This window comes from Motacilla alba, chromosome 18 (genome assembly GCF_015832195.1).
Source record: "Motacilla alba alba isolate MOTALB_02 chromosome 18, Motacilla_alba_V1.0_pri, whole genome shotgun sequence".
In the NCBI taxonomy this organism is placed as follows: domain Eukaryota; kingdom Metazoa; phylum Chordata; class Aves; order Passeriformes; family Motacillidae; genus Motacilla; species Motacilla alba.
This window is the reverse complement of record NC_052033.1, coordinates 349,761-602,073: the sequence shown is the minus strand read 5'-3', so window position 1 is coordinate 602,073 and position 252,313 is coordinate 349,761. Positions and strand designations below refer to the sequence as shown.

The 252,313-nt window shown below is 48.8% G+C and overlaps 7 protein-coding genes and 1 long non-coding RNA gene across 38 annotated transcripts; 6 read left to right on the top strand and 2 right to left on the bottom strand.

Annotated features, from left to right (window-relative positions):
• Window positions 1-3,328: 3,328 nt before the first annotated feature.
• ACSF2 (acyl-CoA synthetase family member 2) lies at window positions 3,329-38,376 on the top strand. Its single transcript, XM_038156823.1, has 16 exons — window positions 3,329-3,522; window positions 7,951-8,146; window positions 9,859-9,987; window positions 10,949-11,002; window positions 13,512-13,630; window positions 13,856-14,018; window positions 14,441-14,536; window positions 15,439-15,587; window positions 16,201-16,292; window positions 17,365-17,441; window positions 35,770-35,877; window positions 35,985-36,136; window positions 36,578-36,719; window positions 37,790-37,900; window positions 38,035-38,103; window positions 38,182-38,376. The coding sequence occupies exons 1-16, from the start codon at window positions 3,434-3,436 to the stop codon at window positions 38,230-38,232; spliced, it is 1,797 nt and encodes a 598-aa protein (XP_038012751.1). The 5' UTR covers window positions 3,329-3,433; the 3' UTR covers window positions 38,233-38,376.
• On the bottom strand, window positions 18,696-29,331 carry CHAD (chondroadherin). Of its 2 annotated transcripts, none has more exons than XM_038156828.1 (4): window positions 26,009-29,331; window positions 22,181-22,344; window positions 21,871-22,016; window positions 18,696-19,644 (listed from the first exon to the last, which is right to left on the bottom strand). In XM_038156828.1, exons 1-3 carry the CDS (start codon window positions 26,786-26,788, stop codon window positions 21,875-21,877), a joined length of 1,086 nt encoding a protein of 361 aa, XP_038012756.1. In that variant the 5' UTR covers window positions 26,789-29,331; the 3' UTR covers window positions 18,696-19,644; window positions 21,871-21,874. The 2 variants fall into 2 exon arrangements, with proteins under 2 accessions (XP_038012756.1, XP_038012755.1); XM_038156827.1 differs by having other exon boundaries at window positions 18,696-19,647; window positions 26,009-29,330.
• A 2,250-nt stretch (window positions 38,377-40,626) lies between the features above and the next one.
• RSAD1 (radical S-adenosyl methionine domain containing 1) lies at window positions 40,627-43,360 on the top strand. 3 transcript variants are annotated; one of them, XM_038156826.1, is made up of 9 exons: window positions 40,627-40,801; window positions 41,221-41,354; window positions 41,434-41,638; window positions 41,710-42,075; window positions 42,164-42,227; window positions 42,314-42,461; window positions 42,534-42,588; window positions 42,904-43,085; window positions 43,161-43,360. In XM_038156826.1, the coding sequence occupies exons 1-9, from the start codon at window positions 40,679-40,681 to the stop codon at window positions 43,330-43,332; spliced, it is 1,449 nt and encodes a 482-aa protein (XP_038012754.1). In that variant the 5' UTR covers window positions 40,627-40,678; the 3' UTR covers window positions 43,333-43,360. The 3 variants fall into 3 exon arrangements, with proteins under 3 accessions (XP_038012754.1, XP_038012753.1, XP_038012752.1); XM_038156825.1 differs by having other exon boundaries at window positions 40,630-40,801; window positions 43,006-43,085; XM_038156824.1 differs by having other exon boundaries at window positions 40,631-40,801; window positions 42,982-43,085.
• A 13-nt stretch (window positions 43,361-43,373) lies between these two features.
• On the top strand, window positions 43,374-55,470 carry LOC119709280 (MYCBP associated protein). 3 transcript variants are annotated; one of them, XM_038156813.1, is made up of 20 exons: window positions 43,374-43,880; window positions 44,544-44,674; window positions 45,593-45,740; window positions 45,842-45,945; window positions 46,433-46,607; window positions 46,921-47,036; window positions 47,717-47,867; window positions 48,047-48,162; window positions 48,856-48,956; window positions 49,603-49,711; window positions 50,037-50,226; window positions 50,756-50,943; window positions 51,498-51,644; window positions 51,827-52,108; window positions 52,912-53,033; window positions 53,765-53,877; window positions 54,101-54,190; window positions 54,339-54,460; window positions 54,652-54,867; window positions 55,340-55,470. In XM_038156813.1, the coding sequence occupies exons 1-20, from the start codon at window positions 43,517-43,519 to the stop codon at window positions 55,403-55,405; spliced, it is 3,051 nt and encodes a 1,016-aa protein (XP_038012741.1). In that variant the 5' UTR covers window positions 43,374-43,516; the 3' UTR covers window positions 55,406-55,470. The 3 variants fall into 3 exon arrangements, with proteins under 3 accessions (XP_038012741.1, XP_038012740.1, XP_038012742.1); XM_038156812.1 differs by having other exon boundaries at window positions 49,600-49,711; XM_038156814.1 differs by lacking the exons at window positions 54,101-54,190; window positions 55,340-55,470 and having other exon boundaries at window positions 49,600-49,711; window positions 54,652-55,287.
• LOC119709287 lies at window positions 53,040-61,912 on the bottom strand. Its single transcript, XR_005259325.1, has 3 exons — window positions 59,853-61,912; window positions 57,198-57,273; window positions 53,040-53,851 (listed from the first exon to the last, which is right to left on the bottom strand). It is a non-coding gene; the product is annotated as an uncharacterized LOC119709287 (long non-coding RNA).
• Window positions 59,009-68,514, top strand: EPN3 (epsin 3). Of its 4 annotated transcripts, none has more exons than XM_038156820.1 (10): window positions 59,009-59,358; window positions 61,986-62,579; window positions 62,937-63,055; window positions 64,641-64,724; window positions 65,004-65,111; window positions 65,204-65,288; window positions 65,530-65,841; window positions 66,717-66,818; window positions 67,199-67,420; window positions 67,549-68,514. In XM_038156820.1, the coding sequence occupies exons 2-10, from the start codon at window positions 62,009-62,011 to the stop codon at window positions 67,866-67,868; spliced, it is 1,923 nt and encodes a 640-aa protein (XP_038012748.1). In that variant the 5' UTR covers window positions 59,009-59,358; window positions 61,986-62,008; the 3' UTR covers window positions 67,869-68,514. The 4 variants fall into 4 exon arrangements, with proteins under 4 accessions (XP_038012748.1, XP_038012750.1, XP_038012747.1 ...); XM_038156819.1 differs by having other exon boundaries at window positions 59,010-59,358; window positions 61,924-62,579; XM_038156822.1 differs by lacking the exon at window positions 66,717-66,818 and having other exon boundaries at window positions 61,924-62,579.
• Window positions 68,515-68,632: 118 nt separating this feature from the next.
• Window positions 68,633-79,489, top strand: SPATA20 (spermatogenesis associated 20). 4 transcript variants are annotated; one of them, XM_038156816.1, is made up of 16 exons: window positions 68,633-68,772; window positions 69,667-69,859; window positions 69,949-70,013; window positions 70,378-70,532; window positions 70,762-70,905; window positions 71,153-71,354; window positions 71,453-71,583; window positions 71,664-71,768; window positions 72,257-72,331; window positions 72,530-72,742; window positions 72,899-73,091; window positions 73,817-73,985; window positions 74,416-74,624; window positions 74,735-74,934; window positions 75,055-75,135; window positions 78,801-79,489. In XM_038156816.1, the coding sequence occupies exons 2-16, from the start codon at window positions 69,750-69,752 to the stop codon at window positions 78,969-78,971; spliced, it is 2,223 nt and encodes a 740-aa protein (XP_038012744.1). In that variant the 5' UTR covers window positions 68,633-68,772; window positions 69,667-69,749; the 3' UTR covers window positions 78,972-79,489. The 4 variants fall into 4 exon arrangements, with proteins under 4 accessions (XP_038012744.1, XP_038012743.1, XP_038012745.1 ...); XM_038156815.1 differs by having other exon boundaries at window positions 68,639-68,772; window positions 69,722-69,859; XM_038156817.1 differs by having other exon boundaries at window positions 68,670-68,772; window positions 69,693-69,859.
• A 17,906-nt stretch (window positions 79,490-97,395) lies between these two features.
• On the top strand, window positions 97,396-244,735 carry CACNA1G (calcium voltage-gated channel subunit alpha1 G). 20 transcript variants are annotated; one of them, XR_005259364.1, is made up of 41 exons: window positions 97,396-97,662; window positions 142,272-142,383; window positions 142,886-143,019; window positions 152,624-152,721; window positions 154,712-154,871; window positions 156,646-156,937; window positions 157,444-157,536; window positions 159,135-159,945; window positions 160,033-160,077; window positions 161,427-161,791; window positions 175,855-176,006; window positions 176,538-176,723; window positions 177,834-177,948; window positions 178,629-178,784; window positions 183,028-183,096; window positions 183,978-184,004; window positions 185,848-185,941; window positions 186,519-186,706; window positions 186,836-187,282; window positions 192,771-192,871; window positions 194,020-194,143; window positions 197,410-197,478; window positions 198,355-198,539; window positions 205,849-205,975; window positions 208,662-208,787; window positions 209,378-209,467; window positions 210,039-210,252; window positions 212,674-212,724; window positions 218,495-218,646; window positions 220,988-221,097; window positions 222,149-222,282; window positions 223,463-223,533; window positions 223,836-223,914; window positions 223,993-224,114; window positions 224,391-224,735; window positions 227,015-227,155; window positions 230,309-230,443; window positions 233,497-233,686; window positions 236,162-236,331; window positions 238,203-238,708; window positions 240,111-240,245. XR_005259364.1 is itself a non-coding variant. In XM_038157251.1 (41 exons), exons 1-41 carry the CDS (start codon window positions 97,421-97,423, stop codon window positions 240,963-240,965), a joined length of 7,221 nt encoding a protein of 2,406 aa, XP_038013179.1. In that variant the 5' UTR covers window positions 97,396-97,420; the 3' UTR covers window positions 240,966-244,735. The 20 variants fall into 20 exon arrangements, 19 of the variants coding, with proteins under 19 accessions (XP_038013179.1, XP_038013178.1, XP_038013164.1 ...); XM_038157251.1 differs by lacking the exon at window positions 238,203-238,708 and adding an exon at window positions 240,318-244,735 and having other exon boundaries at window positions 240,111-240,161; XM_038157250.1 differs by lacking the exon at window positions 238,203-238,708 and adding an exon at window positions 240,315-244,735 and having other exon boundaries at window positions 240,111-240,161.
• Window positions 244,736-252,313: the final 7,578 nt, after the last annotated feature.

The following is a 252,313-nucleotide window of genomic DNA, read 5'->3' as shown; positions in this document are numbered from 1 at the left end:
GTAAAATGTCGTTTTGTCAGGGGCAGATTGTGACCACCTGCTCATGGCCACAAATCCAGGAAACCTACCAACCCAAAAGAAGAGAAAGACTAAGACTGGACTAATTAGCATGGGAAGCAAAAGAATCATTAAACAATGGAAGATAGAATACTAATTGATATGAGAACTAGGTAACTTGCAGCCAATTAATATTAATGTCTTTTTGTTTGCTAAAATATATAAACAGTCAAAGGTTTTGACAGCTGTCATGCTGGCTTTGTGGATTTGCCATCCAGTGCAGAACTGTAAATAAATCAAATAACTCGACTCTGAGTGTGGGTTGGTCTCTTGCACACTGGGTGGCAGAGCCTATTTTGGGACACAGGGGCACAGCTCAGGGCATTCTTTCAGCTGTCCCATCAGCCCTGGAACCCTGGCCAGGTTGGCAGGAGTTTAGGTCTGGGCTACATGAAACAGCCCTGCAGAAGGCAGAACTCTCAGCCAAGACCCATGAGTAGGGAAGATTTTGCATCCAGTCACATCACCTGACACACACCACCACACAGAGAACCAACCGGTTTATGGCCAATAATCCCAACAGAAACCCAGGGATGTATACCTTGTTTTGCAATATTTGATACAGCTTATATCTGTCCACACTCTCCCTAATCCAGGGGGAGAATTCCCTTTCAGTTGGGCTGTTACATTACTCCACAATGTTTCTTCACAGGAGGAACACTTAATGGATATTCCTGCTTTGCTCCCAAGGCTCCAGTCCCACAGGAGCAGAACACTCTCCTCTGCAGAAAAAGTCAGTGAAAGAGAAAGGAGCCTGGGGCAGAGCCGGATTAGTGTTACCTGGTACTGGAATTACAGCAAGGACTAACCATGAATTTCCTGACCTCTGTGCTATTTTGTGATGTTTGGGACATTGCAAAGATATTTTCACTACTGCAGCACATCTACCCTCTGGATGCGTTAGTTCATTTTTAAGCTGCCAGTGAATTTCTTCCAGCACCCAGAAACCAGCATTAGCTCAGTACTGAGGTAACTGAAGCCACAGGATTCTCTGAACAAAGGCACTCCAAATCAGCACACAAGGATTTGCCGCATAGAAACTACAATAAAGTCTGCCTGAGGTTGAGGTGCTCCTGTCCAGGAGATTATGGGAGTTTTTCAGAGCATGTTATTGTTCTTCCAAATGTGAGCAGAAATTACAGAGCCCTCATCTGAGAGGAGCGAGGTCTACTTATCCAAGAATCTCCCCCCATACCTCCGCTTTTCCCAACAATGTTTGTTGTTGGAGGGAAGGGCCAGAGAAGACCTGCTCCAGAGTGGTGGGGAAGCCAGATCTCCAAGCCAGGCAGCTGATTACTGATCCACTTGTTACCCTGAGCCAGCCAAGGATTCATGTGATGTGCTGTGCTGTTCCCTTCCATAGCTGAGAGGCACCAAATACAGTCCTGCTCTGGAGAACAAAACCCAGAGGGGCTCTGAGGGGGCCTGAGCAAGACCCTCTCATATCTGGGAAAGGTCTTTGTCAATGCAATGCTACAGAGACTGAAATCTGTTTCCACAAAAATCCAAAAGCCATTGGCTCCTAGCAAAACCAAACAAGGGTGTAGATGGATTACGAAACCTACCTACTTATTTGTGATTAACAGATTTTAAAATCTTGATTAGAAATGAATGGTACCTTATGCAATGGTGTATGAAATGTCACTGCTTCAGGGGTCTTTTGCTTTGATCTTTAGCCAAAACCACTACAATCTCAAACAAACATACCTAAATGTCAAGGTCACATTAATTTCTTCATAATTCTTGGTTTAATTCTTTCTTTAACCAGGATTCACCCTGTGGGCTAATGATCATAATGTGGGAAGATCAAGCCGACAGTCATCTTTATTTTTTTTTTATTACAGGTTTGCATCAATTTTTTTTTCCTCTGTGGTTATATAATACTGAGAGATCTGATGTTCCATCAGCACAAAGACAGTTGCTCTACTCTGGCCGAATGGTAGAAGGACAGCTTCTGGCCACAGATGTCACACAGCTTTACATCCTCTGTGGGAATCCAGAAATTTACCTCGCTGCTGAGTTCAGTGGGACTGACTGGAAGAGGTATCCGTGCACATAGACTAGAAAGACTTTGAAGCTCCACAAGACAAAGACAAAGCATAGCACAAGGCACATCTGTGCACTCTGCTAGGGGTTGCAAGAACATTAGCAAGGAGAAGGGAGCAGGAAATGCTGAGGGAAGTGGGATGAACACAGTTGATCTAACTGTGATCTAATGATCCTTACTGGGCCTGAGCTGACCATGCCAGCCTGGGGTTAGAGACCATTCCCAGATTCTTTGAAGATCTCCATGACCCCTCTGCAGCTAAGGCAAATTTTTCACATTTCAAGGGGAAAAAGTCTCCCTTTCCCTAACAAAACAAACATTCCCTTCCCAATGACAGACATTGTCACTGCTACCACTGAACAAATTCCTTGTGAACTAAATGTACATTGGGGAAAATCTTTCATTTCTAAAAGCAAGAGTCAGACACTAGAGATCTGGTGGCAGTTGGTATTTCACTCTGTTACGAGCACAATTTTGGCTTTGATGTCTGAGATTCACCATCCTGAAGTTGATATTTATGCTCTTGTTCGTCAGCACCATTGTCCTTGATGTGATACAGATACACTGTGTCACCTCTTCAGCATCAGCGCTGCTGCAGAGAGCTCAGCAGCACCACACTCCTTACCTGGTGCCTGCCCACACCTCTGCACTTAGGTGAGGGGGTCTCAGCCTGCCCAGCCCTGGAGCAGCTCTGCAGTTCCTAGCTGGTCTCTTCTCCTCCACAGGGTGTACCTAAAGGTGGTAGTGGGGTGCTAACTGATAACTCATTGAGGGGATAGAGCTGGAGGCCAGTTGGTGACTCACAGGGCTAGGGGACCAAATGATACAAGTGGAGACGGGTGGAGGCAAATGATGGTGGTTGTCTTGCACCAAAGTCCATCTCTACTCATTTGAGTGGAGGGGCTTATTCGGAATGTAACAGTGGTTGGGTCAGGCTGATGGAACTTCCTTCAGGCTGGGAAGAAGAGATAACGGAGTGGAAATGTACAGGAAAGAAATTGTGGTGGACAGCTGGGGGTCCGGCTGGGGACCGGCAGAGGATGGGGCAGGTGCCCGGCGGGACTCCGGGGGTTCCGTCTGAGCCTCCAGTCCCTCTCGCAGACCGGGCAGGGCGGATGCCTTCTGTGCTTCCCTTCCTACCGGTGTCTCCCCCCGGCCGGAAGGGTCCCGGGGCCGTGGGGAGCCGCGGGCGGGGCGGAGCGGAGCCGGGGCGGGCCATGGAGCGCAACGCCCCCGAGCACCGAGCGGCGGAACGGAACGGGACGGGACGGGATAGAACGGGCCGGGTCGGGTCCCGCCGGGTGCTCGGGTGCTGCTGCCGCTGAAGGAATGGCCACGGCCCGTCTGGCAGCACTGTCCCGGCACGGGCTGCAGCTCCTGCGCCGGGCGGGCGAGCGGCGGGGAGCCCCGCCGGGCAGGTAGGGATGGGCTGGGGAGCGGGAGGTGCGGGCTATAGGGGGTAGAGGGCTGTGGGACTATAGGGGGTGGGTAGTTGTAGGGGACTGGGGCTAAAAGGGATAGGAATTAAAGGGGAATGGGGGCTATGGATGAGAAGGAATAGGGGCTGTACGGGATAGGGGGGCTGTGGATAAGAAGGTATGGGGGCTATAGGGGGCAGAGGGCTTGCTTATCCTTTTGGCAGGGAGAGTGCAGAGGGCAGAGAGGTACAGTGGAAAACAAAACCAGTAAGTTGCTGCAAGAGGAGTCTGAAAGCCCTCTCCTTGATCTCTCCTTAAACGAAAGGGAACTTGATCTCTCCTTAAATGAAAACAATAATAATAATATTTTTAAAAAGTAGTATGTATCTGGTTAACTCTTTAGTCAATAGATTAAAGCAGAAGTGAGGACAGAGCAGAGTTAAATTTCACCACCCTTTAATTGCAGTCATATTACAGAAAAGACCCAAAAGCTCTTGCTTTGGGGAGAGATGCTCTTGGTAGATGTCCATGAGCAAAGGAACTGGCAGAATCTGTGAACCTCTCCAAGTATTAACTCTGTGTTTGGGACAATTTCCAAGCTCTGGGAAGGCAGGGCCTTTCCCACAAGTGCAGATGTGATGGCACCACAGGGCAGGTCAGTGTCCTTCACATTACAAAGGGGACAGGAGCTTACACTCCCTTGTTTTCTCTCTCATCCCTTTTGATAATTTCTGTAGAGACTGGTAAAGAGTTAAAGGTGAAAACAGAGCTGGTTATCTTATGTCAACAACTCCAAACTATTGACTGGGGCTGTTCAGAGAAAAATACAAACAGCTCCTAGGATTAGCCCAGAGTGCTTGCTTCAGTTTTATCATTTCTGCTTCCTGCCATCAGACAGAAGAGCTCTGGGATTGCTGGGATTTGGCTGCTTTCCCGCCTTTGCAGGGAAGAGGAGGAGGATGCATTTTTCCCAGATCTCTGATGCCTCTCTGTTGAGCTGTATTGCTGAACTTGAGGGTTCCAGAGTTTTGTACGAACAGCCTGTGGATGAGGCTGGCTCATTTGCAGGCTGTCTTGCTGCTCAAACATGCTGCTAACAAAAGGCACGTGCTCTCCAAAAGTCATGGTTCACGGTGCTGACACCCAAGTGCAAGCAGAGTTTTATCTGCTCTCCTTTGGCTGAGTCAGGGAAATGAGAGCTGGTGTAATATCAGACCATGGGTTTTGTTTTATCTCCAGCAGCACCAGATGCTTTGTAGGAAGAGGTGAAGGGTGAGTGGCTTGTTTTCTGTAAGAAAGATGAACACAGAGATTATTTCCAAATCCTTTGGACTCTTTCTTTCTAGAGGTCTCTTGATACAGTCTCTCAGATCACACTTGCTGCTGGCTGTAGGCAGGAGGGAGACCAGCCCTATGTGATTTCCAGCATGATGCTACTGATAATGAACATATCTTGTGTCTGCCTCCTTCATTCCACTCGTGACCCCCAGTGCTTCCGAAAGGCTGCTGTGTTTTATCCCACACCTTTCACTTCTGCCACTCTCAAAGTGATACAGAAATGCTGAAGTACATGTGAATGTCAGACCAGAATTCAGGGAGCTCAGACTCGATGGCAGCTGAGAATTTTGCTTTAATGCATTTGAAGAAGTTATGTGAGTTAGTGCTTTGAGAGGAGTCAGTGACTCTGGCTTATGAGCATGAGATATCTTAGCCTTCTTAGCCTCTAATTTCAGTGCTGCTGATGCTTTCATTTGAAAATGCGAATACCTGGGACCTCTGAGAGCAAGCTGTGTTCACAGTGTGAAACACTGCAATATTTTCTCAGTATTTTTCAGCATGTGGCTTTGTAATGATATCTTTTACTGCTCTTTGATGCACTTTCACCCTCATGTTTGGGAGTAGGGAAGAAGCCAAACCATGAAACCTGGAGCTTTGTGCCTTCTTGCATTTAGTGTAAAAGTCTGGTTCTGAAAAGTCAGTGAAACCTTTTGGCTCTTCAGGCCTGGAAAATATTGAGACAGTAAGCCCAGAGAGCCTGATCTGTGTAATGCTTTGCCAAGACATGACAGTGTAAGATATTCCCCTTTTCACTGGCAATGCAGGGCTGTGCAAGTACCTCTTTGAAGGCTGACTGCAGGGAGCAGGAGACTGTTTCAGCTGGTCACTTTGGATTCTGATTGAATTTTCTCAATCTGAATTTTGTAGTATTTCTTCCTCACTCCAATCTCTTTTTGTGATGGTCTTTTGTTGTTTATTTTTCCTAGTGCTGAGCCTGCTTGGCTCCTAGTGTCCCCTGAGATGATGCTGGGGAGAAGAGCTATTGCGCAACCAGGTCAGCAGCTGCTCCCTGCCCCCTCCAGCCCTTCCTGGGTGGGGAATTTAGGGACAGGCTCTGCTAACACTGGAGATTACTTGCCTTGAGGGAGATGAGTGCGGCTGGCTCCATTAAGTGTTTTATCAAACAGCCTGGGGGTTCCTCATCCGCCCTCGTGAGCTATGACAGGGGACAGGAAGTTCTTTAGTCTCAGTTTCAACCAGCAAGTGGCTGTGGTTGGCTGTACTGGCTTTTGCCGCTCTCCCGGGAGCATTCATCCTGCCATTGCTTTAGGGAGAATTTTTTCTACCTTTTGATTTATAGAACTGATGTTTATAAAGGCCTTTTTTCAGAGCTTTCTTTCATCTCCTTGCTTATACACATGCTTTGCCCAGGAGTTTTCAAGCAATAAAAGGAAGTTCAGTTTAGCACTTGTCCTCCCTCCTCCTCAGGCAGCCTTACAGCCTTGATGTGAGTTGCCCAAGAGCTTGGTGAGAAGAGATGTCAGAAGTGATGTCTGAACAGAGCCTGTGGGAGTTTGTGCAATCCTCCCTCTGCCGAAAAGCAAAGCCGGGTGGGGGGGAAGAAGGGAAAGGGTCAGGTCATTCACTCCTCTCTTGGAGTAAAAATCTAGCTTTTGTTCTCTGAACTCCAGGCTCAGGCTTGTTTCTTGTGGGCAGGAAAACAAATCATTTGTCGCAATAACACCAAGTCTTTGCAGAATATTGATCCCGTAGTAGATGGGCATTTAGGCTGAGCTATTTTTCCTCTTTAAGGCAGGGATTTCCCCATTATACACAGCCTCTGTGCTATGCACCCTACAAATGTACCTTAGCCCTGTCCCTCCTGGTTGTCTCCCAGTGTTGGAACAGAGGAGCTGAAGTCATGGAGGAAGGAGAGAGAAATGAGGAGGGACAGAGAATATGGGTGGCTGCCTGGGGTGGAAGACAGCGTGGTGGGAGGTGGCTGCTGGAGTGGAGGGAGGAGATGGAGAGAGGAACCAAAGTAGGAACTGCAGTGCTCAGATGGTCAGGAGCTGTGGTTTGAGGGGAGATTGCTGCATTTGCACTGATGATCAGACTTCGGGGAAAGCCCTAATGATTTTAAAATTATTTTCCCTATTGTTGCTTCTCTTGACTCATTGACCTCCCCTTGGCCTCCAGCACAATGTCTCAGTGCTTCTACCCTGCCTGGTTTGTATTTCTCAAACCCATCCCTGCTCTCCTCCTTCCCACCTGTCTCAAATTTGCAGTGGGGGGCTATCTCCTCCCTTCTGTGGTATTGCCTCTGCACTTCTCCCCCCTCATCTCGCTGGTAACTCCTCTTTTTATTGATGCTGTTTCAGTCCCATAAACTCTTTGCATTCCAGCTGTCAGAGATGGAGCGTGTACAGCTGCTTGCTGTTGTAAACACAGACCATTCCTTTGCAGACACCTCAGTTACAGCTTAGCTTCTCTGAACTCTTATAAACAGTTTTCATTCTGCAGGATTAGACTCTTCTCTGCTGATTGTTTTGGAGAATGACCTCTTTAATTTTAATTCTCTCTTTCTCATTTGTTTGCTCTTTTCAGCCAGTTGGGAGAATTTATCTACAAACTGGTTTGGTTGTGTTACTTCACAGCTATTTAATGTTGCAGAAAGACCAAGCCCAGTTGCCATCTCTCTGTGAACTGCAGAGCCCATATTCTGTCCAGGCACACGGATATATCTGTGTAGTTTTCAGTGCAGGTGAATGATGGTAGAACCAGGCTGTGCCAGTTCTGCAGAGCTGAACTCCTTCAGGAGCAGGCTCCTTCAAGAGCAGGCTCCTTCCCCACCAGGTCTCCCATGGAGGGATGAAGGCTCTGCCTGTTCTGCCTGCTGGTGTAGACACACATGTGCATGCCCTGGGGTTACCAAGGTTGTCCATGTGCCTCAAGCCACTGCATAAGCTTTCCAAGTCCTTTTGGAAGTCTTCCTGATCTTGACCCACTGAAATAGCTGCCTGTGGTTCCTGCTGGTGCAGGAATGTGCATCAGGTATTCCCAATGCCATTGGCAGGCTGATAATCCCTCCAGATGGGTAGAACTATATTGACAGGTTATATTAAATAGCCTCTTCTTTTTTTTTCCTAGTGCCCTGCATACAAAGATGCCCTCTGTGTCTCCCAAGGTGACCAACAGCTACATCCAGGGACCCACAGACATTCCCCTTCTTGACAAAACCGTGGGCCAGTGCCTGGAGGAGACTGTGGAGCGCTTTCCTGACCGCGAGGCCTTGGTCTTCTGCCGGGATGGGGTTCGGAAGACGTTTGCTCAGTTCAAAGAGGAGGTGAGTGCCTTGTTCATCACTCAGGTGATTGGATGACAGCAGCAGGCGTGATGGAGGAATGGGAAACATTGCTCAGTTTCATTGCTCAGCTCAGGACTGAGATGAGTTGTGTGTGGACCTTCATGCTGGTGCAGAGGGAACAGCACATTTCCAGCACGCACTGATGGGCATGTGCTGCCTTCATCCTTCTCCAAGCCTTGGGATGAAAGGGGGGAAGCAGCATATGCAAAATGCTAACATCCCATAATGAACATTCATACTTTAAAATTATCACACTTATCTGATGGGTTATGGGCTGAGTCATGGCGTTTTTCTCTGTTGGAGTAGACTCCACCTTCTGGATTAGTCACTCTGGATATCAGAGGTCCTGAGTGTGGGGAAGATTTTTATCCAAGCATGAAGGCAATGGAGCAAAGTATAGGACTAGTGCTCAATATCATATGCACAGATGTGTGTGGGTGTGTGCATATACGAATACATGGTTCTCTGCTTTTGGAATGGAGGGACTAACTACCTGGAAAGTTTCTAATAGATGTGTGATACGATCTTTGATAGGAAAGAATCGTTTGGTAGGTTTTTAGGCTTACTATGGTTTTGGTCACATCCATTCACATAAACAAGATTAGCTGTATTCACCCTAATTTTAAGAAGTAGGCTGTAATTCAGAACTAAATCAAATTGTTCCTTAGATTCATATCTCCTGCAAGGCAGATTTTGTAAATTAATTTGAGAACTTCACAAAACTATAAAACCTTTCCTGAATGCCTCATTGTATTTATACATACATTTGTGAACCTGAAACACGCTTACCACCCTGCAAAATAAAGTAGTTGTTAATATAGTGGCTGAACTTGAGTTAACGAATCACAGAATCATTAATGCTGGAAAAGGTTTCAAAGACTGAGACTTTGGCCGATCATAGCACTATCAGGTAGGTCAAAGTACTGAGTGCAACATCCAGTTGTTTCTTTAATGCCTCCAAAGACAGGGACTCCAACACCTCCCTGGGAAGTCCTTTCCAATATTTAATAACCTTTTCAGTGAAGAAATTCCTCCTGTTTCTAGCCTGGTGCAGTTTGTGGCCACTTCCTCTCATCCTGAACCTTGGTCCCCGGGAGCAGACCCTGACTGCCACCTGGCTGCACTCTCTTGTCAGGGAGTTGTAGAGAGGAAGAAGGTCCCCTCTGATCCTCCTTTTCTCCAGACTGAGCCCCTCCAACTTCCCCAGTCACTCCTTATGGGACTTATGAGGACAGGAACCCAGAACTGGTCAAAATCACTTGATAGAATTTTCTTCACCCAAATCCTTTTGGAAGTAAGTGATACCCAGAACAGAGGCAGATTCAACAGTATGGATGGGTCCAGCATATGGGTAAGACTTGGTCCTAAGTGGAATTGATGAGAAAGTTTGCAATAAATAGTCTTTGGGCAAGAAGTAACTTGCAACAACATAATTGCCTATTTTGGTTTCCTTCCTGCTTTGTTGTATTGTTCCAGGTTTGTAATTTTAATGCTTTCAGTCAAGCTGCTGAGCAGTCTGTGCTGCAGGCTCAGAAGCTGCTGCAGGCATGGGCTGATGGACTGTTCTGGGGAGACACAGTCTGTTGCATTTCAGTTACAAAGATGATGCTTTTTCTCCAGAAAGCAGTGCCTGTAGACCAATATCCCCCTCTGCATCCTGTGTGTGATTCTCAGGCTCTTGTATCTTTTAGGTGGACCAAGCAGCAGCTGGACTTCTGGCCCTTGGCCTGAGGAAGGGAGACCGGCTGGGAATGTGGGGACCCAATAAATACGAGTGGGTTCTTATGCAGTTTGCAACTGCCCAGGCAGGAATCATCCTGGTAAGGAGTGTGCTTTTAGCAGTCTATTGGGAAAGGAGATAGAGACAAAGAAGCAATAGGAAATACTGGAGAATAAAGTTTGTTTGTTTTTCCATGCTCTTACGAGGCATGTCATCTATAGCTGAATCAAGTATTTAAGGAAGATCTGTGCAGCTCTCTGCATTTTTGTCCTCCACTCTGTAGGGAAGCAGGCTGCAGAGGGAGGAGAAGCAAAAAAAGTGCTTACAACAGCTGTTAATAGGAGACGTGCTTTTCTCTACAGGACCATTTTTATGTGGGATGTTGCTGCTCTAACCTTTTACCAGCTGGTTAGATCCCTTTGAAATGTATTGCTCCGTGGAACAAAGGCTCACTTAAAAATCTTGTCCAGGCTGCATATCCCTAAAGCAAATTTTCATTTAATAGCATGACCAAAATACACCTTATTTAGGCAGTGCACTGTGTTGAGGTCTGTACCCTGCCTTCTGCTGCATTTCTTCCATCCTGGTTCATTCCAGTGTCTGCAGGAATAGGGTGGAAGAGCATGGCTCAGTAGGAACCTGTGGGTGAACTTAACTCCAGTGGCCACTCTGTGGAGAGCTGGGCAGAAGGTGTTATCATGGTTTTCCATCAAGAAACCGGACTTACACAAGAATTTTGATCTAGTTTAGTGGATTGGATCAGCTAGATCAACTGGATCAACTCCTGTGAGACGGGAGGTCTGGTTTCTGTTCCTGAAGCTCTGTTTTGACTGTGACCTCACATAAATCTCTTTTCCAATTGTTTTCTTTCACACAAACACAGAATTCAGATATATTTTCTGTGAATGCGGAATCCCTGTGGTGGTGAGCTGTTAATTCTGTGTTGGAGGAGAGGCTCTGAGTGTGGCTTAACCTTGGAGGAACTTTTCTGTTGGAATATGTGCTGGGGGGAGCGTGTTCAAGGCAAGAAGGTGATCAAATTCTTGTTTTTGGCTCTTCAGGTATCTGTGAATCCTGCCTACCAGGCCTCTGAGCTGGAGTTTGTGCTCAGGAAGGTTCGTATGGCATGAACTGTCTGTTGAAGGGGATTGGCGGGGACATGGTGCAGATGAGCTGCTTAAGGTTTGGGTGTATGGGAAGAGCTGGCTGGAGAGCAGGGCTGGTGTTGGATGTGCAGAGGGGATGAAGCTGCAATTCTGTGGCCACATTTCTTGCTGTGGCTGCCACCCTGTCTGATGAAAACTGCTGTATCCTTCTCATCCCTCTCTCCCTGCAAACAGCCAGGTACTGCCAGTACTACCCCAAACCAACCCCCACTGTCAGCAGTCATCTACCAGGGAACGAGGGAAAAATGTAGGACTTGATACCTCCTCTTTGCCCCTCGTGCTCAGGGCAAAAATCACCATCTGGGATCTCAGCCTTGAAAGTAGAACCTCAGAAAGGACCTCATTTTAACCTCAGACCAGTCTACTTGGTAGCTTGATTTCTCCTTCCCAGGTTTGTCTGAGGCTGGCTTAAGTCCTAGGTTTAAGCTGGTTTAAGTCCTAGGTATTGCCACTGTTTAACATCTTTCTGCTGTCTGATCCTGCTGCCTCATCTACCCTTGAATACCTGCCTGGGTTTGAATTTGTGATGTGCAGAGCACCGATCAATTTAAACTGTTCAGGCTCCCTTGCTCAAATAATGAGGAATTCAGGTTATTAAATATTTGATGGCTAAAAATTAAGATTAAGCAGATAATTTTTTCACAGTGGTTTGTTCAGCTATAAATGAAAGGCTGATATTAGAAGAGAGGGAGCCACTTCTGAATGTTCCCAGCACTACCCAAGTTAGTTTTACCTAGAAAGTGGATAATTTTTAGCAAATTTCTTTTGTATCAGTAACTCTGTAATGAGTTGTTTGGCTGCAATTTCAGTTCTTGTTTCATCCGTTCTCTAATCCTTTTAGCAGTCCTGGTCACTCCTGTTCTCATGCATAGGGTTGAACCCAGTGCTGCAGTGGAGCACCGTCTCTTCCAGGCTGGGTGTCCTTGGGCTTCACTGTCCTACTGGAATGTGCAGCTCAGCTCTTCCCTTTTTCCCCAGCAAGGCTTTTGTTTTCATCTCCTGTGATGTAATCTGGAATGTTGATGGAGTAAAAGCAGAAATGTGCTTCAGCTCCATTGGGAATCACTCCTGTCTTGCCCTTCCAGATTTGCCAGCATTACCAGCTTTATTATGCACCTTTGACACTGGGATCTCTGGAGTTCTTCACCACCCTAAGGATTTGTTTGTGTTTGTTTATTTCCGTAATAAAATTTCTGAAGACTTTAGGGCTTTTCCTGTTGGATCCTGTCCATCTGTGCAGTCCCATTGGTATCTATGGAAATATGTGGGGAATAACCATTCCTTGGATTCCTACTGTATTTCCAGGGCTTGGTAAAAGCAAACTGATGTCGAGTTTTCATATTTTACATTCTTTGAAGACAGGTCTGCTGCCATTCAGGTTGAGACCAAGTGGGAGCAGCCCAACAAGAGACTCTCTATCTTGTACAACATCAGCCCTTCAATCAGCCCTGCTCTCCCCACACAATATCTGTTTTTCAGAGCTGGTTCAACCAGAATTGTAGCTTAAAGGAATTAGTAGTAAAAAGTTGCAGAGGCCTGAAACAGCCTCAGACCCCTGGGTTCTGGGCAGCCTGTTCCAGAAAATAGAGCAAATGTTTATCTTCCTTTCTGACAAAGCCGAGAGGGTACTTACAAATAATTTATTGGAGTAGCCTTTTTCTCCTTATTTCCCAGACTCTGGGAAAAAAAATGAGAACAGCTGAGTAAATATGTAAATAGTTTATTGGACACAAATGCATTTTTGGAAGACGAAAACAGTTTGCAAATCTGGGTCAAATTCGGCAAAATCTCTGCTGCTGAAAAAGAACTAAAAATTCTTGGAGTAATTAAGGTGTTTTGTTTTGGGATTATGTAAATGTAAAGGTTGAGTGAAAAATGTTTTCAGTTTCAAAATAGCTAGTGCTTTAAAAAAAGGTGTAAAAATCTTAGGAAAAGGAACACCTCAAAAATTCCACAAAAAACCCGTGGCTTGATCTTAGAGGCAGATTTTAGAAATCCTTGTTTTTCCAGATTTCCGCAAAAATCCTCATTCCGGATCAACACAAATTAATTTGTTTTAACTTTATTTATTTATTCATATTTTGGGACTGGCTTTTTGTTGGAGTTGGGACTCATAATCTGAAAAATAAGTTGTTTGCCTTGTGCTCACAATGAAGGGTGTCAGTCCTGGGCAAGGAGGGAACTTTAGGCTGCAGCTCTAATTTCTTGACCAGCAAAAATCATCCTGAATCCAGCACTGAGGAAGAGCAAAGCACTGGCTGCACAGCTGGATCCAGGCTTGGGATGCTGGGTATGCAGTGACAGCACAGCACTGCTTTGGGAATGCACAGCTGTAAGTGCTCATTTGCTTTAGTCACTGGGGAACCTCCCTGTTCCTGTATTGGGGGTGGCTGCTCTTTATCATGTCCTGACCATCAACCCAATATGACTTTTCATGAGTTTCTGTCTCCCTTCACAGGTTGGCTGTAAGGCACTGGTGTTCCCCAATCAATTTAAAACACAGAAATACTATAATATTCTGAAGCAGTCATGTCCTGAGCTAGAAAAATCCAGTCCAGGGGGAATAAAGAGCCAAAGGTGAGTTAGGAACATCTGGTGTCTTTGCACTGATCTCACAGCCATGTCCTGCCTCGTGTCCTCTCAGCTGCACAACACAGGTTTTGCTGAAGAAGGACTCACAGGTGGTCTCATTTGAAGAGAGCAAGTTAGGCTGGCCCAGAGGTTTGCCCTGACCAGTGTACACCTGTCTGGGCACTTTTCTCCTTGTTCTGTTATTGTTGATGGTATTTTTCTCTCTGCCAGGCTACCTGACTTATCCATTGTCATCATGTGTGACTCAAAGCTGCCTGGCACCTTCCACATGGATGAAGTGATGCAGGCTGGGGATGGCAGCTACCTGAAGCAGCTCAGGGCCATGCAGCAGACGCTGTCCTGCGATGAGCCCATCAACATCCAGTTCACTTCAGTAGGTGCCCTTCAGTAGGTGCCCTGCCAGCTCCATGCCCTGGGGTTGCGTTCCTCACTGGGAACACGGGGAAAGATGTGTGCAATGCCACACATCTCATTTTCTTCTTGTTTCCCTCTGAGACCAAGCTTCCAGCTTCTGCAGTAGGATGGAAAAAGTGTTCTACCATTTCCCCTTTCTCCATTCTTTTTGTTCAGCCCTTTGTCAAGGGCTGATGGAGATGAGACAGTGCCCGGAAAACTCTGTTCTGCTGAAATTGAGCTATTTTTGAGATTCAGGTGCTGTTAAAAAAGTAAAACCAGTCTTCCAGGTCTGAAAGGAGAAAAAAGTCCAAGATCACCCCAGAGTCTGCCACGGGGAATCTCCCCTGAGCTCATCCTCAGAAAAGGTGGTTTTATTGCGTAATTCCCTGTGTCTTCCAGGGAACAACGGGAAGCCCTAAAGGAGCCACCCTCTCCCACAGGAACATTGTGAATAATGCCAATCTGGTTGGTCTGAGGCTGGGGATCACAGACCAGGTGGGTTTGGTGGGAACAGGGTTTGGGGAGGCCTCTGCTGCAATGGAGAGACCACGTGTGGAGAATGCTGGTGTTTACTCAGTAGAAGGGCAGGATGTTTTGCTGCAAATGACATTGAGGGATATTATGCATAACATTTTGCACTTCAATGGAGTTCATTGATCTTTAATTTTAGTTTCATGTGAAGCTTTTTTTTTTAGGCAAAAAAGCTATCTTTTTGTGGGGGAAAACATGAAATTAATCACTTTTCATTTTGGTGAATACTTATTTCAAATAATTACAAGACTCTGGATGTTAGCTTTGAATTCTGTTGACTGAGGTTTTAATTTGATTTGCATGACTTGGTTTCATGTCATGTTTACAGTCTTATAACTCTTATCAGGGTATGACCTCTCTTTTTGTGGTTTCTTAAACAAATTAAAGACAAATATTTTCTTTTGACATTCTGAAGTACTTAGAAATTTCTAACACATCAGCTTTGATCCAGAGAATAGATGAGTTGTTTCAATCAGGCTTCAGAGCCTTTGGCGATTTAAAAAAAAAAAGAAAGTAAAATGAATAGCATGTGCCAAGTCCTGCATATTTCATGCCTCTCACAGCACTCCCATTCGTTTCTTTTGGTATACAGTGTATAAGCAATAGCAGACCAAGGAGTCCAGCAAAGAGACATTGCAAAATTACAGGGTGAAATATTGACATAAAAAACTTCCCAAACGGATTTTTATTAAAGGCAGGATGCGTCAGTTGTCTTTTCACCTAACACGAGCACAGCAGAATGTCAGATTTCCAGCCAAGGGGATCAGGAAAAATGTCACTGCTCAGATCTTTGCTCTTCAGCAGGGAGATGGGCTGGACGCACACTGGGAGGTCTCCTCTCCTCACTGTTTTCTGGTTGATCCCAGGAGAGTCGCTGTGGGCTCCCTGCGCCTCTCTATCACTGCCTGGCGTCGGTGGGAGGCTGCATGGTGATGGCTCTGCATGGCACCTCCTGCATCTTCTCATCACCCAGCTTCGAGGGCAAGGCTGCGCTGGAGGCCGTGTCTCGAGAGAAGTGAGAGCCTGTTTTTCTAAGGAGCAGTTCTTGGCCTCGTGGCTCTGCTCCTTCCATTGCCCCACCTGCCAGGACCTTGCTTGTGCTCTTCCTTCCCGCAATGGGAGAGGCAGATTTGCTGCTGCACTCAATTGCACAGGAACTTCAGGAAACAAAGTCTGCCTTTTCAGCTGTGCTTGGGAGTGTGTCACCCTTCTTCTGAAATTAAGGAATCCTTCCTGTCACCATAGGGCTTTGGCTGGGAAGCATAGTGGTGTCTTGGTTTGCTGTCGCTGCTGTGTTTTCAGTACTGAACACCTGCCCTCCTTTTCCAAGTCCAACTCTCCTGCTGGGATAGTGTTTCCATATTGTTCCTCAAGTATAGCTTGGGAAACAAAGGATACTGTCTGCATCATACATGTACATATGTCTCTGTATTTTATGCAGATGTATGACTGTGTGTGCTGATGAACAGCACATCTGCTGTGCCTGCCTCCGTGCTGCTGCTCTGCAGCCCCAGATGGGACAGGCCAGGATGGGACAAGATGGGATGGGAGGGGATGGGATGGGTGCTGAGCTGGGGCTGCCCCCAGTTTCCACCTCTGCAGCTTTGCCTTTTTATCCCTTCCTCAAGATGCTCCTTCCTCCTTGGCACACCCACCATGTTCATAGACATGCTCTCCCAGCCAGACTTCGACTCCTATGACCTGTCAACCCTCCGGGGAGGTAAGTCCCAGAATTCAAATGGAAAAATCCTGAGAACCAGGATATTCCTGGTTCCCTGCTGGGAGGCCATCTTTTTAGTTTTGTGAGCATGCGTCTCTTCTGGTGGAAAGAATTTAGTTGCATGAGCCTTGTGTTTCCCCTGTTAATTTGATGCTGCATTTCTTTTCCTTGGGGAATCCTTCCATCATTATGTATTTTAGGACTCCTTCATCTGAAGGCAGTCTAGGGAAGGACCTTTTTATTTTAGCTGCAAGGGGAGGTGTCAGGAACAGCTTGATTTTCCTTGTCTCTCCAACCACCACCATGTGGCAGCAGATGCTTTCTGTGTCTCAGACTAGTGCAGTCCATAAAGCAGACCCAAGCTCAGATTTCCTTCTCAGATCTGAATGTTCCTGCTTGTTTCTGAAGTCATTCATCCCCGTGCTGGAGGGTGTGATACCATGTGCTGGAGCTTCCTCTCCTGTCACAGCCCACCTTGGAAATAGCTGGGCAGACCACCAGTCCTTTTGAGGCAGTAATAGTACAGAGAGAAGGTGGTGCTGGAGCATAAGGAAATATTTTAGCAAGTTACCTAATCATCTCTGCTATGTGCAAAATGATCCTGTCTTCATCCTGTTCCCCACCAAAGCCCATATATTACCCCACTCTTTTGCTCTGTCATCCTAGGTTGGAACAGGTGGCAGTGGGATCTACCCTCTCCCAAAAGGGCTGCTCTGTGCAAGGCAAGAGGAAAGGTTTTTGGTTTTATAGTGATGATCGATGAGAGTGTTTGTCCCACTATAAAACTGTGCCTCTTTCTGCTATGAATCTTTCCATTTTTGGAGAAATGTAGGTTGGACCAGGTTTGAGTTATAGAGTTTATTTTCCTGTTGAGAAAGGCAAATTGGCCTTGCTGCAACCTTTGCTTCTAGAACAACTAGGACCTGTATAAAAAGATTTAGGAAGTATTTTGACAGGAACCACTGTATCCTGCAGGTCTTGTCAGCATTAAATCTGGGAGTGGAGAGCTGTTTGAGGGACTACTTCTGGGAATTAATAGCTACTTTCCAAGATATTTTCCTCTTTCTTCCAGGAATTATTGCAGGTTCTCCTGTTCCCCCTGAGATCATGAGGACAATTATCACCAAGATGCACATGCCAGAGCTTGTGGTGAGTTGTGGTGGCTGTGACCAGACTGCAAGGGGTGTTTGCCACGGTGAGACACCAAGTTTGAGTTCTCTGGACCACAGTTGTACCTGGTGGTCCTGGAGCTGCTGGGATCAGGCTGAAGAGGGAAGGCTCAGAGGACCTGGAAGACAGAAGTGGGGGTTCTGCCTGGTTGCTGCTGAGGTGTCTGGGGAGGAAGCTTCGGAAGAAGACAAGACATCACAGTCAATGTCATTAAGTGAAATTCTGCTGCTCATTTCAAAACTTTTACTGACATTCAATTGTACACACTGCCAGGATTATGGTGGCAGAGGCAATGCTGGTTCATGTTGGTGCAGGTGGGTGCTTGTATTCTTCTTGGTGTAGAGCTGTCAAGTTTCTTTCCCCATCCTGGATTTCCTGTGGATGTAAAACCTCATTGCATGGTTTTTGTCATGTCTGAGTCAGGTCATGGGAATGGTGCCATCCACGTGTGCAGCACCAAATGTTGCACTGCTAGAAGGGCAGTATGTGCTGGGCCACTTGTCCTGCTGCTCCACGACAGGTCCCACCACCCTAGGCCTGTGCAAGAGCCAACAGCATGTGCTGCATGTGGGGGACAGGCCACCAGCAAGGGGGTCAGTGACCCTCTAGGTGACACATTTCCTAGGCATGTCCTGCCATCTGCATGCAGGATGCATGCAGAATGGCTGAGCCAGAAAAGGACTGTTTTGTTTTGCCCTAAACGAATTTCATTCGGTACCATGCTGCTTCCCAAGGCTGAGGAAGCAGCCAATAGTGATGGATAAACATGTGGGTCTGGGAGTCAGATTAGGCTGTTGTTGTTGGCAGACCCTGACTGCACCAGCAGTAGGGTTTTACAGGGACAACTCTGTGCTCTGCCACAGACCAGGGGAATCCAGGGCATCCGTCTGGAAGCTGTCTTGGATGCAGCCAGGTTTTTTTCCCGGATATGATGCTCTTAATGCTGAGCTGGAAACACCAGGGTTGGTGCTGCTGCTTGAGCTCTGTCAGGTGACAGCTACCTATTTTCATAGTAAACTTGAGTTTGGTCTCACAAAATATTTTCAAGCATTACTGTGAGAGCCCAGGACTCATTAGGTGTCACATGTTCCTGTTTTGTAGCAAGAGAAATAATAAAACCCTCCCAAACAGTTGCTCTGCCCATGGGATAAAGAGGATTAAGTCTATATTTGTGCCACTGGTCTCATGTTACTCCTGATCCCTCCAGCCCTCAGACAGACACAGAGAGACTTGTTGATTTCATCTTTGCAGCAAGAGCTTTATACAGAAGATGTACATAAGAAAATATACAATTAGATTTCTATATAGGAGGCAGAGGAGTTTTCACCCTCTTAAAGGTCATTTACACTGTTACAGAGGAATAAATAGACATATATTTATATAACTCTTCAGGATTAAAAAATATAGTTGAATTGCAACTGTGGCTTTGAAATAGCTGTGACAATGAACCATAGCCATCCTGGTGTTCTGCTAGATCCTCTGGAGTATAGGTGGGAAGGAGAGGAGGCGTGCCTGTGCCAACTGCACACCTTCTCCTCTTGGACATCCTGGTGACCCCACAGAGTGGAGAGGAAATCCAGTCTTCAGATGGCTCCAGTTTTGGAAGTTCCCAATACTGTTTCCCTTAAAGGATTTCTGGCCAGTTTTGGGAGATTGCTGCCTCAGGGCCACTGGCTCTTAGTCACTGCTTCATCTGTCCCCTCAGCCCTGGCCTGCAGGGATCCCCTCTGTGGGAAGGCAGGGGAGTCTCTTTGCATGGGTTGAGACCAATTTTCCTTATGAAGCAGCTGGGGGAGGGATGCTTCTACCTTCCCATTTGCTCCCTCTCCTCTGGAATGGGAAAGACAGCAACCAGCTGGTTGATCAGGGATGTGGGTTATGTCTCTTCTGGGAAAGATGAATGTGTTTTACCAGCAGGATCTAGCCTAGCTTGTCTTAGTATGGTCATGCATAGTTTAGTTTTTAAAAAGGCCTCTTTTAAAATACATAGATGTTGGAAAAGATTGGGAAGTGGATTCCATCCTTTGATCAGCAGAGAAGCAGGGATTCAGAGGAGGCTGCAGGTGTTCATATATATCAGAAGTGTTTCCTGACAGGTAGGAGAAGCTCAAGGAAGGACTCAGAAGTCAGTAGTTTTCTGATGGTTGAAGTGACCAGTCACCAGGACGGGCCATACCGGAGCCTGCTAGCATTAAAAAAGAAAGAAGGTCACACCTTTAAGGAGATATTTCCAGCAGAGTGGTAAACTTGTTAATGTTTGTCTATTTTTAAATCAGTGGATGAAGCCCATACTTGAAAGTGAAGAGTTTGGAGTCAAGGAGCTATTACAACTTCCCATAGCAGAGGAAATGGGTTATCTGAGCTACTCTGCCAACTCTCTGTGTGCCTCCTGAGGATCTTACCCAAAGTGCTGATGGTCAAGGAACACTTCTTGGCGAAGGAAGGAAACCCAGAGTGAAGTTTTCAAGAGTACCACTACAGTATTTTGATGTCCCAATTCTGAAAATCCAGGGCAGGTGTAGTCTTAGAAACTACCAAGCAGCTTTTCATCTTAAATGTAGCCAATGACCTGAGTCAGTCCTCATCCCTGAAATACAGACCCCTACACATGACAGCTGCCTGGCTCTCAAGGGGTGCATGATGAAATCAGAGGTACTTTCATAAAATTCATGCTCACTACACTGGAGTGGGTTTGTGTACCTGCTTTTTGGCACAGACACCTGAAGGCATTGAGCTTTGCCTTCTGCAAGACTGGAATAAATAATTTCCTATTTCATTAGCACTTGTAAACCTGTTTGAGGGAGCTGGATGGAAAATACTACAGAAAAAACCCCAGGTATTATTGTTATGGTTTTCTTATTCTCACCATGGAGGAGTGAACTGGTATCGAGTTCAGGCAGGGAAAGAAGATTAAGAAGGGTCAGACCTGTAAATAAACTATGTTCAAGTACTGTGGTTTAGAAAAAGTTTTTCCATGCTTAGAGCAGAACTTTTCTTGCCCTGTATGGAATGACTGGTATTTCCATCTCTAATCCATAAAACCCTCTGGCACTGCAAGAGAAATGACCACTTTAGAAAGGCACAGAGCAGCTGGCATAATCCCTGACATTTTGGTCATAAATTTCCTTTCTCCACCCTGATGTGCATATCCTTAGTGAAGTGGGGATCAAAAGGCCATAACATGGCACAATGCCCACCTCTTTTCATACAATGCAGTGCAGGATCACTGCACTTTCCTTAACAAATGAGCAAAGGTCCCTTCCCCTAGAGCTTACAAACTTGCAGGCTCATTCAAAGTCCTCTGGAATCTGTGCAAACTCCAGACCTATTTCTGGGATGGGAAAAAGTAAAATGCTTGGGGTGGAGTGATGACAGTTGTGGCTTTTTTGCTCTTCTGCAGGCTGAACTTAATACCCCTGCTAGTTTCCAGCTGTGGAAGGTGTCTGTGTGATCAATTTTCTCAGCTGGTGTTTGCCTTGGTAGCTGTCAGGAAAAGCTCATTGCTAGAGGGGAAGGCAGCCTGGTCTCTGAATCACCTCCTGGCTCAGGACACCTTACCCAAAGAATATTTGCTATCTTGAACATCCATCCTCTGGTATACTCATTTGAAGGCAACAGCCATTGTTTTTAAATACCTGATTGTCTTGGAGGGAATTGTGGAAAGGGAAGTGATGGATCAAGAGCTGCTCCTTATGAAAAGATATCTACTTTCCTGTGGGCTGGGCAGTCTGGGGCAAGACTTCCCAGCAATGCCCTGTCCTGGATTTCACACCAGACCTGGAGGACCTTTATAGGGCAAAGGGCTGAGCGTCTCCAGTTGGTTGGAAAAGTAAAGCTTGTGTGGTCCCAGCTCAGGGTAGGAGTCGGCTAAATCTGATATATAGTGTTTATCCCTTTTGCATAACAATTACATCTTGACTTGATATGGGGCTTTGGTGTTAGGACAGGGTGTATGTCACCATAGTGCCTGAAGCATGATTGAGGCTTAAACCCTGTCACAGTGTAGGGCTTTTGGTTTTTTTTCCTTATGTACAGTGATTGCTGCAAAAAGCAATAAATTTTTTCCCATGTTGCAATAGAAGCTCTGAAGATTTGAAAATTATTCTGTGTGTGTTTTCAGGATCCTTACTTCTCTATTTCATACTTATTTAAATGTTTTTGCCCTTAATTTCTGCCCCAGGCCTGTCTTTAGCCCTATGTTTTTTTCACAGAGCTGACTCCATCCCTGATGCTACAGGCAGGTTCTCTGCGCTGGGAGCTCATGGAGCCGGGAGATGGTGTGGCTCTGAGCAGAGACCTGTGTGGGTGGATGGATGAGCTGCTGTAAGCCAGACCCTGGTGGCATTTTAAGACTGATGCCACCAAAGGTGCTGGGACTTCTGTTGCGACTAAAAGGGAACCATCTTACGTGTTTAATGGCGGCTCCCCTTCCTGGACCTCTTGGTGGGCAGCTTGCAGGAGCGGAGGGCCGGGGTGTCCCTGATGGGCTGTCCCCGGTGCTGGGCTGGTGTGGAGCAGGTGTCCTCAGCACGGGTGCGGTTGCCTTTCAGCCACCTGTGACACAGGGAGGAAGGAAGAGAGGAACTTGAAAAAGGGGCAAACCATGAACATCAGAGGGCAGGGTAGGGAGAGGGCTGCTGAGCGTGACAGCAGTGTCCTGGCACAGCTCAGGGGGCCCGAGGAGACCCCAGGGAACGCAGGATGTGGCGGTGCCGTACTTGCGCAGAGGTGCCAGCTGGCAGTTGCAGTGCCAGGGGTTTTGGGAGATTGTCAGCGTCTCCATTTTGTCAAAAGGGAAGTTTCGGGGCAATTGGGTGAGCCGGTTGTTCTCCACGTGGGCGGTTTTCAGCCCGGTCACGCCAGCAAACGCGTTGTCTGCAAACTGAAGCACAAAGGTTTCTGGTGAGGAACATGGACTTGGGGAATGGGGACTCCAAACCTGGGGGCCTCTGTTCCAGACTTTGAGTGTCATAAGAACAAGGCACTGGGACACGTTGCCTAGAGAAGTTGTGCATGTGCTATCCCTGGAAGTATTCAAAGCCAGGTTGGACAGGGCTTGGAGCAACCTGGCGTCCTTGCCCATGTCAGGGAGTTTTGGAAAGGGATGATCTTTAATGCCCTTTCCAACCCAGGCTATCCTATCATTCTATGAAGCATGGAGAGAGCAAGAGAAAAAGCTGTGAACAGGGAGCTGGCTTGCCGGACGCTCTATACACTTGAGAGGCAGCATGGATGGTGGGCTTATGGTTGATGGAGTCTCCTACAGGGACAGCTACATCCAAATCCATGTGGGATTATCTTTGCAGCCACATCCCTAAATAAATTGAAGTCTGGCAACCCTTTTTATTTTTGAGCCATAATTCTCCATTCTAAATTAAGATATATTCTAGTATATTTCTTTCTAAGGCTGGGAATCCTCCCAAGGCCTGTTGTCTTGCCTGGAGCAACTGAAGGAGGAGTGTTTGTGGCCTCTGAAGGGGCTGTAGACTTTGGCAGTGCCTGGGGGCTCTGAGTGGAAATTTACACTTGGCATTTGAGCAATGTAGAAATACAGGCAGGTTTCCAGCACTTCAGCCTCCTCCATTTTTTTTCTCATTTCCAGTGGGTTTTTTTGCAAAGGATGCTGTAAAATTTGTGCTTTCTTGGTTGACAGGGAGGCTTTAAGGTAGAGCCTCCCTTAAGAAAGCTGTCAAAAAACAAGAGAGGCTGTAGATCTGACCTCTCCTCTCTTCCCTGAGGCCTCATCCCTGACATTTTTCAGTCTGTGGTCACTCAAGTTGGAAAGTTGTTGAAAACAAACCCCTCAACAGGAACTTCATGGCAGTGATGGATTGGGGAGGGGCTCCCGACAAAGCACAAAGCCCTTCTTGGCTATGACAAACCATTTCTTCCCCCTCTCAAAGTCGGGGGAGAGCTTTCTCTAAAAGTCGTATAGGACACTCACTAAGTCTTCCCAAAGCTCCAGGACCTGTGCTCCCATTTCTGAAAAGAACCTTGCACTTCTCTTGGACCATCAAGGTGTGTTCATGCTCTTTAAGCTGAAAAGCTTGACAGAGGAAATGCACTATTTTAAGCAGTGAACTTTTGTCATCTTCCAAATTAAGCATTGCTGGATGGGATTAGAGCTTAGCTAGGAGACTCCCAGATCCTTGTAGCTGTTGGGCAGTCAGCATTGCTGGTCTTCTTCCAAAACTGAGCTGATCTCAGGAGGCTGGACTGTGCTGATAGTGGAGCTGCTCTGAGGGATGCTGGCACGCCATGCAGAGGGGCGGGAGGGCTGGACAGTGGTGTTACTGTCTCAGCTGCTCATTCCTCTCCCAGCCCCATGAGATGAGTTCACATCTGCTGCTAACAGCTACAGAGCTGCCTGCCAGACTGTGTCTTTGGGAAGAAAAGGGTGATTTTTATCCTTTATTTAAATGGAGGATTACTGCTGTTATTTTACACTAAATACACAGACAGGGTGCCTGTCTCATCTTGAGGTACAAGGAGGGTCCTGGCCTGTGCAACACAGCCTTGTGGCGTCCGGTGTGGGTCTGTGATGCTGGGGGGAAATGGGAGCTCTGTGTGGAGCCTGAGCTCCAGCTTTTGCTCAGGCTCTTCCTTTTGCTCAGATGTAATTTAGGCTAGAGTACAATCGCATGGGTTTACACTTGATCAGCTCAAAAATCTTGCAGCCATGCAGAGAAGAGCTAAGGACAGCATGTTTGTGAAGGAGAAAGGGCTGCAGCAAAGATGCTGGCAGCACTTAGAGCATTTGGTGGTGATTTCCTGGATCATGCGGTCTCTATGATTAGATGTCTCTTAGCAGTGCAAAGTTCACACGTGGGCTGTTTGGGTACGAGACCTTTGAGGATTTGAAGGGAAAATGAGCTGGAAGCTTTGTATTTGCAACCCCTAAAAGCCCTAAAGCTGCAGAAGCCACCCCTATTAGTACTGATCCCATAAACTGATGTCCTGTTGGGTTGCTGGGGAGTAAAGGAGGCACTGGCTGCACAAGAGCCTTTTAAGGTCCTATCCATAGGTGGTCACTATAAAAAAAGAAAAAAAAAAAAGTCATTTTTGCTGACTAGAATTGTTAACCATTGCTTCTTGGTCAAACCAAGGATCCTTGTTTCCCTGGAACACCCCAAAGTCTAATTTCTTCAACAAGTAACTTGGAACTCTGATATCTCTAGCTGGTACAACATTATGCTGCAATATTTGACTGAAAGTGCCTTAGAACTGAGTCTACAGAAGTGCTGTCACAGAACATCTAAGGTCTTGCCTAGTAAGGTCAATAGATCCTTTTCAAGTGTTAAGTTTGCTCAGTCCCATACTAGAGAGAAGACAAGGACAGAGTGGACAAGGGCTTAAATACTGAAATTATTACTGAACTGGTTTAGTTAGTGTTGTTCTGCACCTGGACAGGCTATAATTCCAGTTTTTGAGCTTTTTGGAATTCTAACTCCCTTTGAAAACTCTGGTTTTATGCATTTCTGGTAGCTTTCATGTGATCTGCTCATTATTGTGAGACTGTCTGAGTTGTGAAGAAATTCTCTTTTTCATCACATCTTCCTGCATGTGGTGGGTGTTGCTTTGCCGTGCAGTTCCTACCTGGCTCACCTGGATTCTCTTGGGCTTCCTGGCAAAGCATCATCCCAGGGAGAACTGTTCTGTTCTGCCTCCAGCTCCCTCTCTTTCCAGCCATGGAGGATTCACCCAGGACATCAGGCTGCATCAGGATGCTGTGCTGGATTCTGCAGCACTTCCTGGCTTTTCAAAGATCCTAATACAAGTGATTCCCTGAGTGTGATACTCCTGCCTGTGGATCCTGCTTTCTCACAGAAAAAGGAGGAGTTGTTTTGCCCTTCAGGATACCTGCATGTCCCTCCTCCCCTCCAGTGGGAACAGGGCTCCTTTGTAAGATGCTGCGAGAGTTCCTTTTGGGAGAGCATCAATAAACAAACCTTTCTTTGTAACGTGTCAGGTTGGGAGGCAGTGGGGAGGTGAAGGTCTGTACCCCCACCTATCTGCAAGGCAGGGGTAAGAAGCCAGGACTGTTCACAGCCCCTCCAAGGAGTCTCCCTCTCCCAGTCCACAGCAGGTACCTGGGCTGAGCAAAGGAGGTAGAGCAATTCAGCTCTGCAAGGTGGAAGTGCCCTCCACTATGAGGGACACGCTCACCTCTCATCCCTCACCTTGTTTCTGTGAGTATGGAAGGTTCCTAATTGTCATGGAGCATCCCAGATACCTTTTCTCAGTGTCCAGTGTCACCACCAGCTTGGGAGAGAATGCACTGCCTTGCATCCATCCAGAGGGCTTAATCAGCTCCAGATAATATGGTTTTGCATAAATAACTCAACAGAGGGGTGGGGTGTGCTCTCTCATCCCACGCTTGAGCCACGTCAGGGTATAATCAGTGCCTTGCTGCCTGCAGAGCCTACAGACCTGCATCTCCCCTCTCCTCTGTAAGGGAGGGTCAGCAAACCAAAGGTTTTGTAAAGGGGAAGAAAAGCAAGCCTCATGATTCTGATCTGGAGCAAGTGGAATGAGAAGGGACTCACCTTCTTCAGTTTCATGTTGTCCAGGTGGAGTGTCTGCAGGTATCGCCCGAAGGACTGGAAGGCATTGTCAGGGATGACCTCAATTGGGTTATGAGAAAGTTTCAGTTCCTCCAGCACTCTCAGCTTACTCATTGCATTCACAGGGTAGCTGCTCAGCTGGTTCTTGTCCAGGTGGAGGACAGCAAGGTTTTCTACATCCTCCATGGCCCCGGGTAGGAGGTTGGTGAGGGAGTTGTCGGAGAGGAAGAGCCAGCGCAGATCTTTAGCCCCATTGAAGACCCCTGGTTTCAGCTCCTGGATTTTATTGCTGCCCAAGTGCAGGATGAAGAGGTTGACAAGAGGGGAGAGGAGCCCTTTGGATAGATCTGGGATCTTGTTCTTGTCCAGGTACAGGTAGGTGAGATCAGAGAGATCATCGAAGGCTCCTGGCTTTATAACACTGATCTGGTTGTCGGTGAGATAGAGGTAGACCAGGCTCTTGAGCCCCCGGAAGGCTCCAGTGGAGATCTCCTTGATCCGAGAGCTCTGGAGGTGCAGGGACACCAGCTTTTTCATGTCTCGGAAGCCGTTGGTCGGCAGGATGGGGAAGTTGTTCTTCTGCAGGTTGAGAAGCCGTGTCTGCTCAGGCACTTTGGGGATCTTCTTCAGCCCCGCATTGTCACAGATGACGTGCTGCAGGTCTCCACCGTGGCAGTGGCATCTGGGGGGACATGCCTGCATGGTGGAGATGAGACATGCCAGCAGGCTGAGGACACCGAGGAGGAAGCCTGACCCATTCATGGTCAGATCTGGAATTAAGTGTGGTAGAAAGAGAAGCGGGAGGAGGAGAGTGACGGGTAGGAGAGAGAGAGAGAGAGTAATCGAGCTTGCAGCATACTGAACACAGCCCTATTTATAATGTTATTAAAAAGCAAAATCCCTTCCCACAAACCACAGGCAGCAGCCAGTTGGAAACAACTGGCTTTGGGAACTTACTGTGAGCTTAACCCCTTGGCACCAGGCAGAGGAGTGTCCACGGCCCTGCCTGGCCCTGCTGCTGAGCGATGTGCAGAAGTAGTTTTCATCTCTGGAGGAAAATGGGAGGCAAATACTTGGGAAGAACCAATGTAGACCTGCTTTGTGGAGAACCTCCCTGGTGCCTGCTGAGCAGGGCCCAGATTCATCTGCAGGGAGGAAAACAGCCTGCTTTGGTTGAACAGCATAGCAGGGAGCACTGCTGAGCTCCACAGCCACCTCCTGCTGGAGCTTCCAGCAGATTCTGAGGTTCTACTTAGCCTTAGCTGGCTTGGGGAGGAGCACTGGGTCCTGTTACCATAGAGGAAAGTTCCTGGTGGGGGATGGGGTGCCTTTGTTCACTGATTCTAGAGGAGTTTTCCTAAACAGGGATTGGAGAAGGTGGGAGTGCTACGGGGTCATGCCAAAGGCCAACAGCACAGCAATTGCTCTTGCAATGCAAAATTTTGGTTGAACACTTCCAGATCTAGGCTGCATTGAAGAGCTGGCCAAGAAAGGGAGTGTAAAGACAGTCTTAATTTCTTTTCTTTCTGTGTCTTTTTTTTTTTTATGAACAGTAGAGGATAATATGGTCGTGGTCAGGACACCTGGTGCCTTCCAACAAGGGAAGCAGCATCAGAGCCTGCAGGGAAGTGGTGGGACATAGGCTGGTGGATTTGAAATGCCAGGCAGTGGTGTGGAGGTAGGTGGCAGTGCCTGTGGCTCTCGAGGCTGAGCTGTGGAAAGGGAAAAGCATTGGCATTGGTAAAGAGATGGAGAAGTAGCAAAACAAAAGAATCACTGCTGGAGCTGGGAGTGGCATCTGCCTTGCCTTCTGTCTTAGGGTAGTGGTGGCAAAGATGAATTAATGCCACAAGGGATGTCCCCTACTCTCCCAATAAAGAAGGCTAAAGCAAAGCAGTTAAAAGCCTCAGTGCATGCTTCTGTGAAGAGAGAGATCCAGGGGTTGCAGGGTGGGGTTTGGAATTGGAACATTTTGAACTGATTTCCAGCCAGTTCCTGGCTGCAGCAAACAGCTGAGAGCTGAGCATATAACTGTGAGCTTGTTGAGATTTCTGCTCCTGAGGCTGGCTGCAGAGCCCCAGTGGAGCCTGTGCAGAGGCGAGACAGGCTCAAGAAAGGGAGGAAATCCAAGGACTGACTTAGGACACAGACTGGCTTATTCACTGAGATTTCTGGGTTTTTCCATTGTTGCAGTGAGGAATCAGCTAGCGCTGCTGAGCGTGCTCCGCACTGTGCTATGCAAACAGCCTGGCAACCCTGCTCTGGTCAGCAGCTGTCAGTCTGAGCACTGTTTGCACTGCAGGACCAATTTGGGGGAGAAAATAGGCTTCTGGGGTGGGAATGTGGTTCTGGTGAGCCCGTGGCTGAACGATGATGTAATGTGGGACCGTGGTGCAAACCAGGCCATGTCAGGCTTTCAGTGTTTGTCAGCCCTGAGATGTGATGCCATGGAGCAGCTCACCTCAGCACAAAGAGCTTCTCATCTCTGGAGAGATGCTCTGACCTTGAGAGCTCCATGCTCCTGCTGGAGGGACCTTCTGGTTACTGTGGGATTTAAAACTCTTTGATCGAAACAATGGTATTTTGGCTTATGCCTGGTTTGGTAGGCACCACAATGGTCATGCACGTGCTTTTATCTTTGGAAAAGCTCTTTGAATGCCTTGGTCAGGATCTTTGTGACAGAGAAGCAAGAGATAGACAGAACCTTCTGTGTTTTCCTTCTTTGCCTCTTCAGTTTGCTGTTCCATGATTCTGAGGGTGCTCCTGAGTGTGTACTGCTCATGAAGCTCAGGCAGGGAACTGGGAGAATGATTGAAAAAGAAAAAAAAATCACCTTTAAAGCATCATCTTCTATCTACTAATTGATTTTATTTTGTCTCTCTGAGCAGGTTCAACCACTTAAATTTTCAATGTAGTAATTTGATTAACAATTCCTGCAGTTATGTTATTCTGTGCAAGAGCAACTGGTGGGTGATATTTAAAGCCCTGCCTGTTTCTGCTGGACACTGAATCTGGGGACTGAATCTGTGCTCCTTTGCTGAGAGTCTGGTAATTGGATTTCCCATCCCCTTGAAAAAAAAAAAAAAAGTCATCTAACAGCTTACTGCTTCTGCAGAGATTTTGGCCAGTGTGGATCAGGTTGGAGCAAAAAGCTGATGAGAGCCTTGCAAACTCCATCCATAAATACATCCTGCCCATGTGTATTTCTGGAACAAGACCCTTTTCAAAGGTTAAACTGCTCAAACCTCTTTCTCTTTCTTTCTTTCACTTTCTTCCACCCTTTTTCTGTTTGCTGGCTGAAACTGCAGATCTGGAGGGACAGAGACACTCTCTCCCTGCAGGGATGTGTGTGCTGTGGCCTGTGGACACCAGTGAAGTGTGAAGCTTCCTTGTGAAAATGCTGGGACATAGCTGCTACAGTGCTGGTGTGAGGTGGGAGGCTGTCCCTGCTTCAGCACTCCTGCCAGTCCTGATCTTGAAGTGTAGTCTAGGTGGATGCCAGGGTATTATTGGGGGGAAAGGTGTCTGCTCCTCAGATCCATTTCTCCAGACTCAAATAGTGAATAAAAGGAAGTTCTTTCCCTTAGTATTTTTTTATTTCCATGCCTCAGCAAGCACATTCCTGTGGTGGGAGCTGTTTGGCATCTGCCACAGCTGGCACCTCTCCCCTGGCTCCAGGTTGTTTGTGTTTTGAGCTGCTCACTGGACGGCTCTGCTCTTCCCACACCAAGTTTTGCAGCCCTCAACTTGCCAGCAAATGTCCAGCCATCCTCAAAAACCTGCCTGGGTTCCACTCATGGGTGGCTTGTAGTCTGCATGTGACAATGGAGCAGTGTTGGTGTCCCTGTGCCGCAGTCAAGGGGAGCTGAGTCCTGGCCAGCTCCTACCTCAGATGTCCCCTGGGACCAGCACTGCAAGGACATTGCAGAAGAGGCAGGATTATCCTGCTACCTCTCTTTCTTAATTGATTAACAGTTCTGCAAACATTCCTGGTGATTTGTAGATGCTGGACTCCCCTCCTCTCCTTCTTAGAGGTGTTGTGGGCTAAGCAAATAAATACGGTTTTTGAAGCAGTATAAATATAGATTGGGGTGTTTCTTTGATGTTTCAAGTCTGACCTGGTTTGATACAATACTGGAGATAGTATTTTCCATGTTTAATCTTTATTTTTATAAGTATGAACAGTTCTGGCAAACCAAGACAGCTCCATAGTTAAAATAGTCCATTGCTCTTTTAAGCCTGATTCTGTGGCTTTTAGGGGCTCCAGATCTGGTTTCCTGTGACAGTGCAGACTTGCAGTCACTTTCTTGGAGTGGCACCAGTGTAGCTGCAGCCCTCCTCATTTTGGCTGAAGGTGGGGGCTCAGGCAGCTTCTGGGGGTGTCCTGGAGTGTCCCAGCTCTTGTGGAGCTGAGCCCCTGGCACAGGGTGCTGAGTTGGGAGCAGGGTGGGAGAAGGTGCAAGTTCAGCAGCATCCCATGAATTTGTCCCAAGGGCAGAGTACACGCCAGACAGTGTTTGAGGAGCTGTGGTAGGTGGGAAAGGGGAGTCCCAGAGGCTTTCCTAGGTTCCCCTCTGGTTCCAGGCAGCTCCTGTCCCAGCAGTAGCATTCAGGGCTCTGAGTTCAGACCTGAATTGCCATTTTTATTTTAAATTCTTGGAGAGTCCCCATCACTGCAGTGTGACGGCTGCTTGTTGAGCTGGAGGAGGTGGTGGTGGGTCTACCTCCTTCCTTCTGATGGTTTTCTTCCACTGTAGCATGGCCTCCACCCATTGATGTGTTGCCAGTTTGGCTCCCCATTGACGTCCACCCACCCTTCCCTTCTGCCGATTCCAGCAGCTGCTGGATGAGGCTCTTGGCCTCTCCTGTGAAGCTCTCCCAGCCCTTACAGCCTCTCCCAGCCCTGCTGTGTCCACCCTGCGAGGCACCAGATGTTTCCTACCATCCCACTGCTCTGGCCAGGGCTCATGTCCTGGTTTGCAAAGCCTTCTTCCCTTGTGGAGCATCACTGATCCATGCAAGACTTCTGACTTTCCCGAATGTTCCCCAGCCATTAATCCCCTCTGTTCTCAAAACGGAAAATGGGCTTCATGTGGTGACAACATTTCTGCTTGTCCTTGGCCTCCCCATCCCACCCCACCTTGTTTTGGGGAGACCTGATGAGTAGGTGGTTTCTGTAGCTGTGGAAATAGGCTGTGAGAACATTTAAAATGCCTCATGGAAGCAACAAGATCCCAGACTTCCAGCCATGTGTTTGGTCAGAGCTGAGCTCTCCAAATCCATAGGGATGTTATCTTTGCCCCTAGATTTTTGCTGAGTTTCCTTGTCCAATAGCGTCCTGATACCCCCAAACCAGTGGTTTTCTACCTTCACATGACACTTTGTATCTTTCTTCTCACTTTTTCATTTTATTTTCACTTTTCCCAAATGCATTGGCATCAGCACTAGGGAGGATGGAGTTAATTGCACAGCAAAGACCTTTTATCACACTGTGGATGAAACAGTAACTGCCCATGTCTTTGCTGGTTGCCCCTGGACAGCATTTCTGCACCGCTGGCAGGAAGGAGGAAACACTTCCAAGCCTCAAGTCTTCTGCTTGCCATGGAGAGAAGAGAGGCAGCCTTAACTCAAGACCACGAGGAGCAGCTTGTCCTCACTGGGCAATAACAGGAGATTCATTCCCAGTGCAGTCTCAGCCTGGGCACACTGAGTTGTCCTTTTGGTCTCCTCCTGAGGCAAAGCCATTGTATGTCACAGCACAAAGAAGGTGCTTTGGGCACCTAATACTTCTGGGACCTCTTTAAAGCCCCATCCAAACTGGGACTGTCTGGCAGCTCTCTTGGGGGAGAGAGATGTCAACAGGGTGGCCACCTGTGGAGATTTGTCCTGCAAGACTTGTTTGTTTGTGTCCTGATGCTTTTGACATGAAGATGATACTGTTGCTGGGGAAGGAAATGAGATCGCAGTGTGACACAGGCTGGATGTGATCAGAAGTTGTTTTTTTTACAGCAGCAAAGTTGACCTGAAGGTGCAGGATTATTCCAGTACAATTTGGGATAGTGGGATATCTACAAAGCAAGGAGACACATGTCCCCAGTGGACAGAAAAGTTTAGGGTGATCTTGGCAGTGAGCAGCTGAGTGAGGAAAGGTTCTTGCTCAGTTGAGAATGATTTGGAGCTAGCTGTGATGGGAAGGGATGGGGTTGACTCAGGGGGAAATATCCAAGACAGATGCACTCGGCACAGGTTTAAGGATAATTAGATCCATCCAGCATGTTACGCTGAGAGAAGTTCAAAGGGCCTCTTAGAGGTCCCTGAACACATCTCTTGGGTTGCCAGTCTGCTTTCTGTTGTTCATGATGCCCTCTTTGAAGTCTGAAAATCCCTATTATTTCACGGTCAATTTGCTGCTTTTTTTCTGAGGCCAATATTGTCTCCAGCAAATCTCAATTTCTGTAGGCTTTAGTTTGGCAGTTCAAGTCCTGCCATCATCATCCTCCAGCATGGCACAACAGGAGGGTGGTGATGAGGAGTATGATGATCCTTCCTGAGCAGTGCTCAGGTCTAGGGTAGGGTGTCCTCCAAGGAACTCATGCCTTTCTGCAGCCCTGACCTTCTGCTCCAGTCCCACCCAGTATAACCCACTTGGGGTACTGGTGGTTAAAACCCCAGTCTTTCATTATAGCCTTTCAGCAGCAGTTGAATGTGGAGGACACTGGGTGTTTTTATTGCAGTTGAATGCCAGGGAAAACCAAGGAGCAGAGAGCTGATGTGGCTTCCTCCAAGTTATGCAGTAAATAAGCAGCACAGTTGGGAAAAACCCAGGGTCTTCAGAGTCCCCACAGTCCTCACCAGATCAACCTGCCTCCCAAATGTTTACTAAAGAGACTGGAGTCTGATTGTTCTTACTTTATTTTTAATTTTTAGATGCTTCCCTCTTCAGGCTGTTTTGCATGTTCCACAGTGACCAGTATTTGAACAGCACTAGCAGGAAATGTTTGGGAAATGTGCTTTAAAAAACACAGCTCTGCTAAGATGTTCTTTATATTCCTGGTTTATACAGAGGCTTGGGATTCACAAAGAATGAATCTCTTGTTGGTAGGAGCAAGTTAGGCAGCAGTTTGTTTTGGAGCTGTCTTTGTCATCACTGAGGGCAGGACTGATCTGGGTGTTGGGGGGTCACTTGTGGTTCTACAGTAAAAAAGGCTTTGTGGTCAATTACATTTTGTATTTTTGTAGCTCCTCTTGAAGCCAAGGGTCCAAGCTGGAATCTTTGCCTCTGGAAAGCTGTGCTTTGACACCACATACAGTTCCAGTGGAAATTATGGAGCTGATGCTGAAATTATTGGGTGAGGTTTTCTGGACTGAATTACACCAGATGACAAGGTTGAATGATGTTAAGTGCCCCTTTGGGTCATGAAGGCTAGGAATCTTCATGGATATCTCCAAGTTTAAATTAGTGTGTGGAGTTTTGTGGAAATGTTGTTTCATCTGCTGCTGATAATGGACATGTTGGATGGTCCATGTGTCAGATAAGGGTTGGGAAGACAGCTGTGCTGGCACAAGCATTTGCTCCATCCCCTGCCTCCATCCCAGGAATACAGCTGTGGATAACCATCGTAAGAGGGAGATAACATCTTGGAAAGCTCTGGAGCAACAACCTGGTATCTGGCTACAGAGTGGTGTGCTGGTGCAGGCAGGGGAAGGCAGATGAGGGGCTGGAGGTTCAGACCTGTGTTGTCCTCTGAACCAGAAATGGGAAGCCCATTTCTGAGGGTGTGAGGGTGTTTATGGGGACAAGCCACAGGCCAAGGCATCAATAGCTGGTGTTTGGGGTATAGGGCACAGTGCTAGGCATCTGGAGGAGCCTGGTGAGCCAGAGCACTCACAGCATCATCCTGCCAGGGAGCTGCCTGCTCCTGCATCCAATTAAACTGCTGGAGCAACCCGGAGAGGCAGCAAGGATTGACTCAGGTCTTGGCTGGGATCCTGGGACCAACATTGCAATTCATCCAGCAGAGTAAAACAAAAAAACAAAGGCACTGGGATTTTTAATAAGTGTTTAAAGTCTCGGATTTGGGTCTGGTCAGTCATTTGATCCAGCCACAGGACTCGTATTAGTGTGTGGGAGAGAAATCCAGTCTGAGTATGAGACACTGTGGGTTTGCACCCGGCTGGGAAGTTATCCTTGTGTCTGGGAGCAGAAGCCTATTCACAGTTGCTCCTTGGGGACTGCCAGGCTCCAAGCAGAGCAGCTTGTACCAGATGGTCCCTGCAGCATCCTGAAGAAGTTCTCCTCCAGATTCCTGGATAAAAGCAGGCTCCAGCTTGGATTCATGCTGACCTTGGTGCAGTCAACAAGAGTATCAGCCGTTGTGACAGACTGTGCCCAACATGAGATCCTGCAGCAGCTCCAAGCAGTGGAAATTGCCAAGTGCTCCAGTGTTATTACACACTGTTGTACCCTGTACCAGTGTTGTGTTCAGCTCATTCACACTATTTTCATCCTTGTTCACATGCTTCATCATAGTCCTTTGCAAATCTCCACATTAATTTGGGGCACAGTGCCTGGAGTTGGGTGAGCACCATGACCATATAGGCACACCTGGGCATTTACTCTGGAGGAACTGAACAGATCTGGGTGGCAGGGCAATCTGGGGGTCAGAGATGCTCATGTGTCAGTCTGGAGAACTGCAGGAGAAATGGGGAAATACTTCCCACATCAGCCCTTTTACAGCCATGTTCTCCCAGCAAAGCAGCCACAGGTGACATTACTGGGATGACATTACTCTGAGTGGGTCAGAGACACCAGAGCAGTGCTCCAGCAGCTCCCACTGCTGAAACACCGCTCCCAAGAGCTTGAGGTCTAGCAGCAATCCCAGCAAAGGTGCTGTTGGTGCAGCTCAGAGCTGCTCAGGGCACCTCCTGTACAGCTCCTGCCACCACAGCCTGGCCACTGAACTGAACATAAAGCACTGGAATTTTCCTCTGAGGAGAAGTGACCTTCAGCTGAGGTGGCTCAGAGCCTGCCATCGGGATTAGCTGTGAGGGAGGTTTAGCAGCAAGAAGCTTTTGTCCCGCTGTGAGGCTTTGGGTCTGTAAGGGCAGCTGTGCCAAGTGTTGAGCAGCCTCGTGATGCCTTACAAGGATTACAGGGGCTGATGTCTGCAAAAGGATCTGCAGCAAGCAGCCATGCTGCAGGACACACTGTCTCCCACAGAAGTCTGCTGCTGGCTCCAGGGTTTTTCCAAAGTGATGTCCTATGTTCCCTGAGTTGTTAGAGGTGCAAGGTAAACTCAGTACCTTGGCTTCAAGGGCACCAAGGCAAAGTCAATGTCTGGCAGAGATGGGTACAGGACAGGGCTTGAAGAAGCAAGCGTTGAAAAAGAGGATGGCAAACCCTGGAGTCCTCTAAGGATAGCAGTTAGGATGTCAAAAGTACATGACACCCCAAGTGTTGTGGGTGATGGGGTCAGGAGTACTGTGAGCGAGGTGAAGAAGACCATGGCAAGCAGGTGCAGTGATGCTTTAGCTCCTGTTTCTCCAAGACTCTCTGGCAGAAGTATCTGGAGGGCCCCATCCATAGCCAGCAGAGCAGACCTTCCTGTCACCTGAGTGGCTTGGGAGAACATCCTCCTCACATCCCACTCTTCCCTGCAGTCATGACCACTTTGTCTTTCCTGTGCCTGAAGCTGTGTGGTCCCCTTTCCCCTTGAGACACATTTCCTCTCCTGTGTTTGCAGGTTGCCTATGGGACCACAGAAAACAGCCCTGTCACCTTCATGGGGTTTCCCAATGACAGCATCAACCAGAAAACTGAGACAGTGGGATACATCTTTCCTCACACAGAGGTGACCATGACCTTTCCCACGTGCTCCAGGTGCTCTGCCAGCAGCAGACCTCACTCCATCCTCCCTGTCTGGTGCTGATGTCCAACTAAGCCCTTCTTCTCTTCCAGGCAAAAATTGAGGATCCAGAAACAGGGCAATCTGTGCCTCTGAACACTCCTGGAGAGCTTCAGATCCGTGGCTACTGCGTCATGCTGGGCTACTGGAATGACCCTGCCAAGACAAGTGAAGTGATCACTGCTGAGAGGTGGTACAAGACAGGGTGAGTCTGAGAACTTCTCCCAGATGGTCCCACAGGGTGGCACTGGATGAGGATGCATAGGTGCATATAGGAGTGCTTGTCTGGGATTTCCAAAGTAGAGAAAACTGTCCCAGTTTATCCCTCTGATCTGTCTGTGACACTTCAGAACTGCTTTTAGCACAGAGCCCTCGGTGCTGAGTGTCCCTGAAGAGGGGAATTGTCACTGGCCACTTGCGCATGGAGAGTTTGTGGGGGTACAGGGCAGGGCCAGGCATTGCCTTCCCCCTAAATCCTGGAGCTTGTGTGGATGCTGCCAGTTTTTGTAACAGGAGCTCTTTGATCTCTTCCATGTGCTCAGGTGGCATCTCAGCCATTATCCTCTGATACTACCCAGGCTGGGTGGGAGCATCAGCCATACTTCCACCCAGCTGGGACATGACTAGAAGGTTGTTGTCATTGCAGGGACATTGGGATCCTGAATGAGCATGGCTACTGCAAAATTATAGGGCGTTGCAAGGACATGATTATTCGGGGAGGAGAAAACATCTATCCAGCAGAACTTGAGCAGTTCCTCCACACTCATCCCAAGGTTGAGGAGGTCCAGGTGAGTGGGAGGAGGTGGAGTGGGTGAGAGTCTGGTTTTGGGAATCTTGTACATAAACCTTCTGGGATTGCTGCTTGGAATGTGGTTGTCTTTCCCTGTTTTCAGCATCAAATTCCATGTAATATTGGTAAGCAAGGAGGAGGGAGAGGCTCATGGGATGGAAGGGGCATGGGGCATATGGATTGTGGCAATCCCCTTGTGTTCCAGCTGTATGTCTGAAAAGCGCTTGTCATTCTTCAGTTTTAAACTGCCTGTCCACTTTCATGACTCCCTCTGAAATTCTTACTCCGAATGTAGTCTGGAAGGACAGTTTTTACTGATAATTGCTCAACTCTGACATCCAGGAAGACTCTTCCAACAAGCCCCTGGAGATGAGGAGTGAGACTTAGTTTAACTCCTTTGCAAGACAGCAAAGATTTCCAGGACTGAGCAGCTGCTCCCTGTCTGCTGGGATTGTTCTCCAGGTTTTGTGCCAGACAAGTTTCCCCATAAATAAACTGCTTATTTAGTCAGAGTTCTGCCTGTGCCAGGCGAGCATCTCTCTTTGGAACAGTCCCAGTGCAGATGGGTTGCAAACTAGCCCTGTTTATGTCGTTTCTAGAGCTTTATGTCACTGCTCTGGACTCAAAAGGATCAACGTGTCTCTAGCCATTAAAGATAGTGGTTCAAGGCAGGGAATGACAGTAGGATTCTTGTGGAACAGTGGGAGCAAACTTTGGAGAGAGCTCAGGCTTGGGAAGCCCATTTCCTGGTGTCACAGGCAGAGGCCCACTAAGATCTGTGATTATAAGGGTTTTAAATAATGCTTTAATTCTACCTCATCCCTCCTCTGCCATTCCATCTGGAGATCCCAAGGCATTCGTGGCAGCCTACCAAGTCTCCTTGTTGTTTGTGAAACCTCTTGCCCCATTTTTTTGGAAGCAGAGGGATGATGACAGGTCCATGTTGCATCCATAGTGCTCCAGCACCCTGTAGTATGGGGTCAGGGAACACACCATGGGCCAGCACACAGACCCTGTGGGAGGCCAGGGACATCCCCAAGGGTCACACTGTGCATCTGTCCCAACCAGGTGGTTGGTGTGAAGGATTCAAGGATGGGAGAAGAGATCTGTGCCTGCATCCGACTGCGGGCTGGGCAGGACTGCACCAAGGAAGAGATTAAAGCTTTCTGCAAAGGCAAGGTGGGTTCCCAGTCCTCAGTTTCCTTCCAGACTAGTACACCCAGTGGCTGCTCGGGACTGGTGGATGAAAGCCCATGGATTTAGTGCCAGGCTGTTCCTTTCAGGTTGTGTAGCCCTAGTTTTTCTCTTCCCAGATCTCGCATTTCAAGATCCCACGTTATGTTGTGTTTGTGAGCCAGTACCCACTCACTGTCTCAGGCAAGGTAAGAGGGGGCTGGGGCAGGGCAGGAGCTTTGGCATTCTGTCCCAGCTCTTCTCTGAGTCTCTCTCCTCTATTCCAGATTCAGAAATACAAGTTGAAGGAGCAGATGGAGAAGCACTTGCAGCTCTGAGATTGGGAAGGCAGAGCAAAAAGCAGGATAAATCAGCCCCATTTCAGTCAGCTCCAAGTCTGGTTTTCACCTGTGCCTTGGGCTATGCCGAGGAGACTTTCCCTCCCTGACATCAGGCTGATGGCACTTTTAGTCAATAAAACAGAGCGCCTTTTTTTTCCAGTTGGGCTTGTTTCTTTGCCAACCGAAATACTGTGGTGTGAGGAAGAGATGCTTATTTCTGGAATTCTGTCCAGTTACTGAAAGACCTTATGAAGGTTTAAAAATTTTGTGCGTCTCTGAGCAGCTTGGCTGCAGCCATTTCACAGGAGTTGAACATATGCTGGTGGGTATTTTACTGACACTCTCAAGTCCAAATGCCCTGGCCTGGCTTCCCAGGATATGTGGTGCCTTTTCTCCTTGGATGTTGTGAGACTCCTGGGTCATTTAAGAGCGGCTGAACTTGAAATGAGGGCCAGGGGTTTCAGAGAATGAGACTTTGCATTGGGGCTCTCTAAAACTGGCTGGAAAAGCTCACTCTGTTCCCACACCTCCCCCGGGTGCTTCCCCCCAAAAAAACAAACCTTCTCCAAGGTAGAAATGGCTTTCTTTATTTTGTTGTTTTGGACAAGACAGACAGCAAGGTTGTTGCAGGAATACCAAAATACCTGTCCCATCGGCAGCATGAAGCAGAGCGTACCTGGGACAGCATTTTACGGGAGTTATTTGGTACCTCCCAACCATGAAACACTCCTGTGAGAAGAGGGATGGCAGAGCTCCTCTTTGCCAGCAGAAGTGTCCCACGCCAGCTGGAAAGCAGATAATGTTGTTGACCTCCTGCTGTCTCCCTCCTGCTTCCTTTCCGAGCAGAGCTAAAGCTGGGCCCCCTCCATGCTGCAGCTTCCTCCAGTGGCTGGAGGGCAATGGTGCAACAGGGAGAAAGAAGTAGCGTCAGTGAGGTCTCAATCTTTCATCTCACAGCTGGACTGTGGGCTCTACCCATGGAAGCAGACGGCGGGGCCATGTCCCCTGTCTACGTCTGCACTCTGAAAGAAAAAAACATGGATGGTTTGTGTCAGACTCCTTCTGTACACTGTTTTTCTAACAAGTTCCTCTTCTGTTCCCACACTGCTCGTGGGGCTGGTTTCAGCACTGATCCTTCCACATTTCATTCAGGTCTCCTCCCTTTTCTGGTTACCTCTGTCACCTTCCTTCCCGACGGAAGAAGAACCATTACCTGCGTGACAGCAGCTGTAGCCGGGGACCTTGGGGACACAGAGGGCCTCTGTGACTGATGTCTAGGGAAGGACTGTTTACCTGTTTACCTTTTGCTTCCCACAGCATTAACCCAGGTGCAGGACAGGCCTGCAGTGAGTGGAGCTTCTCCTCCCCTCCGTGATCAGTACCTCCACCCTTGTCACAACCCCTGCCCCGCCCACACGTGCCCCGTGTTCTCACTGTAGATGGGGGGCAGTGGATAAGAAATGACAGTGCCACCCGCCCTGTCTGATGAGGACAGACACACTGCTAAGAAAACCAGCAGCTCCTGGTCACAACCAGCACAGGGGGAACAGTCCCTGCCACCCCACTCCTGCTCCTGTTCTGGGAGTGGGGTAGCACCACCCATGGGTATGAGCCCTGGTTGAGCCTGGTCCCAGGGAAGCCTTCCCTATCATCCCATGCCTTCCCCAGAGCATATCCAGCCTTTGCCAGCCAGGACACCCCCCGCAGTACGCCCTGTCCCTTCCCAACCCCTGGGATTATGCATCCCCGGCTGTAAATGCTCACGGAAGAGGAAGAGCTGGCCCTTTGGGCTGCCAGTGCCGTCTCGGTGTGTGCAGTGCTCCAGGCTCGCTCTATGGCTTCTGCCCTGCCCGTGCCTGAGTCCCACTCTTATAGTCCTCGCTGCCTGCCCGGAATCTCCCCGGGGAGGGAAGGTTACATCACGGGCGGTTTACACCGAACTATGAGTTTCTGGCCTGGGAACGGGAATCTGCAGCCCCAGCCTTTGTCACGGACATTTCAGAGTTTCTCGTGACTATTAACACAGACACCTACTAACGTCGGGGTTCGTCAGCTGCGGGTTTGCACAACCCTGAGTGCGGACAGGCCACCTTCCTCCGCCGAAAGTCCGGAATACCCTTCCCGGCCCCGAGGAGCAGCCGGGGAAGGATGCGGGGGCAGGTCCCAAACCTCGTTCGGACCGTGCGTCTGGGGAGGACACTGGGGGAGGACCTGGCCCTGGCATCCCCAGCACCGGGAGAGGACACTGACTCCTGCATGCCCGGCTCCGGGCAGGACACTGACCGCTGCACCCCCGTCATTCACAACGACATCCCCCACAGAGCCCCGCCGGAAGCGAAGGGCTTTACCCCCGATCCCTCCCCCGGCCCCTGCGCCCCGCCCCGCCGGGGAGGCCCCGCTCGGTGCCCGCCCGGGGCGGGCGGTGCCGCGGCCCGCGGGTCCCATGGCGGCGGCGCGGGGCTGGCCGCGGAAGCTGGCGGCTGTCGCTGGGGTGCTGCCCGGCGGGGGCGGCCCGGGACCGGTCCCAGAAACGGCCGCCCCCGCCACAGCCGCGCTCTACGTGCACGTGAGCGGGGACACGGGGGGGACCCCGGGGCTTGTGTATGTGGGGGGGTGCACGGGGAATCACCGGTTTGCACACGTGGGGGCACACGTGGGTCCTGGGGCTTGTACTCCTTGAGGGGCACGGGGCTGGCACAGCGGAAGGTGGATGTGGCTCCTTGGGGCTCACACACACGTGGGTGCATGTGGGACCTCGGGGCTTACACGCATCGGGGGGAGCCCAGCCTTGAACATGTCGTGGGGCTGGCCTGAACTGAGGGGTCCTCGAGACGTGCACATAAAGGGTCACACCTGTGGGTCGTATGCCCTATGGGGCAGGTGGGGGGCACTGAGGTCCGTGCACAGGGCTGGGGGTATCCCCCCTCGAAATGGAGTGGCTAGGGATGAGGGCGTGGCCGTCCCCCTCACGCCCCGTGCCCGCAGTGGCCCTACTGCCGCAAGCGCTGCTCCTACTGCAGCTTCAACACGTACGTGGTGCCGGCGGTGGACGAGGCGGCCGTGCGCGCCTGCCTGGTGCGGGAGGCACAGACCCTGCTCCGCTTCAGCCAGGTGCACAGGTGGGTGTACAGGGTGGGCTCACGGGGAGTGCTGGACCCTTCCGTGCCCACCTGCAGCTTCCCACCCTCTGCCCTACAGCGTCACCTCCGTCTTCTTCGGCGGGGGCACCCCCAGCCTGGCCAGCCCCGGCACCGTTGCGGCAGTGTTGGAGGCTGTGGCAGGGGCTGCCCACCTTCCGGCTGGTGCTGAGGTCACGCTGGAGGCCAACCCCAGCTCCACCAGTGCATCTCCCCTTGCTGGCTTCAGGGCAGCTGGGGTCAATCGCCTCTCCATCGGCGTCCAGGTGAGAAGGGCTCTCCCTGCCGCAGCTGCCACAGACCCCATGACCCCATTGTCACCGTTCTCCCTCTGCAGTCGCTGGATGATGCCGAGTTGAGGATGTTGGGCCGGGAGCACACAGCAGCAGAGGCACGAAAGGCTGTGGAAGCAGCTCGGGGGCTCTTCCCTGGCCGAACGTCCATCGACCTTCTGTTCGGGCTGCCGGGACAGAGCCGGGATGCCTGGGCCCAGCGGCTGGAGGCGACCCTGGGGCTCTGTGACGACCACATCTCCCTGTACCAGCTGACGCTGGAGCGGGGCACGGCACTGGCAGCACAGGTCAGGGCCGGAGCCCTGCCTGCACCCTGCCAGGATCTGCTGGCTGACATGTACCAGACTGCCCGGAATGTGCTGGTGGCCACTGGCTTCCGCCACTATGAGGTCTCCAATTTTGCACGGAAGGTGGGATGCCCCCCATGCTGTGTCCCCCAATGTCATGCTGGTCCCCCAGCAGCTCAGCCACTCCCCTCACCCCAGGGTTCTCCCCCAGGGCGCCCTCAGCACCCACAACCTCTCATACTGGCGAGCTGATCAGTACATCGGTGTGGGGCCAGGTAAGGGGGTGATGGGGGGCCAGCGTGGGGGGGAGTGTGTGGCTATGTGCCCCGTGAACTCCGTTCCCCCTACCGGGTTGCTGCAGGGGCACATGGGCGCTTCGTGCTGCGGGGTGAGGGCAGCTGCAGCCGGGAAGCTCGTGTCCAGATCCTGGAGCCTGTTGCCTGGATGCGGGAGGTGCAGAGCCAGGGACATGGCACCAGGAGTCGGGTGGTGCTGAGCCCACTGGAGCAGTGAGTACTAGGGTCCCCCTGCCGTGCCCCCTCCCTGTCTGTGCTGCCCCATAGCTCTCTGTGTCCCCACAGGCTGGAGGAGCTGCTCACCCTGGGACTGCGCACGGATGAAGGCATCACACACGAGGTGAGAAGCCACCTGTGGGGACACCCCCACATCAACCCAATGCTAATCATAGAATGGTTTGGATTGGGTGGCACTTCAAAGCCCATCTCATTCCACGTCCTGCCGTGGGCAGGGACACCTTCCACTAGACCAAGTTGCTCTGAGCCCTGTCAAACGTGGCCTTGAACATTTCCAGGGATGTGGCGTCCACAGCTTCTCTGGGCAGCCTGTGTCAGGGCCTCATCACCCTCACAGGAGAATTTCTTCCAAATATCTAATCCACATCTGCCCTTTCCATCTATCCCTTTTCCTGTCACTCCATTCCCTTCTCCAAAGCCCCTCTTCAGCTCTCCTGCAGCCCCTTTGGGTACTGGGATGCTGATGCCCTCTCCTTCTCTTGCCCTGGGCACACAGCGATGGGAGCACTTCTCTCCCCAGCTCAGCCTGCAGGCCGTGTTTGGGGAGCCAGGGGAGGCTCGGGCACTGCAGCAGGAGGGCTGGCTTGTCCTGGACAGCGGGTGAGCCCCGGGGAGCTGTGGGCAGGGCCGGGGGTGTCCCTGGGGCACCGGGTCTCACCACCACCTCTTTCCCAGTGGCCTGCGTTGCACCTGGGCTGGCCTGGCCGTGCTGGACTCGCTGCTGCCCGACCTGCTCTGGCAGCTGCAGCGGGTGCTGGGTGCTGCCCGGCGCCCATCGAGGGGGACCCTGGCGGAGGAACGAGCCGGTGGCAGGGGCGTGAGGGCTGTAAGCGGCCACAATGGATAATAATGCATAATAAACCACAAGAGCACTGTGCTGGCTGAGGGGTGTTGGGGCAGGGGTGCTGGCTGGGGAGAGGTGTTACTGCACGGTGGGCTCCTGTATCCCGGAGTTCCGGGTGCCCTGAGGCCCGGTGTCCCGGCGCCCTGCTGTTTCTAGTGGCGCAGTGTCCTAGCGCCCAGTGTCCCGTATGCCTGGTGTCCGGGTTATTCCGGAGTCCCGGCACCCCAGTATCCCCCTGCCCCGCCACCCTGGTGTTCCTAGTCGCCCAGAGTTCCGTGTCGCCGGTGTCCCGAAGCCCCAGAGTCCCAACATCCTCAATGTCCCGTTGTCCCCGGCCACGTCGCAGCGGCACGGCGCATGCGTGCCGGCAGGGGGAAGCAGTACCGCGGAGCCCCAGCAGGGGGCGGTGCCCGGAGGCCGCTGCCTGCCCGTCGCGGCCCGGCGCTGCCCGTCGCGGCCTGGCACTGCCTGCGGCGGGGCCGGGCGCGGTGCCGGTGGCCCGGACATGGCGTCGCGGTGGGGGAGTCGGTCTCGGAACCGAACTCCTCCTGGTACGGCCGGGAGCAGGGCGCGGCTCGGCAGCGGGCGGCCGGGCCTGCGGCCTCGGCGGGGCCGCGGTTGAAGCGGCGGGAACCAGCCCCTTCCCCAGCCAATGGCCTGCTGTCATTATTGTGATTTTTTTGTTTGTTTTAAAGTAGCAGGGAGGGGCCCGCAGGTTAAGGGGGAACAGTCCCTGGTGGGATCTCCTGAGTTCGGCTTGGCCCGCTGGTGCCAGCGGAGTTGCCCCGCACCCGGGTTTGGTATTTCAGAGCTGTTCTGCCACTGAACAGCCTTTGAAACCCAGTGCTTTGTTATCCGAGTAGTACTGGGTGAGCGCAGAGAATCTGTGTGCTTGTACTTGAAGCTAGAGTTGGAAACTTCCCAGGAATGTGTTGTTCCACCTGCAGGGATCTGTATTTATTTGCATTTATCTTACCGTTGTCTTTCATCTGAATAAAGTGTGAGACAGTTGACTTCTACTTGACCCACTTTGGTCTTTGCAGCTTCTCAGAGGTTCATTCTTTCAATTACAAGAAATGCTCAATCTAATTATTCATTGCAACCTTAAAGAGAAATAATCCCAAAATACAGTTCAGCTGGAAATCATTAACGAACCTGAGAGGAATATGGTCCTTCTTGGGAGACTGAAGAAGTCTCTTCATTTGTTTTTTTAGGCAGGAAGGAAAAGACTTTTGAACAACCATGTTCAACAATTGTAGAAGAGCCTGAGCCTGAGCCTGTTCCATGTGTTCTGCAAGGAGAGGACCTCCAGGCACTTGAAATTAAGGTGGAGGACCTGGACAAAGTATGTATGAGTATTTTTACTGCTTGAAACAGCTGCCTTAATGGATACTCTCCTGTTGGGTGTTTAACAGAGGCTGCTGCCCATTTACTTAAGCCAAAACTCACTCCTGAAGCTGAGTTCTCCTGCCATTTTGTCTGTCAGGTTTTTTAACATCATAAAATGTCAGCTCATCAGGTTCAGTTGCTAAAAGTAAAGGATTATAAGTGCCTATATAGTCCTTTCAAATGGAAGGATAAGTCATCTGCATCTTCAAAATTACATTTTCAAATTTCTGATCTAATAAGACCTGTAAGTTGTTTAGTAGCTCTCATGGCTTTACTTCCAAAACTCAGATCACAGTGTGTGAGTGGGAGCATTTGAGTGACACAGCAGCAGAAATCTCTTTTGGAAAGTGATTTAAAACTCTCCTTTTGTGCCCCTGTTATAAACCAAGATCCAGAGGAGTAAGACAGTAACTGAGTTGGTATCTGCACAGCTGTGTAAGGTGTCTTTTAGGGGAAGAATCATAGAAGATTTGGCTTGGAGAGAACTTTAAAACTCATCTGTTTCCAGCCCCCCTGCCTTGGGCAGGGACACCTTCCACTATTCCAGGTTGTTCCAATCCCCATCCACCCTGGCCTTGGACACTTCCAGGGATGGGGCAGCCACAGCTTCTCTGAGTACCCTGTGCCAGGGCCTCACTACCTTCACAGAGAAGAATTTTTCCTAATATGTAATCTAAATCTACTCTTCTACTTTGAATCCATTCCTTCCTTGTCCTGTTGTTACATGTCCATGTGAAAAGTCCCTATCCAGGACTCGCAGCACCCTTACAGGAAGTGTACTGGTATGACTACTGTGCATATCCTAAAAGGATCAGATGGAATAAAGGTGAGTCAGTGTGTACCTAAGTGCACTGTGACTGTTTATTTCCTGAAGCTTCATGCTCCACGCCTTGCCCATGATGCCGGGAGAATTCCAGTTCGGAAGAATTACCTTGTCCGAAAATACAGACCCAAGGAGGTGGCACATCTCGTAGCACATCCTGTTCCCCCCAAGGCACCCAGGGGACCACTGACTTTTTCTGGTAGGGTTCAACTTTACATCTTACCTCTGGGTTTTGGTTTTGCTAGGCCAAACTTTAGTGACCTGCCTCTGGGTTTGGGTATTCTTATATGTGTGTTGTAGGATCAAGACAGTTTGATGATGGCTGTGAAGAGATCCTCCCTCATCACATTTTGGGAAGTCTCCAGGAGTTAAGGATGGAAGCCTTGGCCAAAAGAAACACTCAGGTTGGATTGTAGAGTTATGAAAATAGTGCTGCATAGCACTTTTCCAGAGGTAGAGTGTGGTGCCTACAGTACCTTTTGATGCTTTCCAGCACCTATCAGGAGCAGGGCAGGCCTGAGGTGTGGTTTTCCCAGCCTCCTCACACTCTGGGGGAGGGTTTGCGTTTGGACAAACTGCACCAGCAGGTTTTGGAGTCCTGTGTGCAGCACCAGGTACACAGGGAACAATTACACAGGCTTCCTCTTCCCTGTGTGCCCTGCTTATGGTGTCAGGGAAGAGCTGGTGTTGCAGCAATGCCATTGCTGGGGTCTCATTACTCAGATAAATACTTCCATTGTATCTTAGTATGTTCCCACTGCCCTAGTTTCCTTCATCTCAGATTGTTAATGTAACAGTGCTGTCAATCTGAAGAATTCTTCTCTCCTCCCCTCTCCCATTTCTGTTTTGGTGTACATGGAGAGGTTCATTTAATGTTTCATTTCTCATCAGCTAGCAGATGCTATTAAGGTTCCTCATCCAGATGTTACTGCAGCAGCTTTAGAAGAGGAACATGGAAGAGAGAAGAAAGAAAAGGCACATCAGGCCCAACTACCAGAGCACAAAGCTTTCCAGAACTGGAGCCATCATATGGCAATGAGGAAAAAGCAGGAGAAACACCTAGGAGGTGAGAAAAGCTAAAGAAGTTTCATTCTGTGAAATTCTGTTTGCAAGTGGAGAAGTTTGATGTCCCGAAATCACAGCAGTCATTGCCCACCAGGGTAAATCCTATTGCCATTGTAGTCTAATTCCATGTTCTCAGAGCTCTCATACTGCTCATGCTGTTGGATGTGATGGAATGGTGAGCTGGTGGCTCTGGTTGGGCAGAGGGCAGTGTATTTGGCAGGGAACAGTATAAGTGGGTTACAGGTGAACAATAACAGTGGCAAAGGGTGTGCCCAGAAGTGCAGCACCAATGATGTGATGTTTTTTATTTCTAGAAATTCTTCACAAGCCAGAGAATGAATTGCTGATGAACATGTCAGACAATTACAGGCAAATCCAGGAAGAACGTGACCTCATTGACCGGAGTCTCCCTGCCCTATTTCCTGGAAAGGTGAGAGCCCCACTTCCTGAGTGTTCTGATTGTGCTGCTCTTGAGACACAGCACAGACACTCCTCTAAGTAAGTCTCTGAAGTGCTGTCAGATGTTTATCAAAGCCACTCTGAATCCCTCAGCTTGGTTTCTGAGCAGAGCTTTTAGGGATATGAAAAATAAAAACCTGAAGTGTGCTATTCATACCAGCCAGGGGAAAGTGGTGATAAGCAAGTGGTACTTATTGATTTTCACCAAAGACTGTTGCGCCCTGGGAAGTGGCATGGGAACATGTCACAATTGCTGTTCCAGGGGCAGAAAGATCTGATAGCTTCAGGCTTGGATTTTAGTGATTGCCATGGAGAAAAGGGCATGGGTAAGGCAGGAGGGTTATGGGAGTATCGTGTTAAAATTCTTTTTTCACATTTATAGCACTATCAAAGAATTTGCATTTGTGTGAGGCTTTACTTGAATATCATTCAACCTTCATGCACACTAGATAGAAGAAAGTTATTTTGTCTTAGACAGCAGCTTGATAGAAATTTTGGCTTCCTCTGCAGAAATGGATAATTCATAGACTTTTAAAATGCTGATATAGTCAGGGTTAGACCTCTTCTTTTTAGTTTCAAGTGCCTCTGAAAATAGCAGGTAGCTGCACCACTCTCCACAACAATCAGTGGGAGCCTTGTTTCCCACCCTAGGGATACCGAGTGGGAAGTGAGTTCTGGAGCCTTCCTGAGCAAATTGGGGATGAACTCACCGGGCTGACTCTGACCCTGACCCGGACGGAATGTGGGCACCCAGAGCCACTCACTCATGTGGGGAAACCCCGAACTGTCCAGAGGGAAACAGGTAAGGGAACACTGCAGAGAAGTGATTCCAAAGAAATGGGGCACAAGTGTGGAGAAGCAGCTCCTTCCCTGTTGAGCCTCCTCTTTAAAACACTACAAGGCCAAAGTTTGGCAGAGAATGAAATTTGATTAGACATGTGGGTGTGTAGAGAGTGAGCTCTTGTATTGGTATTTCCACAGGTGTGAAGCCTCCGAAGAAGATTCCTTGCCACCTAAACTGGGATAAAAGTCTTTTCCTGAAACATCAACAGCAGGAGCTAAAATCTCTCCTAGAGGAGCTGGGCTTTTATAAGCCGGTAAGACCAGAGGAACAAGGTCATTCTTTGTGTCTCTTGTCAGGTGCTGTAGAGTAACAAAATTGTCAGGAGTTGGATCTGAAAAAAGCATTAGGAAACTAAAACTTGGTCCCACAGTGTTTTTTGTGGAAGTTCCCACATTTCCAAAGGTCACACCTATGAAAGAGTTGTCTGACCTCCTGAAGTGCTGCATGGAGTGGTCTAGGGGCCTCAGAATAGGACCCCAAACCAGCAGCACGCAGCTTCCAAGACTTAGGCAAAGAAAAACCTGCCAAGTACTGGTGCAGGACTTTGATTTAGGGCTGTGGGGCAGAGGGAAGAGATCTTTACCCATGTGGAAGACACACTCTGAAATAATCTCCTGAAGGCAGGTGGCCCCTCCTCCTACAAACAGAACAAACCTCACTTTTTTTTGTCCTTGAAACCTATCTCTGAGGATGAGACACGTGTGAAGGACACTTTCTCTGTGCATCATTGCTAGTGGGGAATGCAGTCATCTAGGATTCTTGGGAATCTCAGAATTGGTTCTTTCCCGTGTCCCTTGAGCATTCTTCGGATGCCTCTAAAAATCATTGTGGAGCAAGATATCACAACTTCACTTTACTTGGCTGAGTTGGTGCATTTGTCTGGTGTTTTAATGTCCTTTCTATGCAAATGAGCAACTGTGAGTTGGTAATTTCTGTGTATGTCCAGGATCTGGAAGGACTGGAGGTGATTGGGAAAGGGCAGCCTTTCACATCTGTCTCAGCTGAGGCTTTTCTACATACCGCCATTTCTGAAGAGATTGAGATCCTGTAAGTTCTACTTCGTGGCATACTTTGTGGCAAAATAAAGAATTTTGGGTGTGCACCACCAGTCTGTGAGGTTATCCTTAGCTGTTCTTATCCTGAATGGAGATAAGTGTCCACTGGGACCCAATAAAAGGCATATTCTTATATTATAATCACCAGATCTTGGAGCCTTTGTGCCTTGGGGCCTTCTGTCCCAAGGAGTAAGAATCATTGAAAAGTTTGGGTGAGGCTCTTCCTCCAGTTTTCACTCTGTGTGGCTTCAGAGCTTAGATCAGGCAGGGTGGGATTCTACTCTCAATTACCTCCATTTGATTGTCTTTTTCTAGCCTTCCGTCATTACTTTCCTAGTTTTCCCTGTCCTGTCCATCTATAACAGGCACAGCCTGACTCAGGCCTCTTGTCCTTTTTCACTCATGTACTTAGACAGGTCTCATTCTTTAATATTTTGGCTGTCCTGTCCTCCTTGCCAGTGACACGTAGCTAGATGGGTTCACCACATCTGCAGGGCTCTGTCCCTAAAGAGATTACTGTGTGAGAAAATAATAAATGGGATTATTTCTTACAGGATCTTGTAAATCACCCCTGTTTCTCCACTCTTTGGAAGTGAATTTCACTCAATGAAAATGCTGGCTTTTGTTTTCTTTAGCAGTGACCCCTTAGGTGACTCCTTCACTGAGGTTCCAGAAGCTGAAAAGGTTCCATCTTTAGTTTTCTGTGGCGAGCCTGCTCGTTGGATCAAGGGCATCACTGCTTGCAGGGTAATTGTGAGATTTTAATTGTTTAGTCAAGCTAAGCCTATTTGAGCTCCCAAGTCACGCTTGTACAATAAGTGTCACTCCAAGGCCACAGAATGGGGGACTTATTCTGAACATAGTAGAGTATCCCTATGTTTGCTCCAGAGAGATCTAGGAACAGAAGGGCTCTGGTTGTGGTATGTGATTCAGATTCCCAGACTTTCTCTGTATAATGACCACTTCTTTGGACTTGCCTTACAAGTTCTCCTACTAAGGCTCAACCCCTTATTTGAGCTATGACTTCATGCAGATAGGGTAGAAATTGTTATCTTTTTCCTCTTCCTTATAGAAGGAAATTGGTATTGCTGCCCGGCTCACCTTTGAGACTCTGGCTAGTGAGAAGGCTGAAAGCTTCCTGACAGTGACCAATGATGGCAGAGCTTCCATTTGGTACAATTGGATGAGGCTTCCCCAGCAGATCCCCTCCAGAGAAACCAAGGGGAGAAGAGTGCCCTGCTTTTACTTTGATACCCGACCAGGTATGAGACCTGCCAGTCTCCAAGACCTTTGTACCTCAAGCATAGAGCTGGAATTTGGGAGTTACCTGAGATGTGGAGTCTGACTAATGGCAGAGCACTGCTGAGTGATTTCTCCTGAGGAAGCCACCCTGGGTGTCAGAGCTGACTCACCCCAAAAGAGCTGTGCAAGGCAGATCTCTCTCCTGGAGAGAGATCTCCTCCTTTAAAGGAAAGGAGGTTGCTTCTGCTCTGTGTGTAAATGGGTGGAATATTGAAAAGTGAATAATTTTCTGGTGGCAAACGGGTCATAATCTTCTGGAGAGAAAACTGATCTTGCTGTAGAAGGAGAGTGCAATGGAAATAATGCCAGTTCAGGAACATAGGGACTGTGAGTAAATCTGGAAGGAGAACGATAGCTGGATGAAGTGTGATAACCAGCTATGGGGAAAGAGTCTTGTAGAGAGATAAGGACACTTGGGGTGGTGTTGGAAAAGGGTCAGGCTAACCCGGTGGCTTCTTGCACCCCAATGCATTTTCTCTCTTATTTCAGGTGTAATTTTGCCTGGAGAAACTCGGAGGTTTTCTTTTATTTTCAAGTCAGAGAGAGCAGGCATTTTCAGTGAGCCCTGGGAATTTAGGACACATCCTCTGTTATTAGGAGGAGCTCTGCTTCAGGTGACCCTTTGGGGAATTGCTGTGTATGAGGATAAATTGGCTGACTTCAGAGAGAAATTGGAGGTAACCAAGCGTGTAGCTGGGTAACTGAGCTTTGAACTTTATATGCAAATAGAGGATAAGGGTGGGAGTGGATAACATGTATTTTTATTGTTGTGCAATTACTGCTGAGAGTGAGATTTACAGAATGTCTGCACATACTTGAGCAAGTTTGCTAAATGACATGAGGAACTCTGCAGTCTATTGTAATGTTGTTACTAAAGACATGACTGTGTCTCCTAAAGTGTTCACACTGGTCCTTTAAAGAATGAAATTTCTGTTGGTAATTAATTTCATTATTTGGTTAGTGGGAAGGGGATTGACTGCTGTACACTATGATAGCAGTTAAGGTATAAATTGAAAATTACACTATGCTTTGAAAAGTATAGTTTGGGGGCAGGATTTGTAGAGTTTATTTGAAAAGCTGTTGGAAGTATTGCTCTGCTCAGCGGGGTTTGCAGTTGTTCGTGTCCTTGTAACTCTGTATAATGAATAGTGTGGTTACAGGTGGGACTGAGTTTGTGTGTTTGCATATGGAATGGGGACCCACACAGGTTGTTCTTGTTGTGGTGCCTCAGAGTGAGCTGGCTGCTCGAGAAGGTACTTCTATAGTGAAAGAAAGCCTGAATGAACTTCTTGACCAAATTCGGACACCCGAGCGCACCCCATCTCCTGTGGATGCCTGTGTCACAGAGGAAGAGCTGTTCCACAGGAAAAATCCCCAGGTGATGTTTTGATGTTTGCTATTGGATGGGCTGCACAACTGAAATAAGTGGGGAGGGCAGACCCATGGGGCTGCTGCATCCCTGGGATTCTGGAGCTAATAGAGTCTGCCATGGAGGCTTTAACAGTTGGGTTTGAAGAGGGAAGGTGCAGCTCATGTTTACTTTTTCCCCCATTGTCACAGTTGCATTATCAGCATCAAGTGGTAAAGCAGCTGCATAAACTATGGAGACAGCACCTGACTGTGCCTTCAGTCTTGGAGGAGGAAGTGCCCTTGGACCAGAGGAGCACTGCAGAGGACATGGAGTACCAGGAGAGCACCTTGGAGCCTCCCTCTGTCCGGAGCAGCACCACTGAGCTCCCATGTGGGAAATACACATTAGAGGACACTCCAAGGGAAAAGAGCACTGAGGAGGAAGAAACAGGTCCTTCAGGATGGAACCTTTCCCTCGAGGACTTTAAACAGGTGGGAACCTCTGTTCCCACAAGCTGATGGTGTGTTAATTCCCCTACAAACAGCCCAGCCTGCCCCAATGTGAGCCTACCTAAAGGGCTGCTGCCAATATGCTGGGAGTTTGCGAGATTTACGATGTGTGTTGGCTCTGCTGACCACACCCTCAGTGCTCTTGTAAAGAGATTCCCAAGAGAGACTTTGTGGGCTGTTGTGTGAAGAAGAAAAGAGAAGCACACAATATAATAGATATTTTAAGCTCTTCCCCCATTAGCTTTCTGTCATCCCAGGACTGAATGTGGGGGCAGGCTAGGCTTACATCCTCCAGTGGGTCCCCCAAGGGCTCTTCTCCTTGGAGAGCCCTTCCTATTCATCAGAGAACTAGAGGGGCACTCATGACAGGCTGTGGATAAAGTACAGACCCCCTTATATTAAAGCAAGAGTGCTTTGGATTCTGTCAGTGGTTTTTCTGTAGTGCTCTCTTGGAAATCTCTCTGTTGTTTTTGTAACTAAGCTTCACTAGGGAGCCTTTTAGCTTGATAGATCATCAAGCTAAATCCCTGTTTCCCAGAACACCTGAAGTTGCAAAGGGGCTTAATATTGGTCTGATGAGGGAATCTGGGTTTGTTCTGCAGATTTTAGGTACCTTGGCCATATCCTAGCTGTATAGGAAGCCACATCTGGGTGTATAAGTGCCTAGTGCAGCCTGGTTTTAGACTGGTGTCCAGGAAGAGAGCTGTGGGCTGCTCCACTGAGCTCAGGGACTAGGAATAAAGACTGAGAATTGTTCCATAGCCCCTGTGAATTTTCTCTCATAGGCTGCAATGTCTATCTCCGGGGAGGAGCAGCGGGAAGAAGCACTGACCCAGCTCAATAAGGCAGCTCTGGAGCTGTGTGTTGAACAGAGGCCAACCCAGTTAGACCTTCTGTATCCCCTCTGGTGGGTTACCTTTGCAAGGAAAAGCTTGTGAAAACATTGTGTGATCAACAGCCTTAGCAAGCACTCTTCCAAGTGTTGTGATTCAGAGTGCACATAATTATAGAAGGTCTAGAAGTCATCTTTACACTCTGTTTTTTTATAGCTTAATTGTAGCAGCTGTCTAGGACCCAAATGCCTTTTTTTTTTTTCCTGGAGATAAGTTTAGAATATTAAATGCATGCAATTTTGGAGAGTGTACAAGATTATTTCTGGCAAGACTATTCCAGTCTGTATTTATGAAACCTTTGGGTATTTTCTGTACCCTTTTACTCAGATAAGTGTCTCCTCCCTCATACAGTCTCTCTGTTCTTTGCCCAGGCTTTCAGACTGTAAACATATCAACAGCTTTGAGTTGCTTCTAGATTAGAAGGATGCAGGTTCCTCTTGGTAAACACAGAGCAGGTAGATTTACAAACATGTGTCATGTTGAAGAGCAGACCTAGTTTAACAGTAATATTTATGGGTTCCTGAGAGCCTGTTGATTTGCAAACCATTGAGATCTTGGAGGCCTCTAACATGAGGAAAGCAATTTAGCATCCCCTTGCACAGATATTTAGACAATGGGAGCTGTTTTGTTGGTTTAGTTGCACAGGGCAGCTGTCAGCTATAAGGTGCCTTCACTTCTGAGCACAGGGTCAAACAAGGTGGCAGTTGCTGCGCTGTCTCCCTTCTGATCTTGACCATTTTCTCAGCCTCCAGCTGTGGCGTGGAGCAATTGATGACTTGGTGAGTCACTCTCTGAGGCTGAGATCCATGCTTGGTTTGATTAAGAAGGACACCTATATATGGACACCAGAGGAAACAGGTAAATGGTAGTTTTAGCACAGCAACTACGTTCTGCAGGCTGTTGGAAATACAAAAAGCATGATGAATTTGAACTGAAATGTCAATTTCAACATGTCTCTCTGAGGAAGAAGCATCAGGAAAAAAACTGGCAGGTTGTGTGACAGTAACAATACTAACTGGGATCTGTGGTTTGGCATCAGTTAAAAAACATCCCCACAAAAAAAGCCTTTTAATTCATCTAGGTCTAGCCATGGTTTTCACACAGACTGACCCAGCAAATACTGTCTCAATGAGACCTCTTCATTGCTTTTTTAAACAAAGAAGTCTTCAAGGTATTGTTTTTCAGTGCAGTACATCTCAGATTAATAAAAAGATGACAATATACTGCAAAAGTAACACATTCCCACTGTGCTAGTGCAGTGGGATGGACTTTCTGAATGTGTGGATGCTTTTGGTTAATTGAAATCCGTTCTTTTGTAGAGGAAGTAAAGCAAGGAGGAGCAAAAAAGGGAGGAAAGGAAGACAAAATACCTACTAAGAAAGAAGAGAAAAAGGATAAAGAAGGCAAAAAAAGTAGAGGGACATCAGGAAAGGAGAAAGTGGTAGGTGTTGGGATGCCTGGTGAACCCTGAGTGCTGGGGACAGTGTGATCATCCTGAGGTTGTGTATCCTGAGTTTTAAAAACTCATTTCCAACCCAGTGAAAGAGGTGCTGCTGCTGGGAGATATATCTGGAGCAGTCTGAGCAGTGTCTTGACCTATGTCTCTTTTTTCCTTGGTCTGTCCCTGATTAGGATCATTCAGGCAGCAGAAAGCTGAAAGCAAAAGATGAGAAGCAAGTATCTTCCATTTCTGTGCAGGATGTGAAAGGGGGAGCAGAGTCCATCAAAGGAAGATATGAGAAGGAGAAGGTGAAAGAGGAAACTGCAACTACAGCTGGGGCAGAATCTGTTCAGGAGCAGGTGGACTCTGTTTCACTTGAAACATACCGGGAAAAGCTCTACATTGAAGTGAGTCTGACCAAAGCTTGTATCGTTGTCAGGGTTTTGTTCTTTTCTTGTAAGGCACACTGAGGCTCAGGGGGAGAGGCAAGCATTTTGTTAAACTCAGAAAACTGGCAGACATATGTCCCTTGTGCTGCAGGAAGGTAAGTGTGAAATCCAAATTAATTTGTTTCAGCCTGGAATCTGTTAGCAGAAATCCAGCCATCACATAGCCACATGCGGGACTTCTATCTGGGATGTCTTTAGCATTACTTGCAGACTCTGGAGGAATCAGCTGAATTAATTGTACCTCAGATAATGTTAAACACACTTCATAGCCAGAGAAGTTATTACTAGAGCTCTGACAGCAGCAGGCTCCCACTTCTATGTGGTTGTGTGTGTGCCCATATGAAAATGTACCTCAGAAACCATCTATGTCAATCTCAGCCTCAAGATCTCCTCATGTGTTCTCACTGCAGCTGTCTTTGAATTTCTGCAGATTTACAAGCTGCTGGATTCAATGGTGAGCAAAATGGTGTCTTTATTTGAGGATCTGAAGCAGTAACATGCTCTGAAGTGGGAGTAAAGCCCTTTGTATGTAGAAATAGACTTGCTTTTAAAAAAAATAAATAACCATATTTACACAGATGGAGTGATGATTCTTCTTTCTGAAGTGATTCAGTGGTTACAAATACTGGGCTGCCTCTTTTCTGACACACTGTGATGTGAGACTATTGCTGGATCATCTGTTACTGCTAGAGATGATGTTTGCCAAGAAGAGACAAGGCAAGAAGTATCATCACCTCAGAAGACATTAAGACTGGAAAATACTGGTATTTCTGCTAAAGGAGAATTTAAAAGTGCCAGTTAACATGAGGTATATTCTTTGTGTCTTGATTGCGCTTTGCTAGCAGGTGAGTGAACAGGATGTCCTTGTACTCTTGAATACTGGTACCAGGAGAATAGAGCAATCCATCCTGGGTTTTATATTTTTGGCGTCTTGTCCAGTCTCCCCTTGGGACTTGCTGACAGGAGGCCTCTCTGAGGCATTCTGGATTCCCAGTAAAAACACTGTCCAAAGGGGTGTGCCACCCTGCCTGGTTTTTGCACACTGATTTCTTTCTTGTGCTCATCTTGCCATCTCTTTCCATTGAGCTCCAGGTACACACACCCCATTCTGAGCCAGGTTTCACATGGTTCCTTCCAAGACAAATCACTCTTAAATGAGTGAAATTTGTGCTATAAAAGTTGTGAGCCATGCTAAGTCCTTATGTTAGAGCCACCCCTCCTGTCTGTCCATGTGCCTGTGTGCCTGGGCTCATCACCATTTTCCATCTGTGTGCATCATTGCTGGAATGGGGCTTTTTGTGGAGGCATCCCAGGCCTGAGTGTGGCACATTGAGCAGGTTCTCGAGGCAGAGTGAGCTCAGTGTGGGGTCTGTCTTGGGCTGGTGTCAGTAAGTGGCACCTTCCTGCTAAAGTAGCTGGACAGCATTCCCCAGAAAGGCTTTGGCCCTGTAGAGCAGTGACATCAGTGTAGATCATTAATTGGGGATGCTGATCCCACTGGAGCTCTTAAGCAGCAGATGCCTATCCATCCTCAGCATTGCTCAGCCATGAGTTCAGTGGCTCCAGGTGTGCCCCTTGGGCACATGCCCCTGTCCCTGGGCTGGCAGCTGCACATGTAGTGTGAAATGACTGCTCCTTCTGCTGAATTGGTGTCATCTGCTTTCTCATTTTAACTCCTGTGCTGTCCCTGGGGAGAAGATCTATTTCTCCCCTTTGCTCCCAGCAATACCATGGCAAAGCACAGCTTGTTTTTTTCACTGGCCAGGTGAGGCTCCTCATCTTTTCAGATGTTTTTTCATAGTGGGGTGAGAGGAAGCATTTTGGCTTCTGTAGCTGTAGCAGCAGGAGCCTCCTCTGGCTCAGTGGGCACAGACCCACAAACGGAATGTCTCTGCTCAGCATTCCTGGGGTGAGAATTTCAGCAACATTTTGAAAATTAGGAGGAAAAAGGCCTGAAGTTGGGGTGTGTCTCACAGGCTCTGACAATAGCTCCTGCCTCCCTGGAGATGATTATCAGCTTTGTGAATTTGCCCAACTCAAACTGCTCAAGCCATCTGTTTCTAGGAGGGAGGGAGTCTGCATGTTCTAGAGGCAACGTGCTTGTTGGAGAGGCAGGAATCCTTTCATTTGGTAGTTTTACCTTAAAGGATAGCAAAGCCTATCCATGTCTCCATGGATCCATATCTTCAGTCCAGCCTATTGAAACCAGGCTCCATGTGTTCATGTACATACAGGAAAATCTGTTAATACAACACGGGCTAGATGAAAGTTTTATATCAGACACGTACAATGGAAGAATATCCTATGCTGGCATCTTCCAGGGAGGAGACTGGTAGCAGAGGGCAGGTGGGCGGCATAGAAGTTCTGCAAAGGAGAAAAAATCTGTGACTAGTCTAATTTCTTGTCATAATTTTTTTGTCATAAATATTGCCAGTGCCACTTCCAGCCTTGGACAAGAGTGTCCTCAGGGAATAAGGTACAAGGAGTGTGCAGGAAGGGATGTGCTGGGCCAACAACTGTGGTACTGGGCCAACAACTGTGGTACTCCACTGTCTGTCTGTTGCAGCTTTTTGCTTTTTGTGAGCCAGCTAGCTGCTTTTTTTTTTTTCCCTTTTTTTTTTTCTTTTTTATTGATTTGTGGAAGTAAAAGAACAGGAACTGCAGTGGAATGGAGGTGTAGCTACTTCCACAGAGTAGCTTTAGAAACATATACCTCTTATTTACAGGCCTAGTGTGAGATGTGGGCTCTGTCCTTAGCAGCAAGACCCTCAGGGCTGTCAGCCCTGCACTCTGCAAGATACTGTAAGGCTGAGTCCTTGCAGCCAGGCAAGGAAATGATTCCTTCTCCTCTCCCAAGTGTGGGCATTATTTGTATTAGTGTTAATAATTTGTGTTGTGTTTGCTAAATAAACAAGGTGAGCAACCTTCCTGGCCTTGGGAGTTGCATTCCAAACCCATCACGTGAGTTTTGCCTGAAGACACCATCATCACCAGTGAGGAGGGAAAGAGGGAGAATTGCAGGAAAATGCAGCCAGCAGAAGATGACAGTACATTTCCAGTGGCAGATGGGCTCTGGGTGAGCAGCCAGGCTCTGCTGAGGGCAAGCAGTGCTTTGCTGGGTCCTATACCCACAGTGGGGTTTTGGGCCTCCCAGCAAAGAAACCCCACATTTATACAGCTCCAAAAACGCCTCCTGGGATGTTCTCCCCATGTAGAGGTTAACATTTTTTTTTTAATAAAAAAATCACTGCCTGAAGAAAGGCAAGCTGTCTACCTCACTATCTGACACAGTGAAGCAGAAGCATTGGAAATAGAGGAAGAGGAAAGCTTGGAGCTTGGGCTGCCATGAAGAATGCCTGCCACTTCGCGAGCTGGGATGTTCTCTGGGCTGACCTGCAGAGGGTTTAGATGCTGGATATGCTCTTTTCCCACAATGCAGCTGGGAGTGGGACTAGATGCTTATTCAGCCTGCATGGCCAGAGCCTGTTGGGAATGTCAGGCTGCTGGGATCTGCAAAGCCCCCAGAGGCACATGGCCTCCCCCAAGACCTAAGGCAGAACCCTGGGGCAAGATGGATCTCAGCTCAGCACTTTGTGTGGCTGGTGGAAGCGGCAGCAGGAAGGCACGACCCCCCTCCCACCCCAGAATGTCTCAACACCCTTGAGATGTTTTCCATCGTGAAAAATGTCAGTGATATTAAAAAGATTATATACATCCATAATACTTGAAGGGCTGTCAGTGATTAAAATGGAAGGCAGAGGCCAAGAGAGAGGGGGTGGCATTGAAATGATCGAGAGACATGACTTATTTTGTCATGTCATCTGATGCCTCCCTCTCTCGCCCCAGCCAGGCTCCGGGAGCTGTTCAGAGCAGGGGAAGAACCCGCTCCAAATTTAGATCCTAGCAAAACAAAAATTAAAAAAAATAAAAAATCCAAATTGCGAGCGTGGCTTTTGGTAGCAGAGAGGGAACTGCGTGGTGGGGAGGGTGGACATCGCTAGGAGCTTCTCCCGCGCCCGGGGACGTGGATTTCTGTCTAAAAATAATGGGGGGGGGGGGGGGGGGGGGGGGGGAGGAGGAGGGAAAAAAAAAAAAGAAAAAGGAATACAGGCGCGCAGGCAGCAGCGAGCAGCGCCTGGCTGGCTGCCAGAGAAGGGGCAGTGACTGAGCATTTACAGCATCCCCGCCTCCCGCATGCGGCGGGGCAGGGGCTCGGCGCCGCATCCCCCGCGGCCGGTACCGCACCGCGCTGCGCCGCGCCGCACCGCACCGGGGGGGCCTGAGCGCCTCTGCCGGTGCCCGGGCGGCCCCGAAGGGGTTAAGCCGGGACCTGCCGTCGGGACCTGCCCAGCCAGCCCGGCAACTCGGCGGCGCGCAGCAGGAGCGGGCGGCTACGGCCGCCTCCAGCCCGCGCTCACCAGCAGCGGCACCGGCGGCAGCACCGCGCAGGTAACCGGGGCTGCGCGCCCCTGGCACCGGGCTGCGGTGGAGGGGAGGAGGAGGAAGGTTCTGGACGCTGGAGCATCGCGGGCTGCGGGGGGTGCCGGTCCCCGGCGGGCAGCTCGGTGCCAGGACGCCTCCCGGGCCAGGCTCGGGCCCCCGCTGCGGCTGCGGGAGCGGGAGCCGGGCGGGGGCGGGAGGCGGCGGAGCGGAGGAGGGCGCTGCAGGAACCGTTCCCTGCTGCTTCCCCCATGGCGGTCGCTGCTTCTCTCAGCCCTGCACCTGATTAAGGATGGAGCTGTAAATCCCCCTCCCGGCCCCCCCCTCCCCTCGCCGGCCCCTTTTGCCCCCCCCCCCCCCCCCCCCGCATCCCCCCCATCTCTACTGCTCCCCCTCCAGGCCGTTCCTCCTCGCCCCCTCGCCGCTCCCGCGTCGCCCCCGCAGCCCCCGCGCCGGCCCGCGGGCGATGGGGACTTAGCCCCGCAGCCGTGTCCTTCTCCCACCTGGCCACTCTTGGTCAAGGTCACTGCAGTAATTCCATATGAGCTGCTGGGTGCTGCCGCCTTATCTCCCACACGGCTTCTGTTTCACTCCCTTTATATTCCAGGGAGGGGGGGGGATGACACTGTGTTTGATAAACCCGCAGCTCTAAACCCCGCTGGCAGCTCCAGCCCTGAGTTCCTCTCATCCCTGCCCCAGCCCTTGCTTCCCATCTCTTTCCATTCAGACTTCCCAGGCCATCTCATGGCAGGCAAAGTCCAGCTGGGGTCAGGTTTCTGGCCAGGATGAGCAATGACAGGAGCCTGTCACTGGACCTTGGGGTTTGTCCAGCTAGGAAACCTGTTGGAGGCAGAAGGAACCATCCTGCCTCCTCCTCGGACTGCCAGTGTGCTTGCTGGTGCTTTCTAGGCTGGTGGCATCTTTGGAGGATGTGACTTTATCTCCACCTGGGTGTTGGTGGAAAGCAGAGCATGGAGCCAAGTCCTGGAGGACTTTGCTGTGTTGCTGCCCTTGTCCCAGAGGCGTTTCTGTGCCAGGCGGGCAGTGGCCTGGCCAACTGCAGCATGGGCTCTCCCAGTGGATCCAAAGGCCGTGCTGACGGGAAAAGGAATCGGTGCAGGGAACCGACTCGAGAAAGACTTTGTCCACCCGCAAGCGTGGCGGTGCCAGGCTCCTCTCTGACTCACTGGAGATGTTGCTGGTGGAGCTGTGGGGCGCCTGGCTGCTGGCCCATAGGAGCAGGAGGTGCTGGACTGGTCGTGCGGGTTGTGTGGGACCATGGTGGGTGCCGCACATGGCTTGTGAGCGCATCAGCACGGCCCTGGCCCAGTTCCAGTGGGATGGAGTGGTATCCTGAGCTGGGAGAGGGCTGGATGTGGTGCAGCAGCTGCAGTCCAGGGAGGTACTGGAACCCGAGGTGGGTGATGAAATGGACACTGATAACCACTGTCTGCAGACTGCTGTGTGGGGGAGATATTCCTCTGCTCACATATGTTATCTTGGATGGGGGAAAAATTGCCAGTGAGTTTTGTCACAGCTGCAGTGAAGGCTCTGGGAGCAGCTCAGCTCCCCAGTCCTGTGGTGCAACCCTGCCAAGGGCAAGGCAGCCTCTGCCTCTCCCTCAGCTTGGCTCTCTGATAAAATGAGGGTGAACAGTGTCTTCTCACCATGCAAGGAGAAGGTGAGGATTTAGGACCAGCAAGGAGCAGGGCACAGGGTTGTGATGGGCTCATGTGAGGACAGGTCCAGCTACCCCACGTCACTGCATCTGTGTCAGTGCAGCACATCCCAAGGGCAGGCATTGCCCGTGGAGAGGTACCAGGGCAGCTCCCAGCCATGCCAACCCCTACAGCCCCTGTGTCTAGGTCCAGAGAAGGCTCAGACAGCTTGGGGTTTTGGTGAGAGGGGCACTGCATTGTCCATCCTGCTGGCTAACCTGGCACTGGCTGTTAGCACCCTGAATTCGCCAGCCTCTTGCTGGAGCAAAATTACCGAATTTGCTGGGAAAACCTGCCTGAACAGCTGCCAGCACTAGTGAGTCGTTCTAGGCTCTGACTCATGACGAGGTTTTGGGTTTGCACGCTGCAGCCTTGACAGCACTAAGAGCCTTGGGCTGACAACTGGGACAAGCAGGGCTGCGTGCAGCTGCAGGTAGTGCATCTGGGTGTACAGGGGAACTTGTGACTGCACCAGGGCTGGGAGGGTCGGAAATCAGCTCTGCCAGGACACTGGAGTTGAGGCAGACAGGATCTGGAGGAGTGAGCTGCCATTTTCAGATGATTACTTTTAGAAGCAGAAGTGCAGGGTAGAATCTCCAAATGTTGCTGAATCCAGAGTCAAAACTTGTGGTGGCTTGGCAGTTCTGGGTATCACTTGCCATGAGATTTCTTTTCCCCTTGAGCATCCTGTGTGTCTGAGTTGGTGAGTCATGGCAGCGGCAGGGTGCACCTGATGCCCCTATGATGGTCACATCCACCTTGAGAAATGTCCCTGGTGCCAGCTGAGGACTCTAGGAATGGGTCTTGGTGGTTGGGGTGATGCTGGAGATCTCTGTGTCACTGTTCCCTGCTGCAGGCACCGGTGAGGCTGTGGCCGTGCTCACTCATCCCTTCTCCACTGTTCCTGCCTGCCACCAGCAGGTCTCCAGCACCACACAGCCATGACAACCTCAGCGCTGCGTCGGCAGGTGAAGAACATCGTGCACAACTACTCAGAGGCAGAGATCAAGGTGCGGGAGGCCACCTCCAATGATCCTTGGGGTCCTCCCAGCTCCCTGATGTCAGAGATCGCCGACCTCACCTTCAACACAGTGGCTTTTGCTGAGGTCATGGGCATGATCTGGCGGCGGCTGAACGACAGCGGCAAGAACTGGCGTCACGTCTACAAAGCCCTCACCCTCCTGGACTACCTCATCAAAACTGGCTCTGAGAAGGTGACCCACCAGTGCCGGGAGAACCTCTACACCATCCAGACGCTGAAGGACTTCCAGTACGTGGACCGTGATGGCAAGGACCAGGGCATCAACATCCGGGAGAAGGTGAAGCAGGTGATGGCGCTGCTGAAGGACGAGGAGCGGCTGAAGCAGGAACGGGCACATGCGCTGCAGACCAAGGAGCGTATGGCCCTGGAGGGTATGGGCAGTGGCAGCCACCAGGTCACCTACGGCCGCCGGGCATCACCCTATGGTGAAGATTACAGCCGGGCACGGGGGTCACCCTCCTCATTCAATTGTGAGTGTTATTGGCAACTCGCTCGGGCTCTCTCAGGGGAGGCAGGTGTTGTATTTGGTTTGCACCGGCTTGGTGCCCGTCATTCTTCTGCATCTTTTGGGATGGTGGTGGTGAAGCCCATCCTGCACCACAGGGCAGAGATTTGGCTGGGCCAGTGGTGGACCCCAGCAGCAGTGGCAGCTGGTGGTGCCTCCAGCCTTAAACTCATGGCTTGTTCGAGGTAGGGAGCTCTAATGTGTGGCTACATCTCCTGGGGAGGCTGGGCATTGGGATGGAGGCCTGGAAACTGCTGATGTGCTTCCCAAAATACCTCAGTCCTGATGTCACTCCTTCCCCTTTTCCTCTTTTATCTCCCAGCATCATCGTCATCCCCACGGTTTGCCTCTGACCTGGAGCAAGCACGGCCCCAGACGACAGGAGAGGAGGAGTTGCAGCTGCAGCTGGCACTGGCCATGAGTCGGGAGGAGGCAGAGAAGGTAGAGTGGCCCTGCCTGTCCTGGGGCGTGAGGCATCTCCCTTACCTTGCCTTATCTGTGAACACAGTGGGTCAGTTCCTTGGGAAGAGGCAGGATTTTGGGGGCTGCCTGAGGCTGGTGCATGTACCTGCAACTCTACCAGGCTGCTTACATTGTGTCTGACATCCAAAATCACCAGCAGGCAGATGGAGGCATGGGCTGCCCCTGTTCCCTGTTCTCGTGTTAGAGAGGACAGCACCAGGCTGGGATCTGTCCAGCCTCCCAGACCACAGGGTGAACTTGGGGGGTCTTCTAGATTTACCCGAAGCCCACTCCCCCAACCTGGCTGCCCTCCTCTGCTGAGGACTTTTGGTCTAAGCTCCCCTATTCCTCTTGCCTACCCATAGAGGTTTTAGGAGGCAAAGCCTTGCCCAGCAGTTTGTGTGGGTGCAGGGCCAGCAGCATCCCCAGGGCTGGGGATTCACTGCACACAGGTGCTCCCTCCCACTGTCTGGTCCTTTCACACTGGGCTAGAAGGAGCACCGGCAAACAGCCCCAGGAGGAATCAAGCAAGTGAGATGTTATGCCCAGTGTGAAGCCACCTCAGGCTGTCCCTTCTCCCGTCTGCTGGCCCCTTTTCCACCAAAAAATGGATCATTTGCTCACCAGCAACCAGCTAGCACGGAGTGCATGAGCCTGTGGGTACAGCCAGTACACAAAATCAGAGGGCCATGGGGACCAAGGAGCTGCATGGCTGGATCGGTGGGCATCCCCTGGAGCTGGAACCCAGCACCATGAGCTCAGTCCTTCCAGGGCAGGTGATGTGCTCTGGAGATGGTGCTTGTTGCTGCCAGTCTTTCCTGCCCAATGGAGGCTCTTTTGGAGGCAGAGCAGGGTGTATATCCCTATTTTTGTCCTGGAATTTATAGCCTCCTCACGCTGTTCCAATGAGCACTGAAGAAACACTCTCTGGAAAGTGTTTCCTTTTTGTTGGAGTCCATCTCAGCTGCACAGTCATGTGCACACATTTATGGGTGTCAACACACACACCCACCCCTATCAGGGTACCCATTCCCAGCCCCCATGAGTCCCCACACTGCTGGAAAAATGTCATGGGGCAGTGATCAGGGCCACCATGGTGGTACAGGGACAGCCTCTCCCCAAGGTCTACTCAGGTCTAGGTGTGGGGCTGGCAGGAATCCCAAACTGAGGCCAGTTAGTGTCACAAACCATCTTTCTCAGCAGGCTGCCAGGGCAAGGGGATGTCTTACTCATCTCCTCTCCTTCACTGTTTGCATCAGGGTCCCCAAAAACCTCCCAGGGGAGATGCTGACTGCCTAATTTAGGGTCATCCCGGCCTTAATCCAGTGGCAGGTGATGGGGAAGGAGCTGGGCAGGGGCTGCACAGAACCTGAGCAAGAGCTGGTTAGAGAGCGCAGGGACACTGGGCTGGGGGTCTGCAGGCAAGGCCAGCTGGATGGGCACAGATGCTGTGCAGGCAGGCAAGGGGCCGCTGGAATGGTGATGGCAAGGAGAGGGACAACCTCCAAGCAGTCTTGCCAGTTGAGGGCAAGCTGAAATGTCACCCAATTTCCTCTGTTGCCAGAAGCCACTTCCTCCACTTTCCAGTACAGACGAAGAAAGGCAATTGCAGCTCGCGCTCGCGCTGAGCAAAGAGGAGCACAAGAAGGTACCTGTGTCCTGCAGTCCTGGCGCTCTGCTCTCCTTGCACTTGGTCTTCTCTCTGTGGCACTGGAGCCCAAAACATCACCTCGCTCCAGTGCCCGCTTTGCTTTCACTGCTCTGGGCTGTCTGCTGAGTGCTCTTCTGGGGGGCTCAGCCCTGGAGGAGCTGTCTGCTCAGATGCTGGGACTTCTTTGGGTGGCAGCTCCTGTGCTGGTGTGTCTCCTGGAAGAGGTGCTGTCTGCAGGGCTGCTGAGCTCACAGGCTCCATCCCTTGTCCCCACAGGAAGTGAGGACCTGGCAAGGGGAGAACTCCCTGCAGCAGAGACCTGTGGAGGAGACTGCCCCAGGCAGGGACGAAGAGCAAGAAGAAGATAAGATGAAGAAAAGCCAGGTACAGCACTGGAGGCTCGGTGGCCACAAAGGGGTGATCCTGCAGGTCTGCCCCAGGCTCCTCTCACCTCTTTATTCCTTTCCTGTCTGCAGTCCTCTATTCTGGAGCTGGCAGATATATTCGGGCCAGTGCCAGGCCCCTCCAGCCACACGTCTGCTGACCCATGGGATATGACAGGTAAGGACAACTTGCAGGCTGCCAAAATTTGGGACAGTGGCAGAAAGTTGTCCCTTGCTTCTGTTCCTCCCCAGCAGCTCAATAATGAGGACCTCTGCCTTCTTCTCCCTCTGGTGCCTACACCATTACACTCCCAGGTGGCACTGCTGGAAGCCATGGTCTCCTGGCCACATACCCACGACTCGGCATTCCTCTGTGCTCTGCATTGTTCCCCTCTCCCAGAGTTTCCCTTTTTTTCCAGATATGAAACCCAAAGTGGAGCTGGTGGCCTCTGCCTGGACCGGTGCAGCGGATCCCTGGGTGCCAGTCCCAGATCCTGGTGGGGAGCCCCTCTCCCAGGCGAGCGCCTCATCCCAGCAAACCTCTGCTGGGCCCTGGGACTTTCCCCCCAGCACCACTGCAGCCTCTGACCCCTGGGGGAAGGCACCGATGTCTTCTGCCTTCCCTCCTGCAGACCCCTGGGGAACACCATCTCCCCCAGCCCCCCAGGGCTCCAATTCTACACCAGCTCCTGACCCTTGGGCTGCTGTGCCTGAGCAGCCTCCAACCCCTGGTAAGAGGCTCAATAGACCTTTTGGCTTTACTGAGGATTGAGGACAGCTTTGACCATCACTACCCTCGAGCAAGTGGGCATCTATGGGTCCTCCCCGCTTCCTCCTTCAACCAGCTCCTCAGGCACCCCCTCCCCACCCTTCTGACCCTCAGCAGGACCTCTGCTCACCCCTCAGCGTCCTGAAGACTTTGAGGAACTTTAGGCTTTATCTTTGTACAGAACAGGCTGCTTTAATTAATATGGCAGTTAATAGAGTCATACCGTGGGAGCAGATGGCAGCCCCACACCCCTCCAGCAGCGGGGTGATGCTGTGTCCCATTAGTGATACCTATTTGCTCAACCCAAATGACCCCTGTACACCCTGCCAGCACTAGACAGGACCGTTGCTGGTCGCAGGTGCTATGCTGCACATGGGGAAACAGTTGTAGGAGCAGCCTGTGTTTCAAAGCTCAGTGTCACTCTCAGTTCCTCCTGGGTGTTTCCTCCAGCCCCGTGCAGGTCCTGCATGTGCTGCCCCCAGCTTTGGTCCCTAGTAAGGGTTGCAGAACCTGGTCTGGGGGCCAGTGCTGATTGCTAAAGCATTCCTGAAGACCTGTCCCCTCCACCTGTCCCTTCTGGGGCTGGGAAAGGGACTGATTGTTATGGGGTAATGGCTGCAAGCAATAGGGGTGTCTTGGTCTGCAATGATCCCATGATCTAGCTCATCTAAGCCTTCCCCAGTGCATATTCCTGACCCTCAAACCCATGCCCTGCACTGCATCCCCTCTTCTCTGTCTCCTTGCAGGCAGCCACCCCTGCCTCTCTCCTGCCCTTCCATCTCCTGCCTCCCACCTCCCTGCTTGCTCCCCTCCTTGAGTGTCCCCTCTTCCCCCCAGCTCCAGGGGGGAATGCTTTTGACCCGTTTGCAAAGCCACCCGAGCCGCCGGAGCAGGAGCCCTCGCAGCCGCCCTCCTCGGCCAAGTCCAGCAGCCCTGTGGGTAAGAGCTGGGAGTGGGTAGGTGGTGACCTGTGTCTGCCTGTGGCAGGGAGGCAGTCCTAGGGCTGGCCAGGTTGTGTGTAGTTGCTTGCTGGTGTGGCCAAATCTTGTTGCCACGGGCACATGCTGTGGCCTCACTCTGCCCCACAGCTGAGGGAGCAGTCCAAGTCTCTGTGTGTACCCATGTCTCTAACTCTGCTGTCTCCCATGGTGGCTTGGGGGGTACTTGGGCAGGCCATACTGCAGGCTCAGCCTCACTGTGTCACGCTATGACCGGGAGTGAGATGTGTTGTCAGCCACCCTGTGCAGTGACAAGGGAGAATGCTGTCACCCTTGGTGTCTCCCAGCTGGCTCATGTGTCTCATCTCCCCTCCATCTCAGAGCCCGACCCCTTTGGCGACCTGTTCCCCAGCACCAGGCAGGATGGGGCAAAGAGCTTTGACCTTGCCAACCTGGCTGACTCCCTGCCTGAATCTGGCAAGGATCGGAAGGACTGTAAAACCCCCGAGGCCTTCCTTGGCCCTGCCGCCTCCTCCCTGGTCAACCTGGACTCCCTGGTCGCACCTACTCCGGCCTCCAAGACCCGCAACCCCTTTCTCTCGGGTAGGTGCTGCAGGGCTGCTGGCCAGGGGCTTCCCTGCGCTGGGCAGGTGGTGGGCGGGGGAGAAAGAGGAGGAGAAGTGCTGGAGGTGGCCTGGCTGTCCTGACATGTCCCATCTTCTCCTTGCCAGGTCTGAGCACGCCATCCCCCACCAACCCCTTCAGCCTCTCCGAGCAGCCCAAGCCGACGCTGAACCAGATGCGGACCAGCTCGCCAGTGCCCGGCCTGCCCACCGGCCACCCCGCCAACTCCATGACCTACAGCGCATCCCTGCCGCTTCCCCTCAGCAGCGTCCCCGCTGCCACCGCTGCCCTCCCCGCCTCTGCCAGTGCCTTTCCGCAGGCTGGCACCTTCCCCGAACTCCCCAGCACCTTGCCGCAGCCTTTACTGCCGCTGAGCGGCCCCCCGGCCCCGCCGTCCGCGCCCGGGGGGCTCAACCCCTTCCTCTGAACCCTCTGGACATCTGGACATGTGGACCCCCTTCCCAGCTGTTACAATGCCCCCGATCTTTCCTTCCACCAAGACCTGGGGGTTTGCTAAGCTGCACGGGAGGGTGCCCCCACGCAGCCCCTTCCCCGTGCCCACTGTGGGGGGCAGCCAGCATGAGCCCCCGTGCTTGAAGGGCAACAGGGGATCCCTTCCCCTGCTAGGGCAAGTGTGGGGGACCACGGTGGGGCTGGCTGGGGGGCAGCCAGCATGAGCCCCGGTGCTTGACGGGCAGGAGAAAACACCCTTCCCCTGTGAGAGGCCATGGCGGAGCTCTTACGAAGGGCTGTGGTGCGAGGGCTCCGCTCAGTGGGCCGGGCGGGTGCACGGGGTCCGGTTGCCGGAGAGACCCCCGGCGTGGTGGGGCTTTACCCCAGAGCAGCGGGGATTTGGGGCAGCGCAGGGCCGGGGGTGGAAGCCGCGGGTCCTCGCACCCCGCGAGGTTCGCCCTCCCTTGGCTGTTCCTCCTCACTCCCGTCCCGCCGCCCCCGGCCCCCGCCCGCTGCTGGGCGCCGCTCCAGGGGCGGAGGCAGCGGTGCTTGGCCGCTGCGATGGCGGCGGCTGCGGGTGCCCGTGCGACAATAAACTGCGCTGAGCAACCCAGTGTACACCTGTGAGTGTCCCGTGCGACTATAAACTGCGCTGAGCGACCGCGGCGTGCGGGCCGGGGCGGTAACGGCTGTGGGCCGGTAACGGGGCGGGACCGGAACCAGGAGGGGCGGGGTCCCAATGGGGGCGAGGCTGTGCTTCAGGGGCCGGCTCGGTGACGGAGGAGGGCGGTGGCACCGGGGGCGCGGCCGGGCCGGTAACGGGGCGGGGCCCGGAGAGCCGCCGCCATGTTGACGGCGCCGCTGCGCTGCGCCCGCAGGTACCGGAGGGGCCGGGGGGGCGGGTCCGGCCCTGGCTGCCGTGGCTGCGCGCTCCGCAGCGCCGCTGCGCCATCACCGCGTCCCTGTCGCTCCGTGAATCCTCCCCGCACCTCTCCCGTGCCCCTCGCGTTCTCGCTGCAGCGCCCGCGTCCCCTGAATTCTCCTGCAACGCCCTGTACCCCTTCTGCATTTCCTCTAGATTCTCCCTGCATCTTCCTGAGTCCCTCATATAGCTTTTTCGCTCCCGTACACTTCTCCTGCCTTCCCCGACATTCTCTTCATCCCCCAGTATCCTCCCTAAATCCTCCTCTCACTACCGCAGCCCCTGCACGACTTTACATACTCTGTACCCCCATTCTGCACCCCTTTCCCACCTCCTGCATCCCTCCTGCATCCCCATACCCAAACCCCGCATCTACCCAGCAGCAGAGGGGTCTCCCTGGTCCTCTCCTGCCCCTCACTCCCCTCGCCATAAAGGGCCTGTGTCCCCCCTGCCCACATCCACCCCACAAAAGGGGAGTTTCCTCTCTGAGGGGGTGTTCTCCCTGAGGACACCCGGGTCAACTCCCACGGATGCTGCTCTTGCTTCTACATCTGTTGAGTGTGCCCCCAAAGTGTGCTGGTGGGAGGCAGCTCTGGAAATGGCCTTCACCCCGCCATGGGTGGGGTGTGCCAAACTGGAGAACAACCTCCTCTGAGCCTCCAGTGAGTGGGAAGGACTTGTAATGTCCTAGGGGAGATTGGGCTGGACTGAGCCCCAGCAGAACTGCCTGGGGCTGAGACTGCTTCCTTTGGCATGGGGAGCAAGTAGTGGGGAGCAGCATCCTGTCCTGGGGCACAGCAGGACCTGGGGTGGTGGTGCTGATGCTCTGGTCTGTCATGGCTCTGTCCAGAGGCTGAGCTTTGTTGTGGTGAGCAGGGAACCCCTGAGCCTGTTTGGTGTCACAGGCGCACATTTCTAACGGGGATTGCAGCCATGGCCACAGTGGGGACACCCGGCCCCCCCAGTGTCCCTCGTCACACCAACCGCCTGATTAATGAAAAGTCCCCGTACCTCCTGCAGCACGCCCACAACCCTGTGGATTGGTAAGAGCAATGGGGAGCCTTTCCCCTTCGTCCTCCTCCTCCTCTCCTTGTGCTCCTGGGGCTGAGGGACTCTTATCTTCCCCCCACAGGTACCCTTGGGGTCAGGAAGCCTTTGATAAAGCAAAGACAGAAGGCAAGCTGATATTCCTGTCAGGTAACCAGAAATAAGGCATATTTCATGTCCCCATGTGTTGGTCCGTAGATGATCAGATAATCTGAGCTGCATCCTGAGCTGGTGTGTGATTAGCCACGTAGGTATGGATGACCACCAAGCAAGAGACGACAATGTGCTGGAGTAGCTCTCTCTGAAAATGGGCTGCATGCAGGACCAGAGTCCTTGCCCAGCTTTTAGGATCAAGAGCTGGAGAGTTCAGGAGGCTTTTCTCCTCCATCTCTTGTCTAGGGAGGCAGCAGCTCTTGCCCATAGCAAGGGTTCCCATCTCTGAGTGTTCTCCCTATCACGTATTTCCTGCTCCCTGCAAAAGGACCATTCCTCACCCATGTGATCTTGTTTGCAGTTGGTTACTCCACCTGCCACTGGTGCCATGTCATGGAGGAGGAGTCCTTCAAGAGCAAGGAGATTGGGGAAATCATGAATGAGCACTTTGTATGCATCAAAGTGGATCGTGAGGAGCGGCCAGATGTGGACAAAGTGTACATGACCTTCGTGCAGGTGAGGGAGGCATGAGCAGGGCCCAGGAGGCTTTGACTGGTTCTCTCAGGGTGTTGTTCATTGTCATATTCCTCAGGCAAGCAGAAACAGTATATGGGGTGGTCCAGATGGGTCTCAATGGTGGACAGAAGCACACATCTCTCTTTGAGTGAGGCTCTTGGGTGTGCTGGAAAGGCACAGAGCTGGTGTCTTTTGTGTGACCTTGCTGCACATGCATTTTGTCTTTCAGGCCACCAGTGGTGGAGGTGGTTGGCCCATGAGTGTCTGGCTGACCCCAGACCTCAAGCCCTTTGCTGGGGGGACGTATTTCCCTCCTGAGGATGGAGTTCATCGTGTTGGTTTTCGGACTGTGCTGCTCCGGATCGCAGAGCAGGTGTGGGGCAGGAATGGTGTAGCAGACAGGGCTGAACCAAAGGGAGCACAGGGAAATTGGTCTGGGCTTGAAGGGTAACTGAGTTAGGAGATTCAGTTGTGAGGAAGAGTAGCCCAGAGGACCAGCCAGAGCTTTGGCTTGGTTAGAAGTGGGTTTGAGCTGATTTGGGGAGGGTGATTGAGAACTGGAGGTGTGGTTTGGACTGGTGCAAGGCAAGAAGAACTGTCTTTTTCCCCTTGCATCTTAGTGGAGGGAGAACAAAGATGCCCTGTTGGAGAGCAGCCAGAGGATTCTGGAAGCATTGCGACACACATCAGAGATCCGTGTGCAGGGCCAGGAGTCACCCCCACCAGCCAAAGAGGTGATGGACACCTGTTTCCAGCAGCTCTCCAGATCCTATGATGAGGACTATGGTGGATTTTCCAAATCCCCCAAGTTCCCCACCCCAGGTCAGTCTCGTTTCTTCTGCTGAGACCTGCTGTGGGGTAGACAGCAGTGCGGGGGCAGAGCCCACCCCACAGCCTCCTGTTATCTCCCTGTGTTTCAGTGAATTTGAATTTCCTATTCACGTACTGGGCCCTGCACCGAACAACTCCAGAAGGTGCCCAGGCACTGCAGATGGCTCTGCACACCCTCAAGATGATGGCCCACGGGGGCATCCATGACCACATTGGTCAGGTAGGAGTAAATCTTTGGGGGTAAGCCCCTGTCATGGCCAGGAGGTGTGAGGTAGAGACGTCTTCACGTGATCTCTGCAGGGGTTTCACCGCTACTCCACTGACCAGCACTGGCATGTCCCTCACTTTGAGAAGATGCTCTATGACCAGGGGCAGCTGGCAGCCATGTACAGTAGAGCCTTCCAGGTACAGCTTTGGCATCCCTCTGTGTGGCTCCCACTCCTGCAGGCTGCAAGGGCTGGCCTGGTTTGGGGAGCCTGTTCCCCAAGATACTCCCCATTCCACGGGCATGGAGCAGTCCAATGCTCCCCTTCATCTCCTGTTGTTTATCCAGAAGTGCTGCACAAACCTGTGGCAGTGTAGCCTCAGGACTTTGAGCATAATGGGGGAGGAAACAGCCTTTGGGCTGGTCTTTGCAAGTCAGCAGACAATGCTGCTGCCTCTGATCTTGGTGTAACTCCAACATTACTCTCCACTGCCCTTTGTAGATATGCAGTACTCACTAATAGTAGATTTCTGTTGAAGGTCTTACTCTGAATCGATCCCTCACTTAAAATCCTTGGACTTTCAAATGCTCCTTTGCCAACTCTTCAAATTGAATTCTCTCACCATATCTGTGTCTCTTGCTCCCTCCCACCCATGTAACACTGATGTCCACCCTGTGTCTCACACAGATCTCTGGTGATGAATTCTTTGCTGATGTTGTCCGAGACATTCTACTCTACGTCTCGCGTGACCTGAGTGACCAGGTAGCTCTTCCCTGAGCTGAGCCAAAGGGAGCCACTTGCCCTGCCCTGGGATGTGGCTTCCCTCCCTGCCGTCCCAGCTGAGCTCAGTCTGGAGCACTACTGAGGCTCATTAGCCAGACTGCCAGCCCTGCAGTGATGGGGAGCTGGCTGAAAGTGCTGTCCTGGAGCTGGAGGATATCTGTGTTGCACTTTTCCCAGGCAGGAGGTTTCTATAGTGCAGAAGATGCAGATTCCTACCCGACCACCACATCTAGAGAGAAGCGAGAAGGAGCTTTCTGTGTGTGGGCAGCCAAGGAGCTCCGGGCTCTCCTCCCTGACCTTGTTGAGGGAGCCACACAGGGGACAACGTTGGGAGATGTCTTCATGTACCACTATGGAGTGGAAGAGGCTGGCAACGTGGACCCCATGAAGGTGAGGGAGAGCAAAGACTTGCCTAGTGTCAGGAGCACTGATGAGGGACCTGCATCCATGGGCATGGAGGGATGGCAGAGCAGCCCCAAAACACTCAGAGTCCAACACCTCCCAGGTCTGATGGCATTCCTAGAACATGTCTCCCTCTCCCTTCAGGACCCCCATCAGGAGCTGAAGGGAAAGAATGTCCTCATTGCCCGCTGCCCCCCGGAGCTGACGGCAGCCCGATTTGGGCTAGAGCCAGGCCGGCTGAGTGCCCTGCTGCAGGAATGCCAACAGAGACTGTCCTCAGCCCGGGCACAGCGGCCACGGCCGCACCTGGACACCAAGATGCTGGCAGCATGGAATGGTGAGAGGCGGCTCTGCTCTGAGGGCGCATGCCTTGGTTGGACCCTTGTCAGGGCATGGTAGCAACAGGTCCTGCTGGGACTGAGAAGCTCCCACAGAGGCACTGGGTAGGCTGTGGTTGGGACCTGTGATCAGGGGCTGTGTGGAAACATCCCCACACCTGCAAGCCTTGGGAGCGTTAGGATACTGCTCTGGCTTTATTTTCTTCCCCAGCTGCCAGCAGAGAGCAGCAAAACTCTTCCCCTGGCTCAGTCCAGCTCCTCTGGCTGGGCTGTGGGGAAGGGGTCTGAGTTGGGGACCCAGGACCCTGGTGGGCACAGAGCCCATCCCTACTGCTGCATGGGTGAGGGATCACAGCACTGTGTCTGTCTGGAGGTCCTGCCTCAGGGAATCACTGCAGGACCCCCGGCTCTGTTTCCAGCAGTAAATTCCTGACTATTTGGGTCTGAAGCTGGCATGGGCTGGAGTTATCCTGCAAACTTGAGCCCTGTATCTGCCCACAAGTGAGGGCTCAGCTCTTGCTGGCCTTACAGTACTCTGCCTATCTCTTTGGTGACAGTGAGTGACTTCATTAGTGATTGGAACTGAGCAGAAGAGCTAAGAGCTGACCTGCTGGCATCAGGGAGGATGAGCTTCACGCTGAGCCTCCTTCAGAGGACTGACAGTGACCCTTTCCCCGGTTCTGTGTGCCCCCCCTGACCTGTCCTGCTGTCTCTGTCTCTGCAGGGCTGATGATCTCAGGCTTTTCCCAGGCTGGGGCTATCCTGGCCGAGCAGGAATATGTGAGCAGGGCTGCACAGGCAGCTGCCTTCCTGAGGACACACCTTTTCGACCCCGATAGCGGGAGGCTGCTGCGGAGCTGCTACAGGGGCAAGCACAACTCAGTAGAGCAAAGGTGAGTATCAGAGACTCCACAGACTTGACTGGCCACCTGCAGGTGCTGCCCACACCCCCAGCAGTCCCTGTCCTCTCTTCCAGGCAGGACTGAACTGGGAGGGAGGGAGGCTGTTTGTTTTGTGTAGAGCTCTAGTGCAGTTTAGGAAGGATTAGTGTCCCCCACCCAGTGAGGAAGAACTGAAGTCAAAACCTTTCCTGTTCCTCATCTTTCATGCTGGCAAGTGTCTTCCCCTACCTCCTCCTCCCGTACAGAGGGAGGGGGAGTTGTGTGATGGGGCTGAGTTGTGTGATGGCCAAAGCCATTGCTTTGCTTGGTGGCATCTCCTTGGGTATCAGAGACCAGTAAGCAGGGCTTTTTTGGGTTGGAGAACATTTCTAACCTGTTCAGTTTAGAGATTCTGATTTTCCTTCCCTGTCTGCCGCTGCAGTGCTGTGCCCATACAGGGCTTCCTGGAGGACTATGTCTTTGTCATCCAGGCGCTCTTTGACCTGTATGAAGCCTCGCTGGAGCAGGGCTGGCTGGAGTGGGCACTTCATCTCCAGCACATGCAGGACAAGCTCTTCTGGGACCCTAAAGGCTTTGCTTATTTCTCCACTGAGGCCAGCGATCCCTCCCTGCTCCTGCGTCTCAAGGATGGTGAGCTCAGGGACCTGGCAATGTGTTCCATGGATTGTGGTGTGGGAGGATGAGGCTGATAGCAGATGGTGGTGAGGCACTGGGCTGATGGCAGATGTTGTCCTTTGCAGACCAAGATGGAGCAGAGCCCACCCCTAACTCTATTGCTGTCACAAACCTGCTCCGAGCAGCTTGTTACTCCGGTCACATGGACTGGGTGGAAAAAGCCGGCAAGATCTTGGCTGCCTTCTCAGAGAGGCTGCAGAAGATCCCAGTAACCCTCCCAGAGATGGTCCGGGCCACTGCTGTCTTTCATCACACCCTCAAACAGGTATGGGCTGGGGCTCATTGTCCCCTGCAGGACCTGCTGTAGGAAGTGGGGCTGGCAATGGCATGGATGCAGTCACAGCTCTGTTTTCTCCCTCCTGCCACCAACCCTCCCTCTGGACAGGTTGTCATCTGTGGGGACCCCCAAGGAGAAGACACCAAAGAGATGCTGCATTGCGTCCACTCTGTCTTCAGCCCAAACAAGGTAGAGGTGCTCCCTGCCTGCCAGCCCTTCCCTGGTCTCTGCTGCCTGCACTGCTGGTGTTTCATCCTTTCTCTCAGTGCAGCTGTTGTACTCATCCTCGTCTGTTCTGCCTCTCTTCTGGGAAGCATCCTGTCCTTTTCATTTCTAAGCACAGCTACAGGGCCATGGCTGAGTCCTGCACCCCTCTCCCTGCACAGAGCATGGGCAACCCAGCCCAGAAGTGGCTGCAACAGTGGTTGTTATTGCTGCTGGCTGTTGACACTGCTCTCATTGTAAAGCCCAGTGCATTCCCAAGGGGAAACCTTTCATTCAGGTGTGAATGTGTCATGCCTAGTGTGGATGTGTCATGTCCTGTGCAGACCCAGTTAGTATCTGGGTCACCTGCTACCTGGAGACACCCTTGCATCCTTGGAAGGGATGAGGCAGTGCCTCACTCAAATTCTGGGTACCTCCAGCTGGGAGAGGCTGGCTTTTTCAAAGCTCTTCTCCCATTCAGCATCTGTTGCTGTGTATTGGAGTTCCTGCCTGGCTCTGCTTGTCCTCATCCCTGCTTTGAGATGTATCGGTGCATCCCACAGAGGGGCTGGAGTTGTTGGCTACATATGGAGCTGGCAGAGAAGGGCAGCACAGCAGCTAGTGCCCATCAGCTTTGGTGGGCAGTGTCCCTGCCTTGGGAATGATGGCTTTGACCTCAGCAAAGCTGTGGAGCTGAGGGAAATAGGACTGGGCTGTGAGTGAAGGGGCTTGGTGTTTGGATTGGATTCATTGCTGGCCATTGGGTCCTGGTGCCAGGGACTGGCATGTTCAGTCTCAGTGTCTGGGGAGCTGAGGCCAAAGCACCACTTTGCCTCTGTAACCCCAGCTAGGATGAACTGGGGGGGGCTGAGCCATCAGAACAGAATCCTCTGCTCTGTACTTTCATTAGCTCAGCCCACAGGGGTGTCACCCCTAACCGTCTGCCCAGTGATGTTTAATGTCAGCATTGGAGGAGGAGGGACACATTCCAGGGACAGGAGTGTGGCACACAGCTCTGTCCTTCCTCTGCTATCATCCATCCAGCAATGCTCTTGTTCCATACAGGTCCCTATTTTGTGTATGAGGCCCCTATTCTGACACTTAGCCTCTGTCCCTTTGAAGGATTACATTGGGTGACCCAGTTTGCAGAAACAGGAGCCCAGCACCACTGTTAAAAACCCTCTGCCCACAGCTGTTCAGCCCTTGGTCCTCTGAGCCCACACTGGCAGTTTTGGGGTCTTGAGCAGAACAAGAGCACTGCCATTTTCTCCTCTTCCCTGCAGTCTTGCTTCCTCCTGCAAAGCTGGAAACAAGCCTGGCTGGTGGGGATTCCCCTTCCCCAGGGGAGGATCTTTCTCCTTCAAGCTTTTGCATCCCTTGGGGAAGGGAGAAGATGGGGGCTGGGTATTCTGGATCGATATTTTCATGAGGGGAGTGAAGCCATGGTCATGCTTTATGGCCCCTGCCAGGGCTGCTTGCAAGGGACCTGTGCTTCGAGGGGCATGTGAGAGGCTGTAGCTGGAAGCTGGCAGCAGGCAGGGTGGGAGTCTAGCTCTGTTTGCCCCTTGTGTGTTCCTCATGTTGCGATGATGAGATGGAGCCAAAGCTATTCCAGCTTGAGTTTGTTTCCTGGAAGAAGAATTGTGGCAGGAGGGAAAAGCTCTCCCCCAGAGGAGCATAGCCCTGTTGACACGCATCTCCCCTTCCCCAAGCATGAATGTGCAGGAGTGGTAGGAGCATGATCTCTGGCAGTAGCAATGGCTCCTCCCCTTGCAGAGGTGATGGGAGGAAGGGAGGAGAATCCCACTTCTCAGAGAGTTGCACTACCTTTGAGAGCAGCCCACTGCCTTCCAACAGCCGTCCCTCTTTCCATGCTGCATCACACAGACATGAGCATGCTCCTGTTCCCACCTGCCTCTATCCCCCTCCAGCTGCTCCTCAGATTTCCTTCCCTGCCTTGGGAAGCTTCCCTAAGCAGAGCAGCCATGGGTCACCTGCTCCAGCGACATGGCTGATTTGGGAATTGCCTTTGCCAGGGAGTTAGGGGAACATCCCTGTTCCCCTGCGTGCCCATTCCCTTTGTGTCAGCAGGGTGCTGGGGGCCAGGCTTGTGTGCAGGAACACAATTAATTAGGTTGTTCCAGTAATTAATTCCTTACAAACCTCACCCTGAAATCCTTGCTGTAACAAGATGCTAATGATAAAATTGCATTGAGATTGTGATTTTAAATGGGCCCTGGGTCTGGAGTAGCCCTTTGCTGCAGGCAGCTCTTTGGAGATGCAAGTAGAGGTGATGGTGATAGCTGTTCCTGTGGGTGTCCTGGTGCTGGGAGCAGAAAGGGTTCGTTCCCTGCTGTGGGGCTGGATCCCAGCTGCTAGTATAGATCCCTGCCCTGTTAATGGTCTTTAGGATAATTATGAAGGATCCCATTATCTCCTCGGCTGCAGAGCACTCGCCTGCCACTCGCCTTCATCCTGGCCCTGTGAGAGGACCTTGGGGAGCTTGTGAGAAAAATGAATAATGAATTTCAGATTGGACATGAATTGGTAATTAATCACTCCTGGAATTAATTCCAGACAAAGGCAAAGGGGGAGGATATTGGGGGGAGCAGGAGGCAGGCAGGGAGACAGGCTGAGCCAGAGCTGGGTCAAGCAGATATGGGGTGATGGCAGATAGGACATGACTGTAGCAGCCACTATCCAGGGCAGGGACTTGGGGATGTGGTGCCCCCCTGGGGACACAAGGGTGTGGGCAGCCCCTGCTAGGCATGAGTGAGTCTGTGTGGGTGTCTCTGGATGTCAGTGCTGGGTCTTCTGCTGGTTCTGGTGTAGAGGATGCTGTGTGCCAGGTGAGCAGTGCCATAGTGGAAGATGTGTGTGCTGTGAGAGGCAGCAGTTGGTGTCAGCATCCCTTGGTGGCATTGGCGTGAGTAGTAGGGACATGTTGCGAGTGTGTCCATGCTCAGCAGACACATGGAGGCCTTGGATTGGGGCGGGCAAGGGAGAACTGTGTGCTCCAGCAGCAGGATGTTCCCTCTGTGCCTTGGGAAGGGACAGCATTTTGCTCACCCTTTGCATCTGTGTCAGTGTGAGGCTCGCTGCCAGCTCCTGGCCTTTCTCCTGATTAGCCTGTAAGCCCTGAGGCTTTAACAAACATTTTCCCTTTCAGAAAAGCTAATTATCCTGGCAGCCCAGTCATCACCTCTGGTTGATGCTGCTGTGTCAGCCGGGAGAGCCCCTGACCCTTTGCTCATTGCTGCCTGAGTTTTTCTGGGAAGCGTGGGTAGGGCAGGAGGAACTGGGCTGCAGGTCGGATGGGGTAATGCTGCAGCTGTTTCTGGGGCTGTTCTTTGGCTGGGTAGGTGTCCCCAAGGAGCTGGCTAGGCTGGGATGTGCTGATCCCTGTACTTCATCCTGGCTGCCAAGTGTCCGGTGTGGTTAAGCTGCCACATCTCCATCATGCTTTTTCCTGCACTGGCCTTATAGGGATGTGACCACTGTGGGACCCTAGCAGAGGGCTGGAGTGGATCCCTTCAGCTCCCCATCCCCTCCCCATTTTGTGCCAACCCTTAGCATGTCAGTGGGCAGGAAGGACCAGCTGGCTGGCACTGCCTGTGCTCTCTGGCTCTCACAGCTCCTTCTCTGGGCAGGTGCTGATGGTCGCAGATGGAAACAGCGCTGGGTTCCTCTACCGCCAGCTGCCTTTTCTTGCATCCCTGGAGAGGAAGGATGGGAAAGCCACTGCCTATATCTGCAGCAACTTCACCTGCTCCCTGCCTGTCACCTCTGTCCAGGAGCTGCGTGGGATGCTCAGCCCGTGAGCCCCTCAGTCCTGCTGCCTGTGGGAAGGCAAGAGTGGGACAGACTGGCACGGGAACATGGAAGAGCCCCATAATAGAGGCAACCTGAGCACCGTCCCAGATGGTTCCTAGCAGTGCAGTGGGGCTGTGCCCTTCCCCACCTGCAGCAGGTTGGGGTCTGCTTGCACTGTTGCTTCAACAGTGTCTCAGCACAACTGACTGTTGTCTTGGGTCCTGTTTTTGGTATGTCCCGGAGACACTCATGGAGGAGCATCTCCTGCTGCTGTATTCATGCTTGCTTCTCGTCTCTTCTTGCTGAGGAAAACAAGTTAAATATAAATCCCAGTGTTAATGGAGAAGTCAGATGGGAAAACTGTTAGTGTTTCTATAGCAACCCAGGGTAACACTGTCAAAAGCACCTGGATGACTTGGGAGTCAAGTGTTCTTAAAAGTGTTACTGACTACAACAGCTGTGGTATTTTTCCGTTACAGAGGAGATTGTTACATACATTAACTGAATATATAGTGCATGGAAAAAACCTGCTGATTACAACTGATGTAAAGTTTATTCTCACTTTCCTCCCCTCCTTCCCTCCTTGTCCTCTCTGCTTCCAAATGGGTGAGTACCAGGTTTTCAGCGTTCCCCTGACACCCTGGGCTCCCCCAGCACGGTATCTCATACCCCAGCTGGCTGGGTGCTGTCATCTGGCAGCAAAATGGCACTGCCCACTGGCTTTCTAGTGGGTTGTGCCAGGATTTGGGAGTAACTAGCCAGGAGAAATGCCTTTGAAGTCAAATCGGAATTTTGCACTTCATCTGAGTGGAGGGGTTTTGTTTTCTCTCCTCTTTTAGGTTTTAAAAGCCTGAAGTGTTTCTGGAAATCCAGCTGAAAATTGCTGGTTTGGCAGATGTCCGCCTACTTTCTTCTGGGTTTTTTTGCCATTTTTTTTAACTTGGTATCTCTGCTGTGGGGATTGATTTGACACCCGTCCTCAGAAGTGCTCAGAGTGAGTTGGTTTGTGTCTGCCAGGAGAGCATCCTTGGAGAGCAGGGCTGGTGCCGAGTGCCTGTGGGTAAGTCCGCATAGATGCCACAATGGCAGTTGTCCCCGAGGTGGCATGGGGTTAGGGTGACATTTTGGTGCCCACCAGCCCCTTGTGGCACAGACACAGGATGCTTTCCTTCCATACTGTGTTGCTTGTTGGTGTCTCTGTGAGCAGCCCCCAGGCAGAGCTGTGCTGTGAACCTCTGTCAGGATGAATTGGCTTCACCCCTCAGTAAAACAAAACAAAACAAAAAAGAATGAGAATTCTTTGTGATGATTAACTGTTGTTGTGGCACCTCTGTCCTCCCAGTGCCTTTGTCTTGCTGCTGTCCCTGGGTGCTAGTGGCCATGTCCTATGCTTCCCACACTCTTCCTGTCCCTGAAGCCACCCCTGGGCTTTATGGCCTTAGCAGCAGGTGGCTTTGCTTGAGTTCTACTGCAGCTCTCCTACTGGACCCCTTGGTACCCCTTGGCCAGGCTCGGTGCTGGGGCACCCAGGGATGCTGCTCCTCATTGGTGGCTACAGTGGTTAAACCCTCCCTGTGGTGCTTCCTGTCCTTTCCTGTCACCAGCCTTCTGAGTTCATGGCAAATGCTGTTTTGCTGCAAGGGTTGTTTTCTGGGGCAGTTACCAGGAGACAGGGCTGGTGGGTGCTGCCCAGCCTATCTAGGCCCTCAGGAGGATGATGGAGCTCTGGATCTCTGGGCTCAGGAGTCCTGTGCCACTTCCCAGTGTCTATTTTCCTGATCCCTTCCCGCATTCCCTTTGGTGGCAGATGCAGAGGCTTACTTCACCAGTGCAGAGGCTCAGGGTGGCTGGAGGCAGCATCCTGCGCTCCCCTGCTCCTCTCCAGCTGCAGAGCTGTCAAAAAAGCTCTCCAAAAACACATCAGATAACTGATGTGCTGCTTTTTCCCTACCAACACTTGGGTTTGCCACCAGGCTGCCGCAGATGGCACAGGGGGACTTCCTTCTGCTCAGGGCTCTGGGCTCACCTGGGAGCCCCAGTAGCCGTGGATGGAGAGAAACAGGTTTTCCCTTGGCATCTTTTTTAAAACACCTGCTCTAACATTTAAAACTTACATTAGGGAGTATGCAGGGCACCCCATTGCTCAGACCACCAAGGCAGATGGGAGGTCTGACACCCACAATGTCCCTTTGGGGGATCTGGGACACATGGGGGTGAGGGGGAGGTAGCATAAGCAGCCACCCTTGCTGCACTAATGAGGCTTTCCCTCTAATTAATATTCCCTGGAAAATCCAGCACTGGTTTTGGATCTCTCAGCTTTTATCTCCTGTGGCATTGAAGTGACATCAATGGGAGATGGGCTTTGAAAGCTGTTTATTGTGGGGATGTTGCATCTGTGGGAGAAGGGGAATGGAGAAGGGTATCCTAATCCTGGATCCTGCTCCAGTGTCAATACCCTCCTCTGAAACATATGTGGGGGTGCAATTTGCAAATCCTTTGAGAAGGTACATTGGGCAAAATAATGAGGTTTCTTAAGCAGAGCACATGGTTAATTCATTCATGAGCACCCACGTCTGGCACAGCTGAGCACCCCATTGCCGCACACTTGGGTGGCCAAGTAGTGCCTGAGCACTGATCTGCTTGTGCCTGAGTGGACAATTAGCTTCTGCCTGAGGGTTATTTTGGGCATGAACGGGCAGGTTTTGGTAGCTGGGGGCTGCTGCAGGAGGAGGTTTGGAAGTGCTGCTCAGTGTTTGCTCTGAAAGTGATTGAAAGGCTTCATAATGCCCCAAAATATCAGGGGAACCTATGACAGGCAGGTGCAAGGGGGCAGGAGATGTGGGCTGGTATGAGGAGTCCCTCCAAAGCTAATCCTGTACTCCTGAGCCTAGTTACTCCAGTACTCACTCAGAGAGAATTTGCAGCCAGCAAGCTGCCATGGTGAATCCCCTGAGTTCCAGCTTCTCCTGGGTAATTTGGGATGCTTGCTGTGGTCCCCTTGCAGCAGGATGTGGGTGGGGGTTGCAACATGTTGGGTTGCACCAACCCTCCTCTGGCATCCCATGGAGCATCTGCAGGCAGTGGAGGGGGCTGGGGGGCTCAGCAGCTCCTACTACCCTTCCCTGCCTCAGCATTTGCCTTGCAGAGATGTTCACACCATCCAGCTCCAGGTAATTCCAGTGTTCCTGACAAGTGAATTTGCAGCTGAGGCTGGCTGACACTTGCTCAAAACATACTTCTTTCTTTTTAAACTGACCCTCTATGCAGATTGGTGCCACAGACCAAGTGGACACAGCCAGGCTGTGCTGTGGGGACTCTGTGGGGGTGTCCACTGTGGCTCAGCTGCTGCTTTAGTTTCCCCTCCCACAAAAGCGTGTCCTGGCCATTTCTATTCAAACCCTACACCACCTCTGCATGACCCTGGCGTATGTACTCTGCCTGGTCACTCCCAGAGCCCCTGTGTGCTCCAGAGCTGTGCACAGGAACTCAGCTCTCCCCAGGCTGGCTGCCTTTGCAGGTGCACTGCCCAAGGTATTTTGGGGACTGTCATCCCCATGTAATGCTCAGCTGCTCTGAACAGGCTCTGCACCCACAGGCCAATGTTTAGAAGCAGTTTACCACTTGGAAATCTCCCATTCCTGCCTGGCAGCTGCAGCAATCCCACCCATTTCTCAAGGGACTGCCAACCTTGGCCACATCTGGGAAGGCAGGGCAGGGTGGGGAGAGATGGCTGAAGGCCCTGTGACATAGCAGGAGGCCATCAGCACCAATTAAGGGTTATGCAATGGACACTTGGCCATTGCAGGCCAGGGCAGGGGTGCACATGGCCATTAATCCTCCTTTATTACAGTTTTGGTATTTACTGACTGTGGTAACTGTTGCATTAAATCAGAATTTAATGTTTATTTTGGAGGCTTTACAAAAGGTCAGAGGAGGATGTCCAGGGCGGAAGGTGCAGGCTTGTGGGTGCCTGGGTAGGAGGGGTTTTTGGGGGTGTTCAAAGGAATCAGAACTGCAGTGGAGGGATGGCCTTGCCATCAGTGTGGGGTTATCCTCAGGTGCTGTGCCAGGCTGTCAGTCCAGGTGAGGTGACAGTGACATCTCCACTGCCTTCAGTGCTTTGTGAGCTGCTAAATTAGAGGCAAGAGATGCTGAGGGCTCCCAGGGAGCCTGGGCTGCTAATCAAAGGGGAACAGGCTCTGCTTTCCATCTGAGGTTTTATGCAAGACTCCAGGAGGGCTGAGGCTGCTCCTCTCCCTGTGGCTGGGTGGAATTTGGAGTTAACTCCTTGTGTGCTGCAGCCTGGCTGGAGAAAGTAGCAATATTTCATGGTATCACCTGAGACTAAAACCCACAGGAATTCTGAGGCTTGGGGAAATCCAGAGCTGGAAGGCAATGCCTGGGTTTTAGGGGCAAATCTCCTGCTGGAATAGCAGCTCCCAGCCATAGTTTCTGGCTGCAGCATGGATGTCCTGAGACAACTTCCCTGGTGCCTCTGGGCTGATGCCTGCTGGCTTGTTTGGGGTTTTTACCCACAGAGAAGAAACCTGAATGTCTCTGTGTGACCCACCACTCTCCTCCCTGTCCCTGACACCCACGAATCTGGGACAGGCAGAGCTGGGCTCGCTGCAATTGTCCATGGATTAACGGCAGCTAATTTAGTTTGAGTCACAGAAGCTAAACTGGATCGATACAGGGTGAAGAGTATAAAGGAAGAATCAATGGGTATGCAGAAATTGGGCTGCACATCCCTGCGGGATGACGCTTTTGGGGCTGGGGCAGCAGTGCTGCCTGAGTGATGCGGGGCTGGGAGGGAGCGGTGGGGACATGGGAACGGGTGGCACGCGGTCCCCGGGGCGCTGCAGACCAGCACGGCAGAACTGCGACTCAGCACAAGGCTTTCATCGGGTCTAGGCAGCTCAGAAGAACGGAGGCCGCCGTGGCAGGTGCGAGCTGCGGCTCTGCGGGATCCGAGGCGCGGCTGTGACAGCCGGGCCCCGCCGGTGCCAGTGCCGGTGCGCTCGACCCCACACTCCTGGGGACCTCACGGCCACCGGGCCACTGGTTTGATGCTCAACCACAATTTGGATACGAGCTGGCTCGGGCCACCTGCAAGGTGTGCACCAACCAGGCATCCTCACAGCGGGATGGAAACTGGGGATGTCCCAGTGACCTCTGGGGTTTCTGTGCTCCTGTGGCCACCAGTGAGGGCTTGGTCTGTCTCCCTCGTGTTGCCTCCTGGCCTGGCAGCAGGGCACGAGGCAGGGTCCTTTTTCATAGCAGACAGTCCATGAATATTTATATCAGCCCATAAAAATGGCCACTGCAGCCCAAATAACTCACAGGGCCCTGGATGGTGCTGGGCGCAGTGGCACTGATGTCAGCCCTGATTCTATGGTCAGATGACAGTGGCATGGCCTCTCAGCAGGGATGGGGTGGAGCAAGGGATCCCTGTCCCTCTGCGGCTGCATGAGCAGTTCTCAGGTCTTGCCTTTGGACTGGATCCTGCTCTCTTGTGCGATCCTCTTGTCACTCCTGGGAGCCTGCTCAGGGTGCTAACAGCACCCAGATTTCTACCCCTCTTGGCTCCTCTTCCTCACCATCTTGTGCTTTAAAACTCATGATTTAGTGGCTGTAAATGAGGTCTCCATTAACTGCTGAGGGCTGTGGGAGCTGCTACCCCCACCATGTGCTGGGGATGTGCTGTCTCTGGGATGCAGCCAGAACAGGTGTGTTTATCTCCCAGAAAAGAAAGGAAATCTATGTTTTGGTGAACAAATAGAAATTAAAAGGGAAAAAGATGGAGATAAGGTTATTTCCCATCTCCTAGGGGGTTGTCAAGGGTAGAAGAATCTAATTTAGAAGGAGTCTACAAAGACAGAAGTGCTGGAGGGGTCCTGGCTGTAGTGTGAAGCTGCAGCCTGAGCATAAGTGGAGCAAACCCATGGGGATGGGATGTGCCCTGGCAAGAGTAGGTGTCCCCATAGCGTTTGGAAACCCTTCAGCCCATGGGCAGGCTTGACCAGGGGCTAAACTCTGGCCAGGGAAGGGTTCTTGCTTTGCTTTCTGTGGCCAGTACTGGCGAGGAGCTCAGGGCGGGCCCAGTCTGGGAGGCGGGATGAGGAGGAGGAGGAGAACCCTGTGCTGGGAGTAGGCAGGCAGAGGCAGTGAGGCAGAGCAAAAGGAGACAAGAGGCAAAATTAGGAGACAATTAGGCTGGAAACACACCCCAGGGAGGGAAAGCACTGAGCATGGCTGAGTTAACCCAGGTCAGTGCAGGGCAGAGGTTCAGTGTCTCCATCTCTGTGACCACAGTGCTTTGGCAGAGCCCTCAGAGGGAGTGGGGTGGAGGGGACTGCAAGGGCCTGGTGTCCTTTGAGGCTTGCAGATCTGAGAATCACAGGCAAAAAAAACCCTCGAGGAAGGTGCTGTTCTCTCTCCACACCACCTCCCAGTCCTCCTGTCTGCCATACTGCTCTTGGCTCCCCCATCACATGCTGATGAAGGTCCTGCATACTGCCACTAATGAAGGGCCTTGGCTTTGATCACCACCACAGATCCTTCCCCTGTTTCTGGATGAGATCCTTGTGGCACTAATGAAGTCCCTAAATTGCTTCTATCTCTCAGGACAGCCAAGGGGAAGGGCTGCACTGCAGTGGGGGTCCTGCCGCCCCCCCACCAGAGGAGTGTAGCACCCAGGCTCCTCCTGAGCCCTATCTCCACGGCAACATGATGGGATCCTTCTGCTGGATACTCTTACAAGGCCACCAAAGGGGAATCCCAGCAGCCTGGGAACTTTGGCAGGGTCAGGGAGAAAATGCCTGTCTGGGTTCAGAGAATGCCTGTCTGCCTGTGTGTTCTGTCCACCCACAGCAATATCTCTGTGGATATTGCTCAGAGGCTCTGCTTGATCCCAGCAGCAGCCACTTAAAACTCAGTCCATGCAACCTCTCCAGTGATGATGAGCATCTCCCAGAACAAACAATTACAGAATTAACCCCAAAGGCCTTTCAGCCCCTAATTTTCCATCCCTGACCATGTCCTTAGCTTGGTTTTGATGAGCCAAGGGATAGAAAATCCCAGCATTTCTGTAACATGGCACCAGTGCAGCCTTTGGCCCTTGATACATATTTTTCATTAACATCTGTCCTTTTTTTTACTGTGGTTTTTATTACCAGACACAGTCAGATTTAAGGAAACATAGCTGAGGCACGGGGGCCTCAGGAGTTCTTATGGTGCATTGGGAGGGGGAAGTCTGGGGCTGTTTCAGGTGAATGCATGAGCTGGTTAGCAGAGGACTGGGATCCATCCTGCTTCCCTGAGGGTCTCCCTCAGGATGTCATAGGGCAAAAATCAGCCCTGCAGAGGAAACACATTGCTGTGTTGTTGCTTGCTGGCTGGGATGAAGGTGTCTTGAGGGGGCTGTCCTCCTCTCAAAGCTGTCCCCCTTCTTCCCCCAGGCTGTGCACTGGGGCGCTCAGGCTGTTCCCCTTCATTTGTTGTCATTTATCTATAATTTAGAGTGGGATTTAGTTATATTCTAATTGAGTTTCATGTGTCACAGCATGTCTCAAACAGAAAATAAAATATTTAACAACCTCCACTGGTAATAAAGATTCACATTTGCCTCATTCTGGTTCACAGTACATGAATATTCTGCACTGCACTCTGCAGGTATTAACTTCATTCAGATTTCTCCCTGGTTATGCAATATAACAGTAATGACAGATAGAAGCCAGAGCTTAAAAAATTATAATCAAAACCAACAACAACAGACCAGTTTGATGTCATTAACTCCTCTCTCTTGGTTAGGGGAGCATTAATATGTTCCCTTTCATTGCTGGCTCCTCTGTGCGTGCGTGCAAATGCTCTGTGTCTGCTCACACTATTATGGGCAGGAACTGGGGCAGGAGAAGGGCAGGGGCAGCTCCAGGGCTGGGAGAGATCTGGTCCTGGAGGGCCAGGACCCAACTGGGCTGAAATAAAGCCAGGATCGTGTCTCCACTGTGCTGCTACTTGAGTGGGGATGTGGACTAAAGCATCACTGATCCATGCTGGGGCCGGGTCAGGGCTGTCACAACTGGACACTCAGGTGGTGAAATGCATCAGGCCCATGGTAGGGGGAAACCCTGGGTGATTTTTTCGGTAGTAGCTGGTCCCCATGAGGGTGAGCTGTGTCTGTCCTAAGAAAAGAGGACCTGGGTACTGTGGGAAGGTAGATCTTGGGGAAGGTCTTGGGACTTGCTGAGGGTGATTGAATGCTGTAGGCAGGTCAGGTGTGCGGGGGCTTGCCAGGGCTGTGCTGGGGGAGATGAAGCCACTTGAGACATAGTTGTGTCCAGGCTTTCCACTGCAACAACTCTCAGGAGGCAGAGAGAGGCTTTGATCCTGTTGATGTCCTGTGTTTTGCTGTGGGGCTGCTGGGAGGTTGGTGTGGGGCACCTGCTAGTGCTTTGCCCCATCCCTGGGTGGTGTGAAGACTCAGGCTGTTCCTTGGAGAGCTCCCATGGGAAAGGCTGGGGCTGTGATGCCTTGGAATCTCCAAACCCACTCGTTACCCCAGGGAAAGGGAGGATGCGGGGACATACTGGTCTGGTACCAGTGTGCAGAGCATGAGAAGTGGCATGGGGCTGGTGCTGGACCGCCCTGGTGGTGTGGAGCTTCTCAGCACCACATTCCCTTGTGTTCCCTGCACCCTACAGGGCAGTTGGATCCCACCAGCTCTGTCCTTCTTCCACGCTGACAGCCCTGCCCCACCAGACCACACAGCTCCTGCACCTGAGAATCTCATTTTGTCCCTGTTGGCTCTTTCTGTGTGTGCTCAGCAAGGGCTGGGCAGCCCCAAACCAAGTGCTCCCCCTCACAGGGTTAACCCCAGCGGCAAAGCTGCTGTGCTCCTGTGGATTCACTAAGGCAATGATGATTCATGCCAGGGAGAGGCCATAGACAGGCAGTGTGATCCAGCTAAAGCACGTGGAAGTGGCTAAAAGCACCCCAGGTGCCACCAGCACCTCCCCACCATCACGGCAAGGAGCTGGCTCAGAGGAGGGACCACATGGAGCTGCAGGCACGTGGCTCACTCCCGGGGCTTGCCGGGGTTACCGTGCTGCTCTGCCACTTCTCACACCACATCCCATGCTTCTTGCATGTCCCCATGCCCGACATGGCTTTGGGGGCATTGCCTCTGTTGCCTGGGTTCCCGTGCATCCTGAGGATGCTGTGAAGCTGCTGAAAATTTGAAGTGCTCTTTTAATTATGTGCCATGAAGAAAGCAGCCTTGATCTTGAAAGGAGGCTAATGATGGGACCAACAGGATATTTTCAGTAGCAGAAGCCCAGACTCCATCTCAATGTATCTTTAAAAGGGAAAAATTTCACATTCGCCTATGAAATAGTAACTATTAACTTATAAACAATGACCTCACCATACACATCACTGCTGGGGAAGTGATTTAGAGATGCCTTGCCCATGTGAAGCGAGAGCATCTGCTCTCTGCTGGAAGGTGGAGGAAGATCTCACCAACATTAAATTTAAATGAGTCAGTCCTCACTTCCATGCTTCTGCAGTGCTCAGCTCCTGCAAGAGGGTGGCTGGGGAGCACAGGCTTCAGTGGGGGTTCAACATGCCAGTTCTCCATGCCTGGCTTTCTAACAGTGTCAAAATCAGACTTCTCTGTCCAGGAAGGCTCCCTGGGTCTGTATGGACCCATTGCAGGGTGGGATTTGGCCTCTGCTTGCCCCAGCACTTTGTTTAGCATCTTGTCCCAGCAGAGCCACCCATGCTTCATCTCCCACAGGAGGGTGATGAGAAGGACCCCAATGTCCCCACAGGTGGGACAGAGAAGTCCAAGTACTCTTGGTGATGTAGAAGTTGCTTTAGGGTGAAGTGAGACCAGGATGACCCCACTCCAGCGTATTGCAGTACCCCAACCTGGGCACCTGTGTCTGCAGCCACTCAGGTGCACTGCCCCCCATCAGCCACCCCCACTGCGAGCTGTTGGCAGGCTTTGTCATGTTCCACATTATTTTTAATTATATTTTATTTTAAAGGGATATTAATTACAAAGATTTCCCAGCAGAGGCCTTATATGAAAAAAAAATCAGAAGGAGTAAAAAAACCCTGATTTTCACATCAAGAGTTCTCACAGGTGAACTGGAATATGAATAAAATTGACAGGGGTTAAGCAGTGAAGGAGCAAAGTTTGGGGTGTGTAAGGGCCAGTGGCACTCAGGGTGCCTCCAGTTAATGACCAAGATCATTTGTAGGTACAGAACCCCCTCCCTGGAGGAAAGACCTGCCATCCCAGCCATCCCAGAGGTTCCAGCCTGCAACTGCCAGCTTGGGGCAGCACTCGCTGGGATGAGATGTTCAGTGGGGTGGAGGGCACTAGCTCTTGCTCACGACCCAGCACCCTGCTGGCTTGGCCCCGACCTGGCTCTCGACCTCCAGAGATGCCAGGTTAAAGCCCCACTAACCCTCTTACCCTCACCCCTCTCCTCCTGGCTCCCCTAGGGATAGATTTTTCCATAGCCCTGTCCTAGCTATTCTCTGCTCCTCAGAGAAAGGGAGATATTTGTCCCGTGTCAGTCGGTCACTGTTATAAGTGCCACATGCTCATTTAATATTCATTTATTTTAAAGCCATTTGGGTAATTTTCTCCCCAGCTGGAGAGGGAAGCTACTGTTTTAGAACTGGGGAAGAGGTGGTGGGGGGGGGGGGGGGCGGTGCTCACCTGACCTGCCATCCAGAGCTGGGAGTTAGGGGACAGCGTTGGCCTCTTTGGGGAGGGATGTGACCCCCTTCCCCCAGCAGCACAGCCCTAGCACAGGGGTTTAATGATTTAGACCTGCATGAGGTGGGGCTGATGCCTTGGAGTGGCTACCTAAAAAAGAGGCTAGCCAAGACTGAGAGAATGACAGTAGATATTTAATAAACGCCTTCAATAGGTACACTTTGGGCAGTCAGAAACCTCTGAGGCTACACCCAAGATGGACAATGGTCATGAGTTTTTCAGGCAATTGTAAGTTTGGTCCATTTGCATATCAAGGGTTAATCCTCCAATTCAGCTTTGGGTAATGAAGTCGTATTCCCCCAGTTTGCTCTTCCCCCTGAACTCACTTCTGTTTATACTTTTCTGGGCCTGGGGCAGTAGGGTGTGCTTGAGTTTCAGGCCTAGAGGAATTGTTTTGTCTGACCAAAATGTGAAGACAGTGACTAACACTCTATATGGTGTTTAGAGCTATACACTAAAGCAGTACAAGATTTGAAAAATATAAAAGCTAAAATCCGAAAGCATCAGGGCTCAGCTGTTCTGTGGTGGGAGAAGCAACAGGAAACAACCTTCACTAGGGAAAATTTTCAGGGTTTTTTTTTAATATGGGCCAAGACCTGTTTTTCTCGTACCTGTCCACCAACTCTAAGAACTACTAACCTCTCCCTACTCTCTCCCCCTCCCATGCCCGCCTTTTCTCAATTAGCAATTTGCTCAATTGCTCAGCAAGTGCCATCACAGCTCCACCTCCTGCCTCTTCCTCGCCAGACCCAGGGGCAGGAGGGTGTTTCGTGTAGCTTTGGGGTGAAGGTGTTCTCTGGCTGGAGCTCCTGAGCACTCAGGTAGGAGCTCAAGCAGAATTATTGTGCTGAGACCTCTTGCTCTTGTGCCTCTTGGGCCAGTAGAGAGGGGTTGATGATGCCTTTGGCTTCCTCTGGCTACTGTGGAATCTTTGATGGAGACAAGGGGCTTTTCTTGAGCTTGGAGCTGCTGTGAGGGCAGGGCAGTGACTTCTGGGTGTGCTGCTGTTGTTCAGAAGGTTTCTTTTCTTGCCAACCTTTCAGAAGGTTTCTTTTCTTGCCAACCTGCACATGCTGAGTGAGATCTTAGTGTCCCGATCCCTGCTGAGCCCAAGGCTGAGCTCCACAACCGGTTCCCTTGCCTGACTCTCAGATGTTCCCCTGCCTCTGCCCTTCCCCTTGCCTGACCCTCAGTTCTTTTACCTTTTTGGCACCTTATAACCTTCCTTTCTAAGGCCATTCTTATCTCTGGGGATGCCTTCCTGAGCTCTCTGGGGTGCTGGAAGTGCTTTTATCAGTGCTGGGGCCAAGGCGGGTGCTCTCTGGAGGTGCTCTGGCAGGTGCTCGCTGGCATCCTGGTGCTCAGCAGAGCTGGCAGCAGCAGAGCTTGGGGATCTGGGACCTGGCAATAAGCATCTAGTTTCCCTCCTGTCTCTTCCTGATAGAAAGATTTGAAGATTCACTTGGAGAGGGAGTTGCTGATAGCAGCAGGGTTGGTGCACTGCTCATGCCCTGTGCTCCTGCTTAGTGGGAACTCAATGAAAGCCAAAGAACTTGGGAGAAAAAAAGCAAGAAATGCAGATTTGAGGAGGTTGAGGGATGATTTAGAGCACAAGTCTTATGAGGAGCAGCTGAGGGAGCTGGGGGTGTTTATGCTGGAGGAAAGGAGGCTCAAGCAGGACCTTATCGCTCACTACAACTGGAAGGAGGTCGTAGCCAGGTGGGGATTGGTCACTTCTCCTGGGTAACAGCAAGAGGATATGAGGAAATGGCCACAAGTTGTGTCAAGGGAGGTTTAGATTGGATATTAGGAAAAGTCTCTTCACTGAAAGAAAGGGTGGTCAGGCATTGGAACAGGCTGCCCAGGAAACTGGTGGAATCATCATCCCTGGAGGGATTTAAAAGGTGTGTGCATGTGATGCTTACAAATATTGTTTAATGTTGGGCTTGGCCATGCTGAATTAATGGTTGGATTTGCTGATCCTAGAGGGCTTTTCCAGTCTAAAATGCTCTATAACTCTATGGTTGGAGGCTTGGGGGTGTGCTCTGCCCCCTGGCACTGCATAATGGAGAGGGACCTGAGGTAGCATGAGGCTGGAATGGGGAAGACTGGCTCATGGCATGTGCTCAGTGGGGTGAGCCTGGGTGTCAGGTCAGGGCTTGCTCCTCCAAAACCTCATCCCTCAGAGCTGGGTTACCAGAGCATCACTGAGAGAAAGCCAGAAGCTGGGCTGAGGCTCCATGTCCAGACGGAGAGCAAGGCAGAGCCTCTCTAGGGCTTCAGACAGGGACCTGCCTTGATCTGTGCTGGGTTCAGCAGAGTTTATTTTCCTTCTGGAGGGAGGAAGCCATGGTAAATGTGAGAGGATAGTTAACAGGGACAATATCCAGTGTAGTGCTGGGTCCTTCTGTGCTGTCTTGGGGGGTGTGGAGTGTTTCTGTTTTTGTGCCGTATGATGGTCAGAGCCAGGATGCAGCCACTAAGACACCCAATGAGCCCAGACAGAATAGCCTTGAAAGGGTACTTCCCTCTCCTCTTCATGTTTTCTGGAGGTAATAGAGGTTCTGAAGGGAAATGTACATTTTTTTAAGGATAGCAGGGGCAAAGATATTTTTATTATAAATTATGTTCTCAGCCCTAGAGCTGAAACATGGGCTCGGGTCAACTCCTTGCTTTCTCAGGAGAATGAGCCACATCAGTGCTACAGCCTCAAGTGGCTCAACCCTAGCACACAAAGCAGTTCCCAAAACTTGGGCTGTGCTCAGGCATGGATTGATTGTGTACCAAGAAGTCAAGGTGCAAACATTGATCATGTAGGAAAGTGCTGGTCATCCGCCAACAATAAGCATTCCCCAGCCTAAATTATTAATTCCTTCATGCACACCAAGTGGATTGCGCCGGTCACGGACATCCCCTTGCACAGTGGTGGTACTTTATGCCATGGTATATATTCCTTCCTACTTGTCTGGGTCTTCACTTAATAAAGACTGAGAGAGACAATAAACCCATCTATTAAAGAGGAAAAAAATGAAAGATGAAGCCCTGCTTATGGCCTCTAGCAGTTGGTTTCATTAAGTTTCTCCCAAACCCTCCATGGTGGTTCCTGGTGCCAGTACCCAGCCCCTGGTGTTTGGGGATACAGCACCAGACTGCGAAGACCATGGCATTGATGGGATAACTGGGAAGAGCACAAAAGTGTCTGGATGATGACAGATGGAATTGGCAAAAGGACCTCTTGGGGAAAATCAGATGTTTGGATGGGATTATGAGGAGTTAAGGTGCTAGTTTGTGCTGTTTGGAACGTGAGGCTGGTCTGTTGCTCCTCCCAGATCCTCCACTGCTGTCCATAGTATTCTTTGAGCTGTAGGTACTGAGGATAGGAGCATCCCAGCAGGGCTATGTCAGGGCTGGGGCTGGGAGGAGCAGCCAGGTCACTGGAACAGGGAGGGCAGGGAAGAAGGGTATGTGTGAGGCTGGGTTTGAAGAGGGCAGGGAAGAAGGGTGTGTGTGAGGCTGGGTTTGGGGAATGTCTCTGCTGTAGCTGTGTCAGCTCAAATAGTGTGAATGGTGTTTCTCTGGGAGTCAGTTCACTAACAGGGCAGCCAGGAGCCCCTTTGCACAGCAAGGACTCTGATCCTACAGAACTGGCTGTCACTGGTGGGGTGGGAGAGCAGGAACAGAGCAGATTTGCCGCTCTCAAAGTGCTCTTCCACAGCACTTGAATCTGTGAATTGGTTGTGGGAGGCCTGCTCTGCCCCCAGACTGTGACATCCAAAACAAAATGTGTGTTTTCCATCTGGTTCCAAGGCATGAGAAGAGCTTTGGACCTTGCTGTGATTAATCATTCAGCCCTGAGCTGGATATTGTATGGGTTCCATCTATAGCTCCTAGAACTGATAGAAATATTGTCCTGCCTTATTAAAATCACCCACAGCTACTGCAGCTGTGTGTCAACAGCAAAACAAATAGCGACTGGTTCCCCTCGGGTTGGAGCCTCTCTGCTGAGGCTGTCTTCAATCCTCCTCCTGCCAAAGTGGTTACAGATGTAGGCTTTCCCTATTGCAGCTCAGAGTAGCTCCTGTATGGCTGATTCCAAATCCCATTACCATGCTGGGGCTGGAGCCATTTTTGGTGAGCATCAGCTTGGCTAAATCTCCCCCTTGACGTGAAATGTTGCTCACAATGCTTTTCCTAGAAGGACTGCTAAGGAAGAGAGTGCAGGGCTGTGCGCCCCCCAAAAACCTCCTAAATTATGTGGAATAGCAGAGTTAGAGTGCTGTGCTGGAATGAAAGCGGGGCTGCTTCCTCTTCCTCCTCCTCCTCAGGTGTCCCTGTCAGGGGTCTGCTGAGTAATTTGGGGCTCATCACAACTGCTGTTGAGGGCATAACTGATGTTGCAGTGCATGAGTCCCCTTCCTCTTGCCCCTCCAAAACCACCACAGCCCTAAAATTCCTGCCACTATTTAAGCTGTCCCTGGCTCACCCTCATCCCTTCTCTCCTGTGCTATCTTTGGTCTAATTAGAAGGCCAGGACTGTGCATGTGAGGTGACTGTGACCTCATTAGTTCCTTATGCTGTATTGAAATTTCTACTCATTTACATCCCAAATCCCTAAATGTGCAGCTCTGGTCTCTGGGGTCACTTCTTGCTGCTTTCCAACCTTCTCATCAAGGCTCTGGGCTGGAGCTCTGTTCCCTGTCCTTGACAGATCACTCCCCTTCTGTCTGGAAGCTGCGCCCCTCTCAAACAAACCCCGTTGTTTGAGGAAGACAAATTCCTGGTCTAGCCTGGGCACAAGGGAAGGGCTGCCTGGGGAGATGCCGTGGGCTGGAGCAGTGCTGGGAAGGACTTCCACCCTGAGACAGGGGTGGGCAAATGAACATCCTGGCTGGGCTGTGCCAGGCTCTGGGTTCTCATCCCTCCAAGATCTACAACCAAGATTACTCTTCCCCTACCAAGAGCATCTTTTTAGTTTAGTATTAGCTCATGCCAAACTCCTGTTAGGCTGGTGGTGCAGGCTTGATTCTCCTTGAGTGCTTCACTTTAAATATAGGCTTGTTAGACCGTATATCCTCTTCCTTTTTTCCTGTCCTAGTTGAAGGGAGAATGCTATTGGAGATGGGAAGGTTTGCATCGTCTCTCCTGTGTGATGTTGGGTCCCTTTATAGGGCAGGTATCTTCTAAAGTAAAATGCTTTCAATTCTCACGGTAAGCATAATTCTTGAAAATGTATGCAATAAACAAAACGAGCCAAATGTAATTAAAATGAAGACAGCATATAATCTGGTAACCCAGTTAGAGGCTCAAAGCTTCAGCTTTAAAAAAATGTTTGCTCCAAATCCATTTAAATAAACAGACCGACACACAAAGGCTCTCTGTACATTATTGGGATACAAAGAGAATCGGATCAAAAGCAGCTGTGACCAGGCTGTACATATGTAGCGAGGAAATTGCTTGATCTAAGACTGCACCTTGTACATGCAAATATGTTTGTGGACCTTCCCAGGAATTGCACTTGTACCACAGCTGAGCTGTTGGGCTGTGCTCTGCCAGGGAGCAAGGGCTGGTGCATGCCCCACTGTGGGAGGGTTGGCTGGGGGCTCAGGGAGCGCTCTTGGCTCATGTGCTTTGGCTGTGGCAGGGAGAAGCCAAAGACAGCCAAGCTCTGCCCTTTCCGTGCACACACTGCATCCAGAGGGGGGAATCACTCAGAAACCTGTAGAAAATATGGGGGCCCCTGCCCTTAGCACGCTTGTCATGGGTTCTCCACTCATCTGGTGTCACACATGCCATATGCTGTCACACACAGCATAGTGTCCCTCTGGGCTTGCAGGAGGGTCTCCTGGCCTTGCACAGAGGGCTGTGGGATTTGAATCTCCTCTGCCCGGACACTGTCGCTCACAGCTCTGCAGCAGAGCCTGGCTGGCCTTCAAGTTTTGCCAATAGCAATGTGATTTGTCTCGGGTTGGACAGCACAGGCTGTGAATCCAAGATCAAGTGTGCTCCCAGGCCAGCTGGGTTTGGCCAAGAGAAGGCATTTTGGGTCAGACAGGAGCATCTGCCTGTTGTTCTTGCAGGTGTTTTTGGACTAGCTGGAGCTTTTGGGAAGGACATGCTCATATTTATTAAAATATGATGGAGCAGCTACTGGGGAAGAGTGAGAAAGCTGTTTCTAAAGTATAAAAAAAAAAAAAAACCAAAAAAACAAAACAAAACAAAAAATCCAAAAAAACCCCTAAGCATTTAGAAGCAGGGTCCTGGCTCAGCCTGGGGATGTCAAAATGCCAAGTGGTGGCAGAAAATCCTTTACTCGGGTCCCGATGGAGGAAGGTCTGACTCGGCAGTGGCCGGGAGTGCCCAGCGGGCCGTGCCCCTCGTTCGGGGCCGCGGCCGGGACTCGCACCGGCAGAGGGAGCTCCGGCCGCGTCCTCCGAACAGGGGGGACCGGGGGGGGATCGGCTGCTCCCATGGTTGGGGGGTGACAGGTCCCCCTCCCCTCCTCGGGGCCGAGCCTCTCTGCGAGCTGCTGGCCGGGCTCGTGTACCCAGTCAGCCCGGGGGCGACCGGCTCGGGACGGGGTGACCACTCTCGAGCAGCCGGAGACTGGGAAGGGGGGAAGATCGGGCCGTGACCCACATGCACGGAGCCCAGTAGCACGGTCTCCGCTCTTAGGCTGCGGGGACGGGACAGGAGGCAACCCCTGGGGACCCGCAGCAGGGCGAGGATCTCGTGCAAGGCTCAGGCAGCACTCCGGAGGGCTCCATACCGGCTCCTGCAGTCCTCTCGGCACTTTGGCCCTGCCGGCCTTGCTCTCCTGGCGCTCTTCTCTCCCGCAGGAGAGACCAGGCGGGGCGGTCTATTCCCGCCGCATCTCTCCCTCTTGCCTCTCCCGGTGCTGCAGTGTCCCACCGGGGGTTGCCTCCGCCTAACGCGGCGTGCGGCTTTCTCCCTCTTCCCTGCCCCCATCGCTCGGCGCTTCGTCTCCCCGTTGTCCCCCCGCAACCCCGCAGGGCAGGGGCTGCCCGGCCCCGGTGCCCGGGCGGGTGCGCCCCGTCCAGCCCCGCCGGGGACCGCGCTGCCCGTCCAGCTGTGCCCCCGGACGGACACGCGCGGCAGCCAATGGGGAGGCGCTGGGGGGCCGCGGGCGAGCCCCCATTGGCGGCGGGGGGAGGAGGAGCCGGGACTTGAAGTTGGAGTGAGGGATCCAGCTGTGTGGAGCGCTCGGCTCGGTGCGGCCGCCGTGGGAGCATCTTCCGCCGCCTCCCTGCACCGGGGCGTCGGGCAGCATCCCATCGCCCCGGGCAGATGTTGTGGAGCAGAGGGGACAGGCAGAACCGCTAAGGGCGGACCGCCCCCCGGGTGGGGGCCAGCACCGGCAGCGGGGCCGCCCCGCCGCCGCCTCCCTGCCCGCGGCTCAGGCGGCTCGGGCCCCCGAAGGCACGGCGAGGAGGAGCTACGGAGCCCGCAGACAGCAGGGCAGGACGTGGGGGGCGGCCTGGCCGCGGCAGGGGGAGAGGCAGTGGCTCGCCCGGCCATGCCACCCCGGCGCTGAAGCCGCCCTGCCGCAACCCCCAGCCCCCCTACCCCGCCATGGCCGCGCCACTCTAGGCATCCCACCGGCTCGCCCCGCGTCGCCCCGGCTCCCCCGGGGCCGCCGGCCGGAGGATGGACGAAGGTGGACCGCGAGCGGCCGAGGAGGATCCAGAGCCGGGCAGAGCCAAGACTTTCATCCGCCTTAATGACCTGTCCGGGGCCGGGGGCCACCCAGGGCCGGGGGACAGGGAGGCGGGCAGCGGCGACTCGGAGGCGGAGGCGCTGCCCTACCCGGCGCTGGCTCCCGTCGTCTTTTTCTACCTGAGCCAGGAGAGCCGGCCGCGGAGCTGGTGCCTCCGGTTGGTCTGTAACCCGTATCCTTTGCAGGTGTTCGGCGGCGAGGTAAGCCCCACGGGGCCCCCACGCCCCCGGGAGCGGCCGGCAGGGCGGGGAACACCTCCTGTGTGGAGCCCGCCGGATGATGGGGAAGGAGCCGGGGTTTGGGAGGACCCGCCACCCGCTGTCCCCGGGGTAGACGACGCTCCCCCATTCCCCGTTGCTCGCCCGGGAAGTTTTCCGGGCAGTTGCAGGGGCTCGGCGGTCCATGTCGTGGCGCAGGGCTCCCCTCCTGTAGGGCATTCCTCCTGCGGGGTTCTCCTCCTGAGGGGCTCCCCTCCCTCGGCCGCCCCGCCGCGATGCCGGGGTTACCGCGGGCTTCAGGGACTCGGAGTGGGAGCTGCTGGGGACCATCTCCCCCGGGGATCGACCGTCCCTGGTCCTGCTCCCCCGACACACTGAGGGACCCTAACCCCGGTCTCCTGCTTTGTGGATCGGTTTTTCCTTCTTGACCCCGTTTCTTGCCCATTTTAGGCTCCCTGGTCCTTTCCCTGAGGTTTTGCGAGACGGGTGCAGTCTAGAGGGAGGAGGAGGTTTTGGGAGGTTGGTTTGCTGCTGCCTAGCTCCAGGGTCCCTAAATAATTCAGGGTGCTTGAGGCCCGTCGAAGGGCTCATTCTCGGCAATCCTCCGGGGGATGCTCCTTGCTTGGACGGGTCGGGGCAGGGTGGGGGTCATGGTCCCGGGCGGGCATTGGCCAAGGGCAGCTGTTTGTCAGATCCTAGGCTGAGCCACAACCCCTCAAAAGCTTCTGATCTCCTTCCAAGCTCCCTTTCTGCTCTGGCCGAACCGCTTTAGTCAAGTTTAAGCTTTCAAAAGGAGGAGGGGGAAAGAAATAGAGGAAACAATAGAAAAATTTCTTCTTTCACAGTCTTGGTGTCTTTAAAGCTTCCCTTTGGAGTTGAATTGCAACCAGCACATGGCTTCCGCATGGCTTCTAGCATTCCCAGGAATTTTACCATCCCCAAATTCCAGTTTAATTTATTATTTGTAGAAACAAAACTCCAAAATGAAATAAAGTGAAGCAATGAGGCTTCCAGCAAGGGCTGGTGCAGGAGAGGCAGCTGCTTCCTGGGAAGTTCTCGCGTCTGTGCTGGGCTGCCGGCAAGAGGCAGGCGAGTAGTCAAGGCAGCAGTCCCACATCTGGAGGGGGAGACGCTGTGCAGCAGCACGGAGGACATGTTACGTGGTACAGAGGACCAGAATACCCTGTGCTAGTCCTTCTCCACTCCTGGTATGCAGGAACTGTTAAGGATTACATCTCAGTGTGCTTGGTGAGGGTATACTGGAGTTGTGAATATTGTTTTACTTGAGCTTCAGCAAAGATTTCTCTGATAAACAGGCTGCCTTCTCTCCTAATATGTCCTCCAGGAGGGAAAAATCCAATATTTCTCTTCCCAGTCATGAATACTCTCAGCAGCTTCTCTCCAGATCTCTTTCAGACCAGCTAAGCAGTTCAAACTACCTTTATGTAAACGTCTTAGGAAATCTCACAACTTTGTGAAGCCTTCTGTTTTGGAAAGAAATATTAACGACAGGCTGCAAATCAGTGTGTTCTTGTTGCCTACTATGACTAATAATATTTATGATTGCTGGTTTAAATATGTTTCCAAGTATTTACGTTTTTTAAAATTTTTAAAACATTTTAAATCTTTGACATGATATTTTGAATCTGATGTTAACACCTGCATGTTTTAGTGTTTTCAGTAAAATCCCCCACCCCAGTAATGGCTTGAAATATGTTTTCTCCTCTGTGGCTGCAAAAAGAAGATGATAAACTTTTGTCCTTGGAAAGTCAGTGGTATTGTGGGCACCTGCAAACACCACTGCGAGTCAGGGATGAGTATTAAGCGCAGTCCCACTAGCTGGGATTTTTGCCACCAATTTTTCACTTGTTACTGACAGAGAAAGAATCTTGCTGGGAGTCCTGGGGTTATGAGGGTGATGCTATGGATCTTTGAGTCATGTGGCTGCATGCAGCTGTTTGTTTTCAGGGTCACTGACCCAGAATTGGGGGAGTTTGTTTTAAAACAACACATTAAAAAAAAAAAAAGGAGTTCAGCCTTCAGATGAGAGGAACACAGCAGCTTCTTTGGTACCTGCACTGTGTCCCATCACTTGCTGGGTTGTTCAGCAGAGCATTGTCTTGCTCATCCCTTTGCCTTTCTGCCACTCCAATGCTGGAGCTGAGCCTGCTCTTGTTTATATTTATTACTTTGGGGTTTTTTTCTTTAGTGCGGTGGCCCTTCTCAGGCTGTAACCTTCTAGGAATTGTGCCTCAGTGTTAAAACCATGTAATCATGTTGCTGGGAAGTCTTTGTTGCCACCAGCTGCCCTGCAGAGGAGTGACAGTGCTTTGGCTGAGTGGGTGGTGAATCCTGCCCCAGGTCTGGGGAGTTTGGAGTTTTCACTGCCTTCTGCCACTCTCTCAGGTAGATTTTACCTTTCTGCATTGGCTCCTGCAGAAACTGGATGGGAGGACTCTGGTTTGAGCTGTGCTTGTGGAGATGCAGAGCTTGGGGCTTTTCCAGGCAGATTTGTGGTGTTCTAATCTGACTGATAAAATTTACTGTTGATGGGGCATCAGAAGGAGGTGCAGGACCCACTCTTGCCCAGGAAGGACAGTTTGTAGCCCCGAAGTGTAGCTGGAACTCCTGGGATTCTGCTCTATATCCCTGTCCAGGCAGTTAGTGTGACTGTGGTACCTCAGGCCAGGTTAGGGGAGGGTGATTGTTAGGTGCTGAGTATCCAGCAGGGATGCAAAGTCCTGTTGATGTGGTTTTTGGGGGTTTTCTCCCATGTTTCTGTCTAGAGCATTCTGTGCCTGGACCAGGAAGCTTTTTCTCTTGCTTTCTGGAGCAGAGATGTGGGGTACTGTGTTGCTCTCCTGCTCCTCCTATCCCTTAGGGCTAGAAAGAGGTCATGAAGTTTGTCCTGATCCAGGAATTTTCCAGAGCCTGAAACCTTGGGATTTTTAACTCTAAACATGCACCAGATGGCCAACCTGTCTTCTCCCTTTACTCTGTTGTGGTCTTTGAGTGAAAACCTCTCTGGGAGCCATGAGGACCTGAGGGGATGAGCGTGGATGACAGCCTGCATAGTCCTGGTGGCTCTGGGGTGGAAGGTTCTTCCCTGGGTGAGAACTGCCTGGGTCAAGAGGGAAGAAGGAGCAGGGACAAGTTCAGTGGTCACAGTGCTGGACCCACAGGCTCAGAGATGGGAAGGGCTGTGGCATATGCAGGGTGTCCTGTTGTGTGTGCTGGCAAGGCTGTGAGAGGAGAAGCAGGAGTCTCTGAGGGGGAGAAAAAAGGAGGGAAGCTGGTTACTTGATTTTCCCTTATAAAATGAAAGCACTGTGAATGATGGGAAGATGAAAGGCTGTATCAAGGTCTGTGCCAGGCTGCTCCTCTGATCAGAGACAAGAAACGAGGCTATTTCTTGAGAGTTGTAGGGTGATTGAAGAGCGAGGATGGAGAAAGTGGGGAGGATGCTACCACTTGGCATTAAGAGCTCTGAATAGAGAAATAACAGTATAACTGAAAGGGCCTGTGATATCTATTGTAGTACTGAAAACTGCCTCATCCCCCACGCCTGCCTGCCTGCAGAGTGCTGCTGCCTGGAAAGCAGCACGCGGCAATGGAGCGCTACAAAAACCTGCTGGAAGGTGCCATTCCTGGGGAGACATGCCCACATTGGCTGAAATCCTAGTTTTTTGCTCCTGGTTTGGAGGGTGAAGGGCAGCTCTGCAAATTCCCTCTCTGGGAAGGGGAGGTTTGGGTGGTACGGGGAGGAGTGCTCCTATCCTGCCTGGCTGCTCTGCGGCACAATCCCTGGGACTTGGGGTTTGGGAATGGCTTTGGCAAAGAAACATCTTGATCTGGTCACAGAAACCAGCCCTGCCTTCTGTCAGCAATAAAACAAAGAGGACTCTTCCAGCAGCTGCCTCACATGGCTCTGCTCACTCCCCAACAGGAAGAGGTGGGTGACCAAAGCTGGATCCTGGGGAGGACTGAGTGTCCCCAACTCCTGTTGGAAGTTGCAGATGCCCAGAGACCTCCAGGAATGGGTCTGGAATCCCCATGGCTTCATGCTGAGGTGTAGCGGAGATCTGCACCAGGCTGGCTCACAGGATGGCTGGAGCTGCTGTGCTAGAGCTTAGTTCTTCATGGAAGGCAGTGCTAGCCCCATTGAGAGCACAGTCAGCCCCTGCTGAGCTCACTTTGTGTCCTGGTCTGTGTTGGAACCACTCTGTGCTGATCTGGCTGGATCCAGCTCTTCAGGGAGGGACATTCCCGTGTGCCCGACTGCACCAGAGCCAGGACTCTCCTGCCTGGTGGGGGTGAGACCTGAGGCTGCTCAGCTGTGTTGTGGTTTGGGCTCCCCAGCCCCAGCAGTGCTCCCCAGTACCCCTTCTCATGGGAATGCCTGTGGTGAGGGCAGTGGGCAAGTGGAACGCCTGTCACCTTGTGGGAGATTGGGGTGTTCTCACCCCCTCATCAGCCATGTCAGCTCATGGGGAGAGCCTGACACTTCTTATGCTGCTCTTTGAAGAGTTCAGTGTGATGCAGGGTTAATTTTTTTTTGTTTTTTGGGAGGGGTTTTTTGGGATTTTTTTGTTATCAAAAGTGTGTGTTTTTTGGGGCAAGTGCATGTGGTGTCCTTACACTTCTATACATTTTTTCCAGCCTCACTTCTGAGTTTAACAAAGCAAAACACTTTGATTTAACAGGTCAGACCTGAAATGGATCTCGTTTTCATATAAAAACCCCACAAAGGAACCAGAATACATTTGCTTCACCTGTGTCTGATCCATCCCAGGGCACCTGAGCTTGTTTCTCTTGCCTGACCCAGTTCACCGGCTGATGCCTCCCACCCCTCCCTAGACAGAAGGAATTTCTCCCACTGTTGCCAAACCTCTACTCTCTCTGTGCCCCTTCCTTGGCTCCCGGGGAGAAGAGAAACCTGGCTTGTCTGGCTGATGCCTGACTGAGGCATCTCCCACAGCCCTTTGGCCCTCCTGGCGGGGATGGAGCATCCTGGTGCTACCAGGGCAGGTGCTGGCACCTCCCTGGGCTCACTCCAGCTCCTGCGTGATGATCTCAACCCATCACCTTTCAGCAAGGGCAGCATAGAGGTGCTGTGGTGATTTCCCTCCTCCCAAGAGACAAATAACTGCAAATCCTCTTCCCTGCTGTTCACAAACCTTTTTGGAGCTCAACAGGAGCAGCAGGCAGTGTTCACTTCCCAGAGCTGGGTGCAGCAGCCAGCGTTCCTCTAATCCCTGCCTCCCTGCAAGAGCCAGGAGCAGTTTAATCCTAATCTAGGTGACATCTCATCTCACCAGCGATCTCTGGACCTGTCCGTTGCCCAGCTGTGCCGGCAGCCAGGCGCTTCCTTTGCTCCCTGCGTGTGTATATGTTTTTTAAGGAGATTCTTCTGCGAATTCCCCCTTCCAGGCTGTTGTGTCACATCTGGAAGTTTGTGTAGGAGTTTATCCAAGTGCTGGAGTACAGCACAGCTTTTTCTCATTTAAAAATCATAGGCTGGCATTTTGAAGCGGGCTGGGGTGGGGTGAGGGGGAGGGAAGGGGAGAGGGAAGTTGTCTGCCAAAAAGGAGACTGGAGCAAAGGAATCGTAATGACTTCCAGAAGTTTTCTTTCTTTCTTTCTTCCTTTCTTGCTTTCCCTCCCTCTCTCCCGGCTCACAGACAAAAGGCTCGGCCTCATGCAGTTCGTGGTTATGTCATCCCGGCGCGGGGAGCCCCGGCCGGGAGGGGTGGCCCCATCCTGCCTGAGGACCCCACGCTGCTCGGAGACAGCTCTGCTTCGGCTCCTTGTAGGACATTCGGAACGCTTGCTCCCATGTGGGGTGGAGAAGCGTCTCTGGAGACTTGCTTGGTATCAGTTCACATAATATTTTGAGCTGGAAGGGACACACAGAGATCATCGAGTCCAGCTCTTAAATGAATGGCCTGTATGGGGTTGCTTTTCATCTGGGGCCAGGAGCCAGGGCAGGGTGGCTGGGGAGGAGATCCCAGCTCCCCCCCAGCCCCCCACGCCCAGGATAGGAGGGGCAGACATGGGGTTGGACCACCCCAGCCGCCACTCATCCTTGGGGCTGACATGTCTCCTATGACTCCCTGCTCTCTATTTGATCGGCTTTTATGTTCTCTGCCCTGTTCAGTAATGTGGGCTGTTGGAGCCAGTCTGGAAATGCCCAGGATTTTATGATGCACAGAAAATTTTCTGCTTTCTTCTCCCCCTGCATCCCCTGCAGAAGCTTTGGCATTGTGCTGAAAAACTCTGCTTTCTCATTTTTTATTTTAAATCTCTTTCATTTACCCCACCCCCCCCCCCCCCCCCCACCCCCATTCTGAAAAGACCAAGTTTTGGATTACCCCAGGTTCCCTGCCCAGGTTTTACTCAACTCTCCTTTTTTTTTCCCTACTGTTTTGCTGGAAGGGAACAAAACTTTAGGCCAAAATTAACCTCCCTGATGGCTTTTTCACTTGGATCATGAAATAATTTTCCCTTGGCAGAGGACCCGTGGGGAGCCTTTGCCCCCGGCAGCTTTGCTGGCTGGGAGTAGAGTCTGAGGGAATGGGGCCGTCCATGGGGAACTGTGGAAGGAGCATCCAGAGTCAGGTTGGGAGGGCTTTGAAGCTTCACTGTGGTTTGGAGAGAGTTGAATTCCCTAGTTAACTAGGGGGCCTAAGTGTTTCTGGGTTTGTTATGAGGCCAGATCGTGGCTTTCCCTTCCTCTGTGCCTTGGCTCTCTGCTGAGCAAGCTAGACGTGAAATGTTCCTTTTGGATGGTGATGCATGCAGAGGTTTCCCCTAACCTGTGTTCATTTGGCTTTGGCTTTCTTCAGCCTTGGTCTCTCACCCAGGAATCTGGCCTGGTGCTAAGAAATAAAACAAAAAACCAAACCAAAACAACAACAAAAAAGCTCCCAAAAACCAACCAACCCCAAAACAACAACAACAACAAACCCCAACAAAAACAAACAAACAACAACAACAAAAAAAAAACCCACCCAGAAAAAGAGGAAATTCACATGGTTTTATATAATGGAGTAAGTAACGACTGGTCATGCTTTGGGATGCTCTTATATCTGCTTCCTACCAAAGCCCCAGCAAAGAAGCTTCAAGCAGATGGAAAAAACACATTTTTCAGCCTGAATATTTGCTGAGGGAAGCCTTGAGGCTTGCTCTCTGTGCTGGCTGCGGTGGTGCTGGTTAGTGCCTTACGGGAAAGGGGCTCTTGGGGTGCCAGGAACAGCATCCCGTGCCTGAGGTGCGGCATGGCCAGGCAGGTCCTGGTGGGTGCTGCAGCCGTGCACATGTACGTGGGACTGGGATGTGCCCGTGACTCAGCCCCAAACTGTGACTTGGTTTAGTCACAAGTGGATGGAAATTGTCCATTGGTTTGGCTTCCATGCCTGAAATGTTGTTTTGGTTGGAATTTTTAGCATGTTTCCTAGGCATAAGGCAATGGCAGCTGTTTGGTGTTGGGGTTTTCTTGTCACCTGTGTCATTCCAGTTTTCTCTCTCTCTCTCGGGATGCAAAATCCAAGGGTGAGAGCAGAAGAGGACTGAAAATGGGAACAAAATGTTAAACAGGTGATGACTGAGAGCTGGAGCTTGGCACAGACTAGCTTATAAAGAAAAGGGGATTTATTTACTGTAATCCAGGTGCTAGCCCCACACTTACTGGGTTTCTGGTGCAAAGCATCCTTACATTTATCTCTAATTTGGTTCTCTTCCAAGAGGTTTCTCCCAGTGCATCCACTGAACCAGCTTTGAGATGCTCCCTAACCCTGGGGGCTGAAGGCAAACCCACAGCCAGCAGCAGTGGAGCTGGGCAATCTCACAGAGATTCACCCACCTTGCTGTCCAGCCACCCCCGGGGAGGTTTTATGCCTCCAGGATTTCCTTTGATTCATACCTTAATCAGGTCAGGTTTTGCAGTCCCTCCTCCTGCATTATTAATGGCCTCTGAGCTCCCTCCCGAGATGCTGGTGGCCAGAGCAGCCCAGCCCTCCCCTGCCCAGATGGCAAAGAGGGTTTGTTAATGATTTGTTAATTCAAATAGAAAGTGCTTGTTAACCCGTGTCGAGGCTGAAGCTGCCTTCTGGAGGGCAGTGCTCACCCCCATGCCTGTGACTCCTGCTGCCAAAACACTTATTTGGTGTTAAGCTGCCAGCCACACTATGCAAGTAAAGATGTTAATCATGAGTAAAGTTCATTTTAACTCTGAGTTGAGACTAGTCTTGGGAAGAGCCCTACTCTGGGAAGGGGAGAAGGTGGTGGGAGCTCTGCTGTGGGTGGGTGTGCAACTCCCAGGGCCAGATTGTATGGATCCTGTGGAAGGAGCAAATGTCTCTGCTCCTTCTTGGCTCCAGGGTCTGTAGGAATAAAATGTTCCTTCTGCTGTGGGCGAACGAGGCTTCTAAGTGTTTGATGGGCTGCTCTTTAACCAGTTGCCTCCACATCAGTGCTAGCTGCTAATAACATGAATCCCAGGTCTGGGCTGGTGGTCCCCATGCCTGTGTTGGATGCAAAATGTCTTTAATTTGGCAACCATCATGTCTAGATAGCCTGGCTGTAGCAAGTCTACCTTAATGGGAGAAAAAAACCTCCAGTAGGAAAGATAAATAAAGGAGTCCTCTGATGCTCCATTGAATTAATGTTTATCTGGGCAGAGAGGGAGGAAAGGAATTAAATTAATATCTGACTTGTAACTGCTACTGTATGTGATTATTGACTTATCTTGCTTTGGAGGGCCATAAATATGTCTCAGGATATACCCCTGAGACCATAATCTGCTCAGGATCACTGTGCAGGTCTGTCTCTGATGTTCCTTCAGAGATTCATCCTGACTTCTAAGGTCAAAAATCCAAATTCCTCTGACAAAGGACCTAGCCACGTGTGGAGGGGAATGTGTTTGCACTATATGGCAAGCATATAGCATAATTCTTGAAGGTTTCTGCCTTGTATAAATTGCTTTATTGTTTATGATCCATGGCTGGCTCAGCGTTGGAGGGTGTGGAGCCTGATTCAACTCAGAGGAGAGGTACAGGTGAAGCTTCTTGGCTCTGGAATTGGGATGGATCACAGCTGGAGTCTCATACTCTTATCCACTGCCTTTCTCCCTGTCCTTGGGATTTTGTGCCCCTTAGGCAGTTATTTGGGGGTTAAGGATGGCTTGGGGAGATAAGATGGGCCTCTCAGCCTGCCCCTCAGTAGCCCTGGCCCAGGACTTTGGGTATCCATGAGCCCGGGGAGAGGGGTGAGCTCTTCTCTTTCAGCCCTCGATGCTGCGTGGATACTTCTGTTGATGACCCAGTGGATGTGAGCTGACCCCAGGCACCCAAAACCATGCTGGCCATGGGGGTGGTGCAGGGCATTTCACAGCTCAGTGTGCTCAGTGTCCTGGGGCTTTGTACCCACACATGTGTGGTGCACACAGGGCCAGCAGCTTGGGAAACAGATGGACAGTGGCAGCAAGGGCCAAGCTGACCTGTCATGTTCCTCTCATGAAGCTGAGCTGGAGCATCCCTATGTGGCTGAGCTGTGGCAGGATGTCCTTCCTCTAGCTGAGGTGGGTGTTTCCACCTCTTGGGCTCTGTTTTATGTAGGGGATAACTCGCTGCCCATGTGACTGCCCTTTCAGTAGTGTGTGTTCACCCCATTCTCTGGCACAGCCAATGTTAGTGCAGCAGTCTCTGTGAATGGTGCTCTGAGCCCCCAAATCTCTTCACCCATTGCCTCAGGCCCTGCTGCCTGGATGGGGCATTGCTGTGGTGAGGGTATTTTTTCAGGATGCTTCTGTTTTTTCCTTCCATCCTGTCCCTTAGGATGGTGCACATCCTGCCCCACAACAATCCCCTCCATGCACCAACATGCTGTTCCCATGGGAGCAATTTCTCCTGCTGTGGGCAAATCACAGCCTCTTCTTCAGAAACTGTTCATGGCAGCAGTACAGGGGAATCCTGTGTTTTTCCAGGAAAAGAAGAGCAGAGGACCCCAAGGCCAGTACGGGGCATCTGCAGTGAGGGTGGAGACACTTCTGCCTTCATCTCAGTAAATGGGCTCTGGCTCCTCCAGCAGCGGATGTTCACATCTCAGCTGGGTTCTGGGCTTGGCTTTGTGCTGGGCTTTGTTTTCTCTTGTCTTGTAGCCCCATGAAGCTGGGCTGTCTCAGCTCTGGGAGCTCAGAGGGTTGAGCAAGTGGGGGTCAAGCTGCAGATCTTGTGGTGAACCAGGGGGCGAAAGGAAAGTGCTTTGCAGTGCCTTCCCCCGCCCCGCCACCTCTTCCCCAACCTCCCCCTTTCATCTGCTGAACACCTTGATTTTTTTCACCTCTGGTTTGGATTTTTTTTTTACTATTGCCTGGAATTTGCATGGGGGGTGGGCTGGAGGTTGGGGGGGTGTGCACTAAATCTATTCAAGGAGTTGTGATCTCTGTATTTCATTTTGCAGTTCAGCTGGAAAGATCTTATTTCCAAATACACACAGGCACAGCAAGACAGGAGAGGGCAGGGGAGGGAGGGAGATACTCAATGGGGATGGATCAGCATGGGCAGGGCTGGGGGCCATGGCATGGGCACTGGGAACCTTGGCAAATCTGACTGGGAATGGTCCATAGCCTTTATCTGAGTGCAGAAAATGCCTCTGCCCTGTATCTCAAGGCCATGCAGAAGCTTGGTGGCCCTGTGAATGCCTGGCTGCTTTAGTCCAGAGCAAAAAGGGGCTGAGACGAGCAAAGGTCCCTGAGCATAGCCCTTGCTCCAAGCCTGGCAGTGGCCATGAGAGCATCTGGGGGGACTCCAGGGTAGTTTTGGAATTGTCCACAGTGTGTGTGTGGGTACATACACATCCCCACCATGGGCTGAGCAGAGCCCAGGACATGACTGCACTGTGGTGAGATCTGCTTTTGCAATGGAGGAAGAGCAAGGGCACAGAAAGAAGTCACAAAGCTCCTTTCCCAGTGACCTTCAAGTCAAAATGATCTTGTTTCCAAGGATGAGCCAGTGCTGGAGTGATTCCTTTAGTTTGTAACTCCCCATCCACACTGTTTGCCTCCAGGGCCTTCCTTGCCAGCCAGGTCCTGACTCTGGCTCTTGGGTTCTGGAGGAGCTGGTGGGAGATGCATCCTGCATCTCCCAGTGCTGTTAGGGATGGGGTTAGTGGAAAGCAAATGAACCTTCATCCTGGTGGGCATCTAAATGTGCAGCAGAGGGTAAAAGTGAGGAGCTGAACAGATGGGGACTTGGTGTTGGTAGAAGGTTTTGGAGAGACACCTCAGTCTGCCTAAGCTGGAAGCTCACAGTAACCTTGCCTCTACATCAGCGTGCCAGGGCAATGTGGGGACACTTACCTGAGCCCCCTTCCCTGACTTCAGGTCTTTGGAGCAGCTTGGGGTGCTGGGGTGTTGCCGCAGGTATTTGCACTCCCACCCAGCTTCCCCTCAGGCCCCTTGGGTGGATGCTGGTGGCATGTCTCAAGCTCAGCCCCTGCACACCGAGTCCTTCCATCACCCCTTCAGGTCAGTGCATGATTTTTTCCATCTCTCTGAAGCAGCTTAGCTCATACAACAATATTCCCTGGCCAACACTGCTCCTTTTTGAAGTTCCTTGTTTTGGTGTTCCTCAAGCTCTGTTTCCTCAGGCATGAAATACAACACCCCTTGGCACTGAAGGCTTTCCCCAGTGCTGTGGCTTTGGTTATCCCCCGCATGCTGTTGCCAGGTGAAACCACTGCCATGTCCCTGCGCTGCTGCTGGTGGATGCCATCACCTCCCTAACTCATCACAAGGCTTAAAAGGTGGTAAAATAGCATCCTTCGGCCACCTTGGCGTGCCGCAGCATGCTGCCAGTGGAAAGGCAGCCACTGAAGCATGCTTGGGGCTATGTTTGTCTTAGCCAGAGGCCGCAACTGGAGCCAGGGCTCTGCCAAGCAGTGAAAATGCCAGAGCAGTGAGTTTATCCCACAAGGTTTGATTTGTGGTCACAGTGGAAGCTGGGTCAGGAGTGACAGTGGAGGATGCAGCAGAAAAGAGCAATTTCAAGACAGTCGCAAAAACATTTCATACTGCTAAAAGTCGGGATTTTCTCCTTTGTTTTTCCTCCCCCGCTTGCTGGCCGTGCTGGCGGTGAGGTGAAGTTTATGGGAGAAATAGCGCAGTTCTGGGAAATATTTTGCCTCGCTTGTATTGTTGAATTTTTCTTTTTCTGGCAGCAGATGAAGGAAATGGGAACACAAACATCTTGGCCAGTGGGGTATTGGTCCAGAATCAGCCTGGGCAGCAAGAGGCTGCTTTGCCGGGGACAGAAAATACTCGAAAGCGACAGGGTTTTCATTGTTTTCATTCCTCTCCCTTTCTGTCCCTGTGCTCAGCTGGCTCTTAGGATGCTGCTAAACGAGGGGTGAATGCATCTTGCTGTCAAGGCAAGGATGTGCGTTGATGCTCTTGGCCTCCCATGTGTTGTCACTGATTAAAATCTTAAATTCTTCCATTTTTTACAAGATTTTGGGTTTTTGTGCCAAGCTGGAGAGTCTCTAAGGCAACTGCTACAGGCAACTTTTTTCTGTAACCATTTTTGGGTTTTTCTTTGGAAGACGGGGGGAAGAGGATGAGTGTCTGGTGCTGAAGCACCAATAACTACTTGAATACCCCAAATATTTGGGGGGGGTGAGTACTGGGAGAGCAATGGAATTGAAATACAGAATTGCTTAATTCCCAAGAAGCCAAGCACCTGGGCTCCCATTGGATCCCTCCCCCTGCTGCTAATTACAGTGGTTTTTGATTGTGGAGAGTGCCAAGTCCCATCCACCCCCACCTCCATCCCACCCCAAGGCCAGGGGCTTCCCACTTGTGTCTGTCATTTCTGGAGGCGTTTAGAGCTGTTCTTGGAGTGTGATTGCAACAACATTTCAAGACACAATTAAAACCTGAGCCTTTTAGGAAAAGTTGCAGCATATAATAGAAAGTAAACCAGCTGGGCTAGATTGAAGCATAATAGGTTTTGGGAGTAATTTTTAGAATCCTATACTGTAGGTCTTTCTAGAAAGATACTATACAATTTAATAACATGTTATATTCCTATATGTTATATTTAAATCCTCCTATAGTATCATGTAGGAGGAATCTAATTTTCCACTACAGGGTAATATATCTTTCTATGGGTTTTTGACTGTGGTTTTTTTTTTTTTTCCTTCATTTTGGTCCATTGGAGTTAAATGAAAAAATTACATCCTTCCTAGAAAAATCAAACAGAATGATGAGAAAATAATACCCTTAATTTATTTAATAGAACATGTGAGTATTTTCCATAAGGGTTTATAGAGCTGCATAAAAATCCATTTAGGGTCTGTTGGGGAGGTGATTTGAGACAGGATGGAGATGTGTTCAGATGCTGTCCTGGTTAAGCAGTGTGGGCGCTCTGAAATGGGTCCTGGGACTGTCTAAAGGGGGAAAAATTAAAAATAAATAAAACCCAGGACTTTCTTGCATGTCTATTTCCACTCCTATGATGCAGTTAGAGAGATGATGGAATGGTAGGTGCTGGGCTGTGGCACGAACTGCTGGAGCAGGGTGAGACTGGGGGCTGGTTCTTGTGCCAGGGGCTGGAGAAAGGAGCAAGGAGCTCTCCAAGCTTGGAAAAATGGGCTTTGGAAGTAGCATGCAGGGGCTATGCCACCCTGCAAGGCTGTTTGCAGCAGGCTGAGGGAGGCAGGAGGGTGGTCCACAGCAGGGCAGATGATGCTCTTGTCTGCATTTTGCAGCACTGCCTTGTCTGTAAGGGCTGAGTTCTGTGGTGGTTTTGCCTAGTGACATTTGGCCATACCAAATCCACCATACAAAGTGAGGCAAAGATTCTGCTAGTGGGCAGATGGCAACTGGACCTTTCTGTGTGCTCACCCTGCTTTGTGGGGTCTTTGTCAGCTGTAACCACACCAGTAAAAGCATGTGGCTGGGATGCTCTGCTCACTTATGCAGAAGACATGCCATGAGCTGGGGCACGTGTGGTTGTTCATGGAAAAGTGCAGGACTGGGCTCCCTCGTCAGCTTAGCTTGGAGCTGCCCATCCCTGTGGTGTCAGACCTGCATGGCCAGGTCCCCACCGGGATTCTAGGGAGCTGGTGCCATCCCAGAGAGAGAGAGAGAAGGGAAAGGTGGTAGCCTTGGTCCTTCCAGATCCCCAGAGGACAAGTGCCTTTTAATAGCCATGGCAACTAATAAGCCCTGCGTGGTGACAGCCCTGCTGTCTCCATGGAAACGGACTGAGTATCACATAGCAACATGTGCCTCACGTACCCATAGAAACAGCCCGGTAGCTTTTTAGCATCCTCTGTTAGATCTCTGCTCTGAGAGAGCAGAGTGGTGGTGGGGCTTATCCCGAGGTGAACCCACTGCTGCAGGGAGGTGGGGCTAGGATGAAAATGGGGGAGGAGGGTCCCAAGGGCTGCAGGAAACCAGGGGCTTTATGGGAATCAGGCATGTAAGGTGCCCCGTGGGCAGGCCAGTAGGGTATTCCCAGGCTGATGAAGATTTGGAAGGTGTTTGCTATCCAGTTTTTATCTTCCTCATGACAGCAGCAGGACTTGCGGGGAGGGGACGGGTGTGCAAAATAATTTGAATTTGAATCTGATGGGTTTTGCTTTACTGAAGGAGAAGAAATATAAAAGATGCTCAGGGCTGGAGGGCTGGAAACCACCTCACCACAGGCAGAATGGTGTCACAGTAGGATACTCACAGCTGGGTTTTCTTTGTGGTTTCTGGAGTCACCTCATCCTCAAGCTGGGGTTTTCCAAGCCACCAAAATGAGGTGTAGAGGCTGGGAGTGCCCCTCCTCTGTGGGCAGCACTCAGCAAGGGGGAGGCAGCAGGACACACGCTGTCTCTACACACAGCCTCTGCCACTTCTTGCTCAGCAGCTCATTAACCAGCCTGAGCTGTTACAGGTTAATTAGGATTTGTAGCTGGCATGTGTGAAGGATTTGCTGGGGTCATACTGTGCTAAGGTTCATGTAATACATTGTGGATGTCAAGTTGCCTACGCATGCTGGGTGCAGCAATTGCTCTGAACCACTGTAGCAAATGCAGCCTTCCCCAAATTTATCCACTAAGAGGCTGAAAATTTTAGGAATTCATTTATTTGGAGCTGTTGGAGCATTTCTTGCAAATGTGTTTCTTCCCCCATTGTCGCAATGTGTTTTTAATGGGAAGCCTGCATGGACACTTAGGAGTATCCCTAAACATTCATGTGAATAAATGTGATGGGTATGTGGGTTTGGGAAGGTTTACAGGTTTGGTGTTTTAAAGGCTGTGAACTGAACTGGTCCTTTTTTTTTTGTTTTTGTTTGTTTGTTTTTTGGTTTTGTTTTGGTGTGTTTGGTTTTTTTTTTTTTGTTTTGTTTTTTTTTGTTTTTTTTTTTGGTGAGCTTTCAGACCTACCTATTGTATCTTATTTATTTTTTTTTCTCACAGCTTTTTTTTGGTCTGTGGGGGGCTGGGAGAGACCTTTAGGTACCACCTTCAGCAGTCTCCCCAAAAGTTGTTTTGGGGAATGGAGTTCTGACTTTGCTCAAGTGCGTTTTGAGTGGAACTGGGGAACTTGGAAACTTTTGGAATTTACCCTGTGGTTTATTTGTTATGGGAAGATAAATGTGAGTCAAGAGCAGGTGCTGTGGGGGGGGTGGGGTGTTTTCTGTGGGAAAGTTTGGGGTTGTAGGTCCATCCTGGTCAAACATGAAACGGATGTCATGATGGATGAACATTAAAACTGGAAAATCTGTGCTGAAGCTCTTCTGGCTGTTGGGGCTGGCAGCAAAGAGACACCTCTGTGGTTGTGCTGTGCCCTGATTGATCGCAGACCTCCATTCAAGCAGCAGAAAGCTGGTCAAATAAACAAATAAATAGGGAATTGTGATAAAATTTCCAGCTACTGGGCTTCTTACCCCGACAAGTATTTACTTCTGGGATGGGAGTTACCCCTGGGTTCAGCAGGTACCCCCATGCCAGCACTGGGCAAGAGTTACCCTCTCTGGCTCCCTGGTGGTCATCCTGCTGTGTGCAGGAGGCTTAGTGACAACGGCATCAGTGCTGGCCTCAGAGGAAGGTTGGAGCCTGCTCAGCAAGGTTTAATTAAATCTGAAATCCCGGCTGTTTTCTCCTGGGCTTTGGCTTGGGATGCCACGGGTAGGGAATCAGTGAAAGGAAATAAAGATAATTAGAGCAACTTCAAGGGCTGTTGCACTCCCGGCAAGTGGGGGGCTGGAGGCTGGGTGGGCTGCAGAGACACTGAGCTGTGGTTATCCTTTGAGACATGCATGACATGGATGGGATCATTCCCAGGGAAAGACTGAGGTACCAATCCATCTGAGAGCTGTCCAAATCAGGGATTTGTTCAAACCCAGAGCTCAGAATTGGCAGTGCCATCTCCGAAACCCCCTAAATGACTGCAGCTCTGAGCTGGCAGCAAATATCCCCTGCAGTGGGTATCTATCTTTTCCTCCCATTTTTTGGGGACCTGCTTATTAAAGCTGTGAAGAACCTGGCTATAAATGGGATACAAATGTACACTTAGCACCACATCTCCCTAAGGCCAGTGTAGATATTCTGGTATTTAAACTAGCAGAGCCAAGGGGAAGGAGACAGCAAAGGGGAAAAAAAAGAGGAAAAAGGAAAATTAGCTCTAATTGAGGTCAGTATTTGAACAGTGAAGATCAATTAATTCCCCTGAATCAATAGGTCTGTACCTACCAAGGCCTGGTACAGGCTGAGAGTGAGCTGCTGCTGTGGTGGAGGTTTCAGTGTTGGTAGAGACTTCGCTGTTGACAGAGGTTTTGGTGTTGGCAGAGTTGTTGTTGGCAGCCCTGAAGGATGCTGAAGCTGGTGGTTGGCTGTCGAGGGTACTGGTGGGCAGCTTCCTCTGCCTTCAGCCTTGCAGGAACTTGTGAAAATCTACTTATACCCCCAAGCCATGGTGCCTTACCCACTACACTTCCATAACCAATTCTTCAGGCTAGAGTAGATTAAACTGAGGGAGTGGGGAAGATTCCCAGCCAGGAAAGATGGGGTACAGCCAGGGTGCTAAGTAGTGCTTTCCCCCTAGGCCCCCATCAGGATGGATGGGAACTGTGGACATCCCTCCCCTCACTTTTTGGCCAGGTGAGCCTTTCCAGGGTGGTGGCTTAGCAAATGTCCAGCATTCCTGACTCACATTTTTATTCTCTTTTATTGCTCTTCCAAGAAAACTCGTGTGTGTGTGTGTGTGTGTGTGTGTGTGTGGAGACGAGATTATCACGTTAGCGTTAAATACCCTGAGGGAAGGTGGGGAGGGCGGGTTGTTTTTCCTAGTCTATCTCCCAAGGACAGACGGGCTGAGCAGCAAGCACGTGCTTGTGGAATGTGGCACCCATGGGTGCAGCCGTGCTGGGCAACACAGTGTGGAGGCAGCCAATGCCTTCCCGGGGAGTCTGCACCCCTAGCAGGCAGGAGAGCACAGCAGGGAGGAGGAAAAAAAATCCTTGTTATTATTCCACGAATTTTATACACTGAACTGATGCATATGGCAGATGAGATTATTTGCCTCCAGGCACACAGGAAAAGCCACGTGAGGCAGGATCTTTTTGGCAATCCTGCGTCTTAAACGTGAGATGAAATCTTCTGGGATGGGAAGGCAGTGGAGGAGCTGTGGTTCGAGTCCTCTTGGGGTCACACTGTCCCTGTACCACAAAGCTTGGTGAGGCTGCAGCTCGCCCTAACAGTGCTGCGTTCTTCCCCCATCCTTTCAGAGGAGGGGAGAAAGTCGCTGCTATTTCCACCGTCTCACTCCGTTTCCAGGTTAGGAATCCAGGACGCTCTCAGGTTTGCCGGAGGAAGGTGAGGGAAAGGCTGTAAAACCCGGCTGTGCTCAGGAGATTATTTATGGCCGGGTTCGGTGCCACGTTTGATGCTTTTTGATGCCTCGTTCCCACCTCCCACGGCCCTTTGCTGCAGCTGGGCTGGAGGAGGGGGAAGGGGAAAATGCCTTTGGCAGCCCCCACGGGGCTTGATCCTACCCTGCTTGGCCAGTGGAGGAGATGAGAACGTCAGGTCTCTGCAGGGCGCTGAAACAGCGGGTCTCACCAGGCATCTCACCTGGCCTGGCTGGATGAGCACAAGGGACCACGGGCTGGTATTAGTGTCCCCGTGCCAGTTCCCAGCAAGGTGACACAGATCCTGGGGACCCCCCCAGCCCCTCCCGCTGTCGCTGCCGAGGCCCCGTGGGCAGACGGGATGAATGATCGGTGCCTTCGGAGATGCTCACAGCAGGTGCTAACGAGCGTGGCTTGAAATACCTCATCACCTTTAAATAGGTGGGGTTTACTGTGTGTATGAAAAGGTAGAAAAACCACCTGTTTGCTAGCCGAGTGTGTCAGTGGGAGCTTCCTCGCCCTCTTCCTTCTCCCACCTCGCTACCTGCAGTGCCCTGTGACCAGCACGAGGCTGAGGATGCTGCAGGTTGTGAGGCCATCGAGTACCAGGGCGGGTGCAGGATGCATCCCCTGTACCGCTCCGGGTGCAGCAGCACAGGCAAGCTGCGGTGCTGGAGGGGGGCCAGGGCTCCAGTGTTGGTGTAACTGTGCTCCAGCTATGTCACTGGGAGTCAAACAGAGCTCCTGGCAGTGCCCGTGGTCTCAGTGCTTCAGCCCCTGTCCTTGGCTGTTCTTTCCCTTCGTGCTGGTAGGGAGTCAGTGAAACCAGCAGCGAAACAACGAGTTTAGAACGGGCACAAGCAGCGCCTTTTTTTTTTTTTTTTTTTTTTTTCCTCCAGCAGCATCCTGAGCTGCAGATGAGAAGTGTGATTTGTTTTCATGCTTTTCTAGCAATTTCTGGTGTGTTCCCACGACTCCAGCTGCCGGGACAGCCGGGGAAGCAGCTGGCTGGGTGAGCTGGCATCGCCGAGCACTCCTCGCTCCTTGTGGCTGGCCCACGCCTGCCCAGATAAAAGCTGGGGAGAACACGGAGCTTGCAGGCTGCTGCTGGAGGTGCGAAGAGTGCTTTAGCAAACTGCCATGATCTAAAATTACTGAGGCAGGCTTCCTGCTGGGGAAGCTGCTCGCAGGGTGCTGTGTGCCCCATTTCCTCAGCAGCTTCTTGCTGCTGGAGAGGCTGATGGCACAGCATCTTCCTTGGATAGAGGGGCACCAGCCTTGGGTTGGGGCAGCTGACACTGTGGAGACCCCCCGCACGCATGTTTTTGGAGAGTGGAGAGTAAATACTGTCATTTTACATTATGTCCCCACTCGCTGCCACACAGGCGCTGCCGACGCTGGCTTGCACCCACCCTTGCTGGCCACCTGAGCCCGGAGCAGGCGCCGGCCAAACCCGAGCGGCTTCACCAGCCGCACTTTGTGGAGCAGCTCCTTTGAATAAGAAATTGTTGCGTAACCTCTAACGAGCCTCCTCTCCTGTTTGCAGCCACTTGCCTCTCTTTATTAAGCTGGCACGCAATTCCCGCTGGGTTTGCTTTCCAAGGAGGGCTGCTGAATGGATAACGGGGCTGGGGCTGCTGCTCACCATGTCGTTTGCCCCGGTTTTGAGTGTTTTTTAACACTGGGTCAGTGGTGGGGCTGGGGACAGGGACACCTGAGAATGCGCCCAAGGCATCATGAGTGTCACTGGATGCGGGATGGGGCGGCTGCTGCTCCAGCACTGCCGGCCTGAGCTGCTGCTCACCCACTGAAAATATGCAGAGGCACTGCTGCCTGGAGGGAGGAAAAAGCTGAAATATTTTTCTTGGAGAGAAGAGGGAACCAGGACGGGATGGCAGGGAGGCACTGCAGCATGCCGGCAGCAGCCGGAGGGGATGGTTTCACTCTGCCGTGACCCCCAGGGCCGGGCACGGTTCTGTTGGCTCGAGCTCACTCTTGCTGACACGCACCATTAGCAGCAGCTGCCTGAACTGGTTATGCTGTGGGGAAACCCGACAGGCATTGGCTTTGCTGGAAATGAAATGAGGGGAGGGCAGGGGGCCCCGTTGGCAGGGGGGCTCTGGCTTTCCTGCTTGGGGCTGAGGGAACAAAAGAGGAACCCACAGTGACATTTCAAGTGTTGCACAACTTGGCACAATTGACAGTGGGTTGGTTTTCTCATGCTATTCTCTCTGTGCATGGCCTTCTTCTTCCCTAGCCCTAGCTCTCCCCTTCCTCCAGGGAAGCAGCTGGTGCTGGAAGCTCCTCCTGGGTGTTGGCTCCAGAGAGGATGTGCCTTATGAGTCTCTTTGCCACCCAGGGAGGGGGAGATGTGTGATGGAAACTCCTGACAAGGAGGATGATGTTCCTGCTTTGCCTCCTGGGGGTTAGAGAGGGACAGTGCTGAGCCCCATGGGGTGCTTTCTCCTGCCTGGAGGTGGTAGCAGGGAGAAGGGGGACATCCCTGGGGTGGTCCCTTTGGGATTGAGCCAGCCCTGTGATCCTGCTCCTGTGGGGTGAATATTGGGTGGCTCCGTGTCCCCCATCCTGCTGTCATGGTCCTCCCAAAGGTCCCTGCAGCTCAGCTGGGGGAGCCGCATGAAAGCAGCGGATGGCTGGCTCTGCTGGCTTGTCCCTCTGTTGCAGTCCTGCTGGAATGACTCCCTGCATACAAGCAGCATAAGGGGTTGGGATCTCATGGGATCCCAATCTGCACTGGCAGATCCTGGGGACTTGGGATTACAGGGGGCTCAGGAAGTCCCGAAGTCTGTCCTATCCCCATCAGCAATGCAGGAATTGCAGGGAGAGTGTCATTCCAAATCAGTGAAGTGGAATGAGTGTTTGGGAACTGGCAGCTCTCTGGCTTTTCTCCCACCACTCACAACCTTTCTCTTGCTCACACAGACAATTTTTGTATTTTACTTCTTAAAATACATATACATGTGTATAAATACATCTTATATCTGCTGCTGCTTTTCAGCACCTGCTATTTCCCCAGGAAAATGGGGATTTGGTAATGGTACAGCCTCCCTGGTCCCTGGGGCCTTATAAACCTGGCAGTTGTTTATGGCACCATGCGGCAGCATTCTCGCTGCTGCTCTGCTCTCCACCTCTGAGCATCTCCCTGGCTGGACCCTGCCATGGAGGGATGGAGTCCTCAGGGGTCACCTTCCCCTGCTCCCAACTTGGAGTTTGCTGGGGCTCTTTGTGGCAGTTGGGTTGTTTGAAGATGCAGGGCAGAGCTGGTCCTGGCTCAGTCCTGGAGCATCTCCTTCTTGAGTTTACCCCAGTGTGTCCCTGAGAATGAAGCTGCTGCTTTGGATTTAGATTTTAATGACTTCATGGTTTCTAATAAAAATAACCTGGGTGGACTCACGGTCTGTCCATTGACTGACCAAGGGCACCACTCTGGGTTTCAGTAATGGTGGGGCAAAGGTGTTCCATGGCCCCTCACAGGGCTTTTGCAGTTTGTCCCCACACCATCCACGTTCTGCCTTTTGCTGTGGCTTTGGGACCCTCATCCTCCTGCCAGCACCCAAGGAGCTGGGGCAGCCTCTGCCATGGCCACGTGTCCCTTTGCTGCTGTGGAGGCACAGAACATCATCATCTTCCTCGTCTTCCTCTTTATCACTGCTGGAGTGAAAGGCTCATGGGGATGCTGGGCCCTTATGGGGAAGTTCCTGCCCTTTACTCCCTGCTGCTGGATTCCCATTATGGCTCCACAGAGGGAAAATCTAGCCTGGGGGTGGCTATGGGGTTTTATAACCCTGAGAATGAATCCCAGTGCCGGTCCCTGCCTCTCTAGGAGCAGGGTCACATCACTGCTCAGGAAACCACTCCCTGGAGCAACAGCTTGTTAAAGAGGGAAAGAAACCCAAGTGGGCTGGCTTGGTGTGGGGCTGGGAGTTGGGGCGTGGGAAGTCTGGTGATGGATGTGCTTCCTGCACACTCCCCACTCTCTCAACACATGTTCAAGGTTTTTCCCCAGTTCAGGTTTTGGGACCACAGTGTTTTGGGGGGATTTCATTGCACATGAGAGAGACTGAACCTGCTCTGTACCTGCAGAGTCTTGGGCTCACATTGCTATCTCACATGTGGGGCGGCTCTGGTTTGAGGGACCCTGAAAAGTGATGAGCTGTGGGGTGAGGGGCTGATCCAGGAGAGGACAAACTGTGGGGTGATGGGAGATATGAGACCCAGATTCCACTTACTCCCCATGAACAAGGCTGGAGGTTAAGATCTGCGGGGTACTTTGGGGGATATACAGTAAATCTGATTCTGGGTGCCTCCAGTGGGCGTGACCCCACTTTTGAGGGAGCAGAGACAGGCAGTGGGACAGCAGGTATGGCCCTGGGGGCTGACTGCAGAGGCAGTGTTCTGCCCACCCTGGCAATCCCTTCACTGACACTATACTGCCAGTGATCCAAACTAGCTGTGCCCTTAGCTGTCACCCATCATGAGAACATGTGTGTGGTCCCTAGCACTTGCCACATCTCCTGGCATGACATCCCAGCCTCTGTTGTTCCCCGCTCACTCCATTACCAGGGTGAAAACTGCCCAAATTCCAGGCCCTGCCTGGAAGCATTTAGCAGCAAATGCCTCACCTGGGTCCCTGTCTCCTGCTAGGATCCCTGGCTCTTGCCCGGTCCCTGCTGCAAGCTCAGCACCTCCTCAGGGGAAGGAAAACCAGGCGAATAATTCACCCTGAATTATTCATCTCGCTAATTTATTAGCTGGACAGACGTCACTGCATTCCTTCCCTGGGCTGCCCACCAGCAGATCCCAACCTTCTGAAAGCGGAGAGCATTCCTTCCCCTGCCGTTTCCGCTGGCTCGCTCTGTTTATTTGCAAATCGCCCATTTGCGTGTGTTACTTGGATCCCTCTGATTGCGCCTGCCTTTGATTTGGGCACGTAGCTCGCTCCGGGGGTGGCTGACCCCCGGCAGGGTGGGATGCTGCTCTGAGAAGTGGGGCTTTGCCATGAGCAGCTGCAGTCTTTTTTAATTCATCATTTGTTTTCTGCAGCCGATCCCTGATTTTTCTCATCGCTGCTGCTCCCGCAGATGGGAGGATCCCGTGGGAAGCAAAGGAAGAGCAGGCAGAAGTGGAAGAAGAAGGGAAGAATGGAGTGCAGGCTTCTGTCTGGCTCTCCCTGCCTGGTTTTGGTAGTGATTGCTGCTCTCCTGTTCTCAGTGCTGTGGGATGGGGCAGGCAGTGCTGCAGCTGCACTTTTCCAGACTAAGTGCTCTACAAACCTCCCTCTTGGTCCGGCTGTGCCATGCTGGGGTACAAACCACCCCAGGCATCCCATTGTTGATTCCTTTTCCAGGACTTGAGTTCAGGTCCGTCCTCTCCAGTGCCTGTGGGATTAGCTCAACTGACTTCTCAGAGAATGACCAAGGCCAGCTGGGTCTTGTTCCGCTTTGCCCTACTTGGGTACAATATCTGGGAAGTGCACAGGTTCTGGACCTGTCCTCTGAGTTATTTTGGGCTGCATAGCAGGGCAGAGTCCCTGATGCAAATCTGGTGTGCAAGGGAGGGGCTGAAGGCTGAGCAGGGGGTCCAGCAGAAGCAATAACCCAGGAGGATGCTGCGTCCCAGGCCTCAGGTTTGAGGCCATCTTTAAAAATCCCTGTTCAGAGCACAGGTGTCTGTAGAGAGGAACAGCCTCTTCTACCCCGTGGGAAGTGTAAGCTGTCCTGACACCTCCAAAGGCACCCCTGGGAACAGAGTGTGGAAGGAAAAGGTGCCAGAGGCAGGGAAAACTCCCATGAAAGCTGGGAGTGAAGCAGCCAAGCTGCTTCCTGAGCCCTGCATGGGGCACTCACTTTGTGGCAGGGAAGGAAGGCTGGAAGAGGATGGGATCACTGAGGGGGTTGTTATCCAACAGCACCTCATCTGACTCTCATCTTCCTGGTGCAAGAAAACATCTGTAAGGAATGGCAGGTTGTTCCCCCTGCCAGGATGGCTCTGGGATAGGCATCTGGGATTGGCAGTGGGAGTCTGTCCTCCACAAGCATTTCCCTGGAAGCTCTTAGCATTAGCCATCACCCTGGTGCAAAGAGGAGGTGCAGGGTAGAGCCCTTGGTCCCTCTGGGGTTTTAGGGCAGGTGTCGCTGGGCAGAGGGTCCTGGTGTGGCTGTGTTGTTCTTTGGCAAGTGAATAGCAATGGCTCTAATTGTGCCTGAATTCCTCTGAACCACAAGTGAAATCTGCAAAAATACAGAAAACAGACAGCTTGGGGCCAAAATTCCCGGTGCTTTAAGGAACCTTTCATTAGAAAAAGTTTCTGAGCTGCTAAAAAAGGTCAAAAAGGTCTGCCTCTTCTCCAGCCTGCCTGTGTGAGGACCCCCTGGACTGGGAGGGATGCAGCCATAGTGCCATGGGGACTGTGCTGAGAGCTGGACTGATTTAATGCCTTGGAGCAGCTTGAATATTTTCTTCTTGTTGTTGGATTTTTGTTGTTGTTGTTGTTGCTTTGGTTTGCTGTGGTTTGTTTTTTTTTTTTTTTCTTTTTTATTATTCCTTTGCTGTTTGTGTCTGCCAAACAGGGAGGTTTTAATCTCCTTCTTGCAGGCTGTGAGAACAATTGCCAGGATGCTGGAGTGACCTTTGCTGCGCAAATAGGAAAGATGGCAATGGGAACCAGCCCCTCATTGCAGCCTCCCTGGCCTGCTCTGCCCTCGGGAGCTCTGCTCATCCCCAGCTGCAAGTGCTGGAGGGGGAAGAGGCTTTGGCAAAGAGATGAGCAGCCCTTGCCTATCCCTCCCTGCATGCTGGCAGGGTCTGGGAAAGACTCTGTCCCCTAAATGTGTCCCCTGGAGTGAATTGGGCTGCCCCCAAGGCTCAGAATCTCTCACACTCCCCCCATCCTCCTTTCTCACTGGTCTGGTGCCCAGTCCCTGGGTCACACTGACCCTGAGGAGCTCTGGTTGGGGCTGTGACAGTGACATAGAGACCCTCGAATCTCTGGGGCTTTACTGCACCCAAACTGTTCCATGTCAACTCCATCCCCAGAGAGCTGGGTGGCTGACTGGGTGCTGGCCCTGAAAAGGTGGTAAATTTGGAGGAGAACAACCAAGTTGTGCACATGAGTGCATCAAGTGGTTTTTGGGATGCTCTCCATGGGAGAAGCCTGACTTCCTGGGAAACATCCCCTCACTGGACCCACTCTCCCACCCACCCACAGATAATTCCCAGTGACACTTTCCACTCCTGCTAGGGATGGTCTCAGCTCCTCCTGACCCTGCAGCTCCATGGGGCAGCTCTGGTTCCCTTGGCCTCTCCCTGGAGGTCAGGCCTTTCTCTGGCTCTCTTCCAAGTCTTTGGATCAGCTCTTGGAAAACTAAAGCCATAAAGTTTGCCCCAGCTGGAGTAGGAACCCACAGTGGCTGGCCTGGGAGGCAAGCACTGGACACAGTGGTTATTTATAATGCAGCAGTGAGGTTAAAAATAACAGAAATTTGAGCTCAGAAAGTTTTTTTGGAGGATAAGAAACTTTTACTTTGGTATTCAGATGCCAGGTCTAGTGCTGGCCATCCTCTGTCCCTGATGTTCCCATGCTGTGTCCCTTGGGGATCTGCAATCCCTTCCTTCCTCCCAATGCGTTGAGTCCTGCTTTGTGTCTTCAGGAATCATCTCTGTTCCCAAAGAGAGTGGGGGCACCATGGGAAGCCCCAAAACTGTGCTGTGCCAAGTGGTGGTGCAGGGGTGAGCCGACTGGGGTATTCTGCTCAGGGGTCTTGGTGGCTGTGAGAAGGGGACAGTGTGTGGTCACAGCTCCTGTACATCCCCCCTGGTCATGGTTATTGTCACTAGAGCTATTTATTCCCCTGGGGTCAGAGGGGTTCCCACCCCCTGCTCCCAACCTCTCCACTACCAGCCAGGCACATCTTGAGCCACTGGCTGCCCCATTCCTGGCAGTTACAGCCTTTTCAAAACCTTCCTGGGGGTCCTCTCTGGCATTCCCAGCTCTTCTCACTACCAGTCATGGGTAGGATGCAGGCTGGGAGTCAGATACTCCCCTTCATGTTCCTGGCATCCTTGCACAGGGAGTGCCAAAGGGTTTTGCCACCTAAAGCCTGAAGCTGGTTGGTGACACAGTGTCCCCTGTGACCCCCCTTCCAGCCCACTGCCGAGACACCGAACCTTCTCAAACCCCTGTGCAGGCACATTTCTTGGCATTGATGTTTTATTTTGCTTCAGCTCAAACATTTTCCCTGTTGACACAGTGCCAGCTTTGCTCCAGATTGCTGGGCTGAACAGGGGTGACCTTTCCTGTGTTTGCTGTCTGGGCTTAGGATCCATCTGTGCTCTGCAGCCCCAGTGCAGCCAGTGAGTGATGGGGAGCACCCAGCAGGAGTAGCTCCCTGGCAGGTGCAGTGCCACTTCCCCCTTTTCATATCTGTCCTCCTAGCTTTGGGCCTATCTCCTTGGACCCAACTGTGTCTTGTTTTCCTAATGCAGAGCCATGTGGGGAGCCAGGTTCCCCTGTACCTGTGCCTCAGAGCCAGGGAGTGTGTCCCCAGCCAGGCTCCCTATAGGGGGTGGATTTCCCAGTGAAGGACTAGATGTAAAGGGCTGATCTATCCCATCTCTGCATCACTACCAGCAATACAATCCTCTATTAGCAGGGGAAAAAAATCCCCTCTTCTGCAAGAGGGAACTTCAAAGGTTAATCCCAGGATCACATCCTCTGCACGAGGGTGCCTGTCCCCAGCCTTGGATCCAGGGTATGTGGGTATACCCAGTCCTGCCCACCTGTGTGGGGAGAATATCCTCTCTCTGGCTTGGGACCCACCACAGGTTATTCCATCAGGGTGCACATTTTGGGGAGTGGAGCCAGCAGCCACACAGCCACTTTGGCAGCATTTCCAGCTGAGCAGAACCAGGCAGGGATAGAAACTGGAGATGAGCTGGAGGCTCCATTTGTGACAGCATTTCCTGTGGGATTCTTGCAGACTCGCCTGTCTGGTTCTGGATAGCAGAAGCAGTGCGTTAAACCCTGTGGGGGCTGTCCCAGAGCATCACCAACCCCTTTCTTCCCACTAAGTCCAAACAGCACATGAGGCCAAACTTTGCCATTTGTGATTTGTGAGGAAGAGAACTCACTAATGTTACTTTTTGGCAAAGTTTTGCTGAGAACTCCTCGAGGGTGAAATGAAACGGGGTCACAGAAGGGTTTAATTCGGTACGTTGTCCTTCAAGGGAAGAAAAAGTCAGACAAGAAGTTTTAAACATTTTATAAAAATATCCACATGTGCTCAGCACAAAACTCACCGTCTTTACCTAATTTAGAAAATGACTTTATATGGAGAAAGATTTAACACTGCACCATGGAGGGGAAGAATAATGAATATGTCTGCACCAAATCGCGCTGTCATCTGAAGATCTCCAAGTGCTTTTGAAAGGGTTGGAGAGAAATAATTTTTCTTCTCTTCCCTGATTTTAGAAACTGAGGCATGGGATGAGAAAGCCTGAAAAGTGCAACTTTCCTGACTAATTTTAGCTATTTGAAGTCCAGATCTAAGTACCTAAATAAATGACCTGATTTTAATAGACAGCTGGTCAAGCCTCCAGGGTGAAACCTGGAAGAAGTCAGGCTCCATAGGTCTGCAAAGGGGGCCTGGGTCTGAAAAGGAAGCCTCCTTCCCTTAATTTGGCACTGTCACCACAAGCCTTGCTCAGATTTAGGATAAGATGAAGCTAATGAGAAGGAATCTATCTGAATTTCCTTGAACTTAAGAGAAAAATAGAGAATTTCTGTATGGAAGAGCCTTGTTGTAGCCATGTGAGTTCAGATCCCTTAATGTCTCTTGGGGACAGAGGCTGGATCCCTCTGGGTCTGGAAAACAAAAGCAAGCCAGGCTTTTCAGCCCTGTTATCATGCCCCAACCTCTGAAATTTATTTAGTAATAAATAGTGCAGATAGTGAAGGAAAAGAAGGAAATGAGTGAAGGACCTGCACTATGCTGAGCAGCTGAACTGCTCCTGGCATGGGGTATTGCATAGGGATGCAATGTGTAGACCATTTCCCACCTCTGCAGTGGTGGTGGGGCCGAGGCTGCTGGTCTCAGCTCCAATCCTGTTCCCACTGCCCAAACATAACCCAAAATCCCTTGCAAGGAAAATGTGATCTCTCTTTCCCAGCTGAGCAGTCTGCTGGGTCTCCAGGATCAATCTCACCAGGAATGAGCAGCGAAATTCTTGCAGAAGTGGAGCTTTGAATTTGGTGGGCTTAGCTGGGATCCTAAAGCTGAGCAAGTTGAACCTGAGGACAAATGGGGGCTGGTGAGTTGTGCTGGGAAGTGCAACCTGTTCCCAAAATGCCTGTCCAAGCTGGGAAGGTACTTCCCACAGCTTGTCCTGCAGGGGCAGTGGAGATCCTTGGGAAGATGCTGGCTGGGTGGTGATGTGAGAAGAGGGCAAAATGCCCGTCTTTGTGTTTTGCATCCTTGGACAGCCCTGAGCTCACTTGTACACCTCTCTGTGCACAAAACCAAATTATAATTTAATTATGTGTGTACAACACCAACTCCTTCTTCGTGATCAAGGTCAGTCTGATGAGTGAGAATTGTAATAAATATTTCCTGTGACCAAGGGCTGGTCCCAGCCCCAGCACCTGCATCTTCTCCTCTGCATGCCACAGCTTGCTTTATTTTCATTATGTCCTCCTGCAAAATCACCTCCCTCTGAAGAGGGATAGCTGGGCTGGTCATGTCCAGAACTGTCCCCTGAGACTCCTCCATCCCAAATCTGCATTGCCTCAGGATGGAGCTCACAGTGTGACAGGCAGGGCTTAAGCACGAATCTGGCTCCTCTGGTCATTGCTGGTGCTGGCAGATTCCTGCCTGATTGCCTCTGCCAGAGCCTTGGGGACCCATGATTCAGGAATATTTTCCCTCAGCAGGAGCAAGGCATTGGGCAACAGCAGCACTGGCAGGGGAAAGGCCCCAGGCTTTGGCATTTGGCTTTCTACTTGCTGTCTGATGGTCCCATGCCTGATTTTTTGCTCCCTCCCCATTTTGTTCAGTCTGGACATGATCCTTTGTGCTGCGGGATTGTGGGCATTGCCAGCAGGGCTGCCTGGCTCGCTTGGTGCTCAGTGGGAAGCAACTCCACTTGCAGGTGGCTACTCTTGTGGGAAACCCACCTGCTTTTGCTTTCTTGTAATTTAGAGATATCTCCCACTGAGAGTGCCTGAAATGCACCTCCTGGCCTGCTGGCACTGAGGGCAGGAGGAACTGTGGCTGTGGCACAGATGAGATGGGAAAGACCAGATCAGGGGAAAATGAATTAGGACATACAGAAGTCCCTTGATCAGGACAGTAACCTCTAATCCGGCTCAGTTCTCCTTATTTACAGTTGCCGAGAGGGAAGGCAGGAGAAAAGCAGCCTGGCAAGATATACAGAGCTGATCTCCTTTCCCCCAGCTGCTTTGCTCTCACTAATGTATTTGCTGGCAGTGCTCGCTGTCCCCGGAGCATTTTGAGCTTGGTCAGAACAACTGTTCACAGCCAAAACAGAAGTGTTGGAGCAGGCACAGGACTGGGAATGGCTGGGAGTTGATTGGAGCCCCCAGCCCCTCAATACAGGATGCCTGTGAGGAAATGAAGTGCTGAGCCCTTCTGTGTCCCCTCCTCAGCTAGCAAAGATGGAGATACAGCAGGAAAAACTTGCAGCCCCTGACTGCAGCAGGGTCCCTCAGCACCTACAGGGTGTTTCTGCTGAGGGAAGGGACTGGGCAGTTCTCCCAGGGCATACTGCTTGAAAATATTCCCTGAGAAACCCCAGGACTGCTTTGCTCTAGCTCAGGACTCAGTAAGATGAGAGGGCTGCCCCGTACCAGGACACGATGAAGGACAGAGTCCTGAGGGAATCGATTTGGTTGCACTTTGCAGTGTTGTAGAGGAGATCAAAATCTCCTCCAAAATCTTCTACACTGTAAAATGAGGCATTTGATACCCCAGGCTGCAAGCACGTGCTTCTCTCCTGAGCATCTCGAGACCTGAGCTGTGCTGGTACAGTGGCATTCCAGTGCCTGCTGCGGAATATTCCAGTATTTTTAGTATGGCCTGGTGCGGTCACTGCACTTGTTATAGGCAAAAGCAATGAGAATTTCATGAGGTGTAAATGTATTGTGCCTGAAAGCGTCCATGTCCTGCTCAGCTCCATACATGCACACACTTCTGCACCTCCTCTCCTCAGCCAAAATATCTTGTCTACTTGCAGGCTCAGAGGAAAGATAAATATTAGCACTTTGAGATGCTCTGATCTGAGTTTCTGTCTGTGTTGCTGTTGTTGTGGTTAAAAAACACTTTTTCTGGCTGCAAAATTCATCAGGGTCCAGTCTCCAGGGTTCAGAGGGAAACTAGAGCAGCTGTTAATGAGGGAGCAGTAATATCTAGAGCCCATTTCAAAGCAATAATGGGATTAGAAAGGAGACAAACATACATTGGTCCCATGCTTGATGGCTTTATTTTCAGCTTTTTTTTGTTGCTTTCCACTTTATTGGTTGGAATATTCATTTTGCATTAGACAGCAGATGATGAAACCACATGGGATCACAGAGAGGTACTAGCAATGGGCTGAGATGGGGAAGTTTGAGCTTTCTTGGCCATTTCAGAGAGTTTTCACCACACAGAGTAGGAGTTAGAACTGCACAGGGAGCAGGAGCGGACAATGAGGCTGTGATGGAGAGGGAGACAGGACAGCAAGGGGCAGGAGCTGGAGACTGCAGCCCCTTTTGTGAGGCTTGTAATATTTATTAATGGAAGAGAAACTGTAATTTTTATTTTGTGGAAATTCTTTTGTCCCACTTTAAATTTTAAAGCACTTTGCTCCCATTACAGTGTCATGCCAGAACATGCTGCTGGCTGGGAGGAGCTGCCCTTTGAAAGATTTTGGGAGAGCCCATGCTTGTGTCCAGGCTGGGGGAGCAGGGCAGGGGTGCAGGGTCCTTCCCTGGGGCTGTCACCCCAAACCCAACCCTCCTGTCACACCTGCTGAGCATCACCCAGCATCTGGGGTGGGGGTGTGGAAGGTGCCAGGGGTGGGCTCTGGTGGGCTGTGTGCCCTTGGTAGGTACAGGAGCTTGAGGAGGGCTTGCCTATTCCCGGAGCTCTTTTTAATTAACTCATGTGCAGGGACACACAAATCCTGGAATGGGAACAAGGCACCCTTATTCCCCAATAAGCTTGTCCTCACATGGTGTAAATCAATAGCAGCTCATCAGGAGCTGTGTTCTGGCTGGAGATGCTGCCTAAGGATGAGTCACATGCAGAGAAGGGGGCAATATAAAAAGAAAAGGGAAAAGAAATCTGAAGTTTGAGTCCAGACCTGGACTTAGGAATGCCCATTGTGTTTCTGGTGTGCCAAACTAAAGGGCTAGCTTAGTACTGTGTTCCTCTCCCCTGCCTGCTATTCCTTGTGGGTGGTTGGAACAGAATTTTTCACCTTGATTCCATGATTATATGCTGGGCTGTGTGTGCCTGAATATCAGGACTCTTTGTGGCTTTTAGCTTGTTGTGGGATGAGCTCCAAAGCAAGTGGTGCTGGCCTTGGGTTCCCAGTGAGAAGGCAATTGAATGAGCTGGGACTAAACAGCTCCAAGGATATTTTGAAATGCCATAGGTCGTCCTTGTTGCTTTTCCTAAGCCAAAATGAGTGAGGCTCAGATGATGTGCAGGAGATTGGGAACCTGGGGAGTTGTGTACATTTTTCATGAAGCTTTTTGGGAGATCAAAAGCATTAGAAATCATTTGGTTTAAGGTTCCTGAAGTGACCAAATGCCTTGAGTGAGGCTTATCCAGAGCAGCTTGAGGCTGTTCCAGGACACAGCAGTGTGCAGGGCCAGATCCAGCTGCAGAAGTAGGGTCTAGTAAAGGTCTTGGAAAGGAAACGATGAATTGCTTCTTACTGGGGGCTGATTTCCAAGAATGTTTCTCATCTCTGTCCCAGCCCAGCAGTTGCTGATGGTGAGGGTCAGGACATCTGCACCAAAGGTGCCCAGTCCCCCTTGGCAGGATAAAGACCCCAAAATGACAATTTCCACCCAAACATTCTCAAACCAACCTTGTTCCCAGTTATCTCAGTAAAGATGATCTGTGGAAGGGATGTGGAAATGGAGCCTTTGTGGCTGCCAGGGTCTCTCCACCTGATTTCTCTCCAACACCAAAAGCTCCCAGGGCAGTGGGCACCCAGCAGGAACCAGGGCTTATTCCACAGGAATTAATGAATGGAATAAATCCATTTTAAATGCCAGGTTTTGACACAGGTGACAGGCGCTAGGAGGTGGCAGTGGCTCAGTCCCTGCTCTCCCTTTGTAGAGGTTTGACTGTCACACCACACTGTCAGGGCTGCCAGCACAGGAGGAGTCATTGGGGTCGGAGCCAGTCCCTGGCTGCTGCCAGAGGCCTTTCAAGGCATTACAGATCATGTGCCATCCTCTCGCTGAGCTCCCTGGCTATTGTTAGCTGCTGTTGAAGTCTGACACTAATTAAGTGGGTATTTTGTGTTTAATAAATTCCTACTTGAGTCAGGCCAGCAGGAGGGCACTGGCCAGATACCTGCCAGTGCCACTGCTGGGTGGTAGCACTGGAATGGTTCTCCCTTAGATTCTCCTGCACCTCTCAGCCCTGTGGGTGCTACCCCACAAAGGTGCATATCTCTGCACCCTGGCAAGCTTGCTACCCGATCCTTGGGAAGAAAAGTCCCCTCCCTGTGGCAGCAGCACCTTGGAATACCCAGAGGGATCTTCAAATACTGGGAGCAGGATGAGCATCCCTGGTGCCATGTCCCATCTTGCACCCTTTCCTGCCACCCCAGGCAGCCAGCCCTGTGCTCACCCTGCTCCCTGTCTGTTCCCACTTCCCATCTTTGCAAGGAGACACCAATGCGCTGTCATGAAGCTGAAACTTCTGCAATGCTGCAATGCCCCAAACCCCCCGGAAGCTCTGGAGCACTGCCTGCGTCTTGACTGCTGGGAAGGTGGGAAGCTGCCCCTGCTGCCAGCCAGGCTTCATCCTTCTCCTTCACTTTCCGTGCCTGGAGGGGAGGCTGGACTGGTCTGTTTCACCTGGAAATATTGGAATCACACTTGGACTACCACTAGCAGCAAGTAGGTTGCTGGGAGGGAATTGCAGGAGTAGAGGACATGGTTCACTCTGTGCCCCTCTCTACCAGCTGTCCTTGCCTCGGCAGAGGAAACCAGGGGCAGTGCCATCCCTGCAAGCAGATTCCATAGGATGTACCTTAACTTTTGCAAAATAGCCACTTTTGTAATATTTTCTAAGATTTCAGATATTTCATCTAACATCCATCATGCAAAACCTGCAGTAGAACCCCTGCTGCTTCTCGTACACCCTCCCTCCACATCTACCTTTGTTCTTTGGGCAGTGGGGTGTGGCATGTATAGGACATCACATCTGAGTGCAGGCCAAGGTTTGGACTGGAGCATGTGGGGTGAATCCTGCTTTTAAGCTGGTCTTGCCCTGTTTGCCTTGGCTGCAGCTGTGTGGGTGTGTGAGACTGGGAGGTGTTTTGCGGTGGCATCCCCTGTGTCCACTCAAGTGCCACAGCAGAGCTTGGCTCCTGTACTGAGCACCATCCCAACCCTATTCTCCCGCTTCTTCCTCCCTCTACCACCTGCCTCCTTCTCTGCAAGCAAGATGCTAATCCATGAGTTCCTGCCATGGATTTGCCTGCAGGGCTCAGTTAGACCAAACACCCAACTCTGCTAAGTCCCTGCTCTCTCTCCTGCTGCCCATGGTGGTTCAGCCCTGGGGAGAGCAGCTTCCTGCTCCTGGTCGTTCTACATAAGCCTGGGATGGATTTTAGTCACTGTGGGATTTTGACATGCTGTTGGGATTTTTCTGTTCCTGCAGACAAGTGTTCCTTGTAGACACCTCAAAAACTGAGTCAGGTGCACTAGCATCTCCCAGTGAAGTCACATACTGGCTGCAGCCTCTTCCATGTAGGGAAAAAGGCAGGGATTGTGGGCTGGGGTAGCCTTGACCTCCACTTCCCCACCTGCAGAACTCCCTCCTTGCTACTCATCTCCGTTGTAAAAGCTCTGTGTTGCTTTCACTGGAAACAGCTATTTTTCTTATTTTTATTGATCATTGACTTCAAAACCCAAAGTGTGTAAGATGGTTCCAGTCTAATTAGTACTTAACCTGCAACAAAATATTGTATTTTACATTGATTTTTTTTTTTTTTTGAGGAAACATTGGCTCAGTTTCTAAATGAAACACTTTAGCAGGCCATTTGGAAAATCATCATCATGTTCAGACTTTGTAAACATAATTTCTTCAATAGTATTTTTCCCTCAACTTGCAGCCGGGTAAGAAAACATACACAAAGATTGGTGGGTGGTTTGAGTCACCCCAAAGCTGTCTTTCCCCACCAACACTGAATGGAAAGTTGTACCTGGCATTGGCTAATGCCAACGAGTAAGCGGGAAGGGCTTGGTTCTCCCCTGGTCATGCACAGCTCCCAGAGCAAGGTTTCCTCAAAGGAGGCTCTCCCTCAGCTACCCTTCCAATCACAGCAAGTCAGGCCTTGCCCTCAGAAACTCCTGGGGACCCCCCCAGGCCAGTGTCCCCAGATTAGGGCAGCAGTGAAGTGGAAAGGAGAAGGTGTGGGGACATGGGGTCTGTGTCCCCCAGCTCTGCTTTAAGCTATTTGTACCCTTCAGAAGTGATAAGGGGCCTTCCATCCCTTCTGCCCTTGCTTGTTCTACAGGCTAAAAATTATTCTGGGTTTGTCCTTGGATTTGTCCTCTGAGCTTTTTGTAAGGCTTGGCCAGGCTTCCTTAGAGACTTTGAGCTTGTACCCTTTTGCAATCAAAATACTGTGCTGGGGACATGGAGGGCGCAGCTGCAGCAGATGTGGCCAAGAGCTGGATGCTTTTGGCTCCTCTTGGAGCCACTGCAGCCAGGTCTCTGCCTCTCCTCCTGTCTCCTTTTTTCCTCCCTCAAGCCCCACACTGCCCAGCTGGGGAGTGCAAATGGACAAACCCCAAAGCCTGAGCTTCTCTAGGGGCCTTGGAAGATGTTGGCCTCAGTGCAGTGGACACCTTTCTCTGCTTGGTGAAAGAGGGTGGGTGGAAGGTGCTGTGGAATGTCCTCATTCCTATTTGCCTTTTGGGACTTCTTGGGGATGACTCTGTGGGTCTGGCAGTATGGGGTTTTCTGGTGAGGGCTGTGCTGTACTTCAGATGCTCTGCCTCTCCAGGAGGGTTCCCTCCCGGGATCCTGCCCTGTGCCATGATTTCCCTGTCTGTCACAGTCAGCGCATGAGCATCCTTTGCCCAGTGTCTCTGGATGAATGGGAATGGGCTGAGTGGAAGGCTGGGGCAAGGTAGAAACAGGTCATGTGTCTGGGATGGAAATGGGGTTGTTTGTTTAGCTTGCCCACCAAGAGCTCTTCCTCCGAGGTTTCCCCTGGCTCTCAGACAGCAGAGGGAATTCCCTTTCTCTCTGCCCAAGATCCAGCTGGGATTGCTGCAGGGAACACACAGACCAGCTGTAATTGCTGTCTCTCCCCATGTTCACCAGGTTTTGTGGTCCTCACTCAGTGCCATCCTGCCTTCCACTTGTCTGGGTGATTAGGGACGTGCTGGATTAATCAGCAGAGGTGGTGGTGATCCTGCAGACCTGTCCCATCTCCTGCACTGCCCCAATGACATTCTCTGCTCTGGATGAATCTTTCATGCACTTACTTTGTGTATATTTAATAGGCTGGGATTTGGTTTCAGCTCATGTGGGAGTTTGGGTGCTCAGAGGGCTGCATCCTCCAGTGGGATGTGGCAGGTGGGGGGAGAGTAGTCCCCAGGGGAGAGGTCTGGGGAGGGAGGCAGACAGCCTGTTTTACCTGTGACAGGCACGGTGCTAATCTTCACAGGGAATATTTTGGCTTCACGACGAATATTTTGGCTCTGCAGGTGTGGGCACAGAGTTTTCCTGGCCAAAGAGAGCTAACCCAGTGTTGGTGGGAGCAGACAGTAAGCTTGTCAAGGATGGTAAGGGAGGCAGAGGAGCTGCCAGGACAATTAGCGCAGGCTTGTTCTCCCCAGCACGTCCCTGGGATGTTAGCAGCCTGTTGCTTCCCTACCTTTTATTAATACATTGATATTTGGAGGTCTTGGCTCTGTGCAGTGTGGTGCCTGCCAGCCAAGCCTCTGCGGGAAATGGGGGTTCAAGGTGGCATGTCTCAGGGCATGGCAATGCCTCATTTTGGAAGCCATTCAGGTTTCTTCCTTGGGGACTGATGGCAGAGGAGGAGGAGAAGGAGGAGGAGGAGAGACATTCCCTCCATCTGTGCACTGCCCTAGGAAGGGATTTAAATCACAGGTTTGCAAAAAAGAGGAAATGTGCCTGATTTGCTCAGGCTTTGAAGCTTGCAGGAGTCTCCTGACAATGATCCCCTTCCAGCTTCATGCTTCAAGCAGGTCTGGCTCAGAGGGGATCTCCTTCCCTGGCCATGGAGCCAGGCACTGTCAGCTAGGGCCTCCATCCTGGAGTTGGGGCAGCAGCAAGGATCAGGCTGTGCTCCTGCAGCTCCCAGGGAGTACAAGCAGAAGAGTTTCTGTTCCCAGGGTTGGTACCCAGGATCTCATCTACCCTCTGCACCAGCATCAGAGAGTGAGAGATGCTCTTGAAGGAAATACATCAATAATAAAATATAAATAATAAACACAGATAAAATTTTATATATATATATATATGCTTAGGATTAGTTTTATCCTCATCCATCTTTCCATGAGTCTGGGAACTCCTCTTCCCTGTCCTGTCATTCTTTCCCCTCCAGTGTGAACTTGTCTGACCACCACCACCTCCCTGGCATGGCAGCCCTCATGTGTGACCACGCAGAGCCATCCCTTCAATTCCTTCCTTTCACCGTTACATAAATCTGCTTTTATACTGAACTTGTGGACGTCACTGGAGCTCTGTCCATACCCATAACATCACTGTTTCCATGGGAACCAGCGTACTTCCAAGGGGGAAAAAGTAGAAGGAGACTAAAAAAGGACAAAGAAGGAACAAAATAAGACAAATATGTGACATATCCCAACTATGTGTCGGTGTAGGATGTTACAAAGATTTCACTGCAACTTGTTTAGGCAGCCTTGCATAACAGTTTTTGTGTTGAGTGCAGCAGCAAGCAGAATCATGGATGGCAGAAACTTATTAGTATCCCAAATATCTCCCTTAGTGAGGAAGAGATGCCTCTGGCAGCTCTGCATGAGGTGCTGCTCTGTGTAAGCAGCAGGGGAAGATGCATCTGCACATGCTGCAGCATTTCCCAGGGTTTCCATTGGTTTTCCTCTGTCCTGGAGTGTGGCTGGGGCTGTGCATTGTGAGGAGGTGGCACTGCTGGGTGTTGTGAATGTGTCCTGGAGAGCAACTGTCACTGTTGAGCTTTAGGGGCAGATGCTATTAAGGGACATTTACAGTGAGTGAGTTTAAGTATATGTATCTGGGGGTTTAGTGTCCATCAACTGTGAACTTTATAAGACATGGTGGGGGAAAAGGTCTTAAATAAGTTATTGAGCCTCAGCAGTGGCTTTGGCATATTGAGAGTATTTTAACTGGTAGCCTCTGACTCCCTGTGGAAGACCTGGCCATTAGGAAGGATTTTACTGTTCATGACAACATCTTTGTTAATGCCATGTGTAAGCTGCTGGCAGGGAGCCCATCCCCTGGCTCTGTCACAGGAGGTGTTGGCTGGTGCAGAGGCTGAGCTGGAAGCTGGGAGGGACAGGTCTGGGTAGAGGATGGGGACGTGCTCCCACCTCTGCAGCTGCATTCTGGCGGGGTGAATGGGAGGAGTGCCTGTCCCTGAGCCACCCAAATGTTAGCTGAAGGTGCCAAACTGTTGGGAGAGGGAGTTTGGGGGGAAGTTGAAGCTTCTGTGGAGTTTGGTTTGAGCAAGCGAGGCTTCACCTTCTTCTCTTCTGCCCTTCTCTCCAGGAGATGCAGCGCAGTGGGAGTTGGGGTATCAGCACATGGCTTCAGCTGGTGAAAGAGCTGGTGAACTCCATGGAGCTTCCACCTGACCCATCTTGCTGGACCAGGGCAGGGGCCATGCACTGACCTTTTGTACTAGCTCATTTTGGGCTGTTTTGGCCACTGCTCTTGGTGCTGAGGTAGGCATGAGGAGGAGAAGGAGGAGGGAAGGACTAGGATGACAAGCCAAAATAAATTTAGCCTAAAGTGCTCCTGCTTGACATTATAATATAATATAATGTTTATTATTAATATGTAATATATAATAAATAGAATCGAATTTATATTATATTATATTATATTATATTATATTATATTATATTATATTATATTATATTATATTATATTATATTAATTGATTTTACTAAAGCACCCATCGTTGCAGATGCTGGTCTCAGAGCCAGGCTGCCAGCAGCCGAGCCCTCCCAGCTCAGGAGTCAATTGCAACCAGTATGTAGGGCTTTTCTTAAAAGCTCCAGCTCCTGAAGTTTGGTGATTATGCAAGTCACTCAGCTGGCAGGATTTTTTTTTTATCTTCATTTTTTTTTTCTCTCTTTAAGCAATAAGATTTTAAACCCTTCTGGTTGCTGGAAAAAAAAAGCCCTTAGAGTAGAAATCTAAAGGGTTACCAGGAAACAATACTGAAACTATAAGACAAATAAGAACCTCATCAGGGTTTCAAATTTTTTTTTTTAACCAAACAACCTTTTTTGTCACTCCCCATCCCCTCTAAATATGGCATCATTCTTTGCCTCATCACTCGGGTGTCTGAACAGGGCTCCTCCACATTGCTGAGCAAATCCTGCCTCTTCCTTCAGAGGTGGCTGCATCTCACAGGCAGAGGAGAACATCTCTGCCTGCAGCTGACAGTGCTGATTCTAAGTCCTTGGGAGAAAAATGATAAGATGATTTCTCCCTGAAATCCCCCTTTTCCTCCACTTTTAGGCTTTACAGTCCCTTTTATGTGTTACGGGGTCACTAGGGACTCCGTAGTCTCACCAGGATGGGAGCAGAGTGCTGTCTTTCAATGGCAGAGGGAAGCAGCCAGCAGTGCATCCCTTTGAATGTCTGCAAGCCGAAATGAATTAGAGATGACATTTCCAAAAGCACTGCCATGAATAATCACCCTGTTTTGGTTTCCCAGGTTTAATTGTGAAGCTGCATGAATTAAAAGAACCTCCTGTGTCTGTCTACACTGGGAGGGAAAAGGTTTCGAAGAGCTGAAGAGCAGTGATGAGGCAGGGATGCTCCTGCCTGGCTTTCTCCTAGCTCAGAGCCTGTGGATGGGGATATGCCAGGCTCAGTGGGGTCATGCCAGCTCCTGGCAGTGTGTCCTCAGCCTGCCAGCTGCAGTGACCTGGGATGGGGCAGACTGCCACACGGTGGAAATGGAAACACTCTCTGAGCAGTGCTTGAATTTTTAAACCCCTTTGTGCAGCCCCACTGGAGGAGTCTCATAGCTTTGCTTTCCAGGAATGCCCTGGTGATGGGACTTTCCTGGCACAAATCCCTGCAGACCGCAGGGCAGGAGGCAGGTGCTGCATCACACATGTGCCATGAATATGCCGGGGCTGCTGTGCCTGCAGTGGCTTTTTCATCCTTCCAGGGAAAAGCAGGCCTACTGCTGCTGTGGTGCTGTGATGCTGCGGGAAAGGCTGTAAACCCTGCAGCATCTTCCCTGCTTCAGCCTGAGCTTGTGTCCCTCAGAGTGCCAAGTGGGAGCAGGCCTGAAAAACATCCAGGAGGGCAAAGCTGTAGGGTAGAGACCGCGTTACAATGACACTGGGGGCAGATCCCTGGCAATGCTTGGCTGCAGGTCAGGGAAGTGGATTCACTGGGTAGAGATACTTTGAGAGCACCTCTGGCATTGCTGCATCCACAGAGGTGGAAATGCTTCCTGCAAATGCTAAAAGCAAAATACAGAGGCCAGTCTTGCTTTGGAAGGAATGTGGTAGGAAAAAAAAAATCTAATTAAATGTCCAGGACTGTGATGGGAATCCTATAACCTTTAACTTGTCATGACATGAAGAGCCTTTTCCTGTTGGCTTGCTGCAGTGAGAGGCAAAGCTAGGAAGGGGTTGTTATTTCCATCTGTGAGGCAGATTAATTCTGAGAACTTTTAACTTCCCTTGCAAACGGCCTAAATTAATGTTTTAGGATTTTAGTCCCTGCCTTCTCCCACCCCCCAAAGGCCAGGCCCTGGAAGTGCCATTATGCTTCTGTCAAAGGGGCTATTTCTGGAATTGATGATATGAATGAAGCTTAAAACTCCACTCTCATTAACGTCTGCAGCTTATCCCGATGTCACTCCTAAGCTGGTGGGACTTGGTGACACTGCAGGGGAAGGCTGTCATTTCAACCCAATTTTCATATCACATTTGCACAAAAATTTCCAGGCCTTGCCAGCGCTTTCCACACATTTGTCAAATCCCAGCCGCTGTCCCAGTGAGTGAGGGCTTCTCCTGGCACAGAAGTGATGGCTGTGGGTGCTGATGGGGGACTTGGTCCTGGATGGGATCTCTGTGTTGAAACAACGACTCTTGCCCTAAAAAACAGCAAAGAGAGCCCAGTGTCACCTGTCTGGATCCAGGGGGTTCTATGCATTGCTATGGTAGAATTTCATTGCGTGGTACAAACCTGCAGCCCCTGGTGCTGCAGGGCTGCCTCCCCTTGCTCACAGAGCCCTGCTCCCACCACACTGCTTGTGCTTGGGGTGGGGGGTGGGGGGCTGTCCCACCCCCCTTCCCAGCCTTGACAGCATGTGTCCTTGGACCTGCTACTCTGCTGGAGACACGGAGGAGGGGTCAGGAAGGGAGGGAGGGAATGCAGGGAAGGAGGAGAGAGGGAATGGTGGGAGCTACCTGGGAATAGCAAAACATCAAGGGAAGAAATAAATATTAATCCCACAGAAGAGTGTGTGTCCCTGTAGAGCATCACTTAACACTCCCCTCCATACTTGGCTCAGTCAGCAGCACTTCCCCGGGGAAAGGGAACCTAATCTCTGGGGCACAGAGGTGCCTGCTCTCCTCACCCCCAAGCCAAAGAGCCCACCAGAACCAGTGCAAGTGCTCCAGCTCCTTGGAAGGAGTCCAGGATGCAGCTGGACAGACCATCTCACCTGGTTACTGCTGCCCTTGGGAAACAGATGCTGATTTAATTCACTCACTGGTGAATTTGATCCAAACTTCTGCAACCAAATCACAGCAAGCATGATGCAATATCTTTCTCTTTTAATTATATTAGGCTGGATAGTGTTGGCTAATTGAATCTGGGATTCTTGCCTCTTAATTACGAAAGGTCAGGCGCTGTGAATCGTAGGCAGGTGGCACTGGGAGCACTGGTGGTGGGAAGGGGTTGAGGGCTCTTGCTCTGTGAAAGGGCTCCTTTGGTAACAAGTGAGTGACTTCTGGACATTTTCCTTCTTTTTTTCTATTCTCTTAATCTTATGAATTTTAAGAGTCAGGTTACAACAGAAGTGTTACTGTGAATTTCTGTGTGGCAGAAACAGATTTTTTTTTAGTTGAAAAGAATTTGTGAGGATTTTGGCTGCCTGCCTTCAGTGCATTAACGGTAAAAATGTGGATTTTTAAGAATACGCTGGGATGAGCAAGTGACCCTTAAAAGTGGTGACTTTCTGACACCCATCGAGTGAAGTGGATGGGGTAATCACCTGCTGCGTGGTCATGAACCCCATTATTAATCCTTTTTCTCTCAAATATCAGCCTTGCTTGGTGTGAGGAGGGGACAGGACCCTGAAGGCCAGCTCTGTTCCCAGTAAATATTTACCTCATGCAGTGAGGGCTGTGGGCTCAGCGTGACACTGGGTGGTGGCAATGCCACCTCTGCCCCTGCTTTCAAGTATTCTCCTCCTCACCAGAACTGCTGGCCAGGGACCAACACTGTCTCTGATGCTTCCCCAAAGCTGCTTTGCCCCTTCCCTGCCTGCCCTGCAGCAGTGAGAGGCATTCAAAAAAGCACCTTCTGCTTTTGCTAATTGAAGAGTTTCTCTTTGTCAGCCTCTCTGCTCAAAGGAGGGTCGGTACAAAGCCATAGCCAGCAGCACTTTGTGTGCCTCTGAAAATCCCATTAGCAGAAGAAAGAGCTTGAATTTTCATTCAGCTGGAAAAAAAAGTGGGGGGGAAAAAAACAACACCCTCCCCTCCCAAGCTTCTGATCTATCCGCTGCACATTAACATACTGCCCTCGGCACTGCTGGGGTGCCTGTCCCGGGAATATTTAATCAGGGTGAAGTGTTATATTGGACTGAAATGTATGTGCTACGGGGAGAAATGTGCTGATAAGTGGTCTGCAGTTAAATTTGAGGTAAAAAACCTCTGCCCTCAGCAAATAAACACCCCTCTGGCTCCCTGGGTCCCCCTCCCTCTCCAGGCTGTTTTCCTGCCTGCAGATGTTTGTTCCTGCAAGACAAGTTGGGATGTGGGGAGGGCAACCCTGAGAGGGGAGGACAGGATAGGATGCCATAGCCATGGTGGGCAGCATGGGGGGAGGCCGTGGCTGTGCCAAGACAGGAGGTTCTGGCCTGAGGCAGCATGTCTTTGGGCAGGTAGGGGCTGCTGGCTATACCATGGGGACCCTTTTGGAGGCACAGATGTGGTGCTGGTCCCCCAATATCCCTGCTGGCCACAGCTGGTGCCCTATGTGGGGCAGGTTGTGGCAATTTGGGGGGCTGCACTCTCCTGGCTTCCCTCCACTTGCAATCAGTCACTGGTACCAGTGCCAGCACTCTAATGAGTATTGAGGGGCATCTGAGGCATGATGCAGACTGTGGCATGCCAGGGAAGAACAGGGTCTTTGGTGCCATCCTGTGCTCTTCCATTTCAGCCTTTGCTCATCCCTCTGTGCCAGACATGAGGCTGTGGTGGGCTTGGCTCTGCTCAGCTGCCCTGAGTGAGCATTAGGGCTGTGCTGGGTCTTGGACAGGGAGGAGGTGAGATCAGAGTGGCTCCACACTGATGCCCACCATAGTTGTGTGCCCATCTCTGCTTGCCCAGGAGTTTGCGGTCCCCAGCCAGCATCAGCAGCTGCCTACTGGGACAAAAGCACCCCCAGCTCAGATGGAGTGTGTGGAAGAGATCCACATCCAGTGAAGGCTCTTGTCCACTGCCACAGAAGAATTTGAATGGATCTTTGACTGTCTGGGGACTTGTCCATTTGTCTCTGCAGGTTCTGACCCAACCAACTCAGCTGTCCTGGGACATCCTCACTTCCCTGCTGCATATCTTCATAGCCTATGCAGGTGACATTCCTTCTGTCACCCCTTTGGGATCATACAGGGTGTTTTTTAATTCTTTATGTTCCCAAGGGCTTTGCAGCTCCTTGCTGGCAGAGCCCTGGATGTGGCTGGTTCTGCTGGGGGATCCCCGCCCCCCAAGCTGGGGATTACTTTCAGTAGCTGCCCCTTCTTCTGGCTGCCCCCCTGCCTGCCCCCACAGGACTACATTTAGGCTAAATATCCCAGCCCATAGCCCCACCCTGACAGTTGGAATGTCTAGCCCAATGTCCTGTAAACGTTTCTCCCGATTAAAAGATCCAGATTGTCAACAACCAAACTGTGACTCAGCCCCATGTGGTTTTCCAGGAATTCGCCCAGGATGGGTGGCAGGAGCTGCCAACCCCAGGCCTGTGTGCCCAGTGGAGAGACACCTGCTGATTCATCCTCACCTTCGGCTTCCCCAGGCAGATAACGCTACAGCACGGGCTCCTCAACACCACCCGCTGCTGTGCTGCAGTGAAAACTCTTGTCTGACAAGGGGCATGCTTATTTTCCTGGAGTGGAGAAGCTGCTGCTGGCACTCAGGCAGGAGCATGGCCCTGCTGTCTGTGGGTTCTGGCAGTTGAGAGGGTGTTTTTCATGCTAGGCTGGAAGATAACCCCAGTACCACACTGAACCAGTGCCTGGATTTCCTATCTCTGTGCTCCTGGAAATGTCCCCAGAAGTATGCAGGAATTGCGTACCAGGTTTGAACCATCCCTATGGGGATGTGCTGCAGCAGCACACTCTATTCTGCCCCAAAAGTGCATCCAATATCTGTCCCAGCAGCTCAGCTCTTTAAAAATTGCTCTGAGACGCAGGAGGCAGGGTAGAGAACTGGCTCTGTTGGCCTTCATTTTAAGGCTTTTAGGCTGTTTATTAATGATTTTGGCAGTCTTGATTTGGATTGGGAATGAAAGTTTAAGCAGTGGCTTCGAGGAAACGCCCCTGGGATAAGCTGAGACATGGTTAATAAAAATTGTAATGTTAAAGTGCTTTTCTGTAAAACTCTAGGAGAGGAAATTAATGGTGTGGGGTTTTTTAGTTTTTTTTCTAAAAGTTGATATCGCTCATTTAATTAAATGTTTTGATCCATCACGTCAGCACTCAGCACACTTGCCATGCAATTTTCATTTTAGAGTGGTTTTCACATCAGCTGTAGCCACTGATGGCAGCATGGGGAGAACAGATGCAGGTACCTCAATATGTAAACTCAGAGAGCACCTAACGTAGGGAAGCTGGTCTGCTCCTGGCCTTAAAGACCAGGAAAAGCTCTCCAATTCAGATGTTGCTTCTTGTAGATGCACCTCTGGGTCTGTTGCCTCCTTGATGGGTGTGTGCAGATGGTTTGAGAGGGTCAGCATGCTGGTGATTCTGCTCAACTGCGTGACACTGGGCATGTTCCACCCCTGCGAGGATATTGCCTGCGACTCGCCGCGCTGCAGGATCCTCCAGGTACCAGCCCCAGCACTGCTGGAAGCTCAACAGCAGCCTCAGGTTGATGTGGAGAGGGAAGGACTGAGCTGGCTCCAGTCATGGTGGCGTGGTGTCCCAGGATGTCAGGTCCTGCCTGCACTGTCTGTCCTGTGAGCACTTGGAAAATGCTGGTTTTGGTGCTCAGATGAGAACATACAGTGCCGTCAGGCAAAGCCCCTGCCAGGCTGTGCCAGCCCCAGCCTAGCTAAGCCTTACTTGGAGTCCTTGGGGAAGGCCAACCATCTGATGGTCAGTAAAAGCAGAGCCCAAAATATACATGTCCCATTATCCTGTCACTGTGGGTGCTGTTGGACCATGTGGGCTGGGCCCTGGACTACAGGGCTGCTCTCAGCACAGCTTCTTCCCAGGGATTTAGCCTTTAGAGATGCAAGAGGACTCCTTGCTGGACTCAGGTTTCTAATTCCCTCCCTTGGTGCAAGTGTGTGCAGGAGCATCCCTCCTCCCTTCCTTTCTTTTGCAGAGCTTTGATGACTTCATCTTTGCCTTCTTTGCTGTGGAAATGATCGTCAAAATGATCGCGCTGGGGATTTTTGGGAAGAAATGCTACCTGGGAGACACATGGAACCGCCTGGACTTCTTCATTGTCATTGCAGGGTAGGTCTGGGGAGGCAGGTGCCCTTCTTCCTGAGTCTCTCTGTTGTTATTTATGGCTGTGCTTGGCAAGCATTGGATTTGGGGGAGCAGCTGGTTTGCAGCAGTGAAGGCTAGGGGCTGGCTGGTGTTGATTGTTGGTGTTGTCCATTCCAGCTTCCCAGCAGGGATCACTCCTGAGCTGCAGCCGCCCCTCTGGTGCTCTCAGTAGCTTAAGGGAGAGCTGATGCTCAGTTCATGAGCAGAGCAGGGCAGGGTGACAAAAGTTGTTTGTGGTGGATTTTGACCAGCCTGGGGCTGCTTTGCTGGTTACTGTGCTTGGCTCTCCTCCCTCCAGCCCAAAGGTTCCAGTTTCCATGATTGGAGTGGGCAGTTGGGAGCATGGAGGGCTGTGCCAGGAAGAATTGTTCACTGAAACGTGCACGATTGCCCTTGTTTTATACCTTTTTTTTTCTTGAGGGAAAGTGATCAAGTTCGCCTTTCTGAGTGTTTTCCTTTCAGAGGCACCTGGTTTGAATTAAAAGCTCTTCCAGCATCTGAGTCTCCTGGTAGAGGCTGGAAATACACATGAAAATCCTTGGCCACTGGCCACTGAGCTGAGTTTCTTTGATACACAAATTTCTTGCTGGTCCTCCCCTCCCCTCCCTGCCCCAAGATCCCCAAGACTTTTGGGAAAACAGTTGGGTTTTGCCTCTTTTGATAGAGCTAGGGATCAAATTTACTAGATTTTGTTGGAAAGAAGCAGAGGCCACTCCCAGCTTGTTTGCCTGGCATGGGTTTGGAGTCCCTAAGAAGGGGCAACAGCCCCTTCTTGTTTGGTCCAAGAAGGGACAACACCTTAATGAGTTTTGCTTATGGTCCATTGCTGGCCTCACAGGGACATGGCCAATGCCTCTGCTAGTCAGCTGGGAGAAGAAAAACGGAAGTGCCAGGTCTCTCAGTGCACCCTTGGCTTGAAAAATTCATTGTTGAAGAGGTGAAAAGGTTCAGTGAGCTTCAGACTCAAGAACTGTGTTTGTCCCCAGAAAGCTGTCTTCTGCAGGAAGCCACAACCTCCTACTTTCCAGCCCCACCAGCCTCTGGCTCCTCAGTTTAGGAGAAGGCTCAGGGTTTCCTCCTGAAATGTCTGAGTAACGTTAGGGACAGCAGTGATGGGATGCTGGACAAGAGGGAACCACAGGTCCAGTCAGATCTGGTAGGGTTGTAGACACCAGCAGCATATCCAAGGGCTGGAGCTTGCTAAGCCACCTTTATTTCTTCTCATCTATTATGTCTTATAGTGGAATTAATTGTGATGAAGAGCCCAACCCAAACAAGGCCTGACATCCCATCTGGGGAAGCATGGTCACAGATGCTGGGCTGTTCCCAACTCCACTGTGCCGGGGTACTGCAACCTTGCCCTCCCAGCCTGGTCCTGCCTTTGCCTGTTGATCTTGCAAAACCTTTGGAGCCAGACTTATCCCTGATGTTATTCTGCGGGGACCCACCATGATGGGACCTCTCTCTAGAGGGACACCAGCTGGGATCGTTCTTATTCTTATGCCAAAATATCACACTTCTCTTTGCTTAAGCAAAGAAATCTCTGCATATTTGTTGCACCTCGCCAGGTGCTTGGGTATGTGAGAATTATCTCCTTCCTGGGCAGAGCTGCATCATGGCACAGTTCCCCCCCCTGCAGCAGCTGCTCCTCTATCCCCATCATGCAGAGACATTTTTTTGCTGCCGAGGTTTTTTTGCAGCATGGTAGCCTGACCCTCTCGTGCCTTCTGTCAGGTCAGCTTTGCCTCTCACTAAGTGATGGCTCTTTCCTCCATGTGCATGAACTGTTCCCATCTGGGCCCCATCAAAACCAATTCAGCTGGCAAAGGATCTAACTGGATTTAAATACAAAGCAGAGCCTCTCCTCCTCCAGCACTGGCTTTGTCTGATCCCTTTTGTGCCCTTTTGCTCTCTTCCAATCCTAGCCCATCCATCTTGGAGTGCTGCATCCTACTCAGAGCATTGCTGCAATCCGGGGGAGCCTGCTGAGGGCCAGGGAAAGACAAAGGGGCTGCAGGAATGGGACACTGCTGAAGCAGAGAAAAAAAAAAAAAAAGGACTCAAGCCCTTAGTAGACCTAAGATATAGGTAAAAAACACTGTAAGTGCTGCAGGGTCAAATCCCATCCAGACAGAGGGAAATTCCTCAGGTAGCCCTTAGTACAAGTCTTTGGTTCCCAGATGGGGCAAACTACCCCAATGAGCACCCAGCCCATGGCACTCACAGCAGAGCACAGGAGCAAGGGATGAGCTGAGTTCTGCATGGAGGAGTCCTGCATCTGAGCAGGCATCAGGAAAGAGGCCAGAACCAAACTGGGGCCCTGGAGAGTGTGTGCCAGGGCAGTCCTCAAAACCCAGCTGGGTTTGCTTAGACAGCAGATAAAGCGAGTCATGTTTTTTATGGAGGTCTCACATAAGGGCTTCAACCAGGTTCCCCAGTGAAATGCCAGGGGAGGGGACTGAGGTTTTCCTGTGGTCCCGATGACCACAATGAAGCAATTCTGTTTCTGCCTTCACATTTTTTCTCTGCCCTTTATGTGCAAGACATGGGAGGAGGGAAGCAGCAGCACAGTGTGAGCTCTCCAGCACCTAGCAGGACCCTGAGCTCCAGCTCTTCTGCTTTCCTTGCCTCTTCCTTTCTCATGGGCTGCAGAAAGTGATGTCAGGGAAGAAGAGAAGCAGCAAATTATATCTGTGGGGCATCAGGTGGGGAAAGCATGTAATACTGGGGCTGTACACTCCCACGGGCAAAGCATCCATAGAAATCCTTCCCAGCCACCACCAGTTTAGAACAGGCTTCTACCCACCCTGCCCTTCCCCCCATTTTCCCCCCTTCCCCCCCCCAAAAGTCCCAATTTATCTTCCCCATTCTCTGAGAACTTTCTAGATCTGACAGAGGTTATCATTGTGAAGAAGCCTTTTTGTGCATTTTTGCTCCAAATCTCCCTCCCTCTTGGAGTTCTGGGAGAGCCTCTTGGATGCTGTCCTTGCTCCTGCTGGCCACTTCTGTGGGATGCCATTAAGTGCTTCTCATCTCTGTTAAACTGTCCAGACCAATCTCATGAACTCATGGAGTGTAAATGACTTCTTTGTGACAATGTAATACAATTAGTGCTAATTATAGAGTGTGTAATGTCTGCAACACATCTCTGTAATTACAGTAAAACTTGCTGGAGATGAGAATAGTGCTGTATTATCAAAACTCTGTTTAGGGAAACATGGCTTTGGCTGGAGGTTACAGAGTTGCATGGGGAAAAGGGGGAGGGACAAAAAGTGATGAATGGCATAATTATGTTTCATTATTTTTAGAGGAGGGCATTTGGGGAGTTTGCTTGCAAGAGAACACTTTGAAGGTTAACAGGCATTGCAAGCAACTCTTGCCCTCTAAAGATGATTCAATATAATTCTGACCTCTTCCAGCATAAGATACAGATGTACTGAGGATGGATGCTTGTTTGCATCCCAAAATATGCAGAAGTGGTTTTGCTTTAATGCTGACTGGAGCTTGGGCTGGTAAGCCAGAGCTGTGGGATGGAGATGTGCCCTGACTTGGTGTCTCCCTGGTCACCGTAGGACCCAACAATTAACTATCTTCTCAGAAGGGCCCAGGAGCACCTTCTCTGCTCAGTCTGTGGGAAGAGGGTAGCCACAGACTGAGGTCCCCCTTCTGCTTAGCTGCAGTAAGCCCTAGCCCCACACTTTGCTGCAGTTCCAGCAGCTTGCAGGAACACAGCTTGTTCTGACTTTGTTCAGATAAGGACTTCCATGACCTCTGCATTCGTGTAGATCAAAATGGGCCTTAAGCCATCCTCATCAAAAAACCCCATGGTGTGATTTTGGAGTTATCCTGTGCAGGGCCAGGAGCTAGGCTTTGATCTCTGTGGTTCCCTTCCAGCTCAGGAGATTTTATGAGTCTATTCTATGATTCTAACCCCAAAACAACAAAAATCCCTAATGGTTTATTGTTTTCCTGTGAGAGAGCTGTACACCAGGGGATAATTTGGAGCTGTCAGAGCTCATGGGATTCCTCTTTGCCTTCCTGTGCCCACATTCTGCTCCCTACTGAGCAGGGCTGTGCATCATCCCCTGTTTGAGCTGTGTGGGTCTGTGGTTACTCCAGGCTCAGTCAGTTGTTTGGCCAAGACTGAGGAGCCCTGTTTGTGCTTTGCTCATTGTAATGGTAACAAGCCTCTTCAAAGATTTTGTAGGAAAGTTAAACACTTCTGGAATATTTTGCTTACGATTAAAGAGGAGCTGAGGCTGGAGGTGGTTGGCAGGCTGCTTAATTCAGGAACAGACACCACTTCTTTCTCTCTTTGCTTCCTGAACATTTCTAATGTTTGTTATGATATTTTTTCTCTCTCTGTGGAAGGCTGTATTAAACAGTGAGCTCCACTGAAGCCTTCATAAACAACCTTAAGGATTTCTTAAGAAAGACCTTAAGGTCTTTCTCCCTCCTGGTTTTGAGCATTGAATTTCAGGGATGAAATAGGCTGCAGGAAGCCCTGTTGAGCTCATAGGTGACAGGAGAGAAAGGTATGACACAGCCCCCACTCCATCCCTGCTCCATTTAAATCTGGATGGGGTCTGAAAAGCTCTTTAGCTCAGAATAGAAGGAGGGCTATGGTGTCAGACAGGCCTCTGCAGGGAGCTGTGATCCCATGGCTGCAGCAGCCAGAGCAAGATTCCTGCTGGGTGCTCTTGGTGAAGCTTCCAGCATGTTGCCTTTACCCCCAGCACCAGATTGCTCCACAGGCAAGCAGGGCTCCTCTGAAGGGCATTTTAGCTGTACAAGGCTGATCAAGGAGCTGTTTCAGCTCCCTGGTTCAGACACAGGGAAGAAAGAGCTGGTGTGGGGCTGCCCACAGGAGCCCCTGCTGCAGCCTCCCACTGCAAAGGCTGATTTTCCCCATATATTAGTCTCTTCATCCCTTAAAAACAAAACTCACAGGGAGGCAGGATGAATGCTGCTTTTTCATTCCCTCTGCCTCTGTTGAGCCGCCTGACCTGAGGAGCAGCACAAGAGGACGTGGCAGCAGTGCCCTCTGTGCTGCCTGGGCACCCCGAGCAAGCACCGGGGTGTAATTGCCCATGTAAGAGGCTGATTTGCACACACAATTACCCAATGTGCAGCCACTGCCCCAGCCCCTCTGGGCCACAGGGAAAGCTGCACCAAACCGTCTCCCAGGAGCCTGGCCCTCTCCTGGGCTTTCCAGGATGGCTATGAGTGTCCTGGAAACTGGGAGCCTCCTCCACAGCCTCACTGTGTCCTGACTAATCCCAAATTCGTTGCTTTGTGCTCTGAGCAGAAGTGCCAGAACATCAAGCCAATACTCGTCATCATGAACTTCCAGGACTTCAATATCTGGGGCTGAGCTGTGCAATTTAATGTTTTAAGTTACTTTTTGGTGGATAAAGGGTAGCCAAGACCTGGGCACAGATGAAATCCATTGGCTGTGGATGCTCCATGCTGCCTTCCCACAACCTTTGGAGCAAAGCATCCTGAACAAGCTGCATCCCTGACTCACAGAAACCTGCTGGGTAAAAGAAAGCCCTCAGCAGTCTCCCTTGCAGCTGAGCTGACTCAAATTCACCTGTGAAAAGCCTGGAGGTTTTTTTTTTTTAAGTTTTAGGACTTTTAAAAAGGTAATTTTTAGTTTCTTTCAGTTCTTCAGCTGAACTTGCTGCTGCTTCAAAAGCCTCATTAGTCAAGTGTCCTGGCTGGGACACATGGTGCAGGCAGATCCAGCAGGCTGCAGGGTTCATGCTCTCTGTGTGCTATTCTTTTTATTCTGTTCAGTTTGATTGAAATGAGTATTTTTAAAATTAAGCAACACCCACGAATGCAGTGCGCCTCGCAAGGCTCCAAACGCAGCCACTGAGTGAAAGCAGAGCACAGCCAAGCTGGTGAGAGCCGGGGGAAATTTCATTCCAGCTTTTTCAAGATATACCACCTAAATAATTTCCACTTGTCTTTTCCAGCACCAATGGCTTAATATCACCCACTGATGGCTGTGCTTTGTAGATAAAGGGTGTCTATATGCCCAGTTTTGGAAGCTTTTTAATGCTGAATAAATCTCAGTCTATCTCTCCCCAGCAGGGCAGGGCTCTGAGTGTGTAGGGGGTGGGCAGCTCTTGGGGGTGGCCATGCCTGCAGCCACTGATGCTTTGCCACTGGTTCCTTGTGTGACCTTGGTCACATCCCCTGGTTGTGCAGCACCCCCAGCACCCAGCTGTGAAAGGGGAGAGTTCAAGCTTTCCTTGGAAAGCCCTCAGCAGAAAATCTCTGTGTGACTCTGCTGTGTTTTCACAACATCTTCTACTTCCTGAGAAAAAATTGATCCTGGAGATGGGAGCAGAGTCAGAGCTGAGAGCAGGGTGCTTCAGAGATGCAATGCTGGCTCGGTGTGGGAAAGACTTCGCTGGAATTTCTGTGCTCTGGAAGGGACTCTCTGGGTAAGCAGAGCCCTTTGAACCCTTCCTGTGATGCCCTGAGCATCACTTTTGAAAGCCCTTTGCCTCACGGCTGTCTGGCATTGCATCCAGGCAATCCTTCCCAGTATGTGTGGTTTTACATGGGAGAAACCCCAGCATGATACAACTCACTGTCTCCAGGTGGAATAGGAATTAATTTCTCCTGCCTGGTCCATCTTGAGCCATCCTTGTTGCCTGTCAGCTGAGCTCTGGGAGTTTTCCTGCTTGGAGAAGCATTTGCCAAAGGTTTGCATCAGCTCCCTCTCTGCCTCCCACTAGCAGCCCGTTGTATGTCTGGCTTTGCAGATGCTCCACTTTTATTCTTAGAAAGTCCTAAATATTTCCGCTTTCCTTCTGAATAACTCCAGTGATCGGGGGTTGCTAATCACCCTGATGAGCTGTGAATCCATCCTATTTAATGCTGAGTTTCTCTCTGAGCCTTTAACTTGGCTGGGCACCAGGTTGGTGGCAGTGGTGCTGACAGGCATCGTGCCTTCCCCTCTGAGCAGAGATGACATTTGAATTGAAGCTTCATCAGGAGCCTTTTACACTGCAGATTTCCAATGCATAAATGCTATATATGCTGGTAAATGTACCTGTCACTTCACCAGATGGTGACAGCCTGACATTTGCTCTCCCTATCTTCCTTTGCCAGGGATGTGGATTGATTCTTCCCATGCTTCCCCTTGCCTTGGGAAGTGACCTTAGAGCTGGGGACTGGTGGTCGTCTCACTGGACTTGCTCTTTAGTGACTGAGCTTTACGGACATTCTTTTCTCTAATACTGAGTTCTCTCAAGGCACTTGAGCTGTTGGTTACCAGCAAGGTGTGGACCCTGTAGTCTGTGTCTGGAGCTGAGCTTGACAGTGCTACAACACCAGTTCTGGTAGCAGTGCCCAGCAGCATAGGCAGGAGACCACCTTCTTGCTCTTGGTCTTGGTGTTCAAGTGTTTGCTTAAGCCTCTGGGTTGTTGTTCAGTTTGTTCCTTTAAATTTGGCATTATAATTGTTCTTTAATAACTTAAACCAAAATGCATTTTACAGCACATCCTTTGCAGCTTACAAGCACTCACATCTCTGGAAGTGTGTCTGGAGCTGTCATTAATCAGAAAATGATTTGTCTTGGTGCATTTAACCACGTGCTGCTCTGAATTTTGCAGGCAGCCTCTGTTTAATAATGGATGAAAGAAAAGCTGTATGTTTGATATGGGCTTTTTACCTGAATATTGCCAACCACACAGAAATCTTTTTGAACAGCAAGTGAAACTTGACTGCAATGAAAGCCAGGGAAACCACTGCCCCTCTCCTTACCTTAGCCAAAGCTTGCCCAATGCAGGAAGTCCTGTGCACTGAGGAAGGGACTAGTTTTCTACTCCCAGGTCAGGTGGGATTTTGTAAATACACTGCATTCCTTTCTGGTTAGGGGCTGAGAACAAATTCGTAGTATCCATATGTGCATGTCCAACCTCCATCTCCTGGGACTGTCCCATTGCTGTGGGGATCAGTTAAGCAGAGAGGAACACGTTGAGGTTATTTTAAACTTAGATATGGTTTGATCATCATCAACATCATTCTCATTAGAGCCTATCTGATAAAGCCTCACTGCATTGAACATGGAGTTGTTTATAAGGGAGCTGGAAGGGGAGCCTTCTCAACACTGGGGCACCCCTCACCTGCTGGGGCCAGGAGGGAGGAGAGTGGGTTTGGCTGATCACAGCAAGAACAGAAGCTTCCAGTGTGCTGCAGCCAGGGTGAACCTAATACAGCACAGATGGATCCTGCGGGACTTCCAGCAGGGAGGAAAGGGACGACAGCACTGATGCCTTGGTGCAAGGACCAAAACCTCCTTCAGAAATGTGATGCCTAATCAGGTGAGATTAATTCAGACCAGGGCAAGCATGCAGGAAGATTGTGACTGAGAAGCAGAGAACCTGTCTGAGATGGGGCTGGAAGAACTTGATTTGTTTGACTTTGCAAAATCAAGGCTGAGAGAAGATGTACTTTGTCCTCCGTAAATACATGGGTGAGTAAACCCCAGGGACAAATAACAGCTAGAGAAGCTACTTTAAAGACAGTGCTGCTGTAAGAACAAATGGATATGAGCTTGTCCTGAATAAATTCAGGCTGGAAGTTAGGCTTCTAGCCATTAGAGTCAGAGGGAGGGAACCACCCAGCTTGTCTGGGGATGGAATTTTTGGAAGAGATTAATATGCTGTATATAGATTAATATGCCTATGGTAGTGGGAGCCTGACTGTCCAGGGACACTCAGGGCTGTATTTCTTACCATTGCCTAGCTCTGCCTCTTCAAGAATATTCTGGGCAGAGCTCTTGGATCTTTCCATGTCCAGAGAGCAAAGTCCTGGGGGTGTTGTGACTGATGACTCTGTTGTGCTTGAGCAAAGGTGCCATGAGAAGAATGAGAGGTGCTGGGGCACCCCAGGGACTTGCAGCCATCCAGGTGCATCCTTAGACTAACTCCTGTGAATGTTGCTCCTCTATGTCCTGAGCTGGGTAATAGCCCTGTCAGACAGTGGGAGCACTGGGAGGTTCCTAGGTCCATGTTGGCCCCATTTTTTATCTGCAAGTGTCACCAGTTTTGGTCCCACCTGTCAAGGGCATCTGCTGAGCAGAGACAGCAGAGCTCAGTGTCCTGTGCTGATCATCTCCTGTGTCCCACAGAGGGGTCTGCACCAGAAGATGTTCTTCCTTTCAGGAGTGTGGTGGTGCTAAGCACAACAAACTCAGATTCATTACAGTATCTGTAAAATTGATAAAAGCAGGGCTATGCCTGGAAATTTCCTCTCTGGAGTGTGCAGGGACTTTCAGAAGCTTCTGCCTGGACCTGTGCAAAAACAGTAACCAAAGTGTGGGGGGGAGAGAGAGAGAGAGAGAAAAGAAAGATCTGTGGCTGTGTGAGCTGGTGTATCACATGCCCCTTCATTGACTTTATCCTGACACGCAAACAAACTTTCCTGATGGGAGACATGCAGTAACAAGTCCCTCTGTGAGTGGTTGGCATTTAATGTTTGCTTTATAATGTTTGATAATCTAACATTTCTCCATGACACCCCTCCATGGTTTTGTGTCTTTCTCAGGATGCTGGAGTATTCCTTGGACCTGCAGAATGTCAGCTTCTCAGCCGTCCGTACCGTTCGAGTCCTGCGGCCACTCAGGGCCATTAACAGGGTCCCCAGTAAGTCAGATTTTATTCCTCACTGTTGGGGCCAGCTGTCTGGATCCATGCCCCAAAGATGGGAGGGCAAACCCAGATGCTTTGATCTTACATCACAGATCAAACATTTGCCCAAGCCTTACAGTGCTGGGTCCTACCACCACTGTCTGGATTCCTTTTGACACCTGTGGTATCAGAGATGAGTCAATAAGTTATCCAGGACTGTCTTCAGACACCTTCCTTTCTCATCTGGAGAGAGTCTGAGGAGGCTGCTTAATGGCTGCAGGTGATAGGGATTGACTGAGCCAACAGCCTTTGCCAGGCAGTATGGGCAGTGGGGTCTGAGCCATGCTGGTCCCACCCTCCCTGGGATACTCCATCCTTCCCTGGAGAAACTGGGATGAGGAAGTCTTGTTGCGCCTGAAGATAGCCCCCTGGGAGGTGCTGAAGACCCCAGAGCTGGTCCTTACAGCCCAAACCCCCAGCATCTCCAAAGCAGACCTGGGTGGGATGGGCAGTGACTCTTCAGTCCTGGTGTATCAAGTCATGGACAAAGGCTCAGCCTTGCTTTAAGCAGCAGTGGGTGGCATTGCCTGCTGCTGCATGGCAGCCCAGCCCACATGGCACTGACCATCACATACCCTCCCACTGCCCCGTGCTGGGCAAATCCCAGTGCTCCATGAGAGACACTGAGCACGGTCCCTCTCAGATGCTGTATGGATCAGGTATGGTAAATATAAGTACAACTGCACCAGAAGCATCCTTTTCCTGGTCCAACAATCCTGTTCATCAAATCCAGTACTGTTTTGGCCAAATTAAATCCAAGTCTGCACTCCCCTGTCTGAACTGGCCCAATGCATTGATGAGAACTAATCAGCTTCAGTTCTCTATGCTGATGCTGGAAGTGCCTGGGATCTATTTATTTATTTATTTTCCTGCTCCTGACTCTTGAACTTAATCTGGCTGTGCTGCTGATGTTTCAATCATTACAGAAGCAGAATCCTGTTTGCAGTGGTTTTTGGGTTTTTTTTTGTTTTTTGGTTTTTTTATCCCCACTGCTGTACTAGTGGACAGCTGAATTTATCCACCAATGTCTAACTGGGGATGTAATTCACTTAATGTGTTTTGAAATCCTGGGTAATTTATCTTGTCTTCTCTGCAATGTAGTTACAGTGGAATGGAAATGCAAGGTAGGAAAAATAAAAAATAAGCTTTGTTTGATGATCAATGCAATAACCACAGAAAGTAATTTTAGTTAATTAGGAGTTGATGCAAGATGGCTGTTCCCAGTAAAGGAGTAGAAGAAAATCCCTGAGAGAGGAGGTGACAGCATCAGGATAAGAGGAAAAGGTCCTCCTGAAGTATCAAAGTAAAGGGTGCAACAGTAAAGCTTTCTTTAGATAAAAGCCAATATAAGCAAGTGAGACAGTGCAGAACATGGGGAAAGAGGTGAGAGATGAGCAGAATATTACACAGATGTCACATGAAATAAATTTTTTGTGTGTAAATGTCAAGTTGAAGTCATCATCAATTTGTCCTTGTTACAGAACTGGCTGTTCCTGAACTTGTGACAATTAACTGCCAGCGAGAGTCCTGTATTTTAAGGAAGAGAGGGCATTTAGGGTAGATGAGGGGAAATAGGGAGGGAAGGGAATTTTGAAATATACTGAGTGGAGAAGGAAATACAATTGAGCAAAAGAGAACATCAGAATTTAATCTGAGGGAAGAAAGGAAATATAATTGCTAGAAAACTTCAGAGAAGAGGACTTGAGGAGCAGGAAAGGTAGGTCCAGGAGCAAGGCGTGAATGAAAGGGGTTGTTCCAGAAGCTTTGGGGGAAAGCTAAAGGGGATGAGAAGCTGCGACTGTTCACAAGCCACATGTAGGTGATGATGATAGGAGGAAAATAGTAGAAGGAAATACAGGTGTAAAAGTATCAGTGGAAAGGAAAAGGTCAGGAGGACATAGCAGGAGCAAGAAAATTCAATGTAAACTTTTCCCCTTTGCCTCAGGTATGCGCATCCTGGTGACACTGCTTTTGGACACGCTGCCCATGTTGGGGAATGTCCTACTCCTCTGCTTCTTCGTCTTCTTCATCTTTGGCATTGTGGGAGTCCAGTTGTGGGCAGGTTTGCTCAGGAACCGCTGCTTCCTCCCTGAGAACTTCAGCATGTGAGTCTGTGTGGGCAGCACCAGTGTCTCCCCAGCTTGAGAGAGGCTGTCCCTCCAGGATCTCCTCTGTAAAAGAGCCCTTCCCTTCTGTAAATGCTCCCTGCTCCTAAATGCCACCATCACTCCTGCTTGGGCACATACAGAGGGTACAGAGCGAGCTGTGACAATTTGCCATTTGCATTTGCAGGCTGTCCTTAACTCTCAGCTGGCAATTGGGAACCTCTCTGATTGCTGAAAGCCTCCAAAAAAACCCTCTGAGAATGGGAGTTCAGGCTTTCTAAATTCAGCATATCATTAATGTGTGACCTTTTCTGTGTGGAGATGCCCAGGTCTGAATCCCCTCCAGCAGCTGGTGATGTTTATTGCCACAACTTTTGTAGTCCCACCTAAACCCCAGGGAAAGCTAATGGAACTACTGTGCATTTTTGATGCTAGATAATTTTCAGCCTCAGAGCAAGAGATAGTCCCTATCCCAAAGTCTTAATTTTTACAGATCCCTGAATTTTAAGGCTAAAAGAATTGTTGTGATCAGTGTGCTGGCCTGATGTAGCACTGTTTGGACAGTAGTTAAAATACCTGGTAGCTGACAGCCTCTTTTAGGGTTTCCATGCCTGTTCTACCTACCTGCTTTTTTCCACCACCTCCATCCCATCAAATGCTTGGAGAAAGGCAGGTGACTGCAAACCCTTGATGTCTCTGCCAAGTTCTGCCATGCTGGTCACCTTTCAGAGGATTGCTGACTCCCCAGGGATCTGGCTGGATTCACACCTGGATGGAGGAATCCTACAAGCCCAAAGCCTCTTTTCTGTACACAGCAGGACCATGTTGCTGCTGCTGTTGTGGACAAGCTGGCACGAGGCACCTTCCAACCTCTCCCACCCACCTCTTCCCTCTTGCAGATCATGCCCTCAAAGGATGGCTGGAAGTGGCATTACCAGGACATGTCCCTGCTAAGTAAATGTCAGCAGAGCAGGGGGACAGCCTCACCACTGAGTAAAATCCAATAGAGCCACAGGTTTGGGTGCTGTTTAATTGAGCTAGAATTCCAGGGCTTTAGATGGGCTTTGAAGGGTATTACAGGCAATTCTGCAGGAATTAACCAGGCTGAACTAGGCTTAAAAATATTTGTGCAAGCTTTAGTGGGAGTCCTGGCAGCATTAAGGAGATAGTGTGTGCAGAGCGAGGAGCCAGTTTCTGACTGGTCATGGGCTGTTTCATCTCCCTGAAGAGTATTTTTGCTTGGTTTGCTGTGGTAAGGCGACCCTCAGAGGGAATTCAGACCTTACCTGTGGGCTGAACTGACACGGTGAAATGCAGATAAAGTCCCTGTCTCTGATTTTTAGGAATCTTGGGAGGTCCTTGTACATAGTCTCCCTAAACGATTCTCAGCATCTCCAGAAGAACAGGACATACAGGAGCTTAAACTGACTGATTTCCATCTTACTGCAGCAAATATATTTCAGAGAAGCCCTGTCATGCTGAATCCTTCTCTTAGTCTCCTGAAGTCAAAGCCAGAGTGCTTCCAGAGGAAGTAACTTTTAATAATGCCATCAAAGGGATTGCCAAGGGGCTGAGTGCACTGCCTCAGTTTCTCAAAACCCAGTTAAGGACATCATATCACCCTGTGGAGCTGCAGTCCAAGGGGATTCCTTCTTTAAAAAATAGCTTTAAGATCCAGAAAAGCAGATGTCAGACTTCTATGCTGTTACAGCTGTCTCTTTGCCAGATTGCTTGCAATCAGTGTGCAAACCCCAGCTTGTCTGGACTCTTTCAGCCCCTACACAGTGGATTTGGAACGGTACTACCAGACAGAGAACGAAGATGAAAATCCCTTCATCTGCTCCCAGCCCCGGGAGAATGGGATGCGCTACTGTCGGAGTATCCCAACGCGGAGGGAAGAGGGTCTGGAGTGCACTCTGGATTATTATTCCTACAATGACACCACCAACACATCTTGTGTGAACTGGAACCAGTACTACACCAACTGCTCTGCTGGGGAGCACAACCCCTTCAAGGGAGCCATCAACTTTGATAACATTGGCTACGCCTGGATTGCGATATTTCAGGTGAGCCCTGTCTGCCAGTTGTCACAAGGTGGGCAAACAGCAGGTCCTGCCCCCAAAATGTTCCCAGGGGCTGTGTAATTGCACTCCTGGGGGCTGTTTTGTACTAGTGAGCACCTACATAGTAGTGCACAGGTGCTCAAAGCATTAGGGATACAATATGACGCCTGTTTTGAGAATGTCTCCACCTCACATGCATGAACAAACCCCTGTGGGTGTGCAGTCTGATGATGTTGGTGTGGGGCAGTGCCTAGAGACTGCTCTTCTTTCTGCAAAATGCACTAGTGGCCCTAAGTCCAGATGGAAAGGGGCTAGATTCAGCCTGGGCAGCTGGTAACAAGGCTGTTGGCATTGGGAGGAGCAGGAGTTGGTTGGTTCCTCAGCATCTTGTACTGCACCAAGACCTACTATGAGGTGTCAGATATGACTTCAGCCAGAAGAAACATTGCCTGTGCGCTTTGTTATAACTGAGCCTTCAGGAGTTTGTTTTCCCTTCCTATCTCCACCAGGTCATCACCCTGGAAGGCTGGGTGGACATCATGTACTTTGTCATGGATGCACACTCCTTCTACAACTTCATCTACTTCATCCTCCTGATCATTGTGAGTGCCCTTAGGGGAGCAGGGGGGGTCCTCCTGGCATTTGAGAGCAGAGTGGAGTCACCCAGAGGAACAGGGCAGGGGATACAGTGAATATAAAAGCTGAAGTAGCAATCAGCCTGCTGGGAGAAACGCAGCTTCCCTATGGAATTGTGCTGCAGTTGCATTTAGCTGCAAACATGAGGAAGGAAAGAGATGTGCTCAAGCGGTGGTAGATATACTTCTGTTGTTGCTGCTGCTTCTACTACTTCTCTCCTTGTGCTCCAAGCTTCTCTCTCTTGTTTACCACCTTGAATTTAAGTTTTAAAGTAGGCAAATTTCACCTGGCCAGTTTTTGAGTGCCAGAAAGGGAAGAGGCTGCCCAAAAATTCCCCCACATTGCAGAACCCATCTTCCTGGGTCCTTGGTGCTATGGGAACGTTATGGGAAAACAGTCCCGAACTTCAGAGAACACGTTAAGAAAGGAAGGAAGAGACTACTGCCCACAGCCCACCCACACTTGACAACATCATCTGAGACCACCCACAAAGGAGCCAACAAAGAGTTTCTGTGGGGTGGGCTCCATGATGGGCTTCATCTATGCAAGCAGAATTGTCTACAGTGACTGGCTGAGCTCGTTGTCTAGACTCCCTTTATCGTCAAGGGAGAAAAATAGGTGCTTTAAGGGGGTGATTCATCTCCTCTAAAGGTAGACATCCAAAATAAATTAGATGCATTGCAGACTTGATGTGCCTATTTCTCTCTTGACTCTAAAGGATCATTAGGTGCCTCACTCAGATGTAGCTAAGTGAGATGAGTTCTTGTCATGCTACACAATTGGTCTAAGTCCAGAAAAATAGCTGCACATTATCAGTTAGGTCACTGTGGGGATTTCTGCTCCTCATCAAACCAGGACTCAAACCCTGACGAGAAAGTAGACAGTTGTTTAGTCCATGATGCTGGTTTTTTTCCTGTTAGCTTCCCCAAGAGAGAAACAAACCCTTGCTCTCAGCCTCCCCAAGAGGACGAAGAGGAAGAGCAAGCAGTACTTTTCCAGATGCCATGCAAGTAACATTAGCAGTTTGTGATAGCCCATTAGCATATCAGTAATTCCCTGTGACCCAGGCTGGGCTCTGCAGAAGGCAGAACCTCATGAAACCCTTGTTGGAAAGCAAATCTCCAAGCTGTGGGTATAGGCAGCTGATGCCCTTGCGTAACAGTCACCCGCAAATCCCATTAGCAGAGGAAAGGGATCTGCTCGCAAGCTGCCCACACACTGGCAGAAAAACTCTCCTATCAGGAAGGCGCAGTGCATTCATCATAATGTCACTAATTGTGATAATTACAACTGCTGTCTGTGGGGAGAGAAAAACATCATCTTAAAAGACCAAGAGATTTTTGTCAAAATAATCTTCTCTCGTCTTTGATCTCTGATGTCCTCCATGGAGGGCTGGCGTGGGAGTCCCTGGGGCGGGAGCTTGAGGGGGTGAGTCAGCCCAGCCAGTGATCCCTGCTGGGTGACACAGGGGGCAGGGTTGGCTGGGGGTTGCCACTCTTTGTCCCCAGCAAATCTGTAGGGTGCCACGGTCACACTGAGGTGCCTGATGTGCCCTGTCCCTTAGGTGGGCTCCTTCTTCATGATCAACCTGTGCCTGGTGGTGATAGCGACGCAGTTCTCTGAGACGAAGCAGCGTGAGAGCCAGCTGATGAAGGAGCAGCGCGTGCGCTACCTGTCCAACGCCAGCACCCTTGCCAGTTTCTCAGAGCCAGGAAGCTGCTATGATGAGCTCCTCAAGTACCTGGTTTACATTGCCCGGAAAGGCAGCAAGCAGCTGGTGAAGGCCTACAGGGCAGCAGGCATGAGGATGGGCTTCCTCAGCAGCCCCACGAGCAAGGCAAGGGCCGAGCGGCATGCCAGGAAGCGCCAGAGCAGGAAGAGATCCTCTGTGCACCACCTCATCCACCACCACCATCACCACCACCACCACTACCACCTAGGCAATGGGAACCTGCGAGCACCCCGTGCCAGCCCGGAGATCAGCGATGTGGAGACTGGCTCACTCCACAATGGGACCAACCAGCTGATGCTCCCTCCCTCAGCACCCAATTCCCTGGGGGCCCCCAGTGCCTCTCCCAGCAACACGGAGTCTGTGCACAGCATCTACCATGCTGACTGTCACTTTGAGCCAGTGCACTGCCGGTCATCCCTGACACAGCCAAGCCTCAGCTTGCCAAGCCCAGAAGGGATCCCCAAAAACATAGTGGGCAGCAAGGTGTACCCCACAGTGCACTCCAGCACCTCCCATGAGATGCTGAAAGAGAGGAACCTGGGGGAGGCGGCCGTGGGTGCTGGGAGCAGCACCCTGACGAGCCTCAACATCCCGCCCGGCCCATACAGCACCATGCACAAGCTGTTAGAGACACCGAGCACAGGTGAGCTGGGGCTGGATCTTCATCTGGGGCTGCTTTCCAGAAATACAATTTTTGTCCTAATTTTTTTCTCTCTCTGAATTTTTGCAGGGTTCTTCTCAGTCCATGTTACAGAGAAAGGCGATGGCTTTCCAGGTGAGATGAATAGGAATCTAATGTCTCTTATAGCCAAATTTAGGAGGGAGGTTTCAACCTCCCAGACTTCATATCTACAATAATCCAAGGCATATGAGGGCTTTCAGTTAATCCATTTTCTTTGCAATACCCATCTTATAGATTAGAAGAAGAGTACAAGAGAGACTTTGACAAGGACATGTAATGACAGGAAGGAGGGAATGGCTTTAAACTTTGCAGAGGATGGGTCTAGATTAAATATTAGGACAAAATTTCATTATTTCTCTCCACTCCTGAACCATTTACAGGGAGCACTTCCCAAATCCTGTACTCCCAAAATAAGCTAGAGCTTGCAGATGGACACCTTCCAGATCTGGGTCCGATCACACGCCTGAGTACTGTGTAGCTCTGCTCCCGTGGGACACAAGGCTCATGGAGATTGAGTGTCTGCTTTGTGTGAGTGCTCAAGGACAATCACAGATGCCGAATATTAAAAATCTGTGATTTGCTCAGGAAGCCTGTAAGAGTCAGACACTGAATGCATCTTTCTTGGATCAGGGATTTCATATCTTCACTTCAAGAAAGTGAAGATATTTTTCCTTTCCCCTCCACATCCTGAAGTTTGGGAGTTCAGGCCAGTTTAGTCCAAACACTCTAAGCCTTCAAGAAGTGTTTCTGCCAAGATTTCCCAGGTAGTCAGTGCCTTTTCCACCCCACTGCAATGGCATTGACCTTTACAGCTGTGCAGGGAAGAGACCAAATCCTGCCTCCAGCCCAGCACTGCCCAGAGACTGAACACACAGAACTGGGCTCTGAGTTGGTTTAACACAGGGTTTGCACTCTCACTGCTGAATGCTGCCATGCAGGAGTCAGGTGCATGCATTGCCTTTCTCCTTGCAGCCAGCTGGTGGGAATTTTGGGGAATATCCCGCTGGAATTTCACCCAGGATACACCTGGCAGCTGCCACCGAGGCCAATGTGTGGAGAGGGAAGCTAGTGGTTTTGGAGCATCAGCAGAGGGAACAGGAAAGAAGGCTGCTAACAGTCCTCCCGATAATTAGTAGGGAGCCTGCCAGGGCTGAGGGAATCGATTGCTTCCTCCTTCCTGTAATGGCTAGAGATGTAATGAGGTGTGCTCAGGGTCCACAGCTGTGGTGGTATCTATCTGGGGGCAGCAAAGAGAGTTTCATAAACAGAGAGAAGACATTTGGGGAGCCCAGGTTTTAACCCAGCAGAAGCCCTTTTTCCATCAGGAAATGCCTGTCATGTCAGAGGCAAAGGCTTGGTGCTAACAGGGAGTGGGGGTTGCCTCCTGCAGCCCCCAGCCCCAGCTGACAAGCTGCCCTTTCCCTGCTCTGCTGTCATTTCAGGTCCCTGCCAAAGCTCTTGCAAGATCTCCAGCCCCTGTACCAAGCTGGATGGTGGCTCCTGCACCCCCGAGAGCTGTCCTTACTGCCTTACAGCACTGGCAAGCGAGGCTGAGCTGTCGGACAATGAGACAGCTGATTCAGACAGTGAGGGGGTCTATGAGTTCACACAGGATGCCCACTACAGTGACCAGCGGGACCCACAAAGGGGCAGAGCCCGGGCCAGGAGAGCCCATCTGGTGCTGGCCTTCTGGCACGTGGTGTGTGAGACTTTCCAGAAGATCGTGGACAGCAAATATTTTGGCCGTGGGATCATGGTGGCCATTCTCATTAATACACTCAGCATGGGGATCGAGTACCATGAGCAGGTGAGTGCTGTCCTGGCAGCTCCTGGTGCAGAGGGGTTGCAGGTGGAGTTATGAGTCTGAATTCAGCTGTTGGTGGGATGGTTTGGGGTGAGAGGCATTAAAATGCTCTGGGAAGGGTCCCAGAATGGAATAAGGCAGGCTTTTTCCTCTGAGCCTGCTTCCAGGTTGCAGCAATCACCTTGACTGGTACCTGGCTATGTGAGCTCCTGCATCCTAGCCCTACCAGGGATGGTCAGCACCATGCTGAGACCACTGTCCCGTGGGCAACACCAGGTGGTGCTGGGGTCTGTGGTGAGGGAACCAGGGAGATAAGGCAGTCCTTTGTCACCAGGTCACTGTAAGCCTGGCAGTGCTTGAGGTGCTGCCAGCAGCTGTGGGCTCTGGGGTCAGTGCAGCTGCAGACAGGGAACTCTATTGAATTTGCACTCCTTGGAGAGGAGGTAAAAAATGGTTTTGCCTCCTCAGTGAACGCTCCAGCAGCAGCATGATGAGTCCAAAATAGACTCGTCACTGGCTATTCCTTTGCTCAATTATCTGAGTCCTTGCAGGCTCAATTATCAAGTCCTTGCAGGCCTGTGCTCCAGCCTCTCACCGCTTGTCACCTAGCAGAGCTTTCCCCTCTATGTGGTCATTAAGAAAAGGAGTTGCTGTGTTCCTCTTGAAACATCTCCATTATGTTCCATGACAAGAACTCTGCTTTCAGAGGCTTTGCATGCTGTGGCCTCATATGAGTTTTGTGGCTGCTGCTGGGGCCCGCCTAGCATGGTGTGTGCCCTTGATCCTGTCTCAAGCATGTCTCTTGGGGCTGCAGGTGCATGCTCCCTTTGGGGTGAAGAGTTTATTAGTGGGGATGCGAGGATGCTACAAAACCTTGTTATAAACCCCTCCCATTCTTGAGAGCTCCCAGCATGTTGTTTCTCCTGGGATGTCAGAGCTCTGTGATCCCAGAAAAACACAGCCACCCCTCTGCCAGCACCAGTCTTGGCTGAGAAGCTCGTTGCATCTCAAGTCATGACTCCCCTTTTCTCCCTTCCTGGCATGTTTCATGTTTGCTGAGTTGCGCGCAGAGGTGTTTCTCCCCCAGCTCCCGGTGGAAGCAGTGGGGGCTGTGGATCAACTCCCAATTCCCCTGTCATCCTGTGGCATTAATGCCTCAGTGACCGAGTGCCAGGGAGACGTGGCTGTGCTCAATGTGTCCCTTCCAGCCAGCACCTTCCCCCTGATGCCCTGATGCAGTCTAGCTGGCTAGGTCTTGTTTTCAGTACACAATAAATAGTGGTGCACTCCAAAGTCCTGCTGGTTTCACCTTCATTTGCTGCCCTTGGTGGGAGCTCTGCAGGGAAACTTGAGTGATTCTACCTTTATTTAATAATCTTGGGAAGATTATCCCAAAGAAGCTGGGAGGAGGTGGTTCACAAAAACCACTAAACACTTTTATTCCTCCCTTGGCTGAAGGGTGAAAGCAGATCCCCAGTGTCTTTGCTGTGATTGCCCAAGGGGCAGATTGTCAAAGCTTGTTGCTCTTTACCAGGAGCATTTTTGGGAGATGCTGGTGTGGGCTCCCATCCGGGGAGGACCACCCCACTGGGGATGGGTGGCTGAGTAAGCTCCCATCGTCAAACACCCTAAGTGCAGCACAATTCCTTAATTCTTTGCCTTGGGAAAAGTGGGGCAGGAGGTTTCTGGTTTCTGCCCTGGCCAGTGGTGAGTCTCAGCAAACATCTGGATGACAAGAGGCAGATTTTTGCCTGGTTTTCAGGGAACAAGGGTGAAGGGAGCTGATAAGTGGTGGGGGGGGACTCCAGACACTGTGAGTGGTTGCTTTCTTTAATGGTATTTTGAAGCTACTACTGTTCCAGATTCCTTTCTCCCAGGCATTTGGAGGGAATAGCAGAGCTTGTTTTTATTAGTTCATCTTCTCGAAGTGGCAGCAGAGAGCAGAAAGGTGCTTCTTTGTAACCTCATAAGGTTTAGAGTTGGCAATTTCATAATCTGACAGTTATGAGAGCAGGAGTTAGAGGGGCAAAATGCTGGACAAGGCCTTCCTGCAGAGATTTTAACACTGAAACATGTTTTTTTTTTTCTTTTAGAAGAGCCTTTCCTAAAAGTGTGAGTGATCAACCACGTCAAATTTATCTTTACTCACTGAAGTTTGCAAAGATGTGAGGGCGCTTGAAGAGTACTTGACTCCATGACTTTCTATATTAAGCTCTCTGCTTATTTAGACAGTATTTACCTCTTGGGCTTTCCACATGCTGCCCTGGGCACACTGGGCTATATTAGGGTAAATATTTTAAGGGCCTATTTTAAGGTGTCACATCAAAATATTGTGTTGTTTAGCAGCTCCTTGGCAGAGGGGCTGCTCCTCTCTGAGAGGAGGGACAGGTTGGAGGTTACTCAAGAAGGAAGAGGCTTCTGCCCACCCATCTGCCCCCAGCAAAGCTGGGTGGGATTCAGCAGCTCTGGGACCACCAGACCATCCTGGACTTCAAGACAGAAGCTGGTGAGCTGAGCTCCTTGTAACAGCCAGGGAGAAAAGTTTGCTCCTCTGGAGATTTGACATCTCACCTTGGGACAGGCAGCCTGCAAAGACCTGAAAAAAATCTTCTAGTCCCTTGTTTAACAGACAAAGCAACCAGAGTAGGCCTGGTTGGGATATTTAAGATGACAGTGGTTCTCTGAAGGCACATACAAATGAGTGGCAATAGGGAGTGTGTTGAAAACAGTGGCTCCCACCTCTTGCTGTTTATTTGTATTCACCCATCAGTCAACCTGGCCAGACTGAGCACCCATGGCCAGAGCAGCTGGATGAACCTCCTCATCCACCCAAAGCTCTTCTCCATAGGCCACCTTCCACAGTAAATTGCCAACACACATTTTACCATCACATGACTGGGGCTTCAAGAGCTGGGTTTCCTCTAGGCTCCTTCTGACATGAGCTGACTGATTTTCTCACTCAACATTAAGTCGTTTCCATGTGGTTCCTGCACATGCCTGAGCTGTAGGTACACCTGACTGGTTGTAATTCTGTATTTCCTCCACACCCCACCTATCCAAAACCAACTCCTGCTGTTCTTCTGATTCTAGGTGCAGTGGGAGTGAGGCAGCGCAGTGTGAGGTGTTCGCAGCACTTGCCATGTTGTGGCTGCTGGGCAGCAGTGTGAAATTTTCCATCAGGGAAATGACAACCAGATTGCCACAGATTATTAATGTGGCTGCTAAATAGCTTGTTTTTCTACAGAGATGAAGCAAAATGCAGGTAGAAACTATTAGCTTTGGGTAGAGGAATATAAATGTGATTTAAAGGTAGACTCAGGGGGATTTTAAATACACTGTTGAACCAATTGACTGATTCGCCTTAAGGAAGCTGAGCCTCTGCAGCACTGTGGGTTCAAACAGCTGTGGCTTAGCAAAAGATTGTTCTGCCAGAGAGCAGGAGTAAAATGTGCTGCTAAACCAGAGGGTTTCTGTGCTACTTTCCCCCCAGCCCTGGCTGTAAGCCAGGCTCTGTTCCATAATGTGCTGCTTTTATTTTACTTTTTTTTCTCCAGCTCCTTTCTTGGAGTGAAAAGGAAAGGCTTTAGTATGGGGCGTGATGTTGGACTCCTCAGTAGGGGAAAGAATTCAGCAAGGGCTTCCTTGAGGAAGGGCTTTGGGGGTTTTGTTTTTGTTTTTAAAATCTGGTTCACATTGAGCTTCCTGGCTGTTCCGAGTTTCCTTGTCTGAACTCGCATTGTGTGAACTATACCCTACATATTCTTTTGTTTAGATAACACTTGAGTTTCAGCTGCTGTCTCTGCGGTGTTTTGCCATTGTTAACATAACAAGAAAGAGACTGGAGAGTCCTTCACTGGCCTCCCCAAAGCTGCAATGGGTTCAAATCCCTCCCTGAGTCCTCTGTGGACTTGGATCTAGATTGATCCAAAACCCTGGTGTCTCTGAAAGGAAAAAAGAATTTGTTCAGACCTGTGGGGAGCCTTTTGCTGGTTTTTAAGGTCAAATTGGAGAGGTGACAAGGGTGAATGACTCTCTGGGACAGCACCCAAGGAGAAAAGCTCATTATCCACTGGAGGTAGTTCTCCAAGGAAGTGGGATGGGCAATGCCTGACATGTCCCCAGCATGAGTGCAGCCATTGGAGGAACTCCTGCTACAGCAGTGTGTTGTAGGGATCCACAGTGCCCAAAGCCAAGGTGGGCAAACTCCTTCTGCAGGAGACAGGAGCAGCCTGAGCCCATGGCAGTATCTCAAGCTGAATTCCTGGTACATCCTGCTGCAGGGGAGAGAGCAGGGTACAGATGATGGAGAGTTGTCACTGGTAACATTACAATCTAATAGCTGCTGCAGCATGGAAATATCAACCATCTGTGCCACGGAGTCAAAGGAAACCTTGCTGGCAAAGTGCATTAAAGTATCTATTTATGTAAACAGTTAGGGCTTGAGAACAAGAGTATTGTCTTAATCAGCATCACAGAACACTAAATTTTTAGATATCCAGAATGATGGAGAGGGAAGGTGAATGGTTAGAAAACCTGCCAGCATGAAGCAACCATTAGGCTGCAGGTTCATGTATTAATAGTCACCCAAATGGTACTTATGTACTTCTGCTTCTGCCTGAATTCAATGTGCAGGGAAGAAAGTAACTGGAAATTATTAGCTGTCATAACACCCACTGATTGATTTCTCCAGTGGGAGGAAAATTGGATTGTTCCATGGAGAAATGGTGTATGGGAACTGGGCAGTGGGGGTGTTACAGGTTGGTGCTCCAAGTCTCAAGGTGCTTGTGTGTCCAAAGTTCTGGGCAGACTGGAGAGTAGCAGGTCTGGAACCCTGTATAAGCACCGCCTCAAAAGATAAGGGCATATTTGGGATGAGGAGTACTTTGCTCCCAGGACTTGGTGGTCAAGAGCATCCCAATCCCCACCAGTTTCAAGCCCATTGAACATTTTGCTGCTGGTAGATGGCAGCTACAGATTTGTCAGATATGTGGAGGCTGGTCCTTTGACCATCCCTATGTCCTAAAATGAGATCTTGTGCTCGTTTGCCTCCTGAGGAGGCTGTGAGAGATCCGGGGATTGGTTGCAGCTCGCCCTGTCTGGCTGCATAGAGCAGCCATGGACAGCACCGTGTCCTTCCAGCCTCTCTGGCTCCGTGCCAGGTCAATCCAGGGCACACATATTTTGGCTTCTTTGATGCACATGGATTTGTGTCAGGTCCCCAGGTCAGGAAGGAAGGGAATCCCTTTGTTTTGTAAAATGTTTCTGGTATCTCTTGCCTATTTTCTGAGTGGTTTCCTGTGAGTACTGTGACTCAAAGACCTGTCCCATGTCCACGTCCCAGCTGGTGCTGCACCAGGGGCTCTCTGCTTCACACACTGATGCAAACTGGTGCTGGACTCCTTAACCCTGTACCTTGGCTGTCTCACTGCAACTGAATGGTACAGACCAGCTTTGTGGTGAAATTTCTCATTTGATACTTCCCCATATGAGTCTGATTCATTAGGCTTTGTTTTAGAAGGGCACTTACACGGGTCTGTGCATCCCTGAATCAATGAAACAGCCTTTCCTTAGAACACCTCCACCTGCCTAGGGCTCTTCCCAGGAGCTCACAAGGCCTCACGTTCATGTACTGCCTTCTCTTCCTATAGAGGTATCTCCACTTCCACTGAGGTGCACATCCCACATCTCTATTTAACTCCATTACACATCTCTCCAGCCCTGTGCCAGCTGCTCTTAGCCAAGCAATCAAAGCCTTGGCAGCTCAGCAAGTCTTTTCCCTCCCTCAGCGCCTGCTGGCTTTGCCCAGTGTAGGGCTTGGAGCTACCGTCAACTTAATTCCTCAACGCTCCAGCTGCAAGGGGCGCTCCTTTGGCAGGCAAATGCGGTGCCCTGTGGGTTTGCATGTGCTGTATTCAATTAGCTCCTGCTTATGCAGAAATTACTCTTAATAATGGCTTGTTTTAATTGATACTGGAGGAGTCAACACTAATGGAAGTCATCAGAGCTGTTAATCGCTAGGATTACCAACTTCAAAACCAGTTTTCTATTTGTTAGTGAAGGTAATTCTTTTTATGGACCTTGGGGGTTCTTCTGCTTCTTGGGATTGGAAGGGTTTCTGCGGTCTTGTAGAAAGTCATGTGTTTTAATTGACCCACTCGTGGGTCAGTTAAGCTCTTCCAGGGGTAAAAAATGCCATGGTCCTCTTAGTCATTAAAAAATGGGCTGTGCCTACAAAGCAGACTTTATCCTGGTTCTAGAGACTGAATTATTTGAAAATTAAATGAGATTTCATGCAGCTGGAAAGGTTATTTTTTTATCAGATAAATCAGTTCTCTGTATGCTTTAGGGATGAGCCTATATAGATTCGTAGACACCTGCAAAAGTTTCCTTCAACTCCCTGTTTGGGGAGTTTCCTGTTAATATACTTCAGAGGCTGGAAATGCTTGGGCTACCTTAAATCCTATCATTACAGCTGTTGTTTCAGCTGCCATCCATACCCTCATGTTATCTCTGTCCAAGCATTGACTCCAGCTAGGTGAAATTGAAAAATGATGCGCACTTTCAAAACTTGCTTCATCCCTATATGGATGAAAAATCGCTGCTCTATGCAGATAGCCAGGCATTTTTTTCTGTTTCTTCTTTGATTATGGTGGTTGTTCCCCTTGGGTGGGATCCAGGAAATTCAGCTAGAGCATCTGGAGCACCCTCAGCTTGCACCACAAACGCTTTCATCTGTAAGCACTTCTGATTGTTGGTGTTTTCCCAGGAATCAGTCCGTATTTTTCCTTAGATCTCCTGGTAGAGGTTTGTCCCAAAGCTGTTGGCACCTGTGACTCTGCCCTGCTGTCACTCATGCCCTCACAGAGTCCATTCCCACCCTGCTCAGCCCCCAGCAGGAATGGGGGCAGGAGCCGAGTGCTTTTTCCCTCATCTCTGCTGGATTTCAGCTCTTTGTTATAATTGGTTTTTTGCTGATGTTAGGAAACGAGCGGCTTTTTCCCCATGGATGTCTGTCAGCATTAGAGATAGTGTTACCAGCATCAGAAACCCAGGTTCAGCAGAACTGTGCAGGAGCTCTACAGTGACAGCATTTTTCTTTCCCTCTTTTTATTTCCTCCCTCCCTCTGGTCCCTTCTCAAGTACTAATGAGGAGATAAGTTTCAGACTTGGTTTAGATTAACCAGAAATAGAGGGCTTTAAATCTTAAGTTCTTACAAGGTGTGACCAAGTGGAAATGCTTTTGTTCAGCTTAAGCTCCTGTGAAACCTGGGCAGCGGGATGAGCTGGTTCATGTTTTTCTTGCATTTTCTGGGATAATACTCATCCGGAAATCTCAAGCAGAGAGAGATAAGGAGTTCAGGCAAGAATATATGCTGTGCCTCCTGAGAGTGATAAAGAGAACCCAGCTGCAGGACTTGGTGGAGGAGGGTGTGGTCTGCAGGCCCTGTTTATGAGTCTGGGCAGCCATGGTTCATGAAAGGTCCCTTCAGGGTGGGTCTGTGAAATTCTCCATCAAATTTGGGGCTCATCCCCTCATTTGCACCCCACTCAAGGTAGAGAGGTGGGAGCTGGGGACTCAGCCCCATATGGGCAGTGAGGGCCAGGGAATTCAGGTTTTTGCCATGGCTCCTCAACAAAGATGTGTTAGAGAGGAAGGTCTTGCACCAGGAGGTTCCATGTCCACAGGACACAGACACCTCCTTCTCTTTGCAGATGTGGGCTGGGAAGGGACACTTGTTGATTGGAATGGGGAAGGCTGGGTGGAAGACAAGGACATTAGCAGAAGGGATGGAAGAGGAATCCCTCCTGTGCAGACAGCTCTGATTTCTCTGAAATGAAAGCTGCTTTCCTCCCTTTCTTGCAGCATTACTTGCTGTGGCATGAAATATTCAGCCTCCATTCAGCCCATAAGAAAATCCTTCTTTCCCATGCAGTGAAGGGATGTAACTGGACTTGTTAACTTGTCTGAAAAGTCATTTCCTTATAATAAATGCCTATAAATCCTGAACATCCCTGCAGTCCTTCTCCAGCCCACTGAGCAGTGAGCATGCTGCCCTTTTCTGTGTCTCCAGCCCCAGGAGGAGCAGAGCAAAACCTGCTGCAATCCTGCTACTTCCTGAATTTTTTTCTTTAACCAAGTTGGCAAAGGACAAGTAGAGGAAGCCTATCATACCCCGATTAAGCATGGCTCAGGTTTGCTCTGCTGGACACAGGACAGTAGTTAAAGCCTGATACCTTTCAAGGAACCCCAAAGACAATGAATGTCACTTCTGAAAATATGTGTGGATTGAGTTTCTATTTATAAAGTCACAAGCAGCTCCCGAGCCGACAGGAGCTGTATTTACTGAAGAGAACTGAAGTGGTATTTTGGATGGTCATGGCTTGGTGGGTGCACTGATACAGGGGGTTAATGTGGATGTGATAGGGACAGTGCATGGAGAAGGTTTGTGGGTTGAATGGTGACACAGACATGAGCTACCAGTCATGGGGAACTGAACATAGGAGAGGGCAAAGACAGGGCACCTCATTTTGTTAATTAAGAGCCGCTTCTGTTCGTGAGAATTTCTTGCATTTTGCCCCAGGTCTTGTGGTCTGGCTTCTGCTCCGGGGTGGACCTGGTGTGTGTCTGCACCCACATGGAGGGTGGAGAGGATCTTAACACAGCAGTGTCAAGTTGAAAATCCTATCTTTGTGTGACCCATTTGATTTTCTTTCTTGTGTATATATATTAGAAATCTACAAGTGATGAGTCAGTAAAATGTTGTTGGTGTTTCCTGTGAAATAGCTGAGGTCTCTATTTTCTTTCTGTGTTATTTTTCCTAGTTGCCATGGTAATGATTTCAGAAAGGTCTTATTCTCTCTGCAGTTTGAATAGGTTAGAAGTTTTCACGATTTTCTGGATATGCTCACAGAAGCAGAGCGATATCTCAAAGATCTCCCTTGGGATCAGGAGGTCATCCCATCCCTCGCTTTGCGCTGTGGTGAGACAGAGTGGGTTTTTCTGTTTTATTGTTAGCAAGATAGAGAGGAGAAAGACCCTGGGGTGCTTCTGTTCTTTTGTGTTGGCATCCCAGGAGCAGGGGCTGAACAAGATCAGGCTTGCCTGCAGCCTGGAGCCCATTGCTCATTGTCTGGACAAGGGGAGTGGGATGGATGGATATGTGCCAGCCATACCCACAGCACTGGGTGCAGGTCTGATAATGATGATGAATAATACCCTGTGCCCTAATTGGGTCACAGCCGGAGGAAGGCAGGAGTTGGAAGCCTTGTAAGCTCTGGGCACTGTCTGCTGGGGCACTTGGTTGCACTTCATACAGCAGCAGGGCTTGTTTTTCAGAAACTGGGGAACACAGGCCCTGGGGCTTGCGTGGCCCCAGCTTCTGTCCTCATCTTCTTCCCTACTCACTGCCCACAGCCTCGCTTGCTCAGCAGACACCTTGGAGCCCTGTGTGCAGGGAGAAGAGGCATATGCCCACATAGAAATGGAATATGTCCCTTCTGCCATTGAGCTTCTACTCAACTTTAAAAATAGGGGGGAAAAAAGAGAAAGAAATGCATTACAGCCTATTCCTGAATGCCAAAAAAGGGCAAGGTGCTGGTCCAACTTTGAGATACCTATACCTCTTGGGGCACTCTGGGGACATCTTCCCTTGCTTCCTCCCATCCCCCCTGCCAGTGCCCTGCTTGGTGCCAGATAGCCCTGCCTGAATCCTCCAGACAGGGTGCAGAGGGCATGCCCTCCTGGCTGCCACACTTGCCCCCTGCCAGGCAGGATCAGCTCTGGGTGGATGGCCAGGCTCACATTCTCCTGCTGCCCCAGTGATGCTCTAAGAGGCACTGCCCTATCTGCTCAGATTTCTTGTGCTGCCACAACTTGTCAATGTGCTGTTTGGTACATCAACAAATCAACACTACACAAACAGAAGGCTAACAGGGAAAGATTTATCCAGGACAACATATCTGTTTGTCCAGCAAGGCAAGATATCCTGTAAACAAAATTCAGTATTTACTAAGGGCTTATCGGCAGAGCTGGTGTTTTGTACCACAGTTGAATTAGACTTGGATCTCGCTCTTTCTGGGTGTTGCTTGTTTAATCATAGGATGCTTTCCTTTTAATTAGGCACTGCTGTTACTGATGAGAGAATTAGCAGACTCTTCTTTTAACGGAGAAGCTGAGGCTGTGGCAGCTGTGATGTAATGGGGGTGGTGGGCAGAGGCTTTGTGCTGCACAGAAACCCCAGGCTCTGCACATCAGTTTCTGCTTCCTGAAAAATGTCCTTTTTAGGGTGGTCCTGGAAGGTTTTTTTTTTCCCCCACAATAGATAATTTAGTCAAAGAAAGAGTGTTACTTCTCCCAGCTGCTGTGTTGTGGCCCTCAGAGAGAAAATCTGAGTGATTTTGCCTGTTCTTTTCCTCCCAGCCCAGTGAGGATCCAGGGAGCTGGTTGTGTGCCAGGAGTCAGTGAGTCTCTCAGGAACATCATGTCTAGAGCTGGTTGATAGTGTTTTGATTAGACAGTTATTGTCAGAATATGGCAGTTTATCACATTTGAAGCTGTTTGTGGGAGAGGAGCAGTTTCAGTGGACTGGCCTCAAAAAACCCCCAGCTTTATTGGAATATGTTGTCTGATGTGTTTGAAATGTCCAGTTGGGGGGTTAGGTCCCTAATGGTTTCCACTGGTTCCCCAATGAAAGTTGGGGAACAAAAAGTTCCATGTTCTTCTTCAAGCTGACTTTCATTTATGTTTTTTTAAATTTTGGTTGATTTACAGTACAGAGCAAAGTTATAAAGGAGTGGGGACTGAAATAGAGGGAGGAACCTCCAAGATTTTGTGCATTGTGTCTTAGTTTCCCAAGTCTGAAATTTTGAATTCTTGTTTGGGATGGGATGATAATTTCAATTCCCATGGGACAGAAAATCATGTTCCTGCTGTACTATAATGATGTCTCAGGAAAGAGGTCTCAGACATATTTGTGATTTCTCTAGAGTAGAAGCATCTCATAAAAAATCTTATTATCTTATACATCTGTGGCTGAATGAAAATCCCATAGCTGGCATTCTTAGAAGGGTCTGAATCCCAACTGCCTGGCTGAGATTCCCTGGGGCAGGATCATGATCATAGCTCCCTTCTCTTGGTACAAATATCTCCCAGTGGTGTCATGGCAGGGGTCCCCCATGGACCAGCTGCAGCTCTGTGTCCCTTGAAAGGGATGATGAGCTGATCAGGGGACTCATGAGCTGCCCTGGGGACCCCTGAGTGGGACTGAGGGTCTTGAGGGGTTGCCCTCCTTCACAGATGGCTGTGAAATCCCCCAAGTAATTTGCATCACCTCATCTCAACTGTTTAGGGATGTGTAGTTTCCCGAAGCAAAATAACTCAGCTGATTTCAGCCTGGTCAGAGTGGAGTGTGCTTCCAGTAGATACTCAGCTTACCCACCCCAGCAGAGCTCCAGGCAGCTCAGGATCTTTTCTTCTCTTTTCCTGGATGGATGACATGGAAGTTTTCCCTTTCTCTTTCAATCCAGTTTGACCAATTAGTTTTTTGGATACTAATTCTCACCTCTGGTTCAGTTCCCACTCTTCATTCTTATTATGTCTGCCCAGTGTCTCAGATATCGAAAACTGTTTCCTGCAAGAGAAGTGGAAAAGAGTGTATGGAGGAGGAGTGGGAGGGCAGGCAGCTTTTTTGGGGTGAAGTAATGGGAGGCAGGTAGATTTTTTGCTGCTGTGTCAGCACAGGTTGACCCATAGCCCTCACAAGCCAGTGCCAGGGCTATTTGGGTGTTGGGTATCTCCTGAGTTGGATGGTCTGGGAGGGAAATTTCATGGGCCAGAGGAAGGGATGTTGTGACTGTGGGAGATGTTGGGCAAGGGGTTTAACTGGGTTGTGCCTGTGGCTCCAGTTGGATTTCACTGTACCACTGCAGAGGAGGAATAGAGGGTGGAAATCAGCCTTCAGGGTCCAGGTTAGTGGTGCTCATGGATGAGAAGGAAAGCTTCCAGGAACACATCTCCTTTCCAGCTGTATCACTGCGGTACTAATAACAGCACAGCCTGCCTCAGCACGGAGGCACATCATGAATGAGTTGGCATTTTTTTGTGAGTAATGTAGAATTGTAGCTATTTCAAATTGTCTTGAGGTGCAGCTTGACATATAAGTTCTTGGCCTATTTATTACCCTGTGTCTGAGTGTTCCCATAGGTATTACGGCATTAAACCATGGATGAATTTAATATTGGGAGCGGCGGCGTTTGTATTTTAGCTGTAGATCAGTGGTAGGTGATTTGTGCTGTGTGCATGGTGTGTTTGGCAAGCTCTAGCCAAGGGATCTGTTCTTCAGCAAGGATGTTTGAGGTATAAGTTGTGTTCAACACCCTCTATTTTAAAATTTTTCATTACATTTTCTTTTAAATGCTGCTGTTTCCTCCTTTGTTATCCTGTGTCATCACAAGCTCCTGCCAATATCCGTGCAGGGATATTATCTGTGAAAGTCCTCAGGGATTCACTACTATGTTGAGATAACATCACACCAGTTTGGGTCCCCATCAAGCTGGGTTGGAGGAACTTGAGCTGCAAAGGCTGGGCCTGGGTAGTTTAACCCTTGGATACAAATATTTGAATGCCTCCATGGATTTATCTGTGTTTTTGCTAGCATGTATTTATGAACCCCTTGGTCACTGTAGTTTTTTGAGGCTCTGAAGCACAGTTGACCAAGTATTGATCCTGCCCCTGAGGTCTATACTCTTGTGGTTGCCATCATGTCGGGGTTGGGTCACCTCAAGTCAAACCCTACAGCCTGTGCTGTGGTGTGGCAGCTCCTGGTCTGTCACAGGAAGTTTCTGGCCAGTCATGAATGTGTTTCATGTAAGTGGAAGGTGCAGCCAACTGCATGTGTTGCACATTGTCTTCTGCTCATAGTGTGGCTGCTGTAAGCGTGCACATCTGGCCACAACCCACCATAACCCACTATGGTCCAGGCATCTAAAGCCACATAGGTGGTTACAAGTTAGACCAGCCAGTGCCAAACTACCCCAGGGGAACCTAGCAGCCACAGTGTCTGAGGTGTTTGGTGAGCTGTGCCAGACCACTGCCATGTGCCACCTCGGCGCTGCTGATGTGACCCCACTACCATCTGCCAGCAGGATGTCAGCTCCTGATTTTAATGAAGCAGATTTTGTTTCAGCAGAAACAAGCAGCTGCAACTATGTCTTGGGGTTAAATGGGGAGAAGTGATCTTGTATGTGGATTCTGTCTTTGCCACTGACTGATCCCACACAGACTACACTACCAGGTTTTGTCTTCTGCCGTATGTTTCCCAGTAATGCCTGCCCACCTGTTGGGGAAAGTGGAGCACTGGGCATCTGCAGGCATTGTTGGGAACCCTCTGTGAAACGTGCTAAAAAAGCATAAGTGGTATTAATTTAGGTCTAAGACTACCAGGAGTCTGTTTGTTAAGTTTTTGTAGTTTATTCATACCTCTATTTTCAGATTGTCTGTCTGGAATGCCAGTTTTGGGCCCTTCCTCAGTTGCAGATTTGGAGCCACCTGATAATGAGATTTCTTTTGAGTAATGGGATTGATTTTTTTTTTTGAGCCATTCTGGTTATATCACCTCAGATCTCTGCTTTTGAAAAATCTTAGCTCAAATCTTTTGATGAGCTACTAAATAAAAAGACAGGCCCTAAAGGGATATTTATGTGAGAAAATGGCCTGACTTTCCCTTCTGCATAAGGAGAATCAGTGTGGGGGATGTCAAAGCATTAAGCCTCAAGTACATGCCACTTCTGCCTAAACGTCCTGAGGTGGTACTAAAGCTCTGATTAACGTGAAGTCCATGTCCAGATTTACCAGCTGAATTTACAATGGACTTCTAAACCTTAAACACTCTGAAAGTATTTTCCTTCCATCTCCTAGGCTCTGAGTGAGCTATTGCCGTTTTCTCACCACATCATTAGCATCAGTATTCTCACACTTGCAGTACTGGGGCTTGTGGTGTTTCCATGTGTTATTTTTGGATATGGAGCTGGCTGTTTGTTTTTTCAATTTCCTCCTCTTCTTTTTCCAGCCGGAGGAACTTACCAATGCCCTGGAGATCAGCAACATCGTCTTCACAAGCCTTTTTGCCCTGGAGATGCTGTTGAAAGTCCTTGTTTATGGTCCTTTTGGCTACATTAAGAATCCATACAACATCTTTGATGGGATCATTGTGGTGATTAGGTACAAACCTTGAGTTTTCTTTATGTGTGCTTCTCCTCATTTGGGTGTTTAATTAAACAGAAAGTAATGGAGAGTTGGCATAAATACCTTCCTGTGACACTTTACACTTCTCTCCGTAATTGATGCAGTTAGGCATGATTGCTAATACATATCTTGAGATTATTTTACAGTCATTTTAGAGAGAGGCCCGAGCAGAAAGCTATTAGTCCCGATGTCCTGGGACAGTCTGGGATCCAAATGGCACAACCAGTGCCTGATTAAGTATCTCTGGTTTTTTGGCACATGCAAAGGCTATAATTGCCCCTGCAGCTGCAGTCACTGATTTCCAGGCATATTTTTGACACTGAAGTAGGGCTCTGCTCTTTGCAAGCCTGGACAGAGTCCAGATCACTGCGGGCATTGGCAGCACATCTCTGCCCACTTTCCATCTCTCTTCTCTCTGAATTTCACTTTCCCTTCACTGCCCCTCCTCTCGGCCTTTTCAATAAGGCTTTGTCTGTCATCTTGCATTGATTTTTTTGTCCTCCTCAGCGTGTGGGAGATTGTGGGCCAGCAGGGTGGGGGGCTCTCAGTCCTGCGCACCTTTCGTCTCATGCGGGTGTTGAAGCTGGTCCGCTTCATGCCAGCGCTGCAACGCCAGCTCGTCGTCCTCATGAAGACCATGGACAATGTGGCTACCTTCTGCATGTTGCTGATGCTCTTCATCTTCATCTTTAGGTGAGTGTTCCCAATTCCCTGTCCTGAGCTTACTCTGGGTTTTTGGATGGGATCCCATGGTGGGATGAGGAGGTGACAGAGTCCGTACCAGAACATGGCTGAGCTGAACGATCCCAGGAACAGCATTGCTGACTGTGGTTTACTGCCCTAAATTCTCTCAGCCAGATGAGATTTCTTTGCAAAATAGTTTACAAAGAAGATCTTTCAGGCTGGATGATTCCTTGACATCACCCCAAGACATCAATCCCGTTACTTACTAACTATCAGAAAGCTTGGTGATAAAAATATTACCAAGAAGAGGATGATGTTCCTAAAGGAATGCGAGACATGGTGGTGCTTGTGCTTTTTCATGGCCTCATCTTCAGACAAGTATAAATGTTAGAAACAGGGTTGGTGTAGCCCTGTATTTTTAGATTTTGGTCTAGATTTTGAGAAGAGTCTTTCTCTTTCTACAGCCAGCTGCGATGTTTGAGCAATGCAGGCACTGGGAAGGCTGAAGCGAGACAGTCTCTTCCAGAGCATAATGTCCCTTCCTCCAGTGAGACTCCAAAACTGCCATTTGCAGGCGTGGTGCTCAGTAGAGCTGTACATAATTTGATTATTCAGGTTACTAGCAGAGAGCAGGGAAAATCAGATTATTCTTTTAGTAACTATCCATAATGGAAGGTATTCTGTTCTTCTGTCAAATCTGAAAAAACTGTTTTGAGTCCCTTGATATGTTGTATTCAGGCATTTCACAGAAACCTCTTTTGTCTTCCTAATTCAGTTGAAGCATATTTTCCTGAAAATGTGTCATTGAAAAACAGAAAGGCAAAACATTTTGTTTAGAAAATGGTGAAAGACAATGTTTTGACTTACAAAAAATGAAGCAGAAGAAAAATAAGGAGCAGACATGCTTTTTGGTTGAAACTCTTTGACAGATTTGACCTAAATTCGCTACTGATTTGTGTGATCTCAAGACATGTTTTTCAGTGAACAAAGGATCCATCTTTTTAAAAAAAGCATATAAAGGAATTGCTCAGGTGAAATCAGGAGAGAGTCACCCCGCTGTATGATTACTGATTTGTGTGGTGATCCTATTGTCGAGCCCCTGCTTCCTGTCATTTGCAGCATCCTGGGCATGCACCTCTTTGGCTGTAAGTTCGCTTCAGAGCGGGATGGTGACACTCTGCCTGACAGGAAGAACTTTGACTCCTTGCTCTGGGCCATTGTCACCGTTTTCCAGGTACAAAATGGAAAATACAACAACTGATGGGCTTTTTGAGGCTGCAGAGACTGGGGTTGTTTTCCAATGCATCCGAGAGAGCTTAGTGAAGCTCCATGCCATGGAAAGAAGATGACCCAAAACCACAAGTGCAGGTTTATGGGGGCTTTCAGACTGTTTTCCAGACTGAATCAGAACCCTGGTGAGGAGGGGCTGCCAAGTCAGGAGGCTCTTGTGTTTGCAGGGCATGGACTGGGTGAAAGTAAATGTAGAGGGAAGGGACGGAAAGGAGGAGATCAGAACCATTTGTAGTGCTATTTTGACAAAGGATGGAATCTGGTTTAAAGCCAATATGTGCAGGTTTTTGTTCTAGCAGCTCTGGGCCCTTTAACCCTGAGATCTGTGGAGGGTTAAGTCATTCTGGCTGACCAGAGGAAAGGTCTGACCAGTGTGATGTTACCTTCCCTTATGGCTGTCCCTGGACTTGGGGGACAGGGCAGTTTGCAGAAGGTCCTTGCTGGTGGTTGGGAATCACAGTCTCTCTGGTTCTCTCTCTTTGGCTCAGAAGGGATTTATCCTCTTGTGGTTACAGCTACAGTGGAAACCCTAAAAGCAGGATGCTTGTCTGGCCTATCCAGAGGGTGGATACCCAGCATGCTATCCTCCAGTATCTCCATAGTCCTGATACCCTTCCTCTGCAGATTTTGACTCAGGAAGACTGGAACAAGGTCCTCTACAATGGCATGGCCTCCACCTCATCCTGGGCTGCTCTCTACTTCATCGCTCTCATGACATTTGGGAATTACGTTCTCTTTAATCTGCTGGTGGCCATCCTGGTAGAGGGTTTCCAGACAGAGGTAATGTCCTCATGCTTGTGTCTTTGCTTTCTTCTAAAGTTTTAGGACCTCCAGATCCTGGAATCTGATTTCTGAGGTAGATAGCAATACCTTGACAGAAGTGCTATGGGAAAAAAGTGGGGTAAAATATTAGGTCTTCTTATTTTTTTACTTTTTATGTTTCTGTAGCCATGGTGCAATTTAATACAGCAAACCCTCTAAATGAAGGGCTTAAATGAAAAGCATTGTTAGCATTAATGCAGGAGTGGGAATTGAGGTGTGAGTCAGGCACTGCGGATGGGATCACTGCTATGACAGTCTCTTTGAAACAGTTTTCACCATGTTTGTCATCCAGATTAAAGGCTCCTCCTGCAAACTTACATAGGCTGGTAAGAGATTAGTGACACGATTATCTTTATTCATGATATGCATTCATGGAGCTCTTCCAGTTTCCAGCCCTGCAATGCTCTGCGTATTTCAAAGTACATGATTTCTGGTCTCTGCCATCTGCTTCATCACAATGGGAGCTTCCATGAGACATCCTGCATTGCTGGAAGCTTTGAGGGGGCATGTAGGCTTGAGCTCAGCCTTTTTTTCCATCCTACTGCCAATCCAACTGTCCAGCTCGGAGTGAGTGTGCATGTCACCTAGTACCCCTCAGAGTGGGGGACCTGTGATGCTCACCTGCTCCTTGCAGAAGTTTTCCAACTGTTCAAGAATACCCGTAAGGGGAGGGGACCCTTATACCCTGCCTGGGGCATTGGTTGGAGAGGTAAATACAACCTAAAACTCCTCACTAGGGTCTGCTTATGTGGGCTGTCTTCTACACACTATCTCTGATTTTTTAAAAATTATTCTGGGGTGAATAAATATTATTTGAGGTTTGTTGCATGTGTATTGTAATATCCTGCAACCCTACGAACAGAACAGTTTTTACTATTATTACTATTTTTGAAGTTTGGAGTTAAATTAATGGAGTCATACCAGGACATAGCAAGAAGAAATTTAATTTTTTCTGTATCATCTCTCTCTCTCCATGATGGTGCTTTTCTTTTTTAATTGTTATTGTTGTAGCTGTTTCTGTCTGTAAATGTCCCCCACCGTTCAGTCAAAGGGACAGTCACTGCTAGGTTCTCTTGAAGAGCAAAATGTTCCTTTGCCCAGTCTCTCAAATACCAAAAATGTTCCCTTGCCTGAGTGAGAAAAGGTACAAAGCTCCTTGTCTGTTCCAGGTGACAGCTTCGAAACCCAAACTTTGTTCAGTCTGGCAAATTGATCCTTGAAGGTCACCAGCACAGGAGATCACCTGGATCTCTGCACCCACTATGCAGAGAAAAGGATACAGCCTTTAAATGCAGCAGCTCATTTGCCAGCCCCTGGCCCTTAAGGGAGGCTGACTCCTCTGCTCCTTGGCTCAGTCTGGTTTACCATGCAGGAGCATGCTCCTGCTCCACCACTGCAGCATGCTTCTTCCTGGGCAGCAAATTATCCATTGCCTTGTGGCCAGCTGTGCCATGGTGTAACTCCCTGTAAAGTCATGTCCTGGCTTAATGTGTTGTGGTTTTATTCCAGTAATTATGTCCTTGAGGGTATGGTTCCCCTGGAGTCAGGGAAGTGCCTGCAGCACTCCTCAAATTTGCTCGTAGCTGTTTTCTGCACCAGGGCTGCCTCATCAACTGCCCCACGTCTCCTCTGCCAGAGCAGCGCTGGGCTGGTCCAAGCCAGCTCCAGGATATCTGTGTAAGCTGAAACGTGCTTTAAGTGCTGTGTAAATCAGGGAGGAACCCTGGATTTGGGACAGCACTGGGACAGCCTGAAGCCAGTGATGCTCATGCCAGTATTGAGGTGAGCACCGGGACCAGGAACCAGTGCAGCCCCCAACAACCAAACCCGAATTGTCAGTCCTGCATAGCCCTGACAATTTTAACAAACTCACACCATATTTCTATAATTTGTGACTCTGATTACGCTGCTATTTTATATCTCAGGCTTTGATGATAGCTTTTTCATAATAATCTTCCTTCCACATCCTTGTTATTCTGAGTTCTCTGCATTCGTCCAGTAAGGTGCAATGGCAGCAAGAGAGCCCTTGGCTCAACCCAGGTTTCCTGCAGCAGACTGGGAGCAAATGTCTCTGGAGGTCAGGCCCCAGGTCTGGCCTTGCTGGTTTATGTTTATTCAGCTTTGCTGGTGTGTAGCTTTGCAAACAGATCACATTCTGGTTTTTGCAAGCCAGCACAGAGAGGATCCTCTCCTAAGCAGAATTAATAGAGAGATCATCTCTCACTGTAAACAAACCCCAGCGTCTACTGCCTGTGTCTGCACTTGACTCTTCTGAGTTTGTTGGGTTTTTTTTCCCATTTTCCTTCAGATTTCTGGGCTGAAATGCAATCCTGGGGCTGCTGCCTTTATCTCCTTGGTCCTTGAGTACCTTTCCTCAATCCACAAGCACGATGTTAATTTTAGTGCATGGCTTTGCAGCCCCAGTTGCCAGGCAGCAGATGACTATAAGCAGCTGAAAAACTACAAGGGCCTCTTCCAAACTTTAAATATAGAGCAATATATTTTGCAGGATTGAGGTGCAGGGGTTTTTTTCCTCCGTTTTTTCCTTTAATTTGGAACTAATTTCCTTTAATTTGGAATGTTTCCTTTAACCAGCTTCTCTCATGCAAAAGGCACAGGCAGGACTTTTTGCCACATGGGTATTTTTGACTGCATTCCCTGATTGAATTGTACCCTGGTGTTGGTGTGGGTAAGGTGAGCAGAGGACTCCGTTTGATTGAGCTGCTAACTGGAAGTTGCTGCGTGACTACTCTGATGCCTGCCTTGGAGACTTCTCTGTGAAGCAAGGAATGAGTCCTCTTAGTCAGGCATAAAGCTCCTCTCCCAAGGGAATTCCTAATAGTGTTATCTCCAAGGTGTATTCTTCCACTGGTAATCCTCCCAGTTTGTGTCCTGTTGTCCCCATCTGTCCTCACTCATGGGTTTGATCCTTTCTGTCCTTTCTGCCCCACTCCCTCCCTGACACCCCAGGTCCTCCAGCCTCTCCATCCTTTTCTCTGCAGGACTCTACTTGCTTTCTAGAGGTAGCATCCGTGGGGAAATACAGGTGTTCAGCTTCTTCCGGGCTTTCACCACAGGGAACAGTCCCTCCTCCTGCAGGGGAGATTGTGGATGGTGTTTTTCTTGCACCCCTTGCCTATTGCATTCCTATTGGCTTCAGTGGGATTTTCCTTGTGAAAGGAAAATTTCCATCTTTTCCCTTTCAATGGCTTTTCCATGTCTCTTTCTGTTACAAGCAAAAACTTTAAGTTAAGTGTCCATCACATGGCAGGCAAGTCCTTAAACTCTTCAGCCCAGCCCAGGCTGAGATGAATTTTGTAACCATTTAGCAACCAGAGGAAAGATCCATTGCCATGTAGGCAAGAAATTGAGCTGGTGGGATAAACTGTGCCCTACTGCTTCAGCATGGAACTTCTTGCTGCCCCATGGAACCTCTTGCTGCCCCATGGGACAGGACCAGGCACTGCCATATTGCCGAAAAATGCTGAGGAATACTGGGAGAGCCACCCCTGTGCAAGGGGAAACACAACAAGGTGAAAAATGATGTCTGTTTTCCAAATGGGCAGGGAAATGCTGGCTTCTGTTGCTGTGAAATGTTGGGGTCATGGGTGTGGCAGAATTTCCCAGGATGGGGCTGTGCCCCCTGGCTGCAGACCCCTGATTTAAACTGCTGATTCAAATGAGTGTTTCCACTAACAGGACTAAGCACAGATCTGAACTCACAGCAGACTGTGTCTCTCCTTAAATTAGGTATTTCACCTGCAAGAGCACTGATATTATGTTAATCAAACATTCACTAGAAACCTCCATTGCTGCTTAATGAAAGTGTAATAAATGAAGATGCTATTATACAGCCGCAAAAAAAATCATGTTTTCAATAATTAGCTGGTGTTTCATTAGCACAATTATCACTTAGGAGCTGAAGCAAACTCTGTTCGAAACACTTAATTTAAAGGGTGTAAGGCTGATCCCTTCAAAGGGCTTCTTTCTACCTGAGATCCCACTCTCTCCCTGTGCTGAGTGGAACGGATCCAGTGCCTGGCTCTCCATTGTAGCCACACACTGCCCTACTCCCCCTTCCCCTGCTTCTCTGCCTCTTCTCCTGTGTTTTTTGATTCCCCACTCAGTCCTGCTGTTGAAACTGAAAATTGAACCCCACCTTCCCCTTCCTCCCTCTTCCTTCCCCCCATTTCTCCTTCAGGAGATCTCCAAGCGAGAAGAAGCGAGTGGGCAGTTAAGCTGTATTCAGCTGCCTGTCGACTCGTCGGGGGTACGTACAGCACATCCCACCGCTGCTGTGCTTGTCTATCTCATGGTGCCTGGTCACACACTGTGGTGCTGGTCTCATCATAGTAGCTGTCATTATTTTGGGGTCTATTTGAGTGTTTTGGAAGTGTTTTTTGGTTTTTCATTCCTTTTTGTCACCCTCATTGTTGAGTCAGCCCTGATTGTAAGTCCTTTCCTTCTCTGAGGGACCCAGGTAAATTAAGGTGGGTGCTTTGAAGTGGCTGATGTGGCTCCAGCCAACAGCTCTCACTGACCCCTTTCTGGATGTCTGCCCTGGGGAAGGCTCCCCCAGAGGCTGTCACAGCCTCTCCATGGCCCAGTCACATCCCAGGGACCTCCCTGGGGATGTGGATGGTGATGCTGATTGCAGGGCACGCGTGCCGAGGCTCTCTCATGCAAATGGGGGAGGATGCCTAGGAGTGAAGGGACCTGGAATCAAACCTGTTTTGATAGGTGTGTGTGTGTTGATGTGTGTGTGGGAGTCCTGTGTTCTCAGGACAGGGTAAGACAGCAGCAGTTGCACTGTGGGAATGCTGAGATTGCCAGCGCAATGCCACATTACAGGATGTGAAATGGTCCCGTTCAGGTCCGAGGAAGCTGTGGATCTCCAAAGCACAGCACACCACAAACCTCGCCCTTCTGCCAAACTCATCTCTCTTTTTACCACTCACTTCCCTTTCTGTCTTTTCCAAGAAGCCTGGCTTTTTCCTCAGCCCAAAAACCCTTTCCCCTTGTATCCCAGTGTGTCAGTCCCTTTTTGTAGAGGCTGGTTTAGTTGTTCTACTGCCTGGTCCAGCTTGACATACCCTCATTTCCCAAAAGGATTTTAACTCCCTGTTCTCTCATAACCCCTTTTCTATCCAGAAAGGCAAACTGGGAGTGCAAGAACAGGTAACGGGCAGCAGCACCAGCTGCAAGATGTTTGCCTGCACCCTCCTGAGTCTGGCACGTGGTGTTTGGGAGGGAATGCTTACTGCCCTCCAGACATGGGGTTTGGTGCTGGGGAAGGGGGTGGGAAATCCCCACATAGCTCTGCTTTTCCCTCTCGGCACACATCTCATTGTGCCCCCTTAAAACTTGCCTTAGAGCTGTTGAAGAGCACTCCAGGAATACAAATAATGTAAAATTCTTCCCAGTATTTATTTCTTTTTAATAACCCATTAGGGAGAATGAGTAATTCCTGGCAGACCTGCTGACAGACTGAGCTGGGAGCCTCTGTGGGGAGCATACCTGGAGCCAGCTGGAGCCCCTGCTCACACAGAGACTGGATCTGACTCCAGCAAAGCTCAAGCCAGGCTGACTTTACTGCTCCCCCTTGCAAGGTGCATTCCTGACCTTCTCAGACTGCATCCTGTAGGAGGAGCTTCCCTGAAAAGCACAGAAGTCCTGAATCCTCAGGGGGTTTTTGAGCCAACACTTCATATCACACTCTCTTTTGCCTTAAAAATATCTTTGAGTGTCCAGCCTGCTTGGAAAAAATATCTTTAATAGTTTAGTGACCCCACACTAAATAGGGGGGGAGTATTGGAGCTCATCCCTCTGGGGTTTTGCTCAATAATGAGGTATGGGGCACTAACCTGTGTTGGATTCATCTCTTCCTTCTGTCCCAGGCTGGGGTCCTTCTGAGATTTTACAGTCAATGGGTACCCCGGCACCAAACCTCAGCAGTGCTGGCCAGGGCTCCTGTGGATGCAGCTTAGCCTTGGTGGGGTTTTCTGGGGCTCCTGGGCTCTCACTGCTGAAGTGAGGATCTGCTTGGCTTCTCCCATCCCAGCATCTTCCCCCACCTTCCCACCTCTTCTCCATTTTCTCAGGGCTTGGTGCCCTTTGCCAGAGCAGTGGTTTCTGCCATGAATCCTCCTCCTTTTGGATGGGTATCAGTCATTCTGGCGAGCACCTCTGCCCCTCTTAGGTGTATCCTAACTATACCACACCCTAAGTGCCTTTCTGCAGTGCCAATGGACAGAATCAGGATCTGTGCCACAAGACGGAGCAAGAACCCAGGCACCACGCAGAGAACAATGATCAACATCATCTTCCTCTACCTGAGGATGGGTACCTGTCAGAGGAGGCAGGCCTCGTGCAACCACCAACGTTTGAAATGATACAGCAGAATTTAAACCTCCCAAATGATCCAGCATAAATCCCCAAAACTCCTGCTTCTCTTGTGTGTGGCAGCTGGGAGGGAAAGGGTCCCTCATGGCAGTCAGTGTTGGGTTCTGCCACCTGGATCCTCTCTGTGCTGATGGGGCGTCCATGGACATGTCACATTTTTCATGTTGGAAGTTTGGGGTCTGTTGTTCCCCTTCTGAACCCTGGATTGCTCCACCAAAGCATCACTAGAAAGAGCCACACCCAGAGAGTTTTAGGTGTATTAATTCAGAGAGATTAGTAGGATCATCTTTTGTCCTCAAATTGTTCATCAGTATTGGTCCTTCCCTAACATCTGCCACATATGCAATTCCAGCAGCAAAAATTAAGCAATAGTTTGGTGTTTCCCCTGATCCCTTTCAGGGACCGTGTTCAGGCAATCTGTCTTCCTGATAGGAGGTTAATTAGTCTGTGGTATAAACCTGTGCATGCATCATTTTGTGGAAGGTGATGTTGCATCGTGGTACCAAGTTCAGTGGATCTGTAAGGTGTGGTGTTGGACACGGGAATCTTTATTTGCAGAGGGCTGTCCGTGCACTGTGGCCCCTCAGCCTTCTTGCTGAAGCCTTCTGTTTTGCTCCAGGGTGATGCTTCCAAGTCTGATTCCGAGGGGGATCTCTTCCCCCACAGCCTGGAAGAGGAGGGAAAACTTAAGAAAAACATGTCAAATCCAGCCTGTGAGTAATAACCCTGGAAGGACAGGCCCTTCCGCAGAAACCTTGCTTTGCTGTGAAAACAGTGTGTCCAAAAGGAAAAGCCCCTCCTATAGGGAATGCTGTAGTCCCAGTTGTGTTGTGCTTGACTTTGCAGCAGGCTTGGGGTGGAATTGTGGGATGCAGGCAGGGAGAGACATGATTGCATTTGAACTGTTAATTTCCCCATCAAGGCTGAGATCTGGGCTTGTGGGGTGTCTCTTCTGGAGGAGTTTGGAGAAAGAGGATGGAGGGAGTGGGCGGGAAGTTCCCAGGGCTGGAGCTGGTGGGTGTAATTGGAGTTTGAGGGGGCAGCAGGTGACATTTTGGGTGTGCTGTCTTCTACCATTGATACCTGATCCCATTGACACCTGATCCCAGTTCTGTTTGACATCCCCCTGCTGGACTGAACGACGCAGTTCTCCAGAAGGGCTTTTTGGCCCACATACCCCTGATGCTCAGAGCAGGGCCTTCCCTGTGCAGCAGCTTTGCCTGCCCACGAGCAGGCTGTAGGTGTTCCCCCTTGAAGTGTGACGCCTAAAAACCCGCTTGTGTCTTCCAGTGATGGCCCTTAGTGACCACCCAGAGCTGAAGAAGAGTCTGACCCCGCCGCTCATCATCCATACGGCCGCCACGCCCATGCCCATGCCCAAGAGTGCCGTGTTCGGGGACGCGGCGCAGGGTTACGAGTCCCGCCGGGCCAGCGGCGTCTCCATGGACCCCGTTGCCGCCCATGAGCTCAAGTCTCCGGTACTCGCATCACCTCTCCCTGCGGATGTTCACTGCGTCCGTGGGGCTATCCGTCCATCCAGCCACCCCCGCCGGCCTGGGGTGGGTGGCAAAGCTCTGATGCGCTCCCTGTCGCTGTCCTTCCCGCAGCCCAGCACTCGCAGCTCCCCGCACAGTCCCTGGCGTGCCAGCAGCTCCTGGAACAGCCGCCGCTCCAGCTGGAACAGCATCGGCCGGGCCCCCAGCCTCAAGCGCCGGGGGCAGAGCGGCGAGCGCAGATCCCTCCTGTCTGGGGAGGGGAAGGAGAGCTCGGAGGAAGGGGACAGCTCAGATGAGGAGCACTCCAGCCGGGCCGGCAGCTTCAATGGCTCTTTGCCTTACCGCATGGAGTCTCTGGAAACAAAAGGGTCCTTTGACCTCCAGGATACTCTGCAGGTGCCTTCCCTGTATCAGACCAGCAGTATGCACAGCACCAGAACGTCTGTCTCCGAGCACCAGGACTGCAATGGGAGGACCTCTCCAGGTCTGCTGCTGCACCAGCTCCACCTGGATGAGCCCCACCAGGATGGTGATGACGGCGATGATGAAGGTAGCATGGTAAGGAAGTGCCACGTGCTCATTTTGGGCTTTACGACTGGTTAAAACAAAGCTTGTCACTGTCTCAGGGGTGCACAAGTGGGTGCAAAAGATATTAGGTCTCACCATCACCACCAGACCAGACAAGAGTCACCCAGATGGTCTCTAGGCAGTAAATGCCCTCAGAAATGGGTTTGGTATCCAAGTAAGTATTACATGCAGTATCAGCTGGCTCATAATGGAGACATCAGGGCAAAACTGTCCAGATTCCACTAAATCATACAGAGTGAAGGCTATTTGAAATATATGCTTTTATGGGTTAATTTTTTTATTATCTTTTTTGGGTTTTTTTAAAGCAAAACAGGTAAGTCTCCCTGCTTTCCAACTATTATTCAGTTTTCTGCCCCCGCACCAGCAGCAGAAAGCTTCTATAGGCAAAGAAAGAGGTCCCCCATTCCCATGGCAGCATTAGTGCCATGGAGATGGTGGTAATTTCAGAGGCTCTGCATTAATTTCCATCTGAAGAGGCATTTCACTGATGAGTGTCTCTTTCAGGCTGAAAGTTGTCATTTAGGAAATATAAGCTGATAAGACTGCAAGTGCAGGGAAGGGATCAGGGTTCCTGGTCCTTTTTTCAGATGGATGTTTGTATCTTAAATGGAAGTAAGGGGAATCTTGCTGCTCTTCCAAAGTTGTTGGCCTGACTGGCAGAGTGGGGTTTGAGTTGGGCACAAGGGTATCACAGTTCTGGCTATCATGTTTGCATTGGGGCCAGTTTTGGAGTGTTTCCTGCTTGTCCCAGTTTATCTCTTTGTTTGATTATACCTTGTTCCCAGATTTAAAAGTGTGATGGTCTGATGTGTCATTCCCAGGGGTGACTGTTTCTTTTGGGGGAGTAGATGGGGTTTGGGTAGAGACATGTGATGGTAGCAGGGGCTGTTCTGAGAACAGGAAAGCTGCATTTGGACATGATTTTACTCTTTTTCACTGACTTTATTGAATGAAAATGGAATTGGGATCATGTGAAGGGATGTGAAAGGTGGCATTGACTCCGGAGTCCTCGGTTCCCTACAGGAGGAGAAGGAGAGTTAGTGCTGGCAGAATGGAGCCACTCAGCTGTGAACCGCCTTTGCAAAAAGCCATTATCCCATTACATCTCCAGCATGGGTCCTCAGCCTGGGATTTTTACTCATTGTCTTAACCTGCTTTTTAAGTCCCATAAAATAAATGGAATTTTAAAGAAAAGGAGCAGTAATTATTTGTGGAAAATTCCCCACTATGAGAAGTGTTGAGGAGACCATGGTCTTTATTGCTTGCTAGGGATTTTTTTTCTCATGCTCCAACATCTGCTACTTTTCCAGCTCACCTGGTCCAATCATCCCACCAGTCCCTTCCTTTTTGCCTCCTAGGATCAAAAGCCAGCAGTCCCCCTTGTGCTTGATGACATGTGTCCCTCCTCTCCCAGCCAGTGCTGACAATGAACTGTTGAAAAAGATTTTTAATTTTTATCATCTGCTTTTAGCATAAACCAAAGATCATCCTCTGTGTACTGAGGTCTGGCCATGGAGGGTATAATCATCTTAATAGCCTCCCATATAACATAATGGTCAGAAGCAAATGCCAAGGGGAAGAATTGACAGAACAAGGGAAATAAATTGTGTCCTAGCCCATGGGATAGCCACAACTGGGATACCTGCAGCTAGCTGGTGCCTTTCCCATGCTGTGAAATATGTCTTCCCTGCAAATCAGTAAACCAGATGGATAAGAAGATATTGCTTAAATTAGAAAAATGAGTCCCTGGGTTGCAGGGCTTCCCTCCTGACATTTGGGGAGAAACTCTGCTCCTAAATTAGACCTGACATAGTTGGGGGATGGGGAAATTGCATTTTAAATTGAAAAAATGAAATACAAAACTACCCATGAACAAAAAAAGATAAGAATTTGACTATTACTCAGATCAAAGTAATCCTACATATGCCCTTCTACATCAAAGCTTTGCATCCCTTCTTGCTGCCTGGATTTGATTGTCTCTGTGCAGATATTAAAGGACGAGCAAAGGCTTCATCTGGATTTCCCAAGCTACTCCTATATTAGTGTAGCTCTGCTGCCTTCAATGAATTTCTATATTTCTTCAATGATTTTCTTTATTCTGAATTTCCATCCCTCTGAGGGGCCAGAATCAGGCCCCTGACAGCTTCTCTCCCTAGAACTAGGAAACCAAGGGGCTGTTCTTTATTGCATCACTGCAGACAAGAAGTCTCTCACAGAGAGAGTGATCCACAGTTTCTTGGGTTCACATGGCTGTGACCAGGATCAGGGATCTGCTGCCAAGTCTTTGTTGTTTCCAACTGCTGGATTTTAGATGCTTTTGAGTGCTTTCTACCCAAATTGCTCAGTGCTCACAGCAGAAAGTAAGGTAAATATTGAATATGCAACCAATGTGTCCCCTCCTCTCCAAAACCTCACTGCATTTTACTATTGCAGCTCCTTTTCCTTTGCCTATTCCACTTTTTTCTCTGTGGCATATGGTCCAGCCACTTCCAAACCCTCTCAGCCTGTTGCAACCCTCCCTGTTGTATATTAAAATTAAATAATTAGGTCTCAAGCACCTCTGTGCAGCTTCCAGCTTGCCTGGACGTCCTCTGCTGCTCACAGAGCATTTTTCAGCAGTTCCCCCATCCTTATAATAAATATTTTATAAATCTACCTCTCTCCCTTACTCTGAGGAGTGTATCAGTCATCTTTTATTGCCAACTGCTTTCATCCTACCCTCAGAAGTGCATTAATATCTGAAATTCCTAAAAATAATAATAATATTAAAAGAAGCTATTTATCAGCACCTCTCATTGTTGTGTGATTGAGGGGCTTCATTCCCACTGCTGCCTGTTAGCACCCAGCATCTTCCCACATCCTGGCTCCTGCTGCCTCTGGTGAGGGATTTGGGTGGGCTTACCCAGGGAGATTTTGTCCAAGTCACTGACAACAGAATTTAAGATTAGTTTTCTTTTTCCCCTACATCTTTGTTCATCCTGTCCAGGTGTGGTTTATGAACAAATAGATGTGATTTAAGCCACATATTTGATATCTTACTTCGAACATAATGCAGGCTTGAACAGCAATCAGCCCCATTGACAGCACTTGGAGCCTGCCTCGACCTCACTGGGAAAGCCTTGGACGGGGCAGAGGCTGGAAACACTCTGGGTTTATTTCACAAATACCTTACTTTTGGCTCAAGTTAACTGACCTGTGCTGTTCCACGGTGGAAATATGGAGTAATTCCTCTGAGTTTAGGTTTCTGGGGATGTACTTTGCCCTGCTTAGAGCAGCTGGGCTGCAGCCCCAGTTGAGTCCTGGTGCTCACCCTTACTGTAACCCACTGAATAGAGAGACACAATGGGAGATCACTTTTTGCCTTTGTTATCTGATTTAGCCCATTAACTGCAAGCTGCAACAATTAGGCAAACCCCAAAATATCTTTGGCATTCAAATTGGACAAAAGAAATATAAAGAATCATTCTGTGCTGCTGACGCATTACCATTCACTACAAACCCCCTAGATAAATACCAGAACTGCTTTGAATAATAGATACTTCTGGAAAAGTTCCAGCTCACAAAATGAACTGGACTGAGTCCAGTAGATATTACTTCATGTCCAGAGGCTAGGGTAGCAATTGCTGCTCTCACCACAGCTTTGAGCAGACACCTGATTTTTATCCATTTATTTACCTTTGTTAAATCTATGGATAATTAGATTAACCTGGCTGCTTAAATGGATAACACAACCCCAAGGATGCATGCTCTATTAAATACAGTTTAGAGACAAGGGAGCAGTTCGGGCTCTTTGCCTGAAGCTGGAAAAGGGATGTGAGAACATCCAAGACAACCAAAACCCCACTGGTGTGCGGTGCATGGTCTGTGCGTGTAGAAGTTGAGGGAAGGATGGATGGCTGAAGGAGCAGAGTAGAAAGCTCTAACTTTTTGTTATTAAAACTTTTCTTCTTATTTGCCAAGGTGATTTTCATTTTCTGAAGGGTTGAGTTTGTCAACAAGGGCTTTCATTAAAACAGGTGCTACACCAATTATTCTCTATCACTAATGAAACCCCAGTCTGGGTGTCTGTAGGAAGAGAAAGCACTTCATCCACTCCACTCAATTACTCTAACAAATCCCATTTTTACAGTCCAGAGTACTTCAAGTGCCAACAGTTTGCCTCAAAATGAATCCTCCCTCCCTGTTTCCTAAATAAAAATAAATAAAAGTGCCTTAGTCCTGGAGTGTGGGTGCTCCTGGGGTGAGGGTGATTCCTGTGCTGTCCTTCACACCCCTCTGTGGCCTCACGGCCCTGAAATCTCTAGAAGAAGTTTCAAAGAGCTCATGCAGTCATATTTCCAGGTCTGCCTATCCAAGCCCAGGTGGTAGCAGAGAAATAAGGCTTATGAAAGAGCAAAAATTGTTTGGTTTTTTTTTTTATCTGCAGACACTGGTCTGTGCATTTATCTTCTGGTGCTTTGATGTGGAAGGGCTGGAGAAGATGTTAGCCTGGCTTTTAATGGTCATCCATGCACAGGATGCTAACACTGCTTTGCCAGTGGGATTAAAGATCTTGATTTTCCTTTGGAGGTCTATAGATGAGAAGGTGATAAAGATAAATCAGTTGTTGCATCCAGGATGAGGCTTCCCCTTGACATCCAATTTTTGATGTCTTTGGTTGACTTGTTGTCTCAGGCTTTTGCAGTCTACCTTCCTGACCTGAAATGACCTTGCAGACAGCCTATAACATAAGGATGCATGGCTGAGGATGTGCTGTGGTTTCAAGTAGGAATTAATTTGTGTGAATTGGATGGTCCATGTTCATGCAGCTCAGGTTGACCATGGTGTTCCCTTCTGGATTTATAATCTCTCATCTAACCTGTTCATGTTGAATGAGAGGCAGATGATCACCATTGTGTTCCTGGACCAAAACTTGGGCCTCAAATGATTTCTTCAGCTTTACAGTGGTGCATATACACAGGGCTTGGCCCAGCAAGCAGCAGGAATCTCTCCCTCTGCTCTCTTTATAACCTCTGACATAAGCATTCCATATTATTTTTAAAAAACCAAACAAAAATACCCCACAAAAATTCCCCAAAATACCTTCGAAGATTCAAGCAAGCACCTGATGAGTATTTTGAGGCACTGAGTGGGTTATCATTCCTTTGGGCAAGGGCTTTATTTATTGTATTTGTCCTCTTGGATAACTGTGTATCAGACACAGTTACAGTGCAGAGAAAAAAGCAAGACTGAGCACTGTGAGCTCCCAGGGCTGGCACAGCCCTCATCTGGCTGCCAGAGCTCTTTCCCCTGCCCAGCAGAGTCTTGTCTGGGGACATTATTTTATATCAGCTTTACTGAGCACTTGAAGATAAGTTTTTAGTGAAAAGCTGCCCCAAGTCCTTCACGTGGAAGTTTTGGGGGGTTGTTGTTTTAATGGTTCTGTATTTTTCTTCTGCTCTGTACATTTTCTCTCCAGAGCAAAAGGGACCGCATGAAGGCCTGGGTACGGGCACGGCTCCCCACCTGCTGCAAAGAGAGGGACTCCTGGTCCATCTACATCTTTGCCCCTCATTCCAGGTAAGGCAGGGCACTTGGGCAGTACTGGTGTGGTAGGATGGATAGTAACAATGCATGCCCTCATTACAATGGCTCATCTGCCTGTTTATCCCAGATGGGTCTCTGCATCTCAGTCCAAGAAACTTCTAGCCCTTCTTCTGCCCCAGCATGACATCAGGGTTGAATAGCAAGCAGTTGCTGGCTGCAGAGGGCACAGGAGTGCCAGTCAAAACCTATAGCCCACAGCATGGCTGCAGTTTCATCAGGTTCCTCATTTCCTTTGACAGTGATACCAGTGCTCTGCAAGTTTTTCACTTGGTGGAGTGTGATGAGCTTGGAGCAAGGGGGAGAGGTGCAGCATTAAGCAGAAAAATCTGAATTTGCCCCACCACACACTTACAGCACAGCAAAGGACTCCCTGATGTTCCCAGCCTGCCTCTCAGCTGAACTTCTCTGTGCTCTCCCTTCTCTTTCTCTCAGAGAACACCCTCTCCTTGCTTGAAGGCCCCCAGCTCTGCCCTTTGCAAAGCCTGGCCATGGGGAGCCAGCTGAGTTCTGTGTTGTTCAACGCATTCCTCATATTCAGCCCATGCACCCGAGGGTTTCCTGTGTTGGAGCTGAGGGCCCTGGACAGCATTCAGGTTCATTCATACAAAGATTAGAGAGATTTTCAGAAAAAGACTTTGGGAAATGTAATAGGGTATTATAAATCCTGGGTCAGTGTACAGCCATCTGTCACAATAAATAGCTTCTGCCCCTTGGTTTTGTGTGTGCTCAACCCTTATGGGCTCACTGGGAGTATTTCTTCCTTTATTTAAGCTAAACCTGAGCACCAAGAAGCAGGTAGAGGGGCAGATCCAAACCTGGCTGTGTGTCTGAGTCATGGAAGCAGCTGCCCCGTTCCAAGTAACCAAAGCCCTCTGTGGACATTCCCAGCACTTGAAATTTGTGGCTCAGTTCCATAGATCAGATCCCTTTCTGTTCATAACCCAGTCTGCCCTTAGTGTGTGGCTCTGCCAGGGAGGGGATTGGGAGATTGGAGCTCATCTGCTTTACAAGCAGAGTGCTCAATTCCCCTGCTATGCGTTGAGCTGCTGTGTGTTTCCTCAGCCAGTTGAGCATTAATAGCTAGTCTGTGTCTACTGTTTGTTTTTTTCCTCTCTCAACAGGTTCCGTCTGATGTGCAATAAAATCATCACTCACAAGATGTTTGATCATGTCGTCTTGGTGATCATTTTCCTGAACTGCATTACCATTGCCATGGAACGACCCAAAATTGAGCCTCACAGCGCTGTGAGTTTCTAAGGTTTCCCTGTGCTCCTCAAGGAGCAAACACGTGTGGTTTGGACCCCAATGCTGTGCACTTAGTCTTTTTTTCTTTCTCTTTTTAAAATGGGAAGGTGCCAACACCCCCTGAGTATCCTTTGAATTAGGTGCAGCAACTCTCCTGGTCCCTATCCAGTCTCCTTTTAAAGCACAAGTGCACATATGTCTGCAATATATCCAATATCTCATTTCTGGAAGCACGATCAAGGTTTTAACACATGACATAGCATGACATCTGTGTCAGTTTCCTTCCCTGAGAAACCTTCAAGCACTTTTCCTCTCTCAACACAATGTTCACGTCTTCCATCTGTTCCCCACAGGCATGTATGTGTGGTGCAAATGGACTGGGAGAAACTGTTCATTTCATACTCTTCTTTCCCCTTTGTGGATCAGCTTTGTTGTGACCCCAGAAAAACTGAATTGATGCAGGCACTGCAATGCCAGTTCTTGGAACCTCTTTGTTCTAATATGCTATATAAGGATTCCTCAAACTAGACCCTCACAGCACCAGAATCCAGCAATCAGAGGGGCAGAATCATCCTATTGCTCTGTTATTTTACCGTAGATTGGGGCTGAGATGCACTAGGGTCTTGCTGATTTATCACTCAAGACTGCTCATATCACAGTCGTATAGAATCCTGTTTTGTTTATGTAGGCGTGTCAGACTGTTCATTTTTGTGGATTTTCAATGTAAGACCTTAAAACTGGAGTCTAGGCTGCTCTCTGCCTATTTTAAGCATTCCCTAGTAGTCCTTCTTACTGGAACAGTTTGCCCAGCAATCCTTTTCCTAAATCCATTTTTTTTTTCAGTTCCCTTGCAGTCGTGCACCAATTCGCAGCTGCAAGAAGAGAGCAGGGCTCCCTGCCAGCTGATGTAGCAGGAGGAGATCACCCCGCTTATCCCCAAATGGGCACCCTGAGAACCTCCCTTAAAATACGAAATGCTTCCTTTGAGCCCCTTGCTATGTCCTCTGAGAGTTACCACTCCCCAAGACTGGCTCCAAAAGGAGCAACAGGTACACAGAGAAAGGAAATTGTGTGACATGTGTGAGTTGGAGGAGTCCACAGTGAAGAGCTGTAGCACACAAACCCAATATTTCATATAGAAGAGGAGGAGCTGTGGTGTCCCCTATCATTGGGAGACTGTTAAGAGGAAAGGAGACAGGGCCTGGTGTGAGGTTCATCACCATTAGGTTATAACAAAGGAGCGGGACTGTGGCCTGGGAGCTGCAGAGAAGGGGAATGCTGAGCAGTGGGGCAAGGGATCCAGGAGAAGTGCATGGGCCCTGCCTGTGCAGATGGGGCTCTCATCTGGAAACTGAGAGAGTTAGTTTAGGTTGAATTGTTTAAAATAGTTGTTCTTTGCTTCCCTGAGCTGTGGATTTTTGTTGTGATGCACTAGATTGTTATTTGGATGCTGCACTGGGTGTTGTGTTATACAAATGTTTCCCTCCTTTCCTCAGATGGTTGTTCCCTTGGTACAGTGGTCTGTCCCTTGTAGCTCCTCCCTTCGCCCCTCCTCACTGGTGCTCCCCTTGGCTGTGGCCCTCCGTCCCTGCCTCCCATTCCGCGGGTATAAATGTCCCTTGGGTTTGGAGCTCTCTCTCTTTATTCACCTGGAAGCCCTACGATGCAGATGTCCCCTTCCAGCTAATAAACAGGACATCAGAACCACGTGGAGAAAGAGCGCTTCTCGTCCTTTGCTTCGTCCATGTAGGATCCGTGCGGGCTTAAATCCTAAGCTAGCCGGGGGGATTTACAGCCCGAAACCCACAGGTTCTTTCAGATTTTCTAACTGCTTCAAGTGAGTTCTCTGTCCCTGTCCCAGTTTCAGCTGGCTTCAGAACAGGGGCTGCTGTTGCAAGCCAGCATGTGGTCCTCACTGCAGAGTGCTCGACATGGACCAGGGAGATTATCCTTCAAAATAGCCACACGCTTGCCAGGGGGGAATGCAATATCCTCAGTCTCACCTCCATGCTATTGCTGTTTTATCTCCAGCTGCACAAACAGGTCCCTATCCTCTCCCTCCTGCCCAGTGCCTGCCCCTTACAGCAGCCTTTTGTGTGGCAGTCTGCTAACAATGGAGATGTTTCATATCACAGCTCATGCAATCACAGTACAGGTCTAGGACCTAATTAATTACGGACCATGTATGGAAACAAGCTACTCTGCGATTCCTGAGTCACTTCCAGTAAATCATGATCTGGCAAGCAAGAGAGTTGCCAAGGTGTTTTGTCTTGTTTAAATTGCATCTCATTTTGAGTGAGAGATCTGCGTCTCTTATGGGACTGCTCTGTAGGGAGAGGCAGAAATAAATCCAAAATTATTAAAAGCAGGACTGGGGACAATTGTATGTGCTCATACATATGTGTACATGCATTATCGTTCCTCCAGCATCTGCCTTCTGCTGTCCATTTCTCAGTGCAGGGAATCAGAAGCTGTCTAGGGGTTGGAGTAAAGTGTAATTTATTTAATAATCATCATTAAAAAGAAAGGTTTCTTGTAACTATGGATAGGGAACTAGTCCATGGGCTCATCTGTAATCACTAGCTGCTCTTGCTGAGTGGTGGGGCTGAGGAGGGCATGGTCTAGTGGATAGTGCAGGGACTAGGAAATGAGGCTGTTGGGCTTCACGCCAGGTCTAGACTGTGGCTTTGGGCAACAGAATCGACCTTTTGGGGGCAAGTCTCAGCTGGCATAAAGCCCCAGAGCTTTGCTGGCTTTGCAGGAGCCATAATAACTCATGCCAACTGTGCTTCAGCATCCCACGAGTCCTGCTGCCTCACAGCTCTGTCACGCTAATATTGACTTAATTTCTAGGAGAATTGGGAGCTCAGTGATATTTACACAATGCAGTGATTCTGCAGGTGAGAGGCAGGTAGAGATTTGTCAAGCATGTTTCAAGAAGGGAACATCTCCCTGTTTCCGCTATGAGAGGGAGGATGATTTGGGGGAAATTAGGGAGGATTTGGAGGCAAATGCGAAGATTTAGCGGGAAGGTGCTGGCCGTTGTCCCTGTCCATGGTGCTGACACAGAGCGGGTACAGACAGGGCTGAACCATGCAATGTTATTGTCTAAATATTTGGATTTTCTCCTCTTTGCAAGCAAACAGTACAAGGCTTGTTTCAGCACAGAATTGGAAGAACAGTTTTCAACCACCAAATATGCATGGGGGATGCACAGATGCAGAGAGCAGGCTATAAAACATTGTCTCTCATTTTCTTTTTCATAGGAACGGATTTTCCTAACACTCTCCAACTACATCTTTACAGTCATCTTCCTGACTGAGATGACAGTTAAGGTAAATGCAGGTGGAGGATAAGTGTGCCTGTATTATATTAGTTGTTTTTAATTATGGTGGACTCACAAAACCTTTAGGTCCACCAGCTGCAAGTGCAGTGTATATTTTCCTCTTCTGAATCATACTCAGAATTCCCACCATATGCCTTATTCCAAGCACGTTTTACATCAGAACAATTTCACTGAAGTTGCTCTTGATTTACACAATTATAGGAGCAATGGGATCCTTGAATTCAGCAATCCTGTCCTATTCTGCAAAGCTCTTGAGCATATGCTTAACTTCAACCATGCATGTAAGTCCCATTGTCTTCAACCACCAGTTGTCCTCAACAACCTAAGCTGCTGTGTGCTTTCCTGAGGACAGAGAGACTTAAGCACATTGAAACACTTTGCTGGATTTGAGGCAGAAGGTTCAGAAACCCATAGCTGTAAATCCCTCTTGAGTAATTCATAATCATTTCACTGAACAATTGCTCTTTCTTTGGAAAGTTTTTCTAGTTTCTTTATTTGCAAAGCTTGTACATGATTGCTTGGGTCAGCCACTCTTCACCTTCTCTCCTGCAGTCTATAGGAATAAAATATGATAGAATTTTTTTTATGCCAGAGCTAAAAATGTTAGGAACAGTTTTGTGCAGGTAGGTTTATCTGCATTAAAAGTACATTAGCTGTAAGGGACAACCTGGGATGTTTCTGCTGTGGTATTTTCATAATTCTTTCAACAGAACACTTTGCTGGTTTGTCTAATTAGGGTTCTGTACTGGGAAGCAAATAGACTCACCAACTGGTGTCTGTAAATAATGCTTTCTCAGCAGGTTGCTAACTGCAACAAACATTGGATGTTACAGTCATAATTTGTTGCAACTTGGTGTCTGGGCAGGTGGTGGCACTAGGCTTGTGTTTTGGGGAGAAAGCCTACTTGAAGAGCAGCTGGAATGTGCTGGATGGGGTGCTGGTGCTCATCTCTGTCATCGACATCCTGGTCTCGATGGTGTCAGACAGCGGCACGAAAATCCTGGGGATGCTACGGGTTCTGAGGCTACTGAGGACATTGCGGCCCTTGAGGTAAGTAGTGTCAGGGGAAGATCTAAGTATGTGTGTGCCAAAGGTAGGGCTGAGCATTCATGCAAGGAAAGGGGCAGATGAGACAAGTGCACAGTGTCTGTAACCGGTGTCATCCCAGCCTCCTGCAGCTCTGCAGACAATGGCAGTCCGCAGGTCCGGCTGAACTGCAAGAGCTCTGGGCCCTTGCTGTGTTTTGGGACCAGCCCCAAATGCAATAGGAAACTGATCAATGCTTCTTTTGCTCATTAAAACACACATCCCCTGCTATTCATGTTCTCATTTGCTCTGTGTAAAGTGCAGCTTAACAGCTTCTTCTCCCCCTTTCCTTCAGGCAGTCAATGGCTTTCATAACAAAGAAGGAAATTAGTAGCAGGTGGTAGATCATTTTTAAGGAAGCAGAGACTCAACTGTTGCTTAACCTAGAATGCAAAGAAGCTTTTTTTCCCCAGCTTCCCATTAATTTTAGAGAGACATTTACTTTGAAAATGACTCAGTCAAGATGAAAACAATTGTTCTACTAACTTGGTCGTCCAACTCTGCCAGCAGGAAGTATCCTATGCTCCAGGGACAGGCTCCACTCCAATAAGAACCTGCCCAAGGACCAACCTCTTATAAACAGGCATCTGTTTGTGACCTGTACCCCAAGGCATGAAGGTTCTCTTCATGCTAAATGCAGTTTCTCTTTAATACCAGTGTTGCCGCTCCTGTTATGCAGCAGCTAATAAACCTTCCTGCTCAAAGCATCTTTGTGTGCCTGTCATATCTTACTGCTGCTTCCACCATAAAAAGGTTCACTTTGAATCAGGATTTTTCTCTTTCAGAACCCTGAAAAATAGGACCCTGCTTCTGATAGAAGATGTTGTTTTACTACCCCTGTGTGAATAATAAGTCTAAATAACAATGGCCATGCCTATACATATCTTTCAAATATTCTCAACAGCTATAAAGGACATTCTGTTCAATTGGTCTGTGTATGTGTGTTGTACCTGGTGCGTTTTAGGACGTGAGCTGCTTTTAATCATTTTTATCTGGACAGCTGGCACCATTGGGGTAGTTCATCTCCCTCACCATGTAAGTAGACTGTATTCCTATGTGACTCCAATTCAGGCTCTTCTCTCATTGTGTGTCCCTTGGTATCTCATGACAGCTGCAGTTTCTGCCCAGTTGCTGGTTGGGTTGATTTGCTCTGCTCCTCTGTTTCTGCTGATTTTTGACCCATATTAAGAAAACCTATAAAATAATCTAGATGGCTCAGGGTAAAAGAAGGATTGATTTATCTTCTCTGAACTATAGAATGCAAGTTTCTCTTCTATGTTCCATAGTTAAATCAGATTTAAAGAGAGACATTTGTGTTGTGCTAATCTCTGCTGGAGTCACCTGTCTAACCTGGTCAAAGCCCAGGTCAGTCCCTATCCTTCTTTATAGATCTGTAGGGCTATCTGGCCAGGACTTGGGTCTTTTTTAACTGAAACCTTCCTCTGTAGTCACCTATGTGCATGAATAATCTGCAGTTACAGGGAATAATCCACTCAGTAACTGCAGGCTGAAGGAAGAACTGCCATCTGAAGCATGGGTGGGGTTAGGCTCTTCCATTGCTATTGCATTCCTCTTGGTATTTGATTTGTTTTCTCAGGAGATTAAGTGGATGTTTTCAGCCAACATGCTGCTTTCTACTACAAAGAAAACATAAAAAAAGACAGCAACAAGCCCATTCCCTGAATATGTTCAGGATCAGTTCTGTTCTCCCATTATTAGATTTGTAGGAAAAGAAAAAGCAGCCATCAAACTGGGGGCTTTTCAGTAAGTCATAAATCTCTGCCTGTGGAAGCCCATTTGCCTCCATGCTGCACATCTGGGCTGCCTGAGCAGCCTCTGCCCACAGCCGCCCACGCTGCCTTTGCCGCAGGCTCAGCGTATGGCTCAGGGATCACATCCTCACTGCACAACCTGGGATGTGTAGCTGCATCAACGCAGGGTGACAGTTGGGACAGCTGACAGTCTTTGCACACTGTGGTGTCAGTTACCATGTCTGGCTGAAGTGTCTCATGGAGGCTGTGCCCGTTTTTCTTCAGGAAGGCATAAGGCAGAGTCCAAAGCAAGTGTTCCACTCACACCACAGAGGAGCAAACCTGGCTTCTTCTGTCCTCCGTTTCTGGGGACACTCCAGGACAGGACTGCAGGAGGACACCCACAGTGAGAAGCCAAGCCACAGCTGTGTGTGTCACACTCAGCTCTAGGGCAGAGACAACCCTTGTGCTGTGTTGGCTTTCCCACTGGATGGCCTGGAAGGGGGATTCTTTCAAAAGATCTCCCTCATTCTGTCTCTTATTTTCTCCTGTGGAAACCACCCCATTGATTTATGCAGCACACAAAACCCCACACGGTTCTGCCCCCTGCCCAGACATTAAAAAACCTGTATGCCAATCACAGGGTTTTGATTGCATGATTGATTATAGCCTCCAAATTGAATCCATGAAGATTCAAGCCCAGCTTTATGACCAGAATTCCAAAAATAAATTCACAGAGGAATGACATTTAAAGATGTTTCCATGACCTTCTGATGTTTCAGCCAGTAAAAGAATTGCTTATACAATAACATTCCTTCCTAATGCGTTCAATCTGCTATTGTTGAGATCAAGTGTTATAACTTAAGATATGAGAGAAATCAAAATTGAAAATGTATTCAGATTTAATATGGGTGGACTTCAGGGCTGTTTTACTCTCTACAGAGCCCAGGCTTTGACTTCTAAAGCACACAGATAAATTACTCACTTTTATACTATCATGATCTAATAGTAATTTCATAACTCTCTTCTAGTTATCATATTATCACCTTTGCTAATTTTCTTTTAATCTGTGGAGGAAGGTCTTCATTAATGTTGATCTGTTGCCTCATCTATGTGCTGCTACTTCTTCTGAGAGTTCTCATCAGGAAGGTTTAATGTTGGTAAGGATCCATCTGGGATGAGGCTGGCAGTGGGTTTGGAGCATCTTACACCAGGGAATCCTCAGACCAGAAGAACCAGGGGGAGTTAGAGGGACTAACATTTCTTCACAGCAAAATAAAGAAGAAAGAATGTGTCATTTCTTTTTCCCTATTTGTCATATGCCTAATGCAGACTGAAACTGTGCTGAATGGAACCTTGTCAGGTCTCCTTTTCTTGCACAACTGCAGGGCTCCAAATCAGCTGCATCCTTCAACCATAAATTGCAGAGGTGTGGGTCAGATAATAAGATTTTACAAGCCTGATAGCAGCAGGACCTTGGCAATACTGATGAGGTGTGGGGATGCTGTATATTGACATATTGTAGGTGGTACTAATAATCTGAAAAAGCCGAGAATTTCATTTCCCCTTAGAGAATTGTCAGAGTCTTAGGAGTATATCAGGAATCTTCACACAGACTTGCCTCAGTGTTGGCTCAGGCCCTTAGTCTGAGGCAGCTCCTGAGGTCTGAAGATTTCCATTAGCAAGAGCTATTATTTTTCAAAATATTATCAAAGTCTTTCCTCCCTGTAGTGCTGAAAACAGCACTGGCATGGAGCTAAACTGGTGGCAGCTTTTGCCCTAATGCATTCTAATTTGGGGAATTCCCTGGTTGATCAAAACGCTTAAAGCAGCCAAATGCTGCTGTTTTTCAGCCCTTTTTTCCTCAACATGCACATGACTTTGCAAACTCAGACAAGTAACCGCCTATTTTCCCTCTCAGCTGGATACGAAATAGTACCTCACAGGGGAAATCACTTATTATTTCTAGAACAGCATTTCTTAATAACTGTTGGAGAAAATGATCAACTTTAAACTCGGGAGACTAAATTCCTTCCTTGTTCCCCAAAATTTAAGGATGCTTCAGTAGTTCAGACCATAGTCCTTCAGTTTAGAAGACTTGACTTTGGTTCCATCGTGACTTTGGTTCCATGACAGTGGACAGAAGACCATGATCCCTAAAGTCAGGATACCTAAAGCCTAAAGGCACCAAAGGGCCTAATTTACATTGAAATAATTGGAATTGAGTTGCCTTCCTACCTCTGAGAATGTGGCTTCCCTCCTCCTGTGCCTCAGTTTCCCACCTGTAGTTTGGCAGGCATATTTCAGCCAGAACCGTGCAAGGAATGTGAGGTGTGTGAAGGTCTTTAGTCCATCTGAGGAGCTGAAAGAGATGTTTAGCCTCAGCCTTTCCAGCCCAAGGCTTGCTTTATGGATTCAGACATAGTCTGTTAGGTTGTATTACCTGGCTTATTGAGTTGGGCACACTGAGCTGCTCTTCAGCCTCTGTTTCCTGGGCTGGGCTCAGGTCTCAACCCCATGGCATCAACAGCAAGGTCTCCAGGCTGGGCTAATCCCTGTGGGCAGCTTTGGCAGCCCACATTGACCAGTCCCCACACTGCTCATGGGGTGTGCAATCTTCTGCTCCTTCAGCCATCTCACCCTCCAGCTCCTTCCCTAAAATACCCAGATCTGAGTGTCAGGAAAGATGAGGCATCTAAAATAGGGAGCCACCACCCACATGGCAGAGATGCTCAGTGTGAGGAATAGCAGCATCTGCTCTTTGTGTTTCACTGGTAAGAGAGCAGATAAAAATACCACCATCTGCTTCTTTTTGAAAGTGATAACTGATGAGTTACCCTTGACATTTTGAGTAAATATTTAACCAGAGAAAAAAAAGGAAATAAGCTTTAGCTTTTCAGGATATGGTTTAAACCCAACAGTTTTGGTAAGAGCTGGTGGCTGTGCATTGAGCACTGCAGATCACTCAACTTGCAGGCCCTAGGGCAGGAGAGGGATGGTGCAGGTTGGCTGTGGTCCCAGATGAGGCCACACATGATCAGTGTGAATGTGTCAATGGGGAATCTCTGCTGTGAGTTCTATTTAATATTTTTATATATGACATAGATGATAGCATCAAGTCCTTCATTAGTAAATATGCAGACCACACTAAGCTGGGAGCTTGTGTTGATCTATTGGAAGGAAGGAGGGCTCTGCAGAGAGACTTAGATTGGTTGGATGGATGAGCAGAGTCCAACAGCATGAAGTTTAACAAGTTTAAGTGCCAAGTTCTACATTTTGGCCACAAAAATCCTCTACAACTGGGGACAGTGTGGCTGGACAGTGCTCAGGTGGAAAGGGACCTGGGGGTGCTGGTCGACAGTCGGCTGAACATGAGCCAGCAATGTGCCCTGGTGGCCAAGAAGGCCAATGGCATCCTGGCCTGCATTAGGAATTGTGTGGCCAGCAGGAGCATGTAGGTAATTCTTCCCCTGTACTTGGTGCTGGTGAGGCCGCATCTTGAGTGCTGTGTCCAGTTCTGGGCCCCTCAGTTTAGGAGGGATGTTGAGATGCTTGAGCGTGTCCAGAGGAGGCAACGAGGCTGGTGAGGGGCTTGGAACACAAGCCCCTTGAGGAACGTTTGAAGGAACTGTGGTTGATCCGCCTGGAGGAGGCTTAGAGGTGACCTTATTGCTCTCTCCAACTTCCTAAATGGAGGTTGTAGACAGGTGGGGGTCAGTCTCTTCCACTGGGCAGCAGCTGACAGAACAAGAGGACACAGTCTCAAGCTATGTCAGGAAAGGTATAGGTTGGATATTAGGAAAAAATTTCATCGAAAGAATGCCTGGGAGAGGGAGTGGAGGAGAACTTGGACCCTGTCCAGGCAGCAAAACACCAACAGTGCTTCAGGTGGTGAAACCAGATTTGGCGAGGGGTGGGAGTGGGGGAGGATAGAATGTAAGAAAATAGTGTAGAAAGTAATTTCACCCCTAAGGAGTTGCAGCTGGCCCAATTATGAAAGATTAGGAACACGCCTGACTTTAACAGGCCACAGCTGTGACCAATGAGAAGAATGACCAATGAGAAGAAGAGTGCTATAAAAGAGTGGGTTGAGTGGTTGAGAAGGGAGTTAGTTACTGTGTGAGGAAGAGAGAGTCACTGCTCTGAGGAGCAGCCTATGAGAAAACACCGGAAGGTATGAAACTTTTGTGATAAGGTGACAACAGTATGGGACTTTTACATTAAGATGACAACATGGGAGAGGTGGTGAGAGGACTCCCATGGTAAAAGGGAGACCTAGGCAGAAACGTGGGGAAGTCTGGGACACGTTTGAGAGCCAAGTGTTCAAAGGAGCAGAACCCAGAAACACACAGTCACTTCCCTCCTCTGACTTTCACAGCATTTAACTGCTTCTGAGTCATGAAAGCAGTTTCTATGACATCAGTACAAACTGATTTACAGAGCTAGTGAAATACTTAATTCCAGTTGGCATCAAGAGGAGGGAGGCTTGTAACCTCTTCAAATGCCTTTCTTGGTCCCCACCTTCAGGTTGGTGAGGCTGCATATCTTGTGCATCTTTCCCAGCATGCTGAGGTGGTTTCTCTAAATCACACAAAGCTTTGTAACATTAGCCTCAAGAGTATAGTACAGTTTCTACTTTTTTTTTAGGTTTTTTTTTCAGTCATGAAGTCCACATTATGCTTCTTTAACTTTCTGATATGATCTAACCTTCTGTTGTGAAATTGTGTGATACCAGACAGAGAGGAATGACAGAAATTAGGTTAGATGCTTCCAGTCCTGCCAGTGAAGTTTCACCTGGAGGACAGTACTGTTTTAGAGCTGAGGCTGTACAGTGGGTATAAAGCAGAAATTGTGATGGTCTGAGGAGTAGCTCAGGTCCCTGTATGCAGCAGCACTATAAGAACACAACAGGTTATTTTTTTTTAAGATGAGAGTGCTGAAAACACTGGCACAGGTTGCCCAGAATGGTGATAGATGCCCCATCCCTGGAAATATCAGGGGCTCTGAGCAACCTACTACTCTGACTAGTAGTAGGAGGTGTCCCTGTTCATTGCAGGGGGTTGGATTAGATGGCATTTAAAGGTCCCTTCCAACACAAACTGCAATTGCTGCAGATGTGTAAGAGTGGCAGCTCCATTTCATGGACTCAGGGAAATCAGGTGTCTTGCCTAAATCTGTATAGGAAAGGACAGTGGTAGGCCCTCTCTGTAGTCCTAGACAGGCTACAGTCATGAAAGTCTGTGACTGTGGATGGTCCAAGCAAAACAGCTGAATTTTCTGGCCTGACTCCTTGTATGTTTTCTCCTCCTCCTCTTTATTTATGCAAAGCTGACCCTTCCTTCCAAGACCTCCATAATGTTACAGGTCAATCTTCCAGAAGTGCTTTTTTCATCATGATTTTTGAGTAACTTGTCCTTGTAAAAAATTTTCTAATGCTATGTTCTTCTTATCTTCTATCTTGATAGGAGGCAAAACTGGGCAGGAACAGGACTAACATCTTTTGTAATTACTTGCCCCTACAGAGTCATTAGTCGAGCCCAGGGACTGAAGCTGGTGGTGGAGACTCTCATGTCATCCTTGAAACCCATTGGGAACATTGTGGTCATCTGCTGTGCCTTTTTCATAATCTTTGGGATCTTGGGAGTTCAGGTGAGTCTTCTGTAAGCCTCAGTACTTAACCTGTAAGTGTAACAAGCCCCAGATTGCCCCAAGTCAGGGTATCTGTATAAGTGTAAGGCTTTCTGAACTCAAACTGATGTCAGGATGGATGGGGTGTCCATGCTCACAGCAGGGAGTTGGACTAGGTGACTTATAAAGGTCCCTTTCAATCCAACCCATTCCATGATTCTATGATCTCTCCTCCACCTTTTTTTCTAGTTACAAACTGATAGGGAAATAGAAACTCAGAGCTGAAATCATTGGCTTGTAAACTACAGAGAGACCTTGAACTGGAGATTCATTCAGATTCTGACAGTTTGTGTAACTGAAAGCTTGCAGAAACAAAGATTTCTGAGTCTGTTTCCTCCTGGCTTTGCTGGCAATATTCTCAGTCCCAGGAGTGCAGGTGCCCAAGGGGGAAGTGGCAGTTTCCAAAGCAATTGGTTTCTCATTACCTGGGAAGAAGAGATTGCTTCATATAAATATTCTGACATAACACTTACTTCTTTCTGAAGTTTATTTGATCTGTCTCAGCTGTATTTTGGAAAGCAACTCTATTTGGCTTTGTTTTGGAAAGGTATCTTATATAATATTTACTCTAGCATAGTGCTTAAATAATAAATACAGCATTGAAAATAAACAGGGAAGAAAATCATGTCATCCGTAACCACCTCAGCAGCTAGATTGGTTCAGCATTACAGCATAACAACATCCATCCATTATAGTAAACAGATTCATAAAACTAAGAATATACCATAAAGCAATCTAACACTCATGATAAAATTTATGCCAGAAAACAAAACTTGCAGTATGCTCTTTGAATTTCATCCCTGCTAATTGTGATGCTTTCCTTGGGGACTTGCAGCTTTATGTTAAATTGTCATGACTATTGATGTGATTCAGTGGTAGATACAAGCAAGACTGATCCTGTATTCAGGATGCAAAATTCTCAGTTAATATTTATGTCTAATTAGGTGTAAGATGAGGCCAGAGCTATTTCCTATGAAAAGATGATCTCTCAAACTTATAGTTTTTCCATTTAAATATAAGCTGGGGATCAAACTAGAGGTGTTTAATCTATTAAAATCCAGACATCAAAGTTTCTTACAGTGTGTCCTCTTAGCAAAACTGTTTTGGCTGTAGAACTGCCCATGTGTGAATAGTCATTAATAAGATAGAAAAATTAGGTGGATAAAGCAAGTCCAGAAAGAAACACTGGGTCTTTTCCTTTCAGAAGTGCCAAACTGTGAGGTACTGACAGGGATCAGTGTTTTTACAAATTGGGCTTTGTATTTTCAAACCCTGTAAGGACCACTGTTACTGCTCCCACCTGAGTGGCATTACAGTCCGGCTCCTGGAGAAGTCATATTTACAGACAATATACTAAAAGCAGTTATTTACCTTCCTGCTTAATTAAAATTTTTCTCTGTGAGGAGTATATCTCCCCAGTCTGCCTTACCACTGATAGTGTTTCTCCATGGAAAGATCAGGGAATACTTCTTACATCCAAAAATTCTATGATTGCATCGAGCAGTGATTAATTTCGCATGCCTAGAGACCATCTTCCTGCTTTTGATTTCTGGAGGAAACCCATGGAGTAGTGCGTGGATTTATCTTGTTCACTTTTATTTCTACTGTTATTTGTCTAGAACAATGGATCAAACCCCATCAGTGTCTCCTCAGTATACCCTGGTGGTGTTTTAAGGAGCCTGGAGAGCATGTTGCCATTTCCCCCCACTTCCCAACAGTAATGTCAATAGCTTCTGTCAGCAAATAAAAGTAGATTTGTTGGCTGTCTCCTGGGATTTGATACCATCCATCTTGCTAGCATCAATCACTCTGTCTGAAGCAGTAATCAACCCCTGCCTCTTTCTGTTCCATGTGTGGGAAGTACCAGGTGTAGAATTAAGCATGTGGAGGCTCCTGTTTCTCATGCAGGCATAAATCAGGAGCTGACTCTCCAGGAATTGCATCCCCCAAGGCTTAAACCAAAGAAAATAAGCTCAGGATCAGGTACCCAGCACCGGCTGGGCTTGGCTCCTTAAGCTGTGCACAGGGAATAATTTCAGTGACCCTGCAGATTGCAGAGCTTTATGATAGCTGGGGCAGAGCACCCAGGATCAGAGAGCAGAGCAGGACTGACAGCAGTCTTGATTCAACATGAACGTCACCCCCAGGGGCTTGTCTACCCTTAAATGTGTTCCCTTGTGACCTTTATGAGCAGAGATTAGTCCATCACTGGGCCTCTTCACTGCCACCTTTTCTCTGCTGACAGAGGGCCCCTGTTAGACTTCATTTGTTGTTAACTGGGCTGAGAGTCACCAGAGTTGTTCCACATGTGATAACAAGCCATTAGCTGGTCTGGACTATTGGTTGGGGCTATACTTGAGCTAACAAGTGTAGAAGCAAAGGCTTTTAGGCGAGTCTCAGATCCCTGAACCAGACAGTTTAATGCATGAGGTGGGTGCCCTAAATGATGTGAAATCATGCATTTGCTCATGACGTGTGTATTATACAGGCTGCTCAGTCTTAATAACCTGTATGAATGAGGTCAGTTCCCTCAACAGCTCTGGTTGGTGTGGGCTGTGTGGAGTACCCTGGAGAAATGCCCATCACCTGCATAGATATCCTGTGGACTGAACCCGGACACTTCCTCTCTTCTTTGTGTGTTTTGCAGCTTTTCAAAGGAAAGTTTTTTGTGTGCCAGGGGGAGGACACCAGAAACATCACAAATAAATCGGATTGTACAGAAGCAAGCTACAAATGGGTCCGGCACAAGTATAATTTTGATAATCTCGGCCAGGTATTAATAGAATGGTAATCTGCTTCTTTGCTCCTTTACCTCTTTGACTTAAAACCTGTGGCTTATTATCCCATGGGATTTTCTTACAGGGCACTGCCAGCTACAGTAAATATTCAGTTCACATGCACAGCATTCTGTCTCTGTAAATCCCAAAGGCAGTGTTTCCAAGCAGGCATACACTTCTTTTCAGAACAGAACAAGCACATGTGGCTTCATGAAGCACTTAATTGCTTCGCTGCTACATAACAACCCAAATATATCTTGCAGAAGGGCTTGTCTAATAGAGTTGGACATTTTCAGCCATCTCTGCAACACAGCCTTTTTTTAGCAGTGTGGTAAGAACTAATTAGTTGGGAGCAGTAGGGATCTGGAGGGTGGAAAGGAAGCCGCTTTTGTCTTCAACACTGTGGTTTCTGAATTACTGTTCGTTGCTGAACTAGGCATTGGCATTGATAGGTTTTGCTGCCAAGAGAAATCTTGGTCATCAAAGTGTCCCATTATCAGGCAGGAAAGGGCAAGGAGGAGTAAGATGTTACAAGTAAAAGAGGTTTAATGCAACTGTGCATAACTGTTTCTCCATGCATTTCTAGGCCCTGATGTCTCTCTTTGTCCTGGCCTCCAAGGACGGGTGGGTGGATATTATGTACGATGGCTTGGATGCTGTGGGAGTCGACCAGCAGGTACAGGCTGCAGCAGAGCTGTAACAAATGACTTGTCAAAGGTTACATATTTTAGCTCTTGTTTTGCAAAGTACTGTGGGCTTCCACAGTCAAATGGAGTTATGGGATTAGGATCCAGAGTGGCATTTAATCCAAGTTGCGAGATGTGCTGAGTTCAGTAAAAAGTCTGGATTTGTACTCAACACTTTCCCTACAGATTTTGCATGATGACTGGTGTAACTCGTGTGTGTTAGGAGAAGTCCACCTATCAAAGGTTGGTTTGACTTTTTAAGCAGTTTGGTCATTTCAGGAGAAAAGAAGTGCTTTGTGTAGGTAGAGGTTTGCAATGAGGGAGTTAAAGTAGCTGCAAAGGATGCTGCTGTCCTTTTTGCAGAAGAGAGGTGGTGCTTCTGTCCTCAACACACATTTTAGGAGCATTCAGTTAAAATGTCTCAGCAAACTCTAATTTTCAGGAAGAGCAGAGCAGCCTGCCTGAAAGGGCTGTGAGTTCTGTGGATGGCACAGCTGTATCAATTTGTTCCAATTTTTCTTTTTGAGATTCAGTTGAAATTTGCCTTCCTCCACTTTGCAGCCAGTCATGAACTACAATCCATGGATGCTCCTCTACTTCATTTCCTTCTTGCTGATTGTGGCCTTCTTCGTCCTCAACATGTTTGTGGGGGTGGTGGTGGAGAATTTCCACAAGTGTCGGCAGCACCAGGAGGAGGAAGAAGCCAAGAGGCGGGAGGAAAAAAGGCTCCGCCGGCTGGAGAAAAAGAGAAGGAGTAAGGAGAAACAGATGGCTGGTCGGTAGTCTTTCCACATCTTTCTGAGTCCTGCTTGACCTTCCACATAATCCCCTCCTCCCTCCCCTCCCTGCCTAGCGTCTGGTGAGAATTCTTCTCCCAAAAGCATGTCCAGCTATAAAATTTGCATGAAGGAAGTAGTGTCATTTTAAGCTGAACAAGGAGCCAAGGAAGCCTTTTCAATGGCTGCATGATTTGCAATGACCTTTCCATTGGGGGTTATTTAAATTAAAAAATAATAATAATCAGGCTTGGAGCTTCTTGGATAGCAGAGCTCAGTGTTACACAAATAGTGACAACTGCAAAGATCAGTAGTGCTGGATGGCATCATAAATCTCAGTCATGAGCACTGCTGCTGATAACTGGATTCACTATTTGGTTTATTACAGTCTTGTAATGCCATAGTGATGTTACCTGTCCCATTTATCAAGCAGGTTTATTTATTGGCACAGTAGAACCACTGCTATTCAAGAATCTAATAAAATAATAGAGCCATCTCATTCTTGTAATGCTTTAAAACTCCATAGAGAATCATATCAATGCATTTGCTTGAGAAATACAGATTAGAAGAAAAAAAAAAAAAAAAACAACCAGACAAGGAGAGTAACTAACTACACAAAATAGTGCTGGTGCAAATTGAACCCAACTCCCAACTAGATGTGCAAGCGTGCAGCCCTGCCTAGAGGAGGCTCTACAGGTGAAATGAGGAAAGACCCCACTCTGCCAAAAGTCTCCAAACTGCCATTTGTCTCTTAGTTTCTTTTCATTTTAATGTAGTTGAATAATTCAGAAGTAAGTTAACAAGGGGCCACAGGTTGGAGGTGCTCTTCTTCTTGCATACTCTCTCTTCTGACTGAACTTTCTCCATTGCCCTTCCTGTCCATGGCCTTGCACTTTCCCTGGTCAGTCCGCCTCCTGCTCTCTCCCTGTCCCCTTTAGTTTCTCTATCTTTGACAGACTTCAGGACTGTTTAAGAAGCTGTCTGATTAGGTGCTTGTTCCCAAAGATGGTGATATTGTCTGGGTTTTCTTTAGTAGTCTAAGAGGTGTTTAACAGTTGTTGCAGGCTTAATCACGGAACCAGGTTACCACGGTGCTGCCTCAGCCTCTCTCAGTTCAGCATTTCCCCAGCCATTTCTTTTGGTCACATCTTTTACTCCCATGAGCTTCACGTGTTACAAAACAGGATATGTTGCACCAACCCCTGGTCATCAAACTTAGGTTTATGCCAAGAGCCTGCTTCCCTCACTGGCCAGCGTAAAGTAGGAGGTTTCCCTCAAGAGCACTGGAGGACACATTAGACTCTTCTCAGTTAAGTGGGATACAGATGGAAAGAGGTTTTTTTGGGTTTTATTTTTCTTCCTCAAGAAAATGCCTAGAAAGCTCTTTTGCTTAGCTCAAGTTCCCAAGCACAGTTTAAGGCTGAGTTGGAAAAGGATTTTAAAGGTTGGATAGAGCAATTGCTATTTAAAGTTGCAATTTTGGAATGCTGACATTTCTGTAGAAGAAAAATAGATGTTTAGGTATTATTAATTACTTTATTTATAATGCTAGAGGAACTAGCTGAAGAAAAGGTGTAAGTGTGGGCAATTTCCCACAGGGTAGGAATCACAAGCCGTTCTTGGAAATGCAGTTATTCATTTAGTGCTATGAAATACCTAATTAAAGAGGCAGTAAACAGATACTTTACTGAGGATCAAATATTGCTGAGTATTCAATGGCCACAAAAATCTTTCGAGAGTAAAGTATGAAGTCCTCCAAATTGCTTCAGAACAGTTTTCCTAATCCATGCTTAGCGAAACATTAGTTTTAATTGACTGTGTCCAGCTTTCCCCTCAGAGGCAACAGATGTCATTGCTTAACTTTGTTCTGCACAATGGGAACTTGCAGATGAAACCATGACTAGGGCTGGAATTGTGCCAGCAACTGCATGGGGGTTCCTTTCAGCTGGGCTTCCTGAGTGACCCCAGATGCCCAAACCAGCCTAGGGTTGTCAAATACGGACAGACATTGACACCTGACTAGTGGCACGGTCATTTTTGGTTGTAGACTCTTCCAATGCATTTATCCAATCAGGTGTCTGAAAACTGGGGAAGTGTGTGAGATCTGAGACGTGGGCAGGTGCAGGAGTGGTCACTGTGAGGTATTGCTTTCCCAGCAGGAAGTGTCCCGATTATCCTTCAGCAGTGTCGTCATCATTGAATGAGGGGGTTCTTGGGAATGTCTTGGGCTTCCACAAGAGAGAGAAGCACAAGAGCTCTTCCTTTTTCACATATACCTGAGTCCACCCTCCACGAGGCACAAGGATCCCACAAGGAAACACTCCTGGCAGAGGCAACGGAGAGCCATAGGAATCTCCACAGGGGCTGGGGAGTCTTGCTGTGTGTCCTGCTGGGTGATTAATGCCGTTTCATTCTTTTAGATCTAATGCTGGATGATGTATTAATGGAGAGCTCAGCCAGTGCAGTGCAAGGTACTGGGAAGCTGGCACGTCTCGTCCCTCTGAATGGCAGTGCTGTGTCACTAACAGTTGGCCACCGCGGCTGAGGCATCCCACTAAACCATGTGTGGTGCAAAGCTCGTTTGCTTCCTTCATGGCACACGCATCTCATCCTGAGCCGCAGGTCTGCAGACCTGCCTCAGCACTGACACTTGCAAACCCTTAATTTACTCCTTGATCATCTTACATTATTCAGTATTTTTTTCCCTCTGGTTTTCATTAAGACACTGTCAGACTTTTCATGGCTTTTTTTTCTTGCTTTTTTTTTCTCTTTTCTTTTTTTTTTTTTCTTTTTTTTTTTTTTTTTTTGTTGTTGTTATTCTTTTAGCTTTTTTTTCTGAAGAGAATAATGACTGGACTGTGAAAATGGGTCCTCTACTGTTGACTTTAGCTTTCCAACCACCAGCTTAGGAGTCTGAATTTTCAGGTGTGTGTCTTTGGAAAGCTTTGGAAGGATATTATTTCTTCAGCCCTTGCTTATTGCTCCACAAACACTGTACTCCAGGGAGTGGTTTTTTTTTCAACAGGGTAAAATTCATTATAGGGCAGAGCCTCAGTGCTTCAACAGGGAACTCAACCCCACACCAACCCCCACTGTGGACACAGGATTTAGTCATTGTGCTGCCCAGTGTGTAAATTCTGTGCATTGATTAAGAGTTGCTCAATCCATGAAGCATCTTGTAAATTAAAGGAAATAAAGATACCACCTCAAAGTCTTTGCAGGTGCTGGTGGAGATGGACCAGCTGGACTCAATATTAATGGGGTAATACAGCTAATACTAGCTGTCCCTTTTGACCCACAGTTTGCTCACACTTCCCTTTCCCAGCCCCCTTCTCAGTATGATGCTCAGGGCTGCAAATCCATCCCTTGCTCTTTTTATTTTTAGGAGAAGCTTTGATCTGGAAAGCATTTTGTTTAATTCATAACTTAAGAATATTAGCCTGAATATTTAAAGAGGCACCAACATAGAAACAAATACAGCTGTAATTTTTGACAAAAATAATGTGCATTAAAAATCTCACCTGTGCACAGGCTGCCACTGCTGGCAGCCTGTGAGAGATGGGTGCAGGGCTCCATCCATCTCTCTTGGATTGCAGGGAGCTTTGATTAAATAAAAATTGGCTTTCACTGCAGAGATAACTCAAGGAGACAGAGGTTCTACCTTGTATTTCTAAGGCCTTGTTGGAAGTTATCACAACATGCTTTAATAAATCCTGAATCTCCTTCCCATTGCCATTCCTGATATTTATATTTCTTTGCTGTCTTTCTTGCTGGGCCTCTTGGCCTCTCATGTGAAATGAGGGCAGCGTGAGGGAGGGGCTCTCACTGGGTTTGGTGATCTGGTTTTTTTTTTCTTCGTTTTGCTTGATTGTGACTCCTCTCCTGGTCCTACAGAGTTGCATCAAGGCTGTCTTATGTTATTTTTAAGACACTGAACTCATTTGAAACCCCTTCATTATCCCTTGCAGGCTCAGAAAGTCTCTTTGTGTTTGCCCTTAAGATGTGTACAATTGTCAGGTCTGTGCTGTGTGTTTCCTTTTGCTGGCTTTTCTTTAGATCCTGTGGTAGTGAATGTGCCATGCTGCTCTGCAGGCACCAACATGAGGAAATAGAAGGGTTTTATTTCTGAACCTGACTGTTGGGAATTTAGGAAATGCCGTCCCTGTGTGGAGTAGATGAACTTCCTATGGTTCAGTGAGGAATCTGGAGTTGTGACCCAAAGCTTGCCCGCATCTCGGCACTTTCAGAGGGCGTTTTTTTCTGTGAAGACAAGATGACATTGTGTGCGTGTGTGTGCGTGCTGCTGCCTGGTGCTTAGTGAAATATTTTATAATTTTATTTTTTCCTTTATTTTTTCTCCAAGTCTATATTCTATCACAACTGGAATCTTTGCAGTGGAAATAATTTATCATTTTCCATTTCACCTTTTTTTTTTAATAAATCCATTCAGTACAATAAAAGCCAAGTAAAACTCTGTGTTCAAATAGAACAAGTTCCTTTAGTGCAAACTACTTTTTAACCTAATAATATTCTTGATACATTTTGTAAATCCAGCTGCGTCATGGGCTTAATTGCTCACTGGTTTGCCACTGTCCTCCAGATACTCAAACCTGCAAAGGAGTTAATTCTCTTATTATAGGAGAAGGAAGAAGCTGAAGGAGACAGTAATGGAATTGTCCCACTCTTGTGAATTCCAATTTCCCATGCCCACGCACCTCCAGCTTGAAGTCACCTTGGGGAAAGTGGCAATTTCTCTCTTGACAGGGCTATATTAGGAGGCAGATGCTCCTCAGAGATATTTTGGAGCTGCATGCTCAGCTTTATTCCCCCCCAAAAAATGCAGTTAATGGGAAGAAAGTGACCGTAGTCCCACTCCCTGCTGTACTCGTAGAGATCACTCAAGCCCTGGGAGCTTCTGGGAGTAGCACTGCCCAGCAAAAACAGGGGTGCCTGGGTGCTGGTGGTGTTTCACAGGTGACATCCCACTGCCATCAGTAGTACAGGGTACAAATGTAGTATAGGCTTTGGTGCCCCAAACCCAGTCTGGGCTCACTGAATCCCAAGGGTACCTGGCCTGGGAAAAGTTAGACAGGGATTAGGTATTGGAAATATTTATCCCGCAACAGCAATGGTCATTTCCTTTCCAGCCAAACAGGAGCGAACAGTGGTGAGTTCCCAGACCATGTCAAAGGGATCAATTATAATCCTACAGCTTGATGCCAAGAGTTGAGTACTGAAGCTTGGGATACAACCTAAGTTGAGAGCCCATAGAAATGATGAGCTAAAGCCAAGTGCACCCAGGCACTGCATGCCTTGCCAGCACAGTCAGTACCCTTGGACCACCATTACTCCCAGGATGAAGGGGTGGGTGGGACTTGCTCAGACCACCTCCCAGCTGGCTGCAACATCCCCTTCCTACCTGGGTTAGGAGATCTCTCAGGATCCACTGTCTGAGCCAAGTTTATCCTGTGTAATGATCTCCAGATTTGACCCACTTCTCCCTCTGCCTTGGCCCCCAGCCCTGGTGAAGCAGCTTGATTTACACCTTGTTTACCAGCCTGATGTCTCGTAGTGGGCTTTTGCTGAATTCCTCCTCTTTTCTCATTCTGCTAATTCCTCTTTGTTGGTTTGCTCTCTGCCTTTCTTTAATGCCATATGTGCCTGGAAGCCACATTAACCTTTCCAGTAATAACCAAGACTAACCCAGAGCTCTTGTTGTTCTTGACACAGTGTATTGTAACGGTACAGTAATGTGGTGTTGTGTTAGTTGTGAAGTTCACCACCCGGAGTTTAACAGATGTCTGTATTTCCCAAGGTGTTGGTATTGTTAAGCTCTTTATTGCAATAATTACAAATGGCACTGTGTCATAGGAGGCACGGGCTTTGCACAGGGGGAATTATACCAGATCTGTCCCCAAATTCTCTGCAGAACTCTGCAGGGTCAAGTTAAAGAAATGGTATTTTCACTATGATAAAAACTGGTTTATCTGTTCAGAAAGTTCCCTGCCCACCTAGACACAGTGGAGATTTATCCCTAGCCCTCAGGCAGCATGTTAGCCTGTGTGTGGGAGCATCCATATGGCACCAAGATGCATGGCTGGCATGGGGACACTGGGGTAGTGAGTGGTGACATGATTTGTAAGTATGGGTTGCCAAATCCCCTTTTAATAAAGTTAATGGAGAAGGATGGAACATTTATCAAAGGCTGCAAGGGCATCTGTGAGACCAGCATCCAGAGAGGGTTGGCTGTGGAGACCTGGGTGCTGGGCAAGGTGAACAGGAGATATGGTGGGAGAGGGAGTGCAAAGGGGAAAATTCTTTGCAGATATCTGAACAATTAGCAACCCTGCTTATAAGGTCATGCACTGGCTAATCCAGGTGGAAGAGCCCTGCACAGAGAACATTTACAACCTCTCTCTAAATCCTCTCTCTGTTCTAGCAGCATTGGTGCTATTCTGAAGGATTTGGAATTACCTGTCAGTCAAAGCTGAGAAAAAAAATTAAATTCCAGTGTCATTATTCATAAGCAAATCCATTGCAGGAAAAGGTAGAAATGTTGACATTTTTCTTTTTGAATGTGAATTATACATAAATGTAGAAAAAGTAAGTGATCCAATTACGATGGTGTCTCTTTCTGAGATGATAAGTTGGTTCATAAAAATAGGTCCTATTCCTAACCTAATTGTATTCAAACATTTTAGTTAATTTGCTACTCATAATTTAGCATAATGTGATCGAGATATCTTGACTTTATGGAGATTTATGCAAATTCTGATATATCTGACAAAGTCTTATGAGTGAGTCAGCAGCTACTAGTCTGCTTTTTTTCATAAGCACTCAATAGATTCAGCATGAAAATTAATTTCATAGACCTTTTCATCAATACTGTGCTTTAGCACTCAGGTGCAGATCACCTAAAGCCCACTGCAGATCAGAAAGTGAATATTAATACTGCCTTTCATTTGATGACACTGAAATAGAATTTTGGGTCTTCCAAACCCCTACAGAGTAAAACTGCCCAGTGTTTATTCCCTTTGGTCCCTGGGCTGGTAGGGAAAGGTCTGTCTCTATGGAAAAAAACAAAACTGATTTTTCAGGATCCTGCTATGAAGCAGGGAGCACATGAAGCCATTAAATCTATGGGTTTGATTGCAGTGTCATTGGCTATTGACAAAGTGAGCTCTATTTCCAGGCAAAATACAATCTTCAAAAATTAGTTTTCCTCTAGGGCAACCCAAACCTGTGCTTCCTGGCATCATTTTTGCCCAACTTTTTTTCTTGTACTACCAAACTGCACATTTGCTCTGGAGCACTAAATATCAACTATACAATTCTTACAGCTCAATAATTTTCATAACCAGTTGATCATCTAATTATGAGGGTAATATAATACTCTGACATTTTCAAGACAGCCCTTTCCATATCAATCTGCATTATAATGCCTCCTTGAAAATTATACTGAATTATATACTCAGCCTTGGCATTTCCTCATTAGATATTAGGTGAGCAAATGAGTTTATCTCTAGGAACATTTGAGGTCTGAAGTCCATGTGTCATCCCCGAGGCAGCCAAACATGGAACACAGTTGGACAGTGAAATCTGTGTTTTGATAATCTTGTCTAAATGGAGGATTGTTATTTTCTGATCACTAAGGTTCATTGATCAGTTTTCCTTGGTATTTTATGGACCATTTTTCTGACAGCCAAGATGTTGAATTCTGTTGTCTCTACAGTTTATTGCAAAGAACATAATATGTTTGCACTCTTTCTCTTTCAAAGACCACCATATACTCAATGGCCTGTGTTTTTAGGCAATTGTTAGTAAACTCTGTCCCCAGCATCTGACCATTAATTTGGTTTTCTAATGCTTTGGGGACTTTTAAGATCAACAGAAACAAAAATTGTTATTTTAATTTAAATTTAACCTAAATTTCCCTACAGAGAAAAATTATTTTTAGCAGCACACTAGTCCCGGCTCACCTCATCCCTGATCCCTGATACAAGGCTGAGTATAGAGCATGTCCCACTGAAAATATTTAATGGATATAAGACGACGGGAGCCCCACTGTGTATTAAAAATGGTAACGTGCCAGCAAGGAAAAAAAGGAAATAAAAAAGGGAGTATGTTGCTGTGATTGGTCTAGAATTTATCATCTCTGGAGTTGGAGAGTGAGGGTGCGTTGACTTGAGAAAGATGCAGAGAAATCCCTTGATTTGCCTCTCACTCTCCTCCCCACTGCAGAAGCTCAGTGTAAGCCCTACTACTCGGATTACTCCCGTTTCCGCCTCCTGATTCACCAGATGTGCACCAGCCACTACTTGGATCTGTTCATCACTGGTGTCATTGGCCTCAATGTCATCACCATGGCCATGGAGCACTACCAGCAGCCAAAGGTACTGGGACAGCTCGGGAGAACAGGCAGGGGGGACATGCAGAGCTGTGCTGGGATGTGCTGCTGGGCAGGGTTAAGGCCAGGTTTGCTGTCAGATGTCCACCTTTGCCAGTAGAGTGTAGCCATCCTACAACTGGTCCTCAGCTCAATCCAGGGCTTTTGGTACAGGGATCCCATTGCACCTCTGCCTTCTAGTTAAGTGCAAGCTGACTGCTTTGAAAATGGGACTGGGAGTGGCTTTGCTTGGTTTGGTGGATTTGATCATCATTGATATATTGATATCTTCCATTTTACTTAGGTTTCACATCCACCCTCTCCCCTCATCCCCACCCCAAAAAAAAAAAAAGAATAGAAGAATTTGGGAAATGGGGTTTTTTTTGCAAAGTTTCTTCTAAATCCCCAGTGTCCCATAGAACCTAGTTTTCACAGTGATTGGATTCCATGCTGGTCTTTAAGATGCATTTTAATATGTTAGTGTACTTAATTCCTGGGTCATACTGTGAAAATAAAAACAGCCTGTCCTGAGATGTCAAGTCTTTTGTGCATAAGAATGAAATGGAAATTGCTGCCTTTGCCACATAACTTGTACTTACTTTTATTAGTGACTTTCAGAATGAATAAATATAACACACAATAGGAGGAAATATTCTTTAAAATTAGGCAGGACATGTATACTAAATATTTTAAAAAACCCCAAACAACTAAAACATGCAAACGACAGGGGCAGGGGGAAATATTCTCCAGTCTATCATAAGCAAAAAGTTAAAGGGAGCAAGCCCAATTTATTTTCTCTGTCCAGGTCACCTTTAAATACTTTGAAAGGCTCATTGCATGGTTGAGTCATTAGATGATGAAAAAGGTTGTTGGCAAAGGAGCCTGGGCTGGAGTCATTCTAGAGCACGTGTCTTACCACAGTTGCTTTGCAGCTACATTTTCTCTTGTATTATAGAAATGTTGGGCAGACTTTTGTTTTTCTTTTTCTTTAGAAAGATAACATTTTGTCTCTAAGCCTCTGGTATGCAGCGTCTGGCTAGTAAGTCCAAGCTTGGATTGTGCTGGGATGACAGCATGGTCAGAATCATACACATGCTTGGGTCCTGCTGAACTGGGGCATGGAAATCTCTCTCATCTGGGTGAAGGATGGCTGGGATCCTGAAGACATTTGAAGGCCAAATGTACCAAAGAGATTTATATCCAAACTAGGGATTTCTTGGTGCTGCAAGGGGTTGGTTTTCAGATATAGCAGGATGCCCTGGGGATGAGACCCCACATGGAGATGCTACAGCTCCCGGAGAGGAGGGAATGCTGCAGTGTGCAGAGAGGTGGCTTGAGTAAAGAGCTGCTGAGAAAAATCTGCTTCTGCCAGCTAAATGTGCTCATTTGCTGCAGAGCCCAAGTGCCCTGCAATATGGCAGGGAGGCTTGCTCAGAGCCACAGCTTCCTTCAGCAGCTGGGCTTGTGCTTCTTTGGTCAGATGAGGTGATTTTTGTCCATGGATGCTTGAAGCTAAACTGCAGCACAAAGGCAGAGTACATGACTTAAACTCCTTCTGCTATGATTTCTCCCACTTAGGGATTGGTTAATGTTGTGTTTGGTCTGTGGGCACATCTACCCTGTTCCCTAGCACTGCCCTGGACATTGTTATTACCATCCTGTTTGCCAACAGGGAGAAATCAATGCACATTACTTTAGAGGCTGTGAAGGATGCTGCTACCACAATGTTCCTTCGTAGTGAGGCTTTTGGGGATGAAATCACTTCTGACGTAGCTTAAAGCCTGACTGTGCAAGAGTTGTCCCAGCCAGGATGCTTGGATTAAAGACCAGACTGACTTCTGCAGAGGGAAAGGGGGCAGAGGAAAATGCAAGGCACTTGCTTCCTCTGGCATGTCATCCCTCTGTTGCACTCCTTGCCAAAAGCTCAAGGTGAGGAGTAATGGCAGGCTGTCACCAAGGAGCCATTTGGCCAGCGCTTGCACAAATGAACAAGTGGGATGAAATTCAGCTCTCTGACAAAAGCACAAGAGGTCTTGTGCTGCTGAGACCAGCAAATGCAGCAGCTCTTTCTGCACACCCCAGCGATCCCAGCTGGGGCTGTGCTGCTGCTAGGGGAGTGAGCTGTGCCTTGAGCCTGTGTCAGTCCCTCCTGGGATTTTATCACCAGGCAGCAAGTACACTCCATGAATCCCTGGGACTTTTCCCTGGGACATTTTTCATCAGAGAGAGCCTGTGTTTGAAGACTTTTAACTGTAATGGGTAGGTGATGACACAAGAGTCAGGTTTGAAGTCAGCAAAGCACCTCTGCAGAACTAACATCTAACAACAGTCCTGTGTCCACATCCCAGGTTCTTGATGAAGCCCTGAAGATTTGCAATTACATCTTCACTGTAATCTTTGTCATGGAATCTGTTTTCAAGCTTATTGCCTTCGGGTTTCGCCGCTTCTTCCAAGACAGGTAACAAAAGATCTGTTGTGATCACGAGATCAGCAGCAGGCTCTGCGGAGAACTGCCCGCATTCCATGTCCTGAATTCCCATGCTGTGGCCCATACTGTGAGTCTGATATATATGAAGGCTTTTTGGAGGGACTGGTTGAAGGCTGGGTAGGTGGAGACATGGGAAGTAAGCTGGAGGATGGGTTGTGCAGGCCAAGGAGTGGGATTGCACCATTTTGGCCCTTGGGAGCAAATGAAGCAGGAACAGATCTCCACCAAGCAGCCAGTTCTCTTCTCATGCCAGTTGCATGTCCACATAATCAAGTGAACCTGCTGAAGTGACAAAATTTATGTAAGAGAAAGAATCTATCCCTAAGTGAACACGAAAGAAAGAAAGAAAGGACCTCTCTTTAATGCAGATGGAGCAATGGATGACATTGTGTCTTTATCTGGATTTTCACTCTCTTACCTCACAAACATAAATTTTATGTCCTTGGTGGATCTTTCTCCCATTTTTGTCTTCTTCAATGTTAATACCAAAACCAGGGCGCTAAGCAGGCCTTCACATGAGCCCTTCAGCATCCAGTGGATGGTTCCATCCCTGTCCCCAGATTTTGTGTGTCCATGCTGGAACTACCACTTTCTTCAGCCTGGCACTAATCCTTGGGGCCTTTCTTTCACCAACACAACTTTTTTTTCTAAGGACTGGACATGGGGTCCTCTTCTCTCTGGGGCAGATCTCACACTGAGGTCCACAAGTGTCATGTCTAGAAGTAGCTAGACAGACAACTCAGTGTCTCTCCTGAGGTCTGGAATCTCTGGGTAAAAAACTTCCCAGCTTTTGTTCGTCTTTCCCCTCAGTCAAGGATATCTTTGGAATTGGCTGATTTTCTAATGAGATGCATTAGTTATAATGATTTCATAACATCACTGCTTTTGTATAATATCCTCAGAAAAATACTGCAGATTCGAGTTCTTAAACCATTGAAATGACTGGAATTCGTGTGAAAAAAGCTGCCTCCCATTGCCACCTTCTTAGTAGATGTTAAACTTCCCTTTGTGTTGTCTCCAGATGGAACCAATTAGATCTGGCAATTGTGCTGCTGTCTATCATGGGCATCACTTTGGAAGAGATCGAGGTGAATGCTTCACTACCAATTAATCCCACGATTATCCGGATCATGAGGGTTCTCAGAATCGCCCGAGGTGAGAGGGATAAAGCAGAATTGACTTGTGTTTGAGGTACATGGTTGGCACCGGGAGAGAGTTAAGCATTGAGAAACAGTCCTGGGGCACATCCTCATCATGATGTGCATATTTCTGGATCAACAGGCTGTAAACAAATGAAAGAACAATGGGAGAAAATACTTGCAAGGAGCCAAAAAGCTGAGCCAACTGACCATGTGTTTCTGCCTTAAGAGATCTTCAAGGCTGAGAGCTTAGAAATTAAGGAGAAGTAGCTGTGGCAGTACCTCCCAGAGATGCACCTGGGAAAATTGCTCCAGTCAAATCAAGGTCATCTCTAACAGGGATTTGAGCACACAAGCTTGAGTACATTTGCTTTAAAAGATGAGCATCTAATAAATTAAAATTGCCATGAGGCTTTACATCACGCCACTTGGTGACAAAGCATGCCTTGTCATGCTGTATCCATCTGTCCCCTCAGACGTGTTCCCAAGTCAGGGAGCCAACTTCTTCAGGGATTGAAGAAGTTGATTCTTCAAAACAGGGAGGTGTCAGGGCCAAATGTTGAAGATGTAAAATGTGAGTGCTCAGGCCCTTAATGAAGAACTTCCAGACCCTCCTGAAGAGTATTGTGCTCTGAGGAAGAATTGTTTTGATTACAGCCCTCATCTAAGCAGAGAATGAGCTGGAGGAGAAATTAAATGCTGCTGTGTCTCAAGAGGGGGAAAAAGTGGGTTTTCTGTGCATTGGATCCCTTTCAAAATTAAAAATACATGCAGCTTCCAATTGGAAATGCAGCCTTCTGGAAAGATGTGTAAATCATTCCTCAGTGAATCATGTACGAAAGTGGGTAGCCTATGGAAGTGGGAAAGTAGCCCCAGGGCTGGGAAAGGAGCTGCTTATGATACCCGGAGGAAGGAGATGAGTCCAACACAGATAAAGTGGGGAAGGAAGAGCCAGGCAGAGTGATAACGCTTTCTCCAAGTCTCAGAGTAGGTGATGCTGCTATTCATGGGATTTTGATAGTATCTAGGCAACAAGGAATGATGTAAAAAGGCCAAGGACTGCAGCAGCTAATGGAGAATACTTGACAAGATTTCACGTTTCTCTTCCTATAATCTGTGGCTCCTGGGAGAGGGACTGAGTTTGTGCCTCTGTGCTAATGCTGCTGTTATCCATACTGCAAATGTGTTTTCCACAGTGCTGAAGTTGCTGAAGATGGCTGTGGGGATGAGGGCCCTCCTGGACACTGTGATGCAAGCGCTACCACAGGTAACTGACTGCCATATCAAACCAGAGCTCCTCTGGCCCACAGCTCATTCCCTGTTGCAGAGGAATGCTAATAATTTTATTTTTGCTGTCATTAGAGAATCACATTTCCCACCTGAAGCACTGAGATACATTGAGATACACTGAGGTACATGAGTCCTCACATTGAGGTCATTTTTGCCCTGAAGCAATTTAAGTTTTGGAATAAAGAATACAGCAAGAAACAGGTCTGGAACAAAAAAAAAAATCAATGAATGTTCTTTTTTTTTGTGTGTTTTCCCCCCCATTTCTTTTTCTCTTTTCAGGTGGGCAATCTGGGCCTTCTCTTCATGTTGTTGTTTTTCATATTTGCAGCTCTTGGAGTGGAGCTGTTTGGAGACCTTGGTGAGTCTTCCCGTGCCAGTGGGAGGGGTGGTAATGGTGTTGGAGTGGGGGGTCTCACAGCTGTGCTTGGTCTTACAGAGTGTGATGACACACACCCCTGTGAGGGGCTGGGACGGCACGCCACATTCAGGAACTTTGGGATGGCCTTCCTGACCCTGTTCCGAGTATCCACAGGAGACAACTGGAATGGGATAATGAAGGTAAGTGTTAAGCTTTTGTCAGCAAGCGTATTGCTGTTCTAGATGTGAAATTTGCCAGATCTTCTCAGTTTTCTTCATGAAAGGAGAACCCATTTCAGACTGTGGTTCATGCTGCAATCTCTTCACACCCTCCATCTCTTATGGTTTAGTTGATAAGTTAGTGTTAGGTGATGATGATGACTTGATGATCAAGTCACTTGACACAAGGTGACTTGATGATCTCAAAGGTCTTTTCCAGCCTGGTTGATTCTGTGATCATTCCCCCGCTGTTTTCAGGACACACTTCGTGACTGTGACCAGGAGTCCACCTGTTACAACACCGTCATTTCCCCCATCTACTTCGTCTCCTTTGTGCTGACAGCCCAGTTTGTCCTGGTGAATGTGGTGATCGCGGTGCTCATGAAGCACTTGGAGGAGAGCAACAAGGAGGCAAAGGAGGAGGCAGAGCTTGAAGCAGAACTGGAGATGGAGATGAAGACCATCAGCCCTGGCCTACACAGCCCCTCGGACATCTTTGTGTGGACAGGCACCACCAGTGGAGAGAGACCTGAGAGCCCCTGTGGATTTACCAATCCCATGCAAATCAAGGTGGATTCTCAGCTCTCACTAGCTTATCATATGGTGAGAATCTCTGTTAGAGGGTGAGGAGGGCTTGACCTGCATTTTTGTTGGGGAAGACTTGCACGAGTTGGTAGTGAAAGGGGCGTGTACCAGATGTTCTGGGCTTGTATTCCCTGCTGTCTGCTGCTGACTCTTGTGTGGTTTGGGAGCCAATGCTGCAGGAAGATACGCCAGACAGGTCTCCAGCCCACTTTGATGCATCTGTTCAGAGGGAGAGAGTTTTGCAATTTACTCTGGAGGTCAGCTCAAGCTACAGAGTTCAGAGCTAGCTCCAAATTTACTCTAATTCAGAGTTTTGACTGGTCCTTTGTGATAGCAAAATCATGAACGTAATGTGTTTGCTTTTCTAATACAGACCATGAACCCCAACATAAAAGAGGAATAAAACTTGGCTAATCTTTGCATCATTATTAAATTTATTTTATGTAACCTCAATTTAATATCCATCCCCACAGTCAGGCTTGTAAGAAAAGATTCTCTTAACAATAGAATAATCCAGAGGAGACTCAAACCTGAGCTCACCAGAGCTGGTGGCAGAACTTCCACTAGCAGAAGCATGGGCGTAGTGTGGGAGCTGCTACGAGCTGCACCACATCTCCCTAAAGCACAGTTCTTGGATGAAGACTCAGTTTGAGGAATGAGAGGTGAGACCAAGCCCCAGACAAGTTATCTGGGAGGTCACTGAGCTGAAATTACTCAGGAAATACAGTCCAGCTTTTTTTTTAGTCTTAGCTGATTGCAAATTGGGTTAAACTCTATGCAGACCTCATTAACTTTTATTACATCATGATTTCACAACAGCATGTCTTGGCCGCAGCCTGGAGTGGACTAATGCATATTCTAATGCATGAAAAACTCATTTATGATTTTTAGTCCAAGAGTGAAAGAGAGTAAAGCCCTGCTTAATCTTTGTTTCAGTTCCTAAGCTACTGGAAATTTCTGATGCCATTAGAATCTCTGATGTCTGAGATGGAGTCCAAAGCTGCTCTTTGGCTCAGGAAAAAGGAGTTCAGGGCCCTATGGGGAAATCCAGATTTACTACGTCCTCTAGGAAGAAACAACACATCCCAACTGATGCTGTATGTGTTGAGCAGAGTACTGGCAAACTCAACCCTGTTGTCCTGCACCAGCACTGAAACTGGCAAAAAAAGAGAAATTGCAAAACTGTAAGACAAATCAGTCAGAATGATACCCTCACTCTGCAGTCTGTTAAACCTGCCCTCTCTGAAGGTGGCCTGGGAAAGGGTTTATTCCAGTAATAACCTTCAGAGTGTGTTTCTTGCTCTTTCCCTCAAACAGAAGCCTCAAAAACCTCCAGGAGATCTTATTCTGACTATTTATTTTCCCAACCAAAACCTTCAAGACAAATCTGATGCTTGTGCTTGATAGCAGAGGAATACAATTCCCAGGACACAACCCTGCAACGACAGCCTGCTCTTTTGCTTGCCTCATTCCTGGGATTTTTGCACTGTGTGCTGTTTGACTGTAGTGCTGATACTCATCTCATTGTATGTGTTGGGCATTCACTACATGGAACGTGCTCCCTGAAATCACTCCCCTGCTGCCTGCAAAATCCAGACCCTGCTCTGTGCAACCTCAGTGCTGTGGCCAGCTGGTTTGACATTGGCCAGAGCACTGGGGGCACCTCAGCCCATGTGCAGTCTGGCACATGAATTAGTGACCTGACACGTGTCCATCCTGCTCAGCTGCAGCTTCCATGGACAGGACACTCAGCTTCTCTTCAGTCAGGTTATTTTCATTTCTGTGCCATCTGGATATGGATTTAGGTGTTAAGTATTAGGTCCTGCAGCTCAAAAGCGTGGACCATGTGTGGAAGTCTTGCAGCTAGTAGTGTCCTGTTGAAGTTGACAGCACCAATGGAAAAATGCTGCTCAGCTCCCAGAAATGACTGGACATGTTTGATGAGATGGAGATTGTCCCCAAGAAGGGCCCCGGGCGGGGAGCAGCCATGGTCTTGGGGCAGCTGCCGTCGCCCCATCTCTTGTAATGTCTGGGAAAGCTGTCTCTGCTCACCGTGATATTACTGCACTGTTCTCTCTCCTTTTCTCATATCCCATTGTTCCTGTTACTGCTGTTCTCCTTGAACGTTTCCACCTTTTTTTTCCTCCTTCTATTTTTTTTTTCCTCATTTTGTTCATTGGGTTTGATATGCTGTCCTTTTTTTCTCTCTGTCTCTGTCCCTCGCCTTTTTCCTCCTCTCTTTTTGGCTTGGTCTCTCTCTCTCTCTCTATCTGCATGCTATACACCACCCTTCCTAGGAAAGGCACTTGTTTGATACCATATCACTGCTGATCCAGGAATCTCTGGAAGGAGAGCTGAAGCTGATGGACAACCTGTCAGGCTCTGTGTGCCATCATTATGCCCTCCCAGCTCCCGAATATTACAACTCTGAGAACCAGGTTAATATTCCTAATTTCCTGCGAAGTCTCCATCCAAACTCAATTTGACTGAGACCTTTAATAGCAAGTTAAAGTTCTTTATATAATGCAGTCACAGGGATTTGGAAGCATAAGTCACTTTGGCTTTTTCTGTGGGAGTAGATGATGTATATCAATGCAAGAGGAAGAGAACATGCTCGGACTTTCCGTTGTCAACACAGTAAGAAGTTTTTCATTGGGATTTACAGTTCACGGGTGTTAGAGGGGAAATGTGCAAAATTCCATCTCCATCCTTCAGTGGGGTTCTTATATTTGGATTCCTGCTCCTAAGCATGGCTCCACAGCAATGTCAGGGCATGTCTGCAGAGCCTGCAGTGTGAGGTTTTCTCAGAGCAGAGCCTGAGCTGCTGGGGTTCATCAAATGATCTCGATCTCTGTGTTCTGTGCCTACTTGTACTGCATGAAAATCCAGTTTTGAAGGGTTTTCCTAAAGAGCCTTCTTGCAAATGGGTCACTGTAAACTAGATCCTCATCTCTGATCTAGTGAATTTAGGAGGGGAGGCAGCCCTTAATGATGCACAGAAGTAACTGTGTACTCCAGTGCTTTCTCAAGCAGATAGTGCTTGTTTAAAATTAGTCCATTTACTTCCTAGAATAAATAAAACACCTACTTTTAAAAATGCATTATTCTTTAGAGCAAATATTTTCCCTAAAAGCCACAGTGCCCATAATAACAATTCAAGCACACCTATTTTTTTCTAATTGACCAAATTCCATATTTCTTGATCTATTTCTCCCACTTCCTTCCCCCCCTCCCCCTGGCTAAAAATAGCAGAAGTCTTCTTGTTAAATCAGTGTGCTTGTTTATGAGCTCACTGACACTCTAAATTACCCAACTTTTGATGGTTCATTAGAGGAAAGGAACAAGCTTAGGTAAAATGAAATCCTAGTGCAGATCTTTACATAGCAGGATTACATGTCTCCCTCTGATTGCTCCATATTGCATCCTAGGTTCTATTAAGCTATAGGAAGTGGTCGTCTGTAATAATTACCTGAGGAATAGACAGTAGCTTTGGTAGGGAAGACAGAGGGTCAGTAGGAAACTCAGTGAGAGCTGGTTGAAAATTTTTTGTCATAACATTTTTCACCAGAAAGTTCTGCTGCAGCAAAAAAATGGGTTTGTTTTGACATTTCTGTAATGAAAAAATACAGCATTCCAGTTTGCAATGGCTTTTTCTTTTAAAATTTAAGCTTCCCCCCCCCTCCACCCCCCCACCCCGTCTATAATTAAAACTGGTCTAAATCAGTTAGATATTTCCAACAAACGTTTTGATGGCTTCAAACTCAATTTTGGGTTTGGGAAGGCTGAAGTGGGGTGATGTTTTGTTTACATTTTGACTTTTCTGTTCACACCATTTGTCATGTTCTCAGGAATCTCAGGAATTTAGAGCAGTGCTGGGACTTGCTGAAAGCAACCTGATTAATGGCAGCTCCAGCAGGCAGGAGCTGCTGGAGTCCACCACACTCCTGCAAAGCTTTTTTCTGGCTCTGGTTGGTGGGTCCCTCTTAGGGATTCCTGTCCTGTGATTCCTGTCCCTCTTAGGGATTCCTGTGAAGGCTGGCAGCCTTCACAAGGATGCCTTTTAGGGAGCTTCATTTTAAATCAGGGGCTCCAAATCATCTCTCTTATCCATTGCCAGCAGATAGGTGTGCTAGAAGAGATATCAAAGCCAAGGTTAGATAAGAGGAGTCTGACCCTCTTACTTATCTCAGCTGAATTTTGAGCCTCTCCAGGCTCTCTCATCACTGGGTTTGTTCCATCCTGCACCTGCCATTTCTAAGAGTGAGAAAACCCAGTCCTTCGACAACTTCAATGCAAGAGATCTGGGCCTCTCTCTTTTCTCTTTGAAGATTTATTGCTTCTGAAAGACTTTTCAAGCACAGAGGATGGCAAAAAATGCACAGTGTGAAATGAAAAGGAAGCACCTGGGACTTGCCTAGAGCAGGCAGCCCCTGCGAGTGTGAGCTGTGTTTGGACGTTACCTGGAATGCCATTCCTGGTGTCACAAGAACTGTATCCAGGGAGGGGATCTGGGGAGAATTGAGCCTGCTGCAGGGCAGACACCCCCTCTTACAGTGTCTGGCAGCAGAGCTGCTGCTCTGGGGGAGATGCCTCTGTCCTCTTTTCCCCCTTTTTCCTCCAAAATCTGCAGTGATATTTTTACATTTCCTTTAAAAAGACCTCTGTGTCTAGGGAGTGAGCTTCATCAATGATTTGATAAGGATATTCAAAGATTTTTTGAATGTCTTCAGTGGGGATCCATTTGCGCAAGATGCATGAAAACAGGAGCGCGGCTGTGTAGAGGCAATTCCCAAGTCAGGATTTCTCAATGCTAGAGGAGACAGCTGGGGCCAGGCCTGAGGGGCATTTGGGAGCTGGAAAATGCAGTTGGCTATTTTAGTAGGCCAGTTATTGGTCTCACTGGAGGCTCTGTAGCCAGCCAAAATGAGATGAAAGCATCAGGAAGGTGTTTGCTGACCAAAATAAAGTTTTAAGTTTCTCCCTGTGCCCTTTTATCTGTGAGGAAGTGAATTATGGTCCCACCTGCCTCTTGGGGAAGGGGGGGCAAGGGGGAGGGGAGTGGTCCCTGCAGCCTCCCTGGGGTACAGGGAAAGGCACACTCCACACCCCACCTGAAAATATGGTTTGTTGTTGGGGAATCTTTGGAGACTCAACAAGTTTATCTTAGAAACCAGGATGGTTATTGGGGGGAACAACTTCAGAGAAATCAGATCTTGAAACCTCTTGTATTTGATCACAGCCAAGACGATTAATCTCTCTGTTATGAGAACAGTGTTACTTTTGCTCCTTCATGTAAACAGAACAGCAAAATACAATGCTAGCATTAGTGTATGGTTTTAAACCCCCTCCCGGATCCTTGGTAAGCACTAAAGTATGGATGTCTTACTCTTTTTTTAATATTTTCATTATATTTAATTTCTTTAATGTTCTGTCCCTGGTAACAATGTGTATGATGTAGCTTCTCCCACTGCAGGGATATTGCTTTAGTGTCTAGAAGTATTTAATTATGATACTTTTTTTTTCTTTTTTAAATTTTCTTTTCCAAAAGATTTGTGTCCTGGTTTCTTATGTTTAATCATTTCTCCCTTTAGATCCCTCTAGCTGAGATGGAGGCTCTATCTCTGACGTCAGATATTCTCTCTGAAAAGTCCTGGTCCTTAGCTCTGACGGATGACTCTTTTCCTGATGACATTAACACACACTTACTTAATGCTCTGGAAAGCAATGTACATACACTGGTCACTGTGTAGTCTGATGTTTACAGGGTTCGAAATACTGCTCCCATCTCTCTGCACCTGCCTAATGGCATTTCCAGTTCCAGCCCCTTCCCAAATAGCACCAACCTCTTCCCTGAACAGGATGTTGTCCTTAATGCCATTAGGTCCTGGATTTTGTCACTCTTGTCCACAATCTTGGTTTCTTGCAAGGAACGAGTGGTTATTTCATTTTTTTTTTTTGGTGTCTTATGTATAAACAATGTGTTTTCTACAAGTAAAATAAGTAGTAAAAAAAGAGAGTCTTTGGAAAGCATCAAGGTTGAAATTCCTTCCCATCTGGAACAAATCAGTGATGCTACGTGAAGAGACATCTCTGAGCTAATGACCCATGTCCTCTGCTGAAGGGTCAGCCCCAACACTTTGATTTGGAGTGAATTTTTGTCATTATGAACACAGGCACCACAAGGCTTTTTGCATGATTGGTGCCAGACTGTTTCTTTTACAAATATCAAATAGAGATCCCTCCGAGATGATACTTGTTTTGCAAATTCTTTCTAGCAGTCACTATGCTGAAAAAAAACTTAAAAATTGACTATGCAGTGTTTTTTTGACTGACGTAACCAGTATTTTGAACCCTGCCTTCACCATCTCCTCTTTGAAACATTAGACATTTTTAGCTGTGTAGCAGTCAAGTGCTTTTTTTCTGCTGTACAATAGACATAACTCCTTTCCCAAAATTTTAGATCATTCTTGTTTTCTTTGTTGTTGTTCATGTACCTACCTTTGGATGTTTGTGTTGTTCATAAATTTTCTGCCATATTAGTTGACTGTCATCCTAATTAGCACTAATTTGAGAAAAATCTCTTAAACCGTGACAATATTTCCCATCATGCTTCATGGCATCCTGTGCAAAAGATTTTGTAAACTCCATTTTACTTCTTATATGAGACTTTTTCTTTCAAAATTAGTATGGAGAGTTGGACAGAGAATAAACTCTCCTAGTTATGAATCAGATTAGACAACCTTGTTTGACAGCACTGCAAAGTCTCAAAGGTACAGCCAGGAAAGATGTTTTTTCTCCTCTCTCCAAAAAAAAGCAAAACTGTGTTGAACAAAGAGTTTTGTTAATTTTTATCAATACCAAAAAGTTTTTGGTTGCAACAGTTGCCCAAACCCTTGAAAAACTGCAAGCTTTCCTTTAAATCTCTTCTAAATGCATATTTTTACACTTCATTTAGATGTGGCTTTAGTTATAAAATATTTAGATTGGGGTTTTTTGTTTGGTTGGTTAGTTGGTTTGGTTTTTGGTTTTGTATTGTTTTGGGGGTTGTTTGTATGTTTGGGGTTTTGGGGTTTTTTTTTGGTTCAAGGAAAACTTGGATTTGATTTTCAGTCAAGGCAAAACAACATGTTTTTCAAAAGTACCACTGAGCCAAAAAGTCATGTGCTCCCACTGCACTGTAGCCTGACCTAGGAAGATCAATTTGCAGCCATTTTCAATGGTTTTCATGAATTTCACTCATGAGATTTCCCCCAAGATGATCCAAAAGTGGAAATAACCCATACTGGATCCAGTGAATGAACCTAAAGGTTCACTGCAGTTTGGATTTGGATGAGGTCTCAAATCCAAGTACTCATGTTCAGATTCAAATGAGTCAGAGATCTCAGGTTTCAGGCCACCTTCTCTGCCTTAAGCTCAGTACTATGACAGCAAAACAGCATGAAGTGGGTAGAAGGGGAAGGCAGGGAGGGACAGAGAGATTCCAAAATCCCAACTCTCAGCTTTACCAGCACATATTTTGCTCTCCTTCCACAAGCTGTATCAGGAGATTGCAGTCTCCTTTATCTAGTCTGTGTCCAAGCTCTATCCAAATCAGCAGTTTCCCAAGGACTGAAACAAATGCTGCATGGTAGTGCAGACCTGTTTTGTTCATTAAACTGGCAACACTGATCTCCTTTTCTTTTTTCTCTTCCCCGTCTTTTCTTTTTTTTTTTTTCTTTCTTTTTTTTTTCTTTTTGTAAATTCCTTTTAATCTCATCCTGTTTCTTGTGCAAATGAATGCCGTAGTTAAATTTTGGTTTTATGACTGAAGGATAAAATTGGGATCAAAAAAATCTCTGTTGATTACAGAAAACCTGTAATGCACTGCATGAAGGGAAAATTTTTCAGAAAATAAGATCTAAAGTTATCAAAAAATGATCAGCCAAATACTGTACTAGACTACAGTGGCACAAACTTATTATTGTGTTTTTCACTTGAGACATTTTAACAATTAAATAATTGTTTCATTGGAAATACACTGGGAAGATGACTTTGCTTCCATTTTTGCTAATACTCTTCAAGACAATAACACCCAAGAACATTTCTGGAAGATATTTTCTTATGAAATCAGACCTGAATCCACTCAATATTGCCTCTGGGGCTGCCCATTCCAAGAGTCTCTTTGGCTGTAAAAATTCCACAGTCAACATATATACAATAACTCTTGCTTGCATTAGATCCCTTCTAATTAGAGAATGGCTTTCACCCTGAAGCAGTAGGTTTAGATATCCTTTTCAATAAAATGGGTTTGGTTATTCATTATGTGAGAAGAAAATCCAATAAAATTGTGCTGTGAGTCAGAACAGAAAATATTTTTTGTAAGCTAGTTTTTGCATTTGGGTTGGGGTTCTTTTATTTGCTTTTCTTTCTTTTATTATTAAAAGAGGAAACTACTCACCTTTGCAAAAGCCTGCCTTGCTAATGAGGGCACCTAGAGAGGGTCAAAGTTCTGCCAAGCATGTGACCTTTGCTGACCTTGAGGCATGATGCCTTCTTTGCATATCTCTGAAATAGTCATGGTTTATTCCTACGTTGTGGCTTCGTGTTTCTGTGGTCCATTGTGTGAGAGTTTATTGACAACCCTGACAAAGAGGGATGGCTCCCTAATAGATCCATTCGTGCACCCTGTGCATGCCCATCATGCCATCCTGGTTGCAATGGCTGTCGCTCGCGTTTCTGGGTACTTCTTCTCTTTCCCACCCTTCCATGCCTGCCTTCCTCACATTTTTCTTCCCCTCAGGCTGATCTCCGCTCCAAGGACGACACGCTGACCCTGTCCCCCAGCAAGGACCTGCTGAGTGTGAGGAAGCCCTCAGTGGGACGCACCCACTCCTTGCCAAATGACAGCTATATGTTCCAGCCACCCTACTCCAGCCCCTGCCCTCCCTCCCTGGGTGACAGGAAACCGGCACATCACAAGTCCCAGTCAGGTACACCTCCCTCAGCTGGGACAAGAATATTTTCCAATAGAGCAAGAGTTGTGGTTTCCCAAGCTCTTCAGCAGGAATGAGAAAATTGTCACTGGTTTCCAGTTGTGTGTTTAGACCTGTGGAATGGCTGTGAAAAGACCCTCCACAATTTGCAAAGACCCTCCACAATTTACAAAGCCCTGTTTAAGATAACTCCTTTCCTCATAATTTTTTGAAAATGTGACAGTGGCCTGGCTCAACACTGATTGTCTCCTGCCTGGTTCCCTAAGGTTACAGTCCGTACAGCCTGGGCTCCATCTGTCCCACCGGGCCCCAGAGGAGAAATCCCAGTAGAGAAATACTTCCTCCTGTCTGTTTTTTGCAGCAGTACCTGTTCAGAAGCTCTGTCTGGGAACATCTATGAAAGATGGGAAGAAGGTGTCTCTAAATGCTTGTGAAATGAACATAAATGTGCTGAATTGAGAGACATGTTGATGTGAGATGAATGGGAAAATGAAGGAGTGTGGAATTGCTCTTCCCAGTGTGCATGGTTGGGATATACCTCTTGGAGCTAAATTCAGAGATATTCTTATGTACAGAGAGGACTTTCCCTGCCTGCACCTCTGTCCCTGTGCATGCAGTTGCCTCCCAGGGCTTGTCCCTGTGCCCCCAGTTCTTCTGCCTGCCAGGGGTTACCTGGGGCTGGGAAGTGAATGGAGCCACCTTTAATTTGTCTGTACATGCCATCGTTTTAGAAATTTGTCACCAATAAGACAGGGAAATTTTTACAAGCATTGCCATTTGAAAGCCTCTAAGCAAAACATAGTTTCAGCAATGTTCAGAATGGTAGGAGATTTGAACAGATTAGAAATAAGATGTTGAAATTTGCATAGTAATAAGAATTTGGATGAATAGCTACTGTTGAACAGAAGCAAAAAAAAATATGTGGGCACAAGGAAGGAAGATGAATCTGTTGTTGTGAGAAATCTCTGCCACAGTATACAATTTTCAAGGTCAAGAGTGGTGTTTTGAAGAACCTGTTTGCACATAATGCTAATGGTGCAGCTAAAATCCCATTGAAAGCAATAGCAAATCTCCCATTAACCTTCAGTTGAGCAAGAATTTATGGGTCTCTGTAACAGTAAAGAAATTCCTGACCACATGAAAGAATCATGTTTGCTGCAGAGGGAATTTCCAGTGCTTCATTGTTGACCTTTAATTGGGATGTATTTGCACTGTCTTGAACAAAAACTACATCAGCAAGGGACTGGGTAATTTATGAGTCCCTTCTTTTTCAAAATTTCACTTCCCATTTTCAGTTTGGAGAGCCTGAATAGCCCTATCTGACAGCCCTGGCTTTCTTGGGACAAGCATTGCATCCTTGTAAATCCACAGGAACAACTGTTCCACTGAGGTATAGCAGAAATAATTTGGAGAGATAAAGTTGATGTCTTATAACCACAACAAGCAATTAAACCTTTTGTGTTTTTCTCCTGCTGGTGAAATTCCAATCGTCTTAAGCAGGCCAGAGTGCAGGGAGGTGTGTAAGGTCCCCAAATTCTGATGTATCACTGTCCTCTTCCACCTACAATGTCACTGCTTTTCAGGGTGGGGGAAGTCACCACCACCTGTTTACAGTTTGTAGTATTATAGAGTGCAGTGAAGACAGTAAGAGGTGCCAGGCGCCTCTAATAAATCACAACCAAGCCATAATATTTCAAGCTGAGAAAGTTTTGTTGTCAGAAACACTGGCACTTGCAGGAGGCATTTGTTTGAATACTCCTTGGTAATGGGGCTGTTGCTCTGGGAAAGATTCCAGGACAAATGAGATTCCCTGGGATGCAGTCCAGATTAAATTAATTGTTTTGAAAAACATTGAACCTGTGTGTGAGGGGAGCACACAGAGTTTCAAAACTTTTAGAAGTAGTAGCCAGCAACCATGAAAGGTCAGGAAGAGGCTGGAGTGTATGTGTTTCCTTCTTCTGAGAGGCTTTGTAAAACCAGCCTTGAGAGCTGCCAGGTGCTGTTCCCTTTCACTTCATTTCCAGTGTGTGCATGCTGGTTGGGGGAGCCCAGCAGTTGGTCTCCATGCAAGTTCAGGCATAGGGGCACCTTCTAGAGCCTTTCGAAGTCAGATGTTTGCAGTGCTCAGAAGTGAGGCTGCCTGCGTAGTTATTGGCCCAAAAGCAGAGATGCAGGAATTGCCAGTTCAGATAAACTTGTAGTTCCTTGTCTTTTGTTCTCAACAGGAGCTAGTCCCAGTTGTATCAGGGGGAAATGCCAAGGAAAATGAAATAATAGACAATGCTGGAGTAATTTACTAGTAGATGGGAGTTTTTTCCCCAGTTCTGGGGAGCCAGTTGCTGAACTCAGTAGTTTTGCTGTGCCTGTCTGATCTAAGGTGCAGCAGAGCAGTTTTCCCTGGGAGGTCACTGAGGTTGGGACACAACCCTTGGATGAACACGTCCCATTTCTGCCTCTTCTCCCCATTGCAAGGTTCAAAGGCATCGGTGCAGTCACAGCCGGCAGACACCAACTCCCTCCTGCAAATCCCAAAGGACCATTTCCACCATGTAAGAGCTCATGACCACTTGGTGGGGGAGAGCAAGCCCCAGGTCTCCCAGCAGGCACACTCCCCTTCTGCTGAAAGGCTGCTCCGCAGACAGGTAAGCAGAGTTATGATCATAAACCTGCTGGGCCTTTCTATTGATGCATTTCCTGGTTAACCATGCTTTAAGTTCAAGGAGGGATTCACAGAGAAATCTCCAGAGAACTGTAATTCTCCTACAGAAATAACAAAATGATTGGTGGTTTTTGATCCGAAAGCCATCCAGGAGTCTCTAAAGAACATGCATGATGAGTATCATGTCCTTTGGCAACATGCCTAAATGTTCTCCACATTGTTAGCACTTTATTTTTTAATCCTCTTCATAAATGCAGCCAAATGCTCCCCAGGGGCTCGTTGGGGTTGAGGAACTCATTCTTAACTGCTGTGATTTTTTTGGTGCTTGAAAGGACACAAGGATTGCAGGCTCCATCCCGGGCCACCCCTCCTCTAACTCCTCTGGTTTTCCAAAAGAGAAGTGTTTCATGGAAATTGGTTATCTCACATGCAAAACCATCATGAAACTCATACTGATTTTACAGTGAGAATTGAAAATTAAAATATTTTTTCATCAACTGTGAGCTTTTAAAAAGTTTGACTTTATGCACAGCAGAACATGTTTTATTTTGCAGCCAGTTTTATCTCTGGTTTTTGCCTGGCATTGATTTAAATCCTGATTCAATCAGAGATCTAAGGGATCTAATCAAAGATTCCAGTCTGGTTGATTGGAAGCATAAGTTTAGACTTATCTTTTTTTAGTAAAATACTTAAACTTGTGCTTCACTCTCACATTTTAAAGCATATTTCAATGATTGTGCAGCTGGACCAGGACCAGAAGCACATCTGATTCAAAAACTCTGCTTTATTCAGTATTTCCATGCCAGATTTTACATACACAAAGGGGATCAGTTCTATTTTTTCAAAAGCAATTTCTTTCCCATATAAAAATATTCCCATTTCTTTCATCTTTTAATCAACATTGACAAATTAGTTGATTCATTAAGCTCTAAAAATGGATGTGAAGTACCAAGGTTAACAATTACATTAGTCTGTAATACTAAATTGACATAAGAAATTCCTTGCATGTATTCATTTGCATGGGGTTGGCCAGCTACCCCAATCACCACTAATGAAGAAACTAATTGATGTCATGATTCCAGTTCATAACCACTCTCTCTTGCTTTCTAATGAACAACAGACCCATCCTTTTGAAGCCATCTAGCCAGAGTGAATTACCATGTTAGCCATCTTCTCCAGTCTAATTTTGTTCACATCTTTGATGGCTTCTTTTTGTAGAGCTTTTCATATGTTTAAGTCAATTTATTGCCCTCCTTTCCTCCCTCTCCCTGCACATGCAGTGACACGAACATGCTCATGGAGTGGTAGGTTAGAGAGCAGAGAGTTTTGTGGCAGTGAGCAGATACAGTCCAGGGCAAACTTATGAGAGGTTGCCTTGGGCAGGCTCCTGAGTAGCAAGGAGCTCCCAGGCTGGCTAATGGGAGCAGTGAGGTTGTTCTGGTGATATTGCTGTTACTGTTAATTGCAATCTAGATGGCCAGACACTGGGAAACTTGGTCCTTTAAAAGGCAAAATTCCCTTCACAGCCACAGCACTTCTGCTTGCTCAAGTGCTCTCTAGTTGGCTCCTTTTTATTGCTACCACTAGAATCTCACTAGCACACCAAATAGCCCAAACTGGCAAAGAAGTTTGGTTTTCAGTACCCATTTATTCTTACCTTTACATATACTGCATGCAATTCTGATTTGGCTTTTTTTTTTCCTTTTCCTTTTCCTTTTCCTTTTCCTTTTCCTTTTCCTTTTCCTTTTCCTTTTCCTTTTCCTTTTCCTTTTCCTTTTCCTTTTCCTTTTCCTTTTCCTTTTCCTTTTCCTTTTCCTTCCCCTCATGCCCTCTCCTCTCCTGAATCCATAATAGATAAACCTTGTTCATCACATACCTGGTCCCTGCACTTTCCCTGAGCATTAAAACCTGTGTGTTTAACCTCCCTTTCCCTCCAGAGTGCTGGAGAGCAAGCACAGCCCCCACAGTAACGTCCAGTTTAGACTCCGGAATGTTTGACAATTAGCGATGCACTTGCAGAGGAAGATGAGTGGATCGGATGCTTTGGGAAAACATTCGCGCTGAGGATTGTGCTCCTCGGCAGTGCATGGCACAAAGGCTTTTCTCCAGAGGAATTCTACCTGAAATTAAACCTATATTGATTTTGTAGTCCCAGGACTCTGTATCAAAGGTGTAGCCCACACCAAGCTGTGGCTGCTACAGGTGTACACCCCTCTGAGATGGCAGAGGGTCCTTTTATTTTTCAAACCACTAAAACCAGTAAAACATTTGTACTGTTACTACTAACAACAACCACAGATGCCTGTATCATAGAGAAAGAAAACTGATGGTGACTAATACTGTCGTGGTGCACAACACAGGTTGGTGTGCAAGCAAAAGTAATGACAACAATTACTTTTTGCTTCTGTATTCAACTTCCGTGTGGTCTGTGTCTCTTTTCAGGATATGAACATGATTTTTTCTCCCAAATACTCATTAAAATTACTGGTGCTGAGGAGACCAGAATAACTTCACTCCTGACTGATTAGTTGCCAGCATTATGCTGTGAAATTTTAACCAGAAAGGATTCACCAGCACTGGATGACATTGCTTGCCATATTAAATATTCTCTGAGCTGTCCCCATTGACAAAGGGAACGCAATGTGCAGATGCTGCAATAGACCATGGTGTCTCTGTGCACATATGGACGCACTGCAGCCGATGAGGGCTTTGCTGGATAGAGATCATTTGGCTCAAATGATCCTTGTGGGACAGTATTTATATAAATTGTATGATCATTTTGGAGTGATATGTCACAAAAGTATTCTTTAGCATGAGGAATTTCATAATTTCATCTCCTTACAGTTTTTTTACACCTAGGACCAGGTGTACGTATTTCTTTCAAATTTCCCTGTGAAGATTTTTATCTTTAAGATCATTTAAAAGTCTTCTCAAATGGTTACTCTGCCTTTAAGGGCCAGTTAATGTGGCTGATTTATAAAGTCTTTTGACAAGGCCTTTTGACAAGTGAAAAGGCAAAGCCTTCAAAACATGCCCAAGGTTCCCTCTGCCAGCAGGCACTGATGCTGCGTAAGGCTCCAGACAGCCAAGGCAAAATGTGCCTTAGGAAGCCTGAACTTAAGCATCAGAATGAATTCAAATTAATATGGATGATTATTTGTCCAGCTTTGGACTCCAATGTTTCCAGCTCCTGCCATAAGATGGTGCACAGTTGTGGCTCCAGCCTAGGGACCAAAGCCAGGGACAGGCTGTTGCCTTGATGCTGGCACATAGCAGAGTTGCTCTGGTGTTGCTGGCTCTGGGGATCCTATTCCAGGCCCTCAGCATCACCTGAACTAGAGAAGGGAATACACAGGCTCACTTGCTCATCTTTCTCTCCTGATCACACCTGTGCTGCTGAAATTATCGAGGGCTTTGCTGTAGACCTTTATCCTTTGCATAACAAGAACATGAGTAAGTTTGGATGGGGGCATTCTGGTTTTGCAGCCCTCCATCCTTAGAGGAGAAAGCTAAAGGTCAACCATTTAGGAAGAGTGAAGGGCTGTCACACAGGGACAAACCCACAGATCCCTGACAATGGGAATTGGTAGAACCCACAACACAGGTTGTTATAGGAGTCAATGGGCCTGTGCTGAGGGATGTCAGCAGAGCTGAGCTGAGTGCCCTGTAAATGCTGTGCCTTGCCTGTACTAAACTTTGTTTGGTCTGTCTCTCTCACCTGGCAACTCCTCTCCTCCCCAACCCCTCTGCACTCTCATACAGATGGCTATAAGGAACGACTCTCTGGATAGCAAGGAGAATCTCCACACCGAGGTGAGTGAACTCTCTGACCCAAATGTTCCCACTGTGCCCAAGGAGGAGTCCCCAGTGGCTCTGATGCCCTCAGAAGTGAATGAGTTGGCTGCCTGGAGTCGGGCGAGCGTCCATACACAGCAGCATTCCCACAATCAGTATAATATTTCAAAGCAGGCACCAGCATCCTGTACTTGTGCAGACTCATATCAGGAGACCCCTGAAGATTCAATGGACCAAGAAATATCTGAAATAAACAGCTCCTCAGAGCCTTTCACTTCAGAGACCTGCACAGCCTTGAGTGCCTGTTTGGAGGGTCAGCCTCTCTCACCTAGGAGGAATGTGGGCAATACCGGCAACGTGATACTGAAGGACCTGAAGAAATACCACAGTGTAGACACCCAGGGTCTGCTAAAAAAACCACCCTATTGGTTAGATGATCAAAGGAGACATTCAATAGAGATTTGTTCCATAGAAAACAGCCCTCAGCACCATTCCACGTCCAGCTCCTCTGGCTTTATAAGTCAGGTGGTCAGTGAAATGGAATGCTTGCAAAGTACACGGCAGAAGAAGAAACTGAGCCCTCCCTGTATATCTATAGATCCACCTGATGGGCAGAGTTTGGTACCTAGGGGACCCCACAGCATCTCACCTGCCAGTTCAGACATTTGCTTGAGGAGGCGTGCTCCATCCTGTGAGTCCAAGGATTCAGTGGATATAGGAGATTCACTGCTTCCAGACAATATGCCAACATCTCCTACCCCAAAGAAAGACTTGTTGACACTTCCTAGCTTTTCCTTTGATCAAACAGAAATGGACCCCTGAGTTACTTTTCTGTTGGTGCCAAATGTCTTCTTCCTTTCATGTAATAGAAAAAAAAATTGAAAAAACTCCGTACTCCAAAATGGCACTGGGTAAAAAATTTCCAAAGAAAGATTAAAGAACCAGCTGGTTAGAAGAGTGGTTAACCTATATCACGCTTACTTAAGCATATGTTCTGCTTAGGTAAAAGCAATACAATGTGCAGAATCTATATGTATATTATATTTTATTAAATTAATTGAATCTAGTATCACGGGATGTAGTACATTTTGTGGCTAAAGGCTCATTTAATTTTCTTTTATTTTATGTATCTCGGAATATTTCTGAGATAAAGTTCGTTTTTACAAATATTTTAACCTAAAAAGTATATATTTAATTCCTTCTTTTTTGTTGTTGTTTTGTTCTGGTTTGGTTTTTTTTTGTTTGGGTTTCATTTTGTTTTGCAAAGCACAAAATGTAGCCAATTAGTGCATTACAGAGGAAATGTATCCCACAGTCAGCAGTAAATAAGGATTATTTAATGTAATCTAATTTTCCCCTTGAACTTCGATGATATTCTGGGAAAACAATTGTTTGCATAGTACAGAAACACAGTTGCAAATTTTTAACAAAATATTCCAATCTTGCATAAAATTGACATTCAGAGTATGAAAGCAAGTGCTCAGGCCCAGGAAGGTCCAACACGTTGATGTCTGAAGATGATCAAGGCAGAGCTGTTTAACAGTACCAGATATTGAATTATGAAAGGATCATAGTAGATGTTATAGATCATCCACTGGCAACTCACAAAATCATGTCAATGGTTAATTTTCATGCATTCCTAGTAAACTGGCAACAGAAGCCTGTGGTCACTTCCGAGATGTTTTTGCAGGGTCTCCAGGATGGACTTTTTATTTTGCTGAGTTTTACACCTCCCTCATCCCTCTGTTTTCAGTGGAGGTCCTCCTCTCTGCACTCTGTGGAAAGGAGAGTGAGATCAAGTTTAAGATTTGCAGTGGGTGAAATCAGGGCAGACATGGCACAACAATGGGCTTAAGCACATGCCTAAAGTTAAGCTCTTGTCTAGAATGCCTGGAGGTTGATCATAATAAAGTAATTCTTGAAAATTAAAATTATATGCTCATGTTCTACTGAATCAAGGCATTTCTGCAACTTATTTTACAGAAAGTCTGCAAGTACTGAAATGACTACTGATTTTCAGTAAAATAGCCAGGTATTTTGCTATCACTGCTAGAGTTACTTTACATGACCCCAACTGCAATTTTATTTCCAATCTATCAATAGCCTTAGGCAGCAACATGATGATACAAAGTGGATAAACCCAGAATTCATGTTCTTACTTTATAATATCAATCATCTCAAAAATTACCTGTTTACTCCTGTGCTAACGTCCTCTGTCAAAAGCAGTCTGTAAAACTGGACAGCACAGCCTGAAAACCACTCAAGGTTGGTCCCATTCAACACCTCATGACTGATGGAAGCCAGACATTAACTCCACTCCACTTCCATGAAATCACATTAAGATGTAAACTAGATTAGATTGCAGGCATGCTTTGAAGTGTGCCAATAGTCACAGGCTTGAAACCAAGTCCACAGATCATGCCAGCAGAGGCAGAAGGAGAATTTGTGCTAATTCTGTCAGTCAGGAGTTTGTAACTTTTTGAGAACTACCAATCTTTGCAAATCACGACAACATGCTGATGTACAGCCTTTTATCCATTCAGAAATTAGGATGTTTCCACCACGTGTATCTGCATTAGCTTTGAGTGTACACACAAGGAGAAGATGCTGTTCATACCCCACAGCCTGTGTGAGGTCCTAAGCCCCTTTATTTTCACTTGAGGATGTTTAGTCCATAAACAATCCCTACTGATTTACATGTCCAGGAGAAATGTAAGGGCTTTCAGCAGGAAGTCAGGCAATCAGTGTATTTGAAGTAGGAGAATTAACATTCTGTACTATTTAGTGCAGTTAGATTAATTCTTGGCTGGGACATTTTTCCCCTCTTCACCACAGGCCCATACAGAGCCTGCTCTCTTTGATATGCCAGCCCAAATCCAGAGTTAAGCCTGTCTAAAGCAATGATTTCAAACAAACCTTTCATCAGTTCTTCCCCAAGATCATATTTAAGGAAATAATAAAATTACAGTGCATTAAGCCTGAGAAATATTCTTAATCCCTTTTTGGTTTTACACCCATAATGAGCCCTAGCTTTTCCTTTCACATGTGCTAAATAATTTGGGAAACTAGCTAGGCTACTAAAATTGCCATCCCTGATTCCTCAATGATTAAGATTGTGTTCACATAGCTGGAACAATACTACTTTTCAGATCCTTCCTTACAAAAAAACCCACTGAACATTTTAACTGGAAATCATGGCACAAAACAGTGATGTGACGTCAATCCAAATGTTCAAAAGTAACAGAAAACCTAAAGGCTATTCTATTTTAATGCTTGGGGTTCTGCCTACTGACAAGGTTTGTGGAAGTAACAAAAAAGTTTACATCATACATGAATATTCTGTAAAGACTAGCCAATAAAAGATCCTCTATGATGATGCTTTCAGGAAAAGAAATACATGTAAAATAGATTGTTTTTTAAACCAGATAAGTTTTTTCTAGATGCCCTTTTGAAAGACAAATACAAACGTAAAGCAGCGCATGCAATAATACTCATATCATTTTAAATACCTTTGGGGGGATTTTATAGAATTTGACTTTTTTAAAGAAAATGTACAAAATCCACAGGAATTCTGTAGAATGGTTATGTTGATAGATTTTTTAATATTTTTGTAGAAATCTATAGAGAAATTGTTAAAAGTCTGTGCAGCATCTTGGCAAGAGAAGCAGCTCTTATCTTCGAGTTTCTTTTCATAAACCTGGAGCCAGGCCTGCTCTGTTACAAGTAGAGCGTAGTTTCACAGCCTGCATCCAGGTTGTGTTTGGGAGTCAGCAGCTAAGCTGAAGTTCCATGATATTGCAGTGCTATTACTGTCCAAGAACTGTAGCCACATAAAACACTCCCACCCCCCCCCAACCCCCCCCAAAGCTCAGCCCCTGTCCATGGTGAAGTAGTTGCATGGCTCTCCGGCTCATTCAAGCACACCAGCACTTTACTACTGTGGATTTACTGTATGCAGATGGTGGAGGATATTTTGTTATTGCCAATCTGACACCATGGGGGAAAAAAAGAGGCTGCAGACATGTCTGGAAAAACATAAAATTCTGTTCTTGCAGCCCCTTGCACATAGAAGTGATTTTTCAAAACTTGGTTAGAGGTTTGTACTGTAGATATTTTGGAGGAGGGCAAAGAACACTGTTTTTGACTTCTGTGGATTGCACTCAGCACTAGGTGTGTTCAAGGAGAAAAGAAAAAACAAGGAAAAAACCCCCCAAAAACCACTGTAAATTAGGCTATGCTCAGTCTCCCCTTTTCTGCCCCTTTGGCTATAATAACCCATGTACACTATTACACAAGATGAGTAGAGTAGGTGCAGTACCATATCAATGTCCATAACAACCTAGCACATATGACAGAACTTTGTATTTAATAGTTAATATATTGTTATACTGTATCAGGTATATAGGCTAAAACAAGGTCTTTTGGTTGGGGAAAGAAAAAGTGGTATTCATGGGGAAAATTTTATTTGGATTTGAAAACTGGAAAAAGGATTGGATTTTTTTTTCTTAAGAAAAAAGAAGAAAAAAACAAGTGTAAATCTTTACAACTGACAAAAACAAATGTGTCCTATTAAAAGCTTTTGAAAAGAAAAACGGCGGTGCATTTCCCTTTTTTTGTTGTTGTTGCTGATGATAATCTGTATCACTCCAGGCAGTCATGTCTTTGGTCATGTTTTAATTGTGAACAGTCGGAGAAGGTATCAGATAGCAGCGATGGCCAGGAGGCTGGAAGGAATATTGGGAAATTATGGCCCTTTGTGGAGCAGTTTAATGTGTCTGCAAGCAAATCTGGCTCTGGACACTGCCCAGGGTGTGCAGAGTGACCAGCAAGATGATCGTCTGTGCTCTTGTGGATCCCTCTGCCCTGGCAGGAACAGCCCTGTGCAAGGCTCGAGGATGTCAGGACTGCAGCGGAGAGAGCTGCAGTCAATGGGGAGAAAGGACTGAGGAAAATTGACAGATCTGGCTTGTCTGTGAAGAGGAAGATGCTGGACTTTTCCACTCATTCACTCACATCTTTGGGATTTCCAGCCTGAAATCCAGCAGCGTCTCCTGCTGTCATTTACCTCCTTGCAAAGAAGGAGTTGGTGGGCATGACACTGCCTGGGGGCTAAGGAGCAGCAGGGGCTCAGAGTTCAGGTACTGCTTAGGTACCACCAGAAACATTTCATAGAATGGTTTAAGTTGGGAGGGACCTTAAAGCTCATCCAGTCCCACCCCCTGCCATGGGCAATGACATCTTCCACTATCCTAGGCTGCTCCAAGCCCTGTCCAACCTGGCCTTGGACACTTCCAGGGATGGGGCAGCCGCAGCTTCTCTGGGTAACCTGTGCCAGGTCCTCCCCACCCTCACCGGGAAGAATTTCTCCCTACTGTCTAACCTAAACCTGCCTTCTTTTTGTTTGAAGCCATTCCCCCTTTTGTCCTGTCGTTACAGGACCTTGTTAAAAGGCTCTTTAGGGGTTTTTAGTGAATGACCTGTGTGGCTCCTAACATGAAATCTCCTCTCCCCTGGGGAGCAGCCACTGGAGGGAGGAACCAGATACTGGGTACTCTGCAGCCCTGCTCCTCACTGCCTGGAATGATCTGATTTCTTGGCAGCAGGAGAGACCCTAAATTGACATTCAGACCAGTTTTGCTGTCTAGAGGATGTTTTGATTAAGTAAGCTCTCAGTAGAAAACAGCAGGAAGGATACTAGTCCTTAAACAGAGGGAAAATGTGGATCCCTTCAAAATCCCATGCAAATCCACTCCAGGTGAGCTCTGTGATATATCTGTGTTGTCCAGGCTGCAGGGCCAACCACACCAGGCTGGAACCACTGAAATGCCTTCCCAGCCCTCCAGTCCTGGAGGATCCACAGGGCATTAAGGTAAGCTGGGCTGAGCCAAGGAAGCAGAGCCTCTTACAGGCTCAAGCACTTCACACCTCTCTGCTCTCAGGTGAGTTCAGTTCCTTATGGGCAGCAACAAATCACTCCCTTTCCAACATTGGGGTTCAGAGGAGCTTGTGAGAGGGCTTGTTTCTCTTCTCTGTTTCATGAATGTTCCTGTATGAAGCTCTCCTGCTGAGTTTTGCTGTGGTTTTTGAAAGGCTCCAACCCAGGCTGGCTGCTTATGGGTGTGCTCTTGATTTCCTGAGCTTGGGCATGGCACTTAGTTATTCCATTTCTTGAGTAATTGGGATGACACATGGAACCAGGTTGCTTTCTATGTAATGGTAACCATGCCTAGGGAAGCAACACTTTAACTTAATTTATTTCTTGGTTCAGACAGGTGACCATGTCCTGTTTCAGCAGAGCAGTGTCCCACTGTGTGCACATCACATCCCTCAGCCAGAGCTCTGCTAAGCCCTTCAAGATGAGAAACAGGAAAGGCTTGTTTGTACCTTCTGTATTTCAGGTGTTCCAGAGATACAAACTGAGACACAGAAACATGTCTAAAATGTGACCTGAACTAGAATCCCCCCAAAATAAAGTAGAAAAAACAGTTTAAAGAGATGGCTCCCCTTATCACCACCAGCATCGTGTAAGGAACCCGCTGTGACCAGCTGACAGAAGTGAGGATCCTGCAGATTAAAGGGTTAAGGCCAGGGAAGTTTTGGGGGGACCAAGCCCCACCGCCCGGAGGTGGGGATGCCGGCGATGTTCCACAGGCACGGCGGCAACGCCGGGCGCGCTCCAAGTGCGGCGTTTTGCTCCCACCTAGCGGGCGTGGGGCGAGGGGTCGGGCGAGCTGCCCTCCTTACCGGGGCTGGGACCGCCTGTTACTGGGGAGAAGGCTCAGCAGGACCTTCTGCCCTTCTGCCGTCCGTCAGGTGCTGTGCTCCCGGCTCGATGCTGCAGAAACAGCGCAGGATCGGTATGTCTGTGTTTGGCATCACAGAACCGTTCAGGTTGGAAAAGCCCTCTAACATTACTGACTTAACCTGACACTGTCAATGCCACCAGTAAACCATGTCCCCAGGTGCCTCATCTACTTGTCTTTCAGATGCCCCCAGGGATGGTGACTCCACCACTTCTCCTGTTCCAGTGCTTTAGCACCCTTTCAGTGACGATATCTTACCTAAGATCTAATCTAAATGTCCCCGGAACAAGTTGAGGCCATTTCCTCATTCTTTTGCTTGTTATCAGGATGAGGGACTGACCCCACCAGGCTGCACCCTCCTGTCAGGGAGTTGTAGAGACAACAACACACCTCAAATTCTGACCCCAGAATTTGAGGTGTGGCCTCACCAGCACTCAGTACAGGGGTATGGTCACTGCCATGATTCTGATGGCCGCTCTATTGCTCACACAATAGATAGTCTCAGATTTGACCTTCTTGGCCAAATAGTTTCTAATTCTGAGGAGATTTTCAGTCACTGAATTTATAAAAATACCAATTATGGGAGGAGGAGAGGAAGGATTTCTCTCACTGTGGCAGAGCCCCGTGTGCTTGGCACTGTGCATGCTGCTCAAAGCCACCATGCCACTCACATCCACCAGCACTGCTGCTCCCTGGCTGCTTGTGCAAAACCCAGGGAGGCAACGACCCATCCTGGAGCTCTCTGGCATCTCAGAGGCTGTGGAAGCACCCGAGAGGTATGCTTGTCCCTTCACATCCTTTTAAACACATGTACAACATAGTGCAGGGTCCCCAACGGGGCTGTGCGCTCACCGCAGCTCCGATCCATTCACAGCCCGTGAGCTCTAGAGGGCTGTCTAACCTCTGCTCGCCCAGTGAGGGAGGAGGGGGAGGATCAATCCAGCCCTGTGCCATCGCACAGGATATGGGGTTTGGCCGGGCTCAGACTGAGTGCCTGTCACTAGATGGCAATGCCACGAAGTAGGAAGTCCCGCTGGCAGCTTTGTGAGCACGAGCTCAAGCTGCACATGAGGTCCTCGAAACCTGCAGTTCCTGTTTGCTTTGGTGTGGTCATCAGCGAAAGCCTCGCTGGCATTTTCACGACTGAGGGTGACTGGACCTTAAGTTGGTTTTCACATGTTGTATTCAATGCTTTAGTTACATTTAAAACACACTATTATAATCCTGCAGCATCCTGCGGTGTTTTCCATTACTGCTTGAGTCTCTGGATGCCATAATTGGCAAGTTTTCAGAGCTCATGCATAGATTATCTTTCCATACCTATTAAATACTTTAAATAATGCAGCCAGAGACCCCGACAGCTCCAGCTGGGAACTGGAAAGGATGGTTAAACCACCGAATTGCTTACTGTGCTTACAGTTATTTTGTGGAAACAGAAGGCAGAATACAGCTGTTCTGGGGAAAACCAGGAAGAAGTGAGCATAGGAGTCATTCTACAAAGAATATACACTGAAGTGGACATGTGCCATGCTGGCACCTGCAAAGGCAGCACAGAACTGCACTGCACATGCCACCAGCTCAGTGTGGCTGAGGGCTGGTGACAACTCCATGTTTGTTCAAACAAAGCAGGACCAGGTGTTTGTATTTATGCAACCACTGTGTGCCCATTTTTTGGTGAAATCCTGAACAGCGTCAGCCCATTAAAAGTAGGAGGAGTTTGTGGGGTGGCCAAGTTGGCAGGGGAGAGGATAAGCTGTGACAATTGTGTCAAGGGCTAAAGTAGGATAGTTTGGGCCTTTAGCTCCAGAAGGCCCAAGCGCTGTTTGTCCGTCACTCTGAACTCTACCTGCAGCCAAGCCACTCACAAGCCAGGGTGTGTTACACCTGCCATGGCTTCCACCAACGTCTATAAGTACCTGAAAGCATATCTGTGGGATTATCTAGCAGGTGAGAGAGATGCCCAGTGCATTTAGAGTTCAGCTACTCACAGCTGGAGCAGCTCCAGGATCACTTTGGGGTGATCTCGGCAGTACTCGGCATGTCTAGATTCTCCTGTTCATTGCTCTCAGTATGAAGTGCAGGAGCACTCATGGAATGGGGCAGGTTGGTATTACACACAGTGTCCTGGAGGAGTCATACAAACACCATTTACTCCTTTCACAAAGACTTGATGAATGATGTGGACCCCACCTCACCCTGCAGTATGAATGGCCTTACAGTGCAGCTACAGGTGAAATGGAGTGTGGAACCAAGTTCCTTGTGCTGGCTTCCCAGGAAACTGCCACCTCTGTACTTTCAGTCAGGGAATCTTGCCTTCCATTCCTACAAAGCCATGTAGCTGATATGTGCCCCAAAGCAGTGGAGTGAGTAAAAACTGGGGCTGCAAGTACCCAGCCCACTCCCTCATCAGTTTTATCATGGGACTTCTAAACTGCTCATTGCCTGTTCCAGAAATAAGGAAATTAAATCCTTTCATGCAAGAAGGGAGAAGATGTACATATTTGCAACAGCATTGAAAAGAAGAAAGACCAGATCTGCTGCTACTCATTTAATGTTAACTTTAAGCAGAGTTTGTTAGAAGTTCCCATCTTATGCATGTTAAGAAAGCGTCTCCCCCTTTTTTATGAATTAAATGTATAGGCCTTGCTGTAAATGCACCCTCTTTGGCAGGCATTTTTTTCTTAGCATCTGTAAAATGTGACACCTCTGTGGGTCTTGGAAAGGAAGCTGAGCCTCTGCTGTTCCAAGCAGAGAAAGAAGGCGATATTTATAATCAACTAACCCCAAAACTGTGACTTTCAGAGCTGCACATGCTCAAGACATCCCAAGCCCTCAGCTCTGAATGTACTTCTTTATACAGATCTCTTCCGGAGTTGACCACACTTCATTCTGCTGTTAATGCTTTGAGAATTGGCATGAGGTGTAACATGGAAAGCAGCCTGCCTCATACCTGGCACTGTGCTTACACAAACAGCTTCTCCCTCATGTTACCTGCTGTCCTGCCCCAGTCAATCTCTCCAGTTGATATCTAGGCGCTCCTGCATGGCCTGGGTGTGCCTGGACGTGCTTCCTGATTGCTCTGGCTTGACCCACTCAAGGTGTTAGCAGGTGAAAAGTCCCTTACTGTACAGCTGGCAGAAAAAAGAAGATTCAAATGCATTATTGCTGAATGGATCCAGATCAGATCTTGCCACTCCCTGGAACAGAGAATAAATGTCCAGTGAGAGGAGCTGAGTTCATGACTCCATGACATTTGCACCAAAGGTGCCATTTCATTTTCCTGCAGAGCCAGCCTGCACTTGAGGGAACATCACAGGTAATGACATGTTCTAGGTACCTCCATCTCCGTTCTCACCATTAAAAGGAAGGAGGACCAAAGTGAGCTGCCCATGATAGAGCTTCAGGCTCTGCTTTGCACCCGTGTCAGCAGAATCCTTTACCATGGCCCTTCCCAGCTTTTAAGCTTCCCCCTCCATCTTGTCTGTCTGAGAAGTTAATACTTCCTTAATCCCTGCCTTTGATTTTCCCCTCTCTGCTTGTCTGCCTTGCCAGACAGTGCATGGAAGTCAGTGCAAAGCCAGTGCGAGTCACAATGTCTACTGTGAGGTCCAGGCTGCCCGATGACTCCTGTCAAGCTTGGGACCAATGCAGGGGGAGCTGGTGCCCCAGCTGGCACCTACTCATCACTACCATCCCTGTTTAATGGCATTAACTGCTACTGACAGCAGAAGCGGCCCACCATTAATTAGAAACATGAAACAAGTGGCAGAATTATTTAGGGGTCCTTATTTAGCGTCTTGTGAGACCAAGGGAAAACCCTAATTCAGGACCCTCTCTATGGATACAGTAGGAAAAATATGAGGATCAACAGGACCACCAAAGTCAATAATTTAATCAGGAATTAATTCACATGTCAATTGGACTGTGCAGCTCCTGGATAGAGTAACTCTCTCCCTTCCTGTACACACAGCCTACAGTAGCTGTTTGTGAGGTGCCTCTGTACCTGTGACATCTCAAAATATCAGACGTGGTTTTAATTTTGAGCACATTCTCAAACTGCACCCAATCCTGCTCCTTGATGCAAGAAACCCAGTGGAGCATGGCCATGTGCCAGGACACATGAAATTCTCAGCATTTCTCTCAGAGCAGCTTCTCTCAGAGATTGTTGCAGGAGAGGAGATTTAAAGAGTCATAAAGGAGTAACTCCCAGCTATTTCTGAATTTTCTTACAACTTTTATTGCAATTCCACTGAACAAAAGTTTTACAGTAAGACTTGCAAGGCCAACCGTGTCCTCAGAAGATCTCATTCACCCAGCTGGCGAGGGTTTCTCTAGTGTTACCTCCAGAAGGTTGCAATGTGACTGTGTTGATTAGCCTGGCTCAGTCTGACATTTCAGATCTTGTAGGCAATCACCTGAGAACCTTATCTTGGGCAAGAGCTTATCTTCCCACACTAATGAGAACAGCACACCTTTAGCCAGGTTATAGTAAATGTCTAAAGCAAATTCTTAACAGTGCTCATGGCCTTCTCTGATAGTACTTTGGGTGGGAAACAATCCCAGTATCTCTGTAAAAGATTAGCAGAATATTTTTTTCTTTCGGGATGACATATTTTTGGGACACAGCAGCACTGCCCTTCTCTGAGGTACTGGAACAGGTTGCCAAGAGAAGCAGGAGATGGATGCCCCATCCCTGGAAGTGTTCAAGACCAGGGGCCCTGAGCTGCCTGATCAAGTGGGAGGCATCCCTGCCCATGGCAGGACGTTGGAAGTAGATGAGCTTTAAGCTCCCCTCCAACTCAAACCATTCTGTGATTCTCTGATTTATTATTCTCTGATTTATGATTCTATTCTACTCCTTTTTGTTCTGGTGAACATTTTTTACCACATCATTCTACCTGAGAGTTCTGCATGTTACAGAAAGAAAAGAAACTCAGATTCTTTAAATATTGAAGTAGATTTGTAGCAGCAGGGTTACTTTGTGGGAGATGATGTTAATTGAACCAGATGGTGCAGCAAGTGGGCAAACAAACAGCAAGTGTTGGAAGGTCAATAATACTGTAGAAGTCCTAATAAAGAGGAAAGCAAACAGTGCTTCTGCATCATGGGGAGATGAAATCCAGATTGTGTCCAAGGTGCTACACTACAAAACCTATTAGTTACATATAATCATGAAAATATATTGACTGAAGACTTTTGAAGATGGATCCATGCCATGGGTTTAATCACATGTCTACAGCAGAAGCAATCAGCATCAAGAAAGAGATGGATGGAGAAGTGATGTGATGCTCACTTAAGTCCTGCTGGGGAAATCACACTCCACAGCACTCCGAAGGGGAGACAAGAAGCCTCTCCATGATGTTAACA

Coding starts and splice junctions, on each gene's coding strand:
- ACSF2 (XM_038156823.1), top strand. CDS start 3,434: ATGGCCACGGCCCGTCTGGCAGCACTGTCCCGGCACGGGCTGCAGCTC. Junction 15,588..16,200: donor GAGGCCGTGTCTCGAGAGAA/GTGAGAGCCTGT, acceptor CCCTTCCTCAAG/ATGCTCCTTCCTCCTTGGCA. Junction 16,293..17,364: donor CCTGTCAACCCTCCGGGGAG/GTAAGTCCCAGA, acceptor TCTTTCTTCCAG/GAATTATTGCAGGTTCTCCT.
- CHAD (XM_038156828.1), bottom strand. CDS start 26,788: ATGAATGGGTCAGGCTTCCTCCTCGGTGTCCTCAGCCTGCTGGCATGT. Junction 22,345..26,008: donor ACAACATGAAACTGAAGAAG/GTGAGTCCCTTC, acceptor TTTGTGCTTCAG/TTTGCAGACAACGCGTTTGC. Junction 22,017..22,180: donor CAGCTGGCACCTCTGCGCAA/GTACGGCACCGC, acceptor CCTGTGTCACAG/GTGGCTGAAAGGCAACCGCA.
- RSAD1 (XM_038156826.1), top strand. CDS start 40,679: ATGGCGGCGGCGCGGGGCTGGCCGCGGAAGCTGGCGGCTGTCGCTGGG. Junction 40,802..41,220: donor CAGCCGCGCTCTACGTGCAC/GTGAGCGGGGAC, acceptor CCGTGCCCGCAG/TGGCCCTACTGCCGCAAGCG. Junction 42,076..42,163: donor TCTCCAATTTTGCACGGAAG/GTGGGATGCCCC, acceptor GTTCTCCCCCAG/GGCGCCCTCAGCACCCACAA.
- LOC119709280 (XM_038156812.1), top strand. CDS start 43,517: ATGCCTGGTGTCCGGGTTATTCCGGAGTCCCGGCACCCCAGTATCCCC. Junction 45,946..46,432: donor TGGCCAAAAGAAACACTCAG/GTTGGATTGTAG, acceptor ATTTCTCATCAG/CTAGCAGATGCTATTAAGGT. Junction 47,868..48,046: donor AACTGTCCAGAGGGAAACAG/GTAAGGGAACAC, acceptor GTATTTCCACAG/GTGTGAAGCCTCCGAAGAAG.
- EPN3 (XM_038156820.1), top strand. CDS start 62,009: ATGACAACCTCAGCGCTGCGTCGGCAGGTGAAGAACATCGTGCACAAC. Junction 62,580..62,936: donor GTCACCCTCCTCATTCAATT/GTGAGTGTTATT, acceptor TTTATCTCCCAG/CATCATCGTCATCCCCACGG. Junction 65,842..66,716: donor TGAGCAGCCTCCAACCCCTG/GTAAGAGGCTCA, acceptor TCTTCCCCCCAG/CTCCAGGGGGGAATGCTTTT.
- SPATA20 (XM_038156815.1), top strand. CDS start 68,741: ATGTTGACGGCGCCGCTGCGCTGCGCCCGCAG. Junction 73,092..73,816: donor GATGCTGGCAGCATGGAATG/GTGAGAGGCGGC, acceptor CTGTCTCTGCAG/GGCTGATGATCTCAGGCTTT. Junction 74,935..75,054: donor TTCATCACACCCTCAAACAG/GTATGGGCTGGG, acceptor CCCTCTGGACAG/GTTGTCATCTGTGGGGACCC.
- CACNA1G (XM_038157235.1), top strand. CDS start 97,421: ATGGACGAAGGTGGACCGCGAGCGGCCGAGGAGGATCCAGAGCCGGGC. Junction 142,384..142,885: donor CGCGCTGCAGGATCCTCCAG/GTACCAGCCCCA, acceptor TTTCTTTTGCAG/AGCTTTGATGACTTCATCTT. Junction 209,468..210,038: donor CTGTGGGAGTCGACCAGCAG/GTACAGGCTGCA, acceptor TCCACTTTGCAG/CCAGTCATGAACTACAATCC.